This window comes from Cervus canadensis, chromosome X (genome assembly GCF_019320065.1).
Source record: "Cervus canadensis isolate Bull #8, Minnesota chromosome X, ASM1932006v1, whole genome shotgun sequence".
NCBI classification, from domain to species: Eukaryota; Metazoa; Chordata; class Mammalia; order Artiodactyla; family Cervidae; genus Cervus; species Cervus canadensis.
In genome coordinates, this window is record NC_057419.1 from 109,853,585 (window position 1) to 110,107,478 (window position 253,894).

Sequence of the window (253,894 nt, forward strand, 5' to 3'; positions counted from 1 at the left end):
TAGAGCCCCCCCAAAATAAAGTCTGTCACTGTTTCCATTGTTTCCCCATCTATTTGCCATGAAGTGATGGGACCAGATGCCATGATCTTAGTTTTTTGAATGTTGAGTTTTAAGCCAACTTTTTCACTCTCCTCTTTCACTTTCATCAAGAGGCTCTTTAGTTCTTCTTCACTTTCTGCCATAAGGGTGGTGTCATCTGCATATCTGAGGTTATTAATATTTCTCCCAGCAATCTTGATTCCAGCTTGTACTTCTTCCAGCCCAGCGTTTCTCATGATGTACTCTGCATATAAGTTAAATAAGTAGGGTGACAATACACAGCCTTGACGTACTCCTTTTCCTATTTGGAACCAGTCTGTTGTTCCATGTCCAGTTCTAACTGTTGTTTCCTGACCTGCATACAGATTTCTCAAGAGGCAGGTCAGGTGGTCTGGTATTCCCATCTCTTTCAGAATTGTCCACAGTTTTTTTGTGATCCACACAGTCAAATGCATAGTCAATAAAGCAGAAATAGATGTTTTTCTGGAACTCTCTTGCTTTTTTGATGATTCAGCAGATGATCTCTGGTTCTTCTGCCTTTTCTAAATCCAGCTTGAATATCCAGCTTCACATACTATTGAAGCCTGGCTTGGAAAACTTTGAGCATTACTTTACTAGCGTGTGAGATGAGTGCAATTGTGCGGTAGTTTGAGCTTCCTTGGCATGGCCTTTTAGAATATCTTATAAAATCATACCAGGGGTCATAAGTGTAAATGCTTTCAGGGGCCAAGCAGAGATGGAAAAAAATCAAGGGAGTAAAATACAATAAGGAACGGTGGTGCTTGTGGCAAAGTGAGGAGTGTATGACATATCTAAAGGCATTCAGAAGGCACAAGAAGCTCTCTGTGAGCCAGACGAAGTGCAAGTGAGGGTTACAGTCAGCTCTCAGTTTGAAGTTCCAAATGCACGCTGTCTCTCAAGATGGCTTGTGTGCTCTTCTTTGGGGCTGTTTACTCCCCACCTCAGATTCTGCTCTTTCCCTCCTCCCTTTCCTGCCTTCAAAATAGGGATGTCCCTATGTCGTCAAGGCATATTGTATGCATGTTAAGTCGCTTCAGTCATGTCCAACACTTTGCAATTGTAGCCCACCAGGCTCCTCTGTCCATGGGATTCTCCAGGCAAGAATACTGGAGTGGGGTGCCATGACCTCCTCCAGGGGATCTTCCTGACCCAGGGATTGAACCTGCATCTTCTGCAACTCCTGCATTGGCAGGCGGATGTTTTACTGCTGAGCTGCCAGGGAAGCCCCAAGGTATATGAAGTCATCCCAAAGCATAAAAATAATTTTAAATTCCACTAAAACTTTGGAACGGACAAATTCCACACACTAGTCAGTCATTTGAAACTGCCAGTATGTTAAGTGGAAAGGACAATACCATGCAAGAATCATAAGGGCAGAAAAGAAAATTCCCCAAAGGACACCAGAAAAAGAAGAGATCAAAATGTGAATGGGGATTGTGTCTGAGTGGATTTTTCCTTCCCTGTTTTTGCTTTCCCACATGAAACAAAAAGTTACAGTTATACTTGGAAAAGTCAACCCTTGAGAGGAGGGCTCGAGGCCATGAGGGGCTTGTCCAGGTGGGGAAGGTGTCATGAAAAGAAATCACAGATCCAGATTCCCGTGGCTAAGCTAGCCCTCCCCATCCCCGCGCTGTTGGAGGTGTCCTGTCTGCTGAATAAACAGGGAACCTGGAGTTCCCTGCGTGTGGTTATTAACATTCATCATAATTGGAACACTAATCTCTGCCCACCGTGTTCTGTTCTCCAGTTGCTTTCTTCTGCTTTTTAATGACGTGCTTTTGCCTTTTCCCATGTACTCCGCATTATACACACGCTGTACTGCTCTACATTCCCTCGATTTATGCGTGTCTCTAGCAGATGGTTGGGCCAGTCCACCTCCGGTGCTTGTTTAGCATAACAGAGAGCTCAACCACTGGGGCCGCTCACAGGGTTCAGCTTGCATTTCTGGATCCTGGTGGGGTAAACACAGAGGGTTAAGGCCAGCACTTGCCATCTCTGACCTACCTTCACAGCAATTAGGGATGGGTTTTCCTTTTTGCTTTTCAAGCATGGCTTTTCCTCTCCCCCTTTATTCCTTCCCCACTCGTCCTTTCCCTTGGGCTTCCCTAGATTTCTATAAGACTTCCCACGGTGGCAATGGGGACAAGAAATTTTCCAGAAAAAAAAAAGTGCCACCTTGAAAATCCAGGATTGGGAGTCCCGGCCTAATCTCAATTTTTGGTAACTGATTCTTGGTGAAAATTGGAGGGTCACCCCTCACTGACCCAGTCCTTTGGATCAGCAGGAAAGTATGCTTTACTTTGGAAAGTATGCTTTTGAAAAGATACACTATAAAGGCTTAGAACTGTTCTGGGCTAGCCTGGTCTTTTTAAAATTCACAAACAGAAGCAAAAGTTCTGATCAAATTTTTATGGTTTAGTATGAAAAACAGTTCAAACAAAAAAGTAGAAGAAGGAATATGAATGAATGCCCATATAAACATTGCTCAGATGCAACAGGTATCACCACATGGCCAATTTTGTTTCATTTAAACTATCCATTGCCCTCCCATTTATATCTCAAAAAGATAATAAATTTTAAAAATATATAAACACAATACTATTATCTCAGATAAAAATTAATAATTTCTTAACATAAATTATCGAGTCAGTATGCGGTTGCTTTGTTCAGATGATGGTGACCAGCATTTGACAGCATCTCAGTCTAAACTTTTTAAAATCAAAATTAAAATTTGATTGGGTAATCTGGCTTCATATTGCAAGATTATTTTGGCATCTATCTGAGCTATCTGTAGCCTGGACAGTTTTTCAGTTTAAATTCAGTTTAAATAGTTTTTCACTTTAAATTCAACCAAAGTCTTGGTAGGCAAAGTCAAATAATCTAAGCTCTCTTCTCTTTACCATTCTTAAGCTAAAGACTTGTAATACTTTAAAGGCTGGAAATAATAATATATAATAAAAGTGACTAACTGCCAGTGACAACCAATGAAAATGACTTCTTAAGAACAAGTTATCAGCATGAGTATGTATGTTCCTTTTTAAATCACAATTATAGAGTCTACAGAATATTTGAAGCTCATTCAATGTGCAAAATTCTAGGTGTATTAGTATGGGGCTTCACATATAAAACCAATATAAAATATGTAAAAAAAAATGTACCCTGAGTTAGAGAAGAATTTTTGCAAAAAAAAAATAATAATTTTAGCAGTGAAAGCTTATACAAGTTAATACCTAAAATAACTCGTATCACTTCAAAGGATAGTCTTTAGGTCTTCTTGGAAATGTCCCGGTTTAAGTAAGAGGGCTCTGAATCTCTATTTCCTAGGCTTCTTGCAGCATTGTCTTATCCGTCATGATACCTTTCTTCTGTCTGGCTCCCTTTTTATTATTTCCCTGTTCAGCAAGTGTAAGGGCTGTATCTCAGTCAGTCCTTGGCTTCCTTACATTTCCGTCCACCAGGGGTCGCTGTGAAGCCAGTTTCAAACGTGGCCTTCCCTCTAAGACCATCTGCGCTGTCTTTCCCTTTAATCCGCATTCCTTACCTTCATCTCCAAAACTCATATCTTGTTCCTGGCTGTGGAACTCAAATTGTTGATTCTTCAGTCGTGTCCATCTCTTACTGAGTCCGTGGACTGTAGCCCACCATGCTTCTCTATCCACGGAATTCTCCAGACAAGAATACTGCAGTGGGTAGTCATTCCTTTCTCTAGGGGATCTTCCAGACCCAGGGATCCAACTCAAGTCTCCTGCATTGCAGGCAGATTCTTTACCATCTGAGCCACCACGGGAGCCCTGCGGTCACAGACAGTCGGACGCGACTGAGTGACTAACACAACAATAACTTAATTATATTTTGCTCCTTTCATTCAGTAAAGTGCTATCTAAAAATCTATCACCTTAAAAAAGTGCTAAAAGATCAGATTTCAAACACTTCTCATATATATTTCTACATGAAATTCGATAAATATGGAAGTTAACACATTGTAAATCAACTTTACTTCAATAAAATTTTTGAAAATTAAACAATTTTAAAATTTAAAAAAATTAAGAAATCATATAAACAATGAAATATTACTCAGCTACAAAAGGAATACATTTGAGTCAGTTCTAATGAGGTGGATGAACCTACAGCTTATTATACAGAGTGAAGTAAGTCAAAAAGAGAAAGACAAATACCGTATAGTAACACAAATATGTGGAATCTAGAAAGATGGTACCTACAATCGTATGTGCAGGGCAGCAAAGGAGACACAGACGCAAAGAACAGACTTTTGGACTCAGTGAGAGAAGGAGAGGGTGGGATGATTTGAGAGAACAGCACTGAAACATATGCATTGCCATGTGTAAAAGAGATAGCCAGTGTGAGTTTGCTGTATGAAGCAGGGCCAGGGCACCCAAAGCAGGTGCTCTGTGGCAACCTGGAGGGATGGGGTGGGGTGGGGGCTGGGAGGGGGGTTCAGGAGGGAAGGGACACAAGTATACCTATGGCCGATTCATGTTGATGTATGACAAGAACCATCACAATATTGTAAAGTATTTATTCTCCAATTAAAATAAATACATAAATCTTTAAAAAAAAATAAATTATATAAGCATATAGCTGAAAGGATACTTACAAATCCTCTCTTCTACCTCCTTTGGGGAGAAGGGGCTGTGAAGAGCTGAAGGAATGTTCATTCAGCAAGAAGACCACGTTTTACCGGGCTACCAGGGTTGAGGACCCTAGCTCGCGGTGGCATGTGCCTGGTTGGCAGATCTTTAAGTGGCCACAGAGAAGTCATACACCAGATGAGGGATATTTAAAAGTCTCCAGTTTTATCGACTCTCAAAATCCTCAGGTCCCTGCCACATCGTGAAATTCCTAAGAATTGGAAGCAACAAAGGAAGGGAACTAGAAGTAGGAAGAAAGCTTTCTGAGAGCTTCAGTCAAATATCTCTTAAAGGCAACCTATATACACCCCTCAATTATTCCTCTGCTGTTGCAACCTTATTAAACAAGGGGTAATCATGATTAATTAATTTTGCAATTATTTATATAATGCATAGTAAGGGCCTTCTTTGAAATAAGCAAGGGCTAATAATAGCTTACATCTAAGAACTTTGAGGTAGTGCTACTTGAGAATAGTTCTACTTAGAATTATTCCCTGATGTGCCTGAATCAAAATAGTACATTGAAAAGACAGCTGAAGGAGATGAAGAAATAAATTGCCATGAATTTGTTGTATATAAATATTTTACTATAAAAAATAAGGTATAGGAACCATATAGTCACTTTTCTCTAAACAGTAGAAATTTGCTGATAATAAAAAAAAATTTGTAGATATTCTCCATCATCAAACTATTTCCTTAGTCACCAATTTTTCTAGCAAAATGAACTACTTTTTAAATCATATTAAAATTATCAAAAGGCTGGGAATGTAAGCTGATACAGCCACTGTGGAAAACAGTAAGGAGGTTCCTCAGAAAACTAAAAATAGAATTACCATATGATCCAGCAATCTCATTCTTGGTCATATATCTGGACAAGATTAAAATTGCAAATGATACATATATCCCTATGTTCACAGCAGCATTATTCACAATAGCCAAGACATGGAAATAAATCTAAATGTCCATCAACAGAGGAATGGATAAAGATGGAATAATGATGGAATACTACTCAGTCATAAAAATAATGAAGTAATGTCATTTGCAACAACATGGATGCAACTAGAGATTATCACACTAAGTGAAATAAGTTAGAAAGAGAAAGGCAAATGCCATATGATATCGCTTATATTTAGAATCTAAAATATGAAACAAATAAACCTATCTACGAAACAGACTGATGGACATGGAGAACAAATTGGTGGTTGCCAAGGGAGAGGGGATTGAGGGGTGGGGGTTAGCAGATGTAAGCTTTTATATATAGAATGGATAAACAACAAGGTCTCACAGTATAGCACAGAAAACTATATCCAATTCAGTTCAGTTCAGTCACTCAGTCGTGTCCGACTCTTTGCGATTCCATGAACCGCAGGACGCCAGGCCTCCCTGTCCATCACCAAATCCTGGAGTCCACCCAAACCCATGTCCAATGAGTCTGTGATGCCATCCAACCATCTCATCCTCTGTCATCCCCTTCTCCTCCTGCCCCCAATCCCTCCCAGCATCAGGGTCTTTTCCAATGAGTCAACTCTTCGCATCAGGTGGCCAAAGTATTGGAGTTTCAGCTTCAGCATCAGTCCTTCCAATGAACACCCAAGACTGATCTCCTTTAGGATGGACTGCTTGGATCTCCTTGCAGTCCAAGGGACTCTCAAGAGTCTCTCCAACACCACAGTTCAAAAGCATCAGTTCTTTGATGCTCAGCTTTTTTTATGGTCCAACTCTCACATCCATACATGACTAGTGGAAAAACCATAGCTTTGACTAGACAGACCTTTGCTGGCATAGCAGAAACAAAGAGAGAATAGCAAACACAATCACCTTTCAAGATAGTGACCTTACGCACTCATGATGTGTGGCCTGATGCAGTTTAACTGTGTACAGTCAGATTAGTCACTCCTTTTCCAGTGGGGATGGGGTGTGAAAGGACACTTCCTCCCTAACAATCCCCTATTATTTTTTCATTATCTGGCCTTAGCTATTTTTAAGGCGACAGCAGACTTCACCAAGTATATTGGTTCCGAGGGCTGCCATGATAAAGTGCTGCAAGGTGGCTGGCTGAAACATCAGTTGTTTTCTTTTTTTTAATTTTTGGTGGCATCATGTGGGATCTTAGGTCCCCAGCCAGGGATCTAACCCACATTTGAACCACTTGTCCACCAGGGGAATCCTTGAGACATCACAGATTTATTCTCTCACAGTTCCAGAGGCTAGATGTCTGAGATGGGGGTGTCAGTAGGGCCATGCCCTCCTCTGAAGGCACCAGGGATGGATCTTTGCCAGCCCTCTCTCCTCAATTCTGATAGTTCCCTAGCCCTGGGTGGTACAGCTCTCATCTTCACGTGGCATTCTATTTTCTTGTCTGGGTCCAACTTTCCCCTTTTTATAACAGCACCAGTAATATTGGATCAGGGGCCCACTCTAGTACGATGGGTCCTCATCTGACACCTGCAGTGACCCTATTTCCAAGTGTCACGTTCTGGGGATTAGGAATTTGGGAGAGGGGCACAGTTCAACACCTAATACCAAGGTTTTTCATTACTTGTAATCCACATATCCCTTACAGCATCCAGAATTTGTTTCTCCTCTTATTATGAGTACTTCTTAGAAAAGTGTTTCAGTGTGGATGTTTGTGTGGCAGACCTTCTGAGGCCTTATATGCCTGAATAAAACTTCATCTATATTATTTGTGCTACAGCAGAAGTGTACAACAAAATATGAGCTTTAGGGAAAGAAACTAAACCACAAAATCTGGCATATATAGAGGACCCATGGGATGTTATGGTCATGAAAAAATATTTTTTTCCCTCTAGTCCAACATCCAGTACCTAGTTAATGAATAGGGGAGGGGTTCTTTGGGAGGCTGCCTACAGCATAAAAGTGGTTGAAAGCTCTAGAACATCATAAATCTGTATCAGACTTGCATGATTTCTTGCATATAACAGTAATTAAAGAAGAGATGTAGCTTGAATTAGTGTTTAGTAGCCAAGACTGGTGTTCTGACAATCCATGAGTCTAGCAATTGATATACGGCTCCTGAAATAGCTTACCCCACACCATTTTAATTTTTTAAGTGACTTGCAGTGTGTTTTTATTTTTTCCTGTAAGTAACCTCAAGAGATCAGCGTATAAAACTTTATTTTCCTGCTGGGACTCTCACTGCCTGTAGAAAGCCGGGACTGGGAGCCTGGGTGGCCCGGGACCTCTGGTGGTGGCAGCTGCAGAAATCTGATGATGCAGATCGCCATAGCAGTTGTGAGACAATTTCAATAAGAACTGGCTGATACCCTAAAAATGCAGTCTACATCAGAGGCTTCACTGGAGGCCATGTCACGTTATCATGCTACCTTAGAAGATGAGGTATAGGACTGAAAGAAGAAGTTACATCAACTCACAATCAGATTGATGATCTTATGGCAGAGCTGGAAATCTTCAGAATGTCTGCACCTGAATACAAAACATCAAGTTCTTTGGCAGGAATTATTATTATTATTATTTAGCAATCTGTAAGGACATTTTTTATTTATTTTTTTTTCTTCCTTTTTTTCGAATTATTGTCTATGAAAATACAAGCAGCATCTCAAGGAAACTTAGAGCAGTTACGAGAGAAGAATAACGCTTCAATAAGAAGTCAGATGGAACTCAGAATTAAAGACTTGGAATCTGAACTCGCCAAGGTGAAAACATTTCAAGAAGATTCTAATACAGGAGAGTTGGAAAAATATAAGCCACTTTACCTAGTAAGAGCTAGAATTTAGAAAGTCATTGGCAAATAAACTAGACAAGACTAATGAGAGGCTGGCAGAGATCAGCAGCAATCTTGTGGTGGAGAAACAGCAGAACAGACCTTGAATCAGCACTCTTACCATGAGGCCAATCCTGGAGCCTGTTTGTGTTGGAAATATCAATAGTAGTTTAATGCTCAATAGAAATATTACTCCAAGAGCAAATGTAGTGTTTTCTACCTCAATTCCACACTCTTCAAATAACAGCATGGAGACATACTTGACCAAGATGCAGCGGAAGTTGCAAAAGAATATAACTAGAGAACTAGAAAAACCTGCTGCTGAATTTGAATCTGGATCCTAAAGAGTGTTTCCTCTAGGATCTACAGAGGAGTCAAATCTATATGAGGACCTACTTTTGAAAATATCACAAGAATATGTGCAGATTTTGAAGAAAAAAATATGATCTGAAAGATAAATAGCAAATGTTTCCCTACTGCACTATTTTCATGACATTTTAGTTGTTTCCCATTAAACATGATGAGAAAATCTTTTTTAAAAAAAGCATTTACATTTGACAATTTCACTTTGTCTTCACTGTTTGTTCAGTGAAACTAAAGTTTATAAAAAGAGACTTGTTTACATAACAGTGATATAGTCCTTTTTTGAGCAAATATCAAGAGTTGACTACCTTCATACCTTCATTGTTACTAATTTATAATATCTTCCATTAGTCCTTTGGTACTTTAGAATTTTATTTCATTTTGCTGTGGATACTTTTTGTTTATACTAACATGTGGAAATTGAAGGTAAGTAGCCCAGTCACATTCTTTTTTTTTAATTGAAGTATACTTGATTTACAACTTTGTATTAGTTTCAAGTGTACAGCAAATTCACTGATATATTTAATATATATATTTTCAGATTCTTTTCCATTATTGGTTCTTAAAAGATATTGGATTTAATTCCCTGTGCTCTACTGTAACACTTATACCATCTATTTTATGTATAGTAGTTTGTATCCGTTAATCCCAAACTCCTGATTATCCACCCCCTTTCCTTTCCCCTAGGTAACCATAAATTTGTTTTGAGCATCTGTGAGTCTGTTTCTCTTTTGTAAATAAGTTCATTTGTATCAGTTTTTTAGATTCCCCATATAGGTGATATCATACGATATTGTCTTACTCTTTCTTAGTTCGCTTAGTATGATAACCTGTAGGTCCGTCCATGTTGCTGTCAGATAGCATTATTCCATTCTTTTCTATGCCAGAGTAATATTCCTTTTAATATATATATATACCACTTCTTCTTAAGCCAGTCATCTGTTGATGGGCACTTGGATTGTTTCCATATCTTGGCTATTGTAAATAGTGCCGTTATGAACATTGGGGTGTCAGTCACGTTCTATTGTTCTGATTCGCAGCCACACAATTGGACATTTTTACTTATTTATTTGGTTGTACCTGGTCTCAGTTGTGGCACGTGGGATCTTGGTGGCACGTGGGATCTTCATTGCATGTGCAGGATCCTTAGTTGCGGCATGTGAACTCTTTTTTTTTTTTTAATTTTTATTTTTTTTATTAGTTGGAGGCTAATTACTTCACAACATTTCAGTGGGTTTTGTCATACATTGATATGAATCAGCCATAGAGTCACACGTATTCCCCATTCTGATCCCCCCTCCCACCTCCCTCTCCACCCGATTCCTCTGGGGCATGTGAACGCTTAGTTGCCACATGTGGGATCTAGTTCCCCGACCAGGGATCAAACCCAGGGTCCCTGCATTGTGAGTGCAGAGTCTTAGCCACTGGACTACCAAGAGAGTCCCACAATTGGGACATTGATTTTCTTATTTTGCAAACTGGCAGAGAAGGTGTAGGTATGATAGATACAGCCCATTCAGTCTTTTCAGGACTAATGATTCCAGCCATTCATTAGCATAAGCCTTTGTTTCTTCTTTTCCTCTTTGTGATTTCCTGCCTTTTGGTAAATAAAAATTTTTAATTGTAGTATAGTTGATTTGCAATGTGTTACTTACAGCTGTACAGCAAAGTGATTCAGTTTTACACACACACACACATATATATATGCATTCTTTTTTAATATATTCTTTTCCTTTGTGGTTTACCATAGGTTGGAAAGATATACCCATTTAAACGCAGAGTTCCAAAGAATAGCAAGGAGAGATAAGAAAGCCTTCCTCAGTGATCAATGCAAAGAAATAGAGGAAAACAACAGAATGGGAAAGACTAGAGATCTCTTCAAGAAAATTAGAGATACTAAGGGAATATTTCATGCAAAGATGGGCTCAATAAAGGACAGAAATGGTATGGACCTAACAGAAGCAGAAGATATTAAGAAGAGAGGGCAAAAATACACAGAAGAACTGTACAAAAAAGATCTTCATGACCCAGATAATCACAATGGTGTGATCACTCACCTAGAGCCAGACATCCTAGAATGTGAAGTCAGGTGGGCCTTAGGAAGCATCACTACGAACAAAGCTAGTGGAGGTGATGGAATTCCAGTTGAGCTTTTTCAAATCCTGAAAGATGATGCTGTGAAAGTGCTGTACCCAATATGCCAGCAAATTTGGAAAACTCAGCAGTGGTCACAGGACTGGAAAAGTCAGTTTTCACTGCAATCCCAAAGAAAGGAAATGCCAAACAATGCTTGAACTACCTCACAATTGCACTCTTCTCACATGCTAGTAAAGTAATGCTCAAAATTCTCCAAGCCAGGCTTCACCAATATTTGAACCATGAACTTCCAGATGTTCAAGCTGGGTTTAGAAAAGGCAGAGGAACAAGAGATCAAATTGCCAACATCTACTGGATCATCAAAAAAACAAGAGTTCCAGAAAAACATCTATTTCTGCTATATTGACTATGCCAAAGCCTTTGACTGTGTGGATCACAATAAACTGTGGAAAATTCTGAAAGAGATGGGAATACCAGACCACCTCACCTGCCTCTTGAGAAACCTGTATGCAGGTCAGGAAGCAACAGTTAGAACTGGACATGGAACAACAGACTGGTTCCAAATAGGAAAAGGAGTACATCAAGGCTGTATATTGTCACCCTGCTTATTTAACTTATATGCAGAGTACATCATGAGAAACGCTGGGCTAGAAGAAGCACAAGCTGGAATCAGCATTCCCAGGAGAAATATTAATAACCTCAGATATGCAGATGATACCACCCTTATGGCAGAAAGTGAAGACGAACTAAAGAGCCTCTTGATGAAAGTGAAAGAGGAGAGTGAAAAAATTGGCTTAAAGCTCAACATTCAGAAAACTAAGATCATGGCATCTGGTCCCATCACTTCATGGCAAATAGATGGGGAAACAGTGGAAACAGTGTCAGACTTTATGTTTCTGGGCTCCAAAATCACTACAGATGGTGATTGCAGTCATGGAATTAAAAGACGCTTACTCCTTGGAAGGAAAGTGATGACCAACCTAGACAGCATATTAAAAAGCAGAGACATTACTTTGTCAACAAAGGCCCATCTAGTCAAGGCTATAGTTTTTCCAGTGGTCATGTATGGATGTGAGAGTTGGACTGTGATGAAAGCTGAGCGCCGAAGAATTGATGCTTTTGAACTGTGGTGTTGGAGAAGACTCTTAAGAGTCCCTTGGACTGCAAGGAGATCAAACCAGTCAATCCTAAAGGAAATCAACCATGATTATTCACTGGAAGGGCTGATGTTGGAGCTGAAGCCCCAATACTTTGGCCATGTGCTGCGAAGAGCTGACTCATTTGAAAAGACCCTGATGCTGGGAAAGATTGAAGGCAAGAGGAGGAGGGAATGACAGAGGATGAGATGGTTGGATGGCATCACCGACTCGATGGACATGAGTTTGAGCAAGCTCCAAGAGATGGTGAAGGACAGGGAAGCCTGGCATGCTGCATTCCAGGGGTTTGCAAAGAGTTGGACACGACTGAGCAATTGAACAAGAACAATGCCCTCTTTACCACCTTGGCATGTGATGCAGTCCTGGGGTTCACATCCATTTTCCTCATTGGGTAAGTGAACTGGATCCTGATTTAAAACTCTAGTCATCTCTCTCTTTCCCTCTCCTCTCTTGTCTTTCTCTCTGCACATGAATATGCAGGTTGGTCTCAGGATTATAATTTGAGTGGGAAGTCAGAAGCCCCCTTCTTTTTTTTTTTTTTTTTTATTAGTTGGAGGCTAATTACTTCACAACATTTCAGTGGGTTTTGTCATACATTGACATGAACCAGTCATAGATCTACACGTATTCCCCATCCCGATCCCCCCTCCCACCTCCCTCTCCACCCGATTCCTCTGGGTCTTCCCAGTGCACCAGGCCCGAGCACCTGTCTCATGCATCCCACCCGGGCTGGTGATCTGTTTCACCATAGATAGTATACATGCTGTTCTTTTGAAATATCCCACCCTCACCTTCTCCCACAGAGTTCAAAAGTCTGTTCTGTATTTCTGTGTCTCTTTTTCTGTTTTGCATATAGGGTTATCGTTACCATCTTTCTAAATTCCATATATATGTGTTAGTATGCTGTAATGTTCTTTATCTTTCTGGCTTACTTCACTCTGTATAAGGGGCTCCAGTTTCACCCATCTCATTAGGACTGGTTCAAATGAATTCTTTTTAACGGCTGAGTAATATTCCATGGTGTATATGTACCACAGCTTCCTTATCCATTCATCTGCTGATGAGAAGCCCCCTTCTTAAGTCACAAGTCTAAGCTGCTTCCACAATCTACCTCTTAACAGCACTGTATGTTGGGTTATTGGGTCTTGGCCAACAATTCATGAATAAATCGGTCCTTTGTAATTAGTACTTTGGTTTTGATTTGAGTATTGAAGAGGAATGGGTAGTCCCCCAAACCCTAAACAAATCCGACTCAAGAAAGTAGAGATGATAGCCTCTTCAACTTCTTTTGAAGAAATTCTTCCAGGAAAGATATTTTTTGAAATTGGGGCATTTGTGATATACTCATCATGCTCCAAACATTCCACTGAGTGACATCAAATTACTATGAGTCAGACTCTGCCCCTCAACAGCTTCTATTCTTTGGAAGAGACAATCCACCCACTCCACCAAAAAATCTGTCCTAAAATCAATCTAGAAGGAAAAACCAAGTCTTCAAAAATAGAGCCAATAATAGTAAACCATGCAATATTCTAAATGTGGATTATTGCTATGGCCATACTGATTCTCTGCTAGTCAAGAGTATATTTCAGTTTTGGATTTTTACTCACCCTCTATGGATAGCACCTAACGATTTATTAGAAAACATTTCACTGCATCAGCCCAAGGGGTGAGTCCAAGAGAGGACTCAGGGACAAGGTTGCTAAATTTACCAAGTAAAACACAGGATGTCCATTCGCATTTGAATTTCTCATAAACAATGAATAATTTGGGGGGCATACATATGTCAAAGAATATTCACAGTTGATCTGAAATTCAACTATAATTGAGCCTCCTGTATTTTGCATCCCCGATGACTCAGGGGGTAAAGAATCCACCTGCCAAGACAGGTTCAATCTCTGAGTCAGGAAGATTCCCTAGATAAGGAAATGGCAACTCACTCCAGTATTCTTGCATGGAAAATTCCATGGACAGAGAAGCCTAGCTGGCTACAGTCCATAAGGTGGTAAGAGTCGGACACAACTCAGCGACTGAGTACACGCCACTCCTGTATTTCATCTGGCAACTGTACTGAAGGAAGACAAAAAGGAGAATATAGTAAACAGATTATTAGATAGTCAATTTGCCCACCAAGATGCAACTAATTCAGCTTTCACTTGGATGTTCATAGCTCTGGGAGGGACAGTTCTTCACACAATGAGAGTCCTCTCTCTTAAACCTGATTGAACCAAAAGTAGACAACTGACATCCTAGAAACACAAATTAATTGGCTGTCAGAGTTTGTCCCTTGAAAATTTTTAGTAAAAGACAACAGAGACTCTAGTGAGAGAACTATGTAGATGCTTGAATTAAATAGCAGGAAGAAGGACTTTCCTGGTGGTCCAGTGGCTAAGACTTCGCAATGGCGATGCAGGGGGCCCAGGTTTGATCCCTGCTCAGGGAGCTAGATCCCACATGCTGCAACTAAGATCTGGCACAGCCAAATACATAAGTTTTTTCAAAAATTAAAAAATATATATAACAGGAAGAGTCAGACTGGGAAGGCAGTTAGGTAGAAAGTTGAAATGAGAGTCAAAAGAAAGAAAATAGAAGCATAGAAGAGAGACACTATGCCATCACTGAGAGAAAGAACAAGCAACCTGTTTCTGCTTGCCAATTCGAAATTCAATCACTGTACTTCATAGACCAGATAGCTGTAATATTGGTTGTCATAGTCTTATAATAAATTTCCCCTTCTAAAACTAGCATGAATGAGTTTCTACTCATTGACATCACTGATCCTTGACTAAGAAACAATATGACCTCTCAAGGAGAGAAAAAGAAAGACAAACGGCTTTCATCTCAGGTGACCCATGTCATCTATTTACATAGCTGTGTACAGAGCTGGACTGCAAAAGGTTATGAAATTACTCCAAATTCAGTGACAGAGATACCAAGATGGACTGGCACTGCCTGCTGTGAAAGTGGGAGTGGGGAATGGCAATATATATGTCCTATGTTTGCCATCCCAATAGTTGAGGAAGAAATTGAGATAAGCATAGGTCTTTTTCTAAAAGATAGCAAAGATCATTGTGGAAATACATTATGGAAATATGAGGTACACAACATATATACAGTTTGATCACCTCTCATCACAGCACTCTGCTAAACTTGTGGCTTTTCCTATCTCTTCCTTATGTTTCAGTCAGTACAGTCACTCAGTCATGACCAACTCTTTGCAAACCCATGGATTCCAGCACACCAGGCCTCCCTGTCCATCACCAACTCCTGGAGTTTCTTCAAACTCAATCCATCAAGTCAGTGATGCCATCCAACCATCTCATCCTCAGTAGTCCCCTTCTCCTCCCACCTTCAATCTTTCCCATCATCAGGGTCTTTTCCAATGATTCAGTTCTTCGCATCACATGGCCAAAGTATTGGAGCTTCAGGTTCAGCATCAGTCCTTCCAATGAATATTCAGGGTTGATTTCCTTTAGGATAGACTGGTTTGATCTGCTTGCACTCCAAGGGACTCTCAAGAGTCTTCTCCAACACCACAGTTCAAAAGCATCAATTCTTTATCGCTCAGCCTTCTTTATGATCCAACTCTCACATCCATACATGATGATTGGAAAACTCATAGCTTTGACTAGACAGACCTTTGTCGTCAAAGTAATGTCTCTGCTTTTTAATAAGCTGTCTAGTTTGGTCATAGGTTTTCTTCCAATGAGCAAGCATCTTTTAATTTCATGGTTGCAGTCACCATCTGCAGTGATTTTGGAGTCCAAGAAAATAAAGTCTGTCACTGTTTCTAATGTTTTCCCATCTATTTGCCATGAAGTGATGGGACCCGATGCCATGACCTTAGTTTTCTGAATGTTGAGTTTTAAGCTAGATTTTACACTTTCCTCTTTCACTTTAATCAAGAGGATCTTTAGTTATTTGCTTTCTACCAAAAGGGTGGTGTCATTTGCATATCAGAGATTATTGGTATTTCTCCCAGCAATTTTAATTCCGGCTTGTGCTTCATCCAGCTCAGCATTTCACATTTCATAGCATTCACATTTCATAGCAGCATTCACATTTCATAGCAGTTAAATAAGCATGGTGACAATATACAGCCTTGACATGCCAGTCCGTTGTTCCATGTCTGGTTCTAACTCTTGCTTCTTGACCTGCATACAGATTTCTCAAGAGGCATGTAAGGTGGTCTGGTATTCCCAGGTTTTGAAGAATTTTCCACAGTTTGTTGCGATCCACACAGTCAAGGCTTTGGCATAGTCAATGAAGAAGAAGTAGATGTTTTTCTGGAACTCTCTTGATTTTTCAATGATCCAGTGGATGTTGGCAATTTGGTCTCTGATTCCTCTGCCTTTTATAAATCCAGCTTGAACATCTGGAAGTTCTCAGTTCACGTACTGTTGAAACCTTGCTTGGAGAATTTTTTTTTTTTTTTTTTAGTTTCCTTCTGTTTTATTTTTTTTCCCAATTATTTTTATTAGTTGGAGGATAATTACAATATTGTAGTGGTTTTTGCCATACGTTGACATGAATCAGTCATGGATTTATACGTGTTCCCCATCCTGAACCCCCCTCCCACCTCCCTCCCAATCCCATTCCTCTGGGTCATCGCTATGTACATGCCCCGAGCACTTGTCTCACGCATCCAACTTGGACTGGAAATCTGTTTCACACTTGATAATATACATGTTTCGATGCTGTTCTCTCAGAATATCCCACCCTCGCTTTCTGCCATAGAGTCCAAAAGTCTGTTCTATACATCTGTGTCTCTTTTTCTGTCTTGCATATAGGGTTATCATTACCATCTTTCTAAATTCCACATACAAGCATTAGTATACTGTATTGGTGTTTATCTATCTGGCTTACTTCACTCTGTATAATGGGTTCCAGTTTTATCCATCTCATTAGAACTGATTCAAATGAATTCTTTTTAATGGCTGAGTAATATTCCATTGTGTATATGTACCACAGCTTCCTTATCCATTCGTCTGCTGATGAACATCTAGGTTGCTTCCATGTCCTGGCTATTATAAACAGTGCTGCAATGAACATTGGGGTGCATGTGTCTCTTTCAGTTCTGGTTTCCTCAGTGTGTATACCCAGAAGTGGTATTGCTGGGTCATATGGCAGTTCTATTTCCAGTTTTTTAAGAAATCTCCACACTGTTCTCCATAGTGGCTGTACTATGTTTGCATTCCCACCAACACTGTAAGAGGGTTCCCTTTTCTCCACACCCTCTCCAGCATTTATTGCTTGTAGACTTTTGGAGAGCAGCCATCCTGACTGGCGTGTAATGGTACCTCATTGTGGTTTTGATTTGCATTTCCCTGATAATAAGTGATGTTGAGCATCTTTTCATGTGTTTGTTAGCCATCTGTATGTCTTCTTTGGAGAAATGTCTGTTTAGTTCTTTGGCCCATTTTTTGATTAGGTCATTTATTTTTCTGGAATTGAGCTTCAGGAGTTGCTTGTATATTTTTGAGATTAATCCTTTGTCTGTTTCTTCATTTGCTATTATTTTCTCCCATTCTGAAGGCTGTCTTTTACCTTGCTTATAGTTTCCTTTGTTGTGCAAAAGCTTTTAAGTTTCATTAGATCCCATTTGCTTATTTTTGCTTTTATTTCCAATATTCTGGGAGGTGGGTCATAGAGGGTCTTGCTGTGATTTATGTCGGAGAGTGCTTTGCCTATGTTCTCCTCTAGGAGTTTTATAATTTCTGGTCTTAATTTAGATCTTTAATCTATTTTGAGTTTATTTTTGTGTATGGTATTAGAAAGTGTTCTAGTTTCATTTTTTACAAGTGGTTGACCAGTTTTCCCAGCACCACTTGTGAAAGAGGTTGTCTTTTTGCCATTGCATATTCTTGCCTCCTTTGTTGAAGATAAGGTGTCCATGGGTACGTGGATTTATTTCTGGGTTTTCTATTTTGTTCCATTGATCTATATTTCTGTCTTTGTGCCAGTACATACTGTCTTGATGACTGTGGCTTTGTAGTAGAGCCTGAAGTCAGGCAGGTTGATTCCTCCAGTTCCATTCTTCTTTCTCAAGATTACTTTGGCTATTCGAGGTTTTTTGTATTTCCATACAAATTGTGAAATTCTTTGGTCTAGTTCTGTGAAAAATACCGTTGGTAGCTTGATAGGGATTCATTGAATCTATAGATTGCTTTGGGTAGAATAGCCATTTTGACAATATTGATTCTTCCATTCCATGAACACGGTATATTTCTCCATCTGTTTCTGTCCTCTTTGATTTCTTTCATCAGTGTTTTATAGTTTTCTATGTATAGGTCTTTTGTTTCTTTAGGTAGATATACTCCTAAGTATTTTATTCTTTTTGTTGTAATGGTGAATGGTATTGTTCCCTTAATTTCTCTTTATTTTTTCTCATTGTTAGTGTATAGGAATGCAAGGGATTTCTGTGTGTTAATTTTATATCCTGCAACTTTGCTATATTCATTGATTAGCTCTAGTAATTTTCTGGTAGAGTCTTTAGGGTTTTCTATGTAGAGGATCATGTCATCTGCAAACAGTGAGAGTTTCACTTCTTCTTTTCCTATCTGGATTCCTTTTACTTCTTTTTCTGCTCTGATTGCTGTGGCTAACACTTCCAAAACTATGTTGAATAGTTGTGGTGAGAGTGGGCACCCTTGTCTTGTTCCTGATTTTAGGGGAAATGTTTTCAATTTTTTACCATTGCGGATAATGTTTGCTGCAGGTTTGTCATATATAGCTTTTATTATGTTGAGGTATGTTCCTTCTACTCCTGCTTTCTGGAGAGTTTTCTTTTTTTTTTTTTTTTAATCATAAATGGATGTTGAATTTTGTCAAAGGCTTTTTCTACATCTATTGAGATAATCATATGGTTTTTATCTTTCAATTTGTTAATGTGGTGTATTACATTGATTGATTTGCAGATATTAAAGAATCCTTGCATTCCTGGGATAAAGCCCACTTGGTCATGGTGTATGATTTTTTTAATATGTTGTTGGATTCTGTTTGCTAGAATTTTGTTAAGGATTTTTCCATCTATGTTCATCAGTGATATTGGCCTGTAGTTTTCTTTTTTTGTGGCATCTTTGTCTGGTTTTGGAATTAGGGTGAAAGTGGCTTCATAGAATGAGTTTGGAAGTTTACCTTCTTCTGCAATTTTCTGGAAGAGTTTGAGTAGGATAGGTGTTAGCTCTTCTCTAAATTTTTGGTAGAATTCAGCTGTGAAGCCGTCTGGTCCTGGGCTTTTGTTTGCTGGAAGATTTCTGATTACAGTTTCGACTTCCGTGCTTGTGATGAGTCTGTTAAGATCTTCTGTTTCTTGCTGGTTCTGTTTCAGAAAGTTATACTTTTCTAAGAATTTGTCCATTTCTTCCAAGTTGTCCATTTTATTAGCATAGAGCTTCCGGTAGCAGTCTCTTATGATCCTTTGTATTTCAGTGTTGTCTGTTGTGATCTCTCCATTTTCATTTCTAATTTTGTTAATTTGGTTCCTCTCCCTTTGTTTCTTAATGAGTCTTGCTAACGGTTTGTCAATTTTGTTTATCTTTTCAAAAAACTAGCTTTTAGCTTTGTTGATTTTTGCTATGGTCTCTTTTGTTTCTTTTGCATTTATTTCTGCCCTAATTTTTAAGATTTCTTTCCTTCTGCTAACCCTGGGGTTCTTCATTTCTTCCTTCTCTAGTTGCTTTAGGTGTAGAGTTAGGTTATTTATTTGGCTTTTTTCTTGTTTCTTGATGTAAGCCTGTAATGCTATGAACCTTCCCCTTATCACTGCTTTTACAGTGTCCCATAGGTTTTGGGTTGTTGTGTTTTCATTTTCATTCATTTCTATGCATATTTTGATTTCTTTTTTGATTTCTTCTATGATTTGTTGGTTATTCAGAAGCGTGTTATTTAGCCTCCAGGTGTTTGAATTTTTAACAATTTTTTTCCTGTAATTGAGATCCAATCTTACTGCATGTGGCCAGAAAAGATGACTGGAACGATTTCAATTGTTTTGAATTTACCAAGGCTAGATTTATGGCCCAGGATGTGATCTATCCTGGAGAAGGTTCCGTGTGCACTTGAGAAAAAGGTGAAATTGCTTGTTTTGGGGTGAAATGACCTATAGATATCAATTAGGTCTAGCTAGTCCATCGTGTCATTTAAAGTTTGTGTTTCCTTGTTAATTTTCTGTTTAGTTGACCTATCCATAGGTGTGAGTGGGGTATTAAAGTCTCCCACTATTATTGTGTTATTGTTAATTTCCCCTTTCATACTCATTAGCATTTGCCTTACATATTGCACTGCTCCTATATTGGGTGCATGTATATTTATAATTGTTATATCTTCTTCTTGGATTGATCCTTTGATCATTATGTAGTGTCCTTTGTCTCTTTTCACAGCCTTTATTTTACAGTCTATTTTATCTGATATGAGTATTGCGACTCCTGCTTTCTTTTGGTCTCCGTTTGTGTGAAATAATTTTTTCCAACCCTTCACTTTCAGTCTGTATGTGTTCCTTGTTTTGAGGTGGGTCTCTTGTAGACAGCACATATAGATACGGGTCTTGCTTTTGTATCCATTCAGCCAGTCTTTGTATTTTGGTTGGGGCATTCAACCCATTTACATTTAAGGTAATTATTGATAGGTATGGTCCCATTGCCATTTACTTTGTTGTCTTGGGTTTGCGTTCATACAACCTTTCTGTGTTTCCTGTCTAGAGATGATCCTTTAGCATTTGTTGAAGAGCTGGTTTGGTGGTGCTGAATTCTCTCAGCTTTTGCTTGTCTGTAAAGCTTTTGAATTCTCCTTCATATCTGAATGAGGTCCTTGCTGGGTACAGTAATATGGGTTGTAGGTTATTCTCTTTCATTCCTTTAAGTATGTCCTGCCATTTCCTTCTGGCCTGAAGAGTTTCTATTGATAGATCAGCTGTTATCCTTATGGGAATCCCTTTGTGTGTTATTTGTTGTTTCTCCCTTGCTGCTTTTAGTATTTGTTCTTTGTGTTTGATCTTTGTTAATTTGATTAATGTGTCTTGGGGTGTTTCACCTTGGGTTTATCCTGTTTGGGACTCTCTGGGTTTCTTGGACTTGTGTAACTATTTCCTTCCCCATTTTAGGGAAGTTTTCAGCTATTATCTCCTCGAGTATTTTCTCATGGCCTTTCTTTTTGTCTTCTTCTTCTGGGACTCCTATGATTCGAATGTTGGGGCGTTTCACATTGTCCCAGAGGTCCCTGAGGTTGTCCTCATTTCTTTTGATCCTTTTTTCTTTTTTCCTCTCTGCTTCATTTATTTCCACCATTTTATCTTCCACCTCACTTATCCTATCTTCTGCCTCTGTTAGTCTACTGTTGGTTGCCTCCAGAGTGCTTTTGATCTCATTTATTGCATTATTCATTTTTAATTGACCCTTTTTTATTTCTTCTAGGCCTTGTTAAACATTTCTTGCATCTTCTCAATCCTTGTTTCCAGGTTATTTATCTGTAACTCCATTTTGTTTTCAAGATTTTGGATCATTTTTATTATCATTATTCTAAATTCTTTTTCAGGTAGATTCCCTATCTCCTCCTCTTTTGTTTGGCTTGGTGGGCATTTATCCTGTTCCTTTACCTGCTGGGTATTTCTCTGCCTTTTCATCTTATTTAGATTGCTGTGTTTGGAGTGGCCTTTCTGTATTCTGGTGGTCTGTGGTTCCTTTTTATTGTGGAGGTTTCTCCCAGTCGGTGGGGTTGGACAATAGGCTTGTCAAGGTTTCCTGGTTAGGGAAGCTTGCGTCAGTGTTCTGGTGCATGGAACTGAATTTCTTTTCTCTGGAGTGCAATGGAGTGTCCAGTAGTTAGTTTTGAGATGGGTCTATGTGTTTGATGTGACTTTGGGCAGCCTGTATGTTGATGCTCAGGGCTATGTTCCTGCATTGCTGGACAATTTGCGTGGTATGTCTTGCTCTGGAACTTATTGGCTCTAGGGTGGTGGTTGGTTTCAGTGTAGGTATGGAGGCTTTTGGTTGATCTCTTATTATTTAATGTTCCCTTTAGTCAGGAGTTCTCTGGTGTTCTCAGGTTTTGGGCTTAAGTCTCCTGCCTCTGGATTTCAGTCTTATTCTTCCAGTAGCCTCAAGATTTCTCCAACTATACAGTACTGATAATAAAACTTCTAGGTTAATAGTGAAAAGATTCTCCACAGTGAGGGACACCCAGAGAGGTTCACAGAGTTACATGAAGAAGAGGAGAGGGAGGAGGGAGATAGAGATGAGCAGGAGGAGAAAAAGGGGGACTCAAGAGGAGAGAGACATATCTACACAGTACTGTGTTCCCTAAGTGTTCTCCATAGCCCAGAACACCCACAGTGATTCACAGAATTGGATTGAGAAGAGAAGGGGGAGGGAGGAAATATAGGTGATCTGGGGGAGAAAAAGGAGAGTCAAAAGGGGGAGAGAGTAATCATCACACTGCTGAGTAAAAATGGGTACTGAATATTGGATTCTTAAATGTCCAAAATTGATATCAAATACTGAAAAACAAAGATTAAAAGTCTAGAGTAGAGGTTATACTCTTTAAAATACAATATTAAAAACAAAATCAAAAACACAAAAAATTTAAGAAATATATATGAAGTTTGCTTTAAAAGTAGGGCCTTTTTTTTTGCAAGGTTATAGTGAAGTGAAAATGAAAATTAAGGAGTAATAGAGGAGTAATAGAGGACTTTAAAAGAAAATAAAAGAAAAAAATTTTTTGTTAAAAAAATAGTAAAAATATATGAAAATGAAAATTAAGGAGTAATAGAGGATTTTAAAAGAAAAGAAAATGAAAATGAAGGAGTAATAGAGGAGTAATAGGGAATTTTAAAAGAAAATAAAAGAGAAAAAAGGAAAAGAAAACAGAAAAAAAATTTTTTAATTAAAAAAATAGTAAAAATATATCTAGGAATTTCTCTGGACCTGTTGTGGGCAGTGTGGGTTTGGTTCAGTTTCAGATAGCTCCTTGTTCCAGCTAACACTTCTCGATATCTATAGGCCCCTTTCGGTGTAGTTGGTGTTAACTACAGGGATTTTAATCTATTGCACCGATCACTTCTGATGTGGTTCCCTTTGTTTATTTGGCTTCTGTTTGCTGGTCTTTTCAGTGTCTAATTTCCGCCCTGACACAAGCGGGTGGAGGTGGTCTCTTGTTTAGGTTCGCTTGTTCAGTCGTGCTGTGGGGAGGGAGCGGCGCTGCAGACAAATGTCACTGGTGTGTGTGGGGAGCACTCGCAGTGTTCCGGCCACACTGGGTTTGCCCCTGTTCGTGGCGTGTGTGCTTTCCCCGTCTACGCTGTTCAGGCTCCAGGCTGCTGTATAGGGAGCAGGCCCTGAGTTGCATGCGGTTCCCGTTTTCGGGTACTCCACAAAAGCACAGACTCAGCTGGGCCTGCGTTTTGTGCCTTCCCCGGCCTGAGCAGCTCAGGCACCCAGGAGTTTGATGAGCGCATTGTCCCCGGATGCAGTGCACCTTATCCCCTCCGCGGTCCCAGCCTCAGTTTCCACGCACGAGGCGGTCGGGTGCGCCTTGTGTCTGTTCTGGGGAACTGGTCTCTAGCCGCGACCCTCCCAGCGGATGTCAACCATCCAGAATCTCAGGAAGTCTTTGGTTAGAAACTGGAAGCCTCTTTGCAGTTTGGTAGGGGATGCCTTCTCTGGGGCTGAGTTTGCCCCTATCCCCTCCCCCCTGCCTCCTGCCTCTGGAGGGGGATGGGCCGGTCCGCAGCTGGCTAGCTCTTCTCTGGAATTGCTCAGTACTTCCTTTGTTCTGCAAACGGGCAGGCAGTGTGTTAGTGCTTTTCACCGGTTAATTTTCTCTCTCTCTCTTGCTATCCCACAGTTTAAGTTGCTATCTCATGTTAACTCCCTCCAATTGCCCTCAGGGCTTTCAGGCCTGGTCCTTACCCTAAGCAATGCTGCCCGCTCCTCTCAGTTCAGCTCCCACTTGCTAGTGGCGGATGCGAGCATCTGGGGTACTTTTCTGCTGGGAGTTGCTTTTAGGCATGTAATCTGTGGGTTTTATTTATTTTTCCTCCCAGTTAGGTTGCCCACCAAGATTCGAAAATTTCCCCCAGACCCGCCAGTGAGAGGGTTTCCTGGTGTTTGGAAACTTCCTCTATTACGACTCCCTTCCCGGGACAGGTCTCCATCCCGAGCTCTTTTGTCTCTCTTTTCATCTTTTATATTTTGTCCTACCTCCTTCCGAAGACAACGGGCTTCTTTTCTGGGTGCCTGATGTCCTCTGCTAGCAATCAGAAGTTGTTTTGTGGAGTTTGCTCTGCGTTCAAATGTTCTTTTGATGAATTTGTAGGGGAGAAAGTGGTCTCCCCGTCCTATTCCTTCACCATCTTAAGCTCCTCCCCCTCACTTGGAGAATTTTGATCATTACTTTGTTAGCATGTGAGATGAGTGCAATTGTGTGGTAGTTTGAAAATTCTTTGGCATTGCCTTTCTTTGGGATTGCAATGAAAACTGATCTTTTCCAGTCCTGTGGCCACTACTAAGTTTTGCAAATTTGCTGGCATATTGAGTGCAGAACTTTCACAGCATCATCTTTCAGGATTTGAAAAAGCTCAACTGGAATTCCATCACCTCCACTAGCTTTGTTTGTAATGGTGCTCCCTAAGGCCCACTGGACTTCACACTTTAGGATGTCTGGCTCTAGGTGAGTGATCACACCATCGTGGTTATTTGGGTCATGAAGATCTTTTTTCTAAAGTTCTTCTGTGTATTCTTGCCCCCTCTCCTTAATGTCTTCTGCTTCTGTTAGGTCCGTACCATTTCTGTCCTTTATTGTGCTCATCCTTGCATGAAAAGTTCCCTTTGTATCTCTAATTTTCTTGAAGAGATCTGTAGTCTTTCCCATTCTATTGTTTTCCTCTCTTTCTTTGCACTGATCACTGAGGAAAACTTACTTCTCTCTCCTTGCTATTGTTTGGAACTCTGCATTCAAATGGGTATATCTTTCCTTTTCGCCTTTGCCGTTTGTTTCTCTTCTTTTCACAGCTATTTCTGAGGCCTCCTCAGACAACCATTTTGCCTTTTTGCATTTCTTTTTCTTGGGGATGGCCTTGATCACCGCTTCCCGTACAATGTCATGAACCTCCGTTCGTAGTTCTTCAGGCACTCTATCACATCTAATCCCTTGAGTCTATTTCTCACTTCCACTGTATAATCAAAAGGGATTTGATTTAGGTCATACCTGAATGGTCTAGTGGTTTTCCCTACTTTCTTCAATTTAAGTCTGGATTTGGCAATAAGGAGTTCATGATCTGAGCCACAGTCAGTTTCCGGTCTTGTTTCTGCTGACTATATAGAGCTTCTCCATCTTTGGCTGCAAAGAATATCGTCAATCTGATTTCAGTATTGACCATCTGATGATGTCCATGTATAGAGTCTTCTCTTCTGTTGTTGGAAGAGAGTGTTTGCCATGACCAGTGCATTCTCTTGGCAAAACTCTTAGCCTCTGCCCTGCATCATTCTGTACTCCAAGGCCAAATTTGCTTGTTACTCCTGGTATTTCTTGACTTCCTACTTCTGCATTCCAGTCCCCTATAATGAAAAGGACATCTTATTTGACTGTTAGTTCTAGAAGGTCTTGTAGGTCTTCAAGAACCGTTCAACTTCAGCTTCTTCAGCATTACTAGTCAGGGCATAGACTTGGATTACTGTGATATTGAATGGTTTGACTTGGAAACGAACAGAGATCATTCTGTCGTTTTTCAGATTGCACCCAAGTACTGCATTTTGGACTCTTTCATTGACTATGACGTCTATTCCATTTCTTCTAAATGATTCTTGCCCACAGTAGTAGATATAATGGTCATCTGAATTAAATTTGCCTATTCCAGTCCATTTTAGTTCGCTGATTCCTAAAATGTCGATGTTCACTCTGCCATCTCCTGTTTGACCACTTCCAATTTACCTTGATTCATGGACCTAACATTCCAGGTTCCTATGCAATATTGTTCTTTACAGCATCAGACTTTACTTTCACCACCAGACACAGACACAACTGGGTGCTGTTTCTGCTTTACCCCATCTCTTCATTCCTTCTGGAGAAATTTCTCTGCCCTTCTCCAGTAGCATATTTGACACCTACTGACCTGGGGAGTTCATCTTTCAGTGTCATATATTTTTGCCTTTCATACTGTTCATGGGATTCTCAAGGCAAGAATACTGAAGTCGTTTGCCATTCCCTTCTCCAGAAGACCCCATTTTGTCAGAACTCTCCACCATGACCCATCTTTCTTGGGTTGCCCTACATGGCATGTCTCACAGTTTCATTGAGTTAGTGAAGGCTGTGGTCCATGTTATCAATTTGGTTAGTTTTCTGTGATTATGGTTTTCAGTCTGTCTGCCCTCTGATGGATAAAGATAAGAGGCTTGTGGAAGCGTCTTGATGGAAGGAACTGGCTATGGGGAATCTGAGTCTTGTTCTGATGGGTGGGGCCATGATCAGTAAATCTTTAACCCAATTTTCTGTTGATGGGTGGGCCTGTGTTCCCTTCCTGTGGTTTGGCCTAGGCCAAACTATGGTAAGGGTAATGTCAGTAATGGCAACCTCCTTCCAAAGGACTTATGGCACATGGCTCACAGGACTGTTTTATTCAGTGCCCCTGACCCCACAGCAGGCCCTGCTGGAGACTCCTGGACACTCACAGGCAAGTATGGCTCAGTCTCTTGTGGGGTCACTGCTCCTTATTCCTGAGTCCTGGTGAACACAAGGTTTTGTTTGTGCCCTGCAAGAGTCTGTTTCCCCAGTCCTGTGGATGTTCTGTAATCAAATCCCACTGGCCTTCAAAGTCAAATTCCTTGGGAGTTCTCAGTCCCTTTGCCAGATCCCCAGGGCAGGGGATCTGTTTTGTGGCCCTAGAACTTTTGCAACAGTGTGAGAACTTCTTTGATATAATTGTTCTCCAGTGTGTAGGTTGTCTGCTCGGTGGCTCTATGCTGGGGCTAATGATGACCTCCTCCAAGAGGTTTTATGCCACATGCCACGCCTCCCACGTCTGCTGCAGCCAGAGCCCCTGTCCCCAAGGGAGGCCACTGCTGACCCATGCCTCTGCAGGAGATATTCAAACACTCAAAGGCAGGTCTGGCTCACTCTCTTGTGGGGTCTCTGGGTCCTGGTGCATACAAGGTTTTCTTTAATCCCTATTTATACTTAAATGATCCTTAATTTCTTTCTATGGAAGGTCACCAATAGACACGAAAATGAATCAATTATTTTCCTGGCCAGGTACACTGGGACACTGTTGGTATTTAAACAGCTCATGGAAAAATATGTCAAGGCTATAAATAAGTTCTCTGTACACTTGAGATTGTGAATACTGTTTATGATCTGTGCCAAGAAGAAAAACTGATTAGGAAAATTCCCATATATTCCTGAAGCAGCTGTGATTTAAACCAAAGAAGATACTGACTTTTCCCATGAAGTAATATTAACAACTAATATTATACCAATTGTCAAAAAGTGCAGTGGTCCAATAAAAAGGAACCACAGACCTCCAGAATATAGAAAGCCCAGTCCAGACACAGCAATCTAAACAAGATGAAAAGGCAAAGAAATACCCAACAGGTAAAGGAACATGAAAAATGCCCACCAAGTCAAACAAATGAGGAGGAGATAGGGAATCTACCTGAAAAAGAATTTAGAATAATGATAATAAAAATGATCCAAAATCTTGAAAACAAAATGGAGTTACAGATAAATAGCCTGGAGACAAAGATTGAGAAGATGCAAGAAATGTTTAATAAGTACCTAGAAGAAATAAAAAAGAGTCAATAAAAATGAATAATGCAATAAATGAGATCAAAAACACTCTGGAGGGAACCAAGAGTAGAATAACAGAGACAGAAGATAGGATAAGTGAGGTAGAAGATAAAATGGAGGAAATAAATGAAGCAGAGAGGAAAAAAGAATCAAAAGAAATGAGGACAACCTCAGGGACCTCTGGGACAATGTGAAACACCCCAACATTCGAATCATAGGAGTCCCAGAAGAAGAAGACAAAAAGAAAGGCCATGAGAAAATACTCGAGGAGATAATAGCTGAAAACTTCCCTAAAATGGAGAAGGAAATAGCCACCCAAGTCCAAGAAACCCAGAGAGTCCCAAACAGGATAAACCCAAGGTGAAACACCCCAAGACACATATTAATCAAATTAACAAAGATCAAACACAAAGAACAAATACTAAAAGCAGCAAGGGAGAAACAACAAATAACACACAAAGGGATTCCCATAAGGATAACAGCTGATCTATCAATAGAAACCCTCCAGGCCAGAAGGGAATGGCAGGACATACTTAAAGTAATGAAAGAGAATAACCTACAACCCATATTACTGTACCCAGCAAGGACCTCATTCAGATATGAAGGAGAATTCAAAAGCTTTACAGACAAGCAAAAGCTGAGAGAATTCAGCACCACCAAACTAGCTCTTCAACAAATGCTAAAGGATCTTCTCTAGACAGGAAATGCAGAAAGGTTGTATAAATGTGAACCCAAAACAACAAAGTAAATGGCAATGGGACCACACCTATCAATAATTACCTTAAATGTAAATGGGTTGAATGCCCCAACCAAAATACAAAGATTGGCTGAATGGATACAAAAACAAGACCCCTATACATGCTGTCTACAAGAGACCCACCTCAAGAGACAGATACAGACTAAAAGTGAAGGGCTGGAAAAAACTATTTCACACAAACGGAGACCAAAAGAAAGCAGGAGTCGCAATACTCATATCAGATAAAATAGACTTTCAAATAAAGGATCTGAAAAGAGACAAAGAAGGACACTACATAATGATCAAAGGATCAATCCAAGAAGAAGATATAACAATTATAAATATACATGCACCCAACATAGGAGCACCACAATACGTACGGCAAACGCTAACGAGTATGAAAGAGGAAATTAATAGTAACACAATAATAGTGGGAGTCTTTAATACCACACTCACAACTATGGATAGATCAACTAAACAGAAAATTAACAAGGAAACACAAACATTAAATGACACAATGGACCAGCTAGACCTAATTGATATCTATAGGACATTTCACCCCAAAACAATCAACTTCACCTTTTTCTCAAGTGCACACGGATCCTTCTCCAGAATAGATCACATCCTGGGCCGTAAATCTGGTCTTGGAAAATTCAAAAAAATTGAAATCATTCCAGTCATCTTTTCTGATCACAGTGCAATAAGATTAGATCTCAATTACAGGGGAAAAAATTGTTAAAAATTCAAACATATGGAGGCTAAATAACATGCTTCTGAATAACCAACAAATCATAGAAGAAATCAAAAAAAGAAATCAAAATATGCATAGAAATGAATGAAAATGAAAACACAACAGCCCAAAACCTATGGGACACTGTAAAAGCAGTGCTAAGGGGAAGGTTCATAGCATTACAGGCTTACATCAAGAAACAAGAAAAAAGCCAAATAAATAACCTAACTCTACACCTAAAGCAATTAGAGAAGGAAGAAATGAAGAACCCCAGGGTTAGCAGAAGGAAAGAAATCTTAAAAATTAGGGCAGAAATAAATGCAAAAGAAACTAAAGAGACCATAGCAAAAATCAATAAAGCTAAAAGCTGGTTTTTTGAAAAGATAAACAAAATTGACAAACCGTTAGCAAGACTCATTAAGAAACAAAGGGAGAGGAACCAAATTAACAAAATTAGAAATGAAAATGGAGAGATCACAACAGACAACACTGAAATACAAAGGATCATAAGAGACTGCTACCGGAAGCTCTATGCTAATAAAATGGACAACTTGGAAGAAATGGACAAATTCTTAGAAAAGTATAACTTTCTGAAACAGAACCAGCAAGAAACAGAAGATCTTAACAGACTCATCACAAGCACGGAAGTCGAAACTGTAATCAGAAATCTTCCAGCAAACAAAAGCCCAGGACCAGATGGCTTCACAGCTGAATTCTACCAAAAATTTAGAGAAGAGCTAACACCTATCCTACTCAAACTCTTCCAGAAAATTGCAGAAGAAGGTAAACTTCCAAACTCATTCTATGAGGCCACCATCACCCTAATTCCAAAACCAGACAAAGATGCCACAAAAAAGAAAACTACAGGCCAATATCACTGATGAACATAGATGCAAAAATCCTTAACAAAATTCTAGCAAACAGAATCCAACAACATATTAAAAAAATCATACACCATGACCAAGTGGGCTTTATCCCAGGAATGCAAGGATTCCTTACTATCTGCAAATCAATCATGTAATACACCACATTAACAAATTGAAAGATAAAAGCCATATGATTATCTCAATAGATGCAGAGAAAGCCTTTGACAAAATTCAACATCCCTTATGAATAAAAAAAAAAAAAGAAAACTCTCCAGAAAGCAGGAGTAGAAGGAACATACCTCAACATAATAAAAGCTATATATGACAAACCCGCAGCAAACATTATCCGCAATGGTGAAAAATTGAAAGCATTTCCCCTGAAATCAGGAACAAGACAAGGGTGCCCACTCTCACCACTACTATTCAACATAGTGTTGGAAGTTTTGGCCACAGCAATCAGAGCAGAAAAAGAAGTAAAAGGAATCCAGATAGGAAAAGAAGAAGTGAAACTCTCGCTGTTCGCAGATGACATGATCCTCTACATAGAAAACCCTAAAGACTCTACCAGAAAATTACTAGAGCTAATCAATGAATATAGTAAAGTTGCAGGATATAAAATTAACACAGAGAAATCCCTTGCATTTCTATACACTAACAATGAGAAAACAGAAAGAGAAATTAAGGAAACAATACCATTCACCATTGCAACAAAAAGAACAAAATACTTAGGAGTATATCTACCTAAAGAAACAAAAGACCTATACATAGAAAACTATAAAACACTGATGAAAGAAATCAAAGAGGACACAAACAGATGGAGAAACATACCGTGTTCATTGATTGGAAGAATCAATATTGTCAAAATGGCTATTCTACCCAAAGCAGTCTATAGATTCAATGCAATCCCTATCAAGCTACCAACTGTATTTTTCACAGAACTAGACCAAAGAATTTCACAATTTGTATGGAAATACAAAAAACCTCGAATAGCCAAAGTAATCTTGAGAAAGAAGAATGGAACTGAGGAATCAACCTGCCTGACTTCAGACTCTACTACAAAGCCACAGTCATCAAGACAGTATGGTACTGGCACAAAGACAGAAATATAGATCAATGGAACAGAATAGAAAGCCCAGAGATAAATCCACGAACCTATGGACACTTATCTTTGACAAAGGAGGCAAGGATATACAATGGAAAAAAGACAACCTCTTTAACAAGTGGTGCTGGGAAAACTGGTCAACCACTTGTAAAAGAATGAAACTAGAACACTTTCTAACACCATACACAAAAATAAACTCAAAATGGATTAAAGATCTAAATTAAGACCAGAAACTATAAAACTCCTAGAGGAGAACATAGGCAAAACACTCTCTGACATAAATCACAGCAAGATCCTCTATGACCCACCTCCCAGAATATTGGAAATAAAGGCAAAACTAAACAAATTGGACCCAATGAAACTTAAAAGCTTTTGCACTACAAAGGAAACTATAAGTAAGGTGAAAAGACAGCCCTCAGATTGGCAGAAAATAATAGCAAATGAAGCAACAGACAAAGGATTAATCTCAAAAATATACAAGCAACTCCTGAAGCTCAATTCCAGAAAAATAAATGACCCAATCAAAAAATGGGCCAAAGAACTAAACAGACATTTCTCCAAAGAAGACATACAGATGGCTAACAAACACATGAAAAGATGCTCAACATCACTCATTATCAGAGAAGTGCAAATCAAAACCACAATGAGGTACCATTACACGCCAGTCAGGATGGCTGCTATCCAAAAGTCTACAAGCAATAAATGCTGGAGAGGGTGTGGAGAAAAGGGAACCCTCTTAAACTGTTGGTGGGAATGCAAACTGGTACAGCCACTATGGAGAACAGTGTGGAGATTCCTTAAAAAAACTGGAACTAGAACTGCCATATGACCCAGCAATCCCACTGCTGGGCATACACACTGAGGAAACCAGATCTGAAAGAGACACGTGCACCCCAATGTTCATCGCAGCACTGTTTATAATAGCCAGGACGTGGAAGCAACCTAGATGCCCATCAGCAGATGAATGGATAAGGAAGCTGTGGTACATATACACCATGGAATATTACTCAGCTGTCAAAAAGAATTCATTTGAATCAGTCCTAATGAGATGGATGAAACTGGAGCCCCTTATACAGAGTGAAGTAAGCCAGAAAGATAAAGAACATTACAGCATACTAACACATATATATGGAATTTAGAAAGATGGTAACGATAACCCTATATGCAAAACAGAAAAAGAGACACAGAAGTACAGAACAGACCTTTGAACTCTGTGGGAGAATGTGAGGGTGGGATGTTGCGAAAGAACAGCATGTATATTATCTATAGTGAAACAGATTACCAGCCCAGGTGGGATGCATGAGACAAATGCTCGGGCCTGGTGCACTGGGAAGACCCAGCAGAATCGGGTGGAGAGGGAGGTGGGAGGGGGGATCAGGATGGGGAATATGTGTAACTCTATGGCTGATTCATATCAATGTATGACAAAACCCACTGAAATGTTGTGAAGTAATTAGCCTCCAACTAATAAAAAATTTTTTTAAAAAATTATAAAAAAATAAAGAGCAAAGACATTACTTTGCCAACAACAACAAAAAAATAAATAAATAAAAGAAATGCCGAAGAAAAGAAAAAAAAAAGTGCAGTGGTCTTACATCCCTTTATTAAATATAAAGTTGATGATATCAGGAACTTTATACGTATTACAAATATGTATACTATCCAGGAAGCACTGTTGCTAAAGTGAAGTGAATCCAGGCAATGGTCGAGAGTTCTGTGCTTCAGGGAACACCAGCTTTCTGGTAAACTGAACATAACTGGCGGAGGCAGCCCAAAGGAGATAAGGCAGGTAATGATCTCATAAGTATGCAATAAGAAAAACTGTTCCCTACTGAAGTGTACATAATTGGTTCATAAACTGTACCCTTTTGTGATGTTTCTATTCCTTTAATAGTTTCATCTGGGTGATAACAATGTTGCGATGGGGAGGAGAGTGTGTTTGCTGGAGACCCATAGTGATTAGATCTGGCTAAAACCTCCTGTGGAAGCCTGAGGGTCACTGGAAGCTTGTCTGCCCTGTGGTAACATAAAATAGCCATTAGTGATAGGAGATTGCCCAGCAGTCACGGAATGACAGAGAAATAGCCTGATTATTAAATACGGCCTAGAACTGAGCAGGAGTTGAGACATCACCTCTGATAGTATTAGTACTGGTCTGCAGGGGAGGAGCTAATGAATTTCTAGTGAGGTATGACAAGAGGATTGTTTCTTTAAAGTTCCATTCTATCCAGTTGCCTAGGTGATTCTGGACAATCTGTACACACAGATAGCACAGAGAAGGAAGCAAGCTCCAATCTGAGTGCTAACAAAATAAGTAAGTACAGTATTTATGTGATGGGTTTGGTCTTTTCTTCACTGCTGGGTGTTACTCTGTTATCCAGGATTGATTAGGAAGAGTCTCATAAATCACAGGTGTGGTTAGAGTCTTAGGGAGGATGGAGGAAGGAGGAGGTGTTGGATGTTGAAAGGTAGGCTGATTAGGGCAGAAAGGAAACTTGGCCTTCCCCACAACTGTAAAAGAGAAGGTATGGGACTTCCCTGGTGACTCAGTGGTAAAGAATTCGCCTGCAAATGCAGGGGACATGGTTTCGATCCCTGGTCCAGGAAGGTCCCACGTGCTGTGGGGGAAACTAAGCCCACAAGCCCCAACTACTGAGCCCACACTTAAGAGCCTGTGCTCTGCAACAAGAGAAGTCATGGCAATGGGAAGGCCATGTACCACAACAAAGAAGTTGATGGTCATAAGGTGTGATTTGAAGGGCAGGAGGTGAGTGAACACACAGGTAGTTTCCTTATTGACACTTCAATCCCACCATCAGAGACTCATCACTTTGGCTCAGCGTTGCTCATTCCCTGCAGTTCTTTGTGACTATCTCAACATTTTTTAAAGTCCCCAAATTCTCAAATTGAAGAGATTTACCAGATCTCATTCCCCTACTTATAAAGGGGGACTTTGGAAGAACATTGGGCTTTTGAAGCAGAGGCTAGGAAGAGGTAGTAAGGCAGTACTGAAAAGAGGGAGGGGGAGGTCTAGTAGACACCTGGTGGGATGTCTGCTTTGTTCACTCAACTAATCTCCTGTTTTACTGGGAGGTCTTTCGAGAATCTCCTGGCTTGCTGATAGTTTCTAGTGGAGACTGAATGGCTGGCCCGGAGAAGGCAATGGCAACCCACTCCAGTACTCTTGCCTGGAAAATCCCAGGGACAGAGGAGCCTGGTAGGCTGCAGCCCATGGAGTCTCCAAGAGTCGGACATGACTGAGCGACTTCACTTTTACTTTTTACTCTCATGCATTGGAGAAGGAACTGGCAACCCACTCCAGTGTTCCTGCATGGAGAATCCAAGGGATGGCGGAGCCTGGTGGGCTGCTGTCTATGGGGTCACACAGAGTCGGACACGACTAAAGCGACTTAGCAGCAGCAAGAGCAGAATGGCTGGCCAAGTGAGAATGGCTGCCCATCACAAACACTGTTATCTCATCTCCCTGGCCATAAAGTCTGGGGTGCCCAGAAGTATTTCCTCATCTTGTGGAAGGTGTCCATGTGGGATAGAGCCTGAGCAGGCTCTGAAGACATGCTAGTTTCCTGAGCAGGTGGCCTAGACTCCCTTGTCACCTCTTCCTGCCACACTGCGGCCCCTCCTCAATCCATACCTGTGGCCTCATGGTAAGTTACCTATGACCAAATGATTTAAGATCAAAAAGAGATATATGAGCCTGGTTTACACAAAAGTTTGCATAGATAAGATGGTACCATCTGAAAGTGGAGGACTGCAATGCTACAACCCCACTATTGGATACCCTGCAGAGACACTAGGGAAGGGAAATCTTCTCAGTGGACAGCACTTTGAATAACACATCTGGTTGTCCACTGTAGCCTGAGGTACAGATCTACTCCAATTCACAGGCAATCCAATGGGTTGTCCAGGGACTTAGAACAAGTTCCTAACAGCAATCTAAATATTGTTACTTGAAAAACCTGAAATTTTATCTACTTAAAAACAACATATAAAACTCAGAAGTAACTCAATAGAACATCCAATCCTCTCATTTTCCCCCAGGGAGAATAAGGTCCAGAGACTGTACGTGATTGGAGCCAAAGGAACTCCAGATAACAGACAGAATTGACTCCTCCTGGATCTCAGTTTAGGGCTCTCTCCACAATAGCACATCCATAATCACTCATTCCTTTGTCAACATTCCTTTAGTTTCAACAATGTGTTATGCTCTTTCCCAGAAAACAGGCATAGAGATAATAAGGCATGGTCCCTGCCCTCAAGAAGCCCTTGTGTTTTCTGTGTTTTGTGCATGCTGGTGTATTATGTGTGGCGATGAGAAAGAAGTGAAACCATAAGGGCAAATACTTTTTCAAGTAGGGCAGACTAAATCCTGGTGGAAGAGGGTCAAATGGAATTACAAATGCTAGAAAGTGAGCCACTAAGAACTATATGACTTAAAATAAAACAGACACCAACAGAGATACTAATTAATTCAAGGTTGGATTTGATTGTTAAGGGAAGTTTGCCTCACTATCACTGCTGGGAAGAGAGCCATTTCTAATGGATTTTGATGGCATCATGCCTGAGCCCGAGTACCTGAATGTTGGCCTGGGTGAAATAAAATTTGAATTAGTTGATCAGGAAGACTGAAGGATGGCACAATCTGCTATTACTTTAAATAACAGAAAGTGACTGAAATAGGGCCATTGAGGATCCAAAGAGTTTACTAACTTTCAGATCTGAGTTTCAAATTCTATTATTTGATTCCTTAGGAAGCTCCGTTCCCTCCCCCAGTTGACTTTTCTCACAATAACTAGACAAGACAGACTGCTCACTCCTCTCCATCCGCTTCATCTAAAACTGTTTGACTGGATCTCTTGCCTCTCAGCCTTCTCCCCTGTCTTAGAAGAGACACCTGAGAGCCCCCCATTCTCCAGTCCATCTTCTCTTACCCCATTTCATAACCAGCTTCCTCAATCATCTTTTCTTTCTGAAATCTTTAGCTCCTCTTTCTACAGACTCTTTCCCCTCTATGCTTTTATATTTTATTAATTTAAATTTATTTTTATTCAGAGGATAATTGCTTTACTTGGGTGCAATCTGAAAAACGACAGAATGATCTCTGTTCGTTTCCAAGGCAAACCATTCAATATCACAGTAATCCAAGTCTATGCCCTGACTAGTAATGCTGAAGAAGCTGAAGTTGAACGGTTCTTGAAGACCTACAAGACCTTCTAGAACTAACAGTCAAATAAGATGTCCTTTTCATTATAGGGGACTGGAATGCAGAAGTAGGAAGTCAAGAAATACCAGGAGTAACAAGCAAATTTGGCCTTGGAGTACAGAATGATGCAGGGCAGAGGCTAAGAGTTTTGCCAAGAGAATGCACTGGTCATGGCAAACACTCTCTTCCAACAACAGAAGAGAAGACTCTATACATGGACATCATCAGATGGTCAATACTGAAATCAGATTGACGATATTCTTTGCAGCCAAAGATGGAGAAGCTCTATATAGTCAGCAGAAACAAGACCGGAAACTGACTGTGGCTCAGATCATGAACTCCTTATTGCCAAATCCAGACTTAAATTGAAGAAAGTAGGGAAAACCACTAGACCATTCAGGTATGACCTAAATCAAATCCCTTTTGATTATACAGTGGAAGTGAGAAATAGACTCAAGGGATTAGATGTGATAGAGTGCCTGAAGAACTACGAACGGAGGTTCATGACATTGTACGGGAAGCGGTGATCAAGGCCATCCCCAAGAAAAAGAAATGCAAAAAGGCAAAATGGTTGTCTGAGGAGGCCTCAGAAATAGCTGTGAAAAGAAGAGAAACAAACGGCAAAGGCGAAAAGGAAAGATATACCCATTTGAATGCAGAGTTCCAAACAATAGCAAGGAGAGAGAAGTAAGTTTTCCTCAGTGATCAGTGCAAAGAAAGAAAGGAAAACAATAGAATGGGAAAGACTACAGATCTCTTCAAGAAAATTAGAGATACAAAGGGAACTTTTCATGCAAGGATGAGCACAATAAAGGACAGAAATGGTACGGACCTAACAGAAGCAGAAGACATTAAGGAGAGGGGGCAAGAATACACAGAAGAACTTTAGAAAAAAGATCTTCATGACCCAAATAACCACGATGGTGTGATCACTCACCTAGAGCCAGACATCCTAAAGTGTGAAGTCCAGTGGGCCTTAGGGAGCACCATTACAAACAAAGCTAGTGGAGGTGATGGAATTCCAGTTGAGCTTTTTCAAATCCTGAAAGATGATGCTGTGAAAGTTCTGCACTCAATATGCCAGCAAATTTGCAAAACTTAGTAGTGGCCACAGGACTGGAAAAGATCAGTTTTCATTGCAATTCCAAAGAAAGGCAATGCCAAAGAATGTTCAAAACTACCACACAATTGCACTCATCTCACATGCTAACAAAGTAATGATCAAAATTCTCCAAGAAAGATTTCAACAGTACATGAACTGAGAACTTCCAGATGTTCAAGCTCGATTTATAAAATGCAGAGGAACCAGAGATCAAATTGCCAACATCCGTCAGATCATTGAAAAAGCAAGAGAGTTCCAGAAAAACATCTACTTCTGCGTTATTGACTATGTGAAAGCCTTTGACTGTGTGGTCACTTCAAACTGGAAAATTCTGAAAGAGATAGGAATACCAGACCACCTGACTGCCTCCTGAGAAATCTGTATGCAGGTCAAGAAGCAACAGTTAGAACTGGACATGGAATAACAGACTGGTTACAAATCGGGAAAGGAGTATGTCAAGGCTATATATTGTCACCCTGCTTATTTAACTTATATGAAGAGTACATCATGAGAAACCCTGGGCTGGATGAAGCACAAGCTGGAATCAAGATTGCTGGGAGAAATATTAATAACCTCAGACATGCAGATGATACCACCCTTATGGCAAAAAGCAAACAAAAACTAAAGAGCCTCTTGATAAAAGTGAAAGAGGAGAGTGAAAAAGTTGGTTCAAAACTCAACATTCAGAAAACTAAGATCATGACATCTGGTCCCATCACTTCATGGCAAATAGATGGGGAAGCAATGGAAACATTGACAAACTTTATTTTGGGGGCTCCAAAATCACTGCAGATGGTGACTGCAGCCATGAAATTCAAAGACACTTGCTCCTTGGAAGAAAAGTTATGGCCAACCTAGATAGCATATGAAAAAGCAGAGACATTACTTTTCCAACAAAGGTCCATCTAGTCAAAGCTATGGTTTTTCCAGTAGTCATGTATGGATGCGAGAGTTGGACTATAAAGAAAGCTGAGCGCCAAAGAATTGATGCTTTTGAACTGTGGTGTTGGAGAAGACTGTTGAGAGTCCCTTGGACTCCAAGGAGATCCAACCAGTCCACCCTAAGGGAAATCAGTCCTGAATATTCATTGGAAGGACTGATGCTGAAGCTGAAACTCTAATACTTTGGCCACCTGATGCGAAGAGCTGACTCACTGCAAAAGACCCTGATGCTAGGAAAGACTGAAGGTGGGAAGAGAAGGGAACGACAGAGGATGAGATGGTTGGAGGGCATCACTGACTCAATGGTCATGAGTTTGAGCAAACTCTGGGAGTTGGTGACGGACAGGCAGGCCTGGCATGCTGTAGTCCATGGGGTCACAAAGAGTCGGACACGACTGAGCAACTGAACTGAAGTGAATTGCTTTACAATATTGTTTTGCTTTCTGCCATACATCAACATGAATCACCCATAGGTTTACGTAGCCCCCTCCCTCTGGAGACTCCCTCCCACCACCCACCCCATCCTACCTCTCTAGGTTGTCACAGAACACCAGATTTGAGCTCCTTGCATCATATAGCTATCTAATTTTAAATATAGTAATGTGTATTTTCAATGATACTCTCTCAATTCGTCCCACCCTCTCCTTCCCACCCTGTGTCCACAAAGTCTGTTCCCCTGTTTTTAAACATGTTTAGGTCTCCTTTAGTTTGCTGGGGGCGGGATGGGAAATGCTTAATCCTTTCGGTCCTCCTAACAATTGTATTCAATACAATCTTTTTTTCCTTCTTCTACCATTGAGCTTTGCAAATGAATGGGTTACATCTATAAACTCCTGCCATCTGGCTTCCAGCCCAACCACCACTGAAACTGCATTCTTAAAGCTCATGCAGGATTTCTGAAGCATTAAATGAAATAGCTCTCCTCAGTTCTGATTTCCCTTAACCAGGGGTAAACTTTTGAGGTTTAAAGCATCTTATACCAAGCTCTAAAACCACATTTTCAATGCATACTAGACATTTGTATTAGAGCATTCTATTGTTAGTTCAACACAGTTAAAACAACTCATAATTTTCTCTACTGACGTTCCCTCTGAATGATTTTCCATTGTGTGATTGATGATGAGCCCTGTAAGAGCAGGGATCACACCTTTCAGGTACACTACTATAGGTCCTGCACACTGCTTGGATGTAATCAACAGTCAATAAATATTTGTTGAAATGAACAAATGAATAAACATCATTCTTCCACTCACTGAGCCTTAATTCTTTAGAGTCATTTTGGATTCACCTCCCTGCTTTGCTCCATAAATTACATCAGTGATGAAACCTTGTCAATTATGCCTTCAAAATGTAGTGGTTACAGGTATGGATGTGGAGTCACATGGACTTGTTTGACTCTTTGCTCTGCAATTGTCAAGCTCTGACTTTGGGCATGTTCCCTAACCTCTCAGTTTTTTTATCTATAAAATGAGGATAGTAAGGGTACATTATGGGGTTAATGAGAATAAATGAGGTAATGTGTACAAAGTGCTTCACACAATGCCTGGCACACAGCAAGGGTTCAATAAATGACAGTTATTCAATTATCTTTCACTGCTCCCCTAGAGAGTTTGACTTACTGCTTCAAATCTTTGCTGTTTCTCTTGGCTTGAACGCTCTCCTTCCTTTCTGCCCATTCAAAATGCTATTTACTCTTCCTGTTAATTTTATTTTTTAAGGTAATACATATTCATAGTTAAAAACTTCAATAGATTAGTAAGACTTTTAAAGCAAAAGAGCAGACCCCTACTCCATCTTGCCTAACTTCTGATCTGTACTAGGAAAGCAACCACTTTCAATAATCTTAACTGTTTCCTCTAACATTTACTTCCATATTTCTAAATAATGTCCTTATACTGATGGTTCCTGATCTTTCCATTTTTAGATAAATACTTATTGCCTTATTATGGAAGATAAATATTTAGACCTCTTACAACACCATCCTTTCCAATTTGCTTTCCCTTCAGCCTACAAAAAAAATTTTCTCAGAATCTTGAAGGCCAAACTATATCCCAGTGAATTCACTGTAGCTACTTGTGATTGCCTTTTCCCTTCCACTAAAATAAAATGCCCTATCCTTTTATCAGTTGGTTCTAGAACTGTGTATGCCTTTGATATCGTGACTCCTAGAATACACCTACTTCCCCTTTCTTAAAAGCCACACAATATTAGATCATCCACAATCCCCTTGGACTTCTGTTCTCCATGATTACTAACCTCATTTGTCAGTACAGTATCCTCAATGTAATTAATATGGGCTATTTGGAGCACTATAACAGGGAACCCTGATCTCATCTGACAAAGTGACATTTAAGCTGAGATCTGAAAGACAAATTGCAAAGGCTATGAAAGCATTCCTGCGGAGATGGTTGCAAGTGCAAAGGCTCTCAGGGGAAAAGGAACTTTGGGAATTCAAGGAATAAAAGGCGGCCAGTGGAGTGGATGGAGCTTGGTGTGTCAGGGGGAGAGAAGGTTCACCAGGAGCTAGAAAGGAAAACAGGGGTTAGAGAAGTCAGAGCCTTGTAGCTGAGGTCCAGGCAGGATCTGGGCCTTGTCCTGAAAGCAATGAGAAGCTACTGAAAAGTCATAAGCAGGGGAGTGATTTGATCTGATTTGCCTTCTGAAGATTTCTATGGTTGCAGGGTGGGGAATGAACTGGGGAGGGCCAAGAGTTAGATACGGGTAAAACTGGTTTAAAGGAAACGTTAAGGGCAGCTTTGTAATGGAGAACAAAATTTCAAATTGGCAAAAGGTAGTCTTATGAGGTACTTTTGAAAGCTCAGCAGAGACCTCGGAATTTTCTTCAACTTGCTGATGGCAGTGATAGGCATGCTCATATAACAGCTTTAATTTTTTTTCCTTTTTTTTATTATTAGATGGAGGAGGGGACTCCTCCCCCTCCTCCCCACCCTCCTGCTGAATCCCCGAATTGCTGACCAACCAATTGATCCCAGAAGCAGTTTGCTTCCCTCCTTCCCAAGCCTGGACAGCCTCCGGTCCCCACTGGACGGTCTACCCATTTGCCATGGTGAGATTTCTGAGGGGTTGAGGTGACCGAGGGGCTTGCACAGAAATATGGCAGCAGAATTGAAACGGTCAAGGAAGAACAGTTTCCCTTCCGTTTCTGAGGCAGTATGCATTAGCTCTAGTTAAGATGGTAAAAAGGACAGGAGACTGCTTCCTCTGAACTCCTACCTACAAGGAGCCTGGGGTTTGGGCTGCAGTCAGCTGAGGCACCATGAGAGTTGGTGTTATATACCATGGGATCTGACAGTTCAGACAGCAGGAAGTTAAGTTTTTGCAGTTCTGTTTATGGAACTGGCTGAATGAAAATGCTGGCTGATGGTCTGCTTTTCATAGCCATTGACAACAGCTTCCTACAACACCTGGGTTTTCTTTGGAAGCTGTGAAGAGGCACTGAAAAGAACTAAAATAATTTCTTCTTGTCTTTAAAAAAAAAACTTGCAAAGTAATCTGAATGTGTGTGAGAGTAACTCTAATTCAGGTTGCATTTGGGTATGGAAAGAAATTACCTTGCATAAATTGCAGGTTTTGCTGAGCATATTTGATTTATGTGGAATTGCATTTTTATAGTCAAGCAAATTAGTCTGGACCCATGAATATAGCTGTTGTGATGCAACAAACTAGGAAGATGAGGGAGAGACGGTGGAATTACAGTAACAAATGAAAATTCGACCAACAATATTTCTATATCTTGGGAGATCCTAAAAGCTTTGCTTTTAAGCTGGACAACATGGCAATGGTATGTGAGAAAATACTCACACAATGATGTGTGAGAGAACACCAAAAACCAATATCCAGTTCTCTAAATTTTTTTAAGTTGGTCTGTTTGAATCTATAAGCTAAGTACATTTTTTCAATTTATTTAACAAATTGCATATGGAAAGATATTACTTATTATTTACTAGTAAGCACTTGCATATCCAAATGTCTAAATTCATTTTCTATTACCTATTTTACTGATAACTATGTCTCTTATTGATAAGGATTCTAGACTTAGGCCTAGAACAATTGACAACAACCTCTTCGACCCACAAATTCCAGTCAGTATCTAGAACAGTGCCTGCCACATAGTAAATATTCAACAAACAATAAGTGAATTAAATTACGTTAGTCGTTCTCAACAAAAGTAGTCAGCAAAACTTTTTCTATTTGAAAATAAATCTTTGAAATATTAGAGAGCAAAATCTTAGATCCATTTTGCCAGTAAAACAAAATATCCTAATATCCGATTGGGCTTCCCAGGTGGTTCAGTGTTAAAGAATAAGCCTGCCAATGCAGGAGACACAGGTTAGATCCCTGGGTCGGAAGACCTCCTGGAGAAGGAAGTGGCAACCCACTCCAGTATTTTTGTCCAGGAAATCCCGTGGACAGAGGAACCTGGTGGGCTAAGGTCACAAAAGAGTCAGACACGACTGAGGGACTAAACAACAGCAGATTAATAGACATCTAACATACGCAAAGAGTCGGACACGACCGAGCGACTGAACTGAACATAAATCTTAAAAATCATTAGACGCGGCCTCAAGGGTGAGTAAAGGCAAGGAACTACAATAGAGAAAGAAGTGGAAACGGACGGGTTTACTTCTAGGCAACCAGGACATTTGGGAACCTACCTTATGTGCCCTGCACTTAAGGCAATGAGGACGGGCTACTAGTGGCTCACACTAAGTGCAGACTTCCCAGGTGCTTCTGAAGATCCTAATGGGTTTTAGAGTTCTTCCCGGGCCATGCCTGCCCACACATCCTGGGCGTCTGCCAAGAGAGTGTGTTCTTTTTCTTAGATCATCTGGCACGTCCTCCCCGACCCCTCCCTCCACCCTGGACTTTGCCCACGGGGCTCCTTCTAAAGCCTTCTCACATAGCAAGGTCCAGTTTAACCTCCAGTGCTTTCGAGAAAGCTTGCCAGAACCCCTTTTGAGGTGCGCCGGCGCTCTCAGCACTTGAAATCTCTCGTCTAGCAGCCAGGACTTTCTAACCTGCTGTTTTTACAGGTGGGTAGCCCCTTACTACAGTGGGGCACCCCTCCCCCCAACGCTGGGGAGGTCTTTTCAGAAGTCACGTTAACCAGCCCCTAACACAGCCGAGTACAAAGAAAATGCCCAGGAAAGATCTGTTGAAATGAATCTAAACCCCAGAGGGGAAAGAAGTGCTCATGGCCAGCAGTAAAGGCCCTTCACGACCCCAGGGGAGGCCCGCGGTGCAGCTGGCCCTGTCCCCAGCGCTTCGCTGGCTGGAGACGGTGGCGCGGTAGAGGCTCGTGGAAATGCCTCTGATCGCCTTCGACTAATTTCTTCTTTACTTTTGCAGAGGAATCTACATTCTGCTCCAGCAGCCTCGGGGCACGCTATAAAGGGCGGTGCAAACCGAGCGACGTGGGGATTGGGATGGCCAGTCTCATGGCAATTTTAGCTTCGGCTTTCCTATGTAATGTTTAAAGTTTCGCAAACTCCAATTCTAAACTAGGAGCCGAGGGGGTAGAGCGTTTCCTGGTGCACAATTTTTCGCGTCCCAGGGAAGGTTCCGGGCATTTGTGGCTTTGCCTCACAGATCCTTTTCACATTTCTCACCGCGGGGAATCTAAGAGCGCTAGTGGCCTTCACTTCCAGTCCGAGCCGAGAACCGCGGTTCAGCCCTGAGGTCTCAGCCGCTTCCTCCTTCAACCCTCTGGGCAAACCCAGAGCCGGCGAGTGGGGGAGCTCCCAGCCCGCGGTACTAGGCGGAATCGGGGGCACGGCGGGACTACAACTCCCAGGCTGCTCTGCGAGAAGCGAGGGGCGGGGGCGCGAGGGAGGGGCTTGCGGTAGAGGCGGGAGGGGGGGTGGGGGTGGCAGGGAAATCCCGCCCCGCTGCGCAGCAGCAGCGACACAAAGCCTGACTTTACAACCTCAGAGAGAAAGTGGAAGTGAGATGGTTTAGGTGGGGAGACAGGACAAGAGAAAAAACCTGAGAAGGGAAAGGCGCGTAGGTGGGAGCTGAGCGAAGCGAGGGTAGTGGGGAGACCCGCGCCTCGGCACCCTAGGAAGGGGGCTCTTATAACTAGTCCCCCCGCCCGCGCCCCGCCCCGCCCGCGCTGGGGTCTCCACAGCGCCCCGCCGGTCCCGGCTCCTCACGCAAAGCCCGGCTCCGCCCCGCGCGAAGCGGGGAGCCCGGCTGCCTGGCGGGTTCGGGGCGGGCTGGCAGGCTGCACCGTGGCTCCCCGGCCCGAGTGCGGGACGGCCGGCGCGGCTGCCGCGGACCGAGGAGGGGCTGTGAGCGAAGCGGAGCGGCGGCCGAATTAGGGCCGGGGCAGGGTAGGCTGCGGCTCCCGCACGAGCCAGGGGAGTAGTGTCGGGCTGAGGCGAGGTGAGGCGCGGGGCGCCTCGGGAGGGTCCCCCGTGGCCGCGAGCGGGGCGGGCGCACGCGGGCTGCCCGCGGAGAAGCGGGCGGTGGCTCCGCGGCAGGGAAGAGTGCAGACGGCGGGGTGCCGAGCCCGGCGCCGGTCGAGAGCTCTGGGCGCCCCCCTCCCGCAGGAGGAGCTTAGCGCTCCTCCGCCATCCCTCCCCCGCGCGTTCGGCTCGCTATCTCCGCGGGCTGCTGCGGGAGCGGCGGGGCCACCGCCCCCGGGGCGGGGCGGGGCGGGGCGTGAGGGGGGGCGCGGGGGGCGGGGGGAGTTCGGAGGGCCGGCGGTTGGCGGGGCCGCGAGCCTCGCCGACCGTTTCGCGCCGGCGGCCCACGCCGCAGTGTGTCGTGTGGACGGCACCTTCTCAGACAGCCCGGTAGAGTCCAGCTCGGCGCCCGGCAGCCTTCGACGCGATGTTCCGCCGGAGCTTTAATCGTTTTGTAAGTACACTCGCTGCGGCTCCTCGCGTGCCGGTTCGCTTGCTCGCCAGCCCCTTCGCCCGGTCCCCCTGAACAGTTTCCTGAGGGGAGGACTGCGTCTCTGGGAGACACCAGCAGCGCCCGCTCTTACATTTTCACTGAAACGACGCTGCCCGGGGCGGTCGGGGTGGGGCGGTCAGGTAGGGCTCTCGGAGCACCCCGCCACCCCACCCCGACCCCGGCCCATTTATCCGCAGCTGCCCTGGGCTGTTCCTTACAAACTCTGTCTTGGACGGCGGGGCGGGGGGGAGGGGCTCCCTCCGAGCTGGATGGTGGGGGACCCCCGGTGGGGACCGACCCAGGGGTCCCTCGGTGTGCCAGTTACTCGAAGATGGCGTTTTATTATCAGGGAGGTTGCTTTCTTTTGTTTCCTCTGCCACGAGCACATGGAGGTAAACCTGGACCTGTCACCGTGGTCCAAAAAAGCCCTGGGGGCTGAGGGGTGGGAGGCTGGGGCCGAGATCAGCCTGGCCCGGGGCTCGGCCGGCTGCTCACCCGAGGCCGAGCAAACTTTGGAGACCCAGACTGAGCCTTTCACCTTGAGGGTTTAATAAAAAGCGAGGGCGATCATCGGGGTGGGCTGAGTCGAGGTGGAGACGCGAGGAGGCGGCCCCGCCGCTGCCAAGCTAGCGCCGGGGCCGAAGCCTCGCCGAGCCCCGAACGCCCCAGACCTTGACCCGGGGGAGGAGGCGAGCTGCGGCTGGACTCCTCCGTCTGCGTCGACCCCCGTCCCCGATCCCCAGAAAAGGGAATTTTGTTGCCGAGGGAGTTTGGCATCCGGAAAACCGATTACTGACTTTTTCTTGAGTAACCTGTTCACTCCTAGAGGGTACGTGAAGAATGGAGTGAAACCGGGACCATCTACTTCTATGCTGCTATTAGTAGCAACTTCCTTAATTGCAAGATGAGGTGGCGGGAATAGGATTTTATTTCTGCCAGTAATGTGAAAGGAAGGATTCGTCAGTAAATGTGGATTTTTCTGGCCTTAGGAGAAATGGTTGAGTGCTGCGCGCGCCTACCAACCCCCCTTACAAGGTCTGTTTAAGAACTTGTCGGTTTGGCTGTTTTCCTGCGATTATTCGTAATCGAAGCACTGCTAGGATTTTTCACGCGTCGGATGAATTTGCTCTCGTTATTTTTTCTGCATTTGAAACTTTCACAAATGTACCCTGGCTAAACGAAGTAATTGTACGTCCCCTTCTAGGCTATTATTATCACAAGAGTGCTGTTAATGTTTTTCTAAAGGTTTACCTCACCAGAAGCATGTCTTATGAAATTGGAGCAGGTTTACCTGTGGCACAGCAATAGAGGTTGTGCATATCAGGATTTTGAAATCCGTAGGGATTGGCTTGTACTGTATGCTTTGCTAAAGCAAGTGACTAAAATTGGTTTCTCACATTTAGCCTGAGAAGGTAAAAGAGCATTGTGCTTCATAGTTCTGTTTCATGTAGATTCTTGTGATCCTGAGTGTTGTTTGGGGGTGTTAGGAAAGGAAAGGAAAGGTGACAAAGAGGACTAATTGTAATATTTGGGAAGAGGATAATCTTTTCACATGGCATTCTTATACTGGAAAACAACTGGACTGTGGTTTGTAATACATTCCTTAGCTCAACATTGAGATGATGACATTCCCTGCCCCCCCCCCTTTTTAAGGATTTGAACATTTGAAACCAAACAACCAGTCTGAAAGTATCAGTCTAGAAGTCCCCTTCATCTTTCTTTTGCTCAGAGTGGTCTGCGTTGTTTGAGTCTATTAAGGAATCAATGCTGGCCGGGGAAGGCAGGGCATGCAGTAGAATTTGCAGCAGTTGTTGAGGTGCCAGCCTGCAGGTTTTGAGGCTAGTACTTTACATCCCCATCCAAGATCTCTGCGGAGAATATGCTCACGCTGAAAGGAGCTTTGACCTCATTGTTTCGGCTGGAATACCTGACTGCTTACATTTTCCTGCACAACCATGACTCTGGTTAAGTCTCCAGAATTTCTACCAGTGCAGTGAACTGAAAGCTTCTCAGGAGTTGTGTCTGAGCCTTAGGCCTAGGGCAAGGAATTAATCTGCAAACCCTTGGACAGAATGTGAAATATACTATCAAACACTTACTGCTAAAGAATGACTTCAGAAATAATTGGGGGGGGGGCAGTTTTTAGCTCCCCTAGTCAGCAAGCAAAATGCTGTCCTCGTCTTTTCCTTGGTAGAGACTGAGTGGCACTCCCATTTACATCACTAGAGGGATACAACGAAAGATTTCAGTTGATCTTTGCCTTGCACAGCAATATAGATGTAGTCTAAGTTGTGTGCTTTTTTTATATTTTGGAGATGGGGCTATGAATTCCTTTCAAAATTAAGTGCTTTTTTGTGTACCTGTGTACATCTGAAATTGACTTTGAATGTGATATAAATTCCAGTGATGCTGATTGTAGTTCTTGGTCACTGAAAACTAGATACTACATGTTAGGACAGGGCTTTACATTTTAAGGGCTTCCCTGGTGGCTCAGCTGGTAAAGAATCGGCCTGCAGTGCAGGAGACCTGGGTTCGATCCCTGGGTTGGGAAGATTCCCTGGAGGAGGGAAAGGCTACCCAGTATTCTGGCCTGGAGAATTCCATGGACTGTGTAGTTGATGGGGTTGCAAAGACAGACACAACTGAGTGACTTTCACTTAAATTTTAAACCTAACATGGTAAGTAGTCTCATCTTTGATAGCTCAGTAGTGTTTGCCGAATCATTTTAAAAATACCATTTATTTCTCCAGGCCCAGGTTCTCCAGTTTTGAAAGAGAAAGTTCTTTAGCTTGAGCTAAAAGAAATAGTGATTCATTGTATTTTTTAAAGACATGGCCTTGATGTCTTTGCCATTAAAAAATTGTCTTATTTCCTTTCTGATGAATTATGACTTTCCTTCTGACAATTTTGTTGTAGAAAGAAATTGGTGGATTTGGTGTAGGATTTTCGGATTTAGGTATGTAGGGAATGTCTTAAAAGATTTAAGAGTTGAATGTCTGAGAGTATAATAAAAACTATATAGCCTGTTCCCACTCAACATCTCCAGTCTCCATAACTACAATAAATAATGGTAGCTTTCTCTGTACAATTACTTTCCTTTAAAAGAATGTTTAATTGGAAGTCTGGACTAATTGAGACTTAAGCATCAGGGACTTTTATTCTTTTACTCTTCAGTGACATTCCTAGTGATTACACTAGCATTTTCACATGAGTTGAAAGGTTTAATGAGAATCTAAACAAGAATTCCCCCCATTTGGCTTATTCACTTATTTCATGCTAACAATTCAAAACAAGACATTACTTGATAAAGTAGTTCAGGGGACTTGGCCAGGTGGATGTTATTTAACTAGCCTGTCAGAGAGTGATATTAAACAGGTGTGAATTTCTAGATCATTGACATATAAACGCTTAAGTTTCGAGTTGAAATACTGGGAAAAAAACTTCTCTCTCTGATTCTAGTAGCTCTCAAACTGTTTTGGCTCCATAAAGCATGCAGCATATAATAAAATCATCACAGAGAAAATGTTGTATCTGTTGAAGACACCCAGAACTGGAACGAAGTTGACTGCATAAGGTATTTTAAGGAAAATTCAAAGTAAGATAAAAAAATATTCAAAATAATGAAATAGGTAGCTAATGTATTCCTTTGAGTCTGATCTCTGGTGGCCTTTGTCTGCAGTGGCTTGAAGCAGGATTTCCATTCTGGGCCAGAGATTGAAGGCAGGTGGCAACAATGAGAGCACTGAATCCTGGCCACTAGACCACCAGGGCCAGTGGCCTGTGACAAGACCCTGGCCCTTTGGCTTTGTAGAAATGAATTGCCACAAAGAGATGGAAAGTAGTGAAATAAGTAAAGTGTTTCTTAGGAGGAAAAAGTGTACGTGTGGATAGACATACATGGGTGGGCTCAGAGAGAGTTGTGTCCTCGTGGTAATTTGAATGGGGTATTTATTCCGGGTTTCCTTTGCCTCATAATCTTGCTCTGCCTGGCTCTGAGTTTGCAGTTTGGTTTCTCTCAGGATCTTCCCATGTGTGCACCCACTTCTCTTAGCCAAGATGGAGTCTAGTGAAGAGGCCTCTGGGTAGGTTGACATTGCCTACTGTGGGCTGCATCCCTTCCCTTTTGACATCCGAGGAGGCTTTCTGCGCCTGTGTAGTCGGGAAGGCCTCCTTGACCTCGAGAATGAGGAATGTGTGGCCTCTTTATCTCTTATCTGGGCAGCTCCTCTGCTCTTGGCTGTTATCTTTGTTTTGGAGTATCTGTCCACAGGGGACAAACTCCAGCTGCTCAGCTTGGGGCCTATCTGTCTGCTGCCTCAAGTCCAAGGCAAGACCAATTTAGTGAAGTAATATATGGAGACAATGAATAAAATTCAGGTAATTTGGGGGTCTTTTTGGAGCAAGGTTTTTTGTTTTCTCTTTGAATTAATGTTATCAGAGTAATTATACTTTTTTTTCTTGTTTCACTTCACTGAAATCCTTGCCCTGACATTGCTGAGCATGGAAAATATTGATGAGTCTTATTATGTTTAGAAATTTAACTGAATGTATGTAGTGCAATATTTTTGCATTTACACCAACATTACAAATGGCCTGTTCATCTTTGCTCCTACCAGGTAGTTCATACATGGCTGGATTTTTTAAAAATTTATTTATTTATTTATTTTGGCTGCACTGGGCATCAGTTGTGGCACATGGGATCCAGTTCCCAGGCTAGAGATCAAACCCGGGCGCCCTGCTTTGGGAGCTTAAAGTCCCAGCCACAGGACCACCCAGGAAGTCCCAATTTGTCCCTATTAAAAGCAACCTTTTATTATATTGTAATTTCTTTGGGGGCGGGGTTCCTTTTCCTGGCATAAAGAACTTTCCCCAGCAGGGAGCAAATCCGCACTTCCTACAGTGGAACCGCAGTTTTAACCACTGGACCAGGGAAGCCCCTGTCATTTCCTTTTAATTTCTGTGGCACTTTACATTAGTCTTTCTCCACTGGGAGAGAATCAACTCCTAATGCCCTAGAGAATCCATTTTATGTTATACTTATCTCCTGTGCATGCATCTGTAGATGAGGAATTCCAGTTGAAAAAGGCTGCCCTAGTCGTTGAAAGCTGCTGGGGGTAGGGACAGTTGGCACAGTGCCTGGTGCATAGTAGGTGTTTGATAAATATTTGAATGAAAAATTTTTATGTTTCACATAAATAATAGCTTCTGCTCATAGAGAGTGACATTTATAGTAAATTCTTCCTTATGAAAAATGGTTAAAAATGAGGAGTTCTAGTTAATTGGGTGTGATACTGTTGCAGGAAGGGAGACCCCTTCCAGGGCCCGAAACTGGGCTCTTGTCTAACACTCGGAAATGAATTATCCAAGGAGACACATGTGCTGACAAAGCAAGAGATTTCACTGGGAAAGGGCACCCGGGCAGAGAGCAGTAGGGTCAGGGAACCCAAGAGAACAGCTCTGCCACATGGCTTGCAGTCTCGGGTTTTATGGTGATGGGATTAGCTTCTGGGTTGTCTTTAGCCAATCATTCTGACTCAGAGTCCTTCCTGGTGGTGCACGCCTTGTTCAGCCAAGACAGATGCCAAAGAGAAGGATTCTGGGAGGTGGTCGGACATGTGGTGTCTCCTTTTGACCTTTCCCGAACTCTTCCAGTTGGTGGAGGCTTATTAGTTCCGTGTTCCTTTCCAGGACCTCCTGTCGTAAAACAACTTATGCAAATAGTTACTATAGTGCCTGGCCAGGTAGAAGGTTTCAATCAGTGTGCTTCCTCTAACAATACTGTGATGTATAATAACAAATATATGTGTATTTGGTCTTTGTCCCTGTTTCTGGCCCAGAGCTCCTAAAACCCTTAGCATTTCCGACTTTGAGAGCAATAAAGGTGTTTTTTATAATGTTAATGAGGTGAATTGGGAAAGCATCTCTGGTTGGCGGCTGGTCACCAGGGAAACCAACCCTTTGATTAGAGGGTTGGGACTTTGAGTTCCACACCCCTGATTTCTGGGGATTGGAGAGGGCTTGGTGATTGAGTTCAATCACCAGTGACCAATAGGTTAGTCAGTCATGCCTGTTAATGAAGCCTGTATGAAGCTTCCAAGTTGGAGATTTTCGAAGAGCGGGCCATGCTCCTAGAGAGAGCACAGAAGCTCTGTGCCCTTTCCCCATTCCTTGTCCTATGCATCTCCTCCATTTGGCTGATCCTTGTATAGTAATCCAGTGATCTAGGAAGTAAAATGTTTCTCTGAGTTCTGTAAGCCACTCTAGCAAATTAATGAAACCAAAGATGGAGATTGTGGGAACCTCTGATTTATAGCCAGTCACTCAGAAGTTCTGGCAACAACCTGGACTTGAGGCTGGTGTCTGAAACCCAAGGTGGAGGTTGTTGGGAAGCCCAGTTTGTAGCCACTTGGTCAGAAACACAGCTGATAACCTGGACCTGCTGCTGATGTATGAAGTGGCTGGCTGGGGGAGTCTTGCAGGACTGAGCGCCTAACCTGGGGTATCTGATGCTACCTCTGGTCAGAAATAAGTTGAATTATGGGACACTCAGGTGATGTCTGAGAATTGCTTGTTGATGTGGGGACACCCCTCCATATTGGAACTATGATCAGAACCTAAACATAGGTGTGTACTGATTACCAATTTTTAAACTATTAGAATAAATATATCTAATGACAAAGCTATACTGACCATAGTGTAATCTCTTAGATGATTACACCATTTTATGATCTTGCAGAGCATTATTTCATTCAACAAATACTCACTGAACATCTGTTATGTTCTGGGCACTATAGTAGGCCCTGGGACACATTGGTGAGCAAGACAAACTCCCTGTCTTCATGAGCGTTAATAGTCATTATGTACATGGCTGTAGATTTAGAGGACGTGGTGACTGCTCTGTAACACATTTGTGACAAACCATGCAACTTGCTTTTTTGTGAATAAGTTACTGTTATATACTTACTTGTTTGTCTTTCTACCAGAAATAGAGTGAACAATTTAGATTATTTTCTGGTTGTTTGGATTTCAGATAAAAAGGAATTTGTTGCATTTGACACCTTCAGTATGACCTAGACATGGCAAAGGGCTCTTTTGCAAATAGATGTTAGTCTGATTCTCTGTAAAGTGGGACACCTATTTAGGAATGAATCACTACTACTTGAAGTAAATATTAAATAACCTGAAAACAAGTTTTGTCTTTTTTTTAAATCCTGATCTGGGTTTGACTGATTCAGCAACATAAAACTCGGAATGTCTTCTGAACACCTTCTATAAGGGTTTACTGTTTGCTCCTTCTGTTTATGATTATTGTGCATAATTCAGCCCTTTAGTGGGTGATACTGAGTGCCTATAAATTAGGTAGTTTCCAGTGCTCTTAATGAGCTTTTAGCAGAAGTGAGATTTGAGCAGGTAAAGCTGGCCAATTTCACATTGGTACAACTGTCCAGGTGAGCTTTGTTTCCTCACGTAGGCTGCCAGTTGACCAGCGACTGTGCAGTGGGTTCGAAAGGTAAAGTATAGCCAGTGGCCCCTGTGCTGTGCTTAGTCACTCAGTCATGTCTGATTCTTTGTGACCCCATGGACTGTAGCCCAGGCTGTTCTTTCCCTGGAGATTCTCTAGGCAAGAATACTGGAGTGGGTTGCCATGCCCTCCTCCAGAGGATCTTCCCAACCCAGAAATCCAGCCGGGGTCTCCTGCATTGCAGGTGGATTCTTTACCAGCTGAGCTACCAGTGGCCCCTGGAGAACCATAACTAACATCCCTGCCTCTGGATGATGTGCAGAGAACTAGCCCATGAGTGAATTCAAATACTGGTTTGTTGAGTGATAGGGAAAAATCATTAAGGTTGACTGCTTGTCTAACATGGTTGATAAGTTCTCCCAAAGAGGTGGGATCATGGGACACAAATGAAAAACACTTTTTTTCCCCCTCAAGGTGGTGGAGTTTCCTGTATATCTGTAGTGCTTTATATGGAATAATCTTTTGCATCTGGAATTCTTCAGATTGGAAGGAATTTTCTGGTTGGGCAGAGTGAGGTTCTAGGCTTCCATAAGTGAAGTAGGTGCTATTTTCAAGTTTGTTTCCATTCACTTAACACTAACCTTCCTGGCCTGGGATAAGGGTAGGTCAGTGGTGACTGTAAAACAAACATTAGCATGACTGCAGCATATGTTAACACTACTGCAGTTTAGTGATGAATGAGTACTCAACACTGCAGATAGGGGCGTGGGGTGCCCTGTGCCAGTACATTGGCAGGCAGCCCCACACTTACTGTGGTGTGTGGAGGGATTGCTGGTTTGGCTGACTTACTGATTATTTGAGGTTTATAGATAATATTGGACTGTGGATATCCAGATTCGGGAGGTTAATATGTATTTGTGAAATACAGATTGTCATCAATTTTTGGCCCTATATTTAATAGAATGTGGGAGGATTGGTGAAGACTACCCTGTTCAAGCAGATACCGTGTATTTTTTTAGACTCCTCCATTATATGTTGTCATAAAGTAGTGTGGCTATATTTTTCTAGTCTCTTTTTCATGTAGATATTGAAAAAATCAGCAGTTTTCTTGATAATGATTATGCCTTTAGCATAGCATCAAGTAAACAGTAGATGCTCAATAAATACTTTCTGAATTGATAGCATAGTCTGATTCAGTAATAGAAGTTGAAAAATGACCAGCTACTGAGAAGCTTATGCGTTTCAGACTGGGCTACCAATGAGTGCATGGCACTAAAAATAACATCCTTTCAGTTACAAAATACTACACTATATTTATTCTAAATGAGAAAAAAAAAACTATACTTTCCTACCCACTTAAAAAGTAAGGAAAAGGTTTAGCATTTACTTGACGCTAGTTTCTCGATCAGCGAAAAAGATTATCTTTAGTGCCTTCCCCTTTGTTGGCCAGTCACAGAAAACTATAACCCATATCCTGTTCTCAACTTCTAAAATTATAAGCAAATTCATGTTCTTTTTGTTAAATCCCATGCATAAGCTTATATTTTCTGTTGCCACCAGCGCATCAAATCTTTTTGAAAACCAAAGCTGCAGAATTCACTCCCCCCAAGAGCATTATTTGGATTCAGGATTCCACTTGGTATTTGGTGCTGGGTGGATACCTGCAGTGAGAAGGCAGAGCAACCAGAGGAATTGTGGAGTTTGAGGGAAGCAGTTTTGTTGAGAAAAGAGCCTGAACCTTGTTTAAAAGGGTTAGTGTAAGTCCTGGTTTTGCCATTTACATCCTAGCTTGGGAATCGGGTACTGTAGTTCCTGTACATCAAAGTGTTCCTGAAGTGTGGTCTTTAGACTACCTGCAGAAGAATCATCTGGGAAGCTTATTAGAAATAGAAACTCTTGAGCCTCAAACCTACTGAATCCAAGTCTCAGGTGATAGGTGCCAGAAAACTGCATTTTTAGCAGGCACTCCAGGTAGTTCCTCAGTTCACAAAAATTGGAGAACATTCATATTCAATAACCTGGAGAAGGGATGGCTACCCACTCCAGTATTCTGGCCTGGAGAATTCCATGGGCTGTATAGTACATGGGGTCGCAAAGAGTCAGACACGACTGAGCGACTTTCACACATATATTGGATAAACACTGAAATGTTTATTTTCTGTGTACACTCTGTTCCTGTTTCTGAAGTCTCCTTTCTTCACCTATAGAATGAACATCACACCTACTTGGCATAATTGTTGAAGTTTGGTAGGCTATTCAGCACATACCAATTGTGCCAGAGGTCCCCAGAACCACACCCAAGTTCAATGGCTTACTGGCCAAACTCAGAAGACTCAGCATATAGTTGTCCTCACAGCTCTGATTTATTACAGAGAAAGGCTCCAAAGCAAAGTCAGCAAAGGGAAAAGGCTCAAGAGGCCACGTCTGCAGGAACCCAGGCACAGCTCCCAACAGTCCTCTCCCAGTGGAGTCACACAGGTTGTGCTTAATTCCTCCAGCAATGTGTTGTCTCCAAAGGGAGCTTCTTAGAGACTCAGTGCCCAGAGTTTTTACTGGGAGCTGGTCACATAGACACACACCCTCTGCCTGGTACATGCAGAATTTCAGACTCCCAGAGGGAAAACAGGTATTTAGCATAAACCATAACGTTGTGCCAATAGTTGAGGCACAGTGAGCTATTCTTACCACTTAGGTTGGTGGGAACCTTCCCCAAGTCCAATTCCCCAGACACCAGCTGTGTCTATACCAACCTTGTAAGCAGACACTTTTAAGAATAGCAGTCAGACCTGCTCTGTTAACTTTTTCACTGTTAGGAAATCCTGGTATTTTTCAGAGAAGGGAAATGACTGACCCTTTGTCATTAAGCTAATCAAGCAGCAGAACTGAGTCTGTCTGAAACTCCCAGCAATCACCACCTTGTTCTCATTGCTGTACACATCGTGCTCCTGGATGATAGGTCATTGCTTTGCAGATCGTTGAATGCATTCACTGTCGCAGCAGAAGAGCAGCCTGCCGGTGATAAATTGATGCACCCAGTGGGGGAGCCAGGAAGTATTGATGTTTCTGCCAGTTTAGCGTCAACACTTGCTGGTTTCCTCTCTGGAGCATCACTAAATTCGTGGATTTTCAGTTTTTCTGACTTTTGTCACTGCCGCAACTCCTCCATGTTCCATCCATTTACCCATAGTCCCAGCCAACACTCATTAGCATCATTACTTCATCCCATTCTGTGATGGTTAGCTGTTAGCTCATAGGCAGCCAATTTTAAAAATCCTTTTGGGTAACACAGGTCCAAAGAGCAGGCATAGTGAAGAGTATTTGGTGAAGGATAATTATATAGGAAAGGCTGCCAAAAGGAAGACTAAATTCTTGGGCTAATGAATGAATTTTATGGAAATGTTTATAAGTAGTACTTCAGAATTTTTGAGTTCTGTGATCATGGAAAACCTCAGTGATATCTCTGGTTATTCTTAGTTTCAATCTTTTTTTTTTTAACCTGTTATCTAAAAGGAAAATTAAGAATTCTGTTATGATTTGGGGCAAAGAATAAATCAGGAAATCATACTGGAAGATGCAGTAATCCTGCAGCTCAACGGGGAGCAGGAGCCAGGAGGGAGCTGTCACAAATAAGTAACAGCTGGGTACAGCAGATTATGTAAGTTACACCTGTTGTGTAAGCAGTGGGGATGTTCTTGAAGCTTCACAATTAATGTAGCTTGCAGTAATATAGATTAAGGGATCTGTAATGTAGTGCACAATTTACTTTGGCTTCTTTTCTGAAAACATCCATATGAATCAAAAGCTTCCTTTGAACACCCGTGCCCTACTGTAGAGGTATGTAAGGCACAGCCTTGCTCTCCAGTAGGTTGCAGTCTATTAGAGACAGAAGACCACGCATAAGAGCAACCTCCCCAGGCAGCAGGTAATCAGTGCTATCCTCCTGAAGGTACACACAGGAAGTGCTGCCGGCATTCAGACCAGTGCACCAACTCCCTTGGGAGCAGTGCCAGGAGACACTCTTTTCTGAAATCCATTCTTCCAATGATGGTGGTCCTCAATATTCTGATTTGATACAGAAACTGGGATGGAAAAAGCATTTGGGGTAGTATTTCATGACCCTGCTTCATAATAACATTATATGACTGGTTATTTGGTTTTCCTGCTTACATAATAAGTGCACACTTCCAGAAACTTTTACTACATGGGGACAATATGGTAGTTTATTATCTTGAGTACTATTGGTCATTTAAAAAAGCTGGGGATCCAGCATTTGTCCAGGAGCACCTTCCTTATAGTAACACTTCTGTTTCACTGTCATTAAACAGCATAGCTCTTTTTTTTTTTTTTAATTTAGCTGCACCAGGCCGTAGTTGCAGTATGTGGGCTCTAGTTCCCTGATCAGGGATGAAACCTGGGCCCCCTGCATTGGGAACTTGGAGTGTCAGCCACTGGACCACCAGGGAAGTCCCAACATGGTTCTTAATAGACATTCAGAGCTGACCTTCATTGTACCTTTGTTGTTGTTTAGTCACTAAGTCATGTCCGACTCTTCTGTGACTCCATGGACTGTAGCCCGCCAGGCTCCTCTGTCCATGGGATTTTCCCAGGCAGGAATACTGGAGTGGGTTGCCATTTCCTTCTCCAGGGCATTTTTCTGACCTTCATTGTACCTTACCAGAACATGAATTGCGTCTTATTCCCACATAGTTCATCACCACAGGCTGTTGATGCTACTTGTGCTTTATCACCATGACTGCCACTATAGTCCAAGTCATTAGCATCTCTTCTCTTTCACATTTGTTCCTCCTTCAATCTTCCCTCTTTCAACAGATGGCACCATCTTCTACCTAGTAGCTCAAGCTAGAACCCTAGCAATCATCCTTATTAACGTCTTTCCCTTTATCACCTACATCTGTTCTCAGCAAATCCAATAGGTTCTAATTCAGAAAGAGTTCTCAAATCCATCCACTTCTCTACTTTGCCATCCCTACCACCATCCAAGTCCAAGCTACCACTATCAGTTATCTGGATCATTGCAATAGATGATCTCATCTACTACTGCACTCTCCAATCCACCTTCCACACAGCATCAAAGGGATCTTTCACAGATGTGTATTTGAAAGCCTTCAGAGACTTTCCAGTACTCTCTAGATAAAGACCTGACCAGTATTAGGCGATTAACTTATTTCATTTAGCATGTTTTCAAGGTTTATTTGTATTGTAGCATGTATCAGTAGTTTATTCCTTTTTCTGACTCAATAATATTCCACTGAATGGATATACCACATTTGTTTATCCATTTGTTAGCTAATGGGCATTTGGATTGTTTATATTTTTTTACTATTATGAATAATAATTCTGCTTTGGACATTTTTGTATATGTTTTTGTGTGGACACATTTTCATTTCTGTTGGCTGTGTACCTAGATTTGGAATTGCTGGGTTAAATATTTAATTCTATGTTTAACATTTGGAGGAACTGCCAAACATTTCCACAGCTCTTCTGTATTTATTATTATTAAAAATTCTGTTAAAAGACATAGATAAAATTTATCCTAAACTTTTTAAAGTGTATAGTTCAGTTGGGCTTCCCTTGTGGCTCAGCTGGTAAAGAATCTGCCTGCAGTGTGGGAGACCTAGGTTCAATCCCTGGGTTGGGAAGATCCCCTGGAGAAGGGAAAGGCTACCCACTCTAGTATTTTGACCTGGAAAATTCCATGGACTCCATGGGGTCGCAAAGAGTCTGACACAACTGAGTGACTTTCACTTTCTTTTTTCATAGTTCAGTAGTGTTGAGTATATTCACATTGTTGTTCAACAGATCTCCAGAACTTTTTCATCTTACACAGCTGAAACTCTATACCCATTAAACAGCAACACCTCATTTCCCATTCCTTATTCCCCCCAGCCCCTAGTAACCACCACTGTACTTTCTGTTTTTAGGAATTTGACTATTTTAGATATATCATATAAATGACGTCATACCATATTTTTCTTATTGTGACCTCATATAAATGGAGTCCTACATAATTTTCTTATTTATTTCACTTAGCATAATAGCCCCAAGATTCATCCATGCTGTAGCATGTGACATGATTTTCTTCCTTTTTAAGGCTGAATGATACTCTGTTTATGTATTGCATTTTGTTTATCCAACCATCTATTGATGGACATTTGGGTTGCTTCCATTTCTTGACAATTGTGAATATTGCTGCTATTAACAAAAGTGTGCATATAATCACTTTGAGATCCTGATTTCAAGATCTCATTCTTTTGGGTATATATGCAGAAGTAGGATTGTTGAATCATATGGTGGTTTTGTGTTTAATTTTTGAGGTGCATCTGTACTGTTTTCCATAGCAGCTGCACGATTTTACATACCCATCACCATTGCAGAAGGCTGCCAGTTTCTCCACATCCTCACCAACACTTTTTTTTTCCCCATTGGAGAGGGTGCTATTTGGTAGGAGCCATCCCCATCTGGTCCAATGGTGTTTATATGGTTGAGATTTGCATTTCTCTGATGAATAGTGACATTGAGCATCTTTTCATATGCTTTTGGCCATTTTTGTATATCATCTTTGGAGAAATGTCTGTTCATGTGGTTTGCATATTTTTTATCAGGTAATTTTTTGTTGTCCAGTTGTAGGAGTTCTTTATATATCTTAGATCTTAACCCTTTATCAGATATATGCTTTCTGTATATTTTCTTCCACTCAGTAGTTTGTTTCCCTTTTTATATTTTGTTTCCTTTTATGCATAGAAGTTTTTTAATTTGATGAAGTCCCATTTGTCTGTTTTTGCATTTGTTGCCTGTGCTTTTTTAGGGTCATCTCCAAGAAATCATTGCCAAATCCAATATCATGAAGCTTCTCCCCTATGTTTTCTTCTAGGATGTTTTTGTTTTAGGTCTTACATTTAGATCTTTAATCCATTTTGAATTGACTTTTGTATTTCGTGTAAGGTAAAGGTCCAACTTCATTCTTATGCATGTGGATATCCAGTTTTCCCAATGCCATTTGTTGAAAAGGCTATGTGGACTTTAGAATGGATTTTTCTATTATTGCAAGAAGTCATCCTCACTTTTTACCTTCCATCTGTCAAAGGACGTTAGCATATACCATTTTCCTTGTCTGGTAAACCTCTCTTGTTTAGTCAGTTCCTGAACTCTTACTCATCTCTCAGGGCTTGTCTTAATCTCACATCCCCAGAGAAGCTGTCCCTAATCCTTCCCACAGACTATGGCAGGTTCCCAGGTTCTCATAGCACTGTGAACCTTTCTTCTATACTCTTTATCACAGATGACTTTACATTTGCATATTATATTTGTTTGCTAACCTATATAGTATCAAGCTTCCCTCTGTCTAGTAGATTTCATGAAAGTAAGAATTGTGACCATTTTTGGTGGTGGTGGTGGTTTAGCCGCTAAGTCGTGTCCAACTCTTGCCATCCCATGGACTGTAGCCTGCCCAGTTCCTCTGTCCATGGGAGTCTCCAGGTGAGAATACTGGAGTGGGTTGCCATTTCCATCTCCAGTGACCATTTTTGCTTATTGCTATATCGCTAATGTTTCAGTGCCTGACATGTAGTAATATGCTCAATAAAAATTGAACAAATAAATGAAATTTTATTACTATCTGTATTTTTAATCTTATTTCCCATTTATAATCATAGACTTTGAGAGCTTGTCTGAGAAGTAAAATTGTCCAGTCTTTAGACATCAGTGTTGTGTTCAGTTAAAAAAGAAACATTATTCATATTCTAGAAATGAATTTATTTCCTCTAGAATGCTGTGTTTTAAATATATACAATAGAATATCTGTTTTTCACTATAATGTATTTAATGTTCTCTGATGTACTTAGTGAAAAACTTGATGAGCATCACTGTTGTATACACATTTTCAACATTCACTTTGTTAAAGTTTGCTCAGTTCAGCTCAGTTGTGTCCGACTCTTTGTGACCCCGTGGACTACAGCACTCCAGGCTTCCCTGTCCTTCACCAACTCCCAGAGCTTGCTCAAACTCATGTCCATTGAGTTGGTGATGCCATCCAACCATCTCATCCTCTGTCATCCCCTTCTCCTGCCTTCAATCTTTCCCAGCATCAGGGTCTTTTCAAATGAGTCAGTTCTTTGCATCAGGTGGCCAAAGTATTGGAGTTTGACCTTCAACATCAGTCTTTCCAATGAAGATTCAGGACTGATTTCCTTTAGGATGGACTGGTTGGATCTCCTTGCAGTCTCTCAAGAGTCTTCTCCAACACCACAGTTCAAAAGCATCAATTCTTCGGCACTCAACTTTCTTTATAGTCCAACTCTCACATCCATACATGACTACTGGAAAAAACATAACTTTGACTAGACAGACTTTGTTGGCAAAGTAATGTCTCTGCTTTTTAATATGCTGTCTAGGTTGATCATAGCTTTCTTCCAAGGAGCAAGTGTCTTAATTTCATGGCTTGCAGTCACCATCTGCAGTGATTTTGGAGCCCCCCAAAATAAAGTCTCTTACTGTTTCCATTGTTTCCCCATCTATTTGCCATAAAGTGATGGGACCGGATGTCATGATCTTAGTTTTCTGAATGTTGAGTTTTAAGCCAACTTAAAGTTCACAAAAGTTGAAGTTTGCTACTATACTTTAAACATACTGACTTCAAGGATCCCCTTCTGGTCCAATGGTTAGGACTCAGTACTTTCACTGCCAGGGCCTGGGTTTGATCCCTGATCAGGGAACTGAGATCCCACAAGTCCCATGCTATGGTCAAAATAATAATAAATATAAAAAAGTACTCACTTCACTATAAATAAATACCATATTTATTGATTAAAGTATTTCTTTCATTTTGTAAGTCTTTGATAATTTTTTAGTCTAGATGTTTCACAAATATTTGTTTTCTAAATTTCAAAAATAGTTATATTGAAGAGTAAGTACTTTTAATATTACTATCTTTGTGAATTTATTGTAGTCAGAAATGATAGTGGTAAGATTCTCATTTAAGCCCTTTATACATGAGGATGGAAATAATCTTTTTATTTTATATGGATCAGAATTTGAAGTGAGTTTTCTTTTTTATCTTTTTGCCTTCAACGTAAGCATTTGTGTTCTGTTAGGCTGTGTACAAAAATAACTATTCCGTATTCAGTGCCTTGAATTACTGATCTCTGATCCCACTGATACTCTGCAGGTTTATGGAGTTGTTTTAGTTTTGAATTGTCTTTGCCTTCTTACCATAATAACAGCTAAAACCAGAGTAGTAAATTCCTGACACTGTTTTAAGTGCTTTGCAAACTTTAGTTCATTATACACATTTGCTTATTGTATTAGTAAGGGTTCTCCTGAAAAACAACCAATAAGGGGTGTGTGTGTGTGTAAATACTTGTATATTTACTACTTTAGTATTATTTCTGTGTAACTATGTAAGTTTCTTCATGTATATATTAATACAGACACATATACACATATAAAGAAACTTACAAAGGATTGGCTCCCCTAATTTTCGAGGCTGACAAGTCTTAAGAGCCGGAGTCAGCAAGCTGGGGACCCAGGAGAGCCAATGGTGTAGTTCCCATCCAAGTCCAAAGACCTGAAAACCTGAAGAGCTGATGGTGTAAGTTTCAGTCCAGAGGCTATCAGGCTTGATACCCTGGAGAACCAGTGCTTCATTTCAAGACCCAAGGCCAATTAAACCAGTGTACCAGCTTAAAGGCCGTTAGGCAGGAGGAGCTGCCTCTTACTCAGAGGAGGGTTGATTGGTCCTTCCATTTTATTTAGGCCTTCAACTGGTTGAATGAGGTCCACTCATGTTATGGAGGACAATCTGCTTTACTCTCTCTACCAATTCAGATGTTAATCTCATCCAGGAATACCCTCACAGACAAACCCCCTATAATGTTTGACCAAATATCTGGCAGTATGTGGCACAGTCAAGTTGACACATAAAATTAACCATCGCAGTTATGTCCTAGGATCATGTGAAGATGAATGAACAAATCTCAAGTGTGTACAGCCCAGGAGTAGAAGACTTTACTATAATTGCCCATAGTCTGCTAGCCTTACCATCTGTTAAGTGAAGGGCTTGGACTGCTACATGGTCTGTAAGGTTCACTGAAGTCCTAGAATTGGTAAAGGATCTTAGAGACCTTTTAGTTGTCCAGCCTCTTCATTTTACAGGTGAAGAAATAGAGGGCAAATGGCTTGTCCAAGATTATTCAGTGCATCGGAGTTCACAAAAAGAAATTGCAGGCTCAGCTTTGTAACCTATGTCCTCAGTTTCCTCCTCTATGAACTGTGAGGGCTCTTGGATCATCAGTATTTCTTGAGCTTATAGAGATAGTATACTGGGTTTTGTGTGTGTGTGTGTATGTGTGTGAAGTCGCTCAGTCGTGTCCGACTCTTTGCAACCCCATGGACTGTAGCCTGCCAGGCTCCTCCGTCCATGGGATTTTCCAGGCAAGAATACTGGAGTGGGTTGCCGTTTCCTTCTCCAGAGGATCTTCCCCACCCCGGGATGGAACCCAGTCTCCCGCATTGTAGGCAGACGCTTTACCCTCTGAGCCACCAGGGGAGTCTTTTTTTTTTTATTCAATATTAAATTGCTAAGATTCTTCATAAGGTTTCATGTAGCTGTAGTTGATTTGTTGTCACTGCTGAATAATATTTTACTTTGGGAATCTACTAGAATTTATCCATTCTGTCGATGAACTTATACGTTATTTTGCAGTTTTTTTTTCTGTGTGACCAGAAAAATGTGTCTTTTAATATATATTTATAAAAGAGGTTCCTCCCAACGTATGTAGGATACACATATATAAACACACACTCAGCCACATGTATAGGAAGACAAATACATGTAATAACTCTAGAAATGTGCAACTCTACAAAAGGAGGTGAAATTGTTCTCCAAAGTAGTTTTACCATATGAATTCCCACTGGCGATGTATGAGTTCCCATTGCTTCATGTTTTTGCCTTTGATGTTGTTTGACGTCTTACATTTTGTCAGTTCTCTGATTACTAATGAGATTAAGCATCTTTGCATATGTTTCTGAGCCCTTTATGTTTCCCCTCTGAAATACTTGTTCATGTCTTTTAACTATTTTCTATTAGGCTATTGTTCTTCTACTGATTTATAATTATGAGTCCTTTTCATAATCATAGATTAATCCTTTGTTGATTACATATCTTGCAAATATCTTAGTTTGTGGCTTTATATATATATATGTCTTTTGATAAAGAATTTCTTAGTTTTAATGTAGTCAGGATTTTGGTTCTTTGTGGTTACTGCTTTGTGTCTTGTTTAAGCATTCCTTCCCTATTCCAAAGTTGGGAAACTAGTCTCCTTTTTATTCTTTTTAAAAGTTTTAAAAATTTGGCAAATTATTTTTCGAGCCTCATTTTTCAGAACTTTAAAATGCAGGAGTTGAACTAGCTGTTTTCTAACAGTCTTATTCTTTAACATTGAGACCTGAAGTAGAAAGGATATGTGTGTATATTTTCAGAGATTGCTGTGTTCTTTCAGTAATCTCTTCCATTATGAGGTTTCATATTCACTCCTGCTTCTCTTTTTCTCATTTCCCCAGCCTCTTCCTTCCTGTTTTCTTCAGAAAATAAACAGTTGAATCCTGCAGAATCCTAAAGTTTTCTGTGTCAAAGCACCACTTTTTAATTGAAATTTGAGATAATGCAATTGTAAAATATAATAGAGATCCCATATACTCTTTACCCGGTTTATCTTAATGGTAACATCTTGCAAAACTGTAGTATAATGTCACAACCAGGATATTGACGTTGATAGCATCCACTGATCTCATTCAGATTTCTCCAGCTATACTTGTACTCATTTGTGTGTATTGTGTATTTAGTTCTGTGCAGTTTTATCCCATGTGTATGTTTGTATATCCACCACCACCGAAAGATATGAGAGGAAACAGCATTTTTTAAAGTCTGAATTACTGAATACCTCTAGAGTGTTCTGCAGTACCCAATTTGGCTGGTGCCCATACGGTTCTAGAGGGCCACCTCCAGGTTACATAATCCAGAAGTGAATTGATGAACCGAAACCTTGACCTGAGAGATGAAAGAATCTTTGATCTTTGGGTCTGAGATCCTGGGAGGCCAGTTGGCATGCCCCCAAAACATAATCATGCTTTATTTTGAATTGTATATGCCCATATGAACCTGCATTTGAGACACCCTAGTAAAAGCTGCTTTTGATTCATCATACCAATAGGAGTCATTCAAATTCCATGTGGTTGTTAGCAACTACAAAGTAGTAGTGTAAAGGAGTAATGCTAATCCTTCTAGGAAAACAATTAGAAGCATTAAAAACAAAATTACATAAAAACAGAAAAAGCAATTAAAAATAATTAAAAAGCACCAGAATATACATTAGTTTATATCCCCATAAGTAGAAACTTACATTATTGTCATGCTGGTAGTTAAGGGCATTTGAAGACCATATTTATGGGAGAGCTGTATATGCTTTAAACTCCTGTCTACTTCAAAATATTTAAAAACGAACACTCAGCGTCTTTAGTGGAGTTCATTCATTCACCCCTTTATTGCCTGTTATGACCAGCCAGGCACTATGCTAAGCAAACAGGATTGAGTAGTAAATAAAAACATAAGTGCTTCGTGTCCTTATGAAACTTAGAATCTAATTTTCAATTTAAAAAATAAGGCAGCCAATATTCTAATTATTCATTTCGTAAGTTACAAATGAAATTAATTAGAAACAGATAGCAGAAATAGGATCTGTTTTTGATAGGGTAGCTGGCAAGTTCTGTCTGAGGAAATGGCATGTAAGCAGATAACTGAAGGAATGAGGGTCCATTTCTGCAGTGGGGGTTGTGAGTAGTTACTGAAACCAGTTGTTTAAAGGCCCTGAGTTGGGCAAGAGCCAGGCACATTGGGAAACTGCAAAGGAGGTTAAATGGGGCTGAAGGGCATACTCAGTGGAGGAGGGGGACGGAGGCAACGAATGGGCTATAGGAACTTCTTAGGAGCAATTTGGATCTTGTGATCTGAACTTCTTGAAGCCATGAGGGTGGTTTGAAGATGTGGAAGTGATGGTAATGAAGTTGTCTATTTAATCAGTTCACAAATACTAAATACCCTACCATGTGTCAGGCACTATTCTACCTGCTAGGGATGCAGTGGTGAGCAAACAGACAAAAATTTCAGCACCCATGGATCTTAGATTTTAATGGGGGACGGTATTGTTAGGGTAAAGAGGAAGCTGAGCGTTCCAAAATACAAGGGCCAGAAAAAGCTAGATCTTTGTCTCTCAGAAAAGTGTGAAAGTTAAGTTAGTCGCTCAGTCACATCTGATTCTTTTGCGATCCCATGGACTGTAGCCCACCAGGCTTCTCTGTCCATGGAATTCTCCAGGCAAGAATACTGGAGTGGGTAACCATTTCTTTCTCCAGGGGATCTTCTGGGACCCAGGGATTGAAACTGGGTCTCCTGCATTGCAGGCAGATTCCTTACCATCTGAGCCATCAGGGAAGCCCCTTCGTGTCTCTGGCATGCATTAATAATAACCCAGGACAGAGGCAGCTTCTATTGCATGAACTCATCTGGAGAAGGAAATGGCTACCCACTCCAGTATTCTTACCTGGAGAATCCCATGGACAGAGGAACCTGTTGGGCTACAGTCCATGGGGTCGCAAAAGAATCAGACACAACTGAGCATGTACGCACATCTAGGGTCCCAGGGTAGTGGGGCAGTTCTGCCTTCCTCAGCATTTGGTTTTCAAGTTCTAGCCAGCTAGAGGGAAAGAGGGGTCCAGGTCAAGCTTCTTTAGGAAAATGACCAGGAAATCGTACACATCACTGTTAAACACATGCCTTTGAGGGATAGGAAAATGTAGTTTATAGCTGGAAAGCCAGGTGCTCAGGGAAAAAAGGAAGAGCAGATTTAGGGGGACAACCAGTAGACAGGGAGACATAATAAACAAGATAAATGTAATATCTTGTATGCTAGAGATGAGTGGTAAAGGGTAGGAAGTATCAGGTGGCAGAGGTTGCAGTTTTTTAATAGAGCGACAAAGGAAGCCCTCATTGGGAAGGTGTCATTTGCTTAAAGCTCTGAAGTCTTTGAGCAAGAAATACCATTCTGAGTTGTGCTGAGGTTGCCATATGCAGGGTAGGCTTTTACACGCCTGAATCTTGAACCTTATCTGAAAGTATTTAGGTTAGTGGGAAAGGCATCTTATAAATACTACAGTTTCACTGAGAGTGAGCGATAGAAGAAAGCCTTAAACAATGAATCGATGAATTATCACGCTAGGACCTGGACTGGGGCGTCTCTCTGAGAGATTTTTTTTTTACTTAGATCTTTAATGGTAGGCTTAGCTCCCTGAGAAAGAAGGAACCAAGAAACCCTCTGTAGTGCTCAGTTCAGAGTGGGGCAGGGGAGGGTAATTGTTTTTTTTCTCCCTAAGTGTAGGAATTTTTGATGATTTGAGTCTGCTGTCGAACTCTGGCTAATTTCAGTCAACCCCTGTCAATGCAGTTTTAAGAATGTGGTTAAAAAGAATGGAAGTATTTTCATGTTCACACTTCATCCAAAATCTTGCTTAGTTGCCTTTCCAATTAGAGAAATTGATAGTTTCCAATACTTCATTATTTTCTTTAATTATATTTGAGTGCTGCTTTAGGTTATATGTCAATGTAAAATACATAATAAGCACCTTTTCCTACTTCTACATCATTTTTTTTAATGACAACTCATTGGGTTAGTGAGACAAAAGAAAAGAATTTTCTGCCTATTTCTTTCTCTAATGCCCTTTCCACCTCCAATACTCCCATAGCCTGTCCTGGGCTTAATCATTATCTTTCATTAGAGAATTTACAGTGTAGGAAAGGAGATAAGATACACAGATACATCATGAACATACAAGGCAGAAAGTGATAAATGCCACAAGAAAGGTAAAAATAAAATGCTTTTGTAGTTCACAGACCACAGAATGAGATAGTGACCCTGACAGTCTTTGCTTCCATGGTCATGAAAGGAGAGAGTAAGGTTAACTTTGAGCTAAATATGTAATGCTCTCAAAAGGAATTTTCTCTTCTTGGAAAAGGGAAGCATTTGATGTGTTCTCCTACTGTTTTAAGTGTTTTTGTGAGTCCAGTCCTTTTCTAGGCACAGATAAAATACATTTTTTTTCCCTGTCATGCTACACGACAGAGAAAAACTTCAGTTAGACTGGATAAGCACTGCTAATCACTTAACAGCGTTTTATAGTCTTGGAAGTTACCCTTGAATCTTTCCTCCTCTCCCTCACTTCAGCTTACCTAGTGCCTCACCAAATCCCCAAGATTATTCCCCCTGAATATTTTGAGGATCCCCTCTTGCCATGCTTAATCCATCTCTGCAGAGCAGCTCAGCTGACTTTTTTAAAATATAACATTAGTTTAAGTCAGTTTCACACTCTGAATCCCTAGTGGCTCCCTCCCCTCACAGAACAAGATTTCAGCTTCTTCTTGTGCGCACCAGGCTCTGCCTGCCTGACCTTTGCCCCTCGCCTTGTACACTGCAGTCACGCTGGCCTTCCCTTGGGGCCCTGCCCTCCTCCTGCACACTGCTCCCACACTGTGGAATCCTCCCCCAAGGGCCCCATTTCTGTTCCTTCATTACTAAACTCGAGGCATCCTTAAGGAAGCCTTCACTGACCCCTGCTGAGTCAGACTACCCATCTAAACAGGGTGTCATAGCACCTTGTACTTCTCTTACTTAGGTCTTCCTGAAATTGTAATTCATTATAAATCTTGGAGCTAGTTGTAGCTGCCTCCTGGCTTTGTGGTGGTTGTTTAGTTGCTCAGTAATGTCTGACTCTTTGCGACCGCTTGGACTGCGGCACGCCAGGCTTCCCTGTCCATCACCATCTCCTGGAACTTGCTCAAACTCATGTCCACTGAGTTGGTGATGCCATCCAACCATCTCGTCCTCTGTCGTTCCCTTCTCCTCCTGCCCTCAATGTTTCCCAGCATCAGGGTCTTTTCTAATGAGTCAGCTCTTCACATCAGGTGGTCAAAGTATTGGAGTTTCAACTCACTCCTTCCAATGAATATTCAGGACTGATTTCCTTTAGGATGGACTGGTGTGATCATCTTGGAGTCCAAGGGACTCTCAAGAGTCTTCTCCAACACCACAGTTCAAAAGCATCAATTCTTTGGTGCTTAGCTTTCTTTATAGTCCAACTCTCACATCCATACATGACTACTGGAAAAACCACAGCTTTGACTATATGGACTTTTGCTGGCAAAGTAATGTCTCTGCTTTTTAATATGCTGTTTAGGTTGGTCATAGCTTTTCTTCCAAAGAGCAAGTGTCTTTGAATTTCATGGCTGCAGTCACCATTTACAGTGATTTTGGAGCCCAAGAAAATAAAGTCTGTCACTGTTTCCATTGTTTCCCTATCTATTTGCCATGAAGTGATGGGACCAGATGCCATGATCTTAGTTTTCTGAATGTTGAGTTTTAAGCCAGCTTTTCACTGTCCACTTTCACTTTCATCAAGAGGCTCTTTAGTTCCTCTTTGCTTTCTGCTCTAAGAGTGGTGTCATCTGCATATCTGAGATTATTTATATTTCTCTCAGCAATCTTGATTGTGCACAAGCACAATTCAGCTTGTGCTTCATCCAGCCTGGGATTTCGCATGATGTACTCTGCATAGAAATTAAATAATCAGGGTGATAGTATACAGCCTTGACATACTTCTTTCCCAATTTTGAACCAGTCCATTGTTCCATGTCCAGTTCTAACTGTTGCCTCTTGACAGGTTTCTCAGGAGTCAGGTACGGTGGTCTGGGATTCCCATCTCTTTAAAAATTTTCCACAGAATTTTAAATCTTGTTCCTTCCTAGAACAAGATTTAAAAGGGCATGTATGGTTTTACTTATTTACTGCTCTGTACCCAGAGCCAGTGTCTGGTATAGTCCTGGGCACGGGAATAAATGTTTAAGAAATATTTTTTGCTAAAGAAAAATGGCAAAAAATTCCCAAATCATGTAAATTTGGTTTTAGATTTTACTTTGGTGTTTACATTGATCCTAGGTGTTTTTTGTGTTTTTTTGTTAATATTTCTTTGGCAGGTTTGGGTCTTAGTTGTGACACACAGGATCTTCGTTGGGTTATGTAAGATCTTTTGTTGTGGTGAAAGGACTCTTTTAAATTTATTTATTTTTTTCATTTATTTTTATTAGTTGGAGGCTAATTACTTTACAGTATTGCAGTGGTTTTTGTCATACATTGACATGAATCAGCCATGGATTTACATGTGTTCCCCATCCCGATCCCCCCTCCCACCTCCCTCTCTACCCGATCCCTCTGGGTCTTCCCAGTGCACCAGGTCCGAGCACTTGTCTCATGCACCCAACCTGGGCTGGTGATCTGTTTCACCCTAGATAATATACATGTTTCGATGCTGTTCTCTCGAAACATCCCACCCTCGCCTTCTCCCACAGAGTCCAAAAGTCTGTTCTGAAAGGACTCTTTAGTTGGGGCACATGGGCTCCAGACTGTGCAGGGTTAGTTGCCCCATGGCATGTGGGATCTTTAGTTCCCTGATCAAGGCTGGAACCCTTGTCCCCTACATTGCAAGGCAGATTCTTAACCACCAGACCAGCAGGAAAGCCCCAATCCTAGGCTTTTTAAAGTTGTTGGAATGTTTACAAAAGATAAGCATCAACACACCTGGAAGCTGTTAGAAATACAGAGCCTCAGGCCTCTGATTCAGACCTACTGTATCAGATACTCTGAGGGTGGGGCCTGACAGTCTGGTGTAACATGCCCTCTGGGTGATGCTGATGCTGAATAATGTTTGAGAACCAAGGTTCTATAAAGATACTGACTGAAGGTTGATTGTGGCTAAGTAAAATATGAAGTGCAGCTTAAACCTACTTTTGAAATTAGGTGCATTGTTTCTAATCAGTAGCAGGTGTTAATAAACCACATTTCAGCTGCCACCCTACACCAGCCCCCATTTTATCAACTGATGTCTCAAGACATCAACTGAAATGTAAACAAGGTCTGCCTGATCAATCAGCCCAAACCTGGACTTTAGAAATTGCATAGTATTTTTCAGACTTCACCATCCTGAATCTAACTTTTATCTAGTGCCCTGCAATTCCAGGAAATGATTGTAGAACTGATAATGCTCATGATTCTAGCATTGGAGTGCTTTGCTTTTATTTATTTTGGCCATACCACATGAGGAATGTGGGATTTTATTTCTCTGACCAGGGATCGAACCTCCGCCCCCTGCTTTGGGAGCTCAGAGTCTTAACCACTGGACTACTAGGGAAGTCTCAAGAGCTTGTTTCTTTTGAAACAAGTAACATCTTTGTCACTGAGTGGTGCCTTTGCCATTGTTTTTTTTTTTTTTTGGTGTCTTAAGTTTTACTTTCATCAGGAGAAAGGTATATGTGATTTACATGTTTCAAATGCTTATAATTGTGAAATGTATTTCAGCTGATGAAGGGATTCAAAAGTAAAGTGGCTATTTTAGTGAATATTCGTTCTGCGGAAGTTAGGGGAACCTAAGGTAGTTTTGCAAATACTCCTGTGTCCAGCTGTTGCCCACATGTATTCTTTTTCCTTAGCCTCCAAGCATCTGTTTGCCTGTGGCTGCTCCTAGAATTTAATTGCCTGCTAGCTAAAACCTCTATGAAAACATTTGGGTAGATAAAGTGGCCCAGGATTTTCTTTTGCTTGGCAAGAACTCACTTGCTAAAATGGTTTTTAATATTTTGGTGCCTCTCCACTGTGCTTCTTCTGCCAGAATAGATGCAGCCCAAAAGATTTGCTTGTCTTCCTAACTCCTTTTTTAATATCTCATTGCAGTGACTGAGCTATTGATCTGAAGGGATAATGACAACCCTGCATGTGCTTTTTGCAAGTTCTGATATTTTAAGAACTGAGAGCTTTGAAAAAGAGCATTGCTTTACTTCACAAACTCAAGGCTTCTTCAAACCAAATAATATACAGCATATGTCATAAAGAAGGTTCGTTCCTAGAAATCACCATATTTGAAGGGAGTGAAGGATGAGGGAGAAGGAATTAAAGCAAGTGACAGTCCTTGCTCAGAGACTGATAACCAGGGTTAGCTCCATGGGAACATTGTCTCCAGCAGCCACACTTACTCTTTTCCTCACCGCACCCCTAATTCATGTCCTTGGCTCCTAAAATACACTTAAAGCACTTCTCAGAAAGATTGTTCCAGAGTGAAAGGCACATAGAAAGTAAACAATAAACTTTTTGCTGAAATTAGCCTTGAGTATATTATTAGTGGTTTTGGCTTCTAGATTGACTCTTTGGTAGAGAAAATAGCAAGCCACATGCCTCATTATAATTAGATATATTTCAGATAACTGAAGATAATACATCTGTTGCAAGGCAGATGGGAAAAATTGGGGAATTTTTACCTGCATACATTTATTAACCCAAGTTTTGACTAATAAGGTCTAAGGTCTCCATCCACTTGAGAAACATGCTCCACCACCCAAAAGAGTTAAAGAATATTTAGGTTTAGACTCTTAATTTGTTAATGTTGCTGTCTAATATCTCATATATATTTGTATCTGTTCAAATAAGTATGGAAAAATCCCACTTATTTTTAGAATTTGTTTTAAACATTTTTAAAGTAAACTTTTCATTTTAGCATAGTTTCAGATTTATAGGAAATTTGCAAAGATGGTACAGAGAGTTCACCCTTATTATTATCTTATATTAGTAATGGTACATTTCTCACAATTAATGAACCGATACTGTTACGTTATTACTAACTGAAGTCCACACTTTATTCACGTGTCTTTGCTTTTTCCCTAATGTTCTTTTTTTCTGTTCTAGGACCCCACCTAGGATACCATACCAAAATTAGTCATCCTGTCTCCTTAGACTCCTCTTGGCTGTGACAGTTTCTCACCCTTTTCTTGGTTTTGATGACATTGACTGTCTTGAGGAATACCACCCAGGGATTTTGTAGAAGATCCCTCAAATAAGATTTGTCTGATGTTTTTCTCAAGATGAGGTGCACATTATGGCTTTCTTGGAAGACTGGAAAAGTGAAGGGCGGTCCTCATCACATCTTATCCGCCATGCATAGTGTCAACATGACTTCACTGATGATGTTAATTGATCACTTGGCTGGGGTAGCATTTGTCAGGTTTCTTCACTGTGAAGTTTTTTTTTGAAAGAGATTTTTACTGGTTTTTCTACCTCTGTGATTCTGGAAGGGAATATGTTTTGTTTCATTTATTCATTCAACAGATGTTGCTGCTGCTGCTAAGTTGCTTCAGTTGTGTCCGACTCTGTGCGACCCCATAGACAGCAGCCCACCAGGCTCCTCTGTCCCTGGGATTTTCCAGGCAAGAACACTGGAGTGGGTTGCCATTTCCTTCTCCAGTGCATGATAGTGAAAAGTGAAAGTGAAGTCGCTCAGTTGTGTCCGACTCTTTGAGACCCCATGGACTGCAGCCTACGAGGCTCCTCTGTCCATGGGATTTTCCAGGCAAGAGTACTGGAGTGGGGTGCCATTGCCTTCTCCATAACAGATGTTACTTTGAGTTAAAGAAAACTTGGTTTTAGGTAAATTTTAGGGTTTTTTTTCCCCAAGGCCCACTCTATGGATTGGAGAAATGAACCTTATCTAAGGCATAGCCAGCACTTTGTAGGTAACAAAAGTTGGTTAATGTCAAGTTGTTGGTGTACAGTGTATATTTGTTTAGCTTTTCTAAATATACTGAGTTTTTCAACAAAATTCTGTTTGACCACTGATGCATATTGTTAAATAATTTAAACCACACTCTTCAAATATTATGACATCTCAATTATTCATGATTTACCAGTTTAAATTAGACTTTCTTCTGTTTTCACTCATTTCATATTCAGAAGTAACAGTGGAGATGAGACCCTTTCTATCTATCTTCCCAGATTTTGTTTAAGTACATAGGATTATATAGATATTAGGGATCAAGCAACCTCCTGCTTATTTACATTCCTCAAATGCTAGTCACGGTAATGGATTCTGATCAGAAAGTATTAGGAAGAGAAGTCACCAGAGCATCTCGTGTTGAAATTTGTTAGGGAGTTTTGGTATCAAGGAATGAGCATGCAGCAGATGAGCCTCTAGGATGAATTTGATTAATTCTCTACAGCAGCAAGACCTTAGAATCAGATGGTGTTGCTTGAGGCTTTGTGTTGCTTTGGAGTTGGATAATCTAAATTGTATGACCTCTAGTGGATTTCCATTCTGTCATGTATTAACCAACGTGTATCTGTGCAAATGGAAAGAGATTTTCTGTTGGGCTGTGTGTGAGCTCAGTGGGAAGGGTTTAAAATTAGGAATGAATGCATTTAACTCAACTTTGCTTCCTAATAACGGACATCTCTACCAGAGTTGATAACACTGCAAACACGAAAGGAGCAGAGACATCTGGGTGTTATCGCTGGCTCTGCCACTACTTGTGTAGTTTGGGGGGTAGTTTTTTTTCTGTGTCTCCCTTTGGTGGCCGTCAGATTTTCATCCACATAGTGGGAGTGGATAGACCAGAGCATTGCTTATACCCCCTTATAAGTTTGTTGTTCAGAATGGGAAACAAAAGTAGCAATATGGGCTGTCTGCCCAATTCCATGGTATGTGAGGCGGTGCATTAGGAGAAACAGCTTTCTAGGTAATACATGTGAGCTGTAGAGCTTTTTAAGATGTATATTCTGGACTATGGAAGTGGTGGTAGGTAGAGAACATGGTGGTGGGTGAACAGAGATCACTGTACACTGAATTCCATAGTCCTCTTCCTTGGTCCTTCCCATGGTACAGATTTGCTATTTCTCTTTCATTGCCAGTCTCCTCTGCTCATGGCCTTGCCTTAGACTGTCTGTTGTCAGGAGGGCTATGAGGGACTGTTGACTTCCCCATCTTCACTGCTCTCCAGAGGACAGAGTTGGGGCAGGTCAGCCCCGAATGAGGCTTTGGGCCCCAGGCTGTCCCAAGTTGGAGAAAATTTGGAAACCTCAGCAGATCATGTCTGCTAATGCCATTCTGACTGTATGTGCTTATGTTTTTGTAAGGCTGCTCTTGCCTAGTTCCTTGTGATTAAGACTGGCCTTGTATTCAGTACTTCCATGCAGAACCTGGGCCCCTTGGTGAAGTCCTTGTCTGGGTACAGTGGTTGGTACCTTAGTTGCTCTAAGGGTAGAAACAGGCTTTCTTTTAGCCACGCCTCTCAGGGACTTGAACTCTGCCTGGATCCGTGCTGATGTCTGAGGCTCTGCTGCCCATTGTTGACGAAGATGCTCACTGACCCAATTGCTTTTTACCAGGTTTACCTGTTATTGTATTGTCTGCTTTCTCCTTGCTGAGTATCCTGATGCTCACTCACTGATCACCTACCTATCTGGACCTCTGTTTGGTGCTGCCCACTCTCCTTTTCCAGTCACACACTCTTGCCTGCTTGCATTTCCTCCTAGAGCTTGCTTCTGAGTCCATCTACAAGCACCTTCCCTCCAGTATGGAGGGATGATGGAGCCTGATCTACCATACTGCCTGCCTTTAGCAGCTTAATTATGACCACAGCATTTCCCATTCTCTTTGTAAAAATCGATCAGCTTTTAGCTGCCTTACTTGGTTTTTTCCCTGATACCATAAACCTACCCTTTGTCATTTTTATTGGATCACTTTTTTTGTCTTTCTTTAGAACAAATCTCATGTATCACTTGTTACCTTCACAGGAAGTGGCCTCAAATCATAAAATCTTTGTGTTGGAAGAGACTTTCAGAGACATCCAGTTCAACTTTCCATGTGATGGTAAAATAACTCATCAATTATGTTTTTGTGACAGCTCTCAACTGGTTTCTTGGGCCCAAAACTATCGATTCATTCATTGATTTATTCAGTCATCACAGTTACTGAGGGTCTACTTTTAGCCAGGCGTTGCAGGTGTGTGTGTGTCTTGTGTTTGTCACCATTTCTGTCCTTAGGGAGCTGCTACTCTAGAGCGAATAGAGAAATAAACAATCATGATTGCTAACTAGAGACCTGCAGTGGGGGTGGGGGTGGGGAGGGGTCATTTCTCCTGCATGACTGAAGGTTGGTTCTGGAGAGGCTCTTTCTGTTGCTCCAGTTAACATCAGCTTTGTGGCCACCACTTTTTCAGTTGCTCAGTGAAGAGAGGAATCTCCTTTCTGCCTCTGTCTATCCTTGACTTGCCCTTAAGATCATCTTTCTAAATGCAAATCTTGGTGTGTTACTTCCTTGTTAATAGCCCCCCCCACCCCCGCCGTTGTCTCACCCAGGAACAGACATCTGATTCTTGAGCACAGCTTGTAAAGCCTTCTGGTTCATGCCTATCTCTCCAGCCGCATACACACCATTTTTCATCAGGCTCTCAGTGCTCCCAAATTTCGTGCAGTTTCCTGGCTACATCATGCTTGCACTTCTCTCGTATATGTTGTTCCTGCTACTTAGAATGACTGCCAGTCTATCTTCACCATAAACTCCAGGGCACTGTAAAAGCCTGATGGAAAATGGTACACAGGGAGGAGTAAATCACAATTCTACCCTTTTCCATTAAGTTGTACTTTGACCCTTTGGCTGCTATTACACCTTATGCACTCCACCCCTGCCGCCCAAAGATTGTAAACTGCTCTAGACCAGGCAGTTATCTCTGTCTTTAGCCTTAACAAAGACTGGCCCAGAATGGGCAGTCAATAAATACTTGTTGGGTGAATGGCTAAGTAAACAAATGAGTACAAGTTTTCTGTGGTGTCTGTTTTCCACTTTAGGTCTCCCTTAGAGCACTGTGAGTGCTACTTAAAAAGACTCCTACCACAATTTTGACTATAGCTCCCTGCCAACCTGTGACCATGCTCACTGGCTTAGCCATAACCAAACATCTGCCTGCAACTATCACCAAGTGCTTAGTTGCTCAGTTGTGTCCAACTCTTTGCAGCCCCATGGACTGTAGCCTGCCAGGCTTCTCCGTCCATGGAATTCTGCAGTCAAGAATACCGGAGTGGGTTGCCGTGTCCTCCTCCACAGGGTCTTCCCAACCCAGGAATCTATCACCAAACAGCCTACCCAACAGGGAGAAAGACCCTTCAGGGGTGGGGGGAATGATGGACAACTCTACCTTCTCCCACCTGGCAGCCTCTGCTGCCAAGGTAAGCTGTGTCTCTTCAAAACTCTAATCAAGAGAAAGAAACTGTACAAAATGAAAATGGCTTCATTCCTGTTTAATAAATCAGAACATTTGTAAAGTGAGGAGAATTAGTGCTTGAACAAGTTCCTGTCTTGTTAAGCAATCCTTTGAAGAGTCATCTACAAACTCAAGCAATTGGTGAGGACAGTTAATGGCCATTTATCATTTTAAGTTGATGTGTTTCAAATAAGTAGCAAATGGAGTATTTTGTTCCTAAATTACACATTTAGCACCTTCCTACTAGAGCCCCCTTTGTACATAATTATATCAGTGAGCAGTGAAAGACACACAAAACTGTCATGAACTTTGTCCTCCTTATCTTCCTCTTCTTTAATTGTGGATCTTAAACTTTTACTCAAAACCCAGCACTTTTAGTTCTATTAGATGTAGATCTCTCCCTGAAATAGTCAGCCATTTCTGAGATAGTATACCTTTTTCTTTTAGGTTTATTGTGATATAATTTACATAAAGTAAGATTCACCCTTTTTAGGCATGTACAGGGCTTCCCTGGTGGCTCAGAAGGTAAAGAATCCACCTGCAATGCAGGAGACCTGGGTGCGATCCCTGGGTTGGGAAGCTCCCCTGGAGAAGGGAACGGCTACCCACTCCAATATTCTGGCCTGGAAAATTCCATGGACAGAGGAGCCTGGCAGGCTATTGTCCATGGGGTCGCAAAGAGTTGGACACAACTGAGTGACTTTCACTTTCAGGCATATGAAGTTTGACAAAATTATGTAGCTCATGGCCACCACTGAAGTCAAGATAATAGACTTTTCTATCACCCAAAGTGTTCCCTCATGCTTCTTTGTAGTCAGTCTCCTCTCTATATTGCCAACCTTGGCAACCACTGCTCTGATTTCTGTCGCTATAGTTTTGTCATTTCCAGAACCTCATTTAAGTGGAATCAAAGTGTATAGTCTTTCAAGTCTGGCTTATTTTGCTTAGTATAATGCTTTTGAGAGTCATCCATGTCATTGAATTTATCAGTAGTTTTCTGCCTTCTATTACATTCTATATGAATGTACAACAATCTGTTTATCCTTTCACCAGTTGATGGCCATTTGGATAGTTTGAAGTTTGCAGTGATTATGAATAAAGTGGCTGTAAACATTTGTAGTTTAGCTTTTGTGTAGACATATATTTTTATTTCTCTTAGGTAAATACCAAAGAGTGGGATGGCTGGATCTTATGATGTGTGTTTAACTCTGTTTTTCAAAGTGACTGTGCCATTTTTTTAAAATTCCAGTCTGTGGCTTGTCTTTTTATTTTTATTTCTTTTTAATTTTCTTACTATTTAAAGAACAAAATGTTTAAGTTTTTATGAACTTCAGTTGATCAATCTTTTCTTTTATGGTTCATGCTACTTCTGTCCTATATAAGAAATAGTTACTAGACCTAGGATCATGAAGATTTACTTCTATTTTATTCTAAACATTTTGTAGCATTCGGTTTTATGTTTCAGTCTATGATCCATTTCAAATTGTATGTACAGAGTGAAGTTTGGGTTGAGGTTCTTTTTTAAAAATCTTGATATGTCCCATTGTTCCACCATCATTTGTTGAAAGACAAAAAGACTGTCCTTTGTCTGTTGAATTAAGTTGACATCTTCATCAAAAATCACTTCACCATATATAAGCATACCTCATTTTTTTGTACATTGCTTTATTGAACTTTGCAGATACTGTGTTTTTTTACAAATTGAAGTTTTGTGGCAAGCCTGCATTAGGCAAATCTGTCAGCTCCATTTTTTTCCAGCAGCATTTGCTCCCTTTGTGTCTCTGTGCCACATCTTGGTAATTTTCATCATATTTCAAACCCTCCACCAGCAAAAAGATTACAACTTGCTGAAGACTAAGTTGATGGTTTGTATTTTTTGCAATAAAAATATTTTTTATTTTTATTTATTTATTTTTCAAGGTATGTGCATTTTTATTTTTTAGACATAATGCTATTGTATACTTAGTAGACTATAGTATACTATAAATTTAACTCTTATATATGAACTGGGAAACCAAGAAATTTGTGTGACTCACTTAATTACAATATTTTCTTTTTTGCACTGGTCTGGAACCAAACCCACAGTATCCTCCAGGGTATGCCTATATATATATGGATCAGTTTCTATTCCATTGATCTATGTGTTTATCTTTTTACCAATATCACACTGTCTTGAATAGTGTACCTTTATAGTAAGTCTCAAAATCAGTTGTTTTGAATCCTTCAGCTGTTTCTTTTTCTAAATTGTCTTGGTTATTCTAGATTGTTTTTCCATATAAATTTTAGAATTATCTTGTAAATTTCTCAAGAAGAAGTTGGCTTAGATTTTATTGAGCATTGACTTGAATGCTGAATTAGGGATGAATGGAATCTGTAAATTCATTTGGACAAGAATTGGAGTATTGATGAGTCCTCTAATCCATGAACACACTGTGTCTCTCCAGTTACTTATGTCTTTGATTTCTCTCATCATTGTTTTTTGTCTGTTTTTGGTAATTTTCAACATATAAATCTTATCATACTTTGTTAGATTGGTTCCTGAGTATTGTGTATTTATTGGTTCTGTTGCAAATGGTGCTTATCCAAATTTCAGCCTCCTATTTGTTCATTAATATATCTAAACATACAGTTCATGTTTGTGTAGTGGTCTTAACGTTTTCCATCCTTGGTAAAATCACTTATTAGATCTACTGATTTTTTTATGGATTATTTTGGATTTTCTACTTAGATAACTATGTTTTCTGTGAATGGCATTAAGTTAAGAATTATGAACCAACCTCGCATGTGTAGACCAAATCCCAAATGACTATAGTATATTATTCTCTTATACTTTATGGATAAAAATCATGGCTAGATGCTGCTTAGTTGTTGGGAATTCCTGAACATATGAGTATTATATAGGTTACTAGGACCACTTCCATCCTTGCTAACCTTACCTATGATACAATGCATGTAGAGTGCTGTTCTTCATCTTTATTTGGTCTTTCGGCAAAGGGAGTGAGGGGAAAGGCAACAGATACTAGGCAATGTGTATGTTAATTTAATCTTAATTGGAAATTGAGGTCCAACAAGCAATTCGTACCACTGAAGTCTTGGAGCTGGTCGATGGCACACTCAGAACTTAAGTACAGGTTTGTTCAGTAAAAACCCATGATAAGCCCATTACATTTTAATACCTCTCCCTGGAAATGAGTGCCTGCATGTGGCAGGGGACAGCCCGGGCAGGGAACCAGGTACTGGGTAGAAGACTGCAGGGAGGATGGTGGAGGAGAGACTGATTGAGATTAGGAAAGGGAGAAATGTTCCACCACCTTTCATTGCCATCTAAAAACCTGGACTTTTTAGATATCTTGGTTTGCATCATATCTCTGTCATTTATTTGATTTGTGGCACATTTGTATCTCTGAGACTCTTTTTTTTATTGTTATTATTTGAATTGTAGACTGTTAACCTGGGTTGTTATGAAGAATAAAGTGCCAGCCACATAGAATATGCTCAATATGATGGTGTCCATTACTATTCTCATTACTGATTTCCTACCATTAAACACACCTTATAACTGGAAATAATTTGGTTTTGGAAAATGATTTATGTAGTTTAATTCTTTTGCCAAAATAGCCTAGAGCAAGTCTTTTTTTTTTTTTAAGAATGGACTTGGTTTCCTCTACTTTTTATCCACATCCTAAGTCAAAACAATACTCACTTTACTAAATCAGTTTGCAAGTTTGATTTAAAACCTCCTGCTGAATGCTTTGGGCTCTGGAAATGATTGCGTGCATGTGTGTCTGAACATGTGATCTGGAAGTGGTTGTCTCAGCCCCGAGGACCGGAGAGACCACTTTTATTTTACATGAGCAGCCAACCAGTGATAGCCAGCTTGAGTCCCTTCGCTCATGCAGATCTGACAGTTTCTGAGTCATCAAAACTCTCTTCTCTGACACAAACCACTTCAGGCTGTTGGGAGGTAATGATTCCTTTTTTTGGTAAGGTTATTTTGGTTATCACAAGTAGAGCTCAATAGCTTCTGTGTTTCGTCAGTCAGGTCAGGAGGTAGCAGTGAGAAAAAGGCTGACTCTTGAGAAAGGACATAGGCTGTCATCCAGTGAGCTTTCTACTGCCCAGAACCTAAGGAGGGTTTTTGGCTCTAGCATCACCAATCCATAGCCTTTTGGGAATTGATTCTCATTATTCTTTGATTTCCTAGCAGTACACTTCCAACTGAAAATGCTGTTTGACAGACGAAAGGAAAGGAAAATCAATTGTATTTTGAGAATTTGGGGGATAATATCATCTCATCCCTTGATGTTATTGCAAATCAGGATTGGCAGTCAGTAGTCCTCTTTTTTTAAAAAACAACTTTATTGAGGTGTGATTCTTATACAGAGTGCCACTGCCCATTTTTAATGTATACAATTTGATGGATTTAAACATATCCGTACATCCTTGAAACTATCATCACAATCAGGATAATATACATATCCATCACCTCCAAGAAAGTCTCCTCCTGCCTTATGTTTATTTGTATGTATGTGTTAAGAACTCTCGAGATCTATCCTTTTAACAAATTTTTAAGTGAAAATGAGGTGTTTTACGTATTACTGTATTGTCATATTACATATTTACATAATACATAATATTTTACATATTACATATTGTCAAAGCACCTGCACTTTAACCACAACTTCTAATTTAATTTACACCTTAAGTACAGTAGGTCTTATTTCTACTTTATGATGAAAAAATTGACCTAAGGGATATGTTTTCCCAAAGATCACCTTTGGATATTGCGCCAGTACCCAGAACCCAATTTTGATGTTTGTCCAGTGTTCTTTGCATAAGACCTCTGAGCCTTAAGCCTGATCTGACTCTCTAAACTTTATTGACCTAGTAAACCATTGGAAAACTAAATGTTTGATGACTACCTTTGTCCCCACAATTAGGATCAACAAATGTGACTGATGTCAGCTTCAGAGAGAGTTCATGAAACAAGTAGTTTCATGGAGATAGTTTGGAGAAGACCTTCTGTGTTTCCTATGTGTAACTTTCCCTTTCTAGACAGGTTAGAGACTTCCAGTGTCCAAGGAGGAATGTTCAAAGGCTGGTTATTAAACTTTGGGGATGGTTTTAATTAAAACGTTGGGCAGTGAGGTGAGGGCCCTCCCTGGTGGCTCAGACCATAAAGAATCCGCCTGCAATGTGGGAAACCCAGGTTCCATCCCTAGGTCGGGAAGATCCCCTGGAGGAGGGCATGGCTACCCACTCCAGTATTCTTGCCTGGAGAATCCCATGGGCAGAGCAGCCTGGTGGGCTATAGTCCATGGGGGCGCCAAGAGTTGGACACGACTGAGCGACTAAGCACAACACAGTGTGGTGTGGCCCAGCCCGGTAGATTTGGTGTAGCCTCTTGAGTTTGACTTCGTGTTAAATACTTTTCTAATCATTACAGGGACATGAAGATTAAGGCGAAACCAACCAAAGAATAGTATTGTAGTCTTTAGAGCTGACAAGCCATCAGGCAAGAAGGGAACAGAGACAGGACCCCATTTCGCTCCCTGCAGCTCGCTCGCCGGCCTGCCGGCAGGGGGCGCTATGAAAAGCACGTGTCCTTTCCGAGCTTAGAACCTTCCGATGCTCCCCTTCTCGGGGGCCCAGGTCCGGGCTTCTCAGCGGACAGAAAAGGCCGCCTCTTCTTTTTCCAGCTTCTCCCTCCATGCCCACTCCTCTGGCCAGTTTCCCACATCTCAGTACCTTGGTGGCCTGGCTTGGACTGTGATGAGGCAGGCGAGCTTTGTACCCAGACCCAGTTCTGTCCTCTGCATTCTCACTCATGTCTTGTTTCTCCACAGGTGTCACTTGAAGGGACATGGGTTTCTTCATTTGTAATAGGGGGATCAATATCAGCACCTCCATCCTGGGCTTGCTGTGAGGATTCAACCAGAATGCCTTCTGAGGGCTTAGACTGTGCCTGGCATAGCATATTTTATTATTATTATACAATAAAAAAGACCCTGATGCTGGGTCTTGGAAAAGACCCTGATGCTGGGAGGGATTGGGGGCAAGAGGAGAAGGGGACGACAGAGGATGAGATGGCTGGATGGCATCACCGACTCTATGGGCATGAGTTTGAGTAAACTCCGGGAGTTGGTGATGGACAGGGAGGACTGGCATGCTGCGATTCATGGAGTCGCAAAGAGTCGGAGATGACTGAGCGACTGAACTGAACTGAACTGATACAATAGAAGAAGCAACAGTGTGAGGGTAAAATCTTAATATTTTTAGGTGCTCGAAGCACACCTTGATTTTTCATGCCTCTTGGTGTTTACTCATGCTGAGCCCTCTGTCTAGAATGGTGTGTTAGTCTGAAAACTAACCTCTTAGAAGGAGAAATTTAGGATGAAACAGGCAAGGATTTTATAACCAACTGCCTGTGTGAGAGATGTGGCAGAATGAGGGGATGGGAAGGGTGGGTGTGCCATGATGCCAGTCCATGATGCCAGTCTGACCCCTAGTGAGGACGAGACAGAGTAGCTTGGGTAGAAGCTCTCTAGACTGCTGTACAATTGAAGGGAGGTTCAGAAAAGCCTTTGGGGAGTCCCAAAGTCCAAAGGTCAGTACAGTCCTGCCCCTGTTGTGCTCAGTCATTGGTCAGGTGCAACCCACTGGAAGTGCGCCTTTGGCACAAACATTAGGATGAATTTCTGAGGTAGCTGCTCAATTGTGCTCCCTGTCATTGGAGGCCTTCCTCTTAGTGTCTGTAAATACCTTTCCTCTTGCGTTGAATTCCTCCTGCCTGTATTTAAAAGACCAACTTCAAATGTTTTATCTTCTAGGAAACTTTTCCTTGAAAGAAATTCTTAGCATGTCAGATGATGGGCCCACTGTCTACAGTGATCATTCCCAAATCTCTGCCTTGTTAATTTCTGATACACTTACTTGAACCCCTGCCATCTGAAAAACTAGTTGTTGCTCAAGAAATAATCTTTTGAAGCAATGAATGAGTTGGTAGGACTTGGACAAGCAGATTTAAGGGAGAAGATAGTTGAAGCAGAGTGAACTGCTTGAGCCGAGTCAAATAAGTATGTCTTGCCCAAAAATTGTCATTTTAGGGAAAGTATATTATGATGCAAAACAGTAGGGGCGGGGTTTTTTTCCTGGCAGTTGAAAATGATTCATATTTGAGAACTTTGTTAAAAACAATGTTTTGAGTATTTCCTGAGAGATTTCTTTCCGGAGAGGAAACCGAGTTGATGGAAATGGAATTTTACTGCTGCCAGGAAGAGTATGATAAAGATCAAATCTCTTACAACTGCTACCAGAATAGAAATTTCCATAGAGCAAAGAGATTTAAAAGGCCCACCTAATGGCTCATAGGTATTTAGTGTTCAGTGTAGCTGAACTATAATTCCGTAATGGAATTGGACCAATTTTGACAATCCAGTTTGTAACATATGAATTAGTGGAGACTCATTCATTTTGACATTTGCTGAAGCTGCCAGATGTTGGCCATATTTCTGATGAAAGGAAACAGGGAGCTGGCCAGGATCCCAAATCTCAGTATCACTACCAACCGCCTGCCTCTGCCACATGTTGCCAGAGGAGGTAGACATGCCAAGGATAAGGTCTCAAAAATCACTCTTTATCAACAATGGGAGTTTTAGCTCCTAATCCCTATGTAATGTTTTGCCCTGGTGACCTGGGTTGGACTATGGCAGGCGCTCCTTTGTGCCCAGGCCCAGTTCTGTCCTCTGCATTCTCCCTCATGTCTTGTTTCTCCATAGGTGCCACTTGAAAGGACACACGTTTCTTTATTTGTAAGAAAGGCATGAATATTGGCACCTACATCCTGGGCTCACTGTGAGGATTCCACCAAGTGGATATGCTGAGGGCTTGGACTGTGCCTGACATAGAGTATTTGTTCAATAAATGGTAGCTAGGTTTTATTATTATTATATAGTTAAAGAGTGATTTCCCTGGTGGCTTAGTCAGTAAAGAGTCTGCCTGCGATGTGGGACAACTAGGTTAGATCCCTGAGTTGGGGAGATCCCCTGGAGAAGGGAATGGCAACCCACTCCAGTATTCTTGCCTGGAGAATCCCACAGACAGAGGAGCCTGGTGGGCTACAGTCCATGGGGTCACAAAGATTCGGACATGACTGAGTAACTCACTTTCACTTTTTCATAGTTAAAGAAGCTAGGGTGTAAGGGTAAAAATCTTAATATTTCTAGGTGCATATTTTAAAAGTTGGTGAGGGCCTGTTCTCTAGGGGCATGGGCTTCTCTGGCCCATTCTGTAATTAATCTCTCTCACACAGTTGCTGGTATCCAACTCTTCTCAAGTAAGAACAGTTCATGTTGGCTTTTACATAAGTAAAATTGCTTACTCCGCCACTGTGCTCTGACCTAGTAGGGAATACCTTTCTTCTCTTTCTATTGGCCCATCTCTCTCACCTTCACATTTCTATTATAATCCTTCTGTAGGTTACATATATCTAATATGCCCCAGACACATGAATGTAACGTGGCTGCATGCTACAGTCCCCTCCTTTGGCTTTTGTTGATCAGGTTGGGGAGCTCTTTGACCCAACAGCCATTGCCTTACAGATCTTTTCTTCCCTTTAAGTGGAATAGTTCACTTGGGATATTAGCCATTTACTTCTGTCTTTCACTGCTGAGTCATTGATTTCACTAAAGAGCTTCTCCTTTATGTATGTGTATACACATCTCTTTTTTTTTTCTTTTTTTGAATTATGAAAGTGTGATAACACATTTACAGGAAACTTGGAAAATACAGAACAAAGTTACATATAGTTCCACTATATATTACAGGTATTTTTTTAAGTAGATAAATTAAGATTTTTAGTTAGAGTTTCAATATCATTCTCAAAAATTAATAGAACAAATAGACAGAAAGCTGGGCTTCTCAGGTGGCGCTAGTGGTAAAGAAACTGCCTGCCGGTGCAAGAGACACAAGAGACATGGGTTTGATCCCTGGGTCAGGAAGATACCCTGGAGAGGGAAATGGCAACCCACTCTCAGTATTTCTTGCCTGGGAAATCCCATGGACAGAAGAATATGGTGGGTTACAGTCCATGGGGTTGCAGGGAGTCAGACACAACTGAGCACACACATGATACTACAGGGCAAGCATATTTAAAATCTCCATCCAGATAGATCATGAGCCTTCCCTCCTTCCAAAATAACCATTGTTGTGACTTTTCAAGTAATTATTTTCTTACAGTTCTTAATCAAGAGGGTGCTTTTTATAAGTGTCACTCTTCCCTATCCAGTTACCTCTATGCTGCAGCCTAGGTCGGGGTGCTGAGATTCCTTCACAGGTGTTCTCAGGCCTACCTTTCTAGTCTCCTTTCTCTAATTACTCCTCTTCGCTGCAGTACCCGGTTTCTGGCCATAAACTGGGTTATTCACAGGCTCAGATGCCTCTAGGGTTTGCCAGGTACCTCCAGGCATTTGCTCCTGCTTTCCCCTCTCTCTGAAGTTGGCTCTGTTCTCATTCTCTGATGAAGTCCTGCTGATATAGACCTGCTCAAGTGTGGTTTCTTCAGTGAAGCTGTCCTAGAGCTCTCTTCCCTGACAACCTGGGCAGAATGAATCTCTCCCAGCTCTGTGCCCATTAGAGATTTTTTTTGGTGGGGGGATCTGGGAGGCTTGTGAGATCTTAGTTCCCCAACCAGGGATCAAACCCATGCCCTGGGCAGTGAAAGTATGGAGTCCTAACCACTGGACTGCCAGGGAATTCCCTGGAGTATTTTATACATGCTTCCATTACTAATATTTATCATAGTATCTGGTTCCTAACAGATTGCTTAATACATAGTAGGTGCTCAATAACTGTTTGTTGAAAGTGTGAATCTATGCAGTCAATCTTTAAAGTTTTTTCAGGGTGTCACATTTTCTTCAGAATTGACACAAATCATATATTTGATCATATGATCAAGCTTGATGTGGAATCTTTCAGATGTTGTGAACATTAACTGTGGTTGAAGTAAGTTTTGTTGTTGTTGTTGTTGTATTAAAATAGCACTCCTGTATTTCAATTGTTTGAGTTGTCTTAAAATACTCAATTTGTGTCAGCCAAACAGGGACTGAAGTGAGCTTTATAAAAACTTAAAATTCAAATCCGTATCTATCTAGTCCTAATATCAATAGGAGTGACTTATTTTAATTCAGATCCTCTCAATTACATTTTATATAACTAGGATAGGTATGACTGAGAAAAATTTGACAGTTATCAAGATTTTTTTTAATTGAGAAGTTTTATATTTGGTTAAAACTTTTTTTAAGCTACAGAACATATTAAAAAGTTTATATCCCTGCTTCATTTACAGCCCTATTCCCCAGAGGTAACCACTGTTAAATTTCTTCTCTGGGTGTTCAAATTGTTTTTATGTCTTTTGAAGCATATATACACTTGTGCACACACACATATGCTCATACATTTATGCTCATGCACATATATCTTTATATATACATTTGGAATCATACAATATACCATATTCTTTAATTTGTTTTTTTTTACTTGATGTATGTTAGAGATAATTTCACATTGGCACATACTGAACTACTGCTATATTTTGACAGTTGCACAATAGTCCATTGTTTGGATATTTTACAGTTAATTTAAACAGTCCCTTCCTGATGGATATTTGGATTATTTAATTTTTAATCTTTTTTTTACTCTTTTGAACAATGCTGTTAACAAGCATCTTTCTCTATTTTTATTTACTCTTGTTTGTAAAATTGTTACGGACCAGAGTTCTTGGCCTTCCCGAATCAACAGAAATTATCAGAGGCCGGACAAGAAATTCAGGCAAAACTTTATTGGGGCCCTGCTACAGCAACAACAAACAGGTTCCCTGTTGCTTGCCCTCTCCCTGAGAGAGGACTAGCTTGTGACCTTATATGGAGTGAGGGCAGGGGTATGTCCAGGGGTCAGACTAGAGGGGTGACTTAGGTGGTGGTGTGTACAGGGGGCACGCTCAGTACCCTGTTTTTGCTCCAGGCTCTTCAAAAGTGACAGTTGGACTTTTTGTTTTTTTGGTCTCTTTGTATCTTTGGGGTCCAGAATTTGCCCCAGGTGTGCATGCATGCAGTTACTTTTAGTCTCATTCAGTTTCTGTGTTTTGTTGTTCAAGGAGCAGTATGTACAGGTGCAAGCATTGCAGCACTGCAGCAAAGGGTCCCAGGTCCCAGCCTGTCTCAGATCACACAAGTATTTTTTTAAAATAATTTTATTTATTTATTTATTTTATTTTTGGCTGCACAGGCTTTTTTCTCTAGTTGCGGTAAGCTGGGGCTGCTCTCTAGTTGTGGTGTGAGGGCTTCTCATTGCAGTGTTTTCTCTTGTTGTGGAGCACAGTCTCTTGGGTGCACGGGCTTTAGTAGTTGTGGCTCCTGGGCTCTAGAGCACAAGGGATCGAACCAGTGTCTTCTGCATTGGCAGGCAGGTTCTTTACCACCGAGCCACCAGTGAACCCTGGTGGGTGTGGAGGTAATACCTCATTGTTGTTTGATTTGCATTCTCCAGTAATTAGCAATATTGACTTATCTTTTCAACATTTTGGGCAAAGGATATTAATAGGCATTTCTCCAAAGAATATATACATCTGGCCAATAAGCACATGAAAAGGTGCTCAGTGTCTGCATTTCCAGAACTTAGTGTGTTATTGCTTGAAAGAATCAAATCTTTGTGAAATAAATGTGTGAATGGAGTTAAAACAGATTTTTCAACAGTATTGTTCTGTCTTTATATTAGTGTTTTGGATTTTTAATAAATATTACAACAGCTTGTTTAAATTAGATATGTGAATATCTAAAGGAAAACCATAAACATTTTAGACAAAAATGGGAACTTTGGGATTTCGACCTTTATTAGAGCAGTAAGCCCTTGCAGATTTCAGTTTTTGAGGAATATTGTTACTATCATAGAGTTTAAGGCTGCGCTTGGTCTATTAGATCTGTCTCTATTGACATCCTTTTAACCTCCTTGTTTCATTTTCATCAGTTTCAGAGCCCTTCACCTTTTGCAGCCAGGAAGGAAATTGGTCTAGGCTTATGAAGACTGACATCTACATAGGGTTGGCATCTTAGTCACTTTCCCAAAATCTGATACAGAAAGGCAGAAAACCACTCATTTTTGTATCTTGGAAAGTGAAACTGTATGTGTACTAAGCTCCATCTGGCAAAAGTAGTATTTAATATTTGTTCCTTACTCTTTTCAGAAAATGGAGGCGTGGGTGGTGGTGATGGAAATTAACACTTACTGAGTTCCAACTATGTTAGGCACTATATATATGTTATTTTGTTTAATCCTTATAGGAATATAGTATGGCTCCACTGAGGCACATAGTAGTTTATTTGCCAAATACAGCATACCTTGCTAGTAAACAGCAGGGCTGGGGTTTTGACCCAAGGTCTTCTTGACTCCCCCCTACTCTCTGTGTCAGTCACACACGTGGATAAGAAATATACCATTATTGTTCATCTCAAATGTTGATAATTTGTTCTTTAGGGAAGTTTTGGCTACTTTTCAAAAATTGGCATAGTGTTAAAACAACCTTGGATTTCTTAAAGTTAAGAAACTTGTTGTATGATTCGTAGGTAAGAAGTCCTGTATTTGAAGAGCAGATTAAATTTAATAGTTGTAAAACTATAGTTTAACATTTACGTTACACATACACTGTGATTCATTTTTATGTATTATAAATTGGAAATTATTTTAGATATGTAAGGAATCCTTAACACGATTACATATGCTTCAATTATTCTAAAATGCTCTTTTTGCTAATATTTTTTCTTAAAAAACACTTTGAGGAATGTTTTTTCTTAAGGCTTCAGACTTTTTGGAAATGTTGCATTTTCCATTAATAAAAATTTTCTAGTTTCTCTTCTAACTCGGAGGTATTTGTATGTAATGTCAGTTGTTTACATTTAAATAGAGCATCTTAGTATTTGCATGTGACTCAGGCTGCTGTGTGGCTCTGATGAGTGCTATTTTATATGCTTCTCAGGAATGATGCAAACAAATGCATTTTCCTATGTGGTAGACTTAATAGATAAAATCATTTTGGAATTAAATTCCACAAGTAACAAAATTTCTCCCTGAACAATTCTCTGTGTGGCACAGTGTGTAATTGTATCAGACCCAACTCTACTACCAACAAAACTGTAATGTCAGTCCTATCTCCTATTTGTCTTCTCCTCTGGGGCAGTTCTGCTCTTATCAAAACAAATCAAAGTGCAGTGCAAATTGCTAGTCCTCAAGAATTATTATTTTCTGTGGTAACTGTTTAATTCAGACACGGATGCTGCTGAAGTTGCTCCCCAAGGTACCCTGTGCCTAAGGCATTTTAAGAACTGGAGTATATTTCAGTATGATACTGGTACGCTGGAAGAAGTGTATACATAGTGGTTTACTTTCCCAGTGTAAAGTTAGATTAGAGCTAACGTTTCTGATCTATAAAGAGATTTATGGCTGATGTGTATTTGTATTCTGGCTCTGCTGCTTAGCTGGAGGACTTCCAGTGATTTAGTTCTCCTCTCTGTCCTTCAGTTTCCTCCTCTCTAAAGTGGGGATGATAAAACCTACTTCAAAGCTCTGCTGTGAGGATTATTATCCAGGATTACATAATCTTGATCTTTACATTTATTTAAGATAGTATGGTATTGGGATTAAAGGATGCAAACTTGGAGGTCAGTCAGTATGCAAATCTTGGCTCTGTTCCTTTTTAGCCACCTGACCTAGTGAAGTGAAGTGAAAGTCGCTCATCTGTTTGTGCTCTTAGTTGCTCAGTTGTGTCCAACTCTGCAACTCCATGGACTGTAGTCTGCCAGGCTCCTCTGTCCATGGGATTCTCAGGCAATAATACTGGAGTGGGTTGCCATTTCCTTCTCCAGAGGATCTTCCTGATCCAGGGATTGAACGCAAATCTCCTGCATTGCAGGCAGACTCTTTACTGACTGAGCTACAGGGGAAGCCCAAGTGAAAGTGAAGTCGCTCAGTTGTGTCCGACTCTTTGCGACCCCATGGACTATAGCCTACCACGCTCCTCCATCCATGGGATTTTCCAGGCTAGAATAGTGGAGTGGCTTGCCATTTCCTTCTCCAGGAGATCTTCCTGACCCAGGGATTGAACCCGGGTCTCCCACATTGTAGGCAGACGCTTTACCGTCTGAGCCCCCAGGGAAGTCCACCTGACCTAGACTAAGTCATATAATCTTGTTCAGTTTCCTCATCTGTAAAATGGGAAAACTAATAGCTGCTTACTTCATCAGGTTGTTTTCAGAAGTAAATGACTTAATACACATGAAATGCTTTGAAAGATACCTGGCACGTGGTAAATCCTAAATAGTTGTTAACCATTAACAACAGCAACAATGATCTTGATTCTCATCTCCAGTTGTCAGCATGCAATGTCAATGTTCATTTTCTGTGCTCACTAAACCAAAACCTCTTTTTGGAGATTGGGCAGATTCTTTTTAGCTTCTGAGCCTGACATAGTAGGTGGTTGTTGTTCAGTCGCTCAGTCGTGTCCAACTCTTTGCAACCCCATGGACTGCAGCACACCACGCTTCCCTATCCTTCACTATCTCCTGGAGTTTGTACAGACTCTTGTCCGTTGAGTCGATGATGCCATCCAACCATCTCTGTCACCCCCTTCCCCTGCCCTCAATCTTTCCCAGCATCAGTCTTTTCCAATGAGTCGGCTCCTCACATCAGGTGGCCAAAGTATTGGAGCTTCAGCTTCATCATCAGTCCTTGCAAAATATTTGTGGAATGAATAAGTGAGTGAAAGAATACCTTTATGCTTCTCAGACCTTTGAAACTGTTCTCTTTCTCCTTGCCATGACCCACATGGTTTTTGCAGCTGAACTCACCATGTTGTTTAGAATAAAAGTTTGGAATACTTGGTCTAAAAACAGAACAATCTGGTTAAATCCAGGTTGTACTACTATCATAGTCTCATATTTTGCGCCCTCCCCCACACCTACACTTAACTGTGAAGCAAAGGATTACATCTGCTTGCCAGTGCCAAGGCTAGATAGAGTCTGGGGCATAGTAGGTGCTTGCTTGGTGATGTATGAATTGAACAGAGTCTTCGCAGCCCCAAGAGATGAGTTCATACCTTTATCCCAGATGGAAATAAAGAGCTTTTCACACCGGTGATGGTTTCAGGGTTATTAGGAGCTATGGGATCTGCCTCTATATGTTTTGAAGTAACACATTTCAAACCTCAATTTAGGTGCAGTATGTATGAGAGGGAAGAGCTTGTAGCAAGCCATTTGAAAGACTTCTGTTTTTTAAAATTGGCTACTGATGCTTTTCTTCACTGGTGATTCTTCCCTCCTATCACGTATAGCATATAAATTGATTTATTTTTTCTTTCCTGGTCTATCCCAAGTCTTCAAATGGCAAATTAGATTAAAAATAACTCAGTAGTGCTTTGCAGTTATTGGACAAGGAAAGCTGACTTCAGTGCTGCAGTTTAACTCTCGCTGTGTCACTCCACCTGGAGCAGCATGGAAATACCTTCTCTAATTATAGTCATTAAAAGTCTAATGAACTTATCTGTTTTAAAAAGCCTTTTCCATTTTCTGCTGTTAAGCAATTTCTTTTCATTTGTGCCATACATGCCACTGATAATTTCCATTTATATATTCTTCTGGCTTCATACAATTGGTTTCATTATTCATGTAATTAGACACATGGTTATTATATATAAGTTGTGTAGGTAAAAAGAGGTCATTCTTTATACAGTCTCCTAAAGATATTCTCCTTTTTACTGTTCTTCCTGTGAGAATTTACTGTGTCTTCCTTCTGATAACACAGTAAGGCTGTAATATTTGTCTGGTTGTAGGAATATTTAGCTCTTTCTTGTTTGAATTTCTTGTACCATATGGGTAAATCTAGTCCTGGTAGAAAACTCCTTTTTTAAACACACAAAAGAGAATCTTTTGTATTGTAAAAAATAATATATGTACACTTAAAGAAACCATTTTGTCATAACTGACTTCACACATTATAATTGCTTCTTTTGAAAATGTACTTCTCAGAAGGTTTCAGTTCCTAAAATCAAAGTTTAAAACTGCTCATATCAATAACTACTAGTGGGTACCACATTTCTTTCATCACCTTTTTTGGGGTGATGAAAATGTTCTAAAACTAGATTGTGGTGGTGTTTGCACAGCACCATGAACATAATAAAAACTATTGTTAAATAAGTGAAGTCTGTGGCATGTAGATTATATAGAAATCAAGCTGTTATTTAAGAAAAAGAAAGGTGTTCATATCACTGTTTAGCTCTGTCGCTTACTAGCTGGCTGTGTGGCCTTGAGTAAGTTGCTCTCCTTTCTGTGCCTCGGCCTCCTCATCTGTGCAAGGCGGTAATAACAGTACCTTCCTAATGAGCTGGTTGTGAGTAGAAAATGGATAAATATATGTAAAGAATTTAACATTGTTCTTTGGAACCCAAGCCCTCAGTGTTATCATGTGTAGAGCACAGAAGTCTGGGGCTAGAGATATGTACTTTTCGGGTGTCATCATATAGATGGTAATTAAAGCCATGCCTATGGATTAGGTTACCCAGGGAGAGCATGCCATGAGGAGTGGTGAGGGACAGAGAGCTGAGGACTGAACATAGGGAAATAGGACGAGCAGATTTGGCAAAGGAAGCTCAAAAGGAGTATCCGGAGACATAAGAGGAGGTGTGATGTCATGGAAGCGGAGAAGATGGTCCTTAGTGTTAGTGCTAGAGAGAGGTTAAGTTAGAAACTGTCCATTTGATCTGGCAGGTTAGACCTGTGGGAGTAGGGGCAGGAACCAGCATACAGAGAAAGGGCTGGAAGAGTAAAGAGGAGGTAAGGAAGGAGACATACTGATTGTATTCTGAGGTGGCAACTCATTTTTCAGCAACTAATTATTGAGCTTCTACTATGTGCCATTCCCTGCTCTAGGTTAGTGGTGTACCAGGGAACAAAACAACAACAACAACAAAAACCCAAATCCTTGCCCTGAAAGAACTTTACTTTATACTGGACTTTGTTTTATACTGGGAAGGAGAGAGAGAAGGCTGGAAGAGGATCCATTGTCAAGAAAAGTATGTGTGTTTGAGAAAATAAGGACTTAAACTAAACATTAAAGCGAAAAAACCAGGGGGAGATAGATAGTGGAAATAAAATGGTTCATAGTATAAGGGAGATGGAGCGCAAAAAGATGGGCAGATAGAGATCAGGAGCATAGGTGAAAGCTCTTTATCAGTCAGGAACAGGAAAAGAAACCCCTCTTCTGAAACTGGAGGGCGAGACCTGATGCTCACACACAACAGGGAAGTATGAAGAAGTGCCCAGCAGATGTAGGAGCAAGGTCACCCATATAGAGGAGTGTGGTATGGGACTTGAGAGTCATGAAGCTTTCAAATAGGCACTTAGGATAAGTGGAGAGTGCAATCAGTGAGAACAAGTAGGACGTTCATGGAGTGGCACTGAAGATTTTGTAATGGCATGAACTTCACATTAGTGTGATTTTTAACAAAACTCTTCTTAGCTTTGTTCATGCAGGAATGAAGACAGCGATCTCTGAGACTGGTTCCGGAATTAGGATTTAATGTAGGTCTATTGCGGAAAGCCTAGTTGGGAAGAAGTTGAGGGAGTTGGTGAGAAATAGGTTCCATGAGTGAACACTTTATAGAAAAAGTGAAGGTAAAGAATTTGAGAAACTGAAGGTGGGGTCAAGAGACCAGAGGTTTTAAAGAGCTATGGTGGGAGTGAAAGAGCTAAAAAACTAAGAGAGCACGCTTTTTTCCTTCAAGGTGTCAGAGATGAAGCAGTAGATGATTTTAATAAATCCCAGTCTGTCAGCCTAGAGCAATTGGCTAAAGAAGAGCAAAGGTGAAGATCCTTAGAGCAAAAGAGTTCTGAGACTTGACAGTGTAGGTAGGTTTCTGGATGAGTTGTCTGTATGGATGATGATATTTCCAAGTGCAATGGTAAGAGGAAACATAGGGCATAGGACTTAAAGCTAAATTTCAAAGTCTGCTGTTGACGTCAGTAAGTGACCAGAGAGCTGTTTGGTAGAGATGATGAAGGTTAGTAAATGGTCACTTGAGATAACGATGTCCAAAAATTATGAAACAGGAGTATGGAGTTGGTTGTCACACAGACATTAAAATTTCACAGAATGATGGTAGGAGATGGGATGGAAAGGCCTCCAGTGACACAAATGAGTAAGGGGAAATGTCCAGGAGACATGCTGTCCATGAGGAGGAGGGGGTAAAAGCTTGTATCTCTAGATCGTATGACCCCAAAAGGAGGACACGCTTTTCAGGAGATTGTATTCATGGACTGCACAAGCAGTAGAGAGGCAAGAGGAGACTGACCCCTCACCTCTCTGGGGAAGAATATCAGAAGAGAGCTAAGGCTTAGGGCTTCCCTTGTGGTTCAGCTGGTAAAGAATCCGCCTGCAGTGAGGGAGACCTGGGTTTGATCCCTGGGTTGGGAAGATCCCCTAGAGAAGGGAACAGCTACCCACTCCAGTATTCTGGCCTGGAGGACTCTATAGTCCATGGGGTTGCAAAGAGTTGGACATGACTGAGCGACTTTCACTTTTAAGGCTTAGGGAAGGCAATTATTTGTAGGGAACATTTTTTGATGTTAAGGATGTAAAGAGTTTGGTTAACGAGGATGGCAGATTCTGCAGGGCAGAGTTTAACCATTGAGTTAGGAGCAAGAGAGGGAAGGGGAACTGGTATTGTGAATGTGGGGTGATGAAAGAAGCACAGAGCAGTATGAGGATCAGGATGAAGTGAGGAAGTTGGATGAGAGTCATGGGTGGAAGTGATTAGATTTGGGATCCCCTTCCCCCCCCCCTTTTTTTTTTTTTGTAAATATCTGCTGGAAAAGAGTATTCAGAGTGTCACAGATATACCTGGAAATTGCTCCCACCAATTCTTTCCCTCTGCAGATGCTGTCTGGGTCTGAACCTGACTAGAGTTCTAGGTTATGTGCTTCCCACGCCAAACTACAAAGTTTATTTTAACTAATGTGACTCAACATTGTGCAAAATAGAAGCTATAACAATGAGCATTGTTGTTTTAGAAGTGCAGCCTAAATCCTTAGTTATAATATACTTATCTGGTTTTTTTCTATTTTGGGTCTTTTTCAGCAATATCGAGGTATAATTAACATACAACATTGTGTAAGGTTAAAGTGTACAGCATAATGATTTGACATATGTATGCATTGAGAATGGAGAAGGAGATGGCAACCAGCTCCAGTATTCTTCCCTGGAAAATTCCATGTGCAGAAGAGCCTGGGAGGCTACAGTCCTTGGGGTGGCAAAGAGTCAGACACGACTGAGCGCACACACGTGCATGCATGCATACACTGAGAAATGATTATCACGTTAAAGTTCCTTAATACATCAGTCAACTCATATAGTTACTCTTTAAAAAATTTTTAATGTTTATTCCCAGGAGTGAATGAAGGAATTTCTTCATGGTATTTTATGGTCACCATCAGAGCCCGATTTCTACACTTTCACAATAGTAACTGGGTGGTTGGGTGTTTATTCACCTAAATAATATATCTAGTTATTTATTTATAATGAAAAAAGGTGTCAAAAAGTAAATCTTAGGAGTGACATGGTGGATTGCATTATGCCACAGACAGTTGCTCAACCCAACCTTACTTAAACATTTACAAAGCCAGTTTTGATTAGCTCTTTAATCTTGACAATCAGACTCCAGTCTACTAAGCCCAGTCCAGAGGTGATCATTACTGAGATTTATAGCCACTGACACCACAAAATCTTACAATTTAGCTGTTAGGAATTTTTTTTTTTGCAGGGGTCTGGAGTTGGGTGAGTGGATTATTTAAGAAGGAAATCAAGTGTTTACTGGAAGCAAATTTGTTGTTGTTCAGTTGCTCAGTCTTGTCTGACTCTTTGTGACCCCATGGACTGTAGGCCGCCAGGCTCCTTTGTCCATGGGGACTCTCCAGGCAAGAATACTGGAGTGGGTTGCCATGCCCTCCTTCAGGGAATCTTCCCGACCCAGGGGTTGATCCATATCTCCTGCATTGGCAGGCAGATTCTTTAACACTGAGCCACCTGGGAGGCCACGACCGGACATTAGTAAAATGGAAACCCTTAGCAAATCTTACTCCAGTTTGTTACATACCAGTTAATAGGTAGAGGTTATCTGTGTTTTTTTGCAAGAGTTACTATTTCTTAAGGTCAATCAGTGTGTGGCCCTTTCCTATAAACCTTTAAGTATAAATGTGTAGGCAAACTTTCTTCTGGAGGATCACATTAAAATAGAAAGATTCATAATTTACATGATGGAGATTGTCAGAGAACAGTCTTAGCAAACTCTATAGTGGTCAACTTTTGCTGAGGGAGTCTTTCTTAAACTTTAATTCCTAAAACAAATCATTTCAAACATATGAAAAACAAAAGGGACAATATTTAGCAAGCATAAGCATGATTGATAAGGTAGAGACCAGCTATCTCCACATCTAAACCTGCTACCCTCTCTTTGTCCAGAGCTGCTTGTCCCCTTTAGTTAGGGTGCTGCCTGCCTGTGTGTACGCTTACCACTCCCTCTGGGTTCCGGCCTCTTCAGCATTGCACTTGTGGCAGAGCTGAGCCAGTGCCTTCTCATAGTTGCGTCCATGTGGTTTCACATGGTAGCTATTTCTGCCTCCCACCTAGTGCCTAACCCAGAGCCTCCACTTGCTGATACTCCCCAAATTCCAACCCTGAAGTTGAGTCAGGCCCGTTTAATCAAGTTAGGGGGGTGCTGTAATCTTTGAGAACTCATCTGAAGTTGACTTTAGATTCTTTTTTGCAAGTATTTTGAATGAAGTATGTTGAAGTCCTGAGTAAAGTCACAGTGAACTATTCTGTCTTATGCTCATGTGCTGATTAGATAGTATCTGGTCAGTGCTGTGTGCATAGTCACTCAGTCATGTCCAACTGTTTGCGACCCCATGGACTGCAGCCCTCCAGGCTCCTCTGTCCATGGGGATTCTCCAGGCAAGAATACTCGAGTGGGTTGCCATGCCCTCCTCCAAGGGATCTTCCCAACCCAGGGATCAAACCCAGGTCTCCTGTATTGCAGGTAGATTCTTTACTAACTGAGCCACCAGGGAAGCCCTGATCAGTAGTTAGTAGGAAATCTGGGCAGTAGTTCATTTAAAGAAATGCTCATGATCATTAGGGTTTTGCAAGCGTGCTTCCTTTCTCTCTTTTTCAGTTTCATGGAGATTGTATCTTTCTGTTTTTATACTAGTCAAGAAAATGTTCACATAGATTTTATCTGTGGCACTGTGTTTCAAGAGTAATAACCCTACAGATGTATTTCAATTATTTGCATTAAGGTTGCATTTTTTTACACATTTTAAAAAAATCTGGGTTGGAAGCTACTAGATAGTGGCAGCAAAGAAATTAGCTATTTCACTGTGCTATATAAAAGCAACCGACATTTTTTCAGCACTTACTATATGAAGGCAATGTCTCATAACTGCCTCATCGATATCATCCTCATTTATACAGATAGGGAAACAGACACAATACAGTTAAGGAAATCGGCCAAGATCTCTTAGGTGTAGTAAGTGGCAGAACCAGGATTTAAACCCAGACATCTGGCTCCAGAACTGATGTATTGAGCTGATACGCTTCTCTTCCTTACCATATCTTGTATGACCCCTTTGAAACAACCTGGTAATTGCCAGGCTCTCTGAAAGAAGGCCATTAGAATAGCGAATGGCAGAACTCGTCTTGATTTTTGAGTATTAAAAATATACCCATTAGAAGATATTTACAAGACAGTTAAACTGTGAGCTACTAGCCTTGATCAAAGTATTCTCATCTCAGGTCATCACTTAATGATCCTTGGTGATCTCAAATGGCTGTAGACAATACTCTGATTTTGGAGCCATGCTGGTTTAATCAAGTGAGTGTGCCATATCTGTTTGTCCATACACCTTCTGCCACTCCATCCATTCGTCCTTCCATCCATCTACAGAATTCTTCATCTTCTTATGACATACACTTGCATAAGTGTGTGCATGCTCAGTCATATCCAACTCTTTGCGACTCCAGACACACACTTAGGTGTTGCTTATCTTCATCGAGGAAGTAAGTTCCAAATGTATACTAAGTGAATGAGGCACAGAGCTCCAAGAATCACTGGCTAATCACCTTGAGGGGAAAGTAAATTAATTTGTAAAGGTCTGTAAATTTTATGTATCTACAGCTCTTCTTATGTTACAGGATCTTATAGATCACTAGTTGAACCTTCAGTTAACTTTCAAGGATATTCATGTAGATAATTCCAGTCCAGGAGAACAGCAGTTAGAAATAAATTAGGATACTTAGAAAATGAGAAGGAAGACCAGTTTGCTGAGAGCAGAGCCTTCTGGCAGGGGACTGCTAGTGGAAAATGCAGTTAGAATGGGTAGACTAGGTCAGGTTACGATAGAGAAGCCTTGAAATCAAGCACAGCATAAAACTGGAAAGAAAGTTTTCTTGTCATTATATCCACATTCTAGCTTTGGAGCATGCCACATGTGACATACCCAGTAGATTTTTAAATGATTTGGTTCATATTCTGGATTAGAGAGAGGCCAGAATCACCCAAGGCTTGGACGTGCATTAATCTGAAACTCTATCTAGAATAACTGTGCCCGAGCAACTACTTGATCATAGTAGGGATTAGTCATAAGTCTTGAACTGGCATTTTGAACTTTTAAACATTTAGCAGTATGGGTGAAAACTGCTTGGAGTGGGGTATTTCAATTTTGTGTTAATTTCCCAATAGTGCTCTTTAAGACTGGAAGTTATGATCCAAGAAATAGTAGTACTGATTGCATGCTGTTGTTTTACTCATTTTGTTAGTAAATGCTTTGTGCAAGCATCATTACTAATTGTTATGTCAAATGTGTGTACAAATAATGTCTGTTAATCATTGAGATGTTATTTTAAAAATGCAATTTATTTTCACTTCCAGAAAGCACAGGGATAATGTTATATTGTTTAAATGTCCTTTGACAGCTTTAGCAGTGTTTTTTGGCTGCACTGCATGGCTTGCATGATCTTAGTTCCCCAACCAGGGATTGAACCCCAGCCACAACAGTGAAAGTGCTGAGTCCTAACCACTGGACTGCCAGGGAATTCCCTAGCACAGTCTTTTTTTGTGTGGAACTTTCTATAGGTCAGTGATATTGCTCCTCTCTGCTTGCAGAGAAATTTGTGCCACAAAAAATACCTTGCCCCAGCTTATGATTATAAAATGAGATAGACTTAAAAGAGAACAGTGTGTGACTGGATGATTTGAATTGTGTTTGCCCTGGTCCTAGCCTCTTTCCATAGTGCACACTAGCTGGGTGGTAGCTTTTCCTGAAAACCTTGTCAACTTGTCCTTGTACGCTGTGGCAGGTTGTGTTCATGTAAGTCAAAGTAATGTAAATCTAATCTGATTTTCTTCACAGAAACAAAATATTATATTGAGGATTATATTCCTGGACTGATGCTTGACTTTTTTATTTAATAGAAATGACCATGACCACCATTTTTAATCAACTGTTTAATCAACTGGAAATGATTAATCTGAATGCTGCTCAGGATAAAATGGTCTGAAGTATATGTAAATCAATTAAGAAGGCACCACAATAACCAGTTGCATTAAATTATGTTTAATGAGTTAAAGTATCAGTGGACTATACAAAGTTCTTATTGTCACAATAACTGTCTTGTTTTTACTGAAACTAAGCAAAAGGTTAAAAAATGCACTTTATGCAAAGTCAAGCAATTCATAAAAGATTTCTTTGAGTAACTGTTGACAAGAATGTTTGAGTAGAGTTTGGGGCAGTTAATAACTTTTTGAAAAGTTGAATTGAGATTTTCTTCTTGCCTTGCTTATTGTAAATTCCCTGTAGCAGACACAGATTTTGGAGAACGGGTCATTGGTCTCTCTTGATTTGTGTTGCCATCAGGGAAGGCTTTAGTGAGGAAGTGACAGTTGAGAGATCTGAAAGGTGATTGCCAGAAGATAAACTGGAGAGGGAGGAGTATTCTAGTGGAGGAAAGCTATAGAGTAGAAGCCCCGGGCAAGAAGGTGCCTGGAGCTTGCAAGGGATGGAAAGAAGACCGGAGTGAACAGGGAGGAGAGACTGCAGGAGAGACTGGAAAAGTGGGAGGAAGAGACCTGATTCTGTGCAAGACCTTGCAGGTCAGAAGAAGGATTTTAGTTTTCAGTTTTAATGTCAGTGGGAGACGTATTAAAGTAGGGATTAGAGAAACAATATCATCAAGTCTGTGTTCTGTGTGGTTGTTGTGTGGTCATGGCTGGGTCAGCTCTCAGAATACTCTGCAGTTGTCATTCTTGGCGCTTAGCTGATTTAATAAGTATTTGATCATTGTCTTGTCTCCTACTACACTCTAAGCTCCATGAAGGCAAGGACTGTTTCTGTTTATTCATCACCCTATCTCCAGTGTCTTGCACACAGTAAGGACTTAATAAACACTAGTTGAATGGATGCATCAACCATATCAAGCCTTGTGACCTGCTTTAAGGCAAGTGTGTTAACTTTTTTTTTTTTTGAGGTGAAGTTTACATAGCATAAAATAAACCATGTTAAAGTGAATCAATCGGTGGAATTTAGTACATTCACATGTTGTAAAACTATCACCTCTATCGTGGTCCATGACATTTTCATCACTCCAAGGGAAGCTCTATACCCATTAAGTAGTTACTCCCTGTTTCCACTTCCTCCCCAGCTCCTGGAAACCACCGTCTCCTTTCTGTCTTAATAGATTTACCTCTTCTGAATATTTAATATAAATGAAATTCTACAATATGTAACCTTTTGTATCTAGCTTCTCATTTAACAGAATGTTTTGTTTGAGGTTCACCCATGTTGTAGCATGTATTAGTACTTCACTCTTTTTATGGCTGAATAATATTCCACAGTATTCCCTTTTGTTTACCTATTTATCAGTTGTTGGACATTTGGGTTGTTTCCTCCTTTTGGCTATGTAAATAATGCTGCTCTGAATATTAATACACAAGTTTTTGTTTGAACCCCAGTTTCCAGTTCTTTTGGATGTATAAGTAGGAATAAAATTGCTGACTCATATGGTAATTACTTGCTTAGTTTTCTGATAAACCACCAAAATGTTTTCCACCAATGCTGAGCTATTTTACATTCCTACCACTATGGAGATTCCATTTTCTTTACATTCTCAACACTCTTTATTTTCCATATCTGTTTTAAACTCTAGCCATCCAAGAAGGACTTTATCTTTAAAATGCATGAATGAACAGCCCCTTATTTGCAGTGAATATCTCATTCTTTGATACTTCATCACTTTGTTACTCAACATTATGAAAAATTGTAGTGAGGCTCAAAGGTACACTGGACTGAATTGGATTCTAAATCCATAAAATCTATGTCCAGTGTTACTCTGGTACATTGCCTTCTAAGAAAGGTTTGCAAGTATTAGAGAATCCCACCTTTTCCTCTTACCTCTGTTTTTAAGATAGAAGATGAAGTCTGAAGGACTAATCTGACATTTAAACAAATGTCTTCCTTCTAAATATACACGTTGCTTAAAAACTCTTCTTTTGAGGTGTCTTAAGATCAAGAGTAGTATGGGAGCTTCCCAGGTGGCGAAGTGGTAAAAAATTTGCCTGCCAATGCAGGAAATGCATGGGATGCAGATTCGATCCCTGGGTCAGGAAGATCCCCTGGAGAAGGATATGACAACCCATTCCAGTATTCTTGCCTGGAGAATCCCATGGACAGAGGAGCCTGGTGGGCTACAGTCCATGAGGTCTCAAAGGGTCAGACATAACTGAAGCGACTTTGCACACTGGGAATGATGAGGAAGCCACATGCTGTCTTATAGCAGAATGCTCTCATCACAACTAATTTTCTTTTGACCTGACACATTTGTACTTGTCCCCTTTTACTTTTCATTTTCCTTTGTTTCTCATTTTTTTAAGCTTAGCTCTTCTTCCCAGAGAGTGGATGTACCTGCTTGCTTTTGGTCTGGGACAAAACTGTAGCTAATGGCTCAAAACAGATTAGGGATGTAAGCAGAATATGTTGGAATACTCAGATTATTCCTACCCATTCATAGTCATCAGTCCACCATAAATTGGCTCTCATTAATAATGCTTAAAAATGCAAATACACTTTAATTGCCAGCCTTTGAGGGCCTCCTCCATTCTTTCAGGTTCTGCCATTTTTCTGCTCTTAACTAATGCTGTAATTATTTTCTGATTGTCAACATTTAGAAAGTTTTATATCATATCTGAGTTCACAGAGTAAGAATGAACTCAAATATATTAACATATTTGCATACACACATGCTTTTAATGAAAGCGTGAATTAGAGTGAAATTCATCACAATCAGGAGAATGGAGTCTTTGCGAACATTTAATTATCCAGTACTGGTCATGACTAATCTGCTTGTGTTCCACTGACTCAATCGCTTAATGCTGTGACTGCTGTGCTGTTTCATGATTTAGCTTAAAGCATTTTTCCTGTTCAAAGCTTGCCAGGTAATTTTAATGTTGGCTGTAAATTCTTACAATTGTTCTATATACCCCCTATGTGTGTTTTGGAAATATCCCATTGCTATTTTCAATCATACATTTGAATAGAATTTCAAACTATTATTTGTCATACTTGGTAAAAAATCAAGAAAAAAACTGGTTTAGAGGTATATGACCTTTGGTGTGAGTAGTGTTTGTTTTTGAGAAGTCATACATTTCGAATGTGCCTGGTTTAATAATTCTTTCAAGTGGTTTTAAATCCATGTGCATGTGTTTCATTTTACAGCAAAATTCTTTTGTACAAGTAAAACTTGTAATTCTACATGGTTCATTATTTTTTAAATTGCACTTATCACAGTTAATCCTAACCTGTTTTAATGTGAAGTGGTTTGTACCTTGGATGGCGGGACATAAATTTCATTCCATTTTATCAGAGGAAAGTGATTCTCTTGGGTAACAGGTACATTTGAGGAGGCATTCATTTTTTCACATCTAAATGTCACCATTAAATAAATTGGCACTGTGGTGCTTTAAATGGGCATCCTTAGAGCCACAAAGAGCCAATGTACCTTCTAGTGTACTGAAATTAGCACCCTGAAGCTTTTCCCTGATGTTTGTAACTTTTCATAATGTTCCTTTTATTTCTCCTTTCTTGAAGCCTACAAATAAATTTCATCCTGAATATATTGTCTTCTCATGTATATTGGCTTATTATTATTCTTTATCCTCTAACAGATCATCTCTCCCCCTCCCTTCAACAGTTGGTTTTTTTGTTTGTTTGGATTTGGATTTTTGGTCCAGGCTGAAACAAGTGGTGAATAATACAGCAACCAAAACCACATTTCAAATTTTATTGCTGGAAAGGTCTGACTTCCAATTCCCCTGCAGCCTTTGAGATCAGATTATTTAGTCAAGCTCTCCCCAAGTTACCGCTAAAGAAACCTATTCTAGGACTTACCCTGAGACACAAACACATAAGTCTGTAGTAGAAGGCAATTAGAACCAAGATCTCCTGGTTTCTTGCTTCTCATAATTAAGCCTTAGAAGCAAAAGCACACACTTGGGATCATGGGCGAAATTGTCACAAATTCAGCAGTTATCTCACCTTATACCTTTGGATACTTTGCCAGTATAGCTGATCGTGATAAGGTAACAAATACACTAGAGTAGCATTGCCCGAACCATGTTTTACAGAATCCAATGTCATTGGATCTTCCTTGGGGTATGGGGGGAGAGTTCTATGGGAAGTGCTGACACAGATAGAGGCTTCTTTACTGTAAGACTTTTTAAAGCATTTATTGTGTGAATATTTGTTGTGAAACAGCCAGGAGGAGGGGTTACAGGAGTAACTTTCCACCTTTTGTAAGGAACCTCATTCTTAACTTATTCCGTGTAATGCAGTTTGTGAAACATTGAATGAAGTTTTCTAATATTCTTTTTTTTTCCATTTATTTTTATTAGTTGGAGGCTAATCTAATATTCTTGTTAATCCATCTTTATGTGGCATTCCTACTTGGCAGTACTAAAAGGCCAAATATTAAAATTTTGCAAACCAAACCAATGTTACTACACACAATAACTAATAGATATTGTATATGTTCTTCTTTCTGTGCTTCAGTATTCTGAAGGTTATACATTACACTTCAAACATAGTGCTGATTTTTGATGTCTCTTTTAAGCATGTTTTAAGAATAATTACAAATAGACAACCTGTTATGTTTATAGCAGCACCCAGTGTTTATACTGTACACCAGTTACTAATCTAAAACCTTGGAAGAGAAGTGAGATTTAGAGACAATGTAAATAATTCCAGTGTGTGTGTTCCAGTGTCTGGGTACATGCGTGCATGTGTGGGGTGCGTGCTCAGTTGCATCAGACTCTGTGGCCCCATGGACTGTAGCCCTCCAGGCTCCTCTGTCCATGGAATTTTCCAGGCAAGAATACTCGAGCGGCTTTGCCATTTCCTTCCAGGAGAATCTTCCCAACCCAAGGGTTGAACCTACATCTCCTGCATTGGCAGGTGGATTCTTTACCACTGAGCCACCTAGGAAGCCAAATAATTCTAGTACAGTTCCCAAATGACCATGTGCTTTGCCAGCAAACAGAAAAATAAATTCTTAATTGTACTCCCATGGTGTCAGATCATCTGTTTCAAGGGACTAATGGTCTGTGTTGTGGACAGCAGCCTCAGGGGACTTTTTGAGTAGCCCTCCCATGCTTCTAGATACAACATTTGTCAACGTCCCTGGCCAACTCTGGTCCTCTTCATGAATGGTGTTTTCAACACCAAGAGCTTGCTCTCGGTCAATAGGCCATAACTCAACCTGCCTCCTTGAATAAGAGTAACATCAGAATTGGGTATGCCTCTTCTGTAGAGCCAGAAACTTCCTTGCTTTAAATCAAATACGTACACTTGAATAATGTGAGGCCATTGCCTGGTTCTGTGCTAGCAGTTCCTAGAGTTTTAATATTCACATAATTGGATAATATCAGCAAGCACCATCCTTTTTTCACCTGGATAGCCTTTCAAGTCCTTTAAAGTGATCTCTGGGTGTTTTGTTAATGCTACTATAGGCAGTCATTTAAGTTTCGTTACTTTTTTTTTTTTTTAGCTGTTAAAGAAATTGAGGCTCGGTTTTTCCCAGGTCTCACATTAAAGAAAATACAGATATCAATAATACTTCTTGGAGTCATGTCTTTACTGCTTCTCCTGTTCCCTCCTAAGAGCCTTCACCTCTAGGGAGGATGCCTTTTTCAAGAGCAGATTTTTCTTTAGGACATTGTAATTTGAGCCAAGAAGTGGGCCACAATGTCCTTGAATGGAAGGGTAGGAAATGGTCACAGAAGAAGTGGCAACCTTGTGTAAGGCCCCTCACGCTTTGTTTTCTTTGGTTATTCAACTCGGTGATGCTCCATAATGGAAACTTGTTTTTTACCTACCTCTTTTGTTGGAGATTTTTTTTTTAAAGCTATAGCCTGGATGTGCTATTTAAACTAATTATAACTTGGACATTTTTTTCTAGCTAGTTTGCTTTGTGTGTGGTTTTTAACAATGCCCCGGGGTTGGGGAGAGGAATGTACTCACTGGTTTCAGTGGACATGCTCCAGCATATATGGGAACTGCTAGACCTTTCTAGGAAACTTATTATCACTTTTATAATAACAATCTGTTACTAAAATGGGAGATAAAACTCTATTTGGGACATCAGACACCTCTTTTACAATATGTTTTTTGTTCTAGCCAAAGTTTATCTCTTCTTACACTGTAATAAGAATTCTTCTCTGGTGACCTAGAAAGATTTTTGGCTGAGAATTTGTCTCTTGTATTTTTCACCCTAATAGCCAATGGTTCTTTCCCTTGCCATTGTTACATATTACTGTTTGCTTCTGAGATATATTTTTCCTATGAGATGTCTAAAAAGTGGGGAAAGGAATTCCTTGGTGGCCCAGTGGTTAAGACTCCACGCTTCCACTGCAGGGGACACAGATTTCATCCCTGGGTGGGGAACTAAGATCCTGCATGCCGCAGGGCCAAAGGGAAAAAAATTAAATGCAAAGTAGAAAATCTTCCAGCTCTAAGGGATTTTGCCACAAAAACCATCTGCTTGAGTATTATATATATTTTGGTATGCATTGTTTGACGCTTTAGTGTACACTATGACCAATACTCTGTTACAGTGGGGGGACTTCTTGTATCACAGTGAATACCTAGGTTATATCTCTTCCTTTTATACTATATACCTGCTTAGAACTAAAAGTTCAGTTGAATTTTCCTCAAAAGTTTGGTTTTTAGCCTCACTTCTTACATTGGTCCATTTATTACAGGCATGGGTTAGAAAAGAACTTACAAGATGAGGATAAAATGCTGTGTAGTGTAAAATAATAATATTTTAAAGTAATGATGCTTTAAAATCAAAAGTTACAAAGGCAAATCAAGACTTCAGAGAAAAGTAACAAAAAAGATGTCAAATGCCCTGATAATGGAGACCAGGCCACCAGAGCACCCCTTCAAAGCATTTAAGGAACAAACCAAGTCTAGTACTTCCCTCAGACATACACAAAATTGCCAGCCCCAATTGGCCGTCTTCCCAAATTCTGGGAAACTTTACAAGAATCACAGGGGTTGGTACAAGTAGTGTGATAATCTGCAGCATTCTCTCTGTGACTTAGCTGCCTTGTGTTAGCAAATTTCTGGGTGTCAGTATGCAGAGGGTCCCACCTTCCTCTCCTGCCTCTGAGGTTTGTGATCTGTATTTTATTCTGTTCCCTTTCAGCCGGGTTGGGCTTTGAGTTCCTGGGGCCTTCTTTAGACTTGCTTTCTATTTGCCTGTGTATTTTTATCCATTTCCTGAGGGTGATGGTAAATGTGCGGCTGGCATGTCAGTCAGCCTTACTGTTTCTCCAATCCTGAGAAGTTGTGTACCTCCCTGTTGATTATTCAATTCAGTTCAGTTCAGTCGCTCAGTCATCTCCGACTCTTTGCGACCCCATGATCGCAGCACGCCAGGCCTCCCTGTCCATCACCAACTCCCGGAGTTTACTCAAACTCATGCCCATCGAGTTGGTGATGCCATCCAACCATCTCATCCTCTCTCGTCCCCTTCTCCTCCTTGCCCCCAATCCCTCCCAGCATCAGGATCTTTTCCAATGAGTCAACTCTCCGCGTGAGGTGGCCAAAGTATTGGAGTTTCAGCTTCAGCATTGATTATTAACATCTGGTTAAGTGTTGGGAATGCATGGTGGTGTATAGACACGTGTAGTGAAAAGTCACTTCTGAGGCCTTGTAGATGTGTCCAGTTCATCTTGAGTTAAGTTTGCCTTAGGAGAGATACTGTTACCAAAAAAAAAGTGGAGTTCCTGAGCCCCAGCTTGAATTTTGTCTCAGGTTATGTTCTATAAATGGAAGAATCACTGAATTATTTTTAAAAAATTCCTGTTAGACTCCTGAATCACTAAAGGCTTATAGCACTTTCGATCTGTCGACCCTAATAGCTACCCTGTGAGAAACTTGCTGCATTTCTTCTTCAGAACCCCGTTTCTGTAGCCCTGAGGTCCTTGGGGTGAGGGCATGGTGGGGAAAAGGATCACAGAGGGAACACATAGAATTGATTGTTCCTGGCGAAATTAAACTGCTCAGTGGGTCACATTTAGATAATGAAAGCTTTACCTTGAGCTTCCAAACATGGCATTGTTCTTACCCAAGTCCTCACGGTCACTGCCTTTTCCTAAGCTTTGTACTTGCTGATTGAAGTGTTTTTCTGGCGCTTAATATCCTTTTCCTATAGGAGTTTCTATTCAATTAAATGTGCTGCCATCGGGTAATGCCTGCCTAGGGATTACCTGCATGCCTAGGGATGTACTTTGGATATTCAGTTGTGTTTTGCTCAGGTGTTTGAGAGTATTGATTAATATAACCGCAATTAAGCTTTAAAGGCAAAAAGACAAAATGCCCTGGCTCAATCTTGCTTCACTTCCTCTAGCAAAGGAGAGACAGCTTCATCACTTAAGAAGATGGAGGAAAAGCAAAATCAGAAAAGTGCAATTTTTAAGACTCGTTTTAGAGTTATGACTGTAAATTAGGCATGAAGGCTATTCTTGGCTTGTTATAATGGGATGGGCTTAGAAGCCTCAGCAATTTGACCACTGAATTCATTGTAGCAATCTTAACCAGGAAGCTTGCTGCTGCTGCTAAGTCACTTCAGTTGTATCCAACTCTGTGTGACCCCATAGATAGCAGCCCACCAGGCTCCGCCGTCCCTGAGATTCTCCAGGCAAGAACACTGGAGTGGGTTGCCATTTCCTTCTCCAATGCATGAAAGTGAAAAGTGAAAGTGAAGTCGCTCAGTTGTGTGCGACTCTTCACGACCCCATGGACCGCAGCCCACCAGACTCCTCTGCTCATGGGATTTTCCAGGCAAGAGTATTGGAGTGGGTTGCCATTGCCTTCTCCAAAACAGGAAGCTTAAGACACCGGAAATGTTGCCTGGCACTGGAGTGCTTCTAACCTTGTGCAGAACTTCCACCCTTAGTGGGCTTCCCTCATAGCTCAGTTGGTAAAAAAAAAAAAAAAAATCCGCTTGCAATGCAGGAGACCCCTGTTCAATTCCTGGGTTGGGAAGATCCCCTGGAGAAGGGATAGGCTACCCACTCCAGTATTCTTGACTTCCCTTGTGGCTCAGCTGGTAAAGAATCAGTTTGCAATGTGGGAGACTTGGGTTCGAATCCTGGGTTGGGAAGATCCCCTGGAGAAGGGAAAGGCCACCCATAATCTGGCATTCTGGCCTTGAGAATTCCATGGACTGTTCAGTCCACAGGGTCACAAAGAGTCAGACACTACTGAGCGACTTTCACTTTCACTTTTCCAACTTTAGTATAGAAATGCTGAAATTTTCATGAAATGCTCTACCTTTCATGAATTTGTTTGGCTTTTTAAAGACTGATTATACTGTTCAAAAACACCAGTGCTTCAGAGAAAAAAATAGCTTTGGGGCTGGAATGTGGAAAATAGTTTTAAATCATTGCCAAGTGTTCAGATTATTAATAAGGATTTTTTGTTCAGTTTAGAGTAAATATAGTCATCCTTCAATGTCTGCAGGGGATTGATTTCAGGACCCTCAGATGCTTGAGTCCTGTAAAATGGCATAGTATTTTCATGTAGGCTACATACGTCTCCCATATAATTTAAATCATCTCTAGATTATTTACAATATTAGTACAATGTAAATGCTATGTAAGTAGTTTTTAGGTGCGTGACAAATTCAAGTTTTGCTTTTTGGAATTTCTGGATCTTCCCCCACCCGTGAAATATTTTCAATCTCAAGTTGCTGGAATCCACAGATGTGGAACCCACCGATAAGTAGAGATGTCCTCTTGCTTGCTTTAGTAACTCACAGAGAGCAGTTTGATGATCAGTAAAAGTAATGCTGTGATTGTTGGAGATTACATTATTGATTATTTGCTGATAACCCGAGTAGCTTTGCGTGTTTTCAGGGCCTGTAATTTTCATTATCAATGATCTGAATGATCAATGGGTAGCAGATACATGCAAAATGAGTATTGACGAAGAATCTCATTTTGTGAGCAGCTTAAAATGTTTGGAAGAGTTGCTACTTGATGGTTATTTGTATTTTTTGTCCTTTGAAAAGCTAATTATTTAAATTATTTTGATTGCTTTAGAAGTGTAGCATTATGCCTGGTGTACTAAAAACTTGTAGGATGTTCATTAAGGTCAATCATTAATTCAAGGAGTGAGGTTCTGTAGCAGTAATTCTCAGTCCTGACTGCAAATTAGAACTGTCACTTGGGGAGCTTCTAGAAAAATTAAATAAAAAGACCCAGCCACTGGTATTATGTTTTTTTTTCCATTTATTTTTATTAGTTGGAGGCTAATTACTTTACAATATTGTAGTGGTTTTTGCCATACATTGACATGAATCAGCCATGGATTTACATGTATTCCCCATCCCGATCCCCCCTCCCACCTCCCTCTCCACCCAATTCCTCTGGGTCTTCCCAGTGCACCAGGCCCGAGCACCTGTCTCATGCATCCAGCCTGGGCTGGTGATCTGTTTCACCCTAGATAATATACATGTTTTGATGCTATTCTCTCGAAACATCCCACCCTTGCCTTCTCCCACAGAGTCCAAAATTCTGTTCTGTACATCTGTGTCTCTTTTTCTGTTTTCCATATAGGGTTATCGTTACCATCTTTCTAAATTCCATATATATGCATTAGTATGCTATATTGGTCTTTATCTTTCTGGCTTACTTCACTCTGTATAATGGGCTCCAGTTTTATCCATCTCATTAGAACTGATTCAAATGAATTCTTTTTTAATGGCTGAGTAATATTCCATGGTGTATATGTACCACAGCTTCCTTATCCATTCGTCTGCTGATGGGCATCTAGGTTGCTTCCGTGTCCTGACTATTATAAATAGTGCTGCGATGAACATTGGGGTGCACGTGTCTCTTTCAGATCTGGTTTCCTCAGTGTGTATGCCCAGAAGTGGGATTGCTGGGTCATATGGCAGTTCTAATTCCAGTTTTTTAAGAAATCTCCACACTGTTCCATTATGCGCTGTACCAGTTGCATTCCCACAACAGTGTAAGAGGGTTCCTTTTCTCCACACCCTTCCAGCATTATTGCTTGTAGACTTTTGGATAGCAGCCATCCTGACTGGTGTGTAATGGTACCTCATTGTGGTTTTGATTTGCATTTCTCTGATAATGAGTGATGTTGAGCATCTTTTCATGTGTTTGTTAGCTATCTGTATGTCTTCTTTGGAGAAATGTCTGTTTAGTTCTTTGGCCCATTTTTTGATTGGGTCATTTATTTTTCTGGAGTTAAGCTGCAGGAGTTGCTTGTATATTTTTGAGATTAATCCTTTGTCTGTTGCTTCATTTGCTATTATTTTCTGCCAATCTGAGGGCTGTCTTTTCACCTTGCTTATAGTTTCCTTTGTTGTGCAAAAGCTTTTAAGTTTCATTAGGTCCCATTTGTTTAGTTTTGCTTTTATTTCCAATATTCTGGGAGGTGGGTCATAGAGGATCCTGGTGTAATTTATGTCAGAGAATGTTTTGCCTTATGTTCTCCTCTAGGAGTTTTATAGTTTCTGGTCTTACATTTAGATCTTTAATCCATTTTGAGTTTATTTTTGTGTATGGTGTTAGAAAGTGTTCTAGTTTCATTCTTTTACAAGTGGTTGAACAGTTTTCCCAGCACCACTTGTTAAAGAGGTTGTCTTTTTTCCATTGTATATCCTTGCCTCCTTTGTCGAAGATAAGGTGTCCATAGGTTCGTGGATTTATCTCTGGGCTTTCTATTCTGTTCCATTGGTCTATATTTCTGTCTTTGTGCCAGTACCACACTGTCTTGATGACTGTGGCTTTGTAGTAGAGTCTGAAGTCAGGCAGGTTGATTCCTCCAGTTCCATTCTTCTTTCTCAAGATTACTTTGGCTATTCGAGGTTTTTTGTATTTCCATACAAATTGTGAAATTCTTTGGTCTAGTTCTGTGAAAAATACCGTTGGTAGCTTGATAGGGATTGCATTGAATCTATAGATTGCTTTGGGTAGAATAGCCATTTTGACAATATTGATTCTTCCAATCCATGAACACGGTATGTTTCTCCATCTGTTTGTGTCCTCTTTGATTTCTTTCATCAGTGTTTTATAGTTTTCTCTGTATAGGTCTTTTGTTTCTTTAGGTAGATATACTCCAAGTATTTTATTCTTTTTGTTGCAATGGTGAATGGTAATTGTTTCCTTAATTCTCTTTCTGTTTTCTCATTGTTAGTGTATAGGAATGCAAGGGATTTCTGTGTGTTAATTTTATATCCTGAAACTTTACTATATTCATTGATTGGCCCAGTAATTTCTGGTAGTGTCTTTAGGTTTTCTATGTAGAGTATCATGTCATCTGCAAACAGTGAGAGTTTCACTTCTTCTTTTCCTATCTGGATTCCTTTTACTTCTTTTTCTGCTCTGATTGCTGTGGCCAACACTTCCAAAACTATGTTGAATAGTATGGTGAGAGTGGGCACCCTTGTCTTGTTCCTGATTTCAGGGGAAATGCTTTTCAATTTTTCACCTTGAGGGTAATGCTTGCTGTGGGTTTGTCATATATAAGCTTTTATTATGTTGAGGTGTGTTCCTTCTATTCCTGCTTTCTGGAGAGTTTTAATCATAAATGGATGTTGAATTTTGTCAAAGGCTTTCTCTGCATCTATTGAGATAATCATACGGTTTTTATCTTTCAATTTGTTAATGTGGTGTATTACATTGATTGATTTGAGGATATTAAAGAATCCTTGCATTCCTGGGATAAAGCCCACTTGGTCGTGGTGTATGATTTTTTTAATATGTTGTTGGATTCTGTTTGCTAAAATTTTGTTAAGGATTTTTGCATCTATGTTCATCAGTGATATTGACCTGTGGTTTTCTTTTTTTGTGGCATCTTTGTCTGGTTTTGGAGTTAGGATGATGGTGGCCTCATAGAGTGAGTTTGGAAGTTTACCTTCTTCTGCAATTTTCTGGAAGAGTTTGAGTAAGATAGGTGTTAGCTTTTCTCTAAATTTTGGGTATTATGTTTAAAGCCAATGTATGGCTAGACTTAAGAACCACTGGTCTATGACTAAGGGATAAATTCAAGTGTGCCAATATGTGGAATGGATGGAGAGGTGAGCTGTGTTTTAGAAACTGTGCTAGCTTTCATGATGACTGTCTTGTGTTGCATTCTCCGTTTTCCCTCAGTTCTTATTGAGTCACTGGTCTAGAGACAATTGAGAAACAAATTATACTTCCAGCAGCTTTTGTTTGTTTATGACTAGCAAAGGCATAGGATTTTAATCTGGTACTAGTTGAATAACAGTACCATTTTACTCTAGGTTTTTGCCATTGTTGTTGTTGAAGATTTACTTATCCCTCTTATTTTTTGCTCTGTATGGACCTTTCTCTAGTCACGGTGAGTGGAGGCTCCCCTCTAGTCGCAGCATGTGGGACTGCTCGTTGGGGTGGCCCCTCATGTTGGGGGCACAGGCTGCAGGGTCAGAGGTAAGTGGTTGGGATGTGTGGGCTCGGTAGTTATGGTGCCCGGGCCTAGCTGCTCTGCAGGGTGTGGGTTCTTCACGGACCAGGGAGCAAACCTGCGTGCCCTGCATCGGCAGGCAGTTTCTCAACCACTGGACCATCAGGGAAGCCCTACTCTGATGTTCACTGAGAGACTATGTCTTGAATAAATTATTGGAGTTTTTTGTTTGTTTGTTTGTTTTTTAACACAGGATTCAGTTTATAATTCAGGAGTAAAAAGGGTGATTTTTATCATAAATTAGAAAATTAAATTGACTTCTATGTTAATTCATACACTATAAGTATACTTTTAAATATTTTCCACCCTTTTAATTGTAGTGTGTATGATATCTCATTAAAATAGAATTGGTGCCAACTCATTTCAATTTTAATAAATGCCATTCCTAAGGACATTTGCATGGGAAGCACTTCAACACAGGATGGACTCCTAATTAAAATTCATTACAAAGTGGCAGGAATCATACACTCCCACTCTAGACTACATTGTGTGCCATCCAAACAGGATTTTTTTTTATAATTCCTACTTAGAGTTTCTCTCCCTTGGCTAAGGCACCTACATTATTCAAAATCACAGGAGCTAAAACCACTGTTTTAACACTACATTGGCAGAAGTGGAAAATTACAATGAATTTACACATACAGTCAGCTTTGCCATTTTTATGTGAACCAAGCAGCATTAGAGTTGAAACAAATTCTACCAGAAATTGCAGGTTCATTAGATTTTTAGGTTGACAGACATGGAAAAGTCATCTATTTCACCCCACCCCAGCCCCAGTCCTCAGGCAGCTCCAAACTTCAACCCGCCTGACCTGAGGAGACTTTGCCCTTTTTTGAAAAATCCTCAGGAGCATACCTTCTACAACTTATCTCAGGCTCCGATTCCCTCATCTAACAATGATCATTGTCTGGATCTCCCATCCCCTCTCTCCCTCCCCAAACCTGCACAGCAATTTCAATCCATTTTTTCCTATTTACTGGAGATAGAGGTCACTTGAAAGAAATCAGAGATGAAGTATAGGGAAAGCTCTTAGTAAAACTATAAATGCTATACAAATGCAAAATTCATAAAAATATCACGTGCCTGAAAAATTGCTTTATGCTTGTACCTTCCTTTTGTTCTTTGGAAAGTTATCTGCCACAGAAGAAAGTCGAAGACAATTCAGAATTGGGGTAGTGCTAGTTCAGTTTGGTTTTAAGTTAATCTGTGGCCACTGTTAACTGAGGAAAACAACCTGTACTGGCAGTGCAGGAAACATCCTGCTTCACTGTTCTGCCTCATTCCTCTTCCCCCTTTTCATTTGTTGAATGATCTGAGAACTGGCATGAAAAGTGGTTCTTGCTTATTTACTCTATAGCCACTTCTTGTGTGAAAAACTAGATAGCCATGTGACTATTAAATGAAAGAATTTAAATTGTAGTGTGTGTATGGACTTGACAATTTCTGGTCTGTTGTAGAGACTACAGTGGGACTGTAACTTGCAACAGAAAGCTAGGGAAGGGGAACAGAGTAAACTATACTTTTAAGAAGGTGTATTTACTTTTTGCAAAATGGGTATATGGGAAATGTAGTGCTCTTCTGTGTTCAGACCCTGTATATTACAGTTGCAAACAAAGTCAGTCCCTAAATCAAAATGTATATAGTTACCATTCTGGTAAAGGTATTGTTTACTTGTTTCCAGGAACTGTTTGAAAATTTACGTGTTAATCACTGACCCTTAGCATGCGAAGGACCTTGTACAGTCAGTTGTTGTAATGCCCTGTCTTGGGGCAGGCGGCTGAATAGCAATTGTCAAGCATTGATGACTTTGTGACTTTTTCCAGATTGCCATAGATTGAATTCCCACAAGCTCCCTTAACCCATACCAGAGTGTATTTCCAGTAGTTATCACTTATATACAGCCTAAATCTCTCCTACTTCAGTTTATCTCACTTTTCCAGTGATTCCCTATTGATTTTGGAGGCTGTACCCCGCTAGATAATTACTTAATAAACTTCAAATGAAGATGGTGAAGCAAGAGAAAGTGAAGTCGCTCAGTCATGTCTGACTCTTTGCGACCCCATGGACTGTAGCCTACCAGGCTCCTCCCTCCATTGGATCCAGGCAAGAGTACTGGAGTGGGTTGCCATTTCCTTCTCCAGGGGATCTTACCAACTCAGGGATCGAACCCGGGTCTCCCGCATTCCAGGCAGACGCGTTAACGTCTGAGTCACCAGGGAAGCCCACGGTGAAGCAAGAGGTCTTACCATATTTTAGGGTAATTTTTTTTTTCAATCTGAAAAATTATTTTCCCTATATCTGTTTGAGGTACAGAAATTCAGACTGGAATACACCAAAACATAGACATTTGGAAAACTTTGCAACCTCTAAGTAGTCTTGCTTAAAATGATATTTCAGGGGTAGAGAGTTATATTTTTGACCTTTAAATAGATCATTGAACAGAAATCTTTGTGGCTACTTACTTTAAAACATTTTAGGTTGTGGAATTATGCTCTTTTTTAAAAAATAAGGAAATATATAAGTGGATATTGGTTTCTATCATACTTTCTTTGACTTAAATAAATGGTTGTCTCAAACATGTAAAAACAGTGCCATCAAAAGAGACTATTCCATTTAGAAAGATAGTAACGACGATCCTATATGCAGGGCAGCAAAACAGACACAGATGTAAAGAACAGACTTGCGGACTCTGGGAGAAGGCGAGGGTGGGATGATTTGAGAGAATAGCATTGAAACATGTACATTAAAATCGATGACCAGTACAAATTCAATACATGAAGCAGGGCACCCAAACCCAGTACTCTGAGACAATCCAGAGGGATAGGGTGGAGAGGGAGGTGGGGGGGGTTCAGGATGGGGGGACACATGTGCACCTGTGGCTGATTCATGTTGGTTGATGTATGGCAAAACCCATCACGATATTGTAAAGTAGTTATACTCCAATTAAAATAAATAGATTAATTAAAAAACTTTAAAAAGAGACTATTCTAGATTTATATAAGAAAGTATATTACCCTGATTCAAGATGAGAAAACAGAGTGAAGCCTCAGTGAAGTAAAACTATGAGGTAAAAATGGACCTGAATCTTGTAGCTTCTAGATTCAATGAATCTACATTTTAAAAATACAGAATGGGCATTAGAGTTATATTGTGTGAAATGGGACTTTTTGACAATAAGTTCTGAGAGATCACAAAAGAATATCTTTCCTTGAAAAGCCAAAGAATTGCAACTTTTCTCTCTAGAAATAGTTGATCACTCCATTAATAGAGGCAGCCATTCTATATTCCTGTCTATAAGCAATTATTTTCAGTTTATAAGAATTTTGCATTCTGCTTTCTGCTGTCTGATAATGAAATTTGCAAGATTGTCTTCAACACTTCTTGTGTAATAAATTAAATATTCCCAATCTGACCTTTTCTAAATTAGTGTGTTGCTGTGACAGTAATGGTTGAGATCCTGTAGATGAAAGAAAATGCTTGGTGGTAAAAATACTGTTTCTCTAGGATACTTCAGTTTAAACATTTAGGATCGCAATGTTGGCCTCAGAGCAGTTGGCCTAAACAAAACTTAACAGTGGAGTTTGAATTTCCTAACAAGGTTTCTACTCTCCCTACTATTCTCTTTCTAGACAGTAGCCAAACATGCTTAGACACTTAGACAAGAATTCTTTGCTCGGTAGAAGCATGGAGAAATGTGATGAAAAACTGATCTGTTTTCCTTTCTCTTGGTCAGTGTGCTGGAGAAGAGAAGCGAGTTGGTACACGCACAGTATTTGTTGGCAATCATCCGGTTTCAGAAACTGAAGCATACATTGCACAAAAATTTTGTGATAATAGAATAGTTTCATCTAAGGTAAGTTGTTTTTTTAGCTCAATAGATGTTCATATAGTAAGCCAAATAACACTTATTTTTATTTATGCTGTAAGCTGAGACATTTATATATGCATTCCTGAATGCGCATTTGTACCAATCATAGACCAACTGTAGTAGTTACTCCACCAAAAGGCAGTTTCTTTAAAAGTATCACTTTGTCTCGTTATAGCTGCAAGAGTGTTTCCTTGCCCTCCATTATGATTCACCATGCCTGTTGATTATATGTATGACTTTAAGCCTTAAAGTGTGCTAAAAGTAGAATTATTTACTTGCCCAAAGCTTCCTGAATTGCCCTTGTATGGATGGACTGGGTTGTAAATAATTTACATTCTTCCAGAGGGTGTTTAGAGTGACATTTGTATCTCTTTCTGTTGCATTGCAGAGCTTCTCAAGTACACTCCTGGGTCCTAAAGGGTACATTCTGTTCTGTGCACTGCTTGAACAGTTAAGGGTTCAATCATGATAGCTGTGTTACCATTTGAATAATCATCTTACTTTATTTAGCATTGTGTAATGCTAAAAGAAGTGGCCTGAAGACCTGTTTAAATCCTGGTCTGATCATTTACTAGCTGTGTGACTTTGGGCAAATTAATCTCTCAGTCTGAATGTCCTCATTAGTGAAATGGAGCTTATGTTCCATACATGAAAGCATTCTTTATAACTCATAGTACCCAGTAGTCATCAGTCTACAAGTATTAGTTTGCTAATCTTTCCCCTTGACTGAGGAGGTTAGGTGCTAGGTACTAGGTGCTAGATGGCTGGCACCATCTAGAGACTGCTGTATCTTCTAGTATGGCACAGATCTTGGTAATTTTCCTCGCTTCCTCATGCAGCATAAGGTAGACCTCAAATGTTGGTGACAATTGGTTCATTGCATGTTGACAAACACCGAGGATCTGAAACACAAAGTTTTACCCTTACTTTGCAAATTTAACATTTTAATTTTCAAACATGTGATTTCTGTTTGGGTAGTGATATAATGCAGATAGATTGTACTTAGCTGGGAGAGTAGCATGTAAAATACGGACAGAATGATTGAAAACTGTGTTACCTAATGAGCAGATCCATTAGACTATAGAACACTCTGAGTTTAAATGTCTGTTTCTTGTTAATCTTTAACCTTGTGGCAGAAATTTATTGTCAGCTAGAAGTTTCTGTTACCTGTGCCCAAGATAGTGAATAGTTCTTTCACTGAAAATTGTGACTCACCCTTAGTATTCAAGAAAACAGTCAATAGTAGTCCTTTGGCTCAGAATCATGAACTTAATATAGAACTGAAACATCCTAAGAGATCCTCTTGTTCAACTCCCTGACTTTATAGATGGAGAAAGCAAACCCAGAGAACTCAAGTTAGTGCCATGGTCATGAAGCAGCATTAGTGATAAAGCCAGGAACAAGAACTGCTTTATAAGATATAGTGGCTCTGAATAAAGAGCTGTTTTCATATCATTGTGCTATTCGGGTTCCTCCCTCAGTTTTCTCTCCTTTACTTTCTAGGGAATTATTGTTTCCCGTAGTGCTTTATGTGGAAAATGGTAAAGTGGCACACTGGTAGTCAAGTGACTTTTCACTGAGGTGGTGACAATCCACTTGTTGTAATATACCATGTATTTTTGCATATTAAGGGAACATATAAAACTCAGTTAATTCTCAACTGTTTCTATATTTCATAGAATATTTTTCATATTTTAACTTTAGTTTTGCCAGTAGTCAAAATAATACAATAGGATATTATTTAAATAATAAGGAATTCATGGGCAAATACAAACTGGTTCTAAACATATTTGCATATACAGTATGTATGTATGTGTTTTAGAAACCACAGTAGTGAATGTGTCTACATTGATAGACTAACACATCGTTTTCTTTGTAGATATTTTATTTTTACAGTTTGTCTAGTTAACTGCTTGTTAACCGATCTGTTTTTCATAACAGGTATAGAGCAGGAAAAGAGGAATTGACAGTATACTGACTTCACAAAAAGAATGAAATTTTAGTTCAATAAATAGTTATAAGAGAACAGCATATAGTGTAGTGGTAAAGAGCTTCACCATTATAAACAGGAGAAATGTATTTGAAGTTAAACTTATATAACCTTCCTGTGTCCCCATTTTCTTATCTGTAAAATGGAACTATTAACTACTTATCTCACAGGATTGTGGTGCGGATAAAGAATTCACAGAAAACATTAAAGCACTGTGCTTGGCATGCAGTAACAACTCAGTAGATGGTAACTGCTATTATTTATGTTTTTGTGGTTATTATTATTATTACTGCAGTCCTAAGCAGTAGTATTGATTTCCTCAGTCTCCTGTGTTTCAAATATGCAGAGCGATTACTTTTAAAAAGAAGCCTTCAAGTCCAGTTTGGAGAGAAAAACGTTTCATAATTTGACTTTCTCTTCCTCACATTGCCCTTTGGCTGATGGTATTTGCACCAGAATCTTTTAATTGAAGAAATGTACACTTTTAATTGAAGAAATGTATAACACTTGTAGCAAGTGTTGATTTCCTTTCTAAACCATTCAATAATAAAAATAACTTTCTCAGTTGGCTGCCTTTTGTTTGTTTACAGATGCCATCAGTAATGTAATATCACTGGGAATAAGTCCTGTTAATACAGGAACACTGAAAATAACACTTTGATAAAAATTTAAGTTTTATTAACTTACAAAATTAGCAACCTTTTCTTCTTTGGGGATGCACAAATACTTCGTTTAGAAAAACTTGTTCTCTTTGGCCTTCCTACTTTAGTGCACTCAGCAGGGACCTTTGGGAATCACTAGAATTTTGTAGCTGGTACAAAACTTGGAAATCCCCTTCTGCAGCAAAAGAAACTAGATCTTTAAGATCTTAGGTTCCATCATTTTTCTCTGTTCTACATTTCTTTTTCATTTAAAACTTCTGAGCCTCATCTTGAGCCCTTCAGTGGGATAAGAATCAGGGAGCTCCTCCTAACTCTTTGAAGCTGTGCCCAAGGTTAAACTTAACTTCTCCTATGTGAAAGAATGTATTAAAGTTTCAAGACTAAAATTACACTAGCATTTTCTCTCATTTTAAAAATCAAAAGCATCAGTAGAATTTCTTAGACATGTCTTTGCATCTTATCAAACTCCCTGAAGGTGCCCTTTAAGCTAAAGTTACTAAATCCTAATGGTAGCACTGTCTTGGTAACTCCTTTTGCTGTTCTGAATTTATGGTAGAAAGAGTGATACTTTGAAAAAGCAGAAAGTTCTGCTTGACATTGGTAATGAAAATGAAAGTAGGCTGCTGTGATGCTCAAAATTGGATTTACTGCCTACATCAAGGAGAGTTGATAATCACGTGGATACAGTCATTTAGCAAAGTGAACAGTTATTCAACCTAGAGTTTTGCTTATTTACAACCAGATGCTTATTTACAACTAATCTTCAAGTATGGTTATTTTGTTACATCGCATTCAAATGCCAGTAGTAAGAAAAGTCTGTGCTCCTTCACAACCGGTTGTTGACTTTGCCACTTTACATAGTTAACTACTTCATTTTAGCTGTTATCCCTTTTCTCATGATGCACAGAAATATTAGAGCAAGTTATTTGGAGCTTTAGCTTTCCTATCAGCATTTTAAAGGCTAAATTGGAAAAATTTTGGACTTTGGGTAAAAATAAGTAGTGTTCTAAAGTTTCCTCTTGTTTAAAATTTTCAATTTAATAGATTCTCAAAACTGAGATTCCCTTCATACTCTCTCCTTTAAATTAGGAAAGTTATTTATCAAAGTTACAAGGTTTTGATTTCAAATTAAATTAGATGATAGATGTGTGAGGGAGTGACCCACAGTTGTTTCACTCAAAGGCCACAGTTGTGTACCAGTTGTTTAATTCACTGTAGAGAAAATGAAAATGCATTGCACATACTTGGGAAGCTGGCATTTTTCTGAAGAAACTTTTGAAGAAAGTGAAGTTGTTCAGTTGTGTCCGACTCTTTGCGACTCCATGGACTGTAGCCTACCAGGCTCCTCTGCTTATGGGGTTTTCCAGGCAAGGGCACTGGAGTGGGTTGCCATTTCCTTCTCCAGGGGATCTTCCCGACTCAGTGATTAAACCCCCGTCTCCCTCATTGCGTGCGGACGCTTTACCGTCTGAGCCACCAAGAAACTTTTAAAATGTGTTCTAGATGTCAGGGTTGCTTTTTTAGTTTAGGCTTACACATTAAGATAGTATAGAAGATCCACTTACTGACTTCTCTGAGAAAGAACTGACTTTTGACCAAAAAAGTGTCCATTTTCAACATCATGTATGAAACAAATGCTCTAAACATTTTCTTCCTGTGAATTAACATTATTTTTGGTTTGTAGCAACTGACTAAGTGTGAGAGTTCACTTTTTAGGTAAACAAGTCAATTTGAGTAACTTGGTATATGCAGCTTTCATTCCATTTCAGTTTTGATTAGAACACTATTTAAAAGTAGGCTTCTCTTAGTCTGCATTGAAATAATGTATGCTAGATTGCATTTGTATTATAACAGAGACAAGAAGTTTAATTTACTTTTTAGTTAGAGCAGTGGAGGAAATGGCCAAGACATAAGTTTCAGTCAACATTTCTTGTATACCTTCTACATGCTGAACACTGTTCTAGGCATGGAAGGGAAGGGAGCTTATGTTTATATGTTCTCTGACCTCTTAGTAGTTCATGATCTGATATAGGAAAGAAGAGGGCATGTAGTAATAGTTACCTATCAAGAGACTGACCAGAGTTCCTCAAGGAAGCAGTTCATTTAGGAAGTTAAAACAGAGGGAAACAGTGGGGGCCTAGAAACAACAACAAAAATGTTCCCTTTGACATGTTCACACCCCACGGAGGACTCTCACAGTCCCAATGTTTGTTTGTTTAATTTAAAACCCTTTACTTAAGGAACAGAAGGTCAACGAGCCAGAAGCTCAGCTGTTAGCCTGTTGGAGTTTAGTTTGTTGTTTTAGAAAATTGACCTTTAGTCATCAGGACAGTTAAGTGCTGATCTGAACTAGGGCAGCTTCAAAGTGACTGGACCTGTGGTTTTGATCCTTTTTCTTTTTGGTCACAAGCTGCCTTGGGAATCTGAAAACTGTGGACTGTCTTCTCCCAAGTGATACACATCCACACACAAGTATGCACTTCATGTCGAATGGGCTTCCCTGAGGCACTTCTATGAACCCTGGGAGAAGAACCTTCTAGGTTGGCTGTTGATTGTAATGCAGCTGCTTCACTGAATATATTTGCCTCCATTCATCTTTCTATTCTTGGAATTCCCTGAACCTTGGGCCTATACACCTTTTAAAGGGAGGTTAGTAGTGAAGCCCCATCTATTGTATCATGCTCTGCAACTTTGGCTTTTTCAGTCACCTTACCTAATGTAATGAATATTTTCTCACACATGGAGACCATGCAAGTATAAACTTAGATCTTTAGGTTAAGAAACATTTCTTTCTTTCTGGTTTCTGGTCTTTATTAAGACATCTAGAAAATCCAACTTTGGGTGATTTTTAAATGCCCTGGTCCTTGAGCTTAAGGTACCAGTGAGAAAGTCTTTGTGATTTGACAGCTGGCCCAAGAGTTTTCTCCTCTTGCCCGTGTACAATTTAGCACTGAAACCTTTACCCACTACCTGCTATCAAAGTACAAGGTTGGTATGTTGTTGATTAAAATGTAAGCTGTCTATGACCTAAGGTTATGTGTATACCAAGGCTGTCATGGAGGTGGAAAGCAGTGATAGGGACAGAATTTTATCTGTGATGATGATCAAGACTCCAAAACGTAGCACAGCCAGAAAAATTAATTTAATTAGTTCATTCATTCATCCAACTAATTTATTGAGTGTCTACTTTATGTCAGGCACTGTGCTAGGAGTTGGAGAAAAGTAATAAAAAGACTAGATGAATAGTCTGCCCTTTTAGATCTCAGTGCCTCTTGAGGGAGAAACTTTAATTAAAATATGTGCACACATAATTATTCACTGAAACATGTGATCCCAGGGAAGTATAGGGTGATGTGAGAGCAGATAACAGGGAACCTAATTTAGATTGGGCCAGAGAAAGCAAAGCTGAAGGACAGATGGCCCAGTTAGAATGCTCCAAGTGAAAACTTCATTCCTGCATAGTGTTTATATGCTATACCTCTAAGCACACACTTATTTGTCTGTGAGGTTTGGGTTTTAACAGACTTTCAAAGTATTGTGATAATCTGGAGTCTTTTTCAAGTTTCCTTTCTAATAATCTTTTTTTTCCTCCCATATAGTATACACTTTGGAATTTCCTCCCAAAGAATCTGTTTGAACAGTTTAGAAGAATTGCAAACTTTTATTTTCTTATCATTTTTCTTGTACAGGTAAGAGCTCCATTAGAAACTTCATCTCTTCAAGCAGATTTTCAATCCATTTCTAACCTTGAAATGCCCTGTGATTAAAAAGTTGTTTCATGGCTTATTATAATAACACTTTTTAAAGTACTAATATATTTTAAGCTTACTCAATTTTATATGTTTCTAAAGTAGATCTTTCACTAGAAAACTTACTGAGACTTTGTTACTTTTTTTAAACTTTCATGGATTTCATATCTTTGTTCATCTTAGATGGACATGCATTGTGTACTTTTATATACAGTGGTATATGTGAAAACTGAAAATAGTTCAAATTAATAGTTTCACTTTGTTAAGCACCAGTTTCAGTTTAATTGAAAATTTATCACTTATCTTCTTGATCACCAGTTTTGCTTTTCCTCATTTATTTACTTTAAGGATGAAATCCTTGTACGTTGGTTTGCTTCTCAGTGTTCCTACTAATGTTTTGTGTTTTAAATTTTAGACATTTTAAATTGCATCTTCCATCTTTCAGTCTATAAGCTATTAAAATCTTTCCCTTGCCAAAATTACCCTTTGAAAATTTTACTACATTAAAGGTATTTTTTTTCTCATTTCATTGTTTTAAGCGAAGCAAAAACATCCCAATAAAATTGCTCAAATGCCTTGCTGATCTTAAGTGCTTCTGTTTATCCACTTTGAATAAATAGTACTATAATTCAGTTTAGCCCTGCAAGTTAAAACCAGTCTGGGTTGTAATATGGGGAAGAACCAATTTCAGTCTTGAATGATGGGGCATTTGAGGTGGAGCTCCTCTAGATCAATGGTGAGATGTCTTACAGAATAGCATAGAATAAATAAACTGTGTAGAAGATTATACACACAGTCATTCCACTTGGCATGCAACACATTTCAGTTCAGTTTAGCAAGCACCTATGTGCCAGGCAGTGGTCCAGATAACAAAGATTTTAGCAGGTACAATAAAGATCAAGATTGCCTTTTCTACCCCAAAGGAATTTTACATTATAGCCAAAAAAGACAGTCATGTATCCACTCAATTTAATGTGGTAAATGTCGTAAAACTAGTATGAGCAAAATGCTGTGCAGACACAGTGGAAGTTATGATTTTTTTTTCCTACCCAAGAGAAGCTTGAGAAAACTTCAAAGAATAGGTGACTTTAAGACTTGAAAGATTAGAGCTTACGTGGTAAGGAATCCAGACTGATATCTCAGTGTGTGCAAGAAGGCACAGAGCTACGTAAAAGGAGAGTGACCCCATGATCCTCTTTCCCTCAAATCTAGTTCTCTTTCAGGATTTCCTGTTTCCATGAATGACAACATCTACCTAGCCATGTTAATCAGATACTTGGGAGACATTTTTAACCACCAGTTACAAGAAATTCCTTACCAGTGTTGCTTCCTAAATGCCTCTGGAACTTCTTTTTTATTTGCTGCTACCACCCTTGTCCAAGCCATCATCTCTTACCTGGATGAGTGTATTAGCCTCCTAAATGGACTCCCTCCCTCCACTTTTGTTCCCTTCCATTCCATTTTCCACAAAGCAATGAGAATGACCTTTTTGGAATGTGGTTCTGTTCACCTGACCTCTCCCTGCCTAAAAGCTTCAATTATTTTCCACTGTTTGTGAGATAAAGAATGAACTTTCGTCTGGAGAGCCCTGCTAGGTCTGGCCCCTGTCTCCCCTCCAGCCTCTTCTCACACCACATGCTTTTTTGCCGCTGGCTTCCTTTATTTTATCACAGGTGACACATGCCCTCCTCCCATAGAGACTTTCTATATGTGCCTCACTGCGCCTAGGAAGCCCCCTTCCATCTAGTTAACTTCTATATACTCTTCAAATCTGACTTGTTTTAATGTCTGGTTTTCACTATAAGTTGCCAGCTCTTATGAGGGCAGGAACTTTTCTCCATCTTGTTTTAAAAAAAGCAGCATCTCTAGAGCCTGGCTGATAATAGCACAAAGGCTGACAGAATGGTGCTCAACAGATAGATGGTAAATGAATGAATATATTTCAATCTAGGGGTTAGTCCAAGATGGCATGAAAACTAAGCCTAAATTTAGAACTATTTTCTTAAACTAATGGCTACATGGATTGCTTTTGTTTTAAGGAAAGTTAACACTCATGCTGCTACTGGGGTATGTTTTATTTACATTTTTGTCTGAAATGTTTGTAGCATGTAAATGCTGCATTATGTTAATGGCTTCTTCTCATTTTACTCTCAATTTACTTTCTTTACCTAGGTCACAGTAGACACACCAACTAGCCCAATTACCAGTGGACTTCCACTTTTTTTTGTTATAACTGTTACAGCCATCAAGCAGGTAAATTTCTAATTTACAATTATGCTTGCATTTCAGTCCTGTCTGACATGAGAATTTATATTTTGTTCTTATTGAAAACCCATTAAAATGGTTATAAGACACATCTTTAATTTCTTTGCTCCTTTCATCTTATTTTTTGGAGGGAGGAATATAACCCTAAAAGGAGAGTAGGTAGAAGGTACACCTCACTCAGGGAGTGGGAGATAAATTTGTAATATGCATTGCATTTTTCATTGTGCTATATCTGTCTGAAAAATTCCCATTCTTGTGGACTTTTTAAATTGCCACCTATAGCAGAGAACTCAAGAGTGCGTGTGTGTGTGCTAAGTCGCTTCAGTCACGTCCAACTCTTCGTGACCCCATGGACTGTAGCCCGCCAGGCTCCTCTGTCCATGGGATTCTCCAGGCAAGAGTACTGAAGTGGGTTGCCATTTCCTTCTCCGAACTCAAGAGTATAAATACTTTAATTTTGTTGTCTTTCCTGATGCTGCTGAAGGGGTGCTTTTGACAAATTCCCAATAAAATTGAAAATAGAAACAGGAAACGTGGTTAAGGAGTGGTTAACAATGTTTTTCCTGTACCAGAAGCTGACAGGTTACAAGGAGACTTTTAGACAGTACTTACCAAAGTCCTTTAGAAAGTGTCCTAAAGAATGTCCAAAATAAAGGTTTGCTTAACAATATTAACATGGTTACCTTTCTTCTTGAGTTTATCTGCTCTTCTATCTTGCCTACCCAGAACTGAAAGGATATTTTATCAAGTGTTTGGTTGCTAAATAAAGACTTTGGGAATGTTATTTCCCTGAAGCTGTTAAGATTATTTTCTTTAACATCATAATAGAATTGCTGCTCCCAAGAATAGCCTGTTTGGTTTTCAAAAAACTCTTATTGATTCATTTTACTCCCAATACTAGTTCATGTTGGGGCCTTTGTTTCCTCACTGACATCACTGAAAGTTCCCCTATGAAGTGATAGCCTAAGCATTGCCCTAAAGAAGGACAGGATAGGAATCAATATATATATAGCACCTGAGAGAAAAAGGGGAAGGCGATCAAGAGACTTTTCAAACAGTTATATTTGAAAAGGTACAGACCCTATTATAAGGAAAAAAAGCAAAGTGATGTTATAAAAAAGGAGATGGTGCTCAAACAAATGGAGTTCCTCCATTCTTACTTCTTTTGGCTTAAATTACTCTAGACCAAAGAAAGCCCAAAGGAAAATGAACTCATTACTTTTAACTCTAAAAAACGGACACCAATTTATGTTTTCTTTTGTCACCAAGTCAGTGGAGAAGTTTAACTGTTGATCTCTAAAACGTATCATAGATACTGTTGCAAAATAATCCTACTTGCTCTTTCTATTCTCTGTCTCTGGGAAGGAATTATATTTCCTCAGAGATGATCACTCCCAACAGTCTAATATGGAAGAATGTGTTAAAGTGATTTGCTCTATAAGAAAATAAAACCTGGAAAAAATTTCTTTCAAATTAAAAAGTAGAGAACATTAACATTAACTTGACTAAGAGCAGAATTAGAAAAATAAATCATAGTCCTTCACAACTGAAGAATATTAAGTCTCTATTACCTGTATTTTTATTAATGCTTATCTCTAGAATGGAGGAACCTTTTAATGCAATAAAGCTTTTTACCTAAGAAATATTTTGAAAGCATATTTTTGTTTTTGCTGCAAAAATTTACAATGTTTGTCTCTTTATTCTGCATTGAAAGTAATATTATAAGTACAGGTATCTGCTGTGACTCAGAGAAGGGGTTGTAGAAATTTATTAACAACTTTACTTCATTATGTGAGTTTGACTATGTCCTTATTTTTATTCTTCTAGGGATATGAGGATTGGCTGAGGCACAGGGCTGACAATGAAGTCAATAAGAGCACTGTTTACATTATTGAAAATGCAAAGCGAGTGAAAAAAGAGAGTGAAAAAATCAAGGTATTAAGTTTTGTAGTACATTCTTTTTTTTTAATTATAGTGAGAACACATCATTTTAAAATGTGCAATTCAGTGGCATTTCATACATTCTCAGTGCTGTGCAGCCATCACCACTGTCTAGTTACAGAACATTCTCACTGCCCCAAAAGGTAAACCCCTATAGCCATTAAGTAGTCATCCTGCATTCCTCCCTCACCAGGCCCTGGCAACCACTAATCTTCTTTCTGTCTCAATGGGTTTACCTATTGTAGGTATTTCAAATAAATGGAATCATATACTATGTGGCCTTTATGTCTGCATTCTCTTGCTTGTTGCTATCTTCTTGAGGTTCATTCATCTTGTGGCATGTGTCATTACTTCATTCCTTTTGATGATTGAATAATACTCCATAATATAGCCATACCACATTTTGTTTATCCAATCATCAATTGATGGACATTTGTATTCTTTCTACCTTTGAGCTATTAGGGGGCTTCCCAGGTGGCTCAGATGGTAACATGTCTGCCTGCAATGCAGGAGACCCAGGTTCGATTCCTGGGTCGGGAATATCCCCTGGAGAAGGAAATGGCAACCCACTCCAGGACTCTTGCCTGGAAAATTCCATGGACAGAGAAGCCTGGCGGGCTACAGTCCATGGGATTGCAAAGAGTTGGACACGACTGGGTGACTTCACTTGAACTGTTAGGATTGTTGGTGATATGAATATTCATGTACAAGTTTTTGTTTCAAACACCTCTTTCCCATTCTTTTGGGTATATACCTAGGAGTGGAATTGCTAGGTCATGTGGTGATTCTAGTTTTTATGAATCACCAAACTGTCTTCCACAGCAGCCATATGCCATTTTATATTCCACCACCATATATGATAGTTGTATTGTTTTTTTAATATCTCAGTTTCATTTTTTATTCAAATTAGCCATTGATTGTTATTATACAATAAGATTCCTGTTGATAAAATTTTTGACTTGTCCAAATCAAATAGTAGTTTTTGTACTTAGCAAATTTTATTTTAATTAATGTAAACTTTAGTCTTTAGAGCAGCAAAACTGAACAGAAATTATGGAGTTCACATACAGTCCTTTTTCCTACACAGGTACAACCTTCCTCACAATCAGTACACCCCACCAGAGTGGCATATTTGTTATAATCAGTGAACCTCCAATGACGTATCATTATCACCCACAGTGATAGTCCACAGTTTAGGTTAGTTTTCACTCTTGGTCTTGTATGTTCAGTGAGTCTGAACAAATGTATAAGGACATGTCTCAACCATTACAGTATTATACAGAATCATTTCACTGCCCTAAATATCCTCTGTGCTTAGCCTATTCATCCCTCCCTCCAACCCCTGGTCACCACTCCTCCTTTTACTGTCTCCATAGTTTTGCATTTTTCTTAGGGTCATGTGGTTAAAATCATACAGTATATAGCTTTTTCAAGTTGGCTTTTTTCACTTAGTAACATGCATTTGAGTTTTCTCCATCTTTTCATGGTTTGATAGCTCATTTCTTTTTAGCACTAAATAATATTTCATTGTCTAGATGTACCAATTTATTTAATAGTCACTCACTTACTGAAGGACATCATGGTTGCTTCCATGTTTTGGCCATTACAAATAAAACTATTATAAACATCTATATGCAGGTCTTTGTGTGAACATAAGATTTCAGTTCATTTTGGTAAAAAACAAAGAGTGTGATCTGGATCATATGGTAACAGTGTGTTTAGTTTTGTAAGAAACTTCCAGACTATCTCCAACATAGCTACCCATTTTGCATTTCCCATAAGCAGTAAATGAGAGTTCTGTTGCTCCATATCCTGGCCAGCATTTGTTGTCAGTATTCTAGATTTTGCCCATTCTAAAGACTGTATAGTGATATCTCATTTTGGTCTTAATTTGCAATTCCCTAATGACATATGGTGTTGAATATAATTCCATATGCTTACTTGCATTTGAATATCTTCTTTGGTGAGGTGTCTATTAGGTCTTTTCCCCAATTTTTTAATCAGATTTCTCATTTTCATATTGTGAAAATTGATAACAGTCCTTTTGGTATATTTTGGATAATAGTCCTTTATCAGATGTGTCTTTTACAAATATTATATCCTAGTCCTAAGGTATTGCTTATTTTTACTTTATTGTGTTATTGGGATAAAAAATAACAGAAAAATAAATGATTGTCCTTCACAATTAAAGAATATTAAGGCTCTAATGCCTGTGTTTTTATTAATACTTATCTATGTTGTTGTTCATTCGCTAAGTTGTGCCCAACTCTTTGTGACCCCATGAACTGCAGCACACTAGGCTTCCCTGTCCTTCACTATCTCCTGGAGTTTGCTCAGACTCATGTGTATTGAGTCAGTGATGCCATCCAACCATTTCATCCTCTGTCACCCCCTTCTCCTCCTGCCCTCAATCTGTCCCAGCATCTGAGTCTTTTCCAATGAGTCAGCTCATCACATCAGTTGGCCAAGGTATTGGAGCTTCAGCTTTAGCATCAGTCCTTCCAATGAATATTCAGGACTGATTTCCTTTAGGATACTGGTTTGATCTTCTTGCTGTCCAAGGGATTCTAAACAGTCTTCTCCAGCACCACAGTTTAAAAGCATCAATTCTTCGGCACTCAGCCTTCTTGATGGTCCAGCTCTCACATCCATACATGACTACTGGAAAAACCTTAGCTTTGACTCTACAGGCCTTTGTCAGCAAAGTGATGTCTCTGCTTTTTAATATGCTGTCTAGGTTTGTCATAGCTTTTCTTCCAAGGAGCAAGCATCTTTTAATTTTGTGGCTGCAGTCACCATCTGCAGTGATTTTGGAGCCCAAGAAAATAAAGTCTGCCACTGTTTCCACTGTTTGCCCATCTATTTGCCATGAAGTGTTGGGACTGGATGTCATGATCTTCATTTTTTGAATGTTGAGTTTTAAACCAGCTTTTTCACTCTCCTTTTTCACCTTCATCAAGAGGCTCTTCAGTTCTCTCCACTTTATGCCATTAGAGTGGTATCATCTGCACATCTGAGGTTGTTGATATTTCTCCAGGCAGTTTTGATTCCAGCTTGTGCTTCATCCAGCTCAGCATTTCACATGATGTACTCTGCATATAAGTTAACTAAGCAGGGTGACAATATAGAGCCTTGATGTACTCCTTTTCCAATTTTGAACCAGTCCATTGTTCCATCATGTCTGGTTCTAACTGTTGCTTCTTGACCTGCATACAGGTTTCTCAGGAGACAGGTAAGGTGGTCTCTTATTCCCATCTCTTGAAGAATTTTCCACGGTTTGTTGTGATCCACACAATCAAAGCCTTCAGCATAGTCAATGAAGCAGAAGTAGATGTTTCTCTGGAATTCCCTTGCTTTTTCTGTGATCCAACAGATGTTGTCAATGTGATCTCTGGTTCCTCTGCCTTTTCTAAATCTAGCTTGTATGTCTGGAAGTTCTCAATTCATGTAGTGCTAAAGCCTAGCATGAAGGTTTTTGAGCATTACCTTGCTAGCAAGTGAAATGAGTGCAATCTGCTTATCTATAGAATGGTGGGACCTTAACACTAAATTTACCATTTTAACTATTTTTTAAGTATACAGTTCAGTAGTGTTAAGTATTCACATTGTTGTACAACAGATCTCTAGAACCTTTTCATTTTATAGCACTGAAACTCTATATCCACTAAACACTTATTCACCCTGCCTCTAGCCCTTGGTAAACACTTTTCTGTTGCTGTTACTTGGACTACCTTAGAGAGATACTTCCGGTGATAGGAAATGTATAGTATCTGTCCTTTTGTGACTGGTTTATTTCCCTTAGTATAATGTCTTCATATGACAGGATTTCCCATTTTTTAAAGCTACATAATACTCCATTGTATGTATATACTACACTTTGTTAATTCATCAGTTGATGGATGTTTGGCTTGCTTCCACCTTTTGGCTATGTGAATAATGCTGCAATGAACAAAGGTGTGCAAATAGCTCAAGTTCTTGCTTTGAGTTATGTTAGATATATACTCAGAAGTAGAATTTCTAGATTGTATTGTAATTCTGTTTTTAATTTGTGGAGGAACCTCCATACTGTTTTCCATAATGGATGTACCATTTTACCTTAGCGCCTAGAGTACACAAGGCTTTCAACTTCTCCTGGTCCTCTTGAGGACTTGTTAGTTTCTGTTCTTTTGATAGTGGGCATCCTGATTGATAAAGTGGTATCTCATTGTGGTTTGCATTTGCATTTTCCTAATGATCGGTGACACTGAGCATCATTTCATGTGCCTGTTGACTGTTGTGATCTTCTTTGGAGAAATGTCTGTTCAAGTCCTTGTGTTAAGTGTTAATCGCTCAGTCGTGTCTGACTCTTTGTGTCCCCCTGGACTATAGCCCACCAGACTCCTCTGTCCATAGAATTTTCCAGGCAAGAATACTGGAGTGGCTTGCCATTTGCTTCTCCAGGGAATCTTCCTTACCCAGGGATCAAACCCAGGTCTCCTGCATTGTGGGCAGACCCTTTACCGTCTGAGCCACCAGGGAAGCAAGTCCTTGACCCAATTTTTAATTGGGGTATTTGTTTGTTATTGAGTTATGGTGGTTCCTTATATATTCTGGATATTAACTCCTCGTCAGCTATATGATTGGCAGATATTTTCTCCTATTCTGTAGGTTGCCTTTTCACTATTGATTGTTTTCTTTGATCATGTATTCTCATTTTCTACTTTTGGTTTTTATCCTGTGCTTTTGGTGTCATATCTAAGAAGTCATTGCCAAGTCCGATGTCCTGAAGCTTTTTCTCCATATTCTTCTAGGAGTCTGGTAGGATCAAGTCTGACATTTAGATCTTTCATTCTTTTCGTGTTAATTTTTGTATATGATCTAAGGTGAGAATCCAACTCTATTAATACTTTTGTAAGTAGATACCCAGTTTTCCCAAAACCGTTTGTTGAAGAAACTCTCATTCCCTATTGAATAGTCTTGGTACCCTTGTTGAAAGTCATTTGACGTTATGTGCAAGTTTATTTCTAGGCTTTCAATTCATTATCTTATGTATCTGCCTTTATGCCAGTCTTAATCACCATTGCTTTGTAATATGTAGGGGGAAATTTGGGAATGCAAGACCTCCAAATTCGTTTCTCCTTTTCAAGATCATTTTTGAAGATCTTTCCAAGCTCTCATGGTGCCTTGAGATTTCATATGAATGTCAGGGTTTTTTTTTTTTTCCCTATTTCTGAAACAAATGCCATTGGTATTTTGATAGGAAGTCCACTGAGTCTGTAGATCACTTTGGATAGTATACACATTTTAACAGTACTAAGTGTTTCAATCTATGAACTTGAAATGTGTTTCCATTTGTTTTGTATTCTTTGATTTCTTTTAGCAGTGCTTTTGTAACTGTCAGTGTCCAACACTTTAAGTTTGTTCCTAAGTGTTTTATCATTTTTGATGCTATTGTAAATGATAGTGTTTTCTTGATTTCCTTTTTGGACTGGTCATTGTTAATGTATAGGCGTGCATCTGATTTTTGAGTGTTGATTTTAGTTCCTGCAACTTTGCTGAATTAATTTGTTCTAACATTTTTTGGTGACATTTTTAGAGTTTTTTTACATATAATATCATGTCATCTGCAAATAAGGATAATTTTACTTCTTTCCCAATTTGTATACCTTTTTTGTTTCTTGTCTAATTGTTCTATCCAGAACTTCTAGTACAATGATTGATAATAGTTCTGGAGTGGACATCCTTGCTTTGTTTCTGATCTTAGAGATAAAGGTTTTAGTCTTTGCCTATTTAGTGTGATATTAGCTGTGGACTTTTATTAGGTTGTGATCATTTACTTGTCTTCCTATTTTATTATATATTTTTATCATGAAAGAGTGTTGAATTATGCTAAATGTCTTTTGTTCATTAACTGAGATGATCATGCAAAACATTGTTTATATGCTGCATTATATTGATTGATTTTCATATATATTCTTGGATCCCAATAATAAATTTTATTTGGTCATAGAGCATGATCATTTTAATGTTACTGATTTTTGATTTGTTAGTATTTTAAGATTTTTTTGTATCATTATTTGTTGAGGAAATTGGTATGTAGTTTTCTTGCAGTGCCTTTTTCTGGTGATAATATCAGGGTAATGCTGGTCTCAGAATAAGTTTGGAGGTGTTCCTACCTCTTTGATTCTTTAGAAGGATTAGGAAGGATTGTTATTTCTTCTTCAAATGCTTGGTAGCATTCTCCAGTGAAGTCATCTAATCCTGGGCTTATCTTTTGGGTGAGATTTTTGATTCCTACTTCAGTCTTCTCACTAGTTTTGGATCTGCTCAGATTTTTTTATTTCTCAGTGATTCACCTTTGGTAGGTTGTATGTTTCTAGGTACTTATCAATTGGCATGTAATTATAGTAGTCTCGTATAATCATATAATTTTTATTTCTCTGGCGTCAGTTGTGATTTCCTCTTTTTTTAGATGTTTGAGTCTTTTTTTTTTTTGGTTGTAGCTAAGGGTTTGTCAATTATGTTAATCTTCCAAAAATGTTTGTCAATTTTGTGTTATTGTTAAAAGAATGTTTCTATATGAATATGAATTAAAATATGAAAGTTAATGGAAACCAAATTCTTCAGCGCAAGGGAAGAAGATGTGTGGAACAGAATGGTTCAGGGCTGTGGTATGAGTTCATACAAAATGATACTCTCCTCTATTGTTTTATCAATTATTATCACCGCTTAATTATTAATACCCAGAATTTCAAGCTTAATTCTCCATATCCCCAGCAATAAGTAAACAATCTTACACCTTTTTATAATAATGATGGGAGGAAGGCCACAGACTGGGAGGGTTACCCAAGTTTGACATATACTGTATTTCTCCCACTCTTTTTTCTATTTTCCACATCCCAGAAGGGAGGGCCTTGTGATGAACTGGAGTGGTTAGGATCTGAAGTTTCCAAACCATTAGTAGAAACTCAACTTTTTGTTCATATAAGAACCAAAGGCAGCATAAATGATTCATAGAATTAAATCTGTTGCTCCCAGGTTATGAAGTGAAATTGCAAAGCAAATAAAGTGTCCCACTTTTCTCTCCTTTTCTCTCATTTCCTCTTTCTGTTTTTGCTGTCACCCCCACTGCCTTAGAAGGACCCCCATCTTCCACCTTTTCTCACTAGGCTACTTATCTTTGGCTGACCTCAGCCAGGTATATTCTCAATTACATTAGTTGATGCTGTTGTGTGAAATGCTGTTTGATTGAGTCCTTTCTGGAGTATTTGTGTTAGAAAGAGATGCCTGTAAACTGAAAGTGTCTGAGTGATGGCTTGGCTGGGGAGTGTGGGCATTCTTGTTGAACAGGAGAGTGACTTGTTCTGTATCCTCAGTGCATTGGGTATTTTTTAAAGGGTTTCAAAGCTAGGGAGTGACTTGATCTTACTCTTTTAAAAAAGGCAACTTTGAAGATTAAGCAAAGTAGTTAGTGTGTGCCCAGTCGCTAAGTCGTGTCCGACTCTTTTGCAACCCTAAGGACTGTAGTCATCCATGCTCCTCTGTCCATGGAATTCTCCAGGCATGAATACTGGAGTGGGTTGCCATGTCCTCTTCCAGGGGATCTTCCTGACCCAGGGATCAAACCCATGTCTCTTTCATTGGTGGGCTGATTCTTTACCATAGTGCCACCTGGAAAGCCCAAGCAAAGTAGAGGCATGAGCAAAAGTAGAATGAGGGAAACCTGTTAGGTGGTTACTGCTGTATAAGCAAAATGTAAGCTTATATAGGGTGATAGTAGAAGAGATAATAACAATAAAAATAGAAATATTTGTTAACATTTATATGTTACATAAATATGCCAGGCACTTGCTTCTACATTCTGTTAATTCATTAATCCTTACTTTGCAACAGTCCTATGAAATAGGTACTTTTGTTATCCCCTGTTTGCTGATGATGAAACTGAGGCATAGGGAGGTTACAAAACTTGTCCATAACTTATAAGTGGGAAAGCTGGGATTTGAACTGAAGGAAGTCTGGGTGTGGCGTCCATGCTGTAAGCACAACTTTGTCCCTCCTATTGCGTGATCAAGCTAAATGGATCTATTCAGGATATTTATTGTAGATAAAATCTGGACTTACTGATGTATTCCATGGAGAGAGTGAGAAAAAGAGCAAAAAAGAATAAAGATAGCCTCCTTGATTTTGCCCTGAGCAACTAGTTGTATTAAGTAATGCTGTTAAACAAAATGCTGGTGCTATTAAATAAGTTGGAAAGGACTGGGAGAAGAATAGGTTTGGGCCATGTTCATTTTGAGATTCCTATTAGATAGCCAGATGGAATTGTCAAGCCTGGAGCTCAGATGAGATGTTTTAGGTAGAAATAGAAATTTGGATGGAATCATGTAAAACATGATGAAACACAAGCTGGAATCAAGATTGCCAGGAGAAATATCAGTAACCTCAGATACGCAGATGACACCACCCTTATGGCAGAAAGCAAACAAGAATTAAAGAGCCCCTTGATAAAAGTGAAAGAGGGGAGTGAGAAAGTTGGCTTAAAACTCAACATTCAGAAAACTAAGATCATGACGTCTGGTCCCATCACTTCATGGCAAATAGATGGGGAAACAGTGATAATAGTGACAGGCTTTATTTTGGGGGGCTCCAAAATCACTGCAGATGGTGACTGTGGCCATGAAATTAAAAGACGCTTACTCCTTGGAAGGAAAGTTATGACCAACCTAGACAGCATATTAAAAAGCAGAGACATTACTTTGTCAACAAAGGTCCGTCTAGTCAACGCTATGGTTTTTCCGGTAGTCATGTATGGATGTGAGAGTTGGACTATAAAGAAAGCTGAGCGCCAAAGAATTGATGCTTTTGAACTGTGGTGTTGGAGAAGACTGCAAAGAGATCCAACCAGTCCACCTTAAAGGAGGTCAGTCCTGAATGTTCATTGGAAGGACTGATGCTGAAGCTGAAACTCCAATACTTTGGCCACCTGATGTAAAGAACTGACTCATTTGAAAAGACCCTGATGCTGGGAAAGATTGAAGGCAGGAGGAGAAGGGGACAACAGAGGATGAAATGGTTGGATAGCATCACTGACTCAATGGACATGAGTTTGAGTAAACCCCGGGAGTTGGTGATGGACAGGGAGGCCTGGCATGCTGCAGTCCATGAGGTCGCAAAGAGTCAGACATGACTGAGCAACTGAACTGATGTAAAACATAGAGAAGAGGAGCAGGCCTTGAGGAATTCCAGTGGAAAAGCATAGTTATTTATAAGGGAAAGAGTATGGGTTTTGGCATTGGAAATATTGGAAGAGTTTCTTCAGTTTTACTGATTTCTTTTGTCATATCCAGTCTGCTGATAAGCCCATTGAAGGAAATCTTTATCTCTCATGCCATGCTTTTTATTTCTCACTTTTCTATTTGCTTTTTTTTTTTTAAGTTTCCATCTTGATGCCCAAATTCTTCATCTGCACATGTATGTTATCTGTGTTTTCCAATAAATACTTACTTTTTTTTGGTCGAGGCATGAGGGATCTCAGTACCTCAACCAGTGGTCGAACCCATGCCCCCTGCATTGGGAATGCACAGTCTTAACCACTGGACCACCAGAAAATCCCTCCAGTAAATACATTGGTATTTTACTCATAGCTAATTTTCTGTCCCTGTTTCTTAATTCTAAAATCTGATGATAGGTCATTTTTCTCTTGGTTTTGTGCATCTCATGTTTTTAATTGAATTCTGGACAGTGCACGAAAAAGAATGCTAGAGATCGAGGCAGGTAACCTGTATTTCTGGCCTGCAGTGGTCATACCTCTTCTGTCAGCCAGTCCGTCAGTGTTGGGGATTGAGTCAGTCTGGTCAGGAGTTGGCTGGCTTTGGATTTTGCTGTAGATGTTGATGCTTTCAGCAGGTCCTACATTCCTGAGACACAGTGGATGCCTCTCTGTGTGCCCTTTCTCCTCCCCCAGTGGTAAATTATGCTTTCTTGTTATTCTTTGCAGGGTTCCTGATGGGATCAGAGTGGTTTCTTGATTCTCCTACTCTGTTTCATTATTAGGCAGCCTTTTTGCACCTTTGCCTCAGGGTAGAACTTTCAGCACTCTTCCCTGGTCTCCACCCCAACCTCCCGTGGCAGCTGAACTTTGCCTTTTATTAGTACCAGGTCCTCAATATGAGGGTGTTTCCTGTCCATCCCCAGCAGTAGATGGCTTTGTTCTACCTCTCCACTAGCAGTAGTTACATGTCCCTGAGACCCTGCCAGGGAGGATTTCTTGCCTTGCTCTTGGACACAGGTGGCTTTTGCACCCTATGAGAGAAGGGTCCACGGTTGCAGTCAAACCTGTATGCCTGTACCTTTCTCGTGAGCACCCAGTGGATGCTCAGAGAGAAGAACTGATGTGTGCTTATGGTCTCCTCTTTTTTCTGAGGCTTGCAGAGATTTGAAACTGTCACATTGGGCCCTCCCAAGCCTTTTACAGTTGGTTGAAAATCTAGTTATTTTCTTCCTGTGCACTTTTATGACAGCCATCTCTTCCTCCTGTGCTTTGTTAATTGTGAAAGAGTCAGTTTCTCCTGCCTCTCCTCAGAGGGACTTTTCACCCTTTGAAATTCAGTTAACTTGGTTGCCCTGCAACCTCAACTTTCTGATGAACCCAAAAAACTTACAATTCCCTTGATTATCTGACTTTTTCTATTGTTTATCATAATGGATGGTGAGGTTCTCTTGTTGATTTTGTACAAGTTAAGTGGAAACAATCCTAGAGTTGATTGTCTAAATGAACCATGTTGTTCCCTTTCTTTAAAAGTCCTTTCTCGGTGCCCCCTTGGCTTCAGGGTGAGGCCTCAACACCTGAACCTGACCTGTCAGACCTTTTGTGGTCTGGCCCCAGTTCATCTTACCAGCCTTAACTTGCACTCCAGGTGCAGAGACCTTTTCATATCTGAGCTGATTGTCAGTGTTGTAGAAGAAATTGTGGTTTATATTTATCAGTGCCTGGGAATAATCTTCTGTCCTTTAAATGAGTGTTTCCTTCTTCTGAGATGCTTTAGGATTTTGTTTGTTTCTGTGTATTTAAGCATAGATTGTGGTTTTGTGTAGCAATGTAAGTATTTACGGATGTAAAGAAGGAAAGATCCAAGAGAATAAAATATTATTTACAAATTAGTTTCATTATTGATGCTGTTGTTCATGGCTACTGATTAAAATTGGCAAAGAAAATAAAATCATTTCTGAATAGATCTTGAAATCCTCATCCTTATCTGCCAAATTATGTAGCAATTGGAAGGCAGGTGTGTCATTTATTAGTTCCATGTTTGATAACCAGTGTGTCCAAGCTGGTAAGCTAGATATTGACTCCCTAAAGTGGGTTGTCTTCTTTCAATAGCAGCCTCCTCCCTTTATCTGGGAGTGCTGTAAAAAAGTGTTAATTTATCATTTTCTATGTGTGCCATGGCATGGAAAATGTTGGAATGGACTGGGCTGGATAATTTCTTACATCCTTCTAAAAAACTTTATGACTGTTCATAAGTTCGAAGTAAAGTAGTTGCAGGATATTAGTAATAATTTAATAATCAGCTATCAGATGGTGAATTTGTGCCAGGTACTTTGTGAACCACTTTACTTGTATCCTCATTTCATACTCAAAACCAATCCTATGAGGTAGTTGTAATCATCAAAGACATTTAACCCAAGGTCATTTATTTAAGTGGCAGAGCTGGGACATAAAATCAAGTTGTAAAGATATGTGTTTTAATCATTATGATTGATTTCATACATTATTAAATTATGCACTAGAAATCGTTCATGGTTTCTTCTCTTAGGTTTTTTCTCTACTTGAGCTTTGGGCACTAACTGATAGCAGATGAATTGTTGGAAAATGACCTAATGCCTCTCTAATTAAGTGAGATTTTCTGAGCACTGAAGAGAGAACTGTCACCCGACACTAATAGCTATTACCACATGGAAGGCAAAGCATTTAGAAATATTTTTCCTGATGCAGAGTGGGAGTGCAGCTGCCCAGTGTTCTTGAAGTACTCAAATGAAAATGTGTAGATTTTCTTGATTCAGTCATGAAATGATAATGGTCATTCTCTTATCAAACACCAATGCCGAAAACATCAGAGAGCAAAAGAGTCCATGGGTAATGAAATCACGTATCAGAGATTAAAGTTCAATACTAAGGTAATCTGAAAGCATCGTAAGTCCTTGTGACCTTAAAGAGAATTATGAATGTTGAGTAATATTCTTTCGTCACCTTTCACATGGTATAGGATGCTGAGACATTCTAAGCCTTAGAGGGGGAGAGGTCTTTTGCTACTGTTTTGACTTTAATTGGAGGTATAATAAATGCTTTGTTTGGAATTAAGAACATTGATACTTACTTTTCTCTCTGTACTAGGTCGGTGATATAGTAGAAGTACAGGCAGATGAAACCTTTCCCTGTGATCTTATTCTTCTGTCATCCTGCACAGTTGATGGAACCTGTTATGTTACCACAGCCAGTCTTGATGGGGAATCTAATTGCAAGGTAATGGAGACTAAACCTTTCCTAAATATTCTCATCTAAGGATAGGTAATCATGCAATATTCTGTCCCACTGCCCTTAATCTTTTACCTTATTTTTTCCTATTTGTGGATATTTTGTATTTGAAGACAGTATTTATATAACTGTCTTTGAAACTTCTAAGCAAATACTCAGCTTTGGGGGAAAGGGTGGTGTTGGGTGAGGAAATCCACACCCCAGACAAAAGCCACCACATTTTTATAGCACTGTTTGCATTTCATGTTGATATTAACCCATTCCACATTGTATTTAGGCTTTTAAAATGAAAGTACTCTTAGGCTAAAACTATATAGCTATGAAAATAATTTCATCTGAAGGTACTCTAACCTTCATCTAAGATACTCTAAGTTTGATCTATTTTTGTTTTTAAAGGGTTGAATAACCTCTTTTAAAAAATGTTTATTCCTGGCATTTTGAAAATCTAAGCTATTGGCTTGATTACTTTTAAAAAATACCTTAGGGTATAGTTTGGCAAATATATGCTTTATTGCAACTAGGAAGAATTAAAAATGTGTGAGAGTAAATTTGTTCAAACTGGAGGATAACTGACTTCCCTGGTACTTTCTGGCACGGTCAGTTCTTGTCTATCATCCGGAGTTCCACAGGGCATGAAGATTTATCCTCTATGTGCTGCTGCCATTAAGGAAGAGCACTCATGTGCTCACCTCCATGTATCTTCTTGAGGGCTTTCCTCCACTTGTTTATGCTATCTGAACTTGAGGACCAGGATTCAGTGTATGGTAAAGGAACTTAAATGCCTGTTAGATAACTAATTTTGTTACCACTTCAGGGGCATGGTGATGAACTAGTCCCATTTCAACTATTTGAAAACAAAGTTATATTTAAGGGAATGTCAAGGTGAAAATTGAGAAATCTACCTCAAGATTTCCTACTAAGGGACAAAGTTGTTTAGAAGAAGAAAACTTTCAAGTGGTTTCATTTTCCACTTTAATTAATCTGATCAAATCAGCTAAAAGTACATGGGTTTTCAACGTCAGGAGATAGTTTTAAATATAGCTCAGACAATTCCATAATATTCTCCAGAGATCGTGCAACAGCTTTCCTTCGGCATAAGTAGTGTAGTCTTTGAGTCTGTGTCAGCCCTTCTTTGATCATTTAGAAAAGGATTCATTGGAACCTGCCTTGAGTTCTGGGTCAATCAAGTAAGTACATAATATACCCTAGTAGAATATTCTAACTGTCTGACTAAAGCAAGATCCATCATCTCTCTGCTCCTCACATGAATTGTAGCTACTTGAAGCATTTTCAAGATCATTAATTTTGCTGTTTGTGTAATGGGAACTATTGATGATTTTTTTCTTTCTGTTAGCAAAATGTTAGCATTCTTATGACCAAAAGGGTGATTCAATTCTTATTTGTATGTTAACTTCACCATATACTATGGTGAGCAAAATAATAGGTCACAGTTCTATAAATAGGAGGGAAAAAATGCTTTAAATTTTTCATGGGGTTTTCAGTTAATTATATGCATGGTGCAAATGGAATTTTCTCTGCTGTCAGTATCAAGAAAAGCTTTTAGTTTTCTCATTATCTTTGAAATCCCTTCACAGGAGAGTTCACTTTCTAATTATTGTAATATAGTTTAAGAATAATACCACAAAGTTTATCTAGTTGGAGATGTACATCAGTATTTGTACATCTGTACATTTGTACAGTATTTGTATTATTCTGCCAAAGCCTCTTACTAAAAACATAGTGTTCCTGAAATCAGGTGGGTGTATGATTATAATTTTTTTTCTTTTTGGGGGGGGCTGTTTTTGTTTTTTCTTCTGCTTTCATCTAGACACATTATGCGGTACGTGATACCACTGAACTGCGTACAGTCGAATCCATTGATAACCTCAGAGCAGCAATTGAATGTGAACAGCCTCAACCTGACCTCTACAAGTAAGAATTACCTGGTTTCATTTTACTGCTGTCTGATGGCTTTGCTTCTCTTTGCCATCAGAATTGAAATACCCACCACTTACCAGCCTCCTTTCATTTGTGTTTTTATGAGCTGTTCCTTCCTTCTGGCAGGCAAATGAATCAAGTCAGCCTTGTTCACTACCAGCCTAAGATAAATTATTGTGGGCTCAGGCATCTCACTTGTGGTTTTTCTTTTATTATTGTAATTTGTAGACATGGCTGTCCATCACATTTTAAGATTATATAATCCCATAAGCCTGAGCTATCAAACTTGTGCACTAGACAGAGTTAATTAAAACAAAAATAAAACACTTTATGTGTCATCCAACAGTAAAGAGAGAAGGAAATGTGGGACCATGCAATTAGTAGGCACTCTATCCTTTTTTATGAGGATCATGATGAACCAAGTATTGTATATAGGCTGTTTCTTGTCCAAAGTAAATGGCTAAGTTGAGGGAGCAGTGAAATGGTGTGATTTCCTCCGTTTTGCTACACCTAGGCTTTCTGGAGTAGAGTTGCTGATTAACAGTCATTGTGGGTTGTCAAAAATTTGGCATTTGATTTTTTTTTTTTTTTACTATTTATTTATTTAGCTTAAGAGTCAGACATGACTGAGTGACTAGCACAGCACAGCACAGCACATTTGGCATCTTGCGGCATGTGGGATCTAGTTCTCCGAACCAGGATTGAACCCAGGTCCCCTGCATTGGGAGCATAGAGTTTTAGTCATTGGACCACCAAGGAAGTCTCTGGCATTTGATTTTTAAGACTACTGATTAGTTTGGTTGATTAGAGCTTGGTATTAATGAGGGTAGAATAATGGGTTTTTGGCCAAGTGAGCCAATTAATTATATTCTCTTCTGCCATTACAGATGGCATCCATCACCCATGGTACTCATCTTGTTAATGAACGCTGTTGATCGTAAAAGGGGACCAAATAGTGGGATGTGGCTTATAACAATGCCCAGTAGTGGAAAAAGAAAGTTCTCATACTTTTATAAGAATTATACCCTCCCTCCTTCCTACCATTCCTTCTTTATTTTTTCCCTTCTTCTGTATCCACGTTGATAGTAGGAACTTAGGATCACAGAGCAAAATAGCTGTTCGCTGCCTTCAGGAAGCATGGAATCACAGAAAGGGGAGTGACTGATTTTGTGAGTTAGAGAATAATATAGATCCTTACATATTTATAGGGTAACTCCTAAATTTTTCAGTTACCTTAAATATGAAGGAGATTTTTAGTGAGGGAAGGTTATTCCTAATGTCTCTAATAGATTGAGTACCCTTGGTATGTGACTTCAGAATATTGGATTGGCCAAAAAGTTCGTTGGGAGTAAACCCAAACAAATTTTTTGGCCAGCCTAACACCTCCACCACCCTAGTAATCATCACTTACATTGTAATTGCCTGATTATGTTATTTGGTACAAGGAACACATTTTTCTTGCTTATTAGGAAGCATAGTAATGGTGCAGTTAATACATGATGAATGAATGCAGACGTTCATATTTTGTGTATTTCATAATAATAGTTCAGTTTTTCTGAAAAAATCATAATGTACGTTATAAAATACTCATAACATTCTTACTAAGGATTTAGAGCTTTTTACTATATTTTTCAGAAATGTAGATTACCATGTGCATAGCCATATATCTGATCACTTGATCAGATCAAGGTCAGTATTCAGATCAGCTGCAAGACACAGCTTGAAAATTTCCAAGATGGTAATCAATCAAGTGTTCCCTAATGGCTGTTTCTCAAAGGATGATCTCAGGTCAATAGCATCCACATCACCAGAAACTTGTGGGAAATGAAGATTCAAATTCTTACCTAAACCAAAAGCCTAGGGATGGGGCCTAGAAATCTGTGGTTTAAGAAGCCCTTCAGTGATTCTGATGCATGTTCAAGTGAAAGAATTACTGAACTCATGGTTTTGAAAGATGGTTTAGCACCAGAAACCTTTCTTCACATGAATGTAAAATAGAAGCCAATTATTTATATGAAGTATAGTTGAGAGGGGTATTGTGTGCATGCGTGGTGGTGCCAAGCAGATCTTGAAAATCAGCTTAGAGTCTTTGTTTACATTCTTAAAATCTGTAATATTTTTAAAACGAGATGAAAATTTACATATCATATTGGTTCAACTTAGCTTTTTCTTTTAAAATCAAGACAATAGGCTTTCGTAGTTTATTGCCTTGTCTCTTTTTGCATTATTTGTATTTTGATTCATTCCCATATTTGGGGTAAATAGATTTTATCTAGATATAGAAGACACATATGCTATTATATTCTTTTTGCAGGTTTGTTGGCCGAATCAATATCTACAGTAATAGTCTTGAAGCTGTTGCCAGGTTAGTTTATAATTCCTTTAATCTGTCCTTTCAGGGGAGGGATGTTTCTCTTTTAAGCGCATTAAAATAGCTAAATACTTTCTTTTATAGAAAGGGATGGGGAAAAGTGAATAAATCTGGAGTAACTAGCCACTGATGGGTCTTAAATAGCTCACCTTGTGATTGGTAGGGTTGTAGTGGCAGCGGCTCAGAGTGTGTGTATCCTGGGAGAGGGTGGTATTGGAAGTGATGATGAGGGTTTCTAAAATTATAGAGCTCCAGACTTCTTTGACAACTATTCCCAAATATATACTATGCCCTCTATTGATTGTCCTTGGTTGTGAAGTGCCTGACCATATTGGAAGTATATCTGGAAAGTAGTGTTTTAAGGGAGAGTAATTTAGGGACTGGACGGTAGACAAAATGCTGGGAGAATTAGCTGGACTTATGTAAAATGAAAGGCTTAATAGTTGATAATGAAACAATTCATATAAAAAGGGGTGTTTTTCCCCTCTTCAATCACCCAGTCAGTTATTTTAACTTTTCCACTTGGCCTTTATAGCCAGTGCTCAGAAGGAAGTTAAACACCAGGAGCTCAGTGATCCCCCCCTCAAAGGCGGGTTTGCGCTCTATAAATACAGCACCTTTACATGTGTCTCCTTCCTTTACATTTGCTTTTCCAGTCTTTTCCAGTCACTTTTTCTTTCTGTTTCTTGCTGTCTGCTGTTATCTTGCTTTTCATGACTCATAGTCCTTTCACCTCTGTGCATGTCTTTACCTCTGTGTGTTGCTGGCATCTCCTGTACTGTGTGCTTCTATCTGTGCTGTGCCCTAAGTAACTTCAGAGGGGAGGATTTTTCAACTCGTCCTGTGTTAGTAAGCGTATAAGTAGACAGATGCATCCTGAATCTTTTGAAAATAGATGTGTGTGAGAGCAAACTATGTCCCCAAAGTTGATGGTGCTATTAGTTGGACTCTGAATAAGTTGTGTTCATTTTTTGTTTAGGTCTTTGGGACCTGAAAATCTCTTGTTGAAAGGAGCTACACTAAAAAATACCAAGAAGATATATGGTGAACATTTTTTTAAGATATACTTATTAGAAATAGGCCTTTTAAAACCTAAATGTTCATAAATGGTGCAGTAAAAAATTGGACATGGCATTTAATTCCATTTAGTCTAAGTCTCTTTTTAGGTGTTGGGAATTTATAAGATGGTAAACTAACTTGAAATATGACAAACTATGTTGGTTAAAATTATACTATAAAAATATACTGTAAATGATTATTAACTGGTAAATAGAAGAGAGTTTATAATTCCTATTTTTATAGATTGAAAAAGTTGGTAGATCCAACTGGGTGGGGAGTTGGGTTGGCAGTCTCATATGTAACCTAATTTTCATCGTATTGTTATTCCTTAGGAGTTGCTGTTTACACTGGAATGGAAACCAAAATGGCATTGAACTACCAAGGGAAATCTCAGAAACGTTCTGCTGTTGAAAAGTTAGTGTGCCTCACAATTTCTTTACTTGTTATTGAACTGAAATTGTTACTTCTCAGTATTTCCAAATATCAACAGTATGAAAAAACAACATAAGTTGTAATAGCATTACCATTTTAAGCACTTCTTTTGTTCCAGAAACTGTGCTCATTGTTTTGTATGTCTGATTTGGTTTAATCCTCTAAGCAACTTGGAGTAATTCCTGTTAGTCTGACCACTTTACAGATAGAGAAATAGTCTTAGAGATGATAAATGATTTACGTAAGCTCACTTAGCTATTCATGGGCAGAGTTTAGGTAAAATTTATTCTCTCTTGCTGATGGTTAATGGTTTGGGGTCCTCTAGTTGCTATACGTAAGGAGTTTGTGCAACACAGGTAATAGTCTCCTTGCAAGTAATTGTGTGGTACTTGACACACTTTCAAAGCCATTTGCACTGGCACAGACCTCGCTCTCCTGTTGCCATGGACATGCAGTATATCAGCAACACCCTCTTCATAGCTCTACTTTCAGATTAAAAGAATCCACACTAAGCTTGACTATTTCACATTTGCTCCTCTACCCTCTATTCCAAACCTTTAGGATTCAAGTTTGGAAACAATCTACTCCTTTTATAAGGGTTGAGTAAGTAATGGTGTGTGTCTTCTGTCACTTTATAGGATCCTTACTAAAAGTGTGTTGAGCTAATCAGCCATTGCACTTTGGATTACGGTTAGGACTGGCTTTTCCATTTTACTAGTCAAGAGTAATGCTTTAGCAGTGGTAACTGAGGTTCACCCATACAGGCCTGTGCTATGGTTACACGTTGTACATAGAAGAAGCTTTAGAAAACTGAACAATCTAGTTTATACCTGGTTGATATCTTCAGTATTTCAGTGGTTTTTAAATTCATAATATCTTATTTTTCAGATCCATTAACGCTTTCCTGATTGTGTATTTATTTATCTTACTGACCAAAGCTGCAATATGCACTACTCTAAAGTATGTTTGGCAAAGTACCCCACATAATGATGAACCTTGGTATAACCAAAAGACCCAGAAAGAACGGGAAACTTGGAAGGTAATTTTGTTTAATGCTGAAATTTGTAACCCTACTACACTGTGGCAGAGGCACCCTTTATTGAAATACTGCTCAGCTAATGATACCTTGGTATTAGAGATTTCTCTTGGTTGTATGGTAGCCCCAAGCCATTAACTTTAAGACATTCTAGGATTTTTTTCTTAACCCTAGGCATATATCCTTGTTTTTAACTCTTAAGTTAAGAGTTTTAGGCAACTGGGCCAAAAGGTCTGGCATGTTAATATGTTATGAGCTTGTGATATATCATGATAGAACCATAATGGATGCCTACATGAAAACTTTAATCCTACATTCATATCTGAGGGTGGGACAAGCCAGAGACCTTAAGGAAGTAAGAGTGTTAAGTCAAGGTACATTCACTAAACAAAAGTGACAAAATTCGGGGTGTTTTACGTGTTTTCACATGCTATGATAATAATGTTGACCAATGATATAGTGTCATTGGGAAGTTTCTTTTTTTATAGCAAGAGCAGTGCTTTCAGCATTGAAATTAAAAGAAAGTTTATATTACACTTGCTTGATGGAACTATGTGTTTAATTATGAACTATTCCCTTTTTTTTAGGTTTTGAAAATGTTCACCGACTTCCTGTCATTTATGGTTCTATTCAACTTTATCATTCCTGTCTCCATGTATGTCACGGTAGAAATGCAAAAATTCTTGGGCTCCTTCTTCATTTCATGGGATAATGACTTCTATGATGAAGAAATTAATGAAGGAGCCCTGGTTAACACATCAGACCTTAATGAAGAACTTGGTCAGGTAAGAACTTATTTTTACTTAAAATAAGGTAACACAGTGAAAACTGCTTTTATTGTAGTCTGGATTACCAGTGTTTGTGACCATTTCACATTTGGAAATGTAACTCAATAAAAATTTCTTTATGCAGGCATGTAATGAAGGCAAGCGATGTTATCTTAACTATAGTGTCAGTTTTTGCTGGCATTTTTGAGAAAGACCCAATTTATGTATTAAATTTGAATGTTACAGAAATTCTCTTTAAAACTTATCCTGTTGGTGGTGTTGATTATGGGTTATTGCTTTGGAACAGGAAGCAAGTAGTCTTCATCACCATCTATAGTCATTTAGGGATAGAATGTGGGGTAGTGGAAATAAAGCTATTTTATAAATGCATTTTGTTCCATAAACCAAATTGACCAGAGTTGTCCTATGGACATTTTCTTGGTATATTTTCTTGGACATTTCTGATCAGATGGAATATAGACCTAAAAAGCAGAGTTGTTTATTCTGTGCAAGAATTTAAATGAAGGGAAGGGTGTGAGGGCATGCACTCCACTAAATGCTTTTTGCTTCATGTACCAATGTAGTCCAGGCTTTGACCTTGCTAACCCAGGTTGTTTTCAAATGCTAGGCTGTAGCCTAGCTGTAATTCTTCAAGTGGTGACTTCTTGGATTCTTTTCTGACTAGTATTGAGAAAGTTTTTGCCTTTATCTGAATTTACTGTGTCACGTAATGATTTTCACAAGCCGAGGGGAGTGTTTTGGCTTACATTTACTTCTCTTTATATTTAGAATGTCAAGGCTGTGGAAATGTCATTTCTGGGACGAGGAGATGCAGAATCAGTTAATGGAACTGTGTGGCTGGAACAGGGCCTCACAGTTGTTTTAAATGGTGCCTATTTGCACCTATAACCTCAAAACTCAGCTCCTGAATTCAGTCTCCCACTACCCCCACTCTCTATTTCTGTTCTTTATACAACCTTTGCCTAAACTAGAGTATCTACTTGACAACTAGTCACAGGGTGAAAGGATTCTCCAGATACCATTATGTTGAGACCTGACTCTAGGACTCCAGGATCCCAGAGGGTGGCATCTGCCTCCCACAGAGACACTGAGTCACAGAGGATAGAATAAGCCATGAACAGGCAAATGCCTTTCCATTATATATTGTTCCCAGAAGTTTCTTTTATAGGTCACTTCAGTGACCACAGCTGACCTTAGCCTTTGTAAATCAGAACTTTCCATCCAGGGACTGAGCCTGGTAGAACTGCTGTAGTCCTAGATAAAAGGCATCAATCTGCAACTCTTTTGCATGGGAAAAAAAATGAGTTATAAGCCACCTCTGGTGAACTTTTCCCTGACAGCTGATCTGCCTCTTCTAGATTCAGTGCCTGACTGCATGGATTAACCTACCCAAGGGTGAACATGGCTAGTCCCCAGCTGCTGCAAATAGAACAGCCATCTTTCCACATGTGGCACCTAATTCTCATGAGAGACAGGCAGGATATACAGGCCAGATCTCCACCTCATCAGATTCCATCTTATCTATGAGGATGTGGTTTTGTTCCTATGAGCTAGATTTATTCATACTTCAGAAAGTAAAATAGAGCTTTGGATAATGATCTATTAATAATAAATCTAATCAGTGAAAACAAACCAGTTTTCATTTTAGCCACCACTTCTTTCCCCCACTAAAACCTGCCTTTTTGGGTATGATCGTCATTTAACCAACTAACTAAGGTAATAACCAGACCACCACTTACATTTGTACAGTATAAAAAAAACTTACCATCATACCAACTTACATCAGCTTGTATGTATAGAAACAACCTAAATGAAAATGCAAGGAAGTCTTAAAATGATTTCGTTTTGCATTTAGTGGACCAGTACACACAAAATCAAGTGTAACCGGTTTCCTCCTTGATGAGTCATAGTTTAAAATCTATAGGACTTTTATTTTACTTAAAAGCAGTGTCAATTTCCATCAGTACCATTGCAAACACTTGCTTAACCTCTTTCAAAGTGACCCACATTGGTATTAAAAGAAAAATAGGAAGATATGTTTAGAACACTGTTCGTCTTTGACTTGAAAAGCAAAAAGAAGTAGACTGCTCGTTCAATTGGAAAAGAATGGGGTCTTTTATGATTAGACATCTGTCCTTTAGACAACCAAATGGTTTCAACCTTGAAAAAATCGTGGGGATAGCCTGTTCCTTCATATCCCGTCTCAGTCTCTCAGCTATGCCCAGCAGTATGCCAGAGTATATATTCTGATTCCAGTAATTCAATCTAGTGGTTGTGCACTAAAGTTCTGTGTTATCTAAGATATGTTCTTGGTACTGGGGGTTTCTGTTACAAAGTAAACAAGAAAACCTTGAGTTGTTCACCATATAGTTGAAGAAATACACCTATCGTACCCTAACTTTAGCAATGTGATGATAATCAGAAAAATTACAGGGACTGTGAAATGATGGAAAGAGTCCAGTACTGTGATTTTGATCAGGTCAGCAGCAATGATGGTCAACATCTATGTAACACCTTAGAGCTTGCAAGCATATTTAATAATCTTTACAACCTTGTGCAGCAGCTTTGATTATTTAAGGCTAATGTTTAATGTTCAGAGAGATGGGAGTTTTTCCAAGGTCACAAAGTTACTGAGTGGTGGAGCCATGAGTCCAGTAGAAGGTCTTCACTAAGTTAAATGATAAAAAATATTTTGACCAATTTTGCCCTATAAACTAGATGATTTCATGTGTTCAGCCTTTATCTTAGAGCTCTCTCTATTCTTGAACAGCTATCTCACTTTAGGCTTTCTGTCCATAAATTGATGACTTTGAGCTTGCTGATAGAGAGGGTCTGCAACCGGCTCAAACCTACCACTAAAGAGGAAGAAGCTGATGAGAATCAGAGGCAGGCAGTAGCCTCTCACTCATCAGCCCTGTCTCTCCTATAAGTATGAGGATACCCTTTAATAATAGCCAATCCTCTCCTCTTGTCCTTGAAAGAAAAAAGTGAAAGTGAAGTCGCTCAGTTGTGTCCCAACTCTTTGCGACCCCATGGACTGTAGCCTACCAGGATCCTCAGTCCATGGGATTTTCCAGGCAAGAGTACTGGAGTGGGTTGCCATTTCCTTCTCCAGGGGATCTTCCCTACCCAGGGATCGAACCTGGGTCTCCCGCATTGTAGGCAGACGCTTTACCATCTAAGCTTAGTATAGTGCATATATTAGATCATTGGTTCTCAGAGCATGAGCTCGGGAACAGCAGCACCAGCATCACCTGGGAACTGATTAGAAGTGCACATTATCTAGCCCCACCCCAAGAGCTACTGAGTCAGGAACTCTGGGGATAGAGCCCAGCAATCTGAGTTAACAAGCACCCTCCAACTGAGTGTGCTGCAGACTACAGTTTGATAATCCCTCTATCACGGTATACTTTGTTGGCCTATACCCTTGAGATTAATTGTAGGCAGATCCATACTGTACAGACTGTTATATATAGGCAAACAATTGTACTTTATGTTTTTAAAGTTATTACCTTTGTCATCTATAAAAGATTTCAAAATGGGTTAATGCTCACTCAGCTGTAGGAGCTGCACCAACCCAGGAGAACCTTTTGGGAGAAAATGAAGGTTAATAATTTTGATCACACAAAAAGCCCCAAAGAATTTCATTTTAACTAGGAAAATCTAGATGATACAGGAATAATAGCACTTGGATTAATTTAAAGGGAGAATTCAAACTTGGCTGGCTAACAGAAAAAAGAGAAGATTGGAATGCTATATTTGTGCCAGTGCTGCTACCGTGAAAAGCTTTGAAAAATAATTAGAAAGCAGCTACTGCCGCAGTTCATCTCTTTCTCCCTTACATAATAAAAACCTTAATCTTGTACTTATGCTTGTTCCTGTCAGCCCGTAATTTTAACTATTTAAGCATAAATTGCCAAAAAGGAGGATAAAATTGTGGGTTTCCAAAAGCCAGATGTTATAAATAGAAGAGATAAAAACTGAGATAAAATGGAAATGCTCAAAAAGGCTTATTTTACATGGAAAATTTATTTCATAGTCTATTTTTTCCATTATTTATGAAAGTATGCTTATACTTTAACCTATCATTATAAACTCTGCCCCCCCTTTTTTTTTAATTTGGAAACTTTTTTTGAGGAGTATCTGAAAATACACATAGTATTGGGGAAGAAATTTCATTTAAGTTTTTGATCATTTATTGACTTACTGTGTCTCCTAATTAACTGTTATTATTATTTCCCCTGTCTATCTATATTCTGTAACTGTTACATACGTATAAGACAGTGAATTTCATTTCAATCCAGTATATTTATAGAAAATTTTACTTTTCAAGGAAAACTTTTGTTACATCCCAATTAATTTGCATGCATGCATGCTCAGTTGCTAAGTCGTGTCCCACTCTTTGTGACCCCATGGACCATATAGCCCACCAGGCTCCTCTGTCTTTGGGATTTCCCAGACAAGAATACTGGAGTGGGTTGCCATTTCCTTCTCCAGGGCCCAATTAATTTAATTCCTATCAAATATATTTTCTGTGTGTGTGTCAGAGAGAGAGAGAAATAAGTGGTCCATAAAATGTTTCCTGCTTGGAAAATTGACTTTTGTTATGTTAGCTTCTTTATGTCAAAACAAGTAGGTGTTAAATTGAAGGAGTCTTAGTTTGGACAAAATAGCCCCATTTTCCTTCCTACTAATCTGTATTTGAGTAGGTCTACCAAAGAGTCAGGCACAACTTAGCGACTGAACAACAAGAACCTTAGACATGTGATACTATTTCAGAATCTTTTTAAAAATACATGTTCATTTCTCATTCATTTGATAATACTGCTTCTGTCATTGTCTGACATTTGACAAGTCTTTAGAAAAGGTGATTTCTGTGGATATGAAAATAGCCATGCTAACTAAAAGTTAATTACATTGAAGAAAGTAAGAATGCATATGTTTGTATTCTTGTTTTTAGGTGGATTATGTATTTACTGATAAGACCGGAACACTCACTGAAAACAGCATGGAATTCATTGAATGCTGCATAGATGGGCATAAGTATAAAGGTGTAGCTCAGGAGACCGATGGACTATCTCAAACTGATGGACCCTTACCATATTTGGACAGAGCAGATAAGGTGGTATTTTTTGCGTTACCATTTTACCTTGAGATATCAATTTAGATAGGCATATGTTAACATAGTAGAAATGAAGGATTTTGGCACGTGACATAGACTTTTGAATAGCCATTTGTTCATTGTTGCAACTTCACCTTTCTTATTTTATGGATGCCTCTGGAATTTGTAAACAAGTAGAATTTATAAAAAGAGAACATTGTGAGAAATGGCATTTGGGTAAATCTTTCACTTTCACTGTGTGATCATATTTGGTACTTTATCTTTAAAAACATGAGCTGCTCCGAGAATTATGTCTACTGAAATCATTCAAGCCCCAGGAGTGTCTAGGCATTAAATGAACCAGAGTCTCCATGCACCTGAGCTATTGCTAGATTGTGAATTAGAACTGAATGCACTCTTTTAGGCCATGGAGATGTCACTGCTTTGGGATTAGGTGGCACTGCAGTAAGAATGAGTTAATAGAACCCCTAAGGTATGTTAGCTAGGGACCAGGCATGTTGGCAGGAATTAGGAGTATAGCTCATTTGAGTATTAGGAATTCATAAATTTCTGCTATTCAATTTTCTGGTGGTTATAACATGCTCTCACATTAATAACTTTTCTCTGTTCATTGACTACTTACCAAGTGATCACAGTAAAAATAATATAGTCATTTTTCTGTTGCTGTTCAACAGAGTCGAGAAGAGCTCTTTCTGCGTGCCTTGTGTTTATGTCACACTGTAGAAGTTAAAACAAATGATACTGTTGATGGAGTTACACAGTCAGCTGAATTAACCTATATGTCGTCTTCACCAGATGAAATAGCTTTGGTCAAAGGAGCTAAAAAGTAAGCACATATATTATGCTGGATGAATAATTTCTGGATAATAATAACATTCTGCCTGTAATTAACAATATGGTATTCTCACCTCAAAGTTTGTTAAAAGAGTAGATCTCATATGTTAAATGTTCTTTTTACCCAAAACAACAAAAAAGCAAAAAGACACAAAGAAACTGAGAAATGTCAGGATATCTCTTCCCTTGATTGTGATGATGATGTCACAGACATACGCATGTTTCCAAAGTCATCCAGTTGCACATATTAAATATTTGCAGTTCTCCATTAGTTATACCTCAGTAAGTAATGCTGTTTTAAAACCCAAAAATAAGTTGTAGAAAAATACATTAGCATTTTCAAGAGTAAAAAAAAATCAAACATTTCTTGTATTTCTCCTAAGAAAGTAAAATCACAGGAGGACAGGCATTATTTTGTTTTTTCTCTTATTTGCTTCAATAACCTTATCTTATAGGTATCCTTAATTCTTTAATAAGGAGCCAAGCTACTTTATCGGAAAGTTGGAAAAAATTCCCAAACCTAACCAATTAAGACCAAAGAGAAAATTGCAATGCATAGTTGTAACTTTCATCACTATTTATGCATTCCAGCCAGAAGTCCAAATGTTCACATTATATTTTGGAAATCTTCTAACAGTGGTCACTTTTCATATAACACATATTATTTATGAAGTACTCCCAGCAATTTTGATATCATTTGGCTATTGAAAGTCCTGCTTTATCCATGAGGCCCAAGATGATTAAGTAGATAAAAGGTCACCCCATGTGTTAGCTACAGAATTGAAATTACAAATTGCCTCTTTTTTTGGTTATGATTTGTGACTGGGCATTGACTTGGTCTGTGTTATATCTCAGCAAGTAAAAGGAAGTACAGCTATAGACTGGGGTTTTATGAAAGAGAAGAAAACAATAAACAAGTATGAATAACCCCAGTGCAAAGGGAAATTCATCATTCTTTAAAAATACACAACAGTCTTTTTTATTTTGTTTCACAGGTATGGGTTCACATTTGTAGGAGTTCAGAATGGCTATATGAGAGTAGAGAACCAAAGAAAAGAAATAGAAGAGTAAGTAGCTCTGTATGTTTGATGATTTTCATTTCTTAACTCCACAGTCAGCTTTAGATGGATTTAGCAAGGGCAGCAAAGGGAAGTGATTGCATCTATAAATATAAGACTCTGCTCTCCCAGGTAAGAGTTTTATATAAATGTAGCTGGAGTAGAAGACATTTTTCACAGAGTGGCAGAAATTAGCATTTGAGATGTAAATGATTCCAGTTTTGTTCACACATCGATCCAGTTGCCTGAATGAGCATCTGCCTGGACTTTTCTGAATTTTAGATGCCGTTTCAGGTCTCCAGCACATGCTGCAAGAAAAATCAGTGAACATGTATGAAACCTTCTGCTGTCTAGAACCTAATCATTCTAGGATTACACACCCTGCCAGTCATAACAGCTTTGGTGTCAGAAACTTTCTCTTGTTCTAGATGCTTGAGTGTGAGCCCCAGGGCAAGTACTCTGATGCAGTAGTAAGCTCCACATTTCCTTTTTTTTTTTTTGCTACAGAGATCCCAACAAACAAATCCACCTTGCCTTAATAACAGGTTTTAATTAGGCCCTCTGATTAATTTTATATCCTTTATAAGAACTTGAAATATAATTATCTGACTTTCATTCTGACTCCTAGCATCTCCTGAGACCCATCTCAGAAACCCTGTAACACATGTAGATTTGCTAGGGAATATGCCTCTTTGGAAAGGAATGTTCAAGAGCCAGAGGAACCCAGAGGAAGACTCTTTGGCCTGACTGCCAGGAAGGAGCCCAGAGTTACTGTCAAAATCCAGATTCTAGCTGGTTCACAACAGTGCCCCCATCTGGCCAATAGCAAATGAGACATTATGCTACAAGTAGATGTCTTACACACATATCCTATATCCCCAAACCAGTGACCTGCTCACTCCCATCAAAGACAAGCTTGGTAATAAATACTTTTTTTTTTTTTTTGGTAATAAATACTTTTAAATCAGATACTTGTATATAAGTTATTTATTTTCAAGAAACTATTTCCTCACATTTTCTCAAATAACTCTTATTTTTCTTCTTCATTTCATCTACTGTATAGCTTAGCCAGCGCAACACAGAGCTGATCATGTCATTCCACTGTTTATACCCTTCAATGGATTACTATTGCCCTTAGGATGAAATCCCAAGTATCTGCAATGGCCCACAGTGTTGTCAGGTCCTAACCCCTGCCTACCTCTCTTGCTGCTCGCCTATCAAGTAGATGTCAGCCTTATGTGGACTACGTGCTCTCATGTTGCTGTGCCTTTGCACATGCTCTTCTCTATACTCAGAGTGCCATGATGTCCTTTCTCCATCATGTCACTGCTGCAAGACACAGCTCAGGCAAAACCTCCTCCAGGAGGCCTTCCTTCTGTGCTCCTACATCTCCTTGTGTATTCCTTTACTTCAGCATTTAGAAGACTAGGAGGTAGTCATTTCATTAACCTCTGCCTCGCTTATCATGGGCTTTCCTGGTAGTTCAGATGGTAAAGAGTCTGTCTGCAATGCAGGAGACCTGGGTCTGATCCCTGGGTCAAGAAGATCCCCTAGCAGAGGGCATGGCAACTCACTCCAGTATTTGTGCCTGGAGAATTCACGGACACAGGAGCCTGGTGGGCTGTGGTCCATAAGGTCGTAAAGAGTCGAACACAACTGAGCAATTAACTCACACACACATACTTATCATATGATAAGCCCCTTAAGAGAAAATTCATGTCTCTTCTCCAGCATCTGTCACTGTGCCCAACACATAGTAGGCATTCCATAGATGATTAAAATAAGTGGCAGGATGGGACTATTTCTAGATAGCCTCTAGATATGGCTTGGTGGAACAGCTTTTTGTACCTCATTCCTATGCAGTCACTCTCCCCTTACTATTTTAAGTCATATAATGAGAAGGTATAGATACCCCTTAACCACCACTGGTATCCTCTGTCAGTATGTTCCAAGTGCAGAGAAATTCCAAAAACACAATGGAAAGTACCCGTTGTGCACACAAGCAGCAACCCTTAATCCAAGAGGAAAGCTCTGTTAATGTAAGATGTTTCTGCTGTGTTTTATTTTTCCCAGTGTGGTCTTGGTACTTCACTTTTCTCACTTTTTTTTTTTCTATTAAAGGTATGAACTTCTTCACACCTTAAACTTTGATGCTGTCCGCCGTCGTATGAGTGTAATTGTGAAGACTCATTCAGGTATGCATATTTAAGACTTGACTTTTTCTGTCTTTCCATTTGTAGATTTGTTGATCAACTACTTCAAGAGAGAAAAACATTTCATGTAGTAGTGTTTGATTACTTAAAGTCGTGCAGAGCTCTTGTATATCCGTGAATGTATTTACATAAGCACATGTTCAGTTTGTCAATTATCAGTGGCAGAACCCCTAGTATGACAATATATGAATTTTCTTGGCAAGTGAGCTCCACTTCTCAGTCTTGGATATCCAAACAGGAACAGAAAAGGTGACTTTTACAGTTCAGGGTACTGACCAATCACCACCAGTGTCTACCTGTGGCAGCCCACTACAACTGCATGGTTTGAGATTACTAGCGGTAGTTTTTGCGTGTAGAGAGTTGCTGGTTCTCCCTCCCTGACCATCCTAACTCCCCACTGCTTTACACTTTCTGGGAGCAGGTGAGCCAGAGATGACCAAGGCCCAACTGCTGGGAAAGGGCACGTGATTTACTCTAGCACCCTGGGCTCTTTGTTTCACACAATAAAGAAGCTTGCCCTTTTCAGGGGGACCAGTGCCATCCTTTCAGGGTTCACCCATGTTCTTAGGAGAAGCCGTGGTGGCTGTGATGCCTTCTGCTCAGATTCAGCAATACCCATGGGGTAGCATTGCTGCTTCATTTTTGGGCTCGGATTCCTCTGTGTAAGTGTGTCTCTGTATGTATGTCTCTGGGTGGTTTTTCAAAATATCTTTGATTTATTTCCTATTAATTAACTTTTTAGGATTAAATCTGTTGAAAATTTCTTAATATGAGAATGAGAAGATATAGACAGACCCTTGAGGGAATATGTCCATCCTTATTCATACTTTGTGGTGTGACTGCAAAGTTACAATGTTGATTTCATTATATGCAAATGTGGAATTTGTTCTATGACTTTTAAACACACCATGGATATACGAGAGAAATTTCTTTTAATATTTATTTGTTTATTTGGCTGCATGAGGTCTTAGTTGCAGCATGCAGGCTCTTCGCTGTGGCATGTGGGCTTAGTTGCTCCATGGCATATGGGCTCTTACTTCCCAGACCAGGGATTGAACCTGCATCCCCTGCATTGGAAGGCAGATTCTAAACCACTTGATCACCAGGGAGGTCCCTGTGCGAGAATTTTTTTTTTAAAAAAAACACCTAACGTGTGGAATTCTTCTCTTCTTACCTGTACCCATGCATGTCTGCATTCTATTGCAAATGGTGAGATGTCTGAGGAAGTAGTCTTCCAAGGGCCTTGACCTCAGAGCTACCGTTTTTTAACTTCTTGAACTTAGCACTTTGCCTTATAAGGTTGGAATCTCTTTCTTAAAGGTCAACTGTCTGTGCTCCTGGGTACACAGACTGGTATAAAGCTATATTTATAATAGCATTCTACAGAGCAATTCTCCAGTTTCCAGTGAAAACCGACAAGCTACTGCTAAAAGCTAACATATATAGGCTTTGAAAATGATTTTTTCTTGTTTGAGCCTGAGTTTGCTCCTTGACATCTATAGATGCTACATGTGACTTTTAGATCATGGTTGACAGCATCCTCATAGTGAATTCAGATGCAGCTTCTTGACACAAGTGATTCACTTACAAGGTATATCATTTAACAGAGGTGCATACTGTAAACTCTGGGGTATTAGTTGTGTCCTTATTGGTCCTCAGAGGTGGTGGATGTTGTTCTGACAGAGCGAAGGTCAAGATGTCTGCTTCCAGTTGGGTGAACATTCCAAGGCAGTCCTAGGATACACAGCTTCTGGGAAGGAGAAGTGACCGTAATAGTTATCTGTTATGAAAATCCCAATACCAGTCTAACTCTAAGTAAGTCAAGTACTCTGATTCTTTATTTTAGGAGACATACTTCTCTTTTGTAAAGGAGCCGACTCAGCAGTTTTTCCCAGGGTGCAAAATCATGAAATCGAGTTAATTAAAGTCCATGTGGAACATAATGCAATGGTGAGCCTGCACCCCTGCCCTCAATAGAGAGAAGGAGAAATGCTAGAGATGATTATGTCTATGGATTGCTATATAAAGGACAATTTAAATGAATTTTAGCTTATTTTGATGGTCTATTTTTATATTGGGGGATTTTGTAATATTATTTTCCTTAGTTTAATATAAAACATCCTGGAGCAAGTTTCTGTTCAGAATTTGCAGCCTTTGAAGACTTTTCAAGAATCTTTGTTTTATGTTCTGCTTTTGTGTTTTTTTAAACCCAAGAGGTATTATTTTGTTATTCTGAACCCAATTGAATGTTAACCTAATACAATCTGTTTTTTCTCCCTTTTTTAACTGAAAAGGAAATTAGTCAGAATTTCTTTTTTTTGTTTGTTTGATAAAGCAAGAGTATTTAAAGAGTGTATTTTGTTTGTTTTTATTTGTCATTTGGATAACTGGAGATCTCCTACTTTGCTTCTAGGAGGGGTATCGGACACTTTGTGTAGCCTTCAAAGAAATTTCTCCAGATGATTATGAAAGAGTTAACAGACAGCTCATAGAGGCAAAAATGGCCTTACAAGACAGAGAAGAAAAAATGGAAAAGGTTTTCGATGAGATTGAGACAGACATGCATTTAATTGGAGCCACTGCAGTGGAAGACAAGTAACTAGAAAATGATACTCTTGTTATTTTAATGACCAATCATTTAGAGTAGTATCTGTCCAGATTGGTTATTTATTCTCAAGCTTTGAAATCTTTGATTTAGCTTTGTCTATACACCAGGTTTTGAACAGTTTGTGGAAATAATTTTTGAGTTAAGTATTAGTGACTTAGAAGAATATGAATCTGTCATCTCAAAGGTCTTTTGAGTACTTCCTAAGCCACCCCTTCATTTATACAGAAATTTATGAAGTAGTCTTACTATGTGTAGGAAGTTTTGTGCTAGAGGTATCATTCAGTTGGTGTTTGGTGGAATGGATATGATTTTGACAGACATATGAGCAGAAGGGAAATTCAAGGTAGAGCAAGCAACATGAGAACTCATTGTAACCTGGTTTAACAGACTAGAGCACATTTTAAAAATAATTGGCTCTGCCGGACATGATTATAGGGCTCCAAAATTGATCTGCTTGAAAAAATATGTTTTAGATTCTGTTTGGGGGGTTTTCTAGAAATAATGAATGCAAATTATCAGGCTTAACCTAAACACGAAGTTATAAACATAGATTCAGCTATGTTGGAAGGTTCTAATAGAATTCATACAGTCTAATTTCACTGTTGGGCTTCCCTGGTGGCTCAGTGGTAAAGAATCGGCCTGCCAATGCAGGAGATGCAGGTTCAATCCCTGGGTCAGGAAGATCCCCTGGAGGAGGAAATGGCAACCCACTCTAGTATTCTTGCCTGGGAAATCCCATGGACAGAGGAGCCTGGTTGGCTACAGTCCATGGGGTCACAAGGAGTCAGACCAACTTGCCAACTAAACAACAATTTCATTGTTATTCTCTAGCCAGAAGGAATACGAAGTATCCTTCTTCTGTCCTTCCCTTTCAGAATTATGCTTAAATTGTCTTTCAGAATGTTTGGCTTTCAAGGTCCTCAGGGATGGGAATTTGCTGACTTCTCAGTATCTCATTAGGATGTATCTGACCCTTTCAGTTTTGAACCACATTAAGTATTTGTAGACAACATAATGAAATATGCTAAAGTGACAGTGAGTAAGACCATTTGGTGAGATTCTGAACATTTTAGCTAAAAGTGATGATTCTTATTTCTGTCATTAGATACCAGTTACCTCAAGAGAGGTCATGAACTTTCAAAACCTCATTGTCTGAAATGTACTTTAATAAGTAAAATTATGCCGACAAGAATATGCTTAGAAAGGGTAGAGGATATATAAGAAAAGTAACTATTAAAATATGTCAAGATTCCAAAATTGCTATGAATTATAAGAATATTCTCTTTAACAAGCCTTCTTGCAGAATCTGTGTCAGGAATTTTCAAAGATAACAAAGTTTCCTTTGTGTTCCCAGGCTACAAGATCAAGCTGCTGAGACCATTGAAGCCCTGCATGCTGCAGGTCTGAAAGTCTGGGTGCTTACTGGCGACAAGATGGAGACTGCAAAATCCACCTGCTATGCCTGCCGCCTTTTCCAAACCAACACCGAACTCTTGGAACTGACCACCAAGACTATTGAAGAAAGCGAAAGGAAAGAGGATCGATTACATGAGTTGTTGACTGAATATCGTAAGAAGCTGCTGCGTGAATTTCCTAAAAGTACTAGAAGCCTTAAAAAGTAAGAAAGTGCATCAATTTGTATATTTAGGCCTTGGTACAGATGTAAACCACAGCTACTTATGCAGAAGGCTCTGCTTTCTCTAATTTATCATTGGTTGGTTGTAGGTGGTTTATCCCTGTGAGTTAGAACCTTCCCTGAGGACTTAGCTAATAGCCTATTTGAGATTATTTGGCACTTTCCACCTCATGTTTCTTTTTTTAAAAAACCTACACTTCTTGAGCTTTAGAAAAGTGGTTCGCTTTCTAAATATTTAGGGTCTGGGTATTTAGCATTGATATCCTGGCCTGGTCCATGTTAAGAAAAAATATCCCTTTTCATGGTCTCTTAAATTGAATGCAATAAAGTCAATCTCTGTAACAGTTTCTGTGCAGGTTGAGGTCCTGGAGCCATTTTCTGTGTGAATTTTTATGCTTCACAGGAGACCAAACACTTGATAGTGTAGCCACTTGACTGCTTTCAACAAGCTGCTTAGGAAGAACTTGTAGAACCTAGGGTTCTCAAGGAAAGGCACTGATCCACAGTAATTCAATACCAAGAGATACATTGACCATGGCTTAGGTTTGTCTAAACCAATTACTGGAGTTTACCTTGGCCATAAGCAAATCGATTTCCTCTTCTAAATCAAAAGACCCCTAGGTAATACTATTTCACATTTCTTAAGCATACTCTTTGTTCTAGGAGCGGCATTAAGCACTTTAAATTATTCTCATTTAATCTTCACAACAACCCAGTAACAACTAATTTTCTTCATGTTAAAAATAGGAAAACTAAGGCTCAGAGAGATGAAGTGACTTATTTGAGATAACACAGCTAATAAGATGTAGAACAGGTCTATCCAATTCCAGAGCCTGTACTTTTAACAACTCTGCTGTATCTCTGTCCTCATCTCTAGGGTTTAAACAGGCTTTAAAAATGAACAACCCACATTCATGAGATGATGTCCAATTTTAAAACAGCTGTTGTTCTTCTGTTACTTGGACATGAGTGAGAGTAAACAGGTTTTTATTAATTGTCTGTGATAAATGTTTCCTTCCTTTAGCCAAATGGTACTTATAAAAGCAGTCCAGATTACATGTGTTTTACTTGTGCATTTATCTTAATCTGCTCAGGCCATCATGACAAAATACCACAGAGCGGGTGGCTTAAACAATAGAAACTACTTCTTGCATTTCTGAAGGCCAGAAGTCTGGGATCAAGGTGCCAATATGGCTGACTTCTGGTGAGGTTCCCCCTGCCTGACTTGTAGAAAGTGGGCTGTATCCTTTCTTGGCTGAGAGAGAGGAAGCTCTGATGTCTCTTCCCCTTCTTATAAGGATATTGATCCCATCATGAGGGCCCTACCCTCACGACTTCATCTAGACCTATCTGTCTCATTTCCAAATACCCTCACCCTGAGGGTTAGGGATTCAACATGGGACTTCATGGGAGACACAGTTAAATCCGCAGCACCATTGAGCAGCTCTTGGCCACTTGTGTAAAAGCCAGGGCTTATGGAAAATTGAACTCACCATCTCAAAACATTTCTTCTTCCTCATTCATCTGCAGTTGGGTGAAGTCTTTCCCCAAGTTACACAAGCATGAGACACAGAATCCCTTTGGCCAGCTTCTGCTCCTTTGTCTCTTCCATTGCAAATCCGCCCCCAAGCCCTACCCATGTTCCCGCTCTCTCCACTGGGGCTCCTTTATCAGAGTCCTAGTAATTTGTGCCTCAAAGCACTTAAGCCCCTCTACCCAATGACTGGTCCTTAGGTGTAAAGCACTGTGCATATCATAACCCTGCTCAGAAACCTTTAGTGTGTCTCCATTACCCACAGAATTAGGTCATACCAAAGACCCCAGGTGACCTTTTCAACTTATTTTCCTAGTATACCACACATACTGGAGAAATAGCAATCCATTCCAGTATTCTTGCCTTGGGAAATCCCATGGACAGAGGAGCCTGGCGGTCTACAGTCCATGGAGTCGCAAAGAGTCGGACATGACTAAAGCAGCTTAACACACATACCACATATACGTTCTCTCTTTCTTCACCTCTTTCTGTCCTTTCAAGTTCCATTTCAGATGTCATACCTCATAAAGAACCCACTGGTCTTTTCTGGTCTGTATTTATTCTCCCAATTACTGGATATTAACCTTTTTAAAAATTATTTTATTTTATATTGGAGTACAGTTGATTAACAGTATTGTGTTAGCTTCAGGTGTATAGCAAAGTGATTCAGTTATATGTGTTTCTATTCTTTTCAGATGTTAACCATTTATCATGTTTAGTGGGGCATTTCTCTCATGTGTGCCTCTTTCACCCCAAGGAGATTTTCTAGTCTCCAGAAAAAGCTTAGTTAATAATTCTTTCCGTTCTTCTATATGGCTTAGTTAGACTTGATTTATACAGATATTGCTTGATTGATTATTGAGCCACTGTTTTCTGCACATTGTTAGCTCTGTGAGTAGGGGAGCAAAGGAATGCATGATTGATATCTCTTTAATTAGTGAAAAAAACATGCTCATAATAGTATGAAGCAAAATATGGAAGGAAGGAATGATGAGGCATATTAGACTCTCACTACTCATAGTCTGTAAAACAGCAGCTCTTTAAACAGTAAACTTTCAGAAGCATAACATTAGACGAATGAATCTGTAATGATGAGACCCTGCTGTGTTTAACACTTCTGCAGCAATTCTCAAATGGCACCCAAGATTGCCTGAACAGAAATTGATTAATTGCTGGTTTTTTCATAATTGCAAAAAAATGAAATGTTAATTGGTAGCATTTTTTCAGTTGTAAGTTTTCCCTCCATATGGTTTTCTTAAATAGTTGGCACCCATTATATTTGTCGTTCCTGGCAACTAATACTGCTCAGTCCCAGCTATGCATGCAAATAACCTATGGAGCCTTTTAAAACACACCTATATACTGGGTTGCCTAAAATGTCCATTTGGGTTTTTACATGTTAAATGGTTTACATGTTTTACATGTAAACCTGTAAAACCATGTTTTACAGGTTCATTAACCTATAAATGTTTACATGTTTTACATGTAAACCTGTAAAACCATGTTTTACAGGTTCATTAACCTATTCTGGAAAAACCCAGGTGAACTTTTTGGCCAACCCAGTCTAACCAAGCTCTGTCCAAGATACTCAGGTTTAATATGTCTGTGGATAAACCTAAGACATGGGCATTTTAAAAAGCTGCCCAAATGATTCGAATGGGAAAGCTATGGTTGAAAATCACTAATCTAGTATAAAATGATACTTATTTAAAGAACATAAATCATTGTATGGAATTCTTTAATGAACACTTTGTCTTTTTGGTAGTCTGTCATATTTGAGAAGCCAGATCTATTGATGGGTTTTGTCAGTCAGGCAAAAATGTTAAGAATATCTTCTGTGATTTGTATACCCCAAAGCCATTTTGTCTTTTCCCTGCATCGTTCAGTTTTTTCAGATTGACTAATGATTTTGTCTTCAATATGCAGAGTTTACTGAGTGACTGTAATTTCAAAATTCATCTGAGTTTCTTATTGGGACTGCTGCTAGAATTTTCGATTATTTTTATATTTAGCGAAACTTGTGGGACATATCTACTGGGCAACTTGAGGCCCAAAGATGTATAGAAGTCTCTATTATGCATTAATAGAAATGGTTGCTTCTTCAGAATTCACAGGTCAGGAACCAGATGTGATGATAAGTCTGCTTTTGTGAGTTTTTTTCCAAGTTTCCTGAAAACAGTGTATGTAGATCAAATATATTTGGCATTATTTTCTTTTTCAGAAAGCTGTGGACAGAACATCAAATATGGATCTAATCATTGATGGCTCCACTGCTGCCTCTCATAGTAAATACTCTAGTCAAGCTCCGGTTCTAACAATTTACAAAGCATTTTCCTACAGACTGCATGAAGTGCCAAGCAGTTGCTCTGCGTCGGATGGCCCCATTACAGAAGCCGGTAACTGGAATATTAGTTGATGTTCTAATTCTGGCTATCTGTAACCTAGATAAAATTTATCATTTTAATTCCTTCAAGGCCAAGTACCTATTGATATCTTTCCCTGGCCTCTTCCTCTGTTGGTCCAACTCGGGAGCCTTCCCGCCATTTGAATTTAAACCTGTGCTTCCCCGTTGCTGTCCCTCAAAGCCTGCTGTCCAGTTGCTCACCTTCTAAACTTCCCTAATGAGTGCTTGGTGCCTGTTGCCTTCATCCCACTACTCCCGGCTCCACTGTTCCATTAGCTCCATGCATATTTTCTTCCCATCTTACTCTGTAGGATCTCTTGGAGGAGAGCAGCAAACTCCTTGCCGAATCCATTGCACTGTCTTCCATTTTCTCCTCCTTTCTCCACTGCAGTTGACACTGCAATTATATCCCTGTTTAAACTCTCCTCCCTTGGTTTCTGTGATAGTCCACGGTCCTCTTTTTTTTCCATCTTGGCAACATGGTGTTTCTTTGTTTCACCCTCGGTCTTCTCCCTGATTATCAGGTTTTCCTGGGGCGATGTCTTCCATCTGCTTTTCACTTACATCCTATCTTTGGATAAGCACATCCTTTTCTATGACTCCGACTGACTTGTCCTTTTTGTTAAGTCACATATTTCTAGCTGCCTGCTAGATGGCTCTATGTGGACTCCCTCTGTAACATTAAATTCTAGTATCCAAGACAGAGATTATAATTTTCTCCTTCAGGCCAGTTTGGGTTATCCTTTTTCTTTATTATTCCTGTCACCAGTGACATTTTTCTTTTGCTCCCCAAGTCTCCAAACTGCCTTTGACCCTTTTCTTCTCACTCATTCCATATAATCACCATGTCCAGTTCTTCCTAACTTTTGTCATAGCTCTCATTTTGGTGCCATCTTCTTAAACCTTTTATCTCCATCCTAGTGCAAGCAAGCCCTTAGGGCTTTATACACAGAATGTTTGATTTAATCTTACTAATCCCTTGCTTTCACCCTTCCCCCTTCCATCTCTTTCCCCATACTCCCAAATTAATCTTGTTAAAACTGTACTTCTCCCATCATATATTCTCCCTTAGAACCTTTCAGTAGTTTCCTGGTCCCTTAGGATGAAGGGCAGATGACTCAGTATGGCAGTCAGGGCCACCCCTGTCGACGCTTTCCATGTGTCTGTACACACTTTGAATCCACTATCACTCCTACATCCAGCATGAATCCTCCACTCCTATTGGTTGTTCCCCTTTTGTGTCCCTTCCCATGTGCCATGCTCACGCCAACTTCCAGGACTTCCCTCATATCATTTCCTCATCTGGAATTGTCTCTGAATTCCTCTTGACCTAACAAAAATTGTGTTCCTAACAAAACCCAATGCAGAGGCCACCCCCCATGTGCTGTCTTTTCCAGCTCCTCCAGCTTGCATTGATCTGCTTCACCTTGCCTCCTTGTACTCACTGCATCTCTGGAACCTTAGAGTGTCAGGTACACAACTTTCTACTTCTGTGTACACTGTATTCTTTTATATGCATTGGTCTTGCTGCTTCCCATCCCTCAGCTGCTTGCTCTAGACCCAGGGGCTGGCGCTGTGTCTTTGGCTTCTCCTTCACAGACTCCGCTCCCTACCTTGCATAGGCATGTGCATGCACCCAGCCCATCCTAATTGAGGCAACCATCTCTCCCTACCTTCTCACTTTCAGTTTCTACTGCAATCATATGCTCTTCTTTTCTTCAAGCTTCAGAGCCTCTGTTAGCCCCAGCTGGGGAAGCAAATCCTATCAGAACAATATCCATAGAAATCTGTCCCTCTAATCAAAGGCAATACCTCTTTCCTTTTTATTTTCCCCCCACATTCATTTGTCTGCTGCTCAGATTGGTCACCTGGGTTCTGACTGCTCCACTGCCCAGGCCAGTATTTGAATTCCTAACACCATGCTGCTTCTCCCACCCAGAACATGGAGCCCCCCCGGGGTTCAGTCCTTAGTCTCTTTTATTTCTCTCACTATCATCACCTCTTCCAGAATATCACCTACCATCTCATAGGTGTTTTTCAAATCACTTCTTCAATCCCAGTCTTTGGAGTTCCACTTTATTTCTCCAGTTGCTTACTGAATACATTTTCTTGGGTGTGTCATTATCACCTCAATTCAACCTTCTCTAGAGTCCAGTTGTCATTTTCATTGTCTTTTTTTACAAGTGTTACTGAGCTCACTGTACTTCTAGATCTGTATATTGACGTCCCCTATGCTTTACCCTTCCATGTGCTCTCAGTCACCAAATTCTGCCCATTTTCTAGTACGTTGTCTTTTCCATCTCTCTCCGTTACCTTCCAGGTCCAGGACTTTAACAGCTCATTGAACTCCATGTCGACTAACTTCTCTCTCAGCCTGCAGTCTAGCCTTTTCTTATCATTTCTCCTTTCTCCTGCACCCTGTTACCACTTTTATGATATGGCCCCATATTATATTATCTACCTGTCCATGTCCCCTTTATGAAAACTCAATTGGTCTGGTCAAATCAGACCCATTTTCTGAGCATATATTGGACTTAATTGTCAGTATGCCTTAGATTGTGCTCTTCCCTTTCCCTGGAATACTCCTCCAAACCCTTTTCCCCATCCATGCACATCTTACCAGTCCTTTATGGTTTAGATCAACCCACGCTTCCTTCTGTAAAACCGTTTCTCATCACTCTGGCCTGCAGTGTCCTCTCCCTTCTCTGACATCATAGGCCTTCTTATGTGGACAACTTAGATGACAGTGTTATATATTCTCTTGCATATTGAGTATTGTTATCTTTTATTGTTAATCTGCTTCTCTGATGTTATTGTATCCATTCCCCATTATATACTTCCTGAGGTATGTGACCAAGCCACATATCCTTTTTGGATATTTGCACTTCACTTTTGCACATTGGGTTGCATGTAGTTATAGTAGATCAATAAATACTTTCTGGTAAATTGATTTCTTTTTTGTGAGGCTATCTAGAGATTGAAGAGTTCTTAATCTCTTAATCTCCAGTGACCTGGAACTTCTGAAAAAATAAAACTCGATGTTTATCTATCTAGATCTTTCATGGTTTTATGGTCGTAGCAATATATCCTTTTATCTTTCTGCAATGACTGGCTTTCACCTTTTTAATCTATATTTGCATGCAGAAGCTGTCACCCTTGATAATTTTATTGCCTTCCCTAGACCTTTCCTGACTGCATTTTTCTTCTTTTAGGTCATTACTACATACAGTGTAATAATGCAATTAGTTAAACCAGTAATGTAGCCCATTAAAAACAAGTTTACTTTTGTCTTTGACTCACTGATTATTTCTGACACTCATAAAGTTTTTAAAAAGAACCAAGTTGAGGTGAAGGATTGGGGAAAAACTGGCATTTCCTAGTAACATCATTTTTGTGTCAAATGGATTAGACATCAGGTTTTTTTGGTATGCTATTTAATATAACTAAAACCTGACTGAATTTTGTTTAAAGAAAAGACTGCAGGGTGGTTTTGCCTCATATAAATTATTTTTAATCATTTCAGTTATGTGGGAATGGATTTTATTTATGTTACCTGGTGAAAGCCTTTGAGAGTACAAAAATTTTGCAAGACATTATTTAACTACTGATTTACATAAGCTGTTTAAAAGCTGCTAGATTCCAAGGGGTTTTGAGGGTTGACACATAAAGCAGTCATTGGTAGGAGGACAGCCACTTAGCAAATATTCTCCCCACAGTAACTCTGCCAGGAGAAGGTTTCTTTTATTCAGTACCTACCGTGAACACAGCGTTGAGCTGCACTGTGCCATCAACATATCTTTAAGAGACACTCAGGGAATGATGATGCTTTATACACATCTCAGACATCTTTCTGCAAAGGTCATCACCTTTAGGGTGCCCCCTTTTAAAGTGCAGCTACCTGTATGAGAGATCAAATCATATTGAGCACTCATAAAGATTTGGTAAAATTTAGTCGGCAGCTAGATGGAAATAAGGGTTGGGGTGCACCCAGGGGTGGTTGGAGTGTCAGCAGGGAGGAGAGAGGAAGAGGTGACCAAAATCATTATCCTCTCACTGCCCACTTTTGTCCTGGTAGCCCCATGCATATTACCCCACATCAGCTCTCTGGTCTCCACTTTCTCTCCTTCACTACTTGATCTGAAAGGACATGTGAAGCAGTGACAAGAGGGGATGCATGCTGCTCTCTAATGTGGATAGAAGGCATGGATTAGACAGTTCATCCATTAGAAAACCAGAAACAAGTAGGCACTGGTGTTACGTTTTGAAAAGCTGTGTTGTTCTCCCCTGAGAATTCGACACTATTATATGCACAGACCACCTTTCTGTTTGCAAGGCCTCCATTTACAAGTGTGAATGAGGCAAATACCCCCATGGAGTACAAGCTCACATTCTGCTTTGACCTTTTCTATACCTCTCTTGTATTTAACGTTTAGATTGTAAGAATGGTGAAGAATTTAAAAGGCAGCCCAATCACACTGTCGATAGGTGATGGTGCCAATGATGTTAGCATGATCTTGGAATCCCATGTGGGCATAGGTAAGAAACATCTAATGAGATGGCAGCTGTAAGGTATCAGTATTGCTTTTAGGTAGAGTGGTCTTATTATTCTAGAGATTGTTTTGGTTGCTCATCTTGAATTTGAATTTGGGAATGATCATTGTTAATCAAATGAAGGTTCTCCTCTGATCATGGACTATGCCCATGCATAAGTCCTACCCCTGGTGGAAATGTAGCAATACCAGGCTGGAGGATATTATTTTATTAGCCAAGTAAACCAAATTTCTGAAACCTCCTGGCCGTGTGATTGATCACTTAGCTCTCATTTTTGCCAGCATGCAGGAAATTGTATTGATTTGCCAGATCGCCTGCTTATGTTGCTGCACTGTATCTTTTGAGGTCCTTAACTGTTTGGAACTCAGAAATGATAACTGGCTGGCTGATTTTCCTCATGCCGATATTTATGCATGGTCATTTGGGCTATAGTGGTGAATTTACATGTTGGCATGCAACAGCAGCTTCTCTATGACTTCACCATTTTCCCCCCTGTTAGGTTGCTGGGAGGCAGCAATCCTAACACCCCAGCATTTTTTGGAGGGGGAGAAATAATAGCATTATTAGTATTTTGGGGATTATTGTAATGCAGTTTGGATTCCCAAATTCTTTCCATTTGGAAGTAACCCTATTTACTGTGGAACTCTAGTTCGACTCATGGGCTATTGACCAGAAATGACCTGAAGCCACTTGAGCTCATGAGCTCAAGCTTGAGCTTGGGCTGCTACTCAGCCTTGCAGGACATTTGATCTTGTCTAAAATGTCCACAGTGCATTTTATCCACGCCAAAAGGTCCTTGAAATTCTGTTATTTAGTCTCTAAGTTGTGTCTGACTCTTGTGACCATAGGGACCATAGCCTGCCAGGCTCCTCTGTCCATGGGATTCTCCAGGCAAGAATACTGGAGTGGGTTGCTGTGCCCTCCTCTAGGGGATCTCCCCTTCCCTCCAGGGATCGAAGCTGCATCTCCTGTATTGGCAAGTGGATTCTTTACCACAGAGCCGTCTGAGGAGCCCCCTTGAAATTTGGTGCTGTCCAGAACTATTTGGTGTGGACCAAGTATGCTCAGGGGCATTTTGGACAAGAGCAAATTTTGAGGCTCTTTGGTGTGAGCCAGCTGCTTTATGGACATTTTGGACAGGACTAAGTGTTAGCTAACCACTGCTCAGAGTATCATTCGGTATGAGGACTTAACCATCTCATTACAACTCTTCAGTTTTGATCTCTTAAACCATAAACCCCAGGTCTCTGAGTTGCTTTAATATAGCACCTAGTCTGGTGCCGTGTATAATTAACCACTTACCAAGTACCTTCAAAAATATCTTCAATATTTTTGAGATTAAATTTTTTCCTCAGTATAATTTTTGCCTTATCATGATTAAAATAATGATTTCATTAATTGTTTTATGTTTTGTTATAAATAGGTAATTGCCAGTTAAACAATTTTACTTTTAATTGATAAATCTCACCAATAAAAAGCACTTTTTGCTTAAGAAAACAAAGCTAAACTTTTCAGTTGAACTGTGCTTGTAAGCAGGAAAAACATGGAAGTAACAGATGAGGTGGTTACTTACTCTATAAAAATACTCACCCTATAGAGATTGTCTTTTTTTAGGTATTAAAGGCAAAGAAGGTCGCCAAGCATCCAGGAATAGCGATTATTCGGTCCCAAAGTTTAAACATTTAAAGAAACTGCTGTTGGCTCATGGACATCTATATTATGTGAGAATAGCACACCTGGTACAGTATTTCTTCTATAAGGTATGTGATCAAATATTTGTAATTTATGAGAGTTTAACGCAGTGCTGACTTGGCTTGGTTGTAGATTTATTTTTGTTCTTTTTTCATATTTTTTTTAGTGTCTTAGCCCTGAAATTTGTGGTCAGTAAAACAGAAACAGTCTATTTAATGAATCAGAAACCAGAAATTCCTTTTAATGAAAGAGATTTGAGATGAAAAATTTTAAGTGAACTTTCTTAAAGTATAGTTTAAATACAGTACAGTGTACCCATTAAACGGAGAAGGCAATGGCACCCGACTCCAGTACTCTTGGCCTGGAAAATCCCATGGACGAGGAGCCTGGTAGGCTGCAGTCCATGGGGTCGCTAAGAGTCGGACACGACTGAGCGACTTCACTTTCATTTTTCACTTTCATGCATTGGAGAAGGAAATGGCAACCCACTCCAGTATTCTTGCCTGGAGAATCCCAGGGACAGGGGAGCCTGGTGGGCTGCCGTCTATGGGGTCGAATAGAGTCAGACACGACTGAAGTGACTTAGCAGTAGCAGTAGCAGTACCCATTAAATGTTTATAGCTTGATTTTGACAAATGTTTGCGTCCATGTAACTACCACCAGAATCAAATATTGACCATCTGTATCACCCCAGAAAGTTCCCTTGTGCTTTTCCAATCTTCTCCACCCCTGCACCAAACAATGACTTATCCTATTGACATTACTATATGATATATAGTGATATAAATGGTATATAATATATAAATTTAGATATAGTTTATGCAACACATACGTTAGGTTTACCTGTTTTAACCGTGTACCAGAACTTGATCTCCTATCCTATATTCTGTTCTGTTTATTTTTTTGAAGCTTTTTCAGTTTTCATTTTGAGATATTTTCATACTTTTTAAAAGTTGCAAAATAAGTGAAGTTTCATATACTCTCTGCTCAGCTTTGCCAACTGTTAGCATCTTAGATAACACACAGCATAGTTACCAAGATCAATAAATTGATATTAATTAGCACATTATTAACTAGTCTATATACCGTATTGGAATTTTGCTAATGGTCCCACAGATATTTGTTTTGTGGTCCATTTCAATCTCAGGCCTGCATTTGAGGATCCTGGTCTCCTTAGTCTTCTTTAACCTGGGATAGTTCCCAGGTTCCCAGTCTTTTTTGCCTTTATGATCTTAACATGTTTGAAGAATGCTGGCCATTTAGTTAGTTGACTGTCCCTCAATTTGGGTTTGTCTAATATTTGCCTGTTATTAGATTCAGGTTTGGGCACAATTACCACAGAAACGCTATTGCAACCTGCTGAGGGCATCATATCAAGAGGATGTGTTGTCAGTATGTCCCATTCATGATAATGTCAACTTTGATACATTGATTCAGATGGTGTTTTGAGGGTGTCAGGACACCTCAGTTTTGCTTGTGTAATTTTCTTTGAAAAGAGCATTCTCCCACTAAACCAGATACTTTATTCTGTGTTGAAATTCATTACCATCATTCATTGTTACTTAGATTGTCAGGGACTTGGCACCTGTGTCCTTTCACCATGTGCCCATCATTAACTTTTTATTTTATTGTGATGTCATGTAACAAGAGCTCTATCTCCTTAGCAGATTATTAAGTGAAAGAATATAGTCCTGTTAAGCATAGCAGATCTCTAGAACTTACTAAAACTTTATACCCATTGTGTATACCCATCCCTGACCATCACCTTTTTTTAAGTTTTGTTTGTTTTCTGGTACCACATGATGTTCTAGGCTCCTCTTGTATTTTTTCCTTCCCCAGTCCTGGACTCAGACTTTTCTCCAAGGATCTCTGGTCCTTTTTTTTACAAATGGTATTTAGAAATCTAGATCTGGTGCTCGTTGTGCTCATTGTCATTGGTATCCATATAAACTCAATACTTGAACTCAGTTTGTATGGATACCTTTGATTAAAGCTGACACCGCAAGGATCATTCTATCTAACCTTTCCCTTTTCCATATTAGTAACTCCTTTCTTCAGCAGTGAGAAACCTGGTTCTCATTTGCATTATTTATTTATTTGCTAAATCCTCAAGTTTATAAAGTAGTTCCAGAATTGCTGACTCATATATTCCTGTGGGAAACAAGTCTGACTAACTTGAGAAATGTGTGTGTGTGCACTTCTGTCTTTAGCTCTTTAGCCTTAGAGTATGTAGTCAAAATAGTGTTTCCAAAGTTACTTTTTTTTTTCCAAATTTTCCACCATTTCTGTGTGGTTATGTTATTTATATAGAGTCCACGGGGCCTTGGACTCAGTAACTTAACAGCCTCACGTGGGGATGGATGGTTGTTCTCTCTTACCTCCCCCTTGAAGGGGAGCCCATGAAGATTTGGCCCTACATACCTGCCTAGCATTCTGAACTTGTTCCAGAAGCTTGTTTGCCTCTTTAAGAGTTTGGCCTGCAAAAATACCGTTGGTAGCTTGATAGGGATTGCATTGAATCTATAGATTGCTTTGGGTAGAATAGCCATTTTGACAATATTGATTCTTCCAATCCATGAGCATGGTATGTTTCTCCATCTGTTTGTGTCCTCTTTGATTTCTTTCATCAGTGTTTTATAGTTTTCTATGTATAGGTCTTTTGTTTCTTTAGGTAGATATACTCCTAAGTATTTTATTCTTTTTGTTGCAATGGTGAATGGTATTGTTTCCTTAATTTCTCTTTCTTTTTTTTCATTGTTAGTATATAGGAATGCAAGGGATTTTTGTGTGTTAATTTTATATCCTGCAACTTTACTGTATTCATTGATTAGCTCTAGTAATTTTCTGGAAGAGTCTTTAGGGTTTTCTATGTAGAGGATCATGTCATCTGCAAACAGCGAGAGTTTCACTTCTTCTTTTCCTATCTGGATTCCTTTTACTTCTTTTTCTACTCTGATTGCTGTGGCCAAAACTTCCAACACTATGTTGAATAGTAGTGGTGAGAGTGGGCATCCTTGTCTTGTTCCTGATTTCAGGGGAAATGCTTTCAATTTTTCACCATTGAGGGTGATGCTTGCTGTGGGTTTGTCATATATAGCTTTTATTATGTTGAGCCTGCAATTCAAGCAACTGCCACCAGATGGAAGGAACACTCTGTTAAGAAAAACAAAACAAGTATTAAGATGGCTAATGTTTACCAGTGATCAGTAAGTTATATATCCCTGTTCTCAATTTAGGGGATTATTTATGCAGAAACCCTCTGTCTTCATTAGAATCTCTGTGCCCATTTTCACCTTAGTTACTGACTTAGCATGATTCCTTTCTTATGCTGCCTTTCGTCCCAAGATGATCTGTAATATGTTTGACCACCCTGGCTGAGCTAAGATGCCTTCCTTCCTCTTATATTGCCTTTGCATCTTCCAGTTGTTATTGCCCTGCAGTGACAGGTCTTCCTGCTCTCTGTTTCTCCACTCAGTTGCATAATTCAGCCAGGTTAATGTTCAGAAAATGCCACTTTTCAACTTGTCCTCCAGAAACTTCACTCACCTTTGTCTAAGAATTAGTCTGGCTTTTAAGGCATCCCACCCTGTCCTACGTGATATGTTTAAAATACATATGGTCTTGCCTTGGTTCCTGCTCTCACCATATCATACTCATCTTTAACACCTAGTTCAAAGTCTAACTTCTTTTTTTATTCAATCAACAAATATGCTTGAATGTGTTACCATGTGCCAAGCATTATTTCAGGCCCTTGAGAATTCATAATGGAATAAGACAGGCAAAGTCCTTGTTTTCATGGAACTGTTACTCTAATGGGAGAGTCAGACCTCCCCTTCCCACAAAGCACCCCCATGATCCACACCTAGCACTGTCTCTTCCTCAGAGCACTTCTTTTATATACATAAAATACTGTAGGAAGGCTACCGACAGTATTTTGCATTCTGCCAGAATTGATCCATATAAATGAGTGTTGCCCTTCCAGATGATGACCTTGGGAGCTCTGACACTCTGGTGCTGTAGGACTTATTCAAAACACGTGTAGCAGTTTTCTTTAGAAATGTCCTCCACAGCCGGCAGTGTATTCACCTAAATATCCTCAGCTGCGGCAGAGGATCCACTGGATTTTTAAAAACGGCCTCAAGTCTCCCAGAATGGAAAATTAGCTAAGTGAGCATGTGTGACAGAAGGAGATGGTTTTTTGACGTGGCTCAAAAATGGACTATTGAAGGGGGTGCCCAAAGAGAAATCCAGAGACATGAGCAAGTGACAGCAGGGCTCAAATACAGTCAAAGCTTATACTGAAGGACAGCACCCATTTGAAAACATTAGTGCTGGTAGTTTTGCCTGAAGATGTTATTTTAATTTTAGTATTTATCCTCTCACCTGGTGGCTTTTACTGCCTTATGCATTCTCAGCTTGTGTTTTTTAAATCTGTTTTTCATATTCTCCCAGTTAAGTGATAACTCTCTTAGAAAAGAGAGGTTTTGTTTTTTTGTATCACCCAGTGTCATCTTTACTTGTAGTAGTAGATGATCAATAATAATAGTTGGTTGTTTAATGAGGTAGTAACAAAGGCAATAAACCATCAGTTGATACTTGTTTGTGTCAATATATACTATAATAATTTCCTGACTATTTATTGGCATTAACAGACTTTAAATTATACACTTAGAGCTTTATGTCAGTCTACTTCGTGATGATTTTACAAACCCAGTTGGCATTTAAGGTGCAGTACCATTAAGTGTTCATATTATATGAGCTCATTTCTTCTCTAGAACAGCAAGAGGATCTCATAAAGTAAGTGAGGTTGTCTTCTGCCTGGGAAGAGCAGAAGTTGGTATCAATATGAATGTAATCTATTGTTTTTAATTGTTTCCTTATAACTCAGGAGTAGAAGTTTATTGCATTGTGACATTAGAAGCATTTAGGACTGCCTATACTATTGAGTACAGTTTCCTGTTTTAGTTTCGAAAAGTTGATGGAGTGAAACATATTAACCCTTTTCTTCATTTTTTTTCCCAGAACCTTTGTTTCATTTTGCCACAATTTTTGTACCAGTTCTTCTGTGGATTCTCACAGCAGGTTGGTTTCCCTAGGTATTTGTTGTAATGTAGTTTATACTTGCTGTTAATAAACTACCTTTTGTGTATTGGATTGTAGAGATTTAAAAAGGTATGTCCAAAATAAAAGGATTTTTTTTTCCCCTTGGTTCAACAGCTGGTCTTCTTGGCCTGGTTTTTGACCAATAGCAAAATTTTATGTCTTTGCTTCAGTAATGGTCTTATTGTTATTTTCTTTTTGAAAGTTATTTGGTACATCCTATTGGAGTTGAGATCCTTTAAAAAAATTTTGCCAGTGTATATAATGTTTTCCAATAACTTTAAAATGTTATACTATACTTATATTTCATCAAATAAAATTTTTTATCTTTTCATTTTCTCAAGTTGATTTTCTAGAAAACAAATATTGATGTTTAAGCTAACCAAGAAGCAGTAATTCCTGGATAAAGCCTTGGATTAGTTAAAGAATTCTACACTGGTAGCCCTCTGTAGTTTTCTGAACATTTTTTGCATACAGAATGTGCTGTATGTTGACTTGATACATAAGTGGTTGGATGAGCAGGCACATTTGTAGGTTTCTTTTAACAGCTGAAATACATTTTGCATTGCTTCTAGTGGAAGTATAGCTAACTAAGGGAGCTATAATGCTCAGTGACTCAGAAATTTTGTAGTTTATCTATGAGCAATTCAGTGATTTTTACCAAGCTGAGCTGCTGGTAACATCATCACGGGTATTAGAAACTGAGTTTCTGTATTTCAAGGCCAGCTCCATTCTTCATGATAGGAAGTGATTTTTTCCCTAATTTCTTGGCAGTATTTTTAGAGAATGTATTCTTTCCAATGGGAAGTGACTGCTATCTTTCTCTTAAACTTGCTTCTTTGCTATATGGTATGCTGTCTCTTACATCAGTTCCACGTCGTCAGCCCCATGGGGCCTGTTAAGCTGATCACTTTATAAATTAGTTATCTACTGGCTATAGGAAGTGCCATCGGCCTTCTTGTATTAAAAAGTAACAGCATTGGTAACAGTTTTTAAAATTCTGATAGTTAACTTTTCTTGAACATTCAGATTGCTATTGATCAAAATATTTGTTTTGATCAAAATATTTCCTCACTTCCATGGATGATGAATGCAAGTTTTAAAAAGACATTTTGAAATTTTGTAGCAAACTGATAAAGGGAAGCTGGTTTTTAAAACCATGTTGGCCAAACAAAAATTGTGTGAAGAAAGAAAGGAAACCCTGGGTTTTGGAAACCCTAGGCTGTCAGGGGTCTGCTTAGGTTCTCATAGGAGTTGACGTTTGCCTTCCTCAGTTGCTCAACTGGTACGTGAATTCATTTAACAAATACTTCTTGAGTGCCTGCTGTGTGCCCTGTTAAGTATTGGGAATGTAACAGTGATCAAAGCTCTTACCCATGGAGCTTGCAGTAGAGTGAGTGATAGGCGGAGAGACAGACAGCAATCAAACATATTACACTGGGTACTGATACATCCTCTGAAGGAAAAAAAAAATAAGTGAATAGGGGATTTATTGACTGGGGAAGAGAGCTGCTTTTTTAGACAACCTGATCTGGGAAGTTCTCTCTGATGAGGTGACATTTGGGCAGAGATTTGGAGGAAATGAGGGAAGAACCTAGGCAGGCATCTTAGAAAAAGTGTACCAGATAAAAGGAAGGTCTCTTGGTGGCTCAGACGGTAAAGGATCCACCTGCAATGGAGGAGACTCGGGTTCAACCCCAGGGTTAGGAAGATCCCCTGGAGAAGGGAATGGCAACCCACTCCAATATTCTTGTCTGGAAAATCCCATGGACAGAGGAGCCTGGTGGGCTACAGTCCATGGGGTCGCAAAGAGTCAGACATGACTGAGTGACTAGCATATCTGAGGTAGTGATGTTTGTAGCTTTCGTTTCCACTTTGGCCTTTTGCTGCTGCTGAATGCATAGACCGTTATTGCAAATACGTGGCTCAGACTGTAAAGCGTGTGCCTGCAATGTGGGAGACCTGGGTTCAATCCTGGGATTGGGAATATCTTCCTGGAGAAGGAAATGGCAGCCCACTCCAGTACTCTTGCCTGGAACATTCCATGGATGAAGGAACCTGGTAGGCTACAGCCCATGGGGTCACAAAGAGTCAGACACGACTGAGCAACTTCACTGGTGGAATACATACAGGTTAGTCAGCCTTTTTCAGTTTAGGTCTACTTCAGGTGTTCTCTGCAACCCAGGAACTTACATATGAGCTATGGAGAAGGTAGAAATGGCACCAGGATGCAGATTATTTAAACAAAAATCTACTCTTTGTTCAGTAAAGCTGGAATAGACTGTTTTTTTTTCTTCATGAAAAGATACCATTCATAACAGGTTTCACAACAACAGTATTGTTTGTTGTTTGTTTGTTTTAAGAACTTTTCTGTCTCCTCTGATTATGCATCTAAAAATTGTAATTATCTCTCATATACACTCAAAGTACCATAGTGGAACAAAAGTAGATTGATGCTCCTTTTGCTTGAATAAAATTCAAGACTAAATTACCCACCAGTCAATCTGGTTTTTTTTTTTTTTTTGGATTTTTTTTCTTTCAATTTCTCATTAGCAAAAATGGAATGGATGGTTTTCAACGAGAATGTAGTGCAGTGTACCAACAAACTAGTCCTCTCCCTTGAGAATTAAACTGATCTCCTTTAGCAAGGACTGGTTGGATCTTCTTGCTGTCCAAGGGACTCTCAAGAGTCTTCCAATACCACAGCTCAAAAGCATCAATTCTTCAGCGCTCAGCTTTCTTTACAGTCCAGCTCTCACATCCATACATGACCACTGGGAAAACCATAGCCTTGACTAGTGGAACTTTGTTGGCAAAGTAATGTCTCTGCTTTTTAATATGCTATCTAGGTTGGTCATAACTTTCCCTCCAAGGAGTAAGCATCTTTTAATTTCATGGCTGCAGTCACCATCTGCAGTGATTTTGAAGCCCAAAAAACTAAAGTCTCCCACTGTTTCCCCATCTATTTGCCATGAAGTGATGGGACCAGATGCCATGATCTTAGATTTCTGAATGTTGAGCTTTAAGCCAACTTTTCCACTCTCCTCTTTTGCTTTCAAGAGGCTCTTTAGTTCTTCTTCACTTTCTGCCAGAAGGGTGGTGTCATCTGCATATCTGAGGTTATTGATATTTTTCCCAGCAATCTTGATTCCAGCTTGTGCTTCCTCCAGCCCAGCGTTTCTCATGATGTACTCTGCATGTAAGTTAAAAAAGCAGGTGACAATATACAGCCTGGATGTACTCCTTTTCCTATTTGGAACCAGTCTGTTGTTCAATGTCCAGTTCTAACTGTTGCTTCCTGACCTGCATACAGATTTCTCAAGAGGCAAGTCAGGTGGTCTGGTATTCCCATCTCTTTCAGAATTTTCCACAGTTCATTGTGATCCACATAGTCAATGGCTTTGGCATAGTCAATAAAGCAGAAATAGATGTTTTTCTGGGACTCTCTTGCTGGATCTCATCCGATGATCCAGCAGATGTTGGCAGTTTGATCTCTGGTTCCTCCACTAGCTTTGTAGTGATGCTTCCTAAGGCCCCCTTGACTTCACATTCCAGGATGTCTGGCTCTAGGTTAATGATCACACCGTTGTGATTATCTGGGTCATGAAGATCTTTTTTGTACAGTTCTTCTGTGTATTCTTGCCATCTCTTCTTAATATCTTCTGCTTCTGTTAGGTCCATACCATTTCTGTCCTTTATTGAGCCCATCTTTGCATGAAATGTTCCCTTGGTATCTCTAGTTTTCTTGAAGAGATCTCTAGTCTTTCCCATTCTGTTGTTTTCCTCTATTTCTTTGCACTGATCACTGAGGAAGGTTTTCTTATCTCTCCTTGCTATTCTTTGGAACTCTGCTTTCAAATGGGTATATTTTTCCTTTTCGCCTTTGCTTTTCACTTCCCTTCTTTTCACAGCTATTTGTAAGGCCTCCTCGGACAGCCATTTTGCTTTTTTGAATTTCTTTTTCTTGGATATGGTCTTCCTCCCTGTCTCCTGTACAGTGTCACGAACCTCTGTCCATAGTTCATCAGGCATTCTGTCTGTCAGATCTAGTCCCTTAAATCTATTTCTCACTTCCACTGCATAATCATAAGGGATTTGATTTAGGTCATACCTGAATGGTCTAGTGGTTTTCCCCACTTTCTTCAGTTTAAGTCTGAATTTGGCAATAAGGAGTTTATGATCTGAGCCACAGTCAGCTCCTGGTCTTGTTTTTGCTGACTGTATAGAGCTTCTCCGTCTTTGGCTGCAAAGAATATAATCAGTCTGATTCCGGTGTTGGCCATCTTGTGATGTCCATGTGTAGAGTCTTCTCTTGTGTTGTTGGAAGAGGGAGTGCGTTCTCTTGGCAAAACTCTATTAGCCTTCGCCCTGCTTCATTCTGTACTCCAAGGCCAAATTTCTCTGTTACTCCAGGTGTTTCCTGACTTCCGACTTTTGCATTCCAGTCCCCTATAATGAAAAGGACATCTTTTTTGGGTTTTAGTTCTAAAAGGTTGTGTAGGTCTTCATAGAACCATTCAACTTCAGCTTCTTCAGCATTACTGTTTGGGGCATAGGCTTGGATTACCCTGATATTGAATGGTTTGCCTTGGAAACAAACAGAGATCATTCTGTCATTTTTGAGATTGCATCCAAGTACTACATTTTGGACTCTTCTGTTGACTATCATGGCTACTCCATTTCTTCTAAGGGATTCCTGCCCACAGTAGTAGATATAATGGTCATCTGAGTTAAATTCACCCATTCCAGTGCATTTTGGTTCACTGATTCCTAAAATTTCAACGTTCACTCTTGCCATCTCCTGTTTGACCACTTCCAATTTGCCTTGATTCATGGACCTAACATTCCGGGTCCCTATGCAATATTGTTCTTTACAGCATCAGACCTTGCTTCTGTCACCAGTCACATCCACAACTGAGTGTTGTTTTTGCCTTGGCTCTATCCCTTCATTCTTTCTGGAGTTATTTCTCCACTGATCTCCAGTAGCATATTGGGCACCTACCGACCTGGGGAGTTCCTCTTTTATTGTCCTATCTTTTTGCCTTTTCATACTGTTCATGGGGTTCTCAAGGCAAGAATACTGAAGTGGTTTACCATTCCCTTCTCCAGTGGATCACATTTTGTCTCCGTCTTTTATGTAGAATGTATTTTTAAGTTCATTGAAAAGGTTGCATGCATTATATCTTGCTTTGTGTCTGCTGCAGGCAAGAAGTCTGGTCCTCTCCTCTAGGCTCTCCCAGCTCCCTATACAGTCACCACGCTGCCTCCCCCTCTACATTTGATCTTAGCCGAAAGGCCAAGAAGCGATTGCCTACCCCTCTAGAATTCGAACTCCTTGCAGACAGGGTGTGAATCTTCTCTGTTCTCAGTATTTCACACTTGGTAAACGCTCAGTAAATTTTTTTCCCCCAGCAAATATTTTTGAAGTCAACTAATGAATGAACTGATGCTCTATTCAAGTTATTACCAATCTTTTTGAATCAACATCCACTATGATATTAATTGTATCTTTAATAGACATTGATTGAGAAATGTATAATTCTGTTAATTTGTGTCACATTTAAATTTAAATGCATTTTATTAATCAGAAACATTTCATATATGTAAAAGATACATGCGAATATGGGATATTGTCTATTCAGGTCATAGGTAACAGTTATATTACAAAATGTATCACTGTGTAGAAATTACTGAACTCAGTAAATATTTTCATCAAAACAAGGTTCATTATAAGCACCTTAATATTTTTTCAATAAAGGAATATTTATAATGTCAGATCAGTCCTATACGAATACATTGTAGCTTCCAATCTCTAGTCATTTATTCATCCAGTTTTTGTTGAATGCTTCCTGCAAGCCTAGTTCTGTTCTAGGAATTCAAGATTGTCAGAGCCAGGAGAATACTTGCAGTTCATCAAACTAGGTTTATTAGTCAATGCAACAGAAAGAATGTACACCATGAGGAACAATGGAACTTCTTAGAAGGAGAGTGTTAGAAAAGTCTTGTAAGATTCGGGCTTGAGTTAGGTGATTTGGGGAAGGGTTTAAGGAATAGTAGGGCCTTGCTGGCTGCTGTTAGCAAATGGGATTAATTTTATGACTGGGTGTGTTAGTAAATCTTGTCCAGGAAGCTAACATGTCAATTGGTCAAGAAGTAGTAGTCACCCAGATTAGCCAGAACATAGATGTTGGTCATTATTGTGATCTGGACAGTGTTTATATTGTGTCTATGTTCAGAAGTGGTTATGGAGTGGTCATGTTTTTGTCTCTATCCATCACAGTCACAGTGGCCTTGTTTGATGTTGCTGTTTTGTGAAATTGTTTGTGTTCTACAGAGCACCAGTGCCTAGCTCTGAGTGCCAGGCCAACTCTTGGATGTCAGGGGCTGCTTTGCTTTTTCTTAAGCTACAGCTATCAATAAAATAAGTAAAAATCCCTGCCCACACAGAGCTTAAATTCTAGTGTGAAGAGAGATACAGTAAACATAATAAATTTATCATGTAAATTAAAAGGTGATTAGTACTATAAGAGGGGAAAAACAGGCAGGGTGGAGGAAATGTGTTCAAGAGAGAGGATGTGGCAAGTTAAATCAAGATTGGTCTGACTGAGAAGGTGACAGACAGGTAAAGAGAAGCCAGATCAAGGGGGACTTTACAGCCCCACCATTATAGAAACTTCTTTACTTTTAGAGATAAAGGAATCCATTGGAGGGTTTGAACAAAACAATGATTTGATTTCACTTATTTTCTAGTAGAGCTGCTCAGGTGGTTGTGTTGAGAATAGGCTACGGGTCAAAGGGAGAAGAGGCAGGGAGATCAACTAAAGGCTTGCATGGTGGTCAGAGTGGAGGGGCTAAGAAGTAGTGTGGTTTTGAATGTATTTAAAAGTGGAGCCAGTAAACACTTCTTCATAGATTGGATAGGGATTGTGAAAAAGAGAAGAGTCAAGGATAAATCCAAGATTTCAGTTCTGGTTGATCAAAAAGATTTAGTTGCCCTTTCCAGAGATGAGGAAGACTTCAAGAGAAGCAGATTTCAGGTGAGACAAGTCAGGAATTCAGTCCTGGACATAAGTTTGAAAGATACTAGACACTCAGGAGGAGGTATTGAGTGGGCTGTTGGTCATATGGAACAGGTCTGGGCTACATACAGGAATTTTCAGTGAATGGGTTGTATTAAAACCGCAGGACTGTATGAGACCAGCTAGAGAGCGAGTATACAGTTCCAGACATGGAGTGCTGGAACACACCAACACAGAGGGCTCAGGAAGAAGAGGAGCCTGAGAAGGAATGGCTAATGAGGTAGAAAGAGAATCACTCAATTAAAAAAAAATGTCTTGAGCAAGTATGCAGTACCAGGCACCAAGGTAGATACTAGGGTTGCAAACATTGTGGGGCCACTTACTGAAGTAGGGAACGTGGGAGGAAGCGAATTTAAAGGGAATGAGTGAGTTTGCATTTAGATATTGTGAATTGCAGGTTGTCCTATGGGACACCCAGCAGGAAGTTTGGTCTGGAGCCTACGGAATTCAGAGCAAGAAAGAGTCATGACCATGTGAATATATTTAGCTTTGATTTTTGTGAATATATTTATTTAATCCTTAGTAAATGGCCACATTTGATATCATAAATACAGTCCAGAGAGGGTCATAGTGGTATTTAAAAGCATGTAAAATTTTAACCAAAAAAAAAAAAAAAAAAAACTGTGACACAGGCTGGCCACTGCTTATATTTAGTTTTCCTAAGGAGTTCCTCTCTTATACTTAATTGGTCTTCATTCACTGAAAATCTTTTGAAAAGTTCTTGGTTAGTATCTGTTAGAAATAGAGTTTATAGCATGTAAACATTCTGAATAAGATCCTATTTTTAAAGGGAGGATATATTAATATGGTGCATTACAATATTTTAGTTTCTTTTCTGTACTCATCAGAGTGACTTTATTTACAAAACCGTTTTTTGCTGTCACACAAAGTGTGAAAGGAAACTGTCTTGTTTAAGCTTGTGATTTTTCTAGACAGTTTAATATCCTCTGGCAGATGACTGTTCCAGTACATTTATTTCTCTTTTGTGGTTTGTCATTATAGCCACTGTATGATGCCGCTTACCTTACAATGTACAATATCTGCTTCACATCCTTGCCCATCCTGGCCTACAGTCTACTGGAACAGCACATCAATATTGACACATTGACCTCAGATCCCCGATTGTACATGTAAGTTGAACATATGTAAGGTAAAATCCCCTCAGACATTCAGAGTTGTGGGTTTCATTTTGTCTGCAGGTCAGAAGGACACAGAACTTCCCTCCTGGTTTGATTACATGGTTCTGTTCTGAATTTTTAGCCACTTAAACTAAACCATCCAGCTGGAAAACGACTTGTCCTAGGTATATGTCTTATACTTGGATGGGTGCAAATTATTTAGTTCAGAATCAGTAGTTCCTAAAACTTTGCCTACATTGTCATAGAGTTCTAGAGTCTTAAATGAAGACAGACTGGTTTTAACTAGCTGCCACCCCCTCACCTGCCACATGATGTGAAGAGCTGACTCATTGGAAAAGACCCTGATGCTGGAAAAGGTTGAAAACAGGAAGAGAAGGGGACAACAGAGGAGGAGATGGTTGGATGGCTTCACCAACTCAATGGACATAAGTTTGGGCAAACTCCAGCAGATAGTGAAGGACAGGGAAGCGTGCTGCAGTCCATGGGGTCGCAAAGAGTTAGACACAACTTAGCAACTGAACAACCCCCTCACCCAAAAAGGGCCACCCAAAGATATAATAGATTGAACTGACAATGTTATGTTGGGCTCTCTTTTGTAAACTGCCCCTGAAATATAGCCTCCCTGCCTTGTTAGCTCCCATTCTAAAATGGCATTGTTGAAGAAAACAATTAACTCATCAAGCCTTTATATTCATGTTGTGTTAGTTGGAAATAGTTGTTTTTCTCTTGGATGGGTACTTGGCACGAGCCCCAGTTGCTTAACCTTTGATTAAATTGGATTTTTGTAAGTGAAGCCTACAGCTAAGGATAAAGATGTTAATTTACTGCAGATTGTAAGCGTTATTGAATAGTGGGTAGCAAGTGCAATAGAGAGAGTTGAGTAAGGTTAATTTGTGCAAAGTGAAGGTATATGACTCATAAAACTCACAATTAGGAATTGTTAGACTTAACCAGAGTTATAAAATTTGTTGTTATTTTAAAGATATTTATTATGAAAAATTTAAAACATGCACAGAAGTAGCAGCAATACTATTTATATAGTGAACTTCCCTGTCCTCACCACTCAGCTTGAATATCAACTCACGGCCAATCCTGTTTCATTAATAACCTTGTCTTCTCTATCAAGGACTTATTTTGAAGCAGATCTCAATCATTATATAAAATAGTTATTTCAGTACACTACCATACCTAAAAATTTAACAAGTCTATGATATTGTCAAATATCCAGTCAATGCTCAGGTTTTTCCAATTGACTCATGTCTTCTTATAGCATGCTTATTTGAAACTATATAAGGCCCATATACTGCAGTTGGTTAATAGGCTTCTGAGACTCTCTTAATCTGTAGGTTAATTTGACAATTTATTTGTTAACGATACCTGATCACTTACTTGTAGAGTTTCCCCCAATGTGGTATTTGCTGATTTCTTCCTCATGGAGTTAATGTGTTCTGCTCTAGTATTTCTTGCAAAGGGTATAGTTTGATCAACAGAAGAATCATAGCACCCTTGGTAGAAATCTTCCAGAGCATGAGCTGTCATACATTCTTGTTTAAATAAATGAAGACTCAAGGCCCAGAAATGACTTGCCTAAGGATAGAGGGTATAATGAGAGGCCAGGGCAAGATCCGATTTCCCTCCTCCTGATGACCAGGCCTGTGCTCTTTTCCACAGGCTGGTGGTTTTCAAATCTTGAGCAGCAGTGTTCTGTCTTCAGACAACAACTAAAGTGAAGACCAGTAGTGCAGTGACTCTGGTGGAAGAGGGATTTGGGTGACAGGGAGCAGAATGCCTCCTGTTCAGTACCACCAAGAGCTGTAGCCTTGTCTATGCCCTGATCTCAGCTCTGCCCTTGCCGAAGTCACTTGACTGAGATGGGCCTCAGTTTCCTCTTCAGTAACAACAGATCTAATCACAGTGTTTGGGGGAGGATTAAATGAGTGACTACATGGAAAAACTTATAGTGGTGCATGCGTGCTGAGTCTCTCAGTTGTGTCCGACTCTTTGTGATCCCATGGACTGTAATCCGCCAGGCACCTGTGTCCATGGGATTTCCCAGGCAAGAATACTGGAGTGGATTGCCATGCCCTCCTCCAGGGGATCTTCCTGACCCAGGGATCAAACCCAAGTCTACTGCATTGCAGGCAGATTCATTACCACTGAGCCAACCGGGAAGCCCACAGTGGTGCATAACACATAGTAAATTTTCAATGTGCTTAGTCATTCAGTCCTGTCCTACTTTTTGCAACCCCATGGACTGTAGCCCACTGGGCTCCTATATCCATGAGTATTCTTCAAGCAAGAATACTGGAGTGGGTTGCCATGCCAAAATTTTCAACAGATGGGAGCTATATAATCTTACTTTTCTATTAATAACACCCTTCTCCATATAACTTCAGGGCTATGCTGAGCCCTTTTGCACATTAAGAATGTTGAAAACTTGAAGCAAGCTATTGACTACAAATTCTTGTAAGGGTTTCTATGAAGTTTTACTTACAACACACGGGTGTAGGTCATGATTTTTTAATTATTTGATTTATTTATTTATGACTGTGCTAGGTGTTCATTGATGCATGTGGGACTTTCAGTAGTTATGGCAAGCAGGGGCTACTGTCTAGTTGTGATGTGCCTGGGCTTCTCATTGAGGTGGCTTCTCTTAGGGAGCACAGGCTCAATAGTTGTGGCGCATGGTCCTGGATCTTCCTGGATGAGGGATCAAACCCATGTCTCCTGCACTGGCAGGTGGATTCTTTACCACTGAGCCACCAGGGAAGCCTTGTCATGAATTTTTAAACAATTTTGCATAGAGGGTAAAGTTGCCACATCTGATGGAGAAATGAAAGCCAGGGCATACCTATCACATAGCCCAAAAGGCGGCTTCCTGCCTGCCTGCCCTGACGAGACGCTGCTCTCAGCCTATCACTGTGTTGAAGATTGCTCCATTGCTCTGAGCATTCCTTTGTAAACAGGAAGCTCCAGTCTTCACATGTGGCTCTCTCCACATTTGTACCACTTAATGTGACGTGTGGCCTTATGTAACATATTGTAGATGTCACCTTCACAGACTTAGTGATGCAGGCATTTACCAAAAAGTTTTGATGTGAAATGTGACATAACTGGATCTTTTCATATTTTTTGAGAGAAACTTGAAAAGTAAACTGTAGTACTTGTTTCGAGGGTAGAGGCATAGTCCTTCTTCTACCACTTTAAAAGGCGAAAGAAAGGTCTCAGTACTCCTGCTGCCTCTGATTATACGGAAATGCTCAGGCCTGTGCTGCTAGTCAGCAGCCCCTCATCTTCATTCCCTCCTGTTCCCCTCACATTAGCTACCACATTCTAAGTTACAGCAGGTCCGTGGTTCACCTGAGTTCAGCTAGGAAACCTCAGCTATAACCCAACACACCATGATGCTGCTTCCTTTCTTCCCGCAATGCATGATGTAAATCCAATGGCTGGCTGGAAAGACAGGAACCACTTCCTGCCTCAACCCCACTCAGTGACTCTCAAAACCCTCATTGGCTGGCATTTGCTGGGCCCTCCTTTCAAGGCTCTTTAAGAGAATTGCCTTCCCAGTGGCTCCCAGTTGCCTTGGGAACATGACTTATTGGCTATGGGTAGAGCTCATTTCTGGAAAGCAGTTACCTCTATCCTCCTACAGTTTTCCTAGGGCAAACAGCAGCGTATAGCTTTATGCATCCCCCACCATTGCTGTGGAGAAGGAAATGGCAACCCACTCCAGTATTCCTGCCTGGAGAATCCCACAGACAGAGGAGCCTGGTGGGCTGCTCTCCATAGGGTCCACAGAGTCAGACACAACTGAAGCGACTTAGCATGCATGCATGCATTGGAGAAGGAAATGACAACCCACTCCAGTATTCTTTTTTTTTCCATTTATTTTTATTAGTTGGAGGCTAATTACTTTACTATACTATAGTGGTTTTTGCCATGCATTGACGTGAATCTTGCCTGGAGAATCCCAGGAACAGAGGAGCCTGGTGGGCTGCCATCTATGGGGTCGCAGAGTCGGACATGACTAAAGTGACTTAGCAGCAGCAGCAGCTCCATTGCTGATTTCTGTGTGCACTTGGACATCTTAGTAGGTAAAAGTTGCTTAATGGCTGTTTTTCAGGAAAGCCCACAGCACTCCATACCAACAGAACAGGGATCAGTTGCACTTACATTACAAAGGTCTTTCTTATTCATTACAGCTCAATGACAGTCTTCATAGTATTGGCAACAGGTGCTCTATTTGAGTAATTACATACTTTTTGATAAATGTTAAGAGGGATTTGAAATAGAAGCTAAAGAATTCCATGCACAGATCCATCTTCTTTCTGTAGTTCTGTCCCATTAGAATCGGTAGCCTTATTCAACATCCTGACTTGTACCCAGAACACTCCTATTTTTGACGGATGTTAAACTTTGGATCTGTCCACCCGCCATTTATCAAAGCCTGGCTGTACAGCTTCAGACATGTTATTTGACTCATTTTAAAAATATAAAGGGCACCACAAGACCTAAGAAAGGTTAAATTCCCAGGAAGAAATCTTGATTAAAAGAAGTATTTTTATAATTATAGTTACAAAGTCATGGTAGCTTGTTTGGTTGAGAGCATGTGATTTAAAGTCAGCTCTGGCATACTACTGTACTAGTGGTTCTCAAACTTAACTGCACATTAGAGTTATCTGGGGAGTTGTGCTTTTTTTTTTAATTTGACTGTGCTGGGTCTTAGTTGTGGCACGTGGGATTGAAGATTTGTGTTGCGGCAAGAGAACTCTTGAGTTGCAGCGTGCAGTATATTTAGTTGCAGCATGTGGGATCTAGTTCTCTGCCCAGGGATGGAACCTGGGTCGGCTGCATTGGGAGCGCAGAGTTTTAGCCACTGGACCACCAGGGAACTCCTACCTGGGAAGTTTTAAAATTGTCCTGGTTAGCCAGGTTATACCTCATGCCAGTTAAATCAGAATGAGAGTGGGAGCCAGACATCAATGTCTTTTAAGATCCCCTTGTGATTCCAGTGTGGATCAGAGTTTGGAAACCATTATGATACATCTTTTTGAGGCTCATTATTTGAAAATGGTAGTGATAAGAATACCTGTCTCATGGTTTTTGTGTGTACACAAATGGACTATATAAAACTCTTAACCCATTTTTACAAGCATATAATAAGTACTCAATAAATGAGCTGATTATTATTATTGATGATATTAATATTGTCAGTGACCAGAATTGTAACTTAGAAGCACTTTGACAACTTACTCCAACACCTCAGACAGGAGGTGATAACTCCTCCTCCTACAAAGACAAATCTGTGTCTCCGTCTGATCTTTTAATGAAAGCCTACCAATCCCTCAGGAGGAACTCCTTTCATTCTATAAACAGGGTCAAACCCCATGCACACCTCCAGCGTTTCACTGTATCTTTAAATAAAACAGCCTACAGAGATTCATTAACTTGTGTTTCTTCCCATTTCTCAATAGGAAAATATCTGGAAATGCCATGCTACAGTTGGGCCCATTCCTATACTGGACATTTCTGGCTGCATTTGAAGGAACAGTGTTTTTCTTTGGGACTTACTTTCTTTTTCAGACTACATCCTTAGACGAAAATGGAAAGGTAAAAAAATATTCCGTCTTTTGCTATTATAAGCATGGCTTAATTTTTTTCCATAGGCATTGGATTTATCATACACATACTATAGCTGTAATCATTTTGCAAATTATTTCCTAAAGGTATGGTATTTAGTTCTCACAGCATCCTTAGAACAATTGAAATGTCAAAGTAAAAAATCACTTCCTGCGTGCACAGCTAACTAGAGAGCTTATGTGCAAACCTCTGGAAGCTTAACTTGGCTGTAATTTTTACTAGATGAACAGAATTCTTGGGACTTTAGACTTTGAACCTGTACACTTTGATGTGAGCCAAGCTTTTGCTGTTTTAAAAGCGAAGTCTGTCCCCTCAGTTCTTAGTCTGTGCTTAGAGTGCAAGGAGGTAGCTGCCGTATGTTTGTAGTATTTGCCCAATAATTAGGGAATTCCCTTCTCTTCCTCCTTCCTTTCCACATGGGTGCATAGTGTTTTCCAGAAAGGCTACACTGATCCTGCCAGTGTCTTCCCAGCAAGCGACTCCATAGGTCAGCACCTGCATTGGGGTGACTTTGCCCTGGCTGTGCTCTAGGAGAGAATTGCTGATGGGGTGAGGTCTTTGGCAGCCACACAGTGGAAAATCGAACCCACCTTGCATGCTGCTTCTACTAGGTTCTTTGCTATTTCTCAGCTTCCTCTTTTATGGTCATTCATAGTTTATAATCATGTGAAGCAAAGCTAAGTTTCAAAAAGACTTTACTGAGTACAATGACTATGTCTAGAACCATGCAATCACCATTTACTACAGAAGTGATAGGCTCAGTGAATTTGAATGATATACTGAAATTAGGTACTACAGTTAAAACCTCTCTAATTTGGACTAACAGAAATCAGTTTGATCACTGAGTAAGTGTTGATAAAATACAGATTTAGTACTTTAGTGTAGGCACACATAGCATTTGCCAGGGAGAGTTCCCTAGTGAATCTGTGTGCATCCTCAAGCCAGTCACTTCTGTTTTCCAAGTCATTTTTGCCCAGTGGTAAGCAGAAGAAATTAGATTGTATGATTTCTCAGATCCCTTCAGCTTTATGACTTCATTCTGTAACTTTACCTCTTTATTTTATGTTTATCTGGCACATAAATTATAGACAGCTGACTATACTCTTCCCACAATTCTGTTGATATGGTTCATTTGCTCAGCAAACTCTACTGGTGGTGCATGGGGAGCCTCAACCCACCCTGTGTTCAATTCATCACCCATTTTGAGTTCATGAAGTCCAAATGAATTAGACATTATTGTATGTTTGCTAAAATTGTAATAAGAACTACTATCAGCAGTTAAACATAACACCATGTATGATTTGATCAAATCCTTTTTTTTTGCTATTAACCTTAATTTTTTGTTTATATTTTTTAAAAACCTTTTACATTTCATTTTCTGTTTTAATGTTATGCATTCAGATCTTGACAGCATTTGGTAAGCATATGTGCCATTCATTGCCATCGTTCGGATTTATACATGGTATCTGCTTTTCTTTGATGTGCACATGCTGAGAGCTGTAATATCTATAGCCACAAAATTATTTTATTTTTTTATTAAGATATAACTGACATGTAACATTGTATGTCTCAGTTGTATAATATAATGATTTGATATTTGTATGTACTGATTGATCACCACAATAAGTCTAGTTACCCTGTCACCATATACTCTATTTTTAAAATGTGAGTTCATTTGTCTGCAGATTAGTCCTTATTTGAGATCTTTAAAGCTATATTGGGCTTCCCTGATAGCTCAATTGGTAAAGAATCCACCTGCAATGCAGGAGACCCTGGTTCGATTCCTGGGTCAGGAAGATCCACTGGAGAAGAGATCGGCTACCCACTCCAGTATTCTTGGGCTTCCCTGGTGGCTCAGCTGGTAAAGAATCCACCTGCAATGCCAGTGACCTGGGTTCGATCCCTGGGTTGGGAAGATCCCTTGGAGAAGGAAAGGCTACCCACTCCAGTATTGTGGCCTAGAGAATCCCATGGACTGTATAGACCATGGGGTCGCAAAGAGTCAGACATGACTTAGTGACTTTCACTTTCAGAGCAATATGACAGGAAAAGCCCATATCATACTGTGTAGAGACAGGAGACATCCAAATGAGTTGTCTTATGAACATTACTGGTAGTGGAATAGAATTTTTCCTGCCTGTATCATGCTAGTCTGTTCTTTGTTTTATGCTACATGGAATCATGAAATAAACCCTACCAACCACACACATGGTGTACCTCTTCAAGAAAATTTAGGCTCACAGTAAAAGCCTGTAACATATTGGCCTGATCTCTTGAGCAGGTATTTCCCTAAACAATTTATATAAAAATCCTTGTCAGTTACACACAAGATTAAACTGACTGTTTATTGTTTTAAGCAGGCTTGTGTATTCATGGTACATGTAATTGTTGAATGTTTTTCAGGTATATGGAAACTGGACTTTTGGAACCATTGTTTTTACAGTCTTAGTATTCACCGTAACTCTGAAGGTTAGATTTTTATTATTCAAGTATATTTAACACCATTTTTTAAAATACTTTCTGGTCTTATACTAATATATCTTTTTTGTCTTCTAATCTTAATTTTTACTGTGAGCTGTTATTCAAGTCTGAATGCTTATTAAAATTATGTGTGGTATTAGAGATTTGGACGTTTGTATACTATTTGTGATCCATTTTTTCCCCACAATATTGTCTATCCTCTTTTTTTTTTAATACATGATACTTATATTGGAAATCTCTTCCTTTGTTCCTGCTTTTTTTGAGATGTTATGAGAAGTGGTATATAAATGTACTGTGAGTGTGTGTGTGTTTCCATGTTAAATACTTGAATATTTTTTAAAGTTATATATCTGTTTAAGAAGGCCAGTCCTTAAAGGAATTTGGATACTTAAGACAGTTGAATATAGGTGTCCATGAGCAAAAGAGCTTGTCCCAAAGAGCTTGTGATTATTCATATTTTTTCATATTCAGTAATTATTATTCAATAATTCAATAATAATAATTATTATCATTATAGTGATGATATTTCATAGAATGTTCAGTGTTCATCACTGAAATTTACCCATATTAGTGATGAAATGCATAAGAATATATGGCAGGTAACATACAAGGAAAGCAGTTTTGGCAATATCATTGTCATTAACATGCAGCCATGTAATAATGCTGTATGCTGAATACTGCCCTTAAGACTCATGAGTTGGGCCACCGTTACAGTTGAAGGTATAATCAAATTATGTTGATCATTCCAGTAATAAACACCTCACATAGAGTCCAAGAATGAGTACCTTTAAATGAATTTCATTCTGCCCATTGATCAGAACTAGATTCAAAAGTATAATTGACAAAGGACCTCTAACCATTTCCCCTCTGCATTTTTATACATGGTCCATTTGTCGTACTGAATAGAACTAACATGTTTGCATTCTTCATGTACTATTTCAGTGATATTTTAGGCTTGCAAAAGAAAATGTTGCAATTCAACTCAGTTTAGCCACTTACTAGCTGGGTGTCCTTGGGCAAGTGACCTTGTTTCTCAGCACTTCTATTTCCTCTTCTATAAAATAGAAATAAAAGAACCACCTACCTCCCCTGGGATTTTTTATGAGACTTCAATTAGTGAATATAAAGCAGTTAAAGTAGTGTCTGGCACATAGAATGAGATTGGTACAATAGATGCTAATTATTATTATTTACTATTATATTTCATAGGATCATGACTTAAAAGGGGATTCTCTCCACCCTTTTTTTTTTTTTCTCTCTCCACCCTTTTTTACCCCTGACCTTGTATGTGGCCCCAGGGCCTTCAAGCACCCTTCATAGTTCAAGTTGGCCTTATTGCAACATTTTTCACCCATCTCTGAAAAGCCATCCAGTCTGTCTTCTTCACATGAGTATTACTGTGACATGTTTCCTAGCAGCTTGGTGGGGGGTGGGGTGGAGGGAATTCAAGACTGGGCTGCATTCACAATGTTACCAATATCCTATTTATGAATGAGCGACTTTTAACAGAGAGCTGAGGAGCAGGGTGTCAGAACAGCAAGTAACAAAACGGACACCACCTCCTCTTCAAGAATGAAATGCACTGGATAGTAAGCATTGTGGCCCAGAAATTTTAAGAAAGCAGAGTGAACCATACTTTTTATTTTTAGATTGCATGTGAAAATCCCAGGTGCCACAGTCAGAAGAAACAATCAGTCCTGAAGGAAACATGAAAGGATTAAAATCTCAGGCAGCTGAAAAGGTTATTGATTTAATGGAGTAGCTGTGGGGTTTGCAATTGAAAGGCATGTTACGTAGACCCGCAATCTGTGGTTCCATGATGCCTGATATGTAGAGCTAGTTGCCTTTGCATTTAGTAACCCCCCATATGTTGTGTTTGAGGTCTCATGACTTCTTTGTGTAGTTGGTCTTTTCTTCCTAGCTACTCTTTCCCTCTTCTCCTGATCCTCAGTATACCTGTCTCCACCAGCTAGGCCTTCTCTTTTTGCCGTCAGCTTCCTGAACACCACCACTTAAGGACATGGGGGCTTCAGTGTCCGGGATCTTACCATGACCTCATTCCTTGTCCTTCCTTCAGTAGTGAGGCATCTGCAGTGGGTACTTGCTTGTCCACACCTCCATGCCTGTACTCTGGAGTCTAAATATCTTGGGGCAGAGCTCTTTGGGAAGCCTGGGTTCTGTTCTTCTAGTGCCGTTCAGCTTTAGTTGCCTGGCCCAAGCTGGATCCTCCCACAGGTATCATGTATGGGTTATTGAATGCCACCCGACACTGCCTGGTGTGGTGTGTACACATCATGAAATTTCTTGTGTTGTATCTTTTCAGCTCGCCTTGGATACTCGTTTCTGGACATGGATCAACCACTTTGTGATTTGGGGTTCTTTAGCATTTTATGTATTTTTCTCATTCTTCTGGGGAGGAATTATATGGTAAGCAACTAAACATGTGGAAGTGATATGTAAATATTAAGAATATGTGTATTGTATATGCCAACATTAATTATCCTTTTAAAGTTTTGATTATATAAGATGACAAGTCTTCAATATTAATGGACTGAAATGGAAATCATCATTCATTGATGATTTCCCCTGACAAGGAAACCAGCAGCAGAGAACAGGGCTAAAGCAAGCATTAGCCAGTAATGCTGCTAATTTCAGGTGAGATTCTAAATGTAAGTTTATAGACTGCACAAATTACTCAAAAGACTTTTTGACCTTCCTTCTGGTAGCCCTTGTGCAAATCTTTCAGCTTGAAGATATATAAACATCTCTCTGTGAAGTGAAACTAATTTCTAGCATGGCCTCTCCCGTATGATTTCCAGTGGAAATACTCATCCTATGAAATTTCTGTACAGTGTAGTGGCCAATAGATACAGCCTTATCCATGTGGACCCTGTTCTCCGTTTATGGTATATCACTCTCATTCTTGCTACTACAGATGTGCTCAAGGTACAGAATATGTGTCACTGAATACTCAGAGGGTTATACCTTGAAATCACCATCCCATTGTTTTGGGGAAGGTAAAGATGGACTCTGCAGCTTGGATTTAAAGTTCATCCCATTCATCTTCATTCAGTAGATGTTTATTCGGAATCCATTTTGCATGAGGCACTCTATGGGATACAGCAATGAATAGGCTGTACCCCTGCCTCAAGAAGATGAGAGTCCAGTGAGTGCACATAAGCTGTGATTGGGAGAGTCATTAGAAATTAAAATCAGAGTTTCATCTCCTTTCCTTACTGCCAGAGGCCTATATTTTATTTTTAAATATCACAGTTGTTTTCATTCATTGATGATTTCCCCTGACAAGGAAACCAGCAGCAGAGAACAGGGCTAAAGCAAGCCATTGGTTGAAATTCTGAGCATACATATTTTCACTGGTTTGAGCAAAATCGTACATACAGAACATTCCACATTATCACAGAGGACCGTGTTTATGTCCCTTGAGACTTAATTAGAAGAAACTCGTACTGTTTTAGAAAGCTTTTTAAAATAAAAGCCTCAAGTAATAAAAATATGGAAAACCGAATCACTTATGGAAGTAGCAACTCCAGAAAGTATACTTACAGCATTTATTTGACACCTTTATTTGAAGCAGTAACACTGAAGGAAGTCTCTATTTTTTTAATAATATACAAATGAGCCAAAGTTGATTAACCAAATGTGATATACAATAGTAAGATCTGCCCACAGGACCATAATTCTGTCTAGGAATCTGTGTAGTCAGCATCTGAACTAATTGTGCAAAATTTCCTCAAGAATGAAATGTTTCTAGCAAACTGAACCAGTTTCTCACTCTCTCCAGACTGTTCCTTATTGGTTAAAATGAATCCTTGACATGATTTAAAATATCACCATACCTGTTTCTATTGATTAGAGATGCTTACTAAAAATGAAATGTGAATAAATCTTTGTTTTACTTTCTTGCTTCTAGTGCTGTCCTTAAGTAGACCTGTCTGAGTTGAGCTACTACATGAATATAAAATTTATATTAATCATACATCAACCAGCAAAATGTGACTAGAAACTATAAAACTTCAGCTGAATGCTGATTGCAGCTAGTCTCCGGACATGCTCAACCCTGAGGCATCATGACTAACCTCTCTTCAGGGACAAGCAGTGAGAATGATTTCTGAGCTCCAAACCCCTTCTAAAAATAATATCTTTTGTTTTTTACTGCTCCCTTGCAAGACTCCATAGATGCTGTCAAAATCAGAAAAAAAACTATGGAGCTTTTAGAAACAGAGTATTATGGATATTATGCAAAGGAATACCCAGTAACTAGCAGTCAGAATTGTCTGCTGCACCCTTACTGTGTCTTAGCTGCCTGGAACGTTTGTCAGGGTGCTCTTCTGCATTAGAGTGGGACTTGAGCTCTGTGGAAATCTTTTCTTTATGGTAGGAGCCTTAGAAAACTCTTTAAGTTTCTCCACCTTACTATTCTCGCAATCTAGTGCCCTGTGAAAGTCACTCAGTCATGTCCAACTATTTGTGACCCCATGGACTATACAGTCCACGGAATTCTCCAGGCCAGAATACTGGAGTGGGTAGTCGTTCTCTTCTCCAGGGGATCTTCCCAACCCAGGGATCCAACCCAGGTCTCCCACATTGCAGGCAGATTCTTTACCAGCTGAGCCACCAGGGAAGCCCATGAATACTAGAGTGGGTAACCTATCCCTTCTCCAGCGGATCTTCCTGACCCAGGATTCAAACCAGGGTCTCCTGTATTGCAGGTGGATTCTTTACCAACTGAGCTACTAGGAAGCCCCACAATCTAGTGGGTAGTAGGTCCACATATATTCCACAGTCTAGTCCTCATCTGTGTAGAGCCATGAACTTGATGTGATCATGTTATGTTGCATGACAGTGCACAAACATCAGTGTTTAAGTGAGAAACCAGTGTATCTTATTATTTTTATTAATGTGCATAATGGGGATTCCTTTTAATGCAACAGGCAGCTTCAGTAACACTTCTGTTTCATATAACAGGAACTGATTTGCTTTTCCATTATCTTCAGTGAGCACTATTTGTCATCTACTAAATGGGACCAACCACTTACATACCTAAGGCTCCTAATCCAAGGATAGTTTGGTACATGCCCTGAGCTCAAGCAGCTGCTTTGCGCTTCCTCCCCCTCAGCTTCAGACATTCACGCTAACGTAGTGAGCCTCTCAGTGGTTCGGCTCAGACAGGGAAGGGCAACTGGCTGGACTTGTCAGTGGCTGCCTAACAGTTCAGTGGATGACTAAACCCAGCAGAATGTAGCATCCTCCTGGCTTTCTGGACCCCAAGGCTTAATGTGTGATTAGCAATATTTTTCTGGCAACCTACTTTGCACACTCTGGTACTCAGTATATATTTGTAGATGAGAATGGTAAATTCCTCACATTTGAGAGAGAAAAACTACAGTCCTTATTATGCTTACATAGGGGTTTTGCAGAGGTGGGGCAGTAATAAAAATGTCTTTTAAATTTCCAAATGTAGAGCACAAATCCTTTCTTACATTAATAAAACAGCCGAAGAAGTAAAATGTTTGTTAACATAAAAGTTAATAATCATTTCTCCTGAATATGTCAGAAGTGCCAGCATTTTCTAATGCAAATAAATACTCTCCAGTTGGCAACCTTAAAATAGATCACTTATTTGTTTTCAAGTCAAGTGCATTTTCCCCTTTGATTATCATCCCTTTTCTTTCCAAACATTTAGTAAATGAAATCTGTTTACTACTTTTTGTCATTCTAAAGAAGATTATTTTTATTAATGTATATAATGAGGATTCCTTTTAAATGCAACAGATAGTTTCAGTAACATTTCTGTTTCATATAACAGGAACTGATTTGCTTTTCCATTATGTATTTTCTTTCCACTCTAGGCCATTCTTGAAACAACAGAGAATGTATTTCGTATTTGCTCAAATGCTGTCATCTGTATCCATATGGTTGGCCATAATTCTTCTAATATTTATCAGCCTTTCCCCTGAGATTCTCCTGATAGTATTAAAGAGTGTAAGAAGAAGAAGTGCCAGGGTAAGAACTAACTTTATATTATAACCTGATTTTTGTAAGGGGCTTCAATATCTGCCATGAACTAAAAACTTTATTTAGAGAATTGCCTTAGTTACAGCATGTTAAACCCCTCCTTACAGGTTCATCACTTAATTTCCTCTTCTGCATAAAAAGTATAATAAAAAACTTCGTTATCCAATGCAGGTGGTAAGTAGATTCCTTAATAGTGTTCTATGTGACCTTTAGCGATCCATATGGAGTATCTCATATGCTCCATATGGAACTTTAAACAGAAAAAAATGATTTTTTTTTTTATTTAGCCTAGAATTTTCACGCTGGGAATTTCCACACCAACGTTTCAGCTTTTTTCTTTTTTTTTTTTTTTTTAAACAAAGCATTCAAGCTTTAACCTTAGAAATTTCTCTGTGGGTTGTTTGCAGATTTTTTTTCAGTTGATAATCCCAATTTGCCTCTTTCAAACCTTTCCCCTTCCTTTAATTATAGTGCTGCTTAATCTCTGTGTTGCTTCTAGCCCTGTCTGTCCAGCAGTATATTTAAACCAAAGAGAATTCCCTGGATGTGGTTTCTACATCCTTCCCCTCTCGAACACACTTGTAAAAATGTAAGATGGTTTTATGAGTGTGTTTTTATTTTTGCTGCTTATATGGTAAATTTTTTGCAGCAATCAGAAGTTATTACCCTCTGTCAGCCTAATCGCTTGGGCCTGCATTGTCTGATATCTGTTGAACATTTCTTAAAAAGCCTTTAAACTGAAAAAGGTAGATTAGCCTAGAAAAATAAAACTTCTGGCAAATTTTTACCTACAGGTTAAGTAAATATGTCATATTCCTGCCAACACTAGCTAATTTTGCCCAACAAAACCCTATTTCGATCATACTGACACCAATTAGATCTTATAGCCCCTCCAAGGCAGTATTTTCAAGAAGTAGTCTAAGGTATATCTACCTGATCTGCTTGATTAAATTTGCCAGTTTAGCCAGAAAACTGGTTCGTCTTGATTTTTTTTTCCCTATTGGTAGATTCCAGTGGTTGGCATCATGTAGAATAGGGAACTACAATGACTATAGTGGGAAAATCTTCAGTGATTGGGTGTATAAGAGAGAAGCTTCATGATCCAAGTCAGTATCAACCCCAATGAAAAACAACAGATTATCAGTGGCACAAGCCACATTGATTCATGGTATAAACTGGCCAATCACTATATGGTTAGGTGGTCAGAACTGGCCTTAATTCCGTGCTTCTGCATGCCTTAAGGATGAAAGTGGACACAGTAATATTAACCTAGCTAAAACCACATTAATCTCTCTCTAATCCTTCCAGTAGACCCCCTACTGACTCCCTCCAGCCTGGTGTTTAGTCTTAGAATGGGAAAGTGGCATTTATTTGTCTGATTATACTTTAATACCAGTTGGACAGGGGTATAACAGGTTACTTCTCTAATGGCTCAAGTGGCAATTTGTATGAAACCAAATTTTAAAAATGTCACAGTAAGAAATATTTTGGTGCCTTGTCATAATAGAGATTTGTCTACAAAGAATCTCTGTATTTGGAAATATACTCTGAGGAGCTCCTTGATGTTTTTCTTATTTGGGGTAATGGAGCTCATGCTAAACAATGGCTCACAGCCAGCTTATAAATTGACAAAGCTTCATCCTCTAAAGATGAGACAAAAAATCTCAGAAATCAAAACCTTCAAACATAATATCTTGTCCTCTTCCTTAGGCCCTTTAAAAAAAATGACACTGGCTGGACGTGACTTACATAAATGGCCATTAAATGGAGGGGTGCTACAAGGCAGTCACAGATAAAGACTTAGAACATTTTCTTTCCATGCAAACAGCAGATTCCAGACTTCTTTTGAAAGAAAGCATGGAGTTCTGGGCCTGCAGCCCTTTTTACTTAGCAGTGTAGAGTATTTCCAGGGTTTAGCATGAATTTTGTTTGCCATGAATTATGTCCATGATAGGAGGAATTCTAGTGTCTGTGCTGTAGCTTGGCATGCTGATGTGCTAGAACAACCAGGAGAATTTCCATAATCACCTTCATTCATTCATTCATTTTTCCTGTCGTCATTGAACCAGTGAACATGTGTTGAACCACCTACTGATGAACATCTCTCTTAAACATCCAAAGTCTGAAAGGCTAAGTGGTTTTTCAGACTCTATGGAATTTTGAAACTTGCAGATGAGACAGAACATTGCGGGCACTCATCAGCACTGCCTTTTTTTCCCGCCTTGTGAGAAAATGCAAGAGCAAAGTAGTGCATATCAATGCATAAAGGGCAACTGAAACATGGCAGCCATGACTACTCTGAAAAGTCATATCTATTTACACAAGGCTCTAGTTGGCCACATCAAAGAGGCAGAGGCCACTTCAAAGATCTTTCTTCAAAGAAAGAGTATCTTAAAGGCTTCTCTGGTGGCTCAGATGGTAAAAAAAAAAATCTGCCTGCTCTGTGGAAGACCCAGATTCAATCCTTGGATTGGTAAGATCCCCTGGAGAAGGAAATGGCTACCCATGCCAGTATTCTTGCCTGGAGAATTCCATGGACAGAGAAACCTGGTGGGCTACAGTCCATGAGGTTGCAAAGAGTTGGACACAACTGAGCAACTCACACTTCAATGAGCAACAGTCTGGCATTCTGGGTGACTTCCTACTTACCCAGTATCCCTTGCTAAGACATTGGCCTCATTTAAAGAACAGCAAAAGATTCTTTTACACTGGGTCCACCTTATTCCTGAGAGGCTCCCTAATGGGCTAGAGTGTGTGTCCCTAGCTAGAAGTAGAAGATGCCCCTGACTTCAACCAGTATAGGTCAAATCCTTTGCAGGGAGAGCCAGAAATGCCTGTGGCAAGTAGACTGCTTATGCTATTTGCCTGTGAGGCCTGGCAGCTGCTTTAAGAAGGGAACTCGGTAGTGGATAGAGAAAATGTCTCCAAGGCATTTGAGAAGGAAGCTAAGCCATTTACATTTAACTGTTGTAGAAGCAGCCTTCTGTTGAATTCCATTCAATTCAGAACACTTTGCCCGAGGGTCCAGGGTAAGCTAGCTGCTGTCCTAGGTTGATCATTCCAGCTCACAAGGAGCTCTCACTCTAGTTGAGTTATAAAGGGATTATTTGGAACACTTCTGGAAGCAGGTATAAACAGAATAGTAGTGTCAATAATATGGCTTGTAACACAGCTGAGCCATCTCAGGGTCCAAGTCACTACCTCCAGAAGCCTCCGGTCAAAAGGCCAGTCGCAGCCCCCACCACAGCTGAGTTCTGTCTTGATACTAGCAGTATAAAAGAATTCTGCTATCTTCGAAAATAGATTCCCTCAGATTAACAGATTAACTCAGGGGGTAAATACATTTTCACACCCTTATTTTCAGCAGCATAGTTAATTTTTGAGCTAAAATCCCATCATTAAGGATCATAGGGCTTTTCTTTAGCTTCTATGCTGCCAACAAGTGTATGATGAAACTATCATTCAGCACTGAACAGTGGGTACAGCAGATAACTCTTCAAAGGAAATATAAAGTTTAGGATTTGGGGTACTTCGAAAAGCTGTGTCCCTTCTCAGCACTTTTGTTGAGCTGGCTCTTAATCAATGAAATACACCTGGACCCTCTAGCCAACTAGTGAATACCAGTTAGCATTTCTGGCGTAGGAATTTTTCATGTATCTTTATGTTAAGTTTTCCCATGGAAATTACCATGATCAAAAGGAGGCTTGATTTTGCCTTGTAGACATGGAAACACTATAATGTAGTGAGAATGGATGCAGCAACATGGCTATACCTTGCAGGTGACGTCTGCACAAACAAAAGCAAACATTCAGTTACACAGGGAGCTCTTTCAGAGTGGCAGCCTGGAGAAGGAAGAATGTCAGGTATCTGAGCAAAATTCCCAGAGAAAGCACTTTAGAGAATACAGTTGCTTCTTCAGTAACAATGGTGACTGATGATGACTATTGAAATCCTTACAGTGTCTCATACAACATGAGCTCTAAGGGTAACAGCCCTGTGATCTAGATTAGACAAAAATAAAGTTGAATCTTAACATCGTGGCTGTGGAGGTGGACCTTTATGCATTGGCCTCTTTGACAGACTGCTAATTGAGCCAGTGTCAAAGCTCCCTAGATGACTGCAAAGGAATGTGGAAATTTCATACTGTTTTGTTTGTTATCTCTCACGCTTCTACCCCCGCTACCCACCCCCAACCAGTTGCTAGCTGTATCAATTTTTTATTGCTTTACTCTTTTCATGCTCTCTACTGCCTTCTGTACTCTCATATTTCTGTTTTCCTTTATAAAGTAGCCTATAAATCCCTAAAATTTTTACTTCATAGAAAAACTTTTATCTCCGACAGTTGGATACAAGGTTCTGAGCACACCAAAATGTGTTTCAAGTTACACTCTTAAATAGATATTTTAAACACAGGGTGGGGGGTTTGGTATCATGTTAATCTTGTTGCAAGGTTTTTGCCTACAAAGAAGAAGGTGAACAAGTAAAAATTTTTTCTCAGGAACTAAATATTAATCTCTCTAGCTTTTATCAATTGGTAATTTGCATGTTACCAACATGTCACCAATTTTATTAAGGTAAAATATGAACAGGAGAAATGTAGTTATGTTAAAGCATATATGAATAAATAAAATTTTTCCTTTGAAAGTATAAACGTTTATTAGACTCTGCTAGATGTATGTGTTACTTTAGCTGGTTTCTTTTTGTTAAGCCTATTTCTATTAGTCGCTAAGTAGATAATATGGGTAATCTTGATTAGCAGAATCGTTAAGCTCATCCCCGTAGTTCACCACTCACCACTCATCTGTTTTGCTAGAACAATACCATACCAAGTCTATAAATTAGCCTACAGCTTCAGGCACAGAATAAGGGGAAAAAAACTGACCTGTTAGGTTTTCTAACTAAACCTTAAGTCATTGATTTTCACTTTTTCTTAGTGTTTTAAAGGAAAATTCATAGCTCTTCAGGCAATGCTTTTAAAGAGTCTACAGGAAAAAAGGGGGGAAACCAATCAAATTATGTTAGAATAAAGGAAGTTAAGCTTTGGTTCAGAGGTAAATGGTACTAAAGTGTGGTTTCACCAACAGTTTTTCCATTATTTAGTTTTGATTAGGTTTTTAACCTGAAAATGCCCAAGGACAATCAGTCCGTATTACATGTGTGCAACTGGACAAGGTGAGATAGTTACTTGAAGATAGGTTGATGATGGATCCTGAGCATAGCTCTCTGATCATTGAATTTTAAACAATGTAAATTAGTGAATTAATGATTAGAGATGAGCTTTATTTCAGTGAGAAACATACTTTTAAATTATTTTATTCAAAATAGTCAATATTCCCATGAACCAAAGTTTTTAAATTGATATACAGAGAAATAGCAATTTGCTCATACAATAAACTATTCCTAACTCTAACTCTGCTTTTACTTCAGAAAGTAACGTCTTTAAAGCTAACGTCATTTCGACTTCTAATTCTCAAGGTTTCTTTTTAAATGTCTTACATTTCAGAGAATATTTACTTTTTTCTTTCTTTTTGGTTTCTGCATTTCTCTTTTTTCTACTGCAATTTTCCACCTTTTGTGCAATTGTGAACAAGGTAACGAAACGCCTCCCTTCCTCAGGAACATCTACTATCTTCATGCTTTCTCAAACTTCCAGCAATCACAGTTTCTCTTGGAGTGAATAAGGTGATTTCCTTTCTTAATGTACCAACTTGCTTGCATTCTCATTTGCTTGAGACCATTTTCTGATTCTTCATGAAAAATTCTCATGACTCATCTTTATATCTTCTATTTGATACTTAAGAATATTTTGCCATTTTCCTTTAATCATTTGTTCACCTTCTCAAATTGTCACACTGGAGAATCAAAAACCTGGACTGTAAGTCTGTAGTCCCACTGGTTCCTGGTACACAGTAGAAGCCACAGCGTGTTAGAGTTAGTCTGTTCACTAAGATAGGAATGTTTTGCACAAATTTCTCTTTGTTCAATACACTCAGAGTACCGGAACAACTCTCAGAGGTGTTCACCAAAAGGATGGTAAGGTTTACTAATCAAACCATATTGCCTTCATCTACCACATAACTTACCAGTGTCATTTCAAAAACTCAAGTTTGCCACGTGCTACTAATGTCTGTATTCTACCATGAGAACAATTCAATGCGAGGTGGAGACTTTCTTAGGTCTTTAAGTGTATTCATTTAAATGTTATGCATTTGCTATAGTATAATCATGTGTACTTTTGGCCAGAAGAGTAGTCTTATAGGAAATGATCTTTTTTCTTCCTACATTTTTATCACCAGGTAGGTTACCAATCTTTAAATACTTAAGTATCTTTACCTCACTATTACAGAGCAATCTAAGCTGTAAAAAGGCATCTGACTCATTATCCACCAGACCTTCAGTCAGACCTCTTCTTTTACGAACATTCTCAGATGAATCTAATATATTTTAACAGGTACCTAGTGTTAAAACAAGTGGGCTGGCTTTAAAGAAACAGATTAACAGCATTATAAAGAAAAAATGAAAATATCACTCTCTAAATTTTCTCTGCTGTTGGTGTGGTGAACTTTATACTATTCTTTGAAAAAATATAAAGATGCATTACTTGGAATATGGGGAAGTACATATTTAAAATTTGCTAAGCCCCAAAATAAAATTTTATGCATTTTCCAGAGCCAAAGAGTAATATAATATATTTAATTTGTAAGGGGCATGTAAGGCGCATGAGAAGGCTTGTTACTACTGATAAGGAAATATAATTGGATTTTAAAAGATCATTTGGAAAATTAAAAACAAATATTCCAAAATTGCATCTGTATAATATCAAGTCAGTTTTAGTATTGCATGTTCTTTTGGGAATTATGTGGAAATAATTCAATGTGTCTGTACCTCCATGTGCTGTGTCTGTGTGTGCAGGTATATATTTATGTCCTTGTAAATGTCCGATCCCCAAGTTTATGGTAATGAACCAATCTACTCTAATCACTTTCTGTAGTGTCAAGTTTTATTCAAGCTAAGTATTTCAACTCTCGGAGGTGAAAGCTTTCCTAGCCATTCAGGGGGATGCTAGCCTAATCATTTAGAATGCATCATAATTAATTTTTCCAAAAGTGAGTAAATTCATCGTATAACATGTTATTTCATTTACCTCCCCCCCCAAAAAAATATTTGGAAGGAATTGATATGCCATGGGAGGAATCTTTGAAGTCAGAATGACTCCTCTATGTGTATTTTGTTTCCCACTGCAGGGGCCTCTGTCACCCCAGGCCTTTCAAGGTGTTTTATCCCTCCATGGGTGTTTAAAGTACTTCATGAATGAGGTTTACAAATTTGTCAGCTTAGAAACAATTCCACACAGCTTAGGGCAGGGCGTCTTTCATGCACACATAAAAATTAATGATCATCATGAATGACATTGCACATCAGTTCACTTTGATGCTAACTATTATGAGGCCACTTCATAGGCCCATTTTTTCATCAGCTATCAGCTTCCCTACCCTTCAGCAAAGAATAAAAATTGAGCTAAAAAATTGAACCCATTGGTTCTTCTGTCTCCTACAGTTCATAACAGTCTGTATCTGCAGTGTTATTTTGGGAGGCAACTCATTTTGTCTCAGTCTACCTCCTTTTACCCAGTTGGAGTGACTCAGTTCAGTCGCTCAGTCATGTCCGACTCTTTGCGACCCCATGGACTGCAGCATGCCAGAACTTCCTGTCCATCACCAACTCCCGGAGTTTACTCAAACTCATGTCCATTGAGTCGGTGATACCATCCAAAATATTTTCCCTCAGTAATGAATCTGCTTCCTAGTAGTCTTCAATGTCTTTGACCATCTTGTCCCAGATAGCCATGTCCTAAGCTGTGTGGTGTATTTTAGTGAATTTTTTATCCCCCTGGATTGCTTTACTTAGCTTGGTCTGTGGTTTGGGAGACTAGGCTGGGTAGCAGACATTGCTACTGCTTTTGGTCTCTCCAGGGCCTTAACTCCTACAATGTTAAAAACTAAGTAAGTTTTTGTTTTGCTTTGTTTTTTTCAAAAACGATTGTTTTATTTTTAAAGTAATTATTTCTTCTAGGAATATATTTTCATATGACATTATTTCTTCTCCAAGGAAAAGAAATCTGGCAGTTAGTTTAGCCACCGAGTTTGTCCCTTGGTTGTTAAGGAAACTGCCTGACTCCTTATATAAGTTCTCATGTGAATGTCAGCCTTATTTTGGTTAGCGTCAACTTGCCCCTGCTCCCTGAAGAACTAATATGGGAATGTGTGTGTGTGCCAAGTTGCTTCAGTCATGTCTGACTCTTTGCGACCCTATGGACTATAACCCACCAGATTCCTCTGTCCATGGAATTCTCCAAGCAAGAATACTGGAGTGGGTTGCCATGCGCTTCTCCAGGGGATCTTCCCAGCCCAGGGATCGAACCTGCGTCTCTTACATCTCCTGTATTGGCAAACGGGTTCTTTACCACTAGCGCTACCTGGGAAGCCCCCAGTATAAGAAAATGAAACATCAAAAGAAATGGAAGGTATTCTACAGGGCTTCTAGTCCAAGCATGGCAAGGAAGGTGCACCAAAAGGGGAAGAAAACAGTACACCCCTTAAGGCCTTCCACTACCCGTTTTCAAAATTTGAATTTTTGAGTGTTGAATCAAGGTTAGGTTTACCTCCTTGACAATAGAACTTGTACTTCTCCACATACCTGATTTACAGGCACCAATTCTCATGCCGCATCCTAATGATAGCGTGTGATAGTGTTTAGAGGATGAAGAATCTAGATTTCCTCGGGTGGTTTCTGTGGTTTCTTTTCTAAAAAGATAATGAATAAGGAAAACAGAAGAGTCAATTGACTCAGAGATACACGATCTATCAATCAGAAAAAAATTAATGTAGGTATTATAGAGAGGAAACATGTTTCTTTAAGTAAAAGTGCTTTCTTAACAATCTTTCAAAACTGAATATTAGAGTTTGTCGTAATTAACACAACCAAAAACCAATCATCAATTCATTCATTCATCATGTCCTGAGAACCTGCTGTGTGCCAGACACTGGACTGGGTGCTAGAGACAGAAAGTTAAATAAAACATCCCTGTTTTCATGGGGTAGGGCTCACAGCTAGAAGGGATCCTAGTCAGCTAAGCCTCTGCTGTCCTAGTGGTAACAGTTCTTAGGAGAACCCTGGAGCAATCCAAAAGCAAAAAGCAAGTCTGAATCTGTTCAGCTGACAGATGAAGAAAAGATTAAAAACTGGTTATTGTGTCACTTTTTTCCCCAAGCATGTGAATAAAACTTGGCAGCTTTTTTAAGACAATTGGTTTACTCTCATAACAAAATTTACTACATGATTTATTTTTTTAAGTGCTAAACAGATGGTTTCACATTATTATTAAAATTAATGTTTTAACTCCGTATATTTTACATCTTTCAGAATCCGAATCTTGAACTGCCTATGTTATTGTCCTACAAGCATATTGACAGTGGTTACAGATAAGAGAGAAAGCATGAAGAAACAACTTCAAAAAGTTACCATCTCAGGATACTTGATATGCAACAAACTAAACCACTATTTTACATCTGAGGTTCAGAATAAAATGTCCAGTAAAATACCAAATGACTCTCTTAAGCATTTATAGTTATTATAAGTAGCCATTATGGCCAAAGCTCTAAGTTATGAATTATATGAAAGTTGAAAGCAAGGATATATAGAATTTCTGACTTTAGATAGAACAACTACCAAATGGGTGCTCTTTTAACCCATGAACTCTGAATGGATTTAAATACAATAGAATAAAGTAGAAGTCGTGCAATGGGAATGAATAGAGTTTGCTAATCTTACTTTTTTGCCTGGCAAAAGAAATAGGCTGTTTGGATCACATTTCTTGTTCATACTGAATGATGATCTTAAATTTTTTCAACATATGAAAGGAATACTTGAAAATATAAAAGAACTAAATCAGTGCATCAGATAGTAGTTAAAATCCTTTCTGTTCACCCACATGCTGATTATCCTTGCCAAAAAGTGCATTGAAAGGTGGAAAGAATGTTAACCCTGGGTATTTTTGCAAAAATCCAAAAAAATTTATTTACTTTTGTTCTTCTGAATTACACTTAATAGGTAGAAGACTACTAGATTTGAAAAGAAATCATTTCCTATCACTTCAGTGACCCTCAAAATAGTTAAGATATAGCAGATTTTTCCAATTTTAGTTTCACTGGGGTCAGAGGTAAAAAGGGGAAAACCACAGTTATATTAGAATGCCATTCTGAACATCAATCTTTTATAATTTTTTTTGTGGAGAGGAAGGAAGAATAGCTTATTTGAAACTGTTAACACTTTCTATTTGGAAGAGGTTGCACCTGTGTGCATATGCAGCACTTTTTTTTTTTAACTCGGCAATTTGGGAAGGAGGAAGGGTCTATAACATGACTCTGAACATGAATGTTGTCTCTCTTAGCAAACATGGCTAGGGTAATGGTCTAACTCTTAACCACGAGATTCACCTTGGTTAAGTCCTCCACTTACTGGACTAGAGGGAGGTTATAGCCTCCTAAGGAGCTCACTTAAAACATAAAAATAAATGTGATATGTCTTTATTAAATGTTAAAATTAAACATACTTTTTTTTGGATATAAGTGACTACATTTGACTCCTAGATTGAAATGGTCTTTTAAAAGGTATTTTTATTCCAGTTTCCATTTTTGGTTGTCTTTCTGGCATGCCTGTACTATTATTCGTGTTTATATTGTACCTTGATTTGGAGAAGTATTAGATTCAGTCTATACCAATGTATTTATAAAGTCCGTATGACATATTTGATTCTTCCACTTACATTTTGTGTTAATGTTTAGGTGTAATTTTTCTTAAATTCTCGAAAGGACATAATTTCAGTTATCAGAAGCCATTCCATCATTACTGACCCTTTTTCATTATTTCATTTGTTACCATCTATCAGTATTATTTTTGAGTATTTGTTAGGTGTCATCACGCCTTCCTAAGTGTGCTGTGTTCTAGTAGCCTAGTATTTGTAGTAGTCTGCTGAAAACTAAGTCAGTATATTCTCTACCTATTCCAAAGAGCTAAAAATCAGAGCCAGGAAAGCTTTTGATGTTTTGTTGTTGTTCTTGTGTTTATAATTGTTGCTGTATTATTACTGTTGTTTTACATAAGAATTATAGAGACTGTGAATACAGAGAGCCCACCTTAACTAGAGAGGCTTGTTTAATGCAGACCATTGGAGGTTTGACATCAAAATATCTAGGGTAGTAGAAATATAACTGGTGGCATGTAAAATTCCTTGCAACCTGGAAGAAAGATAAATAAGGGGGATATAGAGTCATGTCTTATAAGGTACCCATTACACTGCAGCTCAAATTCACGACAATGATGTGTGATATAGCCTAGATTCTTGAAAGGGACCTGACTTGACTTTTTTAAAGATAGATATTTTATTAATGAGCTAAAAAAAGGGTTGGTGTGAGGTTAGCAGAAGTAAGCCATCCAGTATTCCTATCACTACAATCTAACCACCTTATTTTGTGCCAGAGAAACTGATAAAATGTAATAATAGGATCATAATCCCATCATTTGAATAATTTTCAACTACAAACTGTCCTTATAGTTTTCATAACTGTTGTCCATTGTTTGAGGATGTTACTACTAAACTGAAAACATAAATTCCATATCTACCACATCTACACCAGCAACAGTATAAAATGTAAGCCTAAATTTGCAAAATTCATAATAATTTAGTGATGGAATTTTTTAATAACATGCAGTATATAAATGCAGATTTTATGCAAGTGTTGACAAAATCATTTTTCAGCTTACAAAATGGGACTGCAATATTACATTTTTCACTTCAGCAATTTTTTACATCATTGCTTTCTATAATGAATGTGAATGCCATCTTTTATGAATGCAACTTGCCTTTTTCATTACAGAAATTTTGTTCGATGTAATCAATAAACTTTGGTATGATATAATTGACATTTTTAGTCTCTTTTTTGTAAAGGTCCGTTTGACATAAAAGTAATATGGAAGCAATTTGGTGATGGGAAATAAGTTTCTAATTTCTGTTTTGCCTGTACAGCTCACAAAAGATTGACCATTTCTGCGTGCAAACTGGCATTTGAGGGCGGTACCTAATTTGGGGACGTTCCGATATTTGGGAGTTCTGAATAAGGCTGAATCTGGTCAATGTATATGGAAAAGTCCAGCTAAATCGGCAAATATGTATTGCTAGGTTTCTGTGTGCTAGGCAGTGCCCACTTGTTGGACGTTGTGTGATATATGGTCCACGTCTGCATCCCATTGAAATCATTTGATTCTTTTTTTTAATATTGATTTATTTATTCAGCTGTGCCAGGTCTTAGTTGCAGTACGTTGGATCTTTAGTTGTGGTATGCAGGGTCTGACTCCCCGACCCAGGATGGAACCCGGACCCCTGTATTGGGAGTGTGAAGTCTTAGCACTGGACCACCAGAGAAGTTCCTGAAATCATTTGATTTTTAAGTAGCCAAAGATGCAGGGATTTTACAATAGAGTGTGTGTGTGTGTACATCTTTCTCTCCCTCGCACCCTTCCCCCTCCCTTCCTTCCCTCTGTTGTTGCTCAGCCTGCCTCTGATGCCTTGTGAGTGTCCCTTTCCTTGAAAAACCCTAAGAAACTAGTCACCTGGGTAGCTGGTTTCATTACATTTTTACACTTCCGTCTCTGTATTTTTGCCATCTTTTAATCCTGTTAGTCTTTGACCTACATTGAGAAAATGCATTTCATCTTTTTTTGCTGTTAAGTGGGAAATGTGCTCTATGGGGAGGTGAGACTTGAGTTCAAGTTTCAGCTTTGCCACTAAAAGCCATTTCCCTCTCGATCCTCTTTTCTCTCACCTGTAAAGTGGTGTCTTGGGGGTGAGGGGAGAGCAAGTGAGGTAAAAGATCATAATTTCTTTGTAAAATGGCATTTACTAACCAGACAAATGCATTGGTATTTTTATATTAAGGGGTTTTGTTGATGCTTTGACACTTGTCAAATACTTGTCATTTACCAAATTTTCATACATGTGTCTTAGATTCTTTCTACCTTCTTGGAGTTAGTCTGTTTAGGTTTCCTTCCCTTCCCCCATCCAGCCTGGTAAGGCACCGCCTCACTGTGGAGTCTGCCCAGGATCGGCCAATGAAGTAAGTATTGTGACGGACTGAGTGGTTTGGCCCCTTCAGTGAGAAGCAATGCAAAGGTTAGGGGCTGAGGTTATCACTATGGTTATTCAGTGAATGTGTCCGCGACTGAAGCACTGGGTGCATACTAACGAAGCTTGAAAGCCTGAGTTCTGGGAATAGTTGTTGGGAAAATGAGGGGCTTAATTATTTCACAACATTTTTTTATTTAATTTGACACATTTTTCCAGCAGCTGATGGGTAAGGAAATGTGGCCTCAGTTCCTAGTAAGTGGACCTACTGTGAAAAAGCACTACTGTGAAGAGCAAACAAGTCCTTATCCTATGGGCAGGCCACTGGCTGAACAGTGCCCCTCTTCGTGGAGCAGAGTTCCTGCTAGCCATGGGTCTTTGGCCTTGGCTCTTTGGGTAGGGAGAGACAACAGATGTTCATAGTTAAAATGCCTGCTGCTTCTTTGATCTGTTCATCAATTTGTTAAGACAGATTTCCTACCAGTAAAGTCACTAAAATCCCAGCTCATCATATAAGCTAACACTTAAGTAGCATTTACTATGTGTCAGGCACTGTTCCACTGACTTTACATATATTCACTCCTTTAGTAATCCCCATAACCCTATGAAATAGGTATTAACACTTTTTTGATATCAGCTATGAGACAGCATCAGACAGGCCCAAACTGAGGGCTATTCTACACTTTAACTGGCTTATAATCATCGACATTATTAACATGATTAAAGACCAAGACCCAGGGATGCCCAGATAAAGGAAAGGAAGATGACAAGTGCAGCGTGTGATCCTCGGATCCTGGACCAGAAATTGGGACATTGGTGGGATAATTGGTAAAGTTTGTGGTATATAGGTTATATCAATGTTAATTTCCTGATCTTTAAAATTTTGCTGTGATTGTATATATTTGGGGGGATCTGAGTGGAGAGTATATGAGAATTCTTTGCACTGTTTTTTGTAGATTATTTCAAAATCATAATTTGAAAAATAAAGCTAGAACATAACGAAGCATACAGATATTAATGGGAGAAGGCATTAAGCTGACTCTAGAAGACTAAAATATAATTTATTAACAAATATCTGCATGGCACTTTACAGAATGTTTTAACATACCTCATTTAATCTTCACGGCAGCTCTGTAGAGATTAATCATGAGACTCTAGATTCTTACAGATAAAGAAACTGAGGCTCAGATAAGTTAATTTTCTTGTCCCTGGTTCCTCAGGACTGAACCTAGGTCTGAGCCATGTGTTTTCTGCTACTCTACCCTGCATCTGTCTAGCACTCCTCAAGCATGTCTGCTGGAGTCTGCAAAAATTAAAGAGGAAATTCCTGAAATCAGTTTTCCTGTGGGCCTATCTGGATGTGATGGTCTAACCCAAATCAGACCATAAACAAGAGTCATGCCAATGCCCTTAAGGTTGAGGCAAGTGCCCTCCGAATGCCCCACGCCAGGATTTCTCTTTCATCTAATCTGATGTACTGGGTTTCCCTCAAGTACTGCTTTTTCAGGTGGTTCTTGAGGCAAGTTTGATCTTCCTAACCCAGCTTCCCCCACCTCATCTGAGTGAGAATACAAATTGTTGTTAAGTCCTTCAGTTATGTCTGACTCTTTGCAACCCCATGGACAGCAGCACACCAGGCTTGTATCCTTCACTGTCTCCCAGAGTGTGCTCAAACTCAGGTCCATTGAGTCGGTGGTACCATCCAACCATCTCATGCTCTGTCGTCCCCTTTCTCCTCCTGCCCTCAATCTTTCCCAGCATCAGGGTCTTTTCCAATGAGTCAGCTCTTCACTTCAGGTGGCCAGAGTATTGGAGCTTCAACATCAGTCCTTCCAATGAATATTCAGGGTTGATTTCCTTTAGGATTGACTGGTTTGATATCCTTGCAGTCCAAGGTACTCTCAAGAGTCTTCTTCAGCACTGTAGTTCAAAAGCATCAATTCTTCGGCACTCAAACTTCTTTATAGTCCAACTTTCACATCCATACATGACTACTGAAAAAACCATAGCTTTGACTATACATACCTTTGTCAGCAAAGTGATGTCTCTGCTTTTTAATATGCTGTCTAGGTTTGTCACAGCTTTTCTTCCAAGGAGCAAGCATCTTTTTTAATTTCATGGCTGCAGTCACCATCCGCAAGTCACACCAAGAAAATAAAGTGCCACTGTTTGCTTTTTCTTCATCTATTTGCCATGAAGTGATGGGACCAGATGCCATGATCTTAGTTTTTTGGATGTTGAGTTTTAAGTTTTTCACTTTCCTCTTTTCACCCTCATCAAAAGGCTCTTCAGTTTCGCTTCACTTTCTGCCATTAAAGAATGCAAATAACCCCCTTCAATTTAATAATGAGACATGAAGCTAGCCACCTGGTATCTAAAATAGGTGCATCACTTAAAGAACGTGGGAATATCGAATGCACTGTCCATCTCAAATGATTCTACCCCACTCCTAGCAAAAAGTCTGGCTGAAATAATTGTTTATTATTTCCCAAACTGGTTTGTATGAAGCTTTAGAGTCCTGGGAAATGTTATTAGAAAATCCTTAAAAGAGGGCACTCTTTGGTTAAATAACTTTGGGAAGATCTGTGTATGACTGCCCTAAGTTACAACTCTATAAGAACTGTAATATTAAACCCACTTGACTTCTAACCCACTCCAAACACTGGACCAAGGAAACCTTTTTGCATAGACCATCTAACGTGGAATTCATCATCAGACATCAGTTTTCCATGGAACACTCTTTCCTTCCCACTCAGTTGATGGAGTTCATTTTCATGATCTGATAAAGATGTAAATGAAGATACTTTTCAAGCCAAAAGCCTCAGTCAAGCTCCAAAGTAGAAAACAGACCATTCCATGTGTTTAAAACTGAGGGAACTTAAAAAGGGAATTGATTACACAAGTGATGGCAGAGGGGCAAAGCCAACTGGGGCTCTTTGGATTTTCTTATGGCTTTGACCACAAGACATGTGGGATCTTAGCTCCCTGACCAGGAATCAAACCTGCACACCCTGACTTGGAAGGCAGAGTCTTAACCACTAGGCCATCAGGGAAGTCCCCAACTGGGACTCTTTGTAAAGCAGCCCAGAGATTAGAAAGAGTAGGAGGCTTGGCATGCTACAGTCCATGGGGTCGTGAAGAGTCAGACAACTTGGTGACTGAACAACAAAAGGAGGCCAGAAGCACTCAGGCTGAGGGGACAAGGAGATGGTGGAGATCCTGGATCCTAGGGCCTGGTCCACTTGGCAGAAACAGGAATGATGGTGGACCTACCTGGAGCGGCTGGGCCCATACAAGTGTCAGCCACTGTTGGAGCCGCAGTCTGAGGTACAAATGCCTTGGCTTCTCCTGCCTGCCCCACAGCCTCCAGCCGGTGCCTGCCATGGGCTGGACCCAGCTGGAAGCCAGCTAGCTTCCTTGAGAAGCAGCTTGAAGGGGTCACTCCCCATCATCACAGAACAGCAGAGCAGGAAAGTTGGAGAAACGCCTCTAATCTGAACTCACTTCTGTAAAGCATTTTTGTGTGAGTCATAAGATGTTTATGGATACATAATTAATGGAGTAGAAGGCCTTTGTATAATACAGCCTTCTCAATTAGTAATAATAAAGATGCTGTAGCATAAATACTAGAGCTAAATGAATGAGTAAGCATATCTAGATAAATTCACCTATGTCAAATTCCAAATTCAAGAAAAATTCACAAGGGGTCTCAATAAAAAGCTGCAATCAATAAAGGGAATAATTTTCCCTCTTATGTTTCTGCCTAAATAAAATATGAACTCTCACTCTCTGAAGCATGTAAACAAGGTTTCTGCCCCTCTCCACTCACTCAAGTACTAACTGGTGAGCCTGCAGAAGGGGTTATTTTGTGGTGCACATGTGTACAAGTGTGTGTATTTCAGTCTGCTCTGGCCCTTTCTCTTTTAGAGCTGCCAGCCTGGAGTCTGCTCTGTTCTTTTCTCCATTCCTGGATCTTCTGTGCAATAAGCTCACTGCGGACAGGAAGCCATATTGGAAGGGTGACTTCAGTTTTCCAGCCAGTGAAGTCTCTTGACTACATGGATCAATTCAAGTCAGGGATGTCATTTCCACCGCAAGCTGAACCAAGTTTTAAAAATGCAGCTTTGCAAATAATAGATGGCTATTTTGTCTGCTTTAGGGACTTCTGTATTCTTAATGCCTAGAGCAATTCTGGGACCAGAGATACTGGTTAAAAAGTACAAAACAAATGAACCAGTGCGTTTTATCCCTGACTGATTGATGCCTGAGCCTATTGCGCAACCGGCTTGAACTCCCAAGGGAGAGACTTGACAAGATGGGGGAGGAGTGTTCTTTGCAACTTCCCCTTTGCCTTCTCCATATTCAAACTGATAGCCAACCCCAGTTCACAACTTTAAGAAGTATATAGTACCAAAAGCTGCACAGGTTTTGGCTTTTGTGTTCCAAAGGCAGATCTTTAAGAAGAATATAGAAGGTTTGCAGAGGAGAGGACAAAGGGGAGCCATGGCCATAAAGTGTCTTGAGGAGAAGACATGAGAAAGGGGTCTTGGAGTGCAAAGGGCAGGCAAGACCTACGCTTTCCTGAAAAGCTGGAGTGCCTCCAGGCAGACAGGATCATAGCCAGCCAGTCTTGGCAGACAATTCCAAGCCTCCACATGCCAAGAGCCAGGTGAGTTGCTGGCTGTAGGAGGCACCATGTAGATCAGTTGATGGATCTCTGCAGTGTAAGTATGGATGATGAGTGAGGACCAGATAGGTACCCTTGTCTGTCTTCAAAACCTTAGCATTAGCTCCAAGAACATAGAACAGCCCTGAGGAGGGGGACCCACGGAAGGACAGTTTTCATTCATTCACTCACTCATTCATTTATGCAACCTGGCAAGATGGGAACTAGGCAGGGTTACAGATTGAATTGAATTGATTTTTAAATATATTTATTGAGCACCTCCCCTTGAGCTTGCTATATTTCCTTAACAACTGCCTTTCACATTATTTTTAAGCATTTTCTCCATCCTGCACTGTCAAATTTCTACTTAGTTAGATTTTCTAGTTTACTTTCGCAGTTTACTTATTTAAGCACCAAAACTTTCTTTAGTGGAAGTCTTTCCAATGTGCTGCACTGTTCTCTGCCTCCATATGCAGAAGGCACCGGCTACCACGTTACCTTCCCTTGATGGCACTGGGTCATCGTTATGGAGATTCAGCACAGTGCCGTACTGGAAGCACGATGGGTCCTGTATTTGCGCCATGCTGTCAGCTACAGACATTTTTGTAATGTGTCAGTCAGTTCAGTCACTCAATCGTGTCTGACTCTTTGCGACCCCATGGACTGCAGCACGCCACACTCCCCTGTCCATCACCAGTTCCTGGAGCTTGCTCAAGCTCCTGTCCATCGAGTCGGTGATGCCATCCAACCATCTCATCCTCTGTTGTCCCCTTTTTCCTTCAATCTTTCCCAGCATCAGGGTCTTTTCCAATGAGTCAGTTCTTTGCATCAGGTGGCCAAAGTATTGGAGTTTGTGACATGTATAGATCTAAAACTGCTCTCTTCCTCTTAACTTCCGCCACCGATTTTTAAGACTTTATTTATTTTTGGCTGAGCTGGGTCTTCATTGCTGAATGGGCCTTTCTCTAGTTGTGGTGAGCAGGAGCTCCTCTTCATTGCAGTATGTGGGCTTCTCCTTCACAGTGGCTTCTCTTGTTGCAGAGCACAGGCTCTAGGCACGCAGGCTTCAGTTGTTGTGGCTCCCAGGCTCTAGAGCACAGGCTCAGTACTTGTTGCACATGGGCTTAGTTGTCCTCCTGCACGTGGGATCTTCCCAGAGCAGGGCTGGAACCCGTGTCTCCTGCATTGGCAGGTGGATTCTTAATCAATGGACCAACAGAGAAGTCTCCCACCAATTACTTTTTAAGTGACAACATGTAACTGACTAGAAATGCAGATGAATAAGTGGGTCAGAATTTGATGTGCCTAGATCTCAAGCTCTACTGAGCTCTCCAGACAGGGGCCCACTCACCACGCCAAGGCCTCCAGAATCATGTAAAATCTCCTTGGTTCAAGACCGTCCTCCAGGCCTCTCCTACCTGTTTCTGTGTGGAGCCTCTCTTCTGTGGAATTCTCAGGAGCTGGAACATGCTGTCATATTTGTGTTCCCTTTTTGTACAAGCTCCACAGGATGCTGCTATTCTTTGTTGCTTTCACTTCCATGCTTCCCAGCCCAGCCACTCCAGCTGTCCCAGGTTCCCAGGGGATCACCAATCAGCCCTCTTGCTGGCCCTTCTCTTCATAGAGGAAGACCAGGCATTGAAGATGCAATGATGAGAAAAAGGCCCTGGGTTTTTTTTTTTTTTTTTTTCTGAATTACATTTATGGATGTTTAAATGCATAGATTTTGGCATACTATTTGCATGTCTCAGAAGTATTCTGGTTTTTGGTGTGTTTGAGATAATTAATATCACATGATAAATTATTCAAATGGGTGTATCTTTCCTTTTCTCCTTTGCTTTTTGCTTCTCTTCTTTTCACAGCTACTTGTAAGGCCGCCTCAGACAGCCATTTTGCTTTTTCGTATTTCTTTTTCTTGGGGATGGTCTTCCTCCCTGTCTCCTGTACAGTGTCACGAACCTCTGTCCATAGTTCATCAGGCATTCTGTCTATCAGATCTAGTCCCTTAAATCTATTTCTCATTTCCACTGTATAATCGTAAGGGATTTGATTTAGGTCATATCTGAATGGTCTAGTGGTTTTCCCCACTTTCTTCAATTTAAGTCTGAATTTGGCAATAAGGAGTTCATGATCTGAGCCACAGTCAGTTCCTGGTCTTATTTTTGCTGACTGTATAAAGCTTCTCCGTCATTGGCTGCAAAGAGTATAATCAATCTGATTTCAGTTTCGACCATCTGGTGAGGTCCATGTGTAGAGTATTCTCTTGAGTTGTTGGAAGAGGGTGTTTTCTATGACCAGTGCATTCTCTTGGCAACACTCTATTAGCCTTTCCCCTGCTTCATTCTGTACTCCAAGGCCAAATTTGCCTGTTACTGCAGGTGTTTCCTGACTTCCTACTTTTGCATTCCAGTCCCCTATACTGAAAAGGACATCTTTTGTGGGTTTTAGTTCTAAAAGGTCTTGTAGGTCTTCATAGAACCGTTCAACTTCAGCTTCTTCAGCATTACTGGTTGGGGCATAGACTTGGATTACTGTGATATTGAATGGTTTGCCTTGGAAATGAACAGAGATCATCCTGTCGTTTTTGAGATTGCATCCAAGTACTTCATTTTGGACTCTTTTGTTGACTATGATGGCTACTCCATTTCTTCTAAGGGATTCTTGCCCACAGTAGTAGATATAATGGTCATCTGAGATAAATTCAACCATTCCAGTCAATTTTGGTTCACTGATTCCTAAAATGTTGACATTCACTCTTGCAATCTCCTGTTTGACCACTTCCAATTTGCCTTGATTCATGGATCTAACATTCCAGGTTAATATGCAATATTACTCTTTACAGCATCGGACCTTGGTTCTATCACCAGTCACATAAACAACTGGCTATTGTTTTTGCTTTGACTCCGTCTCTTCATTCTTTCTGGAGTTATTTCTCCACTGATCTCCAGCAGCATATTGAGCACCTATCAACCTGGGGAGTTCATCTTTCAGTGTCCTATCTTTTTGCCTTTTCATACTGTTCATGGGGTTCTCAAGGCAAGAATACTAAAGTGGTCTGCCATTCCCTTCTCCAGTAAGAATTTTTCTTCAAGAAAATTAGAGATACCAAGGGAACATTTCATGCAAAGGTGGCCTCAATAAAGGACAGAAATGGTATAGACCTAACAGAAGCAGAAGACATTAAGAAGAGGGGGAAAGAATACAAAGAAGAACTGTACAAAAAAGATCTTCACGACCCAGATAACCACGATGGTGTGATCACTCACCTAGAGCCAGACATCCTGGAATGCGAAATCAAGTGGGCCTGAGGAAGCATCACTATGAGCAAAGCTAGTGGAGGTGATGGAATTCCAGTTGAACTATTTCAAATCCTAAAAGATGATGCTGTGAAAGTGCTGCACTTGATATGCAAGCAAATTTGGAAAACTCAGCACTGGCCACAGGACTGGAAAAGGTCAGTTTTCATTCCATTCCCAAATAAAGGCAATGCCAAAGACTGCTCAGACTACCACACAATTGCACTCATCTCACACGCTAGTAAAGTAGAGCTCAAAATTCTCCAAGCCAGGCTTCAACAATTTGTGAACTGTGAACTTCCAGATGTTCAAGCTGGTTTTAGCAAAGGCAGAGGAACCAGAGATCAAATTGGCAACATCCACTGGATCATCAAAAAAGCAAAAGAGTTCTAGAAAAACATCTCTTTCTGCTTTATTGACTATGCCAAAGCCTTTTTCTGTGTGGATCACAATGAACTCTGGAAAATTCTGAAAGAGACGGGAATAGCAGACCACCTGACCTGCCTGTTGAGAAATCTGTATGCAGGTCAGGAAGCAACAGTTAGAACTGGACATGGAACAACAGACTGGTTCCAAATAGGAAAAGGAGTACATCAAGGCTATATATTGTCACCCTGCTTATTTAACTTATATGCAGAGTACATCATGAGAAACGCTGGGTTGGATGAAGCACAAGTTGAAATCAAGATTGCTGAGAGAAATATCAATAACCTCAGATATGCAGATGATACCACCCTTCTGGCAGAAAGTGAAGAAGATCTAAAAAGCCTCTTGATCAAAGTGAAAGAGGAGAGTGAAAAAGTTGGCTTAAAGCTCAACATTCAGAAATCTAAGATCATGGCATCTGGTCCCATCACTTCATGGCAAATAGATGGGGAAACAGTGGCAGACTTTATTTTGGGGGGCTCCAAAGTCACTGCAGATGGTGACTGCAGCCATGAAATTAAAAGATGCTTACTCCTTGGAAGGAAAGTTATGACCAACCTAGACAGCATATTAAAAAGCAGAGACATTACTTTGCCAACAAAGGTCCATCTAGTCAAGGCTATGGTTTCTCCCGTAGTCATGTATGTATGTGAGAGTTGGACTATAAAGAAAGCTGAGCGCCAAAGAATTGATGCTTTTGAACTGTGGTGTTGGAGAAGACTCTTGAGAGTCCCTTGGACTGCAAGGAAATTCAACCAGTCCATCCTAAAGGAAATCAGTCTTGAATGTTTATTGGAAGGACTGATGTTGAAGCTGAAACTCCAATACTTTGGCCACCTGATGCAAAGAGCTGACTCATTTGAAAATACCCTGATGATGGGAAAGATTGAAGGCAGGAGAAGAGGACAACAGAGGATGAGATGGTTGGATGGCATCACTGACTCAATGGACATGTGTTTGAGTAAACTCTTGGAGTTGGTGATGGACAGGGAGGCCTGGTGTGCTGCAGTCCATGGGTTTGCAAAGAGTCAGACACGACTGATTGACTGAACTGAACTGATAAATGATTTCCAAGGAGCAATTTGACACTGAGTTTGATAATTTGCTAAATTAATGTGGTGGCAAGGGGTCAGTATAGTGTAGAAAATACAGCATGACATAGAGAAGGAGAAGGAGAAACAAGAGGATCTGAGTTCAGCTTTTAGCTCAACCATATGCAGGTTGTATGACCTCGTGCAGGTCACAAATCCCAGTGATGTAATCTGTTCAACGGGAGTCACCTACTACCTTGCAGTGTGAAGAAGGTTATATGAGATCATGTTCAAACACCTAGCAGACTAGATACTAAGAAATTAGAAATCATCTTAACATTTTTATTAAACCACAGGATGGGATATAACCTAAAGCAAAGAAACTCTGGGGAAGGATCCAATTGAAACCCCTATTTTACATGGAAGAAAACTGAGTTTCAAATAAGAAATGATGTCCAGAGTCACACAACCAATCAACTGCAGAGACAGAACCAGATGTCGTATCTCTGTAATTATGAAACCAATATACTTCCTTTTTTCCAATATTTCCAATGTTTTGAGTGTCTATAATCAACAGAGCACCAAAGAATTGATGCTTTTGAATTATGGTGCTGGAGAAGACTTAAGAGTCTGTTGAACAGCAAGGAGATCAAACCAGTGAATCCTAAAGGAAATCAGTGTTACATATTCATTGGAAGGATTGATGCTGAAGTTGAAGCTCCAGTGCTTTGGCCACCAGATGTGAAGACCTGACTCATTGGAAAAGACCCTGATGCTGGGAAAGATTGAAGACAGGAGGAGAAAGGGATAACAGAGGATGAGATGGTTGGATGGCATCACTGACTCGATGGTCATGAGTTTGAGCAAACTCTGGGAGATAGTGAAGAACAGGGAAGCCTGGCGTGCTGCAGTCTGTGGGATGGCAGAGAGTCAGACATGACTCAGCGACTGAACAAAAACAATGAACAACAATCAACAGTCATTAGATAACTTTTCTCCTGCTTTTATGTTCCACCTGCTGGACCCAATTTTGCCTCCTGGAGCAACACAAAACAAGGCGACTTCATCTTTGACAAAGCCTTTCACATCTTTCAGGATTGCTCTCATGTTCATCCACCCCCTTTACAGGATACCCATCTCTAATGATGTCAACTCATCCTTTGTATTAACAGCTTTCCAAAGCGATCACTGTCCTGGTCACTTGCCTCTAACTAGGCTCCCATTCATCCCTGAAATGTGGTACTAAGCACAGAGTGCAATACTGTGGCTATATGGTTGAAAATTTCTTTCCTTGGTCTATTAACCCTGGTTCTATTACTGTGGCCCAGGGCAGCATTTGCGTTCTTCATCAGTCACATCAGACTTTTGGCCCAGATATTTTCATGTATACTGTTGTCAAGCCATGTGTCCCTAAATTACTCTCCTAGGGCTGGCCGAACAAATTACTACAGACTTCATGGCTTAAAATTGTATTCTGTCATAGTTCTGGAGGCTAGAAGTCTGAATTCAAGGTGTTGACAGGACCACATTGACTCTGAGAATGCTATAAGAATTCTTCCTTATATATTCAGGTGGCCAACAGTAAGTGAAACACGAAAAGATAGTCAACATCATTAATCATCAGGGACACTAAAATCAAAATCACAACGAGATAGGATGACTGTTATCTAAAAGGTAAAAAATAAGTGTTGGGTATACAGAAAAGGGAACCCTCCTGCACTGTTGGTGGGAATGAAAATTGGTATAGCAACTGTGGAAGATAGAATAGAGATTCCTACAAAAATTAAGAATAGAACTACCATATGATCCAGCAAGCCCACTCCTGGGCATATATCCAGAAAAAACAAGAACTATAACCTGAAATGATACATGCACCCCTATGTTCACAGCAGCACTATTTACAATAGCCAAGCCATGGAAACAACCTAAATGTCCATCAACAGATGAATGAATGAAGAAGATGTGGTATATATTATCAGTTCAGTTCAGTTCAGTTGCTCAGTCATGTCCGACTCTTTGTGACCCCATGGACTGCAGCACGCCAGGCCTCTCTGTCCATCACCAACTCCCAGAGTTTACTCAAACTCATGTCCATTGAGTCGGTGATGCCATCCAGCCACCTCATCCTCTGTCGTCCCCTTCTCCTCCTGCCCTTAATCTTTTGAAATCTTTCCAGGGTCTTTTCAAATTAGTCAGTTCTTTGCATCAGGTGGCCAAAGTATTAAATTTTGGGGGGTGAGCATGCTGTAGTTTACACAGAAGTGGAAATATAAGGTTATACACATGAAACATATAACCACTGTTACCTTGAATAAAAATAAAGTAAAATTGGGAAAAAAAAAAAGTGGAAATGACAACTTAAACAAACTTGAAAAGAAGGAAATAAGAATAAATAAAATTATTCTAGGAGTAACAACTGCTTTATGATATGATATGATAGATGGGATCTGAATGTAATGTATAAGGTAGCAGACATTAGTGATCTACACTGCTGAAAAATCATGAACTCGACTGTAATTTTATTGTAGGATAAAAATGTCAGAGTCAAATCTCTTGTTTTCAGTACAGTTCAGCAGGATGCGTATTCATGGGAGAAATTCCACTCAAACTTCTCCAATAATTAAACTCATGTGAGCCATCACAGGACAGATGGTTGTGCTATTTAAAACAAATTATAACCTTTAAGGATGAACATGTACTATTGAAATCTAAATATAAATTTGCCTTGAATTTTCATTGAATAGCATGATTGTTTAACAGGTAAAATTGTTGTGAAGACTTCAGAAAGTGTTTTTTAGTAAGAATACCTCTTAAATGACAAAAATATTAGGCGAAAATTATTTATATAATTTGTCAATATTCCTGGAAGCTTTTAAAAAGACTTTTTCTGACATTTAAATTATCTGTTCTGTTGAATAATTTTGGAACTAGAAAGGGATAACAGATTTTTATCTTGTTTTCTTTTTATGCCTTAAAGTGGGCCTGTATATAAAACTTAAATAGCAATTTTAACTTTTTTGTTCATCACTAAAGTGTCATCAAAGGCTGTGAGTAACACTGACCCTCCTTTGGATTATAAAAAATCTTCTGACCATTTGATTGAAAACATTGTCTACTCCAGTATTTAAATTTTAGTGGGTTTTTTTCCACTTTGATTTTCCTTGTGGTATTTAAAATGCGTTTTTGTCTATTTGAAATTTTTAATGATAGTACTGTGGAAGAACATGTTGTACAAATGTAACCCATTACCCTTATTTTGTGACTAGTTTGATATTGAAATCCAAGACGTGTTTTTTCACATTTATTAAAGAAATATTGCTAATGGAAAATGAGTACACTCTAATTCTTAGTAAAAAAAAAATCAAAATTATAAACAGTATGATCTCAAAATGACTGGGGGAACATAATATTAATCATGGTGACCACTAGATAATGTAATTAAGGCTAGGTTTTGTTTTTGTTTTTTTATGCTTTTCCATAGTTTGCAAATCTTCCACAATGAGCATGTACAACTCTTACAATAATAAAAAAAAATGCAAACACAAAAAATAACAGTTATTCTCCAAGAATAAAGGCATCCCATTTCTGAGGTAAGAGCTTTCATCTGAAGTCCTATTTTGTTAGTAAGGCCTATTTGAATACTGAATTATACATTGTTGATCCATAAAAGCTGCTCATTTGTGAAAAACATGGTACAAGTGAAGTGCTATGTAGAACACAAGGTTGTGATATTTCTGTTCTTCAACATGTTCATTTTCAAATACCCATACTTGCAAGATACAGTAACTGAGGACAACTTGCCTGCAAATTACAGAGTGATGCACTTGGAGTGCTCTGACCATCCACCTTCTCTCTACTGTTCCACACCCCAGCTTCTGTACTGCAGTGGTCAGTGTGTGATGTTCTTCTAGATCCATTCTCCGTGCCCTTGTGTGAGAATATGGTGATCTTACAACGTCAATGAATGTTCACACAGAGTTTGAGGAAAAGAAGTGGCAAAAATTAAAATGCATGATTGATTTCCTAAAAGAATATTCACAAGATGACAAACTAATGAGTAACTTTGTACTTTCAGTACAAGAAAAAACACAAGAAGCCAGTAAAACTATTTGTTCAAATGGTGAAAAATACCTACCATGATCCTAGAATAATTTTGGAAGAAAATTATTGCATTTCAGGCAAAAATCCATTTTGGTTCGCCTGATGTTTTTCTAATTTAATAAGACCTTTATTTTTTCTGATTATAATGATGATACCTTCTCCAAATTAAGCAATACCTATTAATATAAGTCATGTAACATCTTACTCCATTCCTGTTAACTATGTGCTTCAGACTATCTCTATGCAAGCATGTATACTTAACATGGGTATACACATGTGTGTGTTAGTCACACAGTCATGTCTGACTCTTTGTGACCCTGTGGACTGTAGCCCACCAGGCTCCTCTGTCCATGGAATTCTCCAAGCAAGAATACTGGAATCAGTTGCCATTTCCTTCTCCAGGGGATCTTCCTGATCAAGGGATCAAACCCAGGTCTCTTGCATTGCAGGAAGATTCTTTACCATCTGAGCTAAAGGGAAGTCCCAGATATACACATATATACATATATGCATGTGTATAATTTTGTATAAAATAAGCCATGATAAACACACCATTTTATGTGTATATATATACACATATTTACATATATAAATATATATATATATATATTTTAACCAAAAATGCCATGAAGACCTTTTTCACGTTAACTGATTCAGATATATAGCATCCTTTGAAATCACTGTGTAGTATTTTATTGATTTCATGAGTGTTGCTTTCATGAAGCAACACTTCATTGTTTCATGAGTGTTGTTCATAAGTTGCTTCAGTCATGTCCGACTCTGTGCGACCCTATGGACTCTAGCCCCCCAGGCTCCTCTGTCCATTGGATTCTCCAGGCAAGAATACTGGAGTGGGCTGCCATTTCCTTCTCCAAGAAGACATATAGATGGCCAATAAGCACATGAAAGATGCTCAATGTCACTAATTATCAGAGAAATGCAAATAAAAACTACAAAGGTATCATCTCACTTTCCTCGGAATGGCCATCATGAAAAAGTCTACAAATAATAAATGCTGGAGAGACTGTGAAGAAAAAGGAACCCTCCTATATACAATGGAATACTACTCAGCAATAAAAAATAATGACATATTGCCATTTGCAGCAATGTGGAAGGACCTAGAGATTATCAAGCTAAGTGAAGTAAGACAAGGCAAACACTACATGATATCACTTATATGTGGAATCTAAAAAAAATGATACAAATGTACTTATTTATAAAACAGAAATAGACTCACAGACATAGAAAACAAACTTATGTTTACCAAAGTGGAAAGAGGCAGGGGATAAATTAAAGTTTGGGATTGGCAGATACACACATTATATATAAATTAGGTAAACAACAAGGACTTACTGTATAGCACAGGGAACTATACTCAATATGTTGTAATAAACTATAATGCAAAAGAACATGAAAGAATGTATATGTGTGCATATACATCTATATGTATCTATCTGTTTATATATCTGAATCACTTTGCTGTACACCAGAAACTAACGTATTATAAATCAACCAATCCACACACATATACAATTATTTTGCTTACAACCTACAACCTGGCAGGCTATTTCTTTCTAGTGGAAGCTCCATTTTCCCAGCCTTGTCCTTGTAATTAAATTATTTGTGGGTCCCCCTCCTTCACTGTGATACAGTGTATGGCTTATAAAATTGTTTTCTGAGTTCTACTCCAAGTCAAGGCTTCTCTATACTTTTAGTTGCTCAAACAGGTTGGTTTTAAAACCTTCTTCCAAATATTCATGTTTAATTTGAAGTTACGAGCAAGCATGAGTTTGTTCTCAGGGCAAGGGAGAGGCTGTGATGTGCCAAGGTTCCTTTTGGCTGAGGAAACAGAAAATAAGCATCAACAGTCTTAAGAACCAATATCTGTGGTAAGGATTTCTCTGCCTTAGACTAATACAAGAAATGAATTTAGGCATGAGTAAGTCTATCTTGGAATAATACTATCAAAAGAGCATCTACCATAGCCAGTCCCTTGCACTCTTTTCCCTATAACCCCACAGTTCTAGAGCTAGTGATTTGCAGGACACAGTGCAGTTCTTGTTTTGTGTTGGTTTGTTTGTTTGTGTTAATATGGTTATGCTGGGTCTTAGTTGCAGCATGTGGGATCTTGCTCCTTGTGTGCTGTGCTTAGTCACTCAGTTGTGTCCGACTCCTTGCAACCCCATGGACTGTAGTCCACCAGGCTCCTCTGTCCATGGGGATTCTCCAGGCAAGAATACTGGAGTGGGTTGCCACTTCCTCCTCCAGGGGATCTTCCCAACTCAGGATTGAACCCAGGTCTCCCACATTGCAGGCGGTTCTTTACTGACTGAGCCACCAGGGAAGCCCTCTAGCTCCTTGACCGGGGATCAAACCCCGCCCCCCTACAGTGGAAACACAGAATCTTAGGCACTGGATGGCCGGGGAAGACCCTGCAGCTCTTGTTGAGGTGTATTCATACATGCAGACTGAGATACCTACTTCAGAATTCTCCCCCAGTTCTTATCTCCTCTTCACGTGTCTCCTAAAATAATTAGGGACTTCAAGGAAACACAGGCATGAATTTGCCACTTCTGGCTTGGGATTTCACCAGGCGTAAAGCTGGGATTCCTGGTGCACCAGATTGGTCTGCTGGCTCTTTATTCTTGACCTTCATGGGTCAGCTGTATGTTGGTGGTGGTGGTGAGGCGGTTCTCTATGGAATCCAAGAGTCTCAGACTCTGAGTCCTATAGTGATTAGGTCATGAGAGGGTGCTTCATGCTACCTGAATGTAGGCAAGATTGGCTTATAAATTTGAACACTAAATTATTCCCTTAGAGTCAGGACAAGACCTTTCCACACCTGTGACCACTTCATTTTAAGCATATTTTCCCAGGACCAAAATGCCTAGAAACCACTTTGGTCCCTAAAAGGTACCTGGGAAGCATAGACTTGGAGAATGAAGAAAAATCAAAGGTCTGAAGAACAATTTTGTGAAAGAATGTGATAATCTTCCTCACATTTTGGTGGAGTAGTATCTATTGAGGCAAAACAACGTCTTATTCTTGCTCTACAATATTGATTTCTGGAGGGGAGGAAGTTTCTGGAGAAGGACCCCTTTGTGTAAGGAGCCTGGGGGCCTTCTAAGAGTGAAGCATTGGAGACTCCAATTCTTCTTTCTCTGACTTGCAGAGTTCTTCTTTTTTTTTTTTTTTTTGCCAAACCACACGGCTTGTGGGATCTTAGTTCCCTGACTAGGGATTGAACCTGCTCTGCGGCAGTGAAAGCCTGAGTCTTAACCACTGGTCCAGCAGGGAAATTCCCCCATGAGGTGCAGAGTTCTTAAAGGTTCTTTGGGTAGATGAAAAGGCCCCAATGAACACGTACTTGAACTTGGTTAGATGGAGGTACAAAGAGATAGGGCAGCTCCCATCTCAGAGCCCTCTGTTCTCACCCTTCCTGAGCTGGTTGTTTTCCAGGATTCCTACACATCAACTTTTCTAGCATTTCCCTTGTTTGTGCTCATAAACTGGATCAATTTCTCCTAGATTCCTTGTCTTCCTCTTTATTGATTTACTTCTTATTTTGAGGGAATACCTTCTCTAGTAACATCCTAAGAAAGGTTATGGGTGACAAACTTTTTAAATAATATTCTTTGCAAGGCTGTAAAATATCTTCAGTCTACCTTCATATTTCTTTGGGGTTTTGGCTCAGTAAAGAATTCTAAATTGAAAAGTAGTTTCCCTCCATTTGGCATGTATTTTTTCCAGTAGTTTCTAGCGTCCAGTATTGCTACTGAGAAGTTCAATCCCAATTTATTTTTACCCCTCTGGAAATATTTGAGTTCTTTTTCATATCCCTGGTATCCTGAAAAATTCATAAGGGTGTGTTTCCGTGTACTTCTTTTTAAAAAATTATCTCACTTTGCTTTCGATGGGCCCTTTTAATATAATTTTTCAGTTCTAGAAAAAATGTTCTATTTCTTTTTTGATATCTTTGAAATGCCCCTCCCCATTTTCTTTCTTCTTTCTCTCTTGGGCTTCTGTGGGATTGTAGGCCTCCTGATTTCATTCTTTCTGTCTCTGCTCTCTCACTCAACACTGCCAGGCAACCCACACTATACTTTCCTAGAAACCCTGTTTTCCACTCTAAAAACAGTGAGGAGGAGGAAGAGGAATTCCTACCCCCACTCTTCCTCCTTACTATCATCTGTTGACATCAATTCATTACATCAGAAAGAAAATAGATACAGGAGTCTTGTTAAGATGTGTTACTGAGATGAACTCCTGTGGAGGAGTTGGGAAGAGGAGGAAGATGAATTTGGCAGAAGTCAACTAGTGAAGCATCCTGAACAGAAGCCTCATCCAGCCCCTCCGGTAAGTTCTGGAGATGGGATTATTTGTCAGAGTAGCTCCTGTTTGGAGCAAGAGAACTAGATCTTGATACCCCATGCTCTTCAGTCATTGGGTTGCCCTTGGCAGAGACCAGGACCTTGGCTTGGATAGCTCTTTTCAGTTTAGGCAATCCCTGTGGGGTCCTGACAGCAAAAGCAATTCATCTGGCAACATTTTCAACAGATGGAAGAATAAATCCTTACCTCCAGAAAAGGGACTTGAATGGCACATCACAGTTTTTAATGCATTAGCCCCCCTGTACCTCGCTGGTGCCCAGTAATCGGCTCAGAGCAGCCTGTCCCAACCAACACTGTGCCTCTCTTCCCAACTTGACATTCAATAACATCAAGATAGTAGCTTGAAATTGGCCCTTTAATGGAATTTTTAAAATGTTGCCAATCATTTACCACTCTAACAGCTCTCTCTCTCTCTTTTTTTTTAACTCTGATTATTCCTTTTTCATGCATGTGTGCATGCTAAGTCACTTAGTCGTGTTCAACTCTTTGTGACCCCATGGACTATAGCCTGCCAGGCTTCTCTGTCCATCCATGGAATTCTCCACGCAGGAATACTGGGATGGGTTGCCATGACTTCTTCCAGGGGATCTTCCCTACCCTGAGACTGAACCTGCATTTCATGTCTCCTGCATTGGCAGGCAGGTTCTTAACCACTAGCGCCACCTGGGAAGCCCATTCCTTTTTCATAGTATACTGTTATTGTTTATAGTTTATAATAATGACTTAAATCTTCCAGTGTATAAACAATTAGCATTGTTTTTAAAGGTCTCCATTCCCTGAATTATGTCTGTTACTTCCATGGATTTTTTTCACTTACCCATCCATCCATGTATCATCTTGTCAAATAAAGGACTAGGCACTATTTCAGGTGATGACAATACAATAAACAAGACACAAAAGATACCTGTCCTGGAGCTTCCAAGCTCATGAAGGTAGCTGTACAGTTCACTAAGAAATGTGAAAACATATAATCTAATTGAAGGAAATCATCTTTGCTATGAATGAATGAAGCAATGCAATAGGTGGACTGGTGGGGGGCTGCTGTTTTAAATAGAGTGCCTGGGAAGTTGGCTCTGCAGAGGTAACATTGGAGCAGAGACCTAAAAACTGGGCTTGCAGGAACAGGAAGAAGGCTAAAGTGGGCAGAACAAAGTGTACCAGGAAGCAGAGTGCTAGAAGTGTGGGGAAGGAGGCGGGGCCAGATCATTTTTGCTGTTTATCTTGGTCTGTCTTTGCATTTGGTGACTTTTATCAGTCAAGAAGAAGTGTGGAGATGAGTGGAGAAATTACTCCAGAAAGAATGAAGAGATGGAGCCAAAGCAAAAACAACACCCAGTTGTGGATGGGACTGGTGATGGAAGTAAAGTCCAATGCTGTAAAGAACAATATTGTATAGGAACCTGGAATGTCAGGTCCATGAATGAAGAAAATTGGAAGTGGTCAAGCAGGAGATGGCAAGAGTGAACGTTGACATTTTAGGAATCAGTGAACTAAAATGGACTGGAATGGGCAACTTTAATTCAGATGACCATTATATCTACTCCTGTGGGCAAGAATCCCTTAAAAGAAATGGAGTAGCCCTCATAGTCAACAAAAGAGTTCAAAATGTAGTACTTAGGTGCAGTCTCAAAAATGACAGAATGATCTCTGTTCGTTTCCAAGGCAAACCATTCAATATCACAGTAATCCAAGTCTATGCCCCAACCAGTAATGCTGAAGAAGCTAAAGTTGAATGATTCTATCAAGTCCATGCTCTACAACAAGAGAAGCCATCGCAATCAGAAGCCCGGACACTGCAACTAGAGAGTAGACCCTGCTCTGCAACTAGAGAAAAGCCCATGTGAAGGAGGAAACAGACAGAGCTGGACTCCATTTAGGCCAGGCTGCGAACATTAGGCTACACGCATGGTCACTCTCCCAATGGACTCTGAACTTTGTGCTCAGTGTCTATAGAAATGGCATTCCAATGGGAAACCAGACCCTCTGGATAAAAGAGCCTCAGGACTTGTACTTGGACTCTCTGTTGCCTAAAAGAATATGCTAATTATCTCTGTAACAGAACAAAGTCATAAATTCCATTATGTTTATCGGGATATGACCACAGTCCTATTGATAAATGTCCACTGTTTATCTAGTCTTGTGACACATGAATCATGGGTTAACTTTGATTGTATCTCTCTTTTACCTTGTCCAGACTAGTTTCAAGGAATTTGGGGAGGTGGGTTTGAGCAAGTACACTTAGGGTATATAAGGTTTTCACAAAAACTGGTCGGGGTCCTTGGCTAAGAGGAGACTCTGCCTTGGGCCCGCCGGTGTAATAAACTGCACTCCACTATCTGCATTGTCCTTCTGAGTGAGTTTGTTTCCCAGAACACGTGGCTACAACACATGCAGCAGTGAGGACCCAGCACAGCCAAAAGTAAATAAAGAAATCTTAAAAAAAAAAAAAGAAAGAAAGAAAGAAAGAGAGCTCTATGATGGGAGACCCTTGAGTAGCAGAATTTGGATTTTTTTGAAGGCCTTTCATTTCTGCTGCAACATCTCTGCTCTTTCACTGGAGTGAGAGTGCTATGTGTGACTGGGCTCTAAGGTGTAAGGGGTAAAAAAATAATAAGGTGTAAGGGGTGCAGCTGAGGGGACAGTAAGGACTTTGCCCACACAAAGTCTTTTCATGAATCTTCCCATTTTTAGGCTCACATCTCACTGTCACTTTTCAGAGTACCTGATATTTCCAAATCCCCAGGCTTTCCAGGGTTCTCCCAGGCAAACTGGCTACATTTGATCCATATCCGGTTTCTGTGAGTTCCAGCCTCCCCCTGTTCAGCTTTGGCTCTCTCATATCTAATCAGCCTTTACCCAGTTTTGACTTTCCAAATTGTGGTGAAATCTCCTCTTTCAGAGGCCCTTTCCCATTCTCTTCATCTTTGTGGATTTATACATTTAAAAACAAAAATAGTGTGATCTCTTAGAGAATAAATCAATAGTGAATTTCATCTGCAGCTTCAAACATCTCAGGCTCATTTTTCCAGTAGTGGGAAGAAGGTGGGGAAAGGATTGTCCTTCTTTGCATCCTAAGAACCACAGTGGCCCAGGAGGGATCTGCAATAGAAACAGAAGCACAACTGGTGACTGAAATCCAGTCCAATGCTATAGATTATCCAGGTCTTAATTGACAGCCCAGGGTCAGTGACCTGGTAGTGGTGGTGAAATTCTTCTCCAACTGCAAGGGTGTTTGTTACAAGTCGCACAAAAAAAATCAGCATGTTATTAAATATTGAGATAAGGTTATCTTTATCCCTGTAGCACACTGTTCCTCCTGGGGGAGGGTCAGATGAGGCTGTTCTTTCTTGGCTTGAGTGTCTCCAGATAGGATGACAGACAAAGATCTTGGGTAGAATAAATTATCATAGAGGAAGAAGGATAAGATCCTAAGAAAAGAAATCTGGCTGGGATGAAAAAGAGGGGAGGAAAAGAGGAAATCCAAATTAGGGAAAAGGAGGTGATCAAGATCAAGGAAGAGAGCTGGGAATTGGGCCTAAGGCCCCCATTCTTCCCCTCTCATCATCACCTGGTCTTAGCTTCCCTCTCCCCAACCAATCTTTTTTTTTTTTTTTTTAACATTCACATCTCATTCTAAGTTTACCCCTTCTGGACCTGTGGAAACAGACGAAGGGTACAGATTTCAAGAGAGCTGATAAAGGACTTGGAAACAGGAAAAGATGCTCAACCCCACAAGTAACCCAGAGTCAATCAGCTTGCCAACAGTAAGTGACCTTGGAAGGGTTTTATACAGGAAAGGGTGGTTCTAAGCTTTGAAAGTGAGTGTAGCTCTGGTTTAAAATTTTAACTGTGCACATTCAAGATTAGACTTTTGAAATGACAGTGCTTAAGGAGAAAAAAATATTTTGTTAGTTCAAAAATATCAAGGTCTCAATAGTATCCCTCACCAACTGATGAGTGGATAAACAAAATGTGGTCTAACCATACAATGGAATATTATATTTTTTAAATTATTTATTTATTATTTATTTATTTGGTTGTGTCGGGTCTGAGCTGCAGCATGTGGGATCTAGCTCCCTGACCAGGGATCAAAACCAGGCCCCCTGCCTTGAGAGCAGAGTCTTAGCCACTGGACCACCAGGGAAGTCCCACAGTGGAATATTAAACTGTGAAAAGAAATGAAGTGCTGACACATGCTACAACATAGATGAATCTTGAAAATGGTATGCTACATGAAAGAAATCAGACACAGAAGGTCCCATGTTATATGATTCCACTTCTATAAAGTTGTCCAGAATAGGAAAATCCACAGAGACAGAAAGTAGGTTAGTAGCTGTCTAGGCCTGGTGTTGCTGGGGGAGCTTGGGAGGTGATGGCTAAAGAGTATGGATTTCTTTTTGGAGGCATGAAGTGTTCTGCAATTAAATTATTATGCTCATTGCACAACTGTGAGCACTGAATTATACACCCTAAATGGAAGAATTATATGGTATATGAATTCTGTCTCAATACAACTACTACCAAAAAAAAAAGTATGGGTACTAGAAAAGTAGAATCTTAAATGATGATATTACAATTGTTAATAGGTGAATTTCTTCATGGATTGGGAGACTACAGTTTGTAAGGACTATGACTGCTTTAGGAAAGAGGAAGTCTGAGAAATTAAAAAAAATTTTTGGTTTGAAATAATATACTCAAGGTCCAGATTTGAAAATCACAATTCATTTGTGTGATTGTCCTCACTTCAAAAATGCTAAAATTAGTTAACTGACTAGTTCTAGTTTTGCTACAAGCTAATAGCATGAGCTCAGGCAACTCAGTCTCTCAAAACCTCAGTTTCCTCACCTAGAAAGTGGGGATAAATAAACTGCATCTACCTTATAGGTTTCTTAGGAGGATCAAAGGAGATAAGAGATGAAAAAGTACTTAAAATATGAATGAAAATGAACTGTGAAAATGAGGGTGGGACATATTAATTTTATTATTAGTAGTAGTAATAACAGCAACCCTGGCTTATAGCAAATGAAGATGGTGACCTGCTGATCTTTTTTTAAATCTATTTTATTTTTTAAAAAAATCTTTATTTATTTAATGTACTTATTTGGCTGCACCAAGTGTGAGTTGTTGCACATGGAATCTCCTTTTCATCATGGTGGCATGCAAGCTCTTAGATGTGACTTATGGGATCCAGTTCCCTGCCCAGGGATCAAACCGGCCCCCTGTACTGGGAGCATGAAGTCTTAGCCACTGGAGCACCAGGGAAGTCCCATTGTAACTTACTGTATACCTAACAGTTTGTACCTCTTACTCCCCTACCCCTATCTTGCCCCTCCACCTTTCCTCTCTCCATTGGTAACCACTAGTTTGCTCTCTATATTGTGTCCTGCTAATCTTACAAAAAGTCTGACACCATCTGCAGAGGGTGATTGCAGCCATGAAATTAAAAGATGCTTACTCCTTGGAAGGAAAGTTATAACCAACCTAGATAGAATATTAAAAAGCAGAGACATTACTTTGCCAACAAATGTCCGTCTAGTCAAGGCTATGGTTTTTCCAGTGGTCATGTATGGATGTGAGAGTTGGACTGTGAAGAAAGCTGAGTGCCGAAAAATTGATGCTTTTGAACTGTGGTGTTGGAGAAGACTCTTGAGACTCCCTTGGACTGCAAGGAGATCCAACCAGTCCATCCTAAAAGAGATCAGTCCTGGGTGTTCATTGGAAGGACTGATGCTGAAGCTGAAACTCCCAATACTTTGGCCACCTCATGCGAAGAGTTGACTCATGGGAAAAGACCCTGATGCTGGGAGGGATTGGGGGCAGGAGGAGAAGGGGATGACAGAGGATGAGATGGCTGGATGGCATCACCGACTCAATGGACATGAGTTTGGGTAAACTCTGGGAGTTTGTGATGGACAGGGAGGCCTGGCGTGCTGCGATTCATGGGGTCACAAGGAGTCGGACACGACTGAGCGACTGAACTGAACTGAATCTTACAAAGACTTGCATCTTTAAATTTGGCCTTACATAAAGTAAATAGCATGTTTTATATATTTCACTGGTCATTGTTACTAAAGAATATATATATTTGAGAAATAATGAGGGAACAAATATAATTATGGATTTAGCATTGGTTTATTACCTATACTTTCTTTTATTGAAGTATAATTGTATCATAGAATATGATACTAGCTTCAAGTGTACATCACAGATTCAATAATTTATGAAAAGTCTAAGTGTTAGTTGCTCAGTTGTGTCCGACTCTTTGCGACCCGGTGGACTGTAGCCCACCAGTCTCCTCTGTCCAGGGAATTCTCCAGGAAAGAATACTGGAGTGGGTTGCCATTTCCTTCTCCAGGGGATCTTCCCAACTCAGGAACTGAATCCAGGTCTCCCGCATTGCGGGCAGCTTCTTTACCATCTGAGCCACCAGGGAAGCCCAATAATTTATATACATTTTGAAATGGTCACCACAATAAGTCTAGTTACCACCTGTCGTCATTCAAGGTGATTATAATATTACTGACAATATTCCATATTGTATACCTCTGTGACTTATTTATTTTAGTGACTTATTTATTTTATAACTGGAAGTTTGTACTTCTTAACTCCCTTCACCTATTTCACCTAATACTCCACCCCCTCCCTCTGGCAACCACTAGTTTATTCTCTGTATCTATGAGTCTGTTTCTGTTTTAATTAGTTTTTTAAATTTTATTTATTTTTATTTTTTAGATTGAACACTTGCACTTGTTTTATCCTCATGTGACTTATATAACCACTCTGGTGAAAGTGGTTTTTTTAAATTAAGCTATTTACACTAACACTCTTTTCAGAATTCCAATCCACCACAACAACTACTTGTTTGGGTAGTATAGAAATTCAGCAGTAGAATCAATTTCCACTTCATTGTTTAAGCCTGAACTCATTCATCATGGCTAGGTGGTCCTAGTCATAGATTCGACTTGGGGAGTAATGATTCCAAATTTCTAATTCTGATGCAAATTTAGTCTCAAGTAGTTAACATTTACATTTCCAATATTTTCTCATACTCTAAGTAGGTACCCAAAGCATTTCATAAAAGGACTGCCAACATTTACAGGAGCAGTTGTTTTCTCCACTACAAGTATAATTGCATTGGAAATATTCTGAAAGCATTTTAAAGGTACTGTCTGTGTTTTTAAAAATTCAATTATACCTCAAAGATGGAAAAAAAAAAAAAAAGAAAAGAAAAAAATGGGACTTTCCTGGTGGTCCAGTGAGTAAGACTCCCTGCTTCCAATGCAAGGGGTGCGGATTCGATCCTTGGTTTTGAAACTAAGATCCCACAGGCACCACAGCCAAAAAAACCCAAAACCAAGTGACCATCTAAACAGGGCAAAGTTTGAAGTACTCACTTCCTTTAACAAATGACAGAAATTAAAATATTCCCCTCTGAGGGGCTTCCCTGGTGGCTCAGTGGTAAAGAATCCACTTAGCAATGCTGGAGACACCGGTTCAATCCTTGCCCTAGGAAGATCCCACATGCTGCAGAGCAGCTAAGCCTGTAAGCCACAACTTTGAGGCTGTGTTCTAGAGCCCAGGAGCCGAAACTGCTGAGCCTGAGAGACACAACCACTGAAGCCTGCGTGCCCTAGAGCCCATGCTCTGTAACAAGAGAAGCCACTGCAGCGAGAAGCCCAAGCCCCACAAGTAGAGAATAGCCCCCACTCGCCGCAACTAGAGAAAGCCCTTGTTGTCAGCAATGAAGACCCACCATAGCCAAAAAGTTAGATAAATAAACCTTAAAAAATGATAATGAATGAAAAGATTTCTGTGGAATTTCCTGAGGAGGGATAAACTTTAAGTCAATGCTCGGCAGGGCCTGGGCTCAGATCAATTAGTTTATAATATCTTGGAGGTCTGGTGTTGTTAGGGGAAGCACACTGATTGAAACCGCCCACCCTGGCCAGGCACCATAGTAACCATTTGCATGAGTTGTTTTATGGCAGGAGATCCTGATAAGGAATACGGAACTAATAGGCCACCACCAGCCGGAAGAGTTCGGGAAAGATCGGGAAAGATCGAGAGGAGACACTACCTGTCCGTCCACTACCCAGAATCCCTCTTGCTAGCATCCATCTTGGCTGAGCGATGCGTGCGCCACCAGGAAAGACTCTGAATTAGAATGATTGGCCAAAGACCACCCGGAAACTAATCCCATCACCATAAAACCCAAGACTGTGAGCCACGCGGTAGAGCAGTTCTCCTGGGTTCCCTTACCTACTGCTCTCCACCCGGGTGCCCTTTCCCAATAAAATCTCTTGCTTTGTCAGCATGTGTCTCCTTGGACAATTCATTTCTGAGTGTTAGACAAGAGCCCAGTTTCGGGCCCTGGAAGGGGTCCCCCTTCCTGCAACAGTGTCAAAGGGATGCCTCTATGTTCAACATGCTTTTGTGGGTTTATGCATACATACAGAAGGTGCCCTGATGCCAACCCAGAATTAGATGAGATTATGTGTTACGTTAATAACGACATATTAGTTGGCTTTGTTTGGTTGCAAATGATAGAAATCCAATTGCAAATAGTTTTAAGCACAGAAGAAAATGGCTTAATCTGTGCAACTGAAGGCTGTCTCTGAGCCTCAGACTTATCTCACTCTTAGAACTGACAATTTCAGCAAAAATTTACTCTCCCTTTCACTGGCTCCAGAAAGCCCTGGGATACTATCTCATTGGTTTACACCTATCACACTGGCCAAGGAAACAGAATACACCAAGCTACTAGCCTGGGTCAGCTTTCCACCCTGAAATGGGGTGGTGGGCGTGCAGTTACTGGCAGTCTTATGTGCACCATGTAGATTTAGAGTGGAGCAGGGATGGTTCTGCACAGAAATACTGAAGTACAGAGGTGCTAAGCAGACAAAAATGGCAGATACCCCTTATTGTACAAAGCAAAGAACCTAGCACAGTGTGCAACTTGATACAGTCCTTTGTATAATATAATCACATCTAATATCTACACTATAGACGGAGGTTCATAACATTGTACAGGAGACAGGGATCAAGACCATCCCCAAGAAAAACAAATGCAAAAAGGCAAAATGGCTGTCTGAGGAGGTCATGCAAATAGCTGTGAAAAGAAGAGAAGTGAAAAGCAAAGGAGAAAAGGAAAGATATTCCCATTTGAATGCAGAGTTCCAAAGAATAGCAAGGAGAGATAAGAAAGCCTTCCTCAGTGATCAGTGCAAAGAAATAGAGGAAAACAATAGAATAGGAAAGACTAGAGATCTCATCAAGAAAATTAGAGATACCAAGGCAACATTTCATGCAAAGGTGGGCTCAATAAAGGACAGAAATGGTATAGACCTAACAGAAGCAGAAGATATGAAGAAGAGGTGGCAAGAATACACAGAACTGTACAAAAAAGATCTTCACGACCCAGATAATCACGATGGTGTGATCACTCACCTAGAGCCAGACATCCTGGAATGTGAAGTCAGGTGGGCCTTAGGAAGCATCACTATGAACAAAGCTAGTGGATGTGATGGAATTCCAGCTGAGCTATTTCAAATCCTAAAAGATGATGCTGTGAAAGTACTGCACTCAATATGCCAGCAAATTTGGAAAACTCAGCAGTGGCCACAGGACTGGAAAAGGTCAGTTTTCATTGCAATCCCAAATAAAGGCAATGCCAAAGAATGCTCAAAGTACCGCACATTGCACTCAAGGAAATGGCAACCCACTCCAGTATTCTTGCCTGGAAAATCCCATGGACGGAGGAATCTGGGATCACAAAGAGTTGGACATGACTGAGCGACTTCACTTTCACACGCTAGTAAAGTAATGCTCAAAATTCTCCAAGCCAGGCTTCAACAATATGTGAACCGTGAACTTCCAGATGTTCAAGCTGGTTTTAGCAAAGGCAGAGGAACCAGAGATCAAATTGCCAGCATCCACTGGATCATCGAAAAAGCAAGAGAGTTCTAGAAAAACATCTCTTTCTGCTTTATTGACTATGCCAAAGCCTTTTTCTGTGTGGATCACAATAAACTGTGGAAAATTCTGAAAGAGATGGGAATACCAGACCACCTCACCTGCCTCTTGAGAAACCTATATGCAGGTCAGGAAGCAACAGTTAGAACTGGACATGGAACAACAGACTGGTTCCAAATAGGAAAAGGAGTATGTCAAGGCTGTATATTGTCACTCTGTTTATTTAACTTATATGCAGAGTACATCATGAGAAATGCTGGGTTGGATGAAGCACAAGCTGAAATCAAGATTGCTGGAGAAATATCAATAACCTCAAATATGCAGATGACACCACCCTTATGGCAGAAAGTGAAGAAGAACTAAAGAGCCTCTTGATGAAAGTGAAAGAGGAGAGTGAAAATGTTGGCTTAAAGCTCAACATTCAGAAATCTAAGATCATGGCATCTGGTCCCATTGCTTCATGTCAAATAGATGGGGAAACAGTGGCAGACTTTATTTTTGGGGGCTCCAAAATCACTGCAGATGGTGATTGCAGCCATGAAATTAAAAGATGCTTACTCCTTGGAAGGAAAGTTATAACCAACCTAGACACCATATTAAAAAGCAGAGACATTACTTTGCCAACAAAGGTCCGTATAGTTAAGGCTATGCTTTTTCCTGTAGTCATGTATGAATGTGAGAGTTGGACTATAAAGAAAACTGAGTGCCAAAGAATTGATGCTTTTGAACTGTGGTGTTGGAGAAGACTCTTGAGAGTCCCTTGGACTGCAAGGAGATTCAACCAGTCCATCCTAAAGGAAATCAGTCCTGAATGTTCACTGGGAGGACTGATGTTGAAGGTGAAACTCCAGTAATCTGGCCACCTGATGCAAAGAGCTGACTCATTAGAAAAGACCCTGATGCTGGGAAAGATTGAAGGCAGGAGGAGAAGGGGACGAGAGGATGAGATGGTTGGATGGCATCACCGTCTCAATGGACATGAGTTTGAGTAAGCTCTGGGAGTTGGTGATGGACAGGGAGGCCTGGCGAGCTGCAGTACATGGGGTCGCAAAGGGTCGGACACGACTGAGCGACTGAACTGAACTGATTCCTGTTACTCAGATTCCCTCTGTTCTACCTAGGATAGGTGAGATTTATGGATTTAGGCAAATAGGATGAAAGCTTATCTCATCACTGTTACTAGAGAGAGGAATTTGTTATAAGCCTAGTTCATCATCAGCCTTCATCCAAGGACATTAATGAATACCAAATGACCTGATTTCCAAAGATGTTCTATTGTTTGACCTGTAGCAAGGGCCCCAATGATTGCACCTAAGAGCAGTTGCATGTAGGTGGATCTGAATGTGTTATGCAAATTGGAGAATAGAGTCATGCATTTTCTTCTTTTTTATTGAAGTATAGTTGATTTATAATACTGTGTTAGTTTCGGATGTGCAGCATAGTGATTCAGTATTTTTGCAAATTATACTCCATTAGAGGTTATTATATGATATTGGGCATAATTCTCTGTGCTGTACAGTAGATTTTTGTTGCTTGTCTATTTTATACATACTAGTTTGTTACATTTTCTTCTTTTAGCCTTGAGAAACCCTGAGGTTAGTGTTTTTTCCAGTGATGGTCCACGGTAAATTAAAAAACTCTTATTCATCCATTATTACTTTATTCACCATTCAATTAACCGATATTTCAAGTGTCGGCTATATTCTAGGCCCTGGAAGACAGTGCTTAATAAGCTCTTTTTCCTGTCCTCATACTGATGAGAATCAGTGATAGGACAAAGGGTCATGACAGGAGGGGAGTGGCTCAGGAACTGTGGCCAAGCTTCACAAAGGAGGTAATCATTTCTAATGACTGTGGAATCCACGGTATGGATGACACACAAGGAGCTCATGTAATCCCAGCCTTCTCTCTCTTTTATCAATTTGCTTGGCTGGCTGTTTATCTTCTGATCATCTATCCATCTACCTACCTACCTACCTCCTCAATGTTTCTTCCAACATTTTTTCAATGCTTACAGATGGCATGCAGTTGAGATTGCAGTGTATATTCATTTTGCATACAGACAACTCAGTCACCATCAGACCATGAATGTTTTCTCATGGTCTGAAACATTCTTCAAGGCGCTTCCTGGTGGTCCAGGGTTTAAGAATATGCCTGCCATGCAGGGTACATGGGTTCGCTTCCTGGTCCAGGAAGATTCCACATGCTGTGTAGCAACTAAACCCATGCACCACAACTATTGAAGCCTCAACTAGAGAAAGCCTGAGCACAGCAACAAAGACCTAGCGCAGCCAAAAATAAAAATAAAATAAATTCTTCAAGAATGTCAGTTTGAAAAAATTACAATTTTTATTTGAAGATGATTGTAGATTTATAAGCAGTTGTAAGAAATAATACAGAGAGATCTCATATACTCTTCACCCAGTTTCCCCCAATGACAGTATCTTGTAACATTATTGTACAATATCACCACCAGCATATTGACATTAGTGCAATCAAGATACAGAACAGTTCCATCTCAAGGGAATGTCATTTTTGATAACTGCATAATTGATTTTGGAATGTATCATAATTTATTAATCTTGCTATTGTTTGAAATGTAGGTTGCTTCCAATTTGGGAATATAATAAATAATGATGTAGAGAATGTCTTTGTATATAAATCTTTGCCAAAATCTCTTCTTACTTCTGTAGGGGGAACTCCTGGGAGATTTGCTGAGTCAAAGGATATGCACATTTATAGGGTCTCAATACTGATTGCCAAACTGCTTTCCAGAAAGTTTGTGTCAGCTTACACTCCTGCAGTACATGAAAGTGCTTGGCAGGCCACATTAACTGATGTTGAGTATTATAAAAATCTTTGCCAATTCTGCAAGTGAAAATGATATTTTGAGGCTTTTTTGGTTTATTTTTACAAATATGAAAAGAAAAAATATATATATGCTTATGTATCTATTAGGTTTTAAAATTTTTTAGAGTTATCTCCTCCTATCTTTTGACCATTTCCATTGCATTTTTCTTATTAATTTATAAATACTCTTTACATGTTAAGGATGTTATTTTTAACACCTTTATTGAGATAAAATTAAAATACCATACATATTGCTCACTTCAACTATACCATTTCGGACTTCCTTGGTGGTCCTGTGGTTAAGATTTCACACTTCCACTTCAGGGGGTGCTGGTTTGATCCCTGACCAGGAAACTAAAATCCTGCATGCCTATGGCTCAGTCAAACAAACCAAACAAACTATCCAATTCAAAGGCTTTAACAAGACATGGAAGTAACCTAAGTGTCCATCAACAGAGGAATGGATAAAAACTATGTGGTGTTTATATATATGCAACGAACTACATCTCACATAAAAAAGAATGAGATTTTGCCATTTGCAACAACATGAATGGACCTGGAGGGTATTATGTTTAGTGAAATGTCAGACAGAGAAAGACAAATACTGTATGTGAAATCTAAAAAAAATAAAACACATATGTAAACAATATATATATAAAAATATAATAAAACTCACAGATATAAGAACAAACTATAGTTGTGAGTGGGGAAAGGTAAGGTGGGAGGGGAACAATAGGTGGGGGATTAAGAGGTACAAGCTATTATGGATAAAATAAATAAGCAGCAAGGATATATAGGGAACACACAGCACAGGGATTACAGCCAATATTTTATAATAAGTATATATGACATATAATCTATACAATTTTTGAATCACTATGTTGTATACCTAATACTAATATAATGTTGTAAATCAACTATACCTCAAGAAAAATAATTCAATGGCTTTTAGCATAGTCACATACTTGAGCATCCATCAGCACAATGAATTTTGAAATATTTCATCTCCCAAAAAAGGAATTCTAACCCCTTTAGTTGTTACCCATACTCCCTCCATCCTCCCATTCGCTGGCAATCATTATTCTATTTTCTGTCTCTATATATTTGCCTATTCTGGACATTTCACATAAATGGGATTATAAAACATGTGGTTTTTGTGACTAGCTTCTTTCACTTAAGCATCTTGTTTTCAAGGTTCATCCTCATTTGTAGTATGTACAAGAATTTAATTCCTTTTTAAAGCTCAATAATAATCCAGGGTGTGGATATATCACATTTTGTTTATCCATTCATCTATTGATGGACATTTAAGTTGTTTCAACCTTTTGGCTATTATGAATAATGCTGCTCTGAACATTCATGTACAGCTCTCTGTGTGAACACTTCTTCATTCCGCCTGGGTAGATTCATGGGTGTGAGATTGCTGGGGTTATGTGGTAACTCTATATTTAACTTTTTGAGGAAATGCTAGACTGTTTTCCACAGTGGCTGCACTATTTTACATTCTCATCAACAGTGAATGAGGAATCCATTTCCTCTACTGTTTTACCAATGCCTGTTATTGTGTCTTTTTTGTAATATAATCATTCTAGTGGACTTGAAGTGGTATCTCATTGTGGTTTTGACTTGGATTTACCTGATGGCTAATGATGTTGAACATCTTTCCACCTCCTTCTTGACTATTTGTATATCTTCTTTGGAGAAATGTCTATTTATTTAAATCCTTCATCCACTTTGAAATTGGTTTGTCTTTTTAATCTTAGAGTTGTAGGAATTGTTTATATATTCTGGACAGTAGTCTCTTGACAGATATGTGATTTCCAAATATTTTCTCCCATTCTGTGAGTTGTCTTTTTATTTTTCTGATAGTATCTCTCTCTCTCTTTTCTTCTTCTTTTTTTTTTGGCTGTACCACATGGCTTGTAGAATTCTTAGTTATCCAACCAGAGTCTAAACCTACCCCCCAGCAGTGAAAGCCTGGAGTTCTAAAAACTGGACTCTCAGGGAAGTCTCCCTGATAATGTCTTTGAATGATGATTTTTAAAAAAATTATGATACTTAGTTTATCTACTTTTTTGTTGCTGTGTTTTTGGTGTGATATCTAAGAAACAATTGCCAAATTCAAGGTGATAAAGATAATGCCTCTGGTTTTTTCTAACTGTTTCATAGTTTTAGCTTTTACATTTAGATCATTAATATACTTTGAATACTTTTTGTATATGATGTAAAGTACAGGTCCAAATTCATTCTTCTGCGCATAGATATCCAGTTGTCTCAGTACCATTTGTTGAACAAAATTTTTCTTTCTCCATTGAATTGTCTTGGCATCATGGTCAAAAAAGAATTGACTCTAGGTCTGGGCTTCCCTGGTAGCTCAGTTGGTGAAGAATCTGCCTGCAAGGAGACCCCGGTTCAAGTCCTGGGTCAGGAAGATCCCCTGGAGAAGGTATAGGCTATCCACTCCAGTATTCTTGGACTTCCCTCATGGCTCAGCCGGTAAAGAATCTGCCCCCAATGTGGGAGATCTGAGTTCGATTCCTGGGTTGGAAAGATCCTCTGGAGAAAGAAATGGCAACCCACTACAGTATTCTTTCCTAGAGAATCCCATGGACAGAGGAGCCTTGCTGGCTGCAGTCCCCAAGGGGTTGCAAAGAGTTGGAGCCGACTGAAGCAACTTAGGACTTAGCACTAGCTGTAAGGGTTTGTTTCTGGACTCTCAGTTATATTCCACTGACCTATAAGCCTGTTCTAATGTTGGTATCATACTGTTTCCACTTTATTATTGAAGCTTTGTAGTAAGTTGTGAAACTGGCAAGCGTGAGTCCTCCAACAGTATTTTTTTCAAGGTTGTTTTGGCTATTCTATATCTCTTGAAGGATCTTATTGTTTTGGAAACTATTTCTTTGCAAAAGACTTCCCATTTGTGGTTTGACTTTTTTAATGAGTTTTAATTACACAGAAGTTTTAAATTTTATGTCAGTTTATCTTTTTGATTTATTTTTATTTATGATGATGATCCTCTTTTTCTTCCAGTTTTATTGAGATATAATTGCCATGCAGCACTATATAAGTTCAAGGTATACAGTGTAATGATGACCACAATGAGTTTAGTGAATATTCATCTCATATGGATACAAAATTTTAAAAATAGAAAAAAAAATTTTTCCTTTTGATGAGAACTGTTAGAATTTACTCTTTTAACAACTTTTTATGCAACATATAGCAGTGTACTACCTATGTTGTCTTTTAGGAGGTCAGGTCTTACATTTAAGTCTTTAGTCCATTTTGAGTTTATTTTTGTATATGGCGTGAGAAAGTGGTCCAGGTTTCCTAGCACCATTTACTGAAGTGAAGTGAAAGTCACTCAGTCATGTTCGACTCTTTGTGACCCCATGGATTATACAGTCCATGGAATTCTCCAGGCCAGAATACTGGAGCAGGTAGCCTTTTCCTTCTCCAGGGGATCTTCCTAACCCAGGGATAGAACCCAGGTCTCCTGCATTGCAGGCAGATTCTTTCCCAGCTGAGCCACAAGGGAAGCCCACCATTTACTGAAGAGGCTCTTTTCTCCATGGTATATTCTTGCCTCCTTTGTCATAGATTAATTGCTCATGTAAGTGTGGATTCATTTCTGGGCTCTATTCTGTTCCATTGATCTATGTGTCTGTTTTTGCACCAGTACCATAGTGTTTTGATTACTATCGCTTTGTAGCATAATGTGAAATCTATTTCACATAGGGCATCTATTCCTTTTATTATTAGAAAATTATTTTTCATTGTTAATTTTCCAATACCCTTCAGGACCTGTTTATTTTTTTGTTTCCTTCTTTATCTAGAAAATGTGTTACAAAAAAATTGCCCATTGTGAAAATTTTAATATAATTAATATAATTTTAATATAATTAATATAATTACCTATGAAGCAAAAAGTGATAGCTCCCCATAATTAGTTGATTCCTAATTTTACCCTCCTGAGATAACTACTGTTAGTAATTTGTATCCTTCCTAACCACTTTCTAAGCATAAACATAGGTATAGTGTTTAAGAAATGGGATCAAACTATAAATATCTTTTTGTATCTTTCTTCACTTGACAGTACAGCAAGGCATCTTTCCATATGTGGATCAATCTCATACTTTTTTTGTTATGCTAAGTAAAGCCTTCTCCACCCTATGATTATAAAAAATATCCTCCTATAGTCATTTTAGTAGTTTTAGAAACTGCTATTTTGATTTATCTTTAAAGTTATTAAAATAAAGTTGTTGTAAAAGGACAACTGTGGTGTCAGTGGAATTCTTAATGTCATCTTGTCCACAATGTAGAGGGGATGTCTCCACACATTCAAGAGAGGGGCTGGAAAACATTGTGCTTGTTAACTTGACACATTCAGGCAGAACTTAAACTGCCTAGAGGAAGAGGGTGTGTGTGTGTGTGTGCGTGCGCGTGCATGTGTGTGTATATTTTCCTCCCCTCCGTAACTCTTGCCTTTTGTATTTGGCTGCACGCATTCTCAAGAGGTGTAGATCAGTGATTTCCCATAGAGTCTTTAAAAGATGGACCAGGAATAATTGGGCTATATAATATCAGACCACTCTCTTGCCAGAACATTCTAAGAATAAGGATTCAACAAGAAAGAAATGGCAGTTGCAATTCCCATAAAGACTTGTAGCGCTGGAGCAAACTCGTGGTGAATTCCGATGGCACTGATTCAGTTTCAGACTTGCAGTTTTTATGCTGACATCCCCAGGCCTCTCCCCCAGTGGCCACAGTTTTCTCGGCAGCAACCCCCCGCCTCCGCCCCCGCCCACCCCGCCACCCCACCCCCACCACCCCACCCCCACCACAGCTCGGCTCTGCGGAGTCCGGTAGTTCATCGACCCCATCTCCGGGGGCTTTGGGACAAGGAAAGAGGTCGACTCCTTTTCTTTCCCACTTCTTGCTTCTTTAAAGGGTCGCCTCCTCTTGCCTTCCGATTTTCTCCTGCGTTCTGCGTTCTGGAGCCCTCTCTCTAGGACATGCCAAGATTCCAAAGCCGGTGAGGGATGGCAGCCCAGGTGTCTCTACAGGGCGCTTCCTGAGACCCCAGCGTTTGAGAATCAGGACGCAGGACTTAGCACCCCCAAGGGGGTGGGATGTGTGGGTGTGGGTGTTTGCGTTGGGGGTGGGCGGAGGGCACAGACCCGTTCAGAGCCTCCAGGGCTATAGCGCACTCTTGGCGCCGGCAAGGGTAGGCAATCTTGGCAGGGTCACGAGCAAGCGTTCTCACTGAGCGACTCCCGCGCGTGGCGAATCTGTGTCTCGGCCAGGGCTAGCCGGATGGGATGCTAATAACCGCCAAGAGTTGCAAGAGTTACCCTGGGAGTGCAAGGCCGGGCCGTCTCCTCCCACCACTTGGGCTGGCCCCTGCCGCCTCCCCTCCCCCGACAAAGGGCGTCTCTGCAGGGGTTCTCCCTTTGGGCTACCGGAGTCCCTCCTCCACATCCCCGCCCCCCAGCCTCCGGGAAGCTAAAAGGGGGCGTGTGTGCGCTCCCGGGAGGAGTCGCCCTCTGCGGCCGCGGCCAGGAGCGCTCCACTGGAGCCCCAAAGTCCGAGCAAGTTCTCGGCCTCCCGGCGCGCAGTGCTCTCGGCCTCTGGCGCCCGGGTCCCCACGTGAGGGCTCGGGGTCGTCCGGCTGTGGTGGCGTTGGCACCGAGCCGGCGGGCGGCGAAACCCACCCGCCGGAGCCCGGAGCAGCGGGGCCGGACGCACGGTGGAGTTCGGCGGCGGCGGTGGCGGGCCCGGCCAGTGGTCCCGGCCGGGCTCCCCGCTGAGGATGGCGGCGGCGGCGGGCTCCCGGTACCACCTGGGCACGGCCCCCGGGCACGCGCCCCGGATACCGGAGCCCTGGACCCTGGCGCTGAGTGGCAGTACCTGGGAACTGCCCCAGAACCAGGACGGCAGCGCGTTAGTGCAGGCTACCCAGGACATCCCTCTGCAGGTGGACATGGCCATGGCTCTGCGGCGCGTGCGGATTTCCGATAAGTACAGCACGAGCTACTTCAGCCTGCTGCAAGCAGCCTCCGTCGCAAGTAAGCAACCCCGTCGCGCCCGCCGCCCCCCGCCCGGCTCGCGCGCCCTTCTCCCGAGCTCCAGCCCCGGCCGCCCGGCTGCCGGGCACACTTTGTCCTCCCTCCCCGCGCCCTTGGCTGGCCCGCCGTTTTCCTCCGGCCCCGGGCCGCGCTGCCGCGGGACCGTGAGAAGGTCTGGGTGGTGCGAGGACGTCTCCCGCGCGGGCGAGGGACCTGAACCAGCCCGCCGGGGGAGGTGGGGCTGCGCCGTATCTTCCAACTCCGTATCCTGCCGACCAGATGCCCCCCGCCCCCGCCTCCCGAAAGTGCATTTCCTTTGTATGAATGCTGGAAAAGCTGGGGGTTGAATCGCACATTTGGGGAAAGCAAAAAAAAAAAAAGCGCTCGGATTTGGAGACCCTTGGCACCGCGCTGGGAGGGGGCGTTGTAGAGAAAGCGTGCCGCCGGCGCCTTGGGCTTTCTCACCCGGACTAGTGCGTCCTTCCAGCTGGGTCCAAGAGTTTCCTGTTTCCCCAGGGTCCTCACTATAAAGGCAGAAGTTTTCGTGCGCCACTGCCGCGGTGTGGGTGAGGGATGAGAGCGGCGGTTGGGGGACCGTGGACGCGGTCACTTGGGGGCCGTGGCGCACACACCGATGCACACGCGTTTACCCCGCCAGAGGGGCCGAGCGATGGGGAGGGCGCAGCTCTGCTATCTCACGTTCAGCCAGGGACTTTTCAGGCAAGTTTTCGAGGTACTGCAATTCACGGATGTGTCTTCCTCGGCAGCGCGTGGTGCCTGGCCCAGGAAGTTTTGGCATCCCCAGAAATAGACTTGGAGACAATTTTCTGAAAAGTCAGATAGCCACCACACGTGTTCAAAATACTCTGCCTTCTCCTAGGCCAACCCCTGTAGTTAGACCGCAGTAAGCCAAGGCAGCGGCTTATGCTCTTTCAGAAGCCCTCCACGTTTGGTTTTGGGGGTGGGCACTATTGGTTTCCGAGTCTTCCCAGGTGGCGCTAGTGGTAACGAACCTGCCTGTCATTGCAAGAGGTGTGAGAAACGCAGGTTCCATCCCTGGGTCTGGAAGATCCCTTGGAGGAGGGCATGGCAACCCACTCCAGTATTTTTTGGGGCTGCAGCCCTTGGGGTCGCACAGAGTCCGGCGCGATTGAAGCGACTTAGCCTACACACGTACTATGGGTTTCCAAGTGTGATCAAGCAGTAAGCGGAGTGTGGTAATGGGGCACGTGCTCCTTCTTCAGGTGTTGAGCGTCTGAAATGGCTTGAAATGCTTACACCAGACCCTCACTGGAAGCTGGGCAGCTCAGGGAAGTGTGGGGAGTCCTCTGTGTCCTGTGTTTGCCTCCTGCATCTTCCTGAGAGTGAAAAAAAAAAAAATCTCCATAGGAGAAATGTATGCTTTCTTAACAAGCATTAAATTAGCCGTGCTATAAAACAGAAAAAAGAGACACAGAAGTACAGAACAGACTTTTGAACTCTGTGGGAGAAGGTGAGGGTGGGATGTTTGGAGAGAACAGCATGTATATTATCTATGGTGAAACAGATCACCAGCCCAGGTGGGATGCATGAGACAAGTGCTCGGGCCTGGTGCACTGGGAAGACCCAGAGGAATCGGGTGGAGAGGGAGGTGGCAGGGGGGATCGGGATGGGGAATACGTGTAAATCTATGGCTGATTCATGTCAATGTATGACAAAACCCACTGAAATGTTGTGAAGTAATTAGCCTCCAACTAATAAAAAAAAAAAAAGATCTAACCTGTGAAAAATAAATAAATAAATAAATTAGCCGTGCTATGAACTCGAAGTTGACATTTCTACCTCCAGTGATCTCTCTGTTTGTATAGTTGGGTGCGGTGTTTCATCCTCCATACCTCTGGAGGCTCCAGCATGTTGGTAGGCTTCTGTGCCTCAGCATTATAAGTCGCAGCACCTGAATGACACCGGTTGCTGTGCTGTGTTTTTACACGGGCAAACGGTGCTGTTTTGCCTTTCAGCATTTTTAGTAGCTGGCTGGACCAACAGAACCTCCTGGAAGTGGTCTGTAGCTAGCTTGGCTGTTAGGACATGCACCCTAGGACGACAGTTTTATGTATGGAAAGGATTTCATCTATTTAAAAATTAGTCATCCATTTAAAACATATGTTTACAAGGCTTAGTATGGTACTGGCACAAAGAAAGAAATATAGATCAATGGAACAGAATAGAAAGCCCAGAGATAAATCCACGAACCTATGGACACCTTATCTTTGACAAAGGAGGCAAGGATATACAATGGAAAAAAGACAACCTCTTTAACAAGTGGTGCTGGGAAAACTGGTCAACCACTTGTAAAAGAATGAAACTAGAACACTTTCTAACACCATACACAAAAATAAACTCAAAATGGATTAAAGATCTAAATGTAAGACCAGAAACTATAAAACTCCTAGAGGAGAACATAGGCAAAACACTCTCCGACATAAATCACAGCAAGATCCTCTATGACCCACCTCCCAGAATATTGGAAATAAAAGCAAAACTAAACAAATGGGACCTAATGAAACTTAAAAGCTTTTGCACTACAAAGGAAACTATAAGTAAGGTGAAAAGACAGCCCTCAGACTGGGAGAAAATAATAGCAAATGAAGCAACAGACAAAGGATTAATCTCAAAAATATACAAGCAACTCCTGAAGCTCAATTCCAGAAAAATAAATGACCCAATCAAAAAAATGGGCCAAAGAACTAAACAGACATTTCTCCAAAGATAGAACATACAGATGGCTAATAAAACAACAGAAAGATCTCAACTCACTCATTATCAGAGAAATGCAAATCAAAACCACAATGAGGTACCATTACACCCATCAGGATGGACTGGCTATCCAAAAGTCCTACAAGCAATAAATGCTGGAGAGGGTGTGGAGAAAAGGGGACCTCTTACACTGTTTGGTGGGAATGCACGAGTACAGCCGCCATGGAAACAGTGTGGAGATTTCTTTTTTTTTTTTTTTTGAGAATTATTTAATGCATATAAAAAGCCCAGCAAAGGTCCATAAAGAAAATATTTTAGCTAAAGATCTTTAACAATTCTTTTTTCTATTTAGAAATCACTCCTTAAAGATCAATAAGTATAGTTTTACAACCACTTGATGATTTTTGTGCTCATTGGGAAATGAAATCACATGAAAATTCATGTCCAACTGTGACTTTAATTATATTTCTACTTAGTTGATAGAGATATTTATTCTACAGGATACCCCAATATATTAGATTTTCATCATGAAAAACTATGATATTACTACTGAATTGTCAGAGAAGTTAATCAGGGTAAACAACATTGTAATTTATTCTGATTCATTCTAGAACACCTAGCAGACTCTAGAACACATAGAGATTATTGTATTGTAGGCTTGAGAATACATGCTAGAGTATTAATACATTGATAGGATAAAGGATGTGTTACTTCCAGTATGCTCCTAAAATTCAACAAGTGGTCTTGGAAATACAGTCTCTTTGAAAAAAATATTTTACTAATTGTGACATAAAACAAATATCTTTAAAAATACTAAGAAAATTTAAAAATACATAAGAAGTTTTATAATGCTTACTTTATAAAAATTGGTGAAAGAAATACACAGTTAGTATTTTTTTTTATTTTTTTTATTTTTTTATTTATTTATTTTTTTTTAATTTTTTTATTAGTTGGAGGCTAATTACTTCACAACATTTCAGTGGGTTTTGTCATACATTGATATGAATCAGCCATAGATTTACACTTATTCCCCATCCCGATCCCCCCTCCCATCTCCCTCTCCACCCGATTCCTCTGGGTCTTCCCAGTGCACCAGGCCGGAGCACTTGTCTCATGCATCCCACCTGGGCTGGTGATCTGTTTCACCATAGATA

At 39.9% G+C, this 253,894-nt stretch overlaps 2 protein-coding genes across 2 annotated transcripts in view; both read left to right on the forward strand.

Moving 5' to 3' along the window:
• The first annotated feature begins 44,904 nt into the window (after positions 1 to 44,904).
• ATP11C (ATPase phospholipid transporting 11C) lies at positions 44,905 to 212,001 on the forward strand. The gene is made up of 29 exons (XM_043458449.1): positions 44,905 to 45,420; positions 118,014 to 118,133; positions 124,400 to 124,489; positions 126,722 to 126,802; positions 128,642 to 128,749; positions 141,129 to 141,257; positions 143,098 to 143,201; positions 145,522 to 145,572; positions 146,558 to 146,622; positions 146,970 to 147,051; positions 147,958 to 148,108; positions 148,693 to 148,890; positions 153,854 to 154,015; positions 154,690 to 154,841; positions 155,845 to 155,916; positions 158,029 to 158,102; positions 159,967 to 160,070; positions 160,534 to 160,715; positions 162,083 to 162,346; positions 166,122 to 166,294; positions 170,734 to 170,838; positions 172,468 to 172,613; positions 177,568 to 177,627; positions 185,727 to 185,854; positions 191,341 to 191,476; positions 193,910 to 193,975; positions 196,311 to 196,414; positions 199,858 to 200,011; positions 209,447 to 212,001. The coding sequence occupies exons 1-29, from the start codon at positions 45,394 to 45,396 to the stop codon at positions 209,507 to 209,509; spliced, it is 3,351 nt and encodes a 1,116-aa protein (XP_043314384.1). The 5' UTR covers positions 44,905 to 45,393; the 3' UTR covers positions 209,510 to 212,001.
• Positions 212,002 to 249,501: 37,500 nt separating this feature from the next.
• MCF2 (MCF.2 cell line derived transforming sequence) overlaps positions 249,502 to 253,894 on the forward strand; it is a 117,853-nt gene continuing 113,460 nt past the window's right edge. The window contains exon 1 of the mRNA XM_043459816.1: positions 249,502 to 250,004. Within this exon, the coding sequence (XP_043315751.1) occupies positions 249,749 to 250,004 (256 nt within the window). The 5' untranslated portion in view covers positions 249,502 to 249,748. The remainder of the gene's footprint in view (positions 250,005 to 253,894) is intronic.

What these genes read in the sequence shown, in the direction of transcription:
- ATP11C (XM_043458449.1), top strand. Translation starts at nt 45,394, where the DNA reads ATGTTCCGCCGGAGCTTTAATCGTTTT. An exon ending in ATGGGGAATCTAATTGCAAG is followed by an intron (nt 141,258 to 143,097) that starts GTAATGGAGACT and finishes GCTTTCATCTAG; the next exon opens with ACACATTATGCGGTACGTGA. An exon ending in TATTCACCGTAACTCTGAAG is followed by an intron (nt 193,976 to 196,310) that starts GTTAGATTTTTA and finishes GTATCTTTTCAG; the next exon opens with CTCGCCTTGGATACTCGTTT.